Source organism: Rhipicephalus sanguineus, chromosome 4 (genome assembly GCF_013339695.2).
Source record: "Rhipicephalus sanguineus isolate Rsan-2018 chromosome 4, BIME_Rsan_1.4, whole genome shotgun sequence".
In the NCBI taxonomy this organism is placed as follows: domain Eukaryota; kingdom Metazoa; phylum Arthropoda; class Arachnida; order Ixodida; family Ixodidae; genus Rhipicephalus; species Rhipicephalus sanguineus.
The window spans coordinates 117,706,287-117,994,644 of record NC_051179.1 but is presented as its reverse complement, the minus strand read 5'-3'; the positions used below and the strand labels follow the sequence as shown (position 1 = coordinate 117,994,644).

At 47.1% G+C, this 288,358-nt stretch overlaps 2 protein-coding genes and 3 non-coding genes across 5 annotated transcripts; 1 reads left to right on the top strand and 4 right to left on the bottom strand.

The window, feature by feature from the left end:
* Positions 1-35,549: 35,549 nt before the first annotated feature.
* Trnat-agu (transfer RNA threonine (anticodon AGU)) lies at positions 35,550-35,621 on the bottom strand. Its single transcript has one exon. It is a non-coding gene; the product is annotated as a tRNA-Thr (tRNA).
* A 970-nt stretch (positions 35,622-36,591) lies between these two features.
* LOC119390616 (caspase-7-like) lies at positions 36,592-85,940 on the bottom strand. Its single transcript, XM_037658219.2, has 6 exons — positions 85,393-85,940; positions 74,059-74,299; positions 67,833-67,909; positions 60,797-60,967; positions 52,041-52,263; positions 36,592-41,654 (listed from the first exon to the last, which is right to left on the bottom strand). Exons 1-6 carry the CDS (start codon positions 85,528-85,530, stop codon positions 41,242-41,244), a joined length of 1,263 nt encoding a protein of 420 aa, XP_037514147.1. The 5' UTR covers positions 85,531-85,940; the 3' UTR covers positions 36,592-41,241.
* On the top strand, positions 65,553-65,624 carry Trnam-cau (transfer RNA methionine (anticodon CAU)). The gene has a single exon. It is a non-coding gene; the product is annotated as a tRNA-Met (tRNA).
* Positions 85,941-87,822: 1,882 nt separating the features above from the next.
* Positions 87,823-87,895, bottom strand: Trnam-cau (transfer RNA methionine (anticodon CAU)). Its single transcript has one exon. It is a non-coding gene; the product is annotated as a tRNA-Met (tRNA).
* Positions 87,896-161,039: 73,144 nt separating this feature from the next.
* On the bottom strand, positions 161,040-287,697 carry LOC119390615 (caspase-2). Its single transcript, XM_037658217.2, has 6 exons — positions 287,637-287,697; positions 228,715-228,913; positions 225,126-225,187; positions 196,749-196,919; positions 179,680-179,899; positions 161,040-161,455 (listed from the first exon to the last, which is right to left on the bottom strand). The coding sequence occupies exons 1-6, from the start codon at positions 287,637-287,639 to the stop codon at positions 161,220-161,222; spliced, it is 891 nt and encodes a 296-aa protein (XP_037514145.1). The 5' UTR covers positions 287,640-287,697; the 3' UTR covers positions 161,040-161,219.
* Between the last annotated feature and the right edge of the window lie 661 nt (positions 287,698-288,358).

Here is a 288,358-nt window from a genome sequence, read left to right as displayed (position 1 = left end):
TGTAAGAGAATACGGCCGCTCCAGGGAGCGATGCTCTGCGCATAGTCACTTCGCGTTGAGAGCACAGCACGTAGAAGGGTGTACGAGCTGCCCGCTGTGATGGCTGTCGAGATAGCGCGCGCGCCAGCCGTCGCGACCGCGCCCTTAGATTCAAAGTTGCTGCTCGCGCGACAACCACCCCCCTCGCGTCTCTATATGGTCCTTAAAGGGGCCATGACACCCAATTTTCGATCATAATCTGTGTTACGTGGATTAATCCTTGTGCATTCACAAATAAGCTGGCGAAATTTTTGCGCATTTGGTCGAGCACTTAATTTATAATCGAATATTTTTATTAACACGCGAGCGGCCCGAGAGTCAGGCAACGCTAGTGCACTCGCGAGCCGTGACGTAACAAGCAGCTAGCTGTGCAAGCGTCTGCATAGCGGCGAACGATATTGTTCCGTGGTAAGCTGCACGCGATATCGAGATATTTTAGCATTCTTCAGCTTGGCAGTGAAATTGAACGATTTGCAGCGGCTGAAACTTTGGTAGAAGACGACGGCTCTGTTCCGTGCTGCGCATGACGTCACACTCGCCATGGCGAAATGGCGGTCGCCGGCGGTGAGCGGTGTTTACAGCCGGTGACTTCTAGGGCTTGTTTTGCACTGAAACATTCTTTTACGGCCCACTTTTGAAATGTGTATAGGCATAATAGACCCTCTACTTCTAGTTTTCGCTGAAAACCTCAAATCTTTGCGCGACCGTGTCATGGCCCCTTTAAAGACGGGCGGGGCGTTTCCTGTCTGCTTCGATGGCAGGCCTCCCGATCGGGGTGATGTTATCTCGTGCACCCTCCTAGCGACGGAAATGGGCCGGCTCGCTTGATCTCTACTTCGGCCGCGTTCGTCGCCCCCGCTCACGCCCTCTTACCCGCGGTAGAACATACGATGCGCGGGGGGATCTTTTAAATTTTGACTTCATACAGGAGGGACATGACGGCGACGGCGACGGCAAAAAACCGTCGAGACTGTCCATATAATTGCTATCGCAATAAAAGGAAGATCAACAAGAGAGGATGGGGAAGCAAGCTTGTTTTATTAGCCAAATAGTGTACTCGCAATGTACAGCAAAATACTTTGCTGATGAAGAAATTATGATAGAACGGCTCACGAGCCCAATAGCGCGATAATTCGAAGACTCACGTTGCCCAATCGAGGAAACCCACTGGAGCGAGACAGCACCTTTGAAAGCATCACGTTGGCAACTTCACAGTACAGCGTTTCTTCGCTTAGCGCGCCGCATTCACCGTCACGAAAGGCGAGAGCACGCCGGCCGTGCGCCAGCGAAAGCAGTCTGCAATCACAGGAACAGTTTTCTACACATTGTGTGAGCTAGTTCAGTTTCTCTGAAGTATCATTCCAGTAAACACAAAAGCGAATAAATAACCTACGGAAGATATGCACGAATACACCGCGCAAAAGTGAGCGATGCCTCGCTGACCCGACAAAGCGCCGAACCGGCCGAACTAAACACATGCCCACATGCAGACTGCCTTGGACTGCCTGCATAAACGCACCCCCCCCCCATTTATGGCGCTTCACCCAAAAACAAAAGAGTTAATCAAGTATTTAGCCAGGTGTTGGATAAACCATAAAGTAAATTTCTAGTTTACTTTGGCACATATAAAATTAAGAGTGTACGAAAAAAAATCCACTGAGTTTTTTTTTTTTGTTTTCTTTATTTGTCCCTTCCTCAGCTAGTCGCGCTTCAATCGCACGGCGGGCGTTGATGTCTCTGGTTATAGGTTTTCGACTACTTTTCGTTCTTAGTTTTACGACCGATATAATTTGACCTTGAAATAATAGCAAAGAGTCACTCTGCAACCAAGCTTTACCGAAAGAATAACTTTCAACGTTTCGAAACAACCGATGCGGTCTCTTTTTTTTAAAGATCGCTATGCCGAACAATAACAAGCAAGACGTCACGGAAAGCATAAGTGACGGTTTTTCAATGTGACGACTCCGGAATGGCAGCGATAAATGTAAGAAACTCGTTACAGTCTTCGTTACTCGTTACTATTTCATATTTCGTTACAGTCACTACGACAGTGGTATACGCCATATCAACTGCGTGTATACGTGATCAGTCAAGTGTGTGTGTGTGTGTGTGTGTGTGTGTGTGTGTGTGTGTGTGTGTGTGTGTGTGTGTGTGTGTGTGTGTGTGTGTGTGTGTGTGTGTGTGTGTGTGTGTGTGTGTGTGTGTGTGTGTGTGTGTGTGTGTGTGTGTACTACCAAGGTTGTAGTAGTTTAGTACTACCAAGGTTCTAGCAGTTCAGTCGAGCGCGATTTGAAGGTTATAGCGCGAGCGTCGACCAGCCTAGCGTCCCACGGGCCTAGCGGCACGTTTCAGAACAGTGAAGATCAAGATCACGCAATCTTCTCGCCCGCGTTGGCTCTTCCATTCTACAACAATCGCCCCTACGACGAACTCTACACCCTTTCTCTATATTTTAAGCTTTCCATTCGTTGCGATCAAGCGTATTCTTGTTGGCTCTTATCGCCGCGGACGTTAACAAAATTGCTGCGAAAGATCTGGTAAAGCTGGTGCATGGCACTTCTTCCTTCGAACGGCTTGCTAAGTTGAACAAAATATATCGCATTGTCATAAATTAAATGCGCCTCTCTGACGGGAGTGATCGCAGCTTAAGGAACAGCCAAAATAGTGAGCGAAGCTTGCCTGATACCTCCCTCCCCTCGAAAGAGGATTCTGAGACGTGACGCTGTTGTAGTTCTTGATCGACTGTACATTTTATGGAAGAGGCAAGAAAAGTGCACCTGCAGACGAAACATATGGGCCCCTTTTCACGATTTCTCTTACGCTAGGATATATTGTTCGTAAAAAAAAATTAAACGACCGTGACGATGATGCTATGTGGTGTTTTAAGGCGCAAAGAAAAAACTGAGTCAATTCTGACGATGGAGATATTGCAACTAAGATAAGAAATAGGCGCTTGTAGAAGGTCAGGGCTCACAAGCGAGAGCTTGGCAAGAAGTCTCTATTCTTAATAATGAACGACACTGAGAACGCTCGGATCTGCCGTATCATCAGCAACCACTTCCGGCCAACGTTAAAGTACTAGCGAAGAGGTTTCTTATTCGGGCATGGCAGGTTGAGTGTTTGTTTAATGACTGGGACGCTCGTGGAAAGGGCATGATGAGATAGGATATAGAAGAACTTAACGCGGTGCTTTTTTTACAAAAATTGGCCCGAAGAAAAAAAAGAACAAAGACGAGGAAGCGACAAGGTAAGGGCGCTGTCTATCAACTGAAAATGTATTGCCAGATAGACATATAAATAAGACCACGCGTTGTATATCTTACATATTGGCGGATAAATAATGAATTTCTAGCTTGTGCAATAACGCAGACGGCCTTGCCTCGCAAATATCACCGGACATGCGGATAAAAAAAGCTTCAGCCCTTCCTCGCGCGGTCCTATCTCTCAGCCTGGACAATACTTCAGTGTTGTGTAGGAGCCATTGGAAGATGAAAGTTCATTGTGAAGTGGTACTTCCTTCTGACAACCATAATTCAGCAAAACTTCTACCCCCGCCCCCGCTTTCTTTCTTTTTCGGGGACTATTCCTCTTTCCTTTTGACTCACCCAATTCGTCACGGCGTCCCCTCCTTCTCCCCCACACTCGCTTTCGCAGTTGCCCTCTCCTCCTCCTTTGTTTGGATTGGCGGAGAGGGTACGAAGCATATACACACAAGCGCTGAGGCAATTAGTTGCAGCCCTGAGGAAGACATGTCCAGGTCGCAGCGGCCGCATTTTCGGTGGAGGCGAAAATGCTAGAGGCCCGTGTACTTAGATTTGGGTGATCGTTGAAGAACCGCAAGTGGATGATATTTCCGGAGCACGCCACTACGGCGTCCCCTCATAATCATATAGTGGTTTTGGGACGGTAAGCTCCAACAATTATTATTTATAACAAGTAAAGTCCGCTTGTCTAAACGTCGGTTCTAGCACACCCCCTGTTTACGAATTTTTCATCATTAGTCTTGGGTTATTAGTCGGTTATTCAAACACCGTCCAGTTTGACCGATATGCCACTTAGCACAGGACAGTGGAATATGATAAACCACAGCTTGTCCACACTTAGCTATCTTGCCCCGTGCCTTGCATCACAGTCACTCCATTTCTGTGACAGCACGTGCCCTCAACTTTTGTTGCAGCTGCTGCGCAGATGCGGCCTAACTTGTTCCTAGCCGGGAATACATCATAAGCACCGACGCATGCATTTTGCAGTCATCCGTAAATTTATGCCTTTTCACATCGCATAAAGAATATTGGAAGCTGCTTCGGTGTTCACGTCGTCTTCACGTTCGGTGTTCATGATTCTGCCAGCGAATCCATACCAGATCGCAGAAAAATCCCTGCAACATTCGTGATTAGAACGGTGTGTGAACAATTTCCGTGTCAAATTTCGCTCTAGTAATCTTAGCATGAAAACGTAGCGCGTGTTGGCATTGTTACTGCATTACAACTCGAAATTTCTTAGTTGCTGAGAACCTGAATAGACGTTTTTTTTTTTTTTTTCATGTGAGGTATTCTAAGAAGCCAACGTTTCCTTACACTCCTAGTCGTCCCATTAATTTATGTCAGTAAAGTGGTGCACTAAATTCTTTAAAATAATCAGTAAACAAATTATTTGTAGCAGTTGCGCAATTGAAGGTGAAAAACATTAATACCTTAGAACTGCATTTCAATGTTGGATCATATTTTATCAAGATAAGCTTTTAGAAGACGAACGTAAATTCGTACATGTAAAAAAACTAAATCGCTTGTCATTTCGGGAGCCTTTTTATTTGTGTCCATTACCGCCTCTCTTCTAATCATGAAATCACGTCTGCTTATTGAAAATCGCGTCTAGTACCACGGGCTCTTTCTTTTTCAGAGTCCGATCGGCCGCGAAATAAAATTCACACTGAAAACTCCTTTATTTGTAACATTAGGTACACATACCCGCTACTTCTCTATATAGTCGCCGTTTCGATTGAGACTTTGTCGTAGCGTGGCACCAACTTTCCTATACCCTCTTCGTAAACGGCATCCGCCTGTGCTTTCAACCAGTTCTGTACGCCGATCTGCAGCTCGCTGTCTGTGTCCCGCGTTTCTAGCCGAAGTTTCGTTTGAGAAAAGAGATGGTGATCAGAAGGAGCTATGTCCGGTCTGTATGGTGGGCGATCGAACACTTGCCACCAAGAACACTGCAGGAGCTTCTTTGTCCAGTGCTGCACAGTGCGGCCGCCCATTCTCACGAAGCAGGGCAATCCCTAATGACAGCATTCATCTTCGCTTGTTCTGAATCGCCCTTCGTAGACGTCGAAGAGTCACGCTGTAGGAGGCTGCAGTGACGTTCGTGCCAGGTTCCATGAATTCCGCGAAGAGAACACCATTTCTGTGCCAGAAAACAGTAGCCGTACACTTCTTGCTGGAGAAGGTTCGCTCAAACTTCTTTACTCTCGGGTAATCAATGCTTCCACTGTTAAGACCGCGCTTTCGTTGCTTCAGTTTCGAAAGGGACCCGTGTCCCGTCCCTTGTGACTATTCTGTTCAAAAAATCGCCTTCATCGTGGTAGCGCTGGAGAAACGTCAAGGCGCCACACCCGTTCGCTGCGTTTCGCGATGGCCGGTCAGCATCCTGGGAACTCACCTCGCGCAGAGTCTACCATACTGGAGTCTCTAACTTAAGATGGTATCGACAGCTGACCCCGAAATTTCGGGAAATGAGTCACTCAGCGCAGAAACTTTGAACCGGCGATTTTCTCGAATTGCCTGATCCACTCGCTCGTTACTCGCTGAACGAACTCATCGGTTGACACTAGTTTCTTTCCCTGTCCGCCTGCATCATGGATGCCTGTGCGTGCTACTTCAAAGTCCCCGCACCACTGCCACACCGTGTTGTCACTGGTGACAGTTTTACCGTGCTCATTACTCATTTGTCGATGAATTGCAGCTGCACTGCACCCCTCAGCACGCAGAAATCAAATTACAGCCCGCACTTCACACTTGGCGGCAGACCCTATTATCCGAGGCATGTTTACACGACCGCTGGACGCTGGATGGATGGATGGATGGATGGATGGATGATTGGATGGGACTGTATCCTTTTGATCGGGCGACGGCTCACGCCACCCACCCTAACTCATAATTAAGTACTAATTCTACGTAGTGATTCTAATCAAAGACTATATTCCTGTCGTGCTTTGGTTTTAGCCACCGATCAGATAACCGCGTCTTGGTTATTTCTGCCTGCTTAAAGTCTATTTTGCCTTCACTGTCCTTAAACACAAGTGCTGTGAGAAATTCAGCCCCATTGCTTTGGACTGTAGGGGGAACCCCTTTACAGCAAGGTGTCAGGTGTTCAACTGTTTTTCCCTCCTCTCCACACGCACAGCATAGTATGTCTATCTCTGCGTATACCTGGCTCCGTACTTATTTGTGCGTGATACTCCTGTCATGGCTTCAAACAACAGAGTACTACCCCGAGAATTATCGTAGATTTTTTTCTTTCGCAATTTCCTGCTTGAAAGTTCCGCACGTTTCCAGTGTTGATTTCGTAAGCATCCCTGTTTTCCACAGGCCCCTCTCCGTTACTTCAACCTTTTTCTTCACCGGTGATTGTTTTTCGCTTGGTTTCCTGCTGTTTTCTGAGTATACACTTGACAATTCTCTGGTTTTAGCGCTCAGAACTAAGAGCTGCGACCTCATGCGGTAGGCAGGCATACTAGAGAGATTGGGCAACATGCGCGCGTTGCGTCATTGGATATGCACTGTGGTTTTTATTAGGTGTTCAATCGAACCCTGAAAGAAATAGTCCTCATATTTTACAGGGGTCCGTTCCTAAAGAAATGTGCAGTCAAAACGATCGGTGCTCCTACTCGCAAAGTCCCGAAGAGCCAGAGGAAGTATTTCAGGGAACCGTTCACTGGGAAGGCAGTGCGCTTCAATACCCCCATTTTAAGGGTGATGACCTCGAAATTATAGTACTAAACTTGGGATTTATACTCAGCCGACACGACATCACAACTCATCGGCTTCAGTTGCTGAATTTCTATGAGTGCCCCGTACGAATAAATGCGTGATTGTTTAACGAAATTTCATGGCGATTTCCCGCGCACGTTAATTTTGCCTCAGTCAACACGGAGCGGGCCTGGTTGCCCCGACTGCAGTGAAATCTTTTGTTCCGTGGCTCACATGCTCTGGCGATGTCCCTCGTTGCCTAAAACCCTTCTCTCCAGCGAAGCCGAATGGGAGGAGGCCATCAGAAGCACGGCACTCCGAAAGCAAGACCAGGCTACCCAGAGGGCCCAGGAAAGGGCGGAGCGTCACGGCGTTCTGTCCTTTACGTGGGCGACGCCAGCGGTTACAACGGCCTCCTGTTAGGGGGTCCTGTCAGTAACTCCTCAGGATCCAATAAAGTTCGCTGTCTGTCTGTCTGTCTGTCTGTCTGTCTGTCTGTCTGTCTGTCTGTCTGTCTGTCTGTCTGTCTGTCTGTCTGTCTGTCTGTCTGTCTGTCTGTCTGTCTGTCTGTCTGTCTGTCTGTCTGTCTGTCTGTCTGTCTGTCTGTCTGTCTGTCTGTCTGTCTGTCTGTCTGTCTGTCTGTCTGTCTGTGAGCCCTTCTACAACTGTCAAGATGCAATCCAGAGAAGCTGTGACTATGGTTTGACTGGTATAGCGAATATTGTTGTAGTGAATTTATATATCATCGTCACTGACTATACTGAGCGAATAAAGAGTCTCTAAGATCCCGTTGTTTCCCTTGCGCACGACACACACTCAACAGCGGCAATGGCGTTCTCAAAATGAGAGCTGGTAGAAGAAACCCCATGTTTCGAAAGTTCAAAAAGGGCATGACGTTCGTTTCTTATGCAAGTGGCCTTGTATTTGAGGCAAAATTGTTCACGTCATACTGACACGTCGGCGACATCTTCTACATGTATGTTTACTTTAATACCGGGTCCATTTTTTCCAAGCAGATACCGTACATTAGTCGAGTTAATCGGTTCGCCGAAGATTGTTGTTCTACGTGTGTTTTGTCCGCGGACGTGATCCGCCAGAACTTAGGCATATAGAGCTTCGTTGCAAAAGAAAGAAAGCAATTAACTCTCAATGCGGGGTAAAGCAAGCACACTACTCTATTTCGTCGTCTAAACTCGTGTCGTTCCCACTGCGCAGGCGCCGCCACCGAGCAAAAGGTCAACGATGCTTCTCAACAAGTTAATGCAGCCGCTACTGAAAGCCTTCAAGTCTGACGCCGAGGTCAGCTACACGCCGCCGATGGAGCTACGGCGCCGAGGCGAAGGGAAGATGTTCTGGCGATGCTACTTCAACGCCGTCTCCTGCTTCCGCCGCCGGAAATGAGGAGTCGCTGGTCGGTCGCCTGTCTGTTACCATTTCCTGCCGCGACAAACACGCACCTTTTTTAGAGGTATATGTATATTTCTTTTTTTTTCGTTTCTTCTCTCCCTATATAGTTCAATGAACAGGGTGCGAGTTTGCGCTTTTGCGCGCTCACCTTTCAAATGTCATTCCGTGAGGAGGAATGTCTCCTATAGGAAACGCCATTCTTTATATTGACGACGTGCCGTGTGGAAGCCCGGGGCTTTATTGCGAAAGTCGGGCGCGAAAATGAAATATTCAGCAGGTAAGTGCGGCGCCAAAGGCGTCGTCGAGTGCGTCGCGAAGGCGCCCGATTGAGAGGAGCCCTTCGCGGGTTTCAGGGATTGCGGGCGCCAGCCACAGGCGATGTTTACGAGGGAGCTCGAAATTCTTCCCACTCGCTCTCTCAAGTGCGACGACTACGCTGTACTCCCTCGGGAGAAACTATGTGTTCCTGTATGCGAGCTGATGACAGGCGAAGGCACTGCGAACAATGTAACAGTAAAGTCCCTGGATATTTTTGGGAAAGTACCGTCTTTCTCTTAACCGAGCCGCCACGCCGAGCACCCCCCTCTCCCGCCTTCCACCTCCCCGCTTCACGAGCCGCCGACCGGGAAACGCGCGCGTTATCAGCGTAACATAGCATTCTTGATAGGAAAGTGGCGCGAGCCGGGTTATAGGGCCGGCGCCCGCACAGTGGCCGTTTGGGAGAGGATACAGATCAGGTTTGGACACTTGGGAGAGGAGGGTTGGACACTTTGGAGAGGATATGGAGGAGAGTGTCGCTACTTTCTATATATTGAGGGACTTTATGTAAGAGGGCGAGGGCCCCCGGCTGTGACGTAGCTGACCACGTCATGACGTTAAGATTCACGCCCGAACACGCGCCGGAGTATAGGAAGAGAAAGTGAAAGAGAGCTTACGAAGGAAAGCGGAAGCATATGAGAATATGAGCATGCAGTTCACACGAATGAAAAGCACGCGATTGTGCCGCAGTTCAACATTTCGCGCATGACTCAGTTTCACGTGAGACAGGGATGGCACCGCAGTCGTTGCATAGCTAAGTGTGGCCGACATGCAAGGGCAAGCGCAACCGACGAATGTAGGTGAATTTGTTTGTGGTGTATTCAGTCAGTTTCCGTACGTTAAAAAAGCGCGATTACCCCCAAGAATGCAGGCCAATTTTTTTTGCCTCCCTCTTCTCATTTTCTGCCGAGTGTGAACCAGTGTCTTTGGTAATTACCAGTATCGCAGAGTTAGCTGCAAGACTGCGGTTCTAGCCGGATAAATGTGCTGCGCTGACCGTAATGAGGCATCAGAAATTTATGCGTTCATGCGTGAATAAGCGAAACACGCGCGTACCCGTACACGGGTGTTCTTGCACCCCGCTAATATCGAGATGCGGCAGCCGTGGCCACGATCGAGCGAGTCATTAAATATTGATTCCTCAAACCTGCGCCTCCAACCAAGCATTAGCGAGTTACATTGCAACAGATAATGTGTAACCATAGCTGCATTCCTGTTTTCCTTACACTATGTTTAGTTTAACATTACTTGGATTGGAGAAACGCACTGCGCCTAAGTTTTCTAATAAAAGGAAGCAATTTCTAGCGTTTATGCCAAAGTTCATTCGCTAAAGTGCTTCGTAAAATCTTCCCTATGTTATGGACTACTTATGATTCCAAAATCAACGTTGATAGCGGTGATATTCATGCAGTTTATTTCTATGTTCGAAACGCACAGTGCACACATATATAACAGTTTTCGTTTACATGCGACTAACGGAAATAGCTAAGTAAAGAACGAAACAACGCACGCGTTGCACTTATCGTCTAAAATGCATGCTCTCTGAAGTCTGCTCTTTATGCAGGAACATTTGAGTAGAAGCGGAACCAACGTCTCCGATCTTGTCTCGTTTTTACGCGGATTTCCGATACATGAAAGAAGGCTTGAAAGGAGGAGTTCTGGGAGTATAGCCTTCTAAGTTTTTTTTTTTTCATTTGCATTCACTCTATTTACCACTCCACAGAGCAGAGGACGTCGGAAGGAAAGGCTTAGGAGAGCTTGACTCGGCTTTCAAGCGTGTTATCGCCCACACTCAACTGCATCACTACCAAGGCTGCTAGACTCCCCCAAAAAAAAGAATATTCGAGAAACATGTGTTTACGCTAGGTCCTCTCACAGTAATCTGAAGTTTGAGTGGCACTTTCTCTGGCGTCCTTTTTTTTTTCCTACGCTGCTAACTTCTAGGGACATAAGTCTATAGCAGAGAGGTTTACCTATCGTGATTCCAAAAAAATGTGCAACGAATGTTGGAGAAATAAGAAAAACCCGTACAAAAAAAAGTAGTAATGGTTCTCGTTAATGGTTGTAAAGGATAAAAAAGATATTTACGATTAAGTTGAGTGAAAAAAAAAAAGTTTACTTATCCCCGTGGATACTTCGTTGAAGCCTCATTAAAAGGGCCCCTTATACCCCGAAAACACAGCAATGTGCCCATATATACCGCCGTAAGTTAACATAGGAAAGTGACGTTTGGCGGGTACGTAGTACCAAAGTGTTGGGCTAGCAAGGAGTATACTTACCCATTGTAATAATTTGGATCACGTAAGGGTCTCGTTAGAGCGTAAAATGCTTAGTGCTTCGCTGCAAAGAGAGCTAAAAAAATGGGGTTTGGGAGGTAGGTACAGAGTCGTCCACATTTAAGCTGAACACCTCATTAGTATTCAAGGCCTCATTGAAGCTGTTGCTTAATACATAATTCGGAAAATCATAACTGTGTTTGTCGACACCATGATTAGACGTTCTATAACGGGCATTGCGCTCGTGAAGTATAAGAAACGTTCTAGTTTTACCGGTTTGAATACTAATGAGGTGTTCAGCTTAGATGTGGTCGACCCTGTACATGTACAACAGCAGACTACAGTACTGTACAGTACCCTTCGTTTCAGATAAAGGTAAGGAAAAGAGTGACGTCACTCACGCGCGCCCTCACTAGCACCGGCTGCACCTGCGTACGCTCCGCTGCGCTTACGTCACGCGCACGTCAGCCGCGTAGCGTGCGTTTCTCGACGGGCTCTCGTCCCGGCAGGGTTGCCACTGACTTTCGAGTAAATGTCGCCAAACGATGAGCAAAAAGTCGCCAAAAGTCGCCATACTTGTACAAATATCGCCAAAAAAATCGCCATTCCAGATATGTGCGGCATACCTAGTAATAAAAATTTTCACTCACATATAACCCCGTAAAATACGGTATCATCCAAGACCCTGAAATTATATTTACGTTTCTCAATGCCAGTCCTATCGCCCGCTTCACCATGGGAGTGCATCGTGCTGCTTCTCCGACTAGCCGCAAGATGTGGGTGGTGGTGCAAGGGTGAATGAATGAAACGTTCATGATATCGTTCCATCCCTGTCCGCTCGTTTCAAAGGTAAAAGTGTGGTGAACCTCGGGCGAAAACCGTGAAAGCGTTGTTTGTAGACAGCGTTACGTACCCTTATATGAATTAAAAGTATTAAAAGGTTTATTGAAGGTAACACGACAGAATTCTTACAGGAACCGATCATTAGTGAGTCTTACACCTTTTCATTGTGAACTAATATGATACCGGACGCCACCGACCCTTTCTTAAAATCACCTATATCTACACGCGTGAATCCGATGCGTTATTAAGGAGCAGGTAGACAATGTAAAATATTATATAACAATTGTTTTCATTGCACACGATCACCGAGAAAGCGGAAAATGCCTCAATAAATATTTTTTATTGCACCAATAGCCGCGTATCCTCCTCTCTTCGCTATTCGAAAACAGTCTTTACGAGCTGAATTGGGGGTACTGCAACAGTGAATAAGTCACCAAGCCAGGCACGTAGCCAGAATTTTTTTTCGGGGGGGGGGGGGGGGGGGGGCAAGGCCTAATTATTCGACAGAAGGTCTTTTCATGGCAAAAAGAAAAAAAATGCCCGGGAATATAAAAGGCTGGAGGAATTTCGGGGCCCCCCCCCCCCCTTGCCTACGTGCCTGCACCAAGCTATTTAAAACAGTTGGAGCTTGGGCGGAACAAATTGTCGGAACACGCGGCCAACCCATCGTCTAGTCCCTACTGAAGCGAAACTTTAGAGAAGCTAAAAGTACCTAAAGCCATAAACTTACAGTCAAACACTGCCCCCTCGCGGTTTGCAAGGCAGTACGCTGACTTACATTTTGCTAGATTGTCGCTGGGGGACTTTCCAGTACCTCCTGCATCTAGATGAATTGAGGAGATACACAGGAGTTACAGGACGGTCATACCGAATGGCGCGTAATGTACACATTCTACTCGTGGGTCTAAACCCAAGAAAAATACAGAGAATGTAGCCGCTCATTCGTTGGGAAGACACTGAGCTTAGGATGCATAACTCAGTGGAGACCTATGCCGAAAATCGCCAAAAATTCGCCATGTCGCCATTCATATATTTAGGTCGCCACGGGCCTCTCAAATTCGCCAATTTGGCGAAAAGTAGCCACCACTGGCAACCCTGCGTCCCGGCCCTCGCATCGCGCCCTCGTCTCCGCCCTCCGCTATTCTCCTCTCGCTCCGAGCTCGCTTGCACCGACACCTTCGGACACGTCAGCAGTCGCCTGGCCAGATCCAGTAGGCGCTCGCGCTCGCTCCGTTCGCGTACAGTGGGAGTTGACGACGGTCAACAAACAGGTCCTAGCGGAATGTGCGCGTTCACACAGCCCATAAATTAATATAAATGGTCCTCAATGCTTACCGAAACTGCATATTCCACGCAGAGTCACCATCAGAGGAGTTAACCCAGCCAGCGTCACTAGGTCCATTACGCGCAGCTAAGGGTACCTACAATTATTTAGCGTTGTTAAGACATCGCGAAGTGCTGGAAGGAAATTCTGAGCGGCCAACTTTTGTAAGCTGTTACTACAAAGCTTCGTAACAACCGGGAAGTACTAGACGTTTTTTCAAAGATATGCCGTGTAAAACGCACTTTCGAGTGCAGTAAATTCATCAATGTTCGCAGGAAGCAATGCAACGGGCGTGAAATAATAAAGCTATCTAATAGGTTCCCTCATGAGGGATTTCTATCTTCAGTTATTTGGTAGTTATATATTTTAACGTCGGACCACTTTGCTTTCGCTTGAATCTGTAGGGCACTGAATGGAAGTCGATAACCTTATACTAAAGATCACAATGATCAGGCTGAATGTAAGCATTGACTTCAATTTACATGACATCAAGTTCATGTGTATTCGAAATGACTGCTAAGAACGTTCGTACATTGCGTATCGCAGACTTAGCAAGATCATTAGAAACACGTGAGTGCCGTTTATAATTAGAGAAACTTTCCCAAGCAAAAACCATTGAACAATGTAAATAACAAAACACGGCAAGTTAAGCAACTCCATAACTACACTCTATACTCATCGCTACCCAACTTTCAGCGACAAGCAAACACTGGTGTACCAGGTTCGTATTATTGAGAGATGTCCTGTGGCTCTTCGCACCATTTTTAGGGGCGAAGCTCCTTAAGGCGGCACCCGTTCGTCCCTCGTAGTCGTAGTAGTCGCAGTGCGTAACCAGTCGTAACGCTAGTACCAGATCTTGACCTCCAAGGTGGTGCCGGTGGGAGATTTTTCCTGTGCGTTGTTGAACAATAAAAAATTCGCAGCGTGCGCGTTAACTAAAAGCCGAATTCTGCTGTCTCTCATTCCCCATTAGCAGCCATTGGCATGTTCCAGTAGGAAACGTCAGTAGAAGTAGAAGTGTAAGTGTTAGCTAAAAGCCGACTTCTTCTGTCTCTCATTCCCATTGCCTGGTGAGATATCTCCTGTGCGTGATTAAACAATAAAAATTTTCTTCAAAACGCCGTTGATTGATGAAATAAACCAACGAAAGACGTCAGATGTTTTCTAAAAGCAAAACGAAAGAACGCCAGATGTTTCTAAAGCAAAACGAAAAGACGCAAGCTGCTTAACGAAAGTCGCCAGATGCTTTCTAAAGCAATGGTTTTCTAAACAATGAAAATTCACAGCGCAGACACGTAGGCAAGGGGGGGGCCGGGGGGCCCGGCCCCCCCCCCCCCCCCGAAATTTTTCCAGCCTTCTATATTCCCAGGCAACTTTTTTTTTGTTTTTGCCATGGAAAGACTTTCTTTCGAACAATTAGGCTTGGGCCCCCCCCCCCCCCCGAAAAAAAATCCTGGCTACGTGCCTGTCACAGCGTACATGTAAAAATAAAGTGAGCTGCAAGTCGTCATAACTCATCGAACCTTTAGTATAAACGCGCCCGATCTCACGTCGGTGATGATGTACTGGGCAGAATTCACGGAAGATTCACGGTTTACCGATGAACCTCCGCAGCTTCGCCCACTCATCATCATTCACTCCGTGGATATGCTGTGATTTTTTTGTCATTTGTCCTTTTAGAGCACAGCTGTTAGACTCCCGTTCCTGCGTTAAACGGCGTCGCCGTCGCCGTCGGTAGCATAACCGATAGACATGAAAAAATAAGATGAGAAAAACATACCCAGCATCGAATGGGAGATGAACCCGGGCCCCCTGCGTGGCAGTCGAGTATTCTACCACAGAGCCACGCCGGTATTTGAAACTTATTTGCAAAAAGACCCTATACAGGCGTCATGTCGGGCAAGGAATCGCGTTAACCTATGTAATATAGCGTGGCAGAAGAGTAAAAAAAAACCAACGAGTGATCACAAAATGCTATTTGCGCTACGAGTGTGTGGTTTAATGCTTCCCACCCACCGCAAGGCGCTCAGCCATAATTCTTCATCGTCATCAGCCACATGCAGCATCAACAAAGTGTACTATTACATAATACCTTACAGATGTGTACGGGGTACCTCGCTTATACGCAGAAAGACAAATAATGGCGTAGTCGGTGCTGTCCTGCTTCACAAAAATCATTATTTATGGCGTGGTCGATACCTTACGGAAAGCCAATACTTCAAGCACAGTTGGCCTTGCCCCTACACGAAGCTGCGCTCAGAATTCGCATTGGGCAGTATCGTAATCATCGGCGATTTTTTGTAAGGTTGTCTCAATACGTTGCAATTCAAATAAAATTATGTCAAAAATATTAGATCAAGAAACGTTAGGAATACAACTCAGTACGATAAAAAAGTGTGTTAGCGAAAAATGTCGACGTCCCTATGTATTGATTTGTAATTAAGAGGCCTTTATCTTCCATGAGGCTTCTTGTAAAGTGTGGCTCGTATAGCGCCGTTCGGACTGAAACAGACGCCCGTCTATAATGTTTAGGGATACTCTAAGTCCTTTATTTTGGCAAGTTGAGCGCATATTATTTTCTCAGAAAGTCTCCTGCAGCCTTAGGGTCAAGCGCATACTGGTTCCTAAAAGGCTGTAAATCGGATACCCCCCTCCCCCACCACCACCACCTTTTTTCTGTTTTCTTTTTTTTTCAGGACACGAGATCGCAAATGTCGTGACATCAGAGTGGCGGTAGAAGATGCTGCACTCAGAGTACTATAACGCAGAACGTTGAGGCCTGAATTTATAGCTTTTTTAGCAACACATATTTGATTCCGATAAGCAATGCATTAAGACAAATTACAATATGAGTTTGTTAGACACAACTAAATGAACCGAACAGACAATTAGGCCAGGGAAAGAATAGGGGACGTTAATTGTTGTCTTTACCTGAAGTGCACCAATTGTGACGTAAATAGAGATGAATCAAAGGGGGCGAAAAATCACCCTTTCCGTCGGTGGGTGGTCGCACCGACAAAAAGGGCGACTTTTCGACCAATCAGGAGTTGTCATTTCTGAATGGCCGTAATCCGGGTGCTCTTTCGGGAAACCGAATGTTTTCACTTGCGGGAGCGCTGATCGTACAGAGCATCGTAACAGGACACAGCAACGCCCGAGTACCAAGCGCTTCCTTGGAATCATTTTAACCTCGAAAAACATCGCAAAACAAGCAGCGGCTGTCAGCAAAGCATACGAAAACAAACATAACTGGAAGTTTTCTGAGGTGAGCTTCCGGTGAAAGCACAATGTTGGTGAGCGCTGGCGAAACCGTCTATACCAAGAGTGGCATGACATAACATGACATATTATATGGGGAGCATTAATAAGCGGTCATGACTTGAGTAGCATGAAAAGCATGTTGTGTGTATGATCTGGCTACTGTTGGTTGAGTGGTGGCTGTAGCGTTGGCTAATGCTTGCGAGTTCTTGCTAATGTCGGCTAGTGATGGCGAAACGTTGGATGACGTTGAATTTCGCTTGTCGGTTTTCTTTGTGAACCGCGGCTGATGGTGGCTAGCGCTGACTGGCTGTCGGCTGCTGCCGCCTAGTGCGTGCCTATGTTGGCCAACGGTTCCCTAACGCTACATAGCGTTGCCTTACCACTAGCATTTTATTGTGCTGGCCGACGTCGGTTAGCTGTCGGCTAGTGTCGCTTAGTGTCGGCTAGTGCCGACTAACGTTGGCCACAGTAGTGCATTGTTTGTAATCGGGTCTTACAACAATGTGAGAAATATTGCACATGTACTGCAGTGATTCTGCCACTTATAGTCGAGCGTTGCTTGACTATAAGTGTCAGAATCGTGCTTTCGTGGCCTGTGCTTTCGAACGCAAGTGCTGAAATTATCTCGAGCGATAAACTCGCCTTGTAATACTTGACTGAAAGTCAAACAATGTTACTTGCTGACTGCTCCGCATAACATCAATTCCCACAATGCGTGGGATCTTCCGGAGTTTATTCCCTCGTCGTTTCTGCCTCTTCGTCGCGTGCCCTTGGCACTGGTCGCATCCACAAGCTGTCTTCCTTTCTTTTTTTTTTTGTCTATCGCAGGTCCAGCATTGCGACGGTTGCAAGAAGACAATGCCTGCAAGCAAGTAAAGACTGATCTTCCCTTTTGACTTCAGGTCCCCATCGAGCTGAAAGGCGACACTACGTGTACAACGTTCGCAGTGTATACCGAGTGTGAGACAAACAGCTGGCCACCGCATGCATGCTGAAAGATGATTGTCGCATCGTACTTTTCTGTGTGGACCGGGAAGCGATAAAAAAAAAATCCTCTGAACATACCGTACAGCTCTGCGTCCGACGTGGAACCTTTATGTGCTGGCACTCTATCAATGTTTTATGCCCGCGCCCCCTACGCGAAACAGGGGTTCTGTGCTGATGGCATCATAACCACCTCAAAAAGGAGGCCACCACCAGTATGTTCATAGGGCAATGTAACGCATGTATAACCACGCGCTCGTTTCCGGCCTTTATTCATGCAGTATTAAAGTCTTGTTCGTTTTCTAAGTTGCACAAGCCTCTCGTACTTGTCGTTCCTTGTTGGCACCATTGTTGATCCAATAGAAGCAGCCTTCCCATAACGTTTTATCATTGCAGACCGCAATCGAAACCGCTAAAAGGTAGGTTTAACAGTGAGTGGGACATTGCGACAGATCTGTAGAATTTCCACGTGCACTTGGCAGCAAGTGAAACGGCACGCCGCATTTGTACGAACTTGATGCATTTTATTCCCTGTCACAGTGTTCACTGCTTCTTGGCACTTAAAAACTCAAAAACGTAAAATTTTATAGCAGGGTCATTTGATGACATTCTGAAAGAACTCCCACAGTACTCACGAGTTTCCTCATATTTACAGCTACCGCATTCATGTTCCTGAAGCTGCCTTCGCCCCATGGCTAAAGTTCTTGTCATCTCTTGCTATCCAACTGCCGCTCATCTCATATTCTGGGGATATAGTAGTTGAACTGTGGAAGACTTCTACTTTGTGGTTAGATTGTTCTGCGGCAGTTGATCACTTCAGTTCACAATGCTCCCGTGGCACTTTATTTTTGTACAAACGTCTTTTTGCAGTTTCTACAAGCGATACTCACCTTGACTGTAGATGTAGCAAAAAAACTTCGCGGTATTTCACGCTATCGCGAACGCAAGCTCGATCAGGGCACATTTGTAGACGAACACTTGACTTATCAAACTGTGCAGATATGTTGCGAGTGCAGAGTTAGGAAAGATTATTCTGATTGGGTATCAGCGACTACAAAATGATTAATAGCGAAATATAAATCATGTACTTCAGGTAGCTCTTTCTGCACATGCATTATTACATTCGTAATTTAAAATTGTTAGTTCGAATTTAGCGCTTGTCCCATGTGGTTGCTTTTCTTCCCCCTGTTGGTCTTTCCGCGCTGCTTACTCTCAGCACCGTTCTACAGCACTTGTGTTTGTGTTGACGTGCTCTTGGGTGTGGGTCATAAGGACCAGCATTAATCATCAGCCATACCAATTAGATTCTTTTTGTGAGGTTTAGCAAGAGCATCTTAAGCATAGAAAATTGCAATGTTCGCGAAGATTCTATCCACTGTTACATGTAATCGAAGTCGCAATCGAAATACGATCGAAAAGTTCCATGTGTGTGCAATTATTCGAATGCGAATAGCATACGATTTGCTATTTTGTTGCTGTTCGATTCGAAGATTTACTGTTTTGCGTTTTTGCCTTCGTCCAGTTCGAATACTGTAAGAAGCAGTGTTTGCAATCAAAACAAAATACTGGCGCAAGTGGATATTAATATCACCTTTATAGAGCGGTAGACAGGGACTTGTAACGACGGCACACCGCGCTAGATGCCCTCACCTTGTTGGCAAATGAAAGATTTTCCTAATGAGTCCCGTGAAGAGAATCGCATTTGTTGTACGAAAGGTCTGCTCCTTGGACGTACACGTGGATGATGTTACTATACGCAATAGTTACCAGACTTTCGGCAAGCATGCCTCGCCTTAAAGTGGCCCTGAACCGCTTTTACAAGTAATCATCGAATGACCCCAGTATTGGAGTTTGTAGCCTCACGAATCGATGGCCGCAAAAATTTATCTAGTCTGTCAAAAAAGAGCGGAGTTGCGGGGATTCATCGCACGCTCTAAGCGCTTTCTTTCTTCTCTCTCTCGTCCCGACGAGCGCGCTGGAAGCTACACAGGGAGGCATGAGACGGGGGAGAGAAGCTACGTCTGCACGCGTCATGAAACGCGATCGCTCTCTAGCGTAGCGATTCAAGTGCGCGCTAGTACTGCTGCTGTGTAATTTTAGAACACTGTAGAGCGCAGCGCCGGCACGTGGCGACATCCCGTGGCAAGAAGCGCATGTGATCCAAACGCTGCTCCTGATTTATGTCAGCTATCAGCCAATACCAGCGATCTGCTGTTTGACGACATACAGCTGGTGCCCCACCCATCGATGTGAGCGAAGACGGGACATCCGTATGAAAAGAGGGCATTTGAGAAAGCGGCAACTTCGCGCTCCGCTTGTAGGCTCTATACGTGCCGCGCACGACTACAAAATTTGGCTAAACTGTTCACAGCAGTGCTTGGTGTTTGTATAGAATGTCTTTTCACCAATCCCGAGGAATGGTTCAGGGCCCCTTTAAACACATTTCAAAAGCGCTGTCTGTTTGGACAAAGCAATTAATTGTTTGTCCAACCATGCCAGTTTCTCTCAAAACGGTGAGGAGTGAAACAGTATCGTGGCACAGTACTGCGTGTATCTTTTGATGTGCTGATCCTTACACTTATTACAGTCATTGTCGTGGTGCGCGAAATGGGGCCGAACTTTGTTCCACGGTGACTTCAAATAAATGCGCAAATCGCGAAACAATCCACCACCTTCTATCTCCTTTACAGCTTTTTGCAGTGAACAAGACATCCATTTTTTCACGATATTAAATTCATAAAATCACGTTCATTACATTCGGATCAGTGCGGACAGATTTCAACATGGCAGTGTCTGATGGGTCAAGGCAGCGGCTGTGAGTCCATGTTACAGAGTGCAGTTTCAGTTAAGAACGAATTAGCACTGCATTCCTCCTGCAATTTTGAACATTTCAGAAATATTTCGCCAATACCTATCGTGTCAAACTGTCGTATGTTCTGCGTCTTGTTCGCGTCTGCCTATAAGAGCTATCACCGCGGCAACATATGAGCCATTTCGCTTTTTCAAAAAATGCATGTCTGCCTTGGCATACGCTTTCAGTCGCATGCATAGTTACGTAAAATTCTAATGATTTAAGATTTCTACGTCAAGTAAAGGAAAATGGAAGTGGATCAAAAGAGCTTATCCTCATTGGAGCCAAATCCGCGTATTCCGCGCCACACAGGCATAAAAGAGGAACATAAAATAGTTCGTTTTATACTATATTCGTTGCAACAGTAGAAATAAAACCTGCCTCTAACAAATCGGCAATCTCTCTCGCGCAAACATTCTAGATACAAAAGCGCGTTATGCTAGGCTTCCAAACCAGACGGTGTAATCCTTAGCCTTCTGCTTGTGGCATTTCAAAATGAACAAAGCAGCACATGAGAAGGTCAGTGAGACAAGAGAATATCCGCAACATTTTAACGGCATTTTTAACCAATTTTTTTATGCGACAGTCACAAAAACATTGATGGTGAATTGTATGCATTTAGGTAAAATGCAGGTAAAATCTAACCGTGTTGCTTGTGTGCCAGCCAGCGTAACCGAAGATCCTCGTCAGAGCTGCACACTTGTACGATGTGTGATTTGACTGGCATTACAAAGAATAACCGGCATGATACCATGAAAATTTTCAAAATATGTCCAGCGTTCCAAATATGTGGTCTTGATCTTAACGTATGGGTTTCTGTCCCTTGCCAAGTACACCTCATTTAGTTGGACCGGGCCACAGAGTAAGTGCGCGCTATTCGTCTTCTACAGTGAGAACTGAACCGCTAAACGAGGCAGTCTTGTTCTGAAAACTAGCAGTATGAATTTCCCATCATAGCACAGACGTAGCTCCCCTATCCGTCACGATGTCTCCTATGCGGCGCGATGCCAGATCGTAACTTGTGCTGAGTTCACAGAAAAATTGCGGGGCATTTGTTACAAGATACTTGGCGATTGCTTTCCGCCCACGTGTTGCCTGTTAAATTTAATGTGTACAGTTGTTGCCATGCGTTCATTTTGTATAAGAGCTTTGTTCCTCAATTATTATGTCTGTACTGAAAAACTCACTTGCAGCTCTAGTGAGAAGCGTGCATCGTATCACTCTTATGGTGCACGTATTGTGGTGTCCTTGGAAGCCCTATACAAGGATACAGTTATATTGCTGTTACTTCGCCATCTGCCGTCTTTAATGTCCAAAAATACTGTCGTGTTATGCCGCGAAGATGTGAAGTCCCCTTTGGTAATAAAGCGACAGCAGAAAATAAAATTCGCATTCAGTGTGCGTTGAATCTTCTACATACGAATTCAAAGCACCAGTTTACAGCGAGCCGCCAGCAGCACGGTCAAGGTAGGTACTGCTTTGCAATTCCAGTACCTAATGAGGCAGCTTCCATACGAAGGCGACGGGACTTCAGTGAGGTCAGAGCAATATGTGTCACCTAGTCATTCTACCAGCCAAGTCACGAATGTGAAGGTCAAGGTCTGCGGACTTAGTAAGTCCGGAAATGCCCCGCCCAGATGACCGAAGTGCGCCAGCGGATTGCTTTTGCGACAAGTGAAATAGACCCGCTCATTACTCGGCAGTGTTCGCCGAAGGCGGGATCGCCGGCCGTCCGGTAGATGACGTCAGTCTGGAGTGCGTGCCCATTGGTGCAGGCTTGTGTGCATTCTCCATTGCGGAGAAAATACCGCCAAAACAGTTGTACATGACTATAGGCTTCTGCAAGCTTGGATTGACGCCTGTAACTAGCAACCATCGCCTAGAGCAAGTTGCGGTATCGTAGATGCCAGTTATAGCCGCACAACAAAGGCCATTGCGCTTCATCGTGAAATTTCCTAAACCCACGAGGCATTGGCCTATCTGGTGCACTATTTGGCCGACACCTTCCACATGACGCTTACCTTCTCCGTCAGTCAACCGGCGGCTGCGCTACATCTGACCACGGTGGTGCAGAGACCCTCGAAGCTGGGCAGTGTGCTGTTACGGACAGGTTGGCAACGAAAAGTGGATCTAGAAACCTTCCATGCACGAACCCTCCCGAGTTAAATTATCTATGGCACCTTGAACAATTGCCGGACTTTAACTGCGACACTGTTCAGCGAGCTTAGAACTGGGTAAGGCTATAAGTACTCACTAATGGCCACGTCCACTGCTACATAGGGCTCTCTGAAAAGGAAGATTACGCTGTAGGTTTTCTAAATCATAAAGACATTGCGGGAAGCGTTGCTCAATTATACAACATCAAAGGAAGCGTGGTATGCGTAGTGGTGAAGCTGAATCAGATATAAGCTGAAGGCAGTACAAGGCCGCGCTCCAACGTCCAGCCATGGCGACGAGGAAACATAATAGGGGTGTCAATATCAATGAAAGATTAATCGAGGAAAAGTGCCCCGCTAAACGATTAGTCGTCATCGGGGCTAACCTTTCCTTTAATTGACTTAATGGATTAAATCTTTTTTGGTGAATCGATATACACACAGTGATGGGAGTGACGCGAAAATTCTGAAATCGTACTAGAATGTTAAAAGCAAGGACATCCACTGTGATGCTGCGGCGAGTGCAAGATGGGCGAGTTGATGCGGCTGTCTAGCGTCGACTGATTTCCCGAGTACCAAGTAATGCCACAGGCGTCTTAGTCGAGCGCTTACCCTCTCTCCCCCGCAATGCACATGCATTACTTCATGCAGCCGGCCTTGGCAAGCGAACTCTCTGCGAAGGCGTTTTCTGCCTACATTCTCTCGTTGTATATACGTCAACAGTAAAAATTGTTTCGTTCGGCGCTGTCGCGGCTTCGCCTGTATAGTGGAAGCTCAAAAACTTAAAGCCAGTTCCACTCTGCATTCTGAGCGCACCTGGCAAAAGCAGGTCAAGTTCTTACTTCATCTTCTTCTTTCTGTCCAGTTACTTTCTTCCTTTGTCACTTTCTATATTGCCTTCTTTCCTCATTTACCTTCTCCTAACCCTCGCATCATTCCTCCTCACCCTCATTTTTCTTTCCCACTCCCTGCTATGCTATACTGTACATGGTTATGCTACGCTTTACCCTCTCACCTCCTCCTTTCCCTCCTCATCATCTTAGCATTAGCCCTGCTCACCCTTACATCCCTTTCCCGTCCCCTTTCTAAACTATACTATACAAGGCTGTGCCATGCTTTACCCTATCTCTTCCTCCTCAATTCAACCTGACTTCCCTTTCCCGCCCCATCGCTATACTATACTATGATTTCTTCGGTGGTGGTGGAAACAAGTTTATTGCGAACTCCGGCAAATTCGTGGCCTCGGCCTAGGCCATCCCTTAGGAGGTACGGGGACCCTGTCTCCTCGCCGCCTCACGGGCTTGCTGGATGGCCCTTACTTGATTTTGCAGCTGCGTTTCAGTTGTGCAGCGCGGCCGTCCACCGCGCCGCAGCTTCATCTGGGGAGACTGCATTTTGTCTGCCTATAACCTCACATTCCCAGAGAATGCGTTTAAGAGATGCGTGAGCCCAGCTTCATAGTTTGCAGTTATCGTCTGAATGGATGTCTCGACACATCCTTGCTTTCTTGCTTCTTGCTCTTGCTTTCTGGTTTTTCGGTCTTCTTCGTCTTTGTTTCTTTCTGTTTATCTCTCTTTATATCTTTCTCTGTCTTTCTTTCTTTTTTTTCATTCTTCCCTTTCTTTCTCTTTCTCTCTCTGTGCTCGTTCTCTCGGCAATCCCAGTTATTACATCCCACGCCGACAAGCCGCTTTGTCCGGCGTGGGATGCATTAAATCGAACGCAATGACACGTGCGCTCGGCGCGGGAGAGCGCGCGCCGGGCGCACGTGTTCGGGGAGCGATGAAGAGGAGGAAGCGAGCGCGTGCCGGCCTAGTTGTTGCACTGCACACGCTAGAAGCTGCTTTGCGTTGGAAGGTAATGTCACTGGAATTGGAAGACATAGGCCGCTCATGACGATGATAGCTTCTTGTCGATGCGACACGGAGTTTTGCCAAGCTTAAACAGCTCCGCTGATGAAAGCTACCGCAAGCTCTGGTGCTGGGCCGACAATATTGCTCTTCAGTCGTGCTGCACAGTACTCTCTCCGAAGAGTACTTGGCCGCATAATTGCGCTGGTATTACTAACCAAGAGTCCGCAACTCGTAGATGCCTTCGCACTTCCAGGCGTACTGTGATGAATTAGGCATTGAATGTCACGCCGACCACATGCCGCTGGAGACTTCGCAGGTTTGAACTTCTTTTATATAGATACCTAGGCGCGCGCGTCCTGCGTTATTTCTTTGCGGTAAGCCTCAAAATATGCGCACAGTAACTGCCATTCACAGCGGCATGCCATCTTCCACACCATTCCAGCGACACCCTTTCTTCGGCCATCGTCATTTCAAGTGTCCATCGTTCGTTGGATTTCTGTCTTTTTGAATTTTATACCATACGTTTTTAGATGCGAAGCAGCTTATGGCGGAGTTCAATCCGGTGTGCGGCGTGACCATCCTTACTGCGCATCTTCCTTCCCCTCCTCTCCTTTCCTACGCCCCCCCCCCCCCTCTCACGCGCCTCATTCTCTCCTGTGCAACGCCGCGATGAGCGCCCTCCTACGCTCCCCCTCTCTCGCGTTCTCATTCTCTCCTGCGCAAACCTGCGATGAGCGCCAGCGCATGCGCGTCCCCTCCGCCTCTCTCTCCTCTCGCGCCCCTGTTGAGCGCGTTCCCCGCTCGCCCTGTGAGAATTAACGGCCAGGCCGAGGGAACACACGACACACGTAGCGTTCCTCTTCGCGTTCCACGACGCTTTGAATGGATGGATGCAGCTTACGGCGCGGGACTTCGCCCCAGTTTAAGAACCTGGCGAGCCAGCTCCTAAAAAAATACACCATCTCCCGCTGCTTCGCATCCACACATGGTTCCCTTTAGTGAAAAATGGTGTAACTTGTATCCCTTCACTAGCGAGTAGCACCAATTATATTGAAAGTTCAACAGCATAAATAATAACATCATTTATCAAACCGTTGCAGTTTACGGCGCGGGACTTCGCCCCAGTCTAAGAACCTGGCGAGCCAGCTCCTAAAAAAATACACCATCTCCCGCTGCTTTGCATCCACACATGGTTCCCTTTAGTGAAAAATAGTGTAATTTGTATCCCTTCACTAGTGAGTAGCACCAATTATGTTGAAAGTTCAACAGCATAAATAATAACATCATTTATCAAACCGTTACGCATTTGTATTTTGCATGCCTGCTGCACCTTCCAAACAAATAAATAGGGCCCTAAATGAATCATAAACTGTTTTCGACTTTCTGAAAGCGCCCGTCGCAAATATTTATTCATCGATTAATCGAAGAAGAAAGTCTAATTGATGGCGATTAATTGGTTAATGGCTAAACCGGTTAACGAATAATAGTCTATCGATTAAAAACGTGAATCGACCATCCTAAAAACAGAACAGTTCTATATGAGCATGTTGAATAGGTGTGCGAAAGGAGCGAGCTCAATACAATAAACTCTGTTTAATGCGAAAGTACAGGAAGCAGAAGCGACGATTCGGCAACTCCGACATACTTCGACATAGGCTCTGGGAACAGAATAGGAGCTTTGTTGGTTCAATTTGGAAGAAAGAAATCTGCACCGTCGAATGAACAACAATACGAGAAACAGCGCGACACACGGGACAGTGAAAGAGACGGACCAAGCGCTGACTTACAACCAAGGTTTTATTCCGTACATGGGGGTATATATAGCACACGCAACATGAAAGAAAGGAGAGGAGAACAGTGACGTGGAACTTTGTTCACGAATTCTATGAAAGCTTCTGAAAAAATGTAAAAAACCATCATCCATTAAACTGATCCTTGGTGAGGAGCGCTAACGAAGGCGCACTCACGCACATATCTTTTTTGTCAACGCAAAATGCCTCATAAATCTCACGTGCTCGTTGATCCCTGTATCGCCGAAGTATCTTACATTGATCGAACATTGCATGACAGCCGCATACGGAGCTGTGCGCAGCTAGGTGGCTGCCCACAGAACCCCGCATTAGATTGCGGTGTTCCCTGAGCCGGTCATTTACACGCCGACCAGTTTGGCCGATGTAGCAGCGACCGCATGAGAGGGGGATTTCGTATACCGCGTTATGATAGCATTCAACAAACTTTTTGGCGTGTTTCTTATCACACACGCGAGGCCCTCTGTCTTCTCTGTTCACCTTATTGCACATACCAGAGAACTTATTTTTTTGCTGAAAAGACAACTCTGATGAGACAACTTTTACTGTAAAAGTGTTTAGATTCGTGGACGACTTTTTGATATTTTACAGGTCTAACCACTCTGACACACAGCAATGTGCTGATCGAATTATTGAAGTGTTTCGCTCTTGCATGAGCAAACTGCAACTAACCACTGAATTTCCCACTGGTAACAGACTGCGGTTTCTTGACCTTGAAATGCTTTTATCTGACCACGTGTGCTGGCAGTATGCCCCCCGCTCCAAGAAAAGCTTGTTACCTTACAGTTCTGCGCATTCTAAACTTGTCAAGCGAGCGATTGCAAAATCTTGTCTAGGGGCAGCGTCGCGATCATGCCATCACACTATGTGCACTAGCTTTGACTCGCGTGTGCTCAGACTGCGCATGGCAGGCTACCCGGACAACCTACTGTGTTCCATTGCCGAAGGTCTTCTAGAAGGCTTAAAACAGCCAAGAAAACTGATTAGTCGTCAGGAAAAGAGCCCACTTTCAAAAACAGCGGTAATTCCGTATTTGCATAGGGTGTCGCATTGTTTAAAAAAAGTAGCACAAAGAGCAGGCATCAGAGTTGTCTTTTCAGCAAAAAATAAGTTCTCTGGTATGTGCAATAAGGTGAACAGAGAAGACAGAGGGCCTCGCGTGTGTGATAAGAAACACGCCAAAAAATTTGTTGAATGCTGTCATAACGCGGTATACGAAATCCCCCTCTCATGCGGTCGCTGCTACATCGGCCAAACTGGTCGGTGTGTAAATGACCGCCTCAGGGAACACCGCAATCTAATGCGGGGTTCTGTGGGCAGCCACCTAGCTGCGCACAGCTCCGTATGCGGCTGTCATGCAATGTTCGATCAATGTAAGATACTTCGGCGATACAGGGATCAACGAGCACGTGAGATTTATGAGGCATTTTGCGTTGACAAAAAGGTGATATGTGCGTGAGTGTGCCTTCGTTAGCGCCCCTCACCAGGGGAATTGCCTATCTGTCTAGTGGGTGATGGTTTTATTTTTTCAGAAGCTTTCATAGAATTCGTGAACAAAGTTCCACGTCACTGTTCTCCTCTCCTTCCTTTCATTTTGCGTGTGCTATATATACCCCCATGTACGGAATAAAACCTTGGTTGTAAGTCAGCGCTTGGTCCATGGGCGTCGGCAGGATTTTGCCTTGGGGAGTGCAAACCCGTGTTACATCGCGGCTGGGGGAGGGGGGGGAGAGAGAGAGAGCTGGCATAGCTTGGGTAGGGGGCAAGTGCCGGTGTGGCTTGAGGGGGGCAAGTGCCCCTTTTGCACCCCCCTGCCTATGCCCATGGCTTGGTCCGTCTCTTTCACTGTCCCGTGTGTCGCGCTGTTTCTCGTATTGTTGAACATGAACCGACCGGCCCAAATAGGCACCTTAGTCGAATGAACACCTCGTTCCGGAAGCATAACATAGGAAGTGCACATGAAAAATCCTTAACGGTGGAACGAGAACGAAACAGGTTTCATACTCGGCGGAGACCCTGGCACAGTACAGGACAATGTGCTAGATACGATAAAAGATGTTTGATCATAGGCTAGTCACTGCGAGGATCGCTCTTAACTTGAAGAGAAAAAAAGCTAAGTTAGTCACTGAGAACGGGCTGAAATAGAAGTTGGCAGGGTAAAATCCGATGGATTCAAGATGGTCCTAGCAAACCAACACGCACATTTAGAACAGGAAGACGACGACATCATAAAAGGAATGAACGAAGACGTAATCTGACTGATTTCGGAAGTAGCAATTGAAGGTAAAGGTGAAACACCAAGAAGTACGAAACGTTTCCTAAACCACAAATGACCTATAGAGAAACGGCAACCGATGAAAGTAACTGTCTCAACAGATAAAATACAATTTTCGGAAAACTCAAAGCTCATGAACAGGAATAAAATAATTTATATACGGAATTCTAACTTCAGAAAGGTAGAGGCCGGAAACAACAAAAAAAAAAACGGAGGCAGCATCGCATAAGCTAACGGGAAACTGCATAGGAAAGAGCAGAGCACAGTGGAAGAATGGCCCTGAGTGGACGCAGAGAAAAAAAAGTCACAGTTTCGCTTCAAGGGCGAAGCAATCAATGCGATGGCAAGAAATTGGAATGTCACAGGAAGAACGTAAGCAACTAGAAACTTGCTGCGCGCTTCTCAAGCACAAAGGGCGCAGGAAGAGACCACACAGTTCAGGCGAGTGCGAACTAACAACTGCCGCAGCTCGACACTTGCAGCGCACTGCTCAAACACAAAGAAGGACGCACGAAAAGAGCGCGCAGGTATACACTGGACGAGCGCGAACTGTCACAGTTATTACTTCGATTAACCCCTACTTTGTCTCTTCCAGATAGCAGTTCACTCCTTTCGCAAACGCTGTCGCTGCAGCGAGTGAAGTGACCTTCGGGCGGTCTATAGCTTCAACGCAAACTTTGCGGTGAAAGCACACTACGTAAAAACCTCACCCTCGAGAGATAATCGCGCGAGCACGGTCGACCACGACCTGTATGTCAAAGTACAAGCCGGAGGAGCACATCCCAACTCCGGTGCAACACTAGAGAGTTTTAGAATTGGACATCCCAGAAATTTGCGAGCCGCCAGGGCAAATGCGCAGAACGCAAGCCACTCTCAGAGTCTTGCGCTCGTGTTATCCCAAGACCCTGCAGCGCATTTCTTTGGGCGGTGAACAAAAGTGGAGAGCACGCGACCTCAAGAGAAGAAAATAAAGACGCCGCTTAGTAGTGGCACGTGAAGTCACGGCTCACGTTCCCTGCGGCCGTCGATTCTGGTCACTAAAATAAAGCTTCATTTGGGTCCAGTTGGAACTTATTTCTGAGGCTAAAACTACAGCGCAAACGCACTTCTTTGTCCTTCTTACTTCTTCTTTACTTCTTTGTCCCTGCACCCAATGTGACTTCATGTCTTTGCGTATCTAATACACTATCATCCTGGTCACACGTTTCGGTTTAGAGCTATTGTTGTATGCGCATGTGCGGTAAGGTCGTAAGGTTGCCTTGGGCTTATATATGCATCCGCGTATGAAAGAATAAAGCAGTTGTGAGCCAGCGCTTGTGTAGTACGTTTCTTCATGGATGTCTTGTACGTGTGCGCCGTAATTTTGGCCTCATGATTATGGTCAAGGTGGAATTTATACCGTGATTCTGGTTCAGGCGTCTTGTTTCTTCCCTCCTGTGGCATAAGCCAGGGGCTTAGGCAGAAAATTTTTTCGGGGGAGGGGGGGGGGGCACCTTCTTGATCTGAAGTGGGGGCCGGGCACGGAAGTGTGGTCTAGTGTCATTTTGTGCTCTGTATCACATGGGAGGAAAAAATTTCGACGGCGGCGGGGGGGGGGGCACGGGCCCGGTGTGCCCCCCCCTGGCTACGCCACTGGCATAAGCCTACAAGAGCCAAAGCGTTCTGACTAGCTCAGGCGCCCATGAGCCACGGGAAACTCTTTTTCCCTGGCCGACCAGCCACGAGTGGCGCGGCGCTATAACCCTAAAAAGGAAAACAAGCGTGGGTCGCTAGCGATACGACGCAAACGCAGCATGGGTGACGTTGCAATATGACCCGCGTATCGCATAATTTTAATTTCGCCACGCGTGGCGTCCCGTGCGTTTCACCCAACGCCGCGTGCTTTTGTATTCTGCCGTTAGTATCCCGGAGAACGAATGTGGCTTGTAATGGTCTACGCCAGCGCGCTGCGAAGCGAGGGGTCGCAGGTGCGAATCCCCGGTTGTGCGCTTGGGCATTTTTTTCTTGTGAATTATTTTTACTTCCGGCTTTTATTTATATATACACACATATACATATACGGGATATGACAGCGACGGCAAAAATCTTCCGAGAGTGTCCATATAATTTCTATCGCAATAATAGCAGGGTAACGTTATTAGCAAGTGTCATGACGTAGTAAAGGCAGCAGCGCATTTCCACTCTACGGTTCCCATATCAGTCACCTAACCTGAGTCAAAGCAACGACGAAGATGCTGAAACTCCGTGTGTACATGGCTTGCACGTGACGTCACAGACAGGTTCTCTGCGCTTGTTCACCAATTTCACCAACATGGCGGCCACCGTGACTTTTTTATCTTATTAGAGTGTCATTTCAGCGGAGGGCACCCAGTCGTTCCCTGCCCGCGTGTTCTTTTGTGCTCTCCCCGCTTTCTTCTGTTCGCCAGCTGCGCCAAGGGGGAACACAAAGGATTGGAGGGGGCACCGAAACTAATATGATGTCACCGTTTCTTGCTCCGCGCGTTCGAGCAAGAGTCCACCCTGCGTCTCTACCAGTTTGTGCACCAAGATTGCGGCCACGGTGACGTCAGTGCGAGCCATGTGTAGCTACCGACGAAAAGCCGCGCAAGCTACATCCGCCGGAAAAGCGGAAGAAGGTGAAATAACAACTGATTTGATCAAACGCGGAGACGCAGTTAAAATGTTTATGATCCTCCGTACACAATGTCTTCAGACTGAGTTGTACAACGCCAACACTACAATATTACTCAGCAAAAAAGACAATAATTAAAGATTCAAGCGTCCATTACCTCAATTTCAGTGTTATACAGAATGTTCTCGAATGTAAATTCGAATATGGTGAGAAAAACACCTCACTCAGGCAATCTGACTTCAGAAATGTGTATTTTACGACGGATCACAGCCACGCACTAAACCAAGTAAGTAGGAAATCTGCTTAGTACAACCAACTGCATTTTATGGCTTCATTCGACTCAGCGGAGTTATTGGCAGTCCTGAAGGCATAGCGTCATTAAAAGGTTACAGTTTCGGCGCATTTAAAAGAGAAACAATGAATGCAATAGGAACTAATTGGAACGTTATACGAATTATGTAAGGCTATAGCAGCTCGCTCCTTTAGGAAACGCGGTCGCTGCAGCGAGCAAAGTGACTTTCATGCTGTTTATGGCTTCAACGCGAACTCTGCCACGGAAGCACAATACGTACGAAGATATGAGCTGTCTTCTGATCGCCTCAAAGATACGGCGCGCGACCGCACGAGACCCCACCCGTTCGGTCAGCGTACGCATTTCCCGAGAAAGACACGCACCCCCGCCCCCTTCCGGCTAATCTCCATGTTCCTTTCGCGCGAAGAAAGCGCGATCGCACGACGTGCGGAACGATGTTATCGATTTGAACTTTATATAGAACATCACGGCGACGCCGACGGCAACAATGCGCATGGAATGTCCGTATACTTCCTATCGCAATAAGAGGTGATAACATGTAAATACACGATCCAACATCTATGAACATTGCAGCTACCTTGCTTTTCCACAAGAGCGAAAAAATAACGATCAAGCTGGCCAGGAAAGAGGCACAATTTGTTCGAGGCTGTTTCCTGCATGCTTACAACTATATTAAAATATGACTAAACTATGAACTAAGAATGAAGATAAACGAAAAATATCTGAGCAACTTGCTGCTTGCAGATGATATTGTAATATATCCGGTAATACTGGCGATAAGCTGCAACAAATAACTGATAAGCAGGGAAAGAGTTCAACTCAATTTGGAAAAAAATATGCGGAGGACAAAGGTAATGCCCAATAGCATGGCGAGGGAACAACCACACGACTGGCAACGAGCCTCTGTAATCTGTATAAGGGCTTGCTTGCTTCTCTGGGTGTATGCGCAGCAAGACACCGCCAACACCGCTGTGAACTTGGATGCATTTAGCGCCTCTGGCGGCACGGAAGAATGCCCTTGAGCTGCTGTTCGTTTTCGCGAACACTTTTGTTTCGCTGAAGCACTTTGGCCGGCGTTGCGACGACACGCAATGCGGAATAAAGCACGTGATCAGTGCTCCGATACTCTGGAGAAACGTCAGCGCAAACTCGTCGGCGAGAACTGAACAGCTTTGCAGGTCATCCACTTTCAGAGTGGAATGGCTTACTATTTTTTGCATTCCGCCATTATTCGGAAAATTGTCGCTACGCGTTCCAAGGCACGGAGGCTAGAAGTATATAATGAAGCAACCTGTCAATTTTACCCACTTCATTATACATCAAGGATCCACCATACTGCAATTGTAGAATCAGCCGAATGCCAATTGTACAGAAAGGAACCAGGGCTGAGTCTGTTAGGCTGCCTTTGAATGTGCAGTAAACGCTGTTGAGTGTTACATTCCTTCTTTTCACAAAAACAAATGATAACAAACAAGCTTCAGCAATTCTAACTGTTTCCTGCCCTTGCTCACAAAAGGAATATAAATTATGTGGTATGATGCATAAAACAGCGATACAATTAAAGACAGGCCCAGCGGGATGGCAACACGTTAATTTGGACCATCTATGGTTCTCTGACGTGCACCTAAATCTAAGTATGCGGAAGTTTTTTTGCATTTTAGCATCGTAGAAAAGAGGCCGCGGTGCAGAGATTCGAACCCGCGACACCGAGTTTTGAAGCGCGACATCTTACCTGCTACCATGATGTGTTCTCTTGCTCACAATTATAGGATGAGCACCTGTCTCCCCGTGTCAGTTGTTTATATTTTCCACTGAATGTTAATATAACCGATGTGCGTCAGCATTAACGCATGAGTATATCCATGGCGCCAGAGCAGACTGCAATAACGAGGCAGAGGAGGAGAAAAAAAATATTTTTTTTATTTACATGCAGATAGAATCTCTCACAAGGCACAAGTGTTCACTGCAGCAATGTTAAACAACACTGCACATCAGTTACGGCTGACTGTTAAGGAGATCTCGCACCATATAAATGACAAAAACTCGCGCTTGGGAAACAACACACCGTTATTACATCGGTAAAACAAAACAGAAGCTACAACATCCTACGCTCACAAGGAGAAAAGGCTCCCCTGAAATTCTAATATAATTAGGAATAACCTACATAAAATTGAGCTCTCTGTGAGTGTAAGGTCACTTTCTTCCCTGTTGCATAGGTATTGGGCATCAAAGAAGCAGGCAGTCTAAAGCAAAATTGCACGCACACTTGTTGAACGTATCTAAAACACGCTGCACAGCAATGCATCAAAATAGTGGTAGAACAAGCACAGGGTACATTGCAATCAACCAGGTCATATGTTCTCACATGTAACTTTCCGTTCCGTAGACGACTTGCACACCGTACTCTTGGGTAATTTGTCTCCGCCCAGTGGCACAAAGTGTACAGGGAAGACAGTGTTACCTTTAATGCTATTCTCAAGCACATTCAAAATATGACACTCAGTGAAAAGGGTGAAACATTTGCATTAAATTGCTTGTGATGACAGCTACAATGACAATAGTAATCTGACAGCTATTAGAATACATCTCTACTAGTCGAATATGATAACAAATGGCTTCGATGAGCATCATTCCTTTAACTAGCTTAGTGAACTAATATTTGGTCACTTGACGTGACATCAGCATAATGACTGCCATGTCACTTCAGCCGATTACAAGGCTTGGTGCACCATTCAATGATGAATACGTTAACAATATCTTGAATGAACAACCTGGCTGATTGCATTACGGAAAAACAACAGCTACAAACACACAATTAGACCAGTGGAACATTTTATAAAAGGGCACATTAGGAGGTGGAAACACTCCTGCATAAAAAGTCTGACATCACAGTGCACACAGTAAGGATGGTCATGCAAAAGTCTGCCAGTAGCAAGCGTGCCATTGTGATCGACTACTGTTGTGAGCAACTATAAGTGCATTTTCGTGAACAAATCTCATCAAAAATAGTGGAAATTACGCAGGAAACCACGCAAGATTTGTGTACCAAGAAGTCCAACGAAAATCCAGCAGCACTTGCGTCTTTCGTTTCTGGACTAAGTATGTTTTCATCTTTCCCTCTGGCTGTCAAATTAATACTTGTGATGAAAAAACAATGGGAAATATGCCCATGAGAAAATAATTAAAATAAAAATAAAGAATAGAGATGTCTCCAAACACTGCTCAGTGAAGTCAGAATTGGCACAGACACAATCACACGACATAAGGCTGTCTTTGTTGCACTAGCGCACGAGCAGAACACATGAAGAGAAGTAAATGGCAATACACTAAGCGTGTAAAATGTTCAGAAGTGTATGTATATTGAAGCAAAGGCTTTTAAGGCACATCACTATGACAAAGGCATGTTCTCAGCAGCTGTCGGGGTTAACAAAATTCTGTAACTTGTCAGCACATGTCGTCCTTCTTGAGCTCAATGGTGAGCAAACATTGTTTAAAGGGATAGTAAAGAGAAAACCGTTTGAAGCCTTCATAGAAGCCCCCATCCGATTCACTGTCAGCCTTTCTTTCCCCAGTAAAGTTCACTTTTCTGACAAATTCATCACACTATTCTTCGTTGTCCGCACATCTTGATCCCATGGCTTCATCATCATCGCTTGTATGTACTCGTCTTGTCTATGATATATGTTTTTTTATGATCAACAGACATGACCACGCCTATAGAAGAATTTCCAGCTTCTTTCGCAAGTTTTCTTTTCTCAATGTTTTTTTACCATTCTTGGAGGGGTTAATATTCTTTACTGACAAAACGAGAACTGAACTGTTCTTGCAGGTTTCACCCCACCGTGCTATCCAAGAAGCCCCAGTTATTTCGCACATCAGCACATAACTTTCCGATCACTAAGTGCCTTTCAAATTGAAGTCTACCCCTGCATTCTTATTACGGAAGTAATAGCCATCCACTCACTCGTCAACATATTATGCATTACTCCTGTAAGCAGTCAGTTACAGCCATGGACAACTTTTGTTGGTTACGAGGCAAAGGATATGGACAAAATGTGTTAATGCAACCATTTATGCCACATGCACTCATGCATAAATGCCACATGCATTTGAAACAGGACCTATTACTAGTCACCACTTATTGAGAACTAACAGACAATAATGCCAAGGAAAGTATAGGGGGCGTTATTTGTAGTAATTAGGATATAAATGTTAAAAGTAAAGTGGACGAAAAGATAGCTTGCCGCCGGCAGGGACCGAACCTGCAACCTTCGAATAACTCGTCCGATGCTCTACCACTGAGCTACGGCGGCGGTCATCCTCTCGTCCACTTTATGGGGTATATATGTGTATATACGTGTGGTATATACCCCATAAAGTGGAGAGGATGACCGCCGCCGTAGCTCAGTGGTAGAGCATCGGACGAGTTATTCGAAGTTCGCAGGTTCGGTCTCTGCCGGCGGCAAGCTATCTTTTCGTCCACTTTACTTTCTTAACATTTATATCCTAATTACTACAAATAACGCCCCCTATACTTTCCTTGGCATTATTGTCTGTTAGTTCTTATTAATGTTGTGTTTAATAAAGAAAAACGAGCCCCTAAAAGTCACCTTCTTTCCTTTAGTCACCACTTAGTTATTTATAGCTTCTTTTATTGCATAGTAGGTTTCCACTCTAGGCTTTTGAACATACAAACAAGTCTATCTTAGATTTTATGCGTTCTTAAGAGGCAACATGGCTTTCACATCTTCAGATAAGTGTTCATCTCTTTCGGGCTCTCTCATCTACTCTCCTCAGAAACTGGAGACAAACTTCAAACAAAGCAGAATGGTATGCCCCATTTATGCCATAACCAGGCGTACTCACCCGGAGCTGACCACAGCCACCTTGAACGAAACAGCAAGCAAGCTGACTGGCATGGGCGTGCCTAACATGTGAGGGATAAACCCAGAGGCTTTTTGAGGATTGCTGCAGAATCCAAAGCGGAGAAGTGCTCCCTTAAAGTGGGGAAGCAATAAAAAAAAACTGAAAGGACGAGACTGCAGTAGTATGACAGCTTCTCCCTTGGCGACCGTAAAGTACATCAAAATATAGTTAGAGAGGGATGAAGAACCTGAAGGAAGAAGAAGGTCTAGAAAAGTTGGCTTGTACAAGACTGAGCCAGTCAGACAGCCAGCCATCTTGACTATTCACTGTGCCTGTACACAGCTTGTAAATACAGGGTGTTTTCTGTTTTAGAAAATACAGATTTTTTTAATGGAAATTCCACGAGAGTAAGGTGCCCTTAGGTCGTAGTAAAAACTTTGCTAGCATGAACTGATTTAGAAGGCGAGGGAAACTGGCCATAGAACTAGGCTTGTGTGGGATGAATAGAAAATGAATCGTGGGCAGGGATGGGAAAAATGACAACATCCGCAGCCTGATACTTGAGCTTGGCTCTGACCAAGATTTGAGTGCAGTAAAAACAAGAGGAGTGCTTTGGAATACCCAGGATGCTTTGTTCGTTTCCTTTCTCTCATGTTTTTTCTGTTTGGCTAAGGGCACTTATGAGTGAAAGGCATTGAGACATGGGCTTTACACAATGCCATTTCCGTAATTGTTTATTACATCACTGCCCTATCCATACGTTATAGCTCAGGTTCATGTTCCCCTTAGTGTCTCAAACTACTGCCCACTGCTTACTGGAGGTGCAACACAAGTCTGAAGGAAAAGCTTGCCCCCTGTTGCCTTCTCTTCGTAACCAAGAAAGTTGTCCATGAGTTTAAGCATCCGCTTGATCAATGCGCTGCTTTTAACCACACTCTGAAAGCTTGTAGACAGTTCAATAGGCTATTTAGCAGTTACTATGCAGCAGTGACTATGCAGCACTTAAGTAGGACGCATCTTTCATTCTGCCCTCTGTTCTCTAGTGTTGAAAATGCGTGATTGTAACTCTTTCTGATTCGTAAAAGCTGCTGAATGTGGCTAATTTTTTTAACTCCATTTTTCCCGCATCTCTATTGTGCATGGAAGGAATGGGCACTGGTAGAAACCGAGCTTGGTGCACCGCAAAGAATGAGGCCACAGAAATGCTAACGGAAGGGGACAGCACCGCACGTGTGATAGTTCGGGCACATGTGTTGGATTATGTACGTGGCGTTTTGAAGCGTTTGTGTGGCGAGCTTACATCTACCAAGCCATAATTGCACCATGTCGAAACGGAAGTGCTGGGCTAAGAGGGCTGTCACTGCGTCCAGACATGTCGGAACTGGCCAGTGAGCTGGGCGACGCCATTTGTACTAGATGTGGTGCCCGAATGTTTACCCGGGGGCTTCCCGTGCTGGCGGCACGGTGGCACTACAGAAGACACGCTGCTCTTAGGTGCTCCAAGATAACCGATGCATTCTGTTAAATGCATTTCATTGGTCTCATGCGCTCCTGATTGCGGGCTGCCTTTGCATCTGCTGACTCTGAGCCAGAGGACCATAGCGGCCAACCAAATATGCCATAAGGCAACATACTCAAGAGCAGGAGCTGTAAAAATGGTCTCAGAAGCCACAAAGGAGCACCCGACAAAGATTGATGGTGCAGCAAGTTTTCCGGTCACGTCCACAGAAGCAACAAGAACTGTCATCACTGAAAGGCAGGCAGCAATCAGCCAACAAAAAAGTGTCAATAAGCCTTGTGACTCTAAGCTCAACGAGGCGATGGAGACATCCTCGGCAACTTGGCGTCAACAAATATTTGGAAACAAGTCCTCCCGTGCCACTAACGAATGGTTGTGGCACGAGAGAGCTTGTTCTGCCTATACTTTGCAGTTGGCCATCAGTCATGCCAAAGATGCTACCCCCAATCTTGCTACAGCATGCAAAAAAAAACCCGACTGTTGGCCATTACAAAGCACAGCCCAAAGGCACAAGAAAGGTTTAATCGCTGCCACAAAAGGATGGAGAAATCACCATTGCATGTCATACAAAACGATGAAACAAGATGAAATAGAGGACTCAGAATGTTGTTGAGATTGAGCTTAGAGATGCCACCATTACAGATCTTGCATGGGAACATGGGCACCTTAATAGTTTAGTGGTTCTAATTGCACCAAATGAAGAGGTACGCCTCTACTCCAAACCATTAGACGCAACAACCGTTGCTGGCACCAATGACCATTGTGCACTATTGGCTCATGTGCCCATTCTGTACCGTTTGTTTATGTGCCTCAACAAACAACAGCCAGGCGGAAGTGGCTGCATTTGCTACCAACTTGGCCAAGTGCCTAAAAAGATGGTTCCCAAACTAAAAGTTTGACGAAGTAGCAAGCTTGGCAATGTTTTTAGGCCCTCGTTGTGCACCACCGCGATGCCTCATTGCCAAAACTGGTTTAAATGCCTGGTTTTAGAAGAAGCGAGAGAAACTCCTACAGGACACCCAGAGGGCCCTCAACAAATGAACTGCCTGAAGACTCCTTTTACACCAGCTGCATGGAGAGAATGAGAGGTTGAAAAAAGAGCAGCACTCTTTAACCGCCACAAGCAGATATTGAAAGGCGTGTGCATGATGAAGTTTCATGAAGAGAAGACCCATGCTAGTGGTCGTGTAAGCATGATAATCAGAGCTACCCGCTGTTGGCCCTGCTTTCCGAGAGACACCTGCCAATGCCACACACTAGTGTGCCTAGCGAGCGGTTGTTCTTGGAATCCGGAGGAGCTGTGACGTGCTGAAGGTTGTAATTGCTCCCCAGACATGTGGAGCAGCTAATTTATCTTCACAATGACATTAAATAACTGTAGTCCGGAAACTGTGAAGCCCAATAGTTCTGTACTATTATAATAATTGCGGTATATTACCTACTTGCTGTGAAATAAACTTGCATTTTTTGTATCTCTTTGCTAAAAAGCTTAATGCATTAAGTTTGCTATTTCTTTTTGTTATTCCAATTCACCTTAGAATTAAAAAAAATTTATATGTGCGCACCCCTCGCTTCAACATGGTATGTAATTTTGCACAGCAATAATACAAAAAACGCAAGAAACATGGACAAATTTGCAGGTGATGCTGGCCTGTTCAAACACTAAATTTTCTCACTGGTCAGCATTCTCTTAAAATGAATGACTGACAAACTTGCATCACTACACTGTTGCACTTACAGCGTTTTCCTACCAGTAGGAAAAGCAGTAGTTTTTGTGTTGGTGTGAACAATGGCTTGAAGTGCAGAAAGCGCAATCGACCATTACAGCACATTCTGCACGATGACAACACTGGCCCACAATGAAGGTAAATCTATGGGTGGCCTTACAGATGGTGGTGCCTGTGTGGCGTGCAATCGAGAAGCAATAAGTTCTACTGAAACCTTAGAGGACCTCACTGAATTTGACATAGGAGGATCACCATCAAACGGCTCATCCAAAACAGCTCATCTTCATACAGTTCTATGCATAGAGTAGCCGCAGTAACTACCTGTTGATGTACAAAATTGAAGAGATCAACGACAGTGCTGAAAAAACAGGCGTGTGAATGAAAATAAAGGGACGTACACGCACTGGAAGTCTGCCACCATGCAACAACAAAAGAATGTGGTCATAACACTGCCTCACTAAATAAAACCTACTTTCAAAAACATCAGGTTGAGGTAAGACACGATAGTCACATTGGCCACATTATATTCAATGCTTTCCACTATGTAAGTACTAGTGCACACAGTAATCTCGCAGAAACAGTCCGTTATTACCATTTCAAGTTCCCTCAACAGCACCTTTCACTAGCCCATGTCACTGACACACTATAGAGACACTTGACCAAGCCTGTTTACGGTGTCCAGCCACGGGTATGTTTTGCTCTGTTATCATCTGAATACATTGAGCAATGAAGCAATGTGCTATAACTCCTAACCTTCACAGTTCTAAACACAGTGTTCTGATATATTTTGTAAAACTGACTTACAGGTATTTGCGCTAACTGGCATACTTGAACAACAAAAAGAAGACAGCAGACTTGTGTGATATCACTGAACCATGCTAAAGTGTCCGCAGCTTCAGCAGTTGTAATATTATCCAAGTCACTATCAAATATAAGTCACCTCTGTGGTTCACACTCTCGGGTTGCCTGCTGCAATTGATAGTGCAACAGTGAGCATGACACAGACACTAGAGATAATATGGAATTGAATATATAGCATAAGGCACAATTGTCAACTCCCAATCACTTGAACCTTTAGGATGTTCCTCTGTGAGCCCAAATTATCAATCTGTGATTGCAGTTGCAAAGCGAAGCAGTGGCCAGATACACAGAATGAGCTTGAAGATTGTCAGGACTGAAATGTTAATACATGGAGCTCATTTGCCTTGTCAGACTAAAGATTGTGTAAGGTCAGTATGAACTGTATATACCAAAAGTTCAAAGATTTTGCTCCAGAGTTCTATTGCTTTACCTTAGTGATAGGACTATTCCATTCCATTGCAGCTAAGCTTAGAAAACATACTTGCGTTGGATGCACAGAAGCAAGTTAGAGCAAAGAGTGGGCTCAGAGATTTCAGCACTGGCCATTTTGTTCCACTGACATTATGCATGTGAAGATCACACCTTAAGTTAGCATGACTCTACAAAGAAGCGGGGAAGACAATGTCACATGGATTGTTTTGCAACAGAGTGAATGTCAAATTGATTCTTGCATGAATCCATGTAGCCTTACTTGGTTCAGTAGTCATTCACCCCAACTGTTGGCACATTCACAAAAGAAGCAAAATCACCCACGGAGGAGCTCGGCTGTTTCGGCCAAGTGGCCTTCTCTTTCACCAATGGCTCCAGCGCATGCACTCATCCCATCGATGCAGCCTTTCCAGTAAGGCTGGCATTGAGCATACGTTAGGATATTCTCACAGGTACACTTCAGATTTACGAAAGAGAATGATTGTCAACGCTCTGGCATGTTCAAAATACAGTTAACACGCACAATGAAACCTACAAGGCAGTGTGTAGTACTTCGGCTTGCTCTGGCCTGTGGTCAACGAAGAATCCCGGGTTGAAGTACAGCTTTTTCGTCCAGCCTTGCAACTCCACACTGCACGTCTGCTTGCTGCCGTCGTGGGCGGACCGAGCCAGGACTTTATTTTGGACATGGCGCATCATCGTCTCCAGGTGCATGATGCCAGCATTTTCACTGAACACTGAGAAGACATCTGCGAGAAACCACGACCCAATAGTACTGTTCTTGAGTGCCTTGTAGCCGGGAATGGTTGCATAGGCGATGTACATGTCCGACCAAGTGGCCAAACGCTCCTGTCGCGCCGAGGATGACTGAGGCACTTCAGCCGGTATTGGCCCAGCATCTGCGGTGTCAAACACGACGGTGCCGGTTCCACTGTCGTCCTTGGCTGCACAAAACACAAACAGTTCAGCAGTAAATACATATGTTGTTTCCATTTAAAAACAGAAAGAAGAGAGAAATACAGGAGAGTAACTACACTCCCAAGGGTTGAAGATTTCATGTCCTTCAGCAAAATGAGCTTTCAAAGAAGCCCTGGAGTCTCACAGTAAACTCACGAAGCGGTTAGTCAAGCGCTACACAACTAAGTGCGGTGTGTACAACTCAATGATTTTAAATATAAGGGATGTCTCCATTTAATGAATCTCACAGGAACAGAGCAAATCATTCATTCTTTTGAATAACGATTGATGAGCTAGAACATTTGTAGGACCTATACAGATAGTTACTACTAACACTGCAAAAAAAAGAGGATTGTCAACAGCAGTATAGGTATTTCACAGTATAGGACAGTTGGTACTGCTTGGCAAGGTTACCCCACCCACCTTCTTTTCGGCCGAAAAACTCAGCATGCGGAATTAATGACTGAATTGAGTCTAGACAGGTAGTAGAGTGCTGCAAGAGAGCTCGCGTACATAAACTTCACATTTTGATCAAGACAATTATATTATGCTGTGCGCTAGCCACAAAACATGGTAACTTCAGCTTCCACTTCCCCCCTCCCCGTCATCGTAGCCTGGGGCAGTACGTCAAGCTCTCACACAACCTGTGAGCTCACATGACTTCGCATGCCGCCATGTATTTGTACTAAACAAATGTTTATGGCAGGGCACGTGCTTTGGTGCAGAAGTCGCCGCTTACGTTACACTGTGTCTTTGCAGATGGACAAGGTAGTTGCAACGGCCAAAGTTGTAGCACGAATGGTGATCCGGCATGAACATTATTGTGAGCTCAATCAAGAGCTAAGTGGCGACAGCGATTTATACTTGCTCATCACCATTAGCTTAATAATATTGTCACGCGTGTTTTATTTTGATGCATTCATGTTTCACCTGCAAAGACGGTCAGCAACGCTCAGTGCAGACGTAGTGTTTGAGAAGCTTTGCGATAACTCGAGATCGCAGTCTATAGCTTACACCAGGGATAACGCTGGAATCTTCGATGGGACATGTATAAAAGCCAATGCGGTGTACCGCTTGTCAGATTTTTCGACAGCCGATGACTGTTCACGCCACTATCAGTTTAGTGTGAATCACTCGCATGTTGTCTTTTCATTTTTCGGGCATGGGCTTGCCCAAATAAGAAGCGAAGTTTGAACAACCCGACTGCTTCCTGCATTAACATCTCAACCACGTGACAATATTCTCAGTTGAGTACATAGTTATTGGCCTTGACAGATTGTCTCAACTACTCAGCCCTTGCCTGTCTGCTCCAATGACCGGTGAAAATTATAACGGTAACTTAAGTACTATGTATTTCGAGCACCTGCCATCTTTTCTTTTTTCTCCCTGAAAGACTGCATGAGTGATATCTTGGTGCATGTTCGGCATAAATTGTGCGATTTCTGCCAAAATGTAGCAGGATGTAGCAGGACTCAACTCCTGGCACAGTTTGGTGCAACTTGCACAGCAATCCCATTACTATCAATGTTCTACAAGATAGTGCTTGAGTAATTGAGAAATTAAGGGGGGGACGTGGCAATGAAAACTATTTTGGTTATTTACTGGGATAGAGTGATAAAATTTGCTAAGCAGATGTGATTTATTATGCTGACACTGTAACTGAAATCGGTTTTGAGCTATCTGTTGTAGTTTTTGACTTACAACACTTGATAGAGTCTCACTGTCATCCAAAAATTAATTTATGAATTAGACACAGTTCATCAAAATTTTTGCATCAGGATATACAGAACAGCCCATTCTGTGCCATAAAGCTATTGGTTTATTTTTTAATATTCAAACGAGCTCACAAAAATTTTTTTAAATTACCTCCACATATTGTCTTACTAAGAACTTTTACGAAAGGCCACTTACAAAAATCTGTACGATGTGCAGACGAAAAATCACGCCATATCCACAAAGTGAATGATGACTGAGGAGCTGGCTCGGAGATAATCGGGTAAACCGTGAATGCTCCGTACAACTCCTCTACTGTCATATAAAGACGTCACACGTTGATATACTAGCGCTTGTGGTCAGGTTGTGGTCGAACCACAAGCGGTCACAGACCTTGCAGCTGTGGCCGAACGTGTGGTCGAGGAAATCGCGCTTGAAGCGCGCGTTGGCACCACCAACTTCAGGTTGCGACCGTTTTCGGTGCTTGGCCGCTGCATCCCGCGCCCGTACCTCTTCGAGGTTCTCTTTCCACCGCTTCCGCGCTGCCTAGTGAGCTCTGTACTCCACCGCCTTGTCTTCTTTATGTTATTAGTATCGAAGAGCACTGACTCACGACTGTTAAAAGTGAGAGGAAGCACACAGTTGTGGCCCTCTAGCGGTCACCTATCAAACTAGAGCACGCGCTGGCGTTGAGCGAGCACCCCATGCTACACTTGGCTGTGCTATATGTGGTTTTGTCTGCATTATTTTCATGATCAGGGCGCTCAAAGAACAAGAAGAAGAAGGCTTCTCTTTCGCGTGAGCGTGCGCATGCTACAGTTGCACATGCTATATAGTCGATCCCGGATACATCACTCGGATATATCAAATTATTGGCTATATTGAACAGTTGAAAAATCCCCTTGAATTTCTCATGCAAAAGTATAGGGCTGGTGCACACGTATATCGAACTCCCGCACAGCGAAACATCCGATATATCGAACGCTGCACTGCGCTGAACTCCAAGGAGTGCATTTTTCCTAACAAATGTTGGTCATTTTCGGCCGCATTCTGACAAGTTCCGATTACTTTTCGCACACAGGTGACAAAAAGGCGGTGTCGTTGCATTACGTTGATCTGGTTGGTTGCGCAGTGCTTGTGAGTGCACCGGCTTGTTCGTTGCGCGATCTGTAGGTTGTAACGTGCGGGCATAGTGTTCTTCATAAGGGCCAATTGCCGAAGGCACCAAAATGTGATGAATGCGCAGATACTCAGCAGCCTCGTCGCAATGTTCGCATTCCCTTCCCTGTTTGTTCACGCACGATGGCATGTGGGCCTGAAAAGCATGGCCTTCGAGATCCACAACGTTGTGACAAATTTTTGCAGTTTTCGGTTAAAAACACATATTTCGGAGGCTACGCTTTTTCTTGGTTTTCGCACCAAAGCAGCGGCTGCTTGCTACAAAGCCACAAGTGCCATCGCCATCGCCAAGATGTCGACGGTGGTGGGGATTTTTCTTTTCCTTCGTTGTTTGTGGGCAGCGTTGCCTCTTGCACCTTGAGGACTCGTGTACTTCTCGCTTCGTTCCTGACAATTCGGGAGACGAACTAAACATTGGCCCGTTCGCAGCAATAGAATGATGACTGGTACTTGAAACGACATCAAGCAAATCAACATCATGAACCGTTTCCTTGCGGGCTTTGGTGCCAGGTGGTGACTTCGGGTGCGTCATGACCGCTGACAATGGCGTACGGTGCCTCAGTGAATTTTGCGACTTAGCATTTCCAGGCGCGCTCTTGGACAGGAGTACAGCAAGCGCCTTCATCAGTGCAGATGATGACGTCGCTGTTTCTGACTGCATCGATGCCGAGATCAAGGCTGACGTTGCCGGTGCCGCAGAAGTGGACCCGTGCAGTTATGAAGATGCCAATGTCGCCGCCAAACAACCTTTTACCGCGCTCCAGAGCTTGCATCGCTGTTCAGCGTCAATCACCGCTGTTGTGGCTGAATGTGCTGAATTTGCTTATTTGGAAAGCTTCAATGTTATTTAGGATGAGTTGATGAACTTGACAGTGCTCAAGAAGGAAGACAACTTTATGCACTATTTTCGTGCAAAATAAAGTGCAGTAACTTGCAAAAGAAAAAGTTGCCACCTTGTTATTTAGCATACTACTTGTCAGCGAATCGTCATGTTAGCGCCTGTTACAAGTTCCGAAAACTGTTTCGAGACCTACAATGCATTAATATAAGCCTTAAATACGCATATTTTATATTTCGAATTATCAATATATCGAACTATTTCACGATCCCCTTCGAGTTCGATATATCCGGGATCGACTGTATGTGATTTTGCCTGCGTTATTATCATCATCAAGGCGCTCGAAGGACAAGAGGAAGAAGACTTCTCTTTAACGCGAGCTGTGCCTGTAGCGGTCGCCTCTGGAACTAAGGTTACGCGTACGGCGCGGGGCTTCGCCCCAGATTAAGAACCTGGTGAGCCAGCTCCCAATATGGACAGCTTTACAGTACTTACCAATGTTTCAAGATCTAAGTGCAAAAAACAGAATGGTTATATCCTTATTTGTTGTTAAATGGCACAAGGATGGCTGACAGCAGCTGCACATAAAATGAAAGCGGATAAAACGGAACTCAAGGAAAATGGAGCTCAAAGCTAACAAAACGGAACTCCGAAGGGTGCTGGTTGTATTTTTCATAGGAGAAATGCAACATTATGTCTACCTCGACCTCTGATCTACCCTCTTTACAACGATGCCATTGACAATGATGCCAAGATGGCAGCACTGTGCCAACGTAATGCTGCAAGATTTGCAGTTTCTAAAGCCCAATTATCGCAGTTTTTGATGGTAGCACACCAGTAAAGTGCTTTTTTTCTCAACTTCTACTTCTGTTTTGTTATAATATTTCACCATCATATAAAAGATGATCTGGGCATTGTGAAAAAAAAAATTAACTGGAAAATGAAACATTTTGACGAAATTTACCATTCCCACTGCCACATGCCCCCTACCCCCACCCTCATGGTAAATGTAGGACATGATTCACGTCACCAGTGGGACATTCTGGAACACAAGCCCAATGACGTAGTAAAGCCTCAATACAATTAATCACAAGTACTCAAACTACTCATGACAAAAAAGAGCATTTCATTTAATTACAAGATGGAATAAAATAAGATCTTTGCATTTCAGTCTGATTCATGTGTAAAAGAATTTGTCATTACCCTTGAGAATGATGCAAGTTTTGTTTTCACCGGGCTGTGCCACAGCGTCGGCTGTCAGGCAGTGTGGGCATGGTGGATGTTCTCGGAGGTGGGCGGTTTGAATTGCACTGAGAATATATGTACACTAAAACGTGATTTTCTTTCAATTTAAGCGTTTGCTTGGCACGAAACAAGCACAGTGACGTGATTGACCGAAATCACTTCGGCACAGCTTGTGGAGCAGCTAAAACCTCACTTTCAAGCAGCATAACAACCTTTTGGAGCAATTACCAAGCACAAATTTTCAAATGTAAACATTTGTCGCTAAGCTGCAGCAGTTCTACTACGTTTAACAATGTAGACTTATGCACAAATACGTGCATGCTTAATTCAAATCCCCCAAAATATGAAATTAAGTTACTGCTCTTTGTTTTTCTGTGGAGAGCCCTGTTTATTTAGTCCCATGACCTCAGGCCACCTACATTTTTCTGAATCTACTTCATATTTGTAAATGAACATGACTTCCCATGATGCTTTAGTTACAACAGTGGAAGCGTAGGCAGTGTAAACTCTACAAGCATTCTGTTTACAATCCAGAAGAACTATTTTGATGGCGTTCGTGCTTTCAGAACAACCTAGGCTTTCACTGCGCAGTGAAGTGCCTGCTGTTGTGCTTTATGGAAAGAACAGTTTGGATCCTGGTTCATGGGTGGTTAATAAAATCCAAGGTTTAATAATTGATCCTTTGTGCCCAAAAATCTAATTTCTGTTCCATGAAACTTGCGGTAATGGGAGGCTTCGTGTTTAAGGGGACGCGGCTTTCGTATTGCGAAAAATGGCAAAAAAATCGATTTTCTGAAAATCAAATTTTCAGTTTCTGGAACCCTTTTTCTATCTGATTCCAAAATATCTAAACTGAAAACCACCCAGAAGTGCTTCGAAAAACTTGTTTTGCCCTCCGAGGTGGCGAAAATTATTGTGAAAATGGCAAAAAAACAGCGATTTTCAAAAAATTGTAGCTCCGCGATGACGCGACCGCGAACCAACTTTTTGGGCTTGTCGGAAAGGGCATTTCTCCGTGTTCAAATTCCCCGCTTCAGCGGGCTCCTCCATTCAGAAAGAAGCGCACAAAAAGCAAACACTTGAGAGTCGTTCCGAGGCCTCCGATTGGCCGCGTCCGCCATGTTGCCCCAGCTCGCCTCGCCATTGGTCCGATGCTCGCTCCGGGAGATCGTCGTCTGCGTGTCGCGAGTTCACGGCTGTCGAGAATCGCGCTACTTCGTGACACGTTCGCAATAGTTCTGTGTTCACGGCTCGACGATCACTTAAGATATAATTACACTTTAGTTTGGAGCTGCAAGAGGAAGTTCGATCTGATTACGATGGTGCGCCGCGCTCCTAGCGAACATCGCAAATGCGCGTCTCGGACCGACTCTAGCGTTGACTTCAGCGTCGGATTCGCGGTTAGATGTTCTGTTTATCAGCACTTCTGAGATCGTGACGAAGGCGATCGCGGGACGACTCTTTGTACTCACGACCACGCATTACGCAATTTGAAGCAACGGGCACCACGGCCTGCGCACCTACTGCTCGGAGTCGTCACTAGGCCTAACTCCGCTCACGGCGCCGTTTGGCGAGACGAACCTCGAACTTTGCGGGCAACAACAACGCGCTAGCGTGCTCGCGGCTATGTGCTTCTTCGCAAGCGAAGAAGCAAATCGCTCGCCGGCACTTCGGAACCGCGGATGGGCATTTTACGCATCGGCAGTGAACTCGACAGCCAAGCTCGATCGTCAGGCCCCACGGCCACGGACTGCTCGGAGCAGCGGTAGCAATTTCGCGCGTCGGCACCCGAAAATGAGATGCAAAGTATACTGCGCGCAGATTTTTCGTCATCGTAGCTTTGCATTCGCGCATCGTCACCGAACGCCGTCACCAAGCACATCACGCGCCGGCTCCACGGACCCCGCGGCCGAGCACTTCGCGGTCAGAGTGCTATCAATAAGCACTAGTGATGTAATTTAGACGTGCTTGGAGCCGTGCTTGATATCGCCGCAGGCGTTTATGGATGTTCTGAAACAATGAAAGCCTCGTAGACTAGCGTTGCCGCGGTCGGCCGAATGATAATACGTTTCATACGCGAGAGCGGCAAAAGACCGTGTAGGAAGCAGGGGGACGAATTTTTATCTGCCCGACTCGCGTCATTGAATAAACTGCTCAAAAATCCCTGTGCCACTAATGTCTTGGCCATAACTGTTTGCTATTTGGAACGAAGGCATCGGCTATCATGGTGTGAGCCATTTTCTCTCACAACAAACCTTTCTCTTTATAAAAATTATTCTATGATTAATTGTAATCAATAAGCAAGACTTAATTATGCTAATGACAGCATAAATACAAGAAATATGTGTAATTATTTCAGTATATGGCCTTATTAGATTGCAATATCTTCTTTTCTGTCATGTCTGTCACACCACTCCTTCATACAGAGAACTTGGTTTGAAATCCATACTGGGTTTTTTTAGATAAAAAAAAAAGGAGGTTATGAAAAAAGAACAAAGGCACACTGCAGAAAGGCCACATGTCCAAGAAGTGAAACATCATAAAAAAAAAACAAAGATCACTATCTTTAGGTGTTTTAGAGAAGGCCAAACTTTAAACGCCGTTTTCTCAATACTGTTTTTTTGGCATCTTGCTCAGCTTGTGGAGCAGATATCTTGGCAACTACTACACAGATTTTGATTCCGTTTTTTCTTTTTCAATCCTTGAAGTCTTGTTGACAGGATGACATTATTCTTTACCTTGCTTAGGGCCTAGTTTTTTTTGTAAGTGATAATTAGTGCGTGAGAAGTTCTGATGCAATACATGAAGCTGATGTGGATGTTATTTGTAAAAAAACTAAAAGCAATAGACAATTTTTATTAATGTCATCCTGTGTAGAGCTCTTTTGAGTAAAGATCAAAACGTCTTGGACCTTCCTGGCATGTTTTGTTACAATGCTAGGCTTTTCACCAGCAGACTATGTCATCAGATCATGTAACATAGTGTAATTTGAAAACTACTCGAGATATCGCAATGAAACTTTATATATAGCTATTCGAGGCACTCTTCAGTATGCCTGCCAAATTTCATTACTCTAGGTCAACAAACAAAAAAGTTTTTTTCGATCGCCACCTCCCCCCTTAACTTCGACAAGTTCTCAAACAGGAACTGCTGCTGTGGTCGAGAAACAGGAAAGATACTGGGATGCTGGGATACGATGCTTTCTCAGCGAAATCCCGCAGGCCACTGCAACATGTGGAGTTGCTGATCAAGTGAGGCGATTGTATTGTGAAACGAAAATTACACACCCTGCATGAACTTTTATGGAAGCATATTATAACATATTGTGCTACAATTTCTTGTAGAGCACGCTTCCATAACGAAATGGTCTATCCAAGTACATACACGTACTGCTCACAGTAATTAATGTAATCAATTAAATAGAAGACCATCATTCAAAAACTTGTAATTGCACAGAGTTTTATTTTTCTATAGCTTAGCCCACAACAGTTAGAAGCCATATTACTGAACTTAACAATGTAATCACGCACTATGGTCTAGTAGCATAGAAAACTTTATTCATGCTGTATGAGCCAGTCTGATTGTTTGGCAAGGTTGTGCAAAGCAACTACAGTCGCCGACCGATAAATCGGACACCGATAATTTGGACATGCTCAGTAATTCAGACAGTCGCGCGGCAACGCCGATGATCTCATAGAAGTAATGTGTAAAGACGACCGATATTTCGGACAGCCGCGAGATCTACGTTCGATAATCCAGACCCTGTCCGAGACTGTCGCGCACGCCGAATCGCCAGCCATTATCCTCCGGCACCCGTACCATACAAAGTATGGCCTCAGAGATCAAAACGAAAGCTAATTGGTGATCTATGAGGCTCTATTTCGATCGCTACTTTATGCCTCAGATTTGTGATTGGAGATGCCGATGTTGGAGGCACTGGTCAACTGTGGGAAATCATATCGCCATCGCGAACATCCTACATTCCGGTTCCTGTATCCCCGCGCTGCGCTGCTATCGCCGCCATTCTGTCGAATGCATCTGCGATAAAGCGTTCTGCGCGCGCGTTCTTTTCTATCTTGAGACTTGCTTTATTTTACGCTCTGCTGTCTCAAAAAATCTGAGTTAAATGCGCCAACGGTGCCCTCACAGCCAGCGCCGAAGGCCGCGCCGACGACAACGAAATGCGGCAGATAGTCAACTGCCGACTTTTCGGACGCCCAATTTTCTGGACATGCTCGAAAATTCGGACGCTTTCGCGGCACTGTCACCAGCCCCATAGACGTCAATGGTCAAGAACGTCGGACATTTCGGACGCTAAAACTCTTCAGCGTCCGATTTTTGGGACTTTCTGCCCAAATTGCAGGTCCGAAAGGCAATAACTGAAGCCCCCACCTCAGCCGCATCTACCATCTCGTAGGTTCGAACCAGCGCTTTCACGAGTCGACCTGTTTGCGACAGTAGCAGAGTCTGAAAGTCAGCTATGGGGTGAAGCGGACCGGAAATTCAAAGGGGAAGCTATCACGGCGCCGTGCGGCGATGTCTTTACGGATAAGCAGTGGAAATGCACGGAGGCATGATGGCAGCAGGTGGCAAACGCGCCCGTACGGCTCAATCGCTGACAAGCCTTATGATAAGCATCTTCAGTCAACTGCTCGATAGTGCATGTGGCCTGGTGCAGTTGCATGCGTAGTGCACGCATTTAATAGGCGAGAACCCAAACGCGCCGCGCCGCCATTCATGCTGCCTCTTTGTGTGACCGCTAAGTGCGCAGCACAGACGCGTTGCCTTCACGAACGAAACCAGCTCGTCATCGTACAGCGATCACATCACACTGGCGGAGATACAGGCGGACTTGGTTGCACGTAAGCGGAAGTGCGGGCAGCAACGCATTGACAACTTTTTTCGGCCACCGGGACCCTGTAGTGTCAATAAAAGTATCTTTTTTTCTGACGCATCCGTTTTTTCGGACATTTGATAATTCGGACTTATTTACGTTCCCCGTGGAGTCCGAATTATCGGTCGTCGACTGTACCTCAACTACATAGCACTCGCCAGTATGCTCCAATGACCACTCGAAATTAAAGTGGCAACTTAAATATGGTTTGGAAGCACATTCAGTCTTCTGTTTCTCCAGAAGACCGCAAGAACAACGTCGTGGCGCACGCTTGGAGCAAATTATGACATTTTTGCAATAATGTAGCAGGATTTAGCAGGTTTCACCTATTGGCGCAGTTTGGCGCAATTGGTGCCGCTATTACAGCAAATGTAAGCACTACGAAGTTTCTGCAATACTATTACAACACGCTGGCTTAACATTAGCCTCTATTGTCCCTTTAAATAAAATTCTAGAAAATGCAGTCATAGAGACAAAATGAGAAGCAATAAAAACACTACTCACTTCCCCGACAGGCCTGTATGAAGAACAGCTTGGGCTTTCCTTGCAGGGCTGGGCATTTCTCGTTGTTGAACAGCGTGAACACATCATCGACCAGGTGTACCTGCTCACCGTCTATGCCATCAATCATGTCCTTCTTGCCATGTGACATCAGAATTACCACCAGGCAGTCGGCCCCCTCCTGTTGTTTTGGTTGGGCTGCCCATGACAGGAGAGTCTTGATTTGCTGAACAAAAAAGACGGGCAAAAGTTAGTTCCTGGCTATTATTGCAGAAAGTTTTATGTTAAGGACACAGCGAAGAAATACAGTGCTGAACAGTTACTGTCACACTTTTTGTACACTTTATTGACGATATTGTCTGAACAACTGCGTAGCCCAAAAGAATGAATGCATGCCTCTTTTCTGCCCTCAAAGGGACACTAAAGAGCAAAACGATTTTTTCTCATATTAGTAAAGTACTCTTTCACGATGCCAAAAACGCCACGCGTGCCGCAAGAAGACGCTTACCTAGTAAGCGAGAAAACGCGCAAAAAGAAAATGTGGGTGGCGATGCCACCTAGAAGTTTCCGCACCATTCGCCGTGACGTCACATATTTTGACGGCGCCTACGTTCCTAATCGACAAAAATGAAGTGCATTGTCCTCTGAGGGGTTCAGAGACTTGACATACAAAGTTTGGGGTAATTTTCTTGAGCCAATGGCGCCAAAATACGATAAATACACTTTGAAATCCGTGACGTCATGCGGGGAGATTTCGGCGCGATATTTAAAAATGAAACTTTGAACTTGATTTTCTCCTCTATTAATAAACCTATGATGGTGAAATTAACGACATTAGACTTCTCAGAGCACAATTTATCGATCTAAACCAATTCATTGTTCCTCTTCAGTGTCCCTTTAAGGAATCAAATTGACACAGCCACACCCAAAACAGCTCTGCCCGTACATTTATATTAGGTGCCTTGGTCGTCACAGTGTGAGGTGAGACATTGGTGAGTGCACACATGTATAAAGAAGGAGCACATACTACTGCATGCCTAGGGGAAATATTTAAACAACTTGACTGGGCACAAACTGGAATAAAAATTGATGCAAAATATCTCAACAATCTATGATTTACAGATGACATACCGTGAAACAGTCACAAACTAGTGCTTAATTAGTCGCACGCACGACAGCAGGAAATCACGGCACCAACCATTCCCTCAACGAGCAAAAAAAAAAAAAGAACAAGTATCAAAAGGCACCCCGAGCGCACTATTACCCTCTCCACCAGAGGCGTCGCTGAGACAGCCTATCACCCGCGCAAAATTGGGAGAATTCGAGCATTCAAAGCGGCGCCGACCGATTATGCAGATGAACATGTGAGAAGGATCTAGCCCTTTCCCTAGCTTTCGCTGTGCTACGCGCAAAGGAGACACCTGGAAGCTTCCCGAACCCGGGCGCGAACTGATATTAGCGCGCAGTGACGGTGGGTCAGGCAGTCAGTCGTCGTGGTGAAGTTAGTCACGTTACGTTGCTCAAGTGACAGTGGTTTGGTCGGCCAAAGAAGATGAGTTTTATGATGTAGCTCGGTCAGTCGATCTTGAACAATCGAGTGATGACGCCAAGGGAGCAGTGAAAAGTTTTGAAGAGTGTAACCGAGGAGACATGTAACGGGTCGACGATGGAAGGGAACAACACTCGGCGCTCGAGTTTGCGTGAGTGTTTCCCGGAAGAGAAGCATTCGAGATACGTTCCAAGAGCTGCAGACTGGACACCTTTGGTTTCCAGCCCACAGTTCTTAGAACTTTAAGTGTTCTTGAATAGTTTGTAATGCATGAGATTGCATTTCTAGTGCGATCTGTTTGTTTGTTCCCGTTGTTTTAAACACCATCTAAGTTATATTGCGAGTTGTAATTGATACCAGCCGGGTGTGCGTGTTTATGTGATGTTTGTACTGCCTTAAATAGAACATATTTTGTTTGTGTTATCAACTCTTGGCTCTGACTTGGTCTTTGAACCACAACCAGCGTTCGCTGGCACACTAAAAGGACCTACCCTAAATTGTCTGCACTTTCGTGGTGCGTTTTGGGGGGCCGATACGTCAGCCCTTGGAATCTGCCCGGCGATTGCCTCCCCACTAACGGGACCAGCGACAAACACCAATCAAGTGCCCCCTCTCGACGTGGGGATCAGTGCTATGTAACCGCACGAATGTTCAAACCATACGAAGGAACTGTTGTATATTAAGAACGCAGGATCAGAGGGTGGAAGAGAAACTTTATTGAGCTGCTCGAAGTTACAGAGCCTTGAGCAGACTGCCCTGATGGAGGCGGGGTCCTCGAGGAGGAGGAGGGCCGTTACATCGCTCTCTGTTTACAATACATGGCGAGAGCGGCGTCCCGGGGAAACGTGACTCTACATGTCTTTAGTTCACGGTGGCTGCAATAGTATATAATTCACAGCCGCGCACAGATGTGAACACGGAGAGGCCATGTGGTCTCACTACACACTCACATTAAATACGCACCCTTTGCCGTCGCTTATATGTGTGTGCCTGTTTAGTTCCAACAGGAACATTTGCGCAATAAACCGTAGGAGGCCGTTTGTAGCATGCACAGTGGGTGTTGTTTACTTGATCTCATTAACTTGTGGTAAGAAGCATACATCGGCAAACTCACACATGAGTCAACTCACTCTGACTCAGATTAAGCCGTGAGTCTGAGCCTGAGAGGGTCCGTGTGAGTAATATTCTGATGAGTTTGAGTCTGAGCGAGTCCAGTTGAGAAATATTTCAGTGAGTCTGAGTCCGAGTGAATCCAGTTGAAAAAAACTTTGGTGAGTCTCAGTCCGAGTGAGCCCTGAGTGCAAAATATATTTCTTGGGTGAATCTGAGTGAGCACCACATTTTTTGCCGACCTATGCTCTTATCTAATCATAAGGGGGGGGGGGGGTATTGCGATAGCAATTACATGGACACTTTCAGCGGGATTTTGTGGTCGCCGTTGATCTGTACAGAGTCCAAACCGATAACATCGCTTACGCATTGTCTGTTTCACGTGCGTGTAAATGCGCGCTAGCGCTAGGGACGAACGCGGCTGAAGCAGAAATGAAACGACCCGGCCGTCACCGTCGCGCGAAGGGTACATGCGATAACATCGCTCCGCGTGTGAGGCCTGTCGTCGCTTGCTTACCAGTTATTTCGTCAGGCAAGGGACCATAAGGGGCGCCGTTGAGACAGGGACGGTCGGAAGCGCTGGTGAACACGCTGCAGTAAAAGCTCGTTAATTCGACTCTCGTTTATTCGGAAAATCGGTTAATTCGGACACGTCATGTGGTCCCTGTAAATATACGCATCACTCTATGAGACTGGGCGCTCGTTATTTCGGACATATTTGACCGCAAATCGGATAATTCGGCGACTTTCGGGCCGCTGGCGAGGCTCGAAAACGAAAAAAGAACAATTCGGAACAGAAGTGAAGCTCAAACGCAGCATCGCCATGGACATCAATTGTCGACTTGGCTCGACTTGAGACTGGTTGAACACCTTCAGGGTTGCCAGGTTTGGCTACTTTGCGCCAATTTGGCTACTTTTTTAGGCTGGTGGCGGCAGAAAAAGTGTGTTGGCTACTTGGCTACTTTTTGGCTAGTTTCTTATTGCCTCAATTTGAGCCAGATTATCAATATCTTGCGACGTCGCAGCCGCTGGCGTTAGAGTATGCGATGTCAAAACATGGTGATCAAGGCGTTTTTCAAGCTCCCGAAACTGAATTTGGCGCTTGCATTACACAAAAGAAAAGTCTTATGCATAAGTAAGTGGCTGGGACTTGGGAGAAAATTGTCGCATGGCATCTCATTTCGCAGACCACCTATTCCTTAACGCGACTTTAAACTAATTGAAAGTGAACAGGACAACCGAAAGCGCTCCGCATCCAAGGTGCTATGCACTTGTCGACATTAGAAATCAGATATCTGATGAACTGCTTGTGTCGTTTCTCAGAATTAGGGGCGGACTGCTTCTCAAGAATATTAATTACTCGAACTTCGTCATCACGTGAGAAACGATTGCCGAAGTGAGTACAATTTATGCTTCAATCATGGAAATTGATTTTGAGCACACTTATGCAGCACCCATTTTTACGGTTGGTGGTAGTTCTAGCCCTTTTAAGAAAAGACACGCAAGGCGCGCGAAGAGGACGTCATTTCTGCAACAGCGTAAGAAACTTCATCATCCGGCACGAAATGTTTGCTAAAGTCAACAATTTATGCTTTATTCCCAGAAATTATGATTTTGAAGGGTTTCTGGTGTACTTCCTTATGATTCCACCAAAAGGCTACTGAATTTAGTCATTTGAATTACAAGGTCGCAGTCATTTTCACACACATGTGGCTACTTTTGGCTACTTTTACTGCCCTTGGCTCAAGTTGGCTACTTTCTGGCTAGTTTTTCCGATTTATTGGCTATTTTTTGTCTTTTCGACCTGGCAACCCTGAACACCTTTTCTTCGCGTGTGCTTTGTTCCCGTTGGTGTGCTGCATCGTTGAACGTCGTTTTATCGAGGAACGATTCAGTACGGCTCCTTTAGCTTGATTGTTGCTGGTGCTTTTGTGCTGATTTTTCGTGTGAACGCACTCTCCGCCGATGGCGATGCCCGCGAAGCGGCCCAAGTACGAGGCGAAGGACTTCACCACCAAAGTAGAAATTTTGCGTGCCCTGAAAAATGGGCTCTGCCGACAAGAAGTTGCTCCTGTGCCATGACGTCGGCAAACAATACGACGTGAGTCTCCTGAGCGCAGTTAGCATTCTTGCGTATGTGTGGCAGAACACGCCTGCGCACGCCATTGCCAACTGTTTCAGGCACAGTGGCTTTGTTGTACTCGACTCCAGCGATGCCGAAGTGTCGCCGGACGACGGTGCCAACGTTGGGCAGGATTTCGGAAGTGTTATGCCTGATGCAGTGACACTAGAGGATTATATCGGCATTGATGATGGCGTTGCCACTGCCGGCTGTCTGACTGATGAGCAAATCGTCAAGGAAGTGATGCATGGCAACGAATCCGAGAACGAAGAGCCTGAAGAGGAGCAGCCACACCATGAGCCACACGGGCCCCCTCGCACTGTGAAGGAAGTCGCGGAGGCCCTCGTCGTCCTTGAAGAATTTTGTTTTGGCACTGCAGACAGCATGCGAGCTGCTGAGCACCTTAAAGGGCTCAGAAAAATTGTGTCCGCGCAAATTTCTGCTCGAAAACAGACACGCATGCGCGATTACTTCGTAAAGTAAATGTATGTTGAAAAAACTCTTGCATTTATTGTGTTTATTTCGACCATTCGATAATTCAGACATTCGTTAATTCGGACATTTTTTCCGGTCCCTAGAAATCCGAATTAACGAGCTTTCACTGTATCTCGACAGACATCGGTAACGGCTACCCTTTTAAGTGCTGGGCTCTCCACTTAAAGCAGTAGTGACACAAATTTTTCAAGGCGAGATAACTTGTGGGATAGATTTGTGTGTACACAAACGCATCATCTACGAAATATTAACGGCTGATATAACCTACAACACATTTAGGATCAATTTTTAAATTGCGTGTAGCGCATCTGTACACGAAACGCCCCACCTCGCGTCATCGTGATGCACGGGGTGCGCAATGCACTGGACCTGCGGCGCAAAACTGGATTTCCGGGAGATTTTCCTATGATCCGTACAACCGGGAGAAACATTCAAGATCCGGGAGTCTCCCGGGTAATACGGGAGACTTGGCAGGTATGAATCATTGTTGCGAAACACCGTGAGCAGTTCACACGTGAGATCATACAAGGTGACAAAATACAACAGCTGGGTGAACTCTCTATAAGCATGCAATCTGCTGCCCTCACCAAAAGGGAATTGCTTATTTGGCTGTAATGCAATAGTTTGTGCAATTGCGCTGATGTGTGCTGTTGCCATGTTCATATCTCGTGTATATATATTCCTAATGTTTTCACTAATAAAATCGAGTTGAGTAAGTGTCTGTGTTGTGTCCTCACATCTGTTCTCGTTCAATTTTGCGCTGTGCAAACATGTCAATCAGTATGTGATGTTGACACGGTGCAAGTGATGCCTGCGGACGACGGCAGAACAACTCTTGTACCAGTAGTCTCACCCTTGTACCTGTAATCGAATGCGCCGCATGGTCACTCAGCCCGAGCGAGCAGTGTGCACGGAGCGACTGTACTTCCCAGCAAACAAAGGTGGCTGCGGTTGCTCTGTACTCTTCAATATGCACACCAGTGCAGCGCGGGGCAAAAATACGAGCTTCAAGAAAGATTCGACACATGGCGCGACCAGTAAAAACACGGCAGCTTTGCACTTCGATGAGAATTTTTAAACGCATAATGGAGAACGTAATGATATGTTCGTTTCACTGCAGGGGGGAAATGTGAAAAAATACCGCTACGTCGCCCCGCCACAGTGGTCTAGTGGTTATGGCGCTCGACTGCTGACCTAAAGGTCGTGGGATCAAATCCCGGCCGCGGCGGCTGCATTTTCGATGGAGGCGAAAATGTTTGAGGCCCATGTACTTAGATTTAGGTGCACGTTAAATAACCCCAGGTGGTCGAAATTTCCGGAACCCTCCACTACGGCGTCCCTCATAATCATATTGTGGTTTTGGGACGTTAAACCCCAGATATTATTATTATTACCGCTACGTCAGCGACAGCGAAAGCATTAGGAAAGAAAGGCAGTGCTAAGAAGAATGGTCACATATAATTGCCCACAGCCTTGATAAGGATTCAAGGCAGTGCAAAGCAAGCGTGCATACACAAACATGCATTTGAACATCGCATTATTAAGGCAACCAAATCACAATAAACAAATGCCTACCACATAAACAAACTTTTATTTACTGAACAAATCCACAAATCCTGCTCTTATATTGCATAAAAGCAGTGTACAATCTGCAATTCCCATCACCTCACAACTTCCTTCACAATGCTGCCATGGCTGAGAACCCATGTCTTCATCAGATACATGCTTTCCACACCACCTTCCTTACACGTACCCCTCACTGCTACTGACCACCACCGCATGCATATGATTTTTAAGAATTATCACTCCGCACACACTGCACCAAGCAAAAACGAAACTACTGAGCACCGTAACCATTACAGATGAAACAGTGGTCACTAGCAATGCAACCATAAATAGCACCCACGCAGTTTGGAAGGCGCAAGTGCTGCCTTCATGTCCCGAATCCATAAAATGCTGCTAGAGAGCTTTAGCACAGTGTTTGCTTACGTTAGTGTGCGTCTCAAAGCTGATGCCAAGACAGGGTGCACTGCACAGCACAAGCTAAGCATTTAGCATGGCGGAAGGTTATGAAATGCTCACAGAAAGACGTGCAGCGCCACCTAGATGTACAAACACTCAGCACTGACAAGCAAGATCCACATGACCATATTTCAATTTGTTTTACTACGAAAAACATGACACATTTATTTATTCATTTGTGAGATGCTCGAGGTACAGTTTGCACATTATTGAGGGGAGAGGCGAGAACACTGTAAAAGTAAAAATTGGGCGGATACCACGCATAGGTGGGAATCGGTGTAAAGCAAAGCTCTTAGTGACTTTTATTCAAAACATAACGAAGAAGTTACAAAAAGCAATACAACAAAAAAAAAACGGACAAGAACCTACACAAAAAGACAGGTTCCATGTCTTATCATATGCGCATTGTCAGTGATGGAAGTGACTTTTACTTTTTGGAACAGATTTTGGAGCAGGAAAACCGCTTAGAGGCAGCCATAAGTGTTTTGGAGACGAAAAAATACTGTTTTGGAGCAGCTATTGGTGTTTTAGGAGCAGGTGGCAAAATATGCCGTACAACTCCTGGAGTTCAAAGCACCACCAAAGTGTCTCATAAATATTAATATTTATTATGAACAGTATTTCACAGAGAACAATCAACGTAAATTGCAAGAAACAAACAAAAAGATGGTTGGTTATCCAGTGTGCCGTGAAATTAGCTATATATTTAAAATACCACTACAGAAATGATATCAAACCTGTAAAGCTGAATACACTCAAACCTCATTATAACGAAGTAGCATCTGCCACGAGAATAACTTCGTTATATCCGAAAATTCGTTATAAACGTTTATTTGTAACACTGTAGCTATGACAAGACTATTCTTCACTTACTTCGTTATAACCGATAATTCGTTATATCCGTGTTCGTTATAACGAGGTTTCAGTGTACCACATTATTGAGATAACCACAGTTGCATATAACTGTTGCCAAAGCAGCAGCTGATAATGAATATGATATTGTCATGGTCAAAACCATCAAAACAATGTTGGTCATTTTATCATTTCACCAATGTAGCCTGCATGTCAAGAAAGAAAAAGCATCTAAATGAGCTATATGCTTGATATGCCAGTTCTTGTTGCATAAATGAGATCAGAGCTAATAAAAAAAACTCTATATACTAGTGCAACAGGACGATAGTATACAGACTGTTTTCAGTTTCCTTAGGGCTTGCGAGTCGGTCACGCGGTTAAAGTTCCTCACCTACATTTTCTCAGTGCCATTTCAGAGCAGGTTCGGAGCAGTTACCAAGAAAAATCACAGTTTGGAGCAGCATGTAACAGCATTTCTCTTCTGCAACAGTATGGAGCAATTGGAGCAGCACTTACATAACTATCTTTAAATGCACCTTCGATTCTTATTCTGTCTCTTACATGCACAAACTTGGTTTTGAAGAATGAAGCAAGAACACAGCTACTCACGGATGCAGACAGGTCAGAGCGCACAATGCAGTTGAAGTGGAATTTCTCAAAGAGGGCCTTCATGCGACGCACATCGTGCTCCGACCCATCGCGCCGCTCAGCGTAACGTCCAAAATCAATGTTGTTGATGATGATGCACATGCCTCTCGGTGAATGAATCATGGTGTATACCTGCATATGTGGCAATCGCAGAAAAGAATTGGTGGCCGGAATGTGGGTGAATAATCATGTTGCAAATCGTTGAGGCACAATGTCTCTGGGCACTGGTCTGCAGGCACTGTTGTAAGCAATACACTTCACGGGATATATAGTACAGTGGTATCGCGATACACGGAAATCCCTTAAACGACGCTGTTGCTTAAAGGGCCAGTAAACGACCCCGCGGTCCAAAATTTGTGATGAAGACATAACTGCACAATTGTCCGATGTGAACATGCTGCCGTGGGAATAAGTGCATTACTAAGGAAGTTACAGGGGATAGGACAGTCGTTTCGTCTGGTTTCATTTTCTTGCTCGGCTGTGTCACCCTTCTCCGTCGCTCAGAAGGGTAGGCGTAGCTCATCGTTGTAACTATGCCAACATCAGCCACGTAACACGACGTCAATGATTGGATCATAGGCGGGAAGCCAACCACCAAACAAGGCTTCATCCGCATGTTGGGTCGTGTCAGTTGCTCGCAGGTGGCGCAGTGAGGAAGCACAGTGCGATGCACTGGTGAGGTAGACAAATATGCGACAGGCGTTACACCTGCGTGGCCAAAACCACATCACTGAGCTGCAAGCCATGAGCTATGCTGCTGCAGCCCGACACAACTGATTCACCTTGAAGCTAACTCAGTTTAGAAAAATCTTGCACCCCAAAAGGCACATGAAATATTTTGTATTTTAAACACTACACATCATACTGAAAAATAATTGCATATTTGAAATTAGCATACTAATATACATAAACCCCGGAAGTTTCATCAAAATCAATCAAGAAATAAAAAAATTTTCTTTTAAGTGCCATGTCCCCCCCCCCTTGACATAGCAAAGGCTGATGAAGCAGCGAAGTGTTCTGCGTCACTCTGTCTTGCCTCATTTTAAACTCGGGGTCCAATACAAGCCGTTCAAGTCTAACCTCAGCTTCTCTCACTCGAAGCTTTGAGTCTTCTGCCCTGTGCTTGCTCTTGGCTTTGGCATCTCTTGCATGGGCTTCTGGGTCAGAACACTGTCACCATTGCCATTCAAGCGCCAATTCCCGTCGACGCTCCCGATGGGCAGCTTTTAGGGGCGAAGCTTCTTATGCCGTGGGTCTGTCCATCCTCCGTTTGTTTGTTTGTAGTAGCCACCTCTAGTTCGTGAGAAGCGCGCGTTCTGGTATGCAGTAGAAGAAGAAGACGACGTTGACGAGTGAAACTCTCGTGCGTGTTTGCCTGTGTGGCGTTCTTTCTTCTTTACTACGTCTCGTGTTTTCAACGACGCCGGAAGACATTTCAGAAGTAACGCGCCATGAGGCTCCCTCTTGGCGCGCTTTCTCTTTCGCTTGGAGTCGCCGGATGGAAGACAAGGCTACAGAGACCCACCCACGAGATAACCGTTGTGGGATGCCGTGTCGATGGAAGGACGCATCCTAACATAAAACATAACGACTGTTTATTAGCGTAGTAGCAGCAGCGGTGCGAGCATAGCGATGTCCCTTATCGGAGACGTGGTGTAGCATGCAGCCGTGTCGCGCTGGGCTAGCGAGTGACGAGGCGGAGGCTGTGCCGGTTTGTGCGCAGTGTGTCGCCACATCACCCTCCCGCGGAGTGCAGAGCCCTCAGGGTCTGTAGAAATCTGGGAGGTGTACCAGACGTTCAGAGCGTGTCGTGACCGGAGCGGGCTGCGCCGTCGGCGGCGGCTGTGGATAGATGCCTGTGGAAGGAGTGGTACTGCCCGGTTCATGCGAGGCGATGTATGCGGGCTTGAGCTGGTCAATCGAGACGCGGACATCGTTCCCGTTCAGGCGCAGAGTGAAGTTTTTGTTGTTGCGATGGACGACCGGGCAGGGTCCGCTGTAAGGTGGCTGGAAAGGCCTGCGGACGGTGTCATCGCGGAGGAAAGCGTGCATACACAATGCTAGCTCCTTGAACACGAAAGGTGTAGGCTTGCAATGGTGGGCTGCAGGTGACGGGCATAAGGCCGCCATGGTGCGTCGGAGTCGGGCGACGAAGTCATTGGGATCTGACGTCGTAGCGCTGGATGGCAGTGCAGCGAGGAATTCACCTGGGAGACGGAGTGGTTCCCCGTAGACGAGCTCTGCTGGTGTAGCGTGGATGTCCGGCTTGAAGGTGGCGCGAAGACCGAGGATGATGGCTGGGATGGCCTTGAGCCAGGTTGAGTCCGGGTGGCACATAATGGCTGCTTTGAACTGTCGGTGGAAACGCTCGATCATTCTGTTGGCGCAGGGGTGGTAACTGGTGGTCCCCAAGCGTTCAAAACCGATGGTCAGCCCGAGTAGCCTGAAAAGGTGCGACTCGAACTGTCGTCCTTGGTCGGTGGTTACGCAGCGGGGGGCGCCGAAACGAGCGATCCAGCCAGTGAAGAAGGCCGAGGCGACGTCTTCCGCGGTTATTCCCACGAGGGGCCATGCCTCGGGCCATCGAGTGTAGCGATAGATGGCGGTGAGGCAGTAGCGATAGGGTCCAGTCGGGGGAAAGGGTCCTATGATGTCGAGGTGGACGTGCTCGAACCGACAGGATGGCTGAGGGAATGTTCCGAGTGGAGACGTGACGTGCCTGGTGACTTTAGCGCGTTGGCATTGAATGCAGGAGCGCGCCCAGGTGCAACAATCCCGCTGCATGGTGGGCAAGACATAGCGGTCAGCCACGAGGCGTGTAGAGGCGCGTATACCGGGATGGCTAAGGTTGTGGAGCTGGTTGAAAAGACCACGGCGATGGGACAGGGGTACATAGGGCCTGCTTCGTCCTGTCGACATGTCGCAACAGATTGTGGTTGTAGACCCTGGAATGGGGACTTGTTGCAGCTGTAGTGAGGACCTGCCCTTGAGAAGTTCCTGCAGTTCGGCGTCCATAGTCTGAGCCTCGGCGAGGACGTCCGCTGTTATCTGCACAGAGCTGATGGCTGCTACACGTGAAAGCGCGTCGGCGACCACGTTGTCTTTCCCGCTGACATGTTGGATGTCGGTTCTGAACTGTGCAATGAACGAGAGTTGGTTCTGCTGTACAGGCGGGAGCTTGTCGTGACGTTGAGAGAAGGCGTAGGTAAGAGGCTTGTGGTCGGTATAGATGGTGCAATTCTGTGCTTCGAGAACATGGCGAAAGTGTTGTACTGCTTCGTATATGGCCAGAAGTTCTCTGTAGTAGGCTGGCAGAGTTGTCGGGGCGGTGGTCGTGGTTTCGTCGGCGGAACTGGTGGTTGAAGGGGTCGTTTTCTGAGCTGCGAGTTTCTTGGACAAGAACGCCAAAGGATGCCAGGTGTTGTCCACACGTTGCATGAGTGCGGCGCCGATGGCGAAGCCAGATGCGTCCGTGAAGAGTTCCAAGGGAGCATCTGGCACGGGATGGTTGAGAAGTGTGGCGGTGCAGAGGGCGGCTTTGCATTCTTCGAACGTTTTCGCTAACGTCGGTGTCCACGCGACGGGTTGGTTTCCTCGTAGGCCAGCCAAAGCATCACGTCCGGGTCACGAGATGTGGGATGCCGTGCCGATGGAAGGACGCATCCCAACATAAAACATAACGACTGTTTATTACCGTAGTAGCAGCAGCGGTGCGAGCATAGTGACGCTGCGCTCAGTCGGGTAGCGAAGGAATGACGACTTCCGAGCTTGGCAGCTTGGTTTTAAAGCCACCGTCGATGACGTAAGCCTCCGGTGACGCTGCGGTGGCGCTGTCCCTTATCGGAGACGTGGTGTAGCATGCAGCCGTGTCAGGCTGGGCTAGCGAGTGACGAGGCGGAGGCTGCGCCGGTTTGTGCGCAGTATGTCGCCACACCGTTAACGTTGTAGTGGTCGAACGTCTTTGCAAAAGATTGCCGTTCTCTTATGTTTTCTTTAGTTGTTGTTGCCTTCTGTAGTTTCCCGCCTACCATGTAAGCCTAGCTGGTTTTATGTCAAGCTTGTAGACGATGTGGAACGGGACCCCATACTTACTGCGGTGGACGTTCTCTGTATTACCGAGCCGTGGAACGGCAAAAGACCGTATGTCAAAGGGTACGTTCCAGTCGTGTGCATCGATGATGCAGAGCGTCCTGCAGGTGGTGTGGCCGTATACGTCAAACAAACAGGAAAGGCACAAGATCTGAAACTACTACCAATGACACAGAGCCACAATGGTGAATATGCTGCCATCGATTTTGATGGATGCATCATCATGACCATGTACCTTGCACCCAATTTGTCGAGTGGGAATATCAAGACATTCATTGACACGGCATTGTGAAATTATGACAAGTACAAGAATAGACCATTTGTGTTAGTTCGTGACCTGAATGTCGATATTACTGAAAAGAACAATGAGTGGTTAATACAACATATGGCAGCCAAATATGCTCTCACGTGCACGTCCTTTGATCATATGAAACCATCGACCATCCGAGGGACGTGTATACACCTGGTATTTTCAAATTTCCAATTGCAACCCGTACAAAAACCGCGATCCCTTCATTTCACGGACCATAAAGCCGTGAAGTCAGCGCCAATCACAGCCATGGCGCTGATTAACACTCCTAGGTTTAAGTGCACATATATACCCCACAAAGTGGACGGGAGGATGACCGCCGCCGTAGCTCAGTGGTAGAGCAGCGGACTCATTATTCGAAGGCCGCAGGTTCGGTCCCTGCCGGCGGCAAGTTATCTTTTCGTCCACTTTACTTTCTTCACATTTATATCCTAATTACTAGAAATAACACCGCCTATACTTTCCTTGGCATCATTGTCTGTTAGTTCTAATTTATCTTTGCATTGTCATTTCTGAACAAGTTTGCTTCTGCTGTTCATTACTGAAAGAGACCCTAAAGTGAAACAATGAATCAATTTAGATTGATAAATTATACTCCGAGAACTCTAATGTCATTAATTTCACCATCATAGGTTTATTAAAAGACGAAAAAATCAAGGTCAAATAGTCATTTTTAAATTTCACGCCAAAATCTTTATGTGTAACATCACAGAATTGGTTGGTAACAACTTGATTGATAGTCCTGCAGAGCTCTCGCCAACCGGGCCTTAGGTCTCCCACGTGGGTACGTCGAGGCCTTGCCTTTCTATGAATATTTTTCGCATTTGGTGGCATGCACTCAACGAAATTTCCTGCAACTTGGTATGTTAAGTCCATGAGGTCAATGTACTTAGAGGGCAATGTACTTCATTTTTGCCGATTAGGAACCATGCAGGACCAAGTAGCCGCCGTCAAAGTCTATGATGCGCCGGCATTTGGTGCGGGAACTTTAAGGTGGCATTGTCACCCACATTTTCTTTTTGCACAATTTCTCTCTTACCAATCGTCTTTTCGTGGCAAGCGTGGTGATTTTGGAATTGTGAAAGTGTAATTCACTAACATGAGAAAAAATGATTTTTCTCTTTAGTGTCCCTTTAAATGACCACGCATGCCTTACTTGCTAGCTCCTGATAGCTGTGATATCGATAACAAAATGTCTCACAAAGCAGGCAACAGAGATCAGAAGCATGTAGCTATGAGCAAAGGTGCCTTAAGAATACAACAGATTGTTTTTAATAACAGCAAAAGCGCACTAAGAACAGCGACACAAAGGAGGCACACATACGCACACACATAGCACATAGTGTGTGTCTTCTTTGTGCCACTGTCTCTAGAGCGCCTTTACCATTCTTAAAGGGGCCCTGCAACACCTTTCTTAGTTATATTGGAATAGTCTCATTATTGACGTATGACTCTTCACGAGTCATATGCCGCAAAAATTTTTCGAATCCGTCAAGTCGTCAAGTGGTGTTACCAAATTATAGAGATCACGTTCCGCAGCTTTCTCCCTCAATTCAATGCCGCGAGCGCGCGGAGAGCTAGACAGCGAGTCGAGGGAGGGGGCGCAGACGAGCGAGGCTCCGCCCAAGAGCGCCGGCGGAAATTTTTTGTTCATTTTTTTCTCTCTGACGTCTGGGCGCAACCACGTGGTCTGTGCCGCCACTTCCGGTCGGCTTGCGTCGTTCTCGTCGAGCGGAGCCGTATCGCGCGTGCTTGAAAACTGCGCGTCGGTTTGGTAATGTTGGGTGTGCACCTCGAACGCCATAGTGTTTTCATCGCTTTGCCAACCATGGAAGCAAACCTGCGCACTCGTTTGGAATGAATGACAGCTGAGATCGGTTTCGGCCCATACTCCGATACACCGCCTCGTAAGACGGCACTGGTAGACGACCCCGAAGCGCCGCCATTACCGGACGCCAGCATTGTTATCGGAGACATGCTGCACGGCTGCCTCGGTCGGTCGTGAGAACGTGCCGACGATGCAGTTCCCAGCTGACGAGGCAACACTCGAACGGCTGCCACTCTCAACGGCAACCGGCGATGGTCAAAAGCACAGAAATATTCACGTTTTCGGCACTGCGCATGGCGAAGAAAACGGAACCACGCAACTACGAGCAGACGAGCTGTCGGTGAGACCGGAAGTGCTAATATTAATGTTTGTTCGGTGTTTTTAACGCGATAACAGAATATAAACATACATATTATCTACTTATTGAACTCAAAATTAACAACGACAGTAATAATGAGGGTGTTATTGTGATTATAACATCAGCCAATGGTGGAACTGCCGACAATCGCGCCATATTTTGCGGACTAATACATCATTTGTCGAGAGAAGAGGGAGCGATTTTCAGCTGACTTTGAGAATTTATTGTAAATTCCAGGCCGTGCGCATCGCTATAATATTTGGCTCGCGTGTTCTTGGGAGCCTCGACTACCGATCGGCAGCGCTTTTTGAGCATGCTCGAAAAGTGTTGCAGGGCCCCTTTAAAAATGGATTACCAATGTGCCCACACTGCCACCTTGGTGATACAACACACACACACAAAGGGTCCTTACATCATCTCCATGCCTCAGCTCCTTGGCTGGAACCACATGCAACTCAGAGTCGGTGGCTTCAGCTACTGTTCCGTGACCTGCAGAAAAAAAAGGACGACCTTGAGAGTAAGAAAAGGCATTGATCCGTGCCCTGGTATGCAGTAGCTCACATTATAATCACGACCATCACATCGTATCAGCAGCGAAAAAAAATGTTCACAAGAGACGAAGGTGAAGACCTATAGACAGAAGGGCTGATGGGAACTGTTTTGTTCAGTTACAGCAGCCACAACTGTGTGCCAGCAGTGCAACACAACAACATGCAAGCCCAGTTCATGCATAAGAGGAACACTGTCCTTAATTTAGAGCCTGGAAACAAAGGCATGTGTATCGTTGTTGCCCAAACCGTTTCGTTTAGTTTCACTGAGCTTTTCAAACACATCTTCTTGCATCTTCCCGCAAAGCACAGCATAAGCACCCACTTGTTCCCAGCATGCTTCTATTCATACCACAGTGCTTGCAAACGTGAACAACCTTTAACGTTAAGCTTCAGAACATGGCCGGTGCCACCATAAAGGCACCAACGTTTTTTATGTGTTATTTCAATTAAAAAAAATTGTACATTTTCATAAGTGAAATGGTTTAAGTCATGATGTCTGGGGCATGCATGGGAATGCATATCGTAATTATACTCGACTTCGGAGACTGCAGAAAGTTTTGGGCAGTCAGTTGGAGAACGAAATGCTAGACATGCCCGTTTTAGCTGCAACCTTCAAAACTTTGTTTAAAGTTGTGGCGTAAAACCCATTGGCGGCCTATTAGGCTTCCCCCTTGGTTTCATGCTTCTTATGATGAGGCTGCTGTTTTTGTATACAGCCACTCTGTCGATGGGATAAAATTTAAAACCAATCGTATGCTGAACAAATCAGGCCCCACTGCAAATTTCGGGTAATAGCTGGAAATTGCAAGGTGTCGTCCGTGCATAATTTTAGGAGGACAAAAACCGTTCTCATGTATGTTCATTCTTGGACATGTCATAAAAGATTGAACTGTCTGTTACCGTGCCTCTGGGAGGTGAACTTCACTGCCAAAGCAACACACTCCCTGTGGATTTGCCGCAGCTAGTGTCTGCATGTGCAGCGTACTCCCCATTACCGAAGGCAAGAAATCCTTTTTATATGATGATGTGACGAGTCCTGCCTTTTTTTTTTCTTCTCTCTCTATATTGCACTTCGGCGAGGTTGAAGCCCGCTAAGCAGTAAAGGTACACTGAAGCAGTTCTCAATTCGCAAACTGATTGTAACTTGAGAATCTATGACATGTGATAACATGCATGCAAGGGTGCTTTTTATTATATTTAATTAAACAATGGCGCTATAAGTGGGCAAACTTTTCCGCAAGAACGCCTTCGGCACACACTGAGCGTAGGTAAGGAAGACATCGGGAAAGAAACTTAGAGAAGTGACGCCATCAAAATGGATGCGCAATATCACTTCATTGGTTTGCACCTGTACCTGCTGTCCAGTGAAGAGTCACTAGGAATGTTCGCTGAGATTTTTTGCCACCACACCTTTCTGTTCTCACACTTGGACGTTCTTGCAATACCAAGGTCACTGGTTGTTCGCACAGCCTTTGCTGCAGCCTATGCACCGAATGAAGCAAACTCACCACGTCAAAGTTCTGCACAGCATTCGTCTGCAACAGCACATACTGCTGCAACATCGTCACGACCACAGCCGCGTAGCCCAAGTGGTTCATGGTGAATCAGCCTGCTGCGCCACTAAACCCAAACGATGGAAATGATCAATAGGCAGCATTTATCTGTTAACATGGTGGTTATCGTTATGTATGGACATGATTTTACACACTCCCTTCTGCAAAACATTCACTTTGAATCGCTATTGAATGGTTTGCCAATTACGTACTGTAAGACGGGCACTTAATCTCCGTCGCAGTTTTCTCTATCTGGGATTTAGCTGGCTGCATTCTTGAACTGTAGCTTATACCATCATACCGAATGAAATCAACCTACTAGAAACCCGGTGCTGCAGCGGTGGTGTGGTGGTCACACTGCCTGGCTGCCGAAATGAAAGGCATGGGTTCAATCACGGCTGCGGCGGTCCCATTTCGATGGACGCAAAATGCTGGAGGCCCATGTACAGTGGGATGTCGGTGCACGTTAAAGGGGTACTGACACAAAATTTCGCAGCTGAGATAGCCTGCGGGATAAATTCTCGTGAACATGCGTATATCATCTACCAAATATGAACAGCGAATACAGCTTGGAAAGTAATTTATATCAAATTTGAAGTACGCGTGCCCGATCCTGCGCTATACGCCGCACCTCGCGACATTGACATCATCCAAAGTGACCTGAAGGTGACCCCAAACTTCCGCGAAGTCACCACTGCGACCAAGCTCCGAGATTCCCAGCTAAATGACGTCATAGTCGCCATTGCACTTTTGCTACGCTTGCGCCAGCAGGCTACTATACGGCGGCTGATCGCGAGTCCATGCCTGCGCCGAAAGTGTGGAAGCCGCAAGAAAGTCTTTGCCACGAGGTAACGATGATGACGATGACAGCAATGACATTTCGCTGCACATGCTGCATGCGAAAGACCGTGCAGGCAGCACGGAAGTGTGTCACGGTCCTGTGTGCCGTTTCACACGCTACATGGCGTTAGTTGCACACAGAGGCTTGTCTTCGGAGCTGTCCCAAACCGAAACTGAGACTGGTCGGTAATAAATACACCGCAATTATCTGTTGTGCGCTGCAGCAAGCGATGTACCATGTTACAACCAATAGGCCTCCAGCAACATACTGCAGCGAAAAAATGTCACACCAAAATTTTCGTGTCAATACCCTTTTAAAGCACCCCAGGTGGCAGAAATTAGCCGAAGCCCTCTACTATAGTGTCTCTCATTGCCACTTTCAGGCGTTAAACTTTAGGGCGTTAAAACCAACAAACCAACTGACCAACCAGAAACCAGGTGGTTGTACCCGTTTAGCAGCAACAATTCTTGAATGGAAAATATTTATCACAGCTGGGCTTTGTTACCAGCAAAAGTGGTTGTGTCACACCAATGACACGCAGGAAGTTTCTATCATTTTTTTACAGTTTTCTATCGCGATCAAAATTTGTCGCTGCTACACAACAACAATCCCTCATGCAGACGACAGCCTGTAATCGCTACCGAGACGTTCGATCACGATCGAGTGTCTTTGAATCAAGCAAAATCCCGATACAGCAGCACCTGATTCACATCGAGTGATCCGGACGTGGCTCAATTGAGATCAGTGTCTGTGTGGCAGGTCCGACAACAGTAAATTGGTGATCAGCCCCGGGTTCAAATATTTTCATTCTGGGCTTAACAAGGGCGAAAGTTGAGGGATGGGGCATGCTATCCTGTGCTGCGTCATCGGCAAAGCCATTATCTCCAGTCATCAGATTGAGCATTTCTTTTTCATTTTTAGTGTTCGTTTATCAGAGGCACTTGCGAATGATTTCTTGTAACCCTTCACGTACAGTTAAACCTGCCCATAACGAACCTCCATACAACGAATTCCTCGATATACGAAGTTTTTCTGTTCCTCGCCGTTACTCCATAGAAGCACATGTATTTCCGACCTCCATGTAACAAAGTGGCAGTGGGAGACATCCTTAATATAACAAATTTTTGCCTCCGACAACCTAGGAATTTTGGCCCGAATTTTGTCATTTTTGTACGAGCAGGAGCCGCATGCATCTTCTACGGTTGCCCCGCCGACGAGAGCGCGAAGTGGCGGCGTTGCGCATGGCGCGCTCGAAGCCCCAGCAACTGCGAGGCGAGAGCTCGTTTGTGCGTACGGGTGTGCATGAGGCGGGTAGGCGAGGCCTGCACTCCTCGAGCTGGCTTTCTCGCCCCCGCTTCTCCCTTCAAACCTCATTCAGCCGCTCGCGGGTGCCAACGCCAACCATGCCGGTTTTCTTTTAAAAAAATTTTTAAAAATTGGCTTTTGCATTGGCAGCGCTGCTCTTCGGTTGTTGCAGTAGTCTCTGAACTCCACTTCGTTAATGTGACACCAGGTGACGCCACTAAAAAAATCCTTGCTCCGTGTCATTACGCTTCTAGTTTGCGCGGCATATGGAGTTCACTCTTAGTTTTTGATGCCGTATGTGCGTGCATGGTTTCACTGAGTGAGCTTGGAGCAACCCTTGACAACGTGCAGCTTTTGCGATTTTTTTTAAATGCCGACAGCTGCGTCGTCACTGCTGAGGAGATGTCAGATTAGGTGCTGGTGGAAACTGTCCGCGACCACAGTGACAACGACAGATCTTCGAAGGTTGACTCGTCACTGTCGTCACGCGCTTTGGCGTCTTGCGCCATGCCGTGGGTTCGCGAGACCTTGGCCTCCGAGACTGGCTCCGGCAACGCGATGGCATGTTGCCAGAGCCAATCTCAGAGGCCAAGGCTAGACAATGACGGAGCAGCATTGTACTGGCGTCCTACGAACGCTCAGTATTGCCATTTCTCACAAACAAGCAATAGAGCAAAATAACGCAGTTTTTTGCCGCTAAATAAATGTTTTGGGTGAGCTCTGCCTTCAATTCCCCTTGTGTTTAATTTTTGCGTTTCTTTTCCAAATATTCGTGTGAAAACTGGGTATAATGAAAACGTGTTTATAACGAATTTTTCAGGGATTTTTCAATTTTGTTATATCCAGGTTTAACTGTATCTTTTTCTTCTTATGTATCAAATATGTTTGCATTATTCTTTATATTATCTATGTCTTGTTTTGTGCATTTGTGTAAGTATTTAATTTACTTTGAGTTCTAACAATGTTACTCTTTTTTCATGCAACGGCAATGTCTGTCTTGTAACGGACCATCAGCTCCATCAAGCTGTTTTTCAAACAGCTTTTCACCAACGGTGTCCTCCAGAATGTCTGTATTTCTAGAAATAAATCTGTATTGTATTGTATTGTATCACTTATACACGGGCTACTGCCTCGACCACATGCGGATGTACAGCGAAATTGCGACTGCCGCAACTGACCATAAAAAGAGCAAAGCGCTTGCTTAAAATAAAATTTAAAAAAAACCGTTACAACACGCTATTGCCTGCTGCGATGCATAGGCAGTTGCCTTGGCAACTTCTGTGATGATGTCACAAAGGCTCGATCAATCAGAGGTGATGACGAGATTCCCAATGCCACCCAAGGCTCTTGCTGCACGTTTATGCAAAACTAGGGTTACTGCGCACTGGTTTACACAAGTTTTCAACCAGATTTGCAAGCTTGCCACACAACATTAATATAATGAAGCACCCCCATAACATCGTTTTTTTTTTCCCCTTTCAAAATGCTTCAGTGTCCCTTTAAATGATGCACTGAAGTCATCTACCATGGTCAGTGACATACACAACCAGTCTGGCCGAGTGTGTGTGACTTCACAGACTGGTCTAACAGGTGCAGTTGACTTAGATAATGTGCATGTTAGCTTGCACCGTTTCCCTAAGTGTGCCTCCTGTGGAAAGAAGACATGTGGCATTCTGTTTTAAACGCTAGTCGTTTCTGTGCCACGTATGTTCCTCGTAATTTGCAAACTAATTGCTTCCGAGTGACCTACACACTGAGCTTGTTTGTTTGCGATGTCCAAACCAGGTGAGCAGCCTTTTCGCTGTTTCCTGTCCCAAACCTTTTCCCACTCCTTCCTTCCATTCCGGTCTGAAACAAAAAGAAACAAAGCTTGAATTTTCTACTAAAGCTCTGTTTGTTTTGGTTTCAGCCTGGAATGGAAGGAAGGCGGGTAAAGTTCACTTACCCTTGTAGAGATGAAAGATGCATTCATGAATCAACCACTACGGAGCGCATCCAGCATTACACGACAACTGGCAGCTGCGGCTGTGTTACGTTGTTGAAAGGAGTCCGACAACAGACCGCAAAGGTTAAAGAACCCTGCAAGGCCAAAACTAGCCCCAAGTAATTCACTACAGCATCTGAATAGTGCTGTTCTGGTTTTATTCATTTATTTATTTATGTAACATACTCTCAGGGAACAAATGTTAATTGAAGCGGGGAGGGGCAAAAGTTGACACATATAATGAAAACTCGGTTGTACATACAAAATTAACTAGCACAGAATAATACAACACCACATTTTGCGATGAAGACCTGGGTCACTTCACCATAAGGGAATATGCAAAGACTGTTCTTATTTTGCAGCAATGGCCAGCTCAAATCCCAGTACTCAAGAGCACCACCCACCATTGTGAGCAGAGTCAAGGCGGGCATCGCCGCCGCCAAAAGGCCGAGCCCCATGATGTGGGGGAGGCTGCACCACACTGGAGGCGGGCGGTTCTGGCTGAGGCTCCCCGGTCAGCAGGTGGACCGCCTGGAACATGCGATTCTCTCGAAGGATGGAGACAAAGCGGTCAAAGGCCAGAGGCCCTCTCTTGGGAAGTCGGTACAGCAGGCACAGGTTGCGCTCGTTCAGGTCTGTCTTTTCCTGCAACAGGGAAGCATGAGAACCGGTGTTGCGGCCTTTATGAACATATCACAACCCCTATCTCGTCCTTGTTGAAGGGACACTAAAGGGAAACAATGAATCAGTTTAGATTGATAAACTGTATTCTGAGAACTAAAATTTCATTAATTTCACCATCACAGGTATATTAATAGAGGATAAAATCAAGCTCAAATCTCAATTTTTAGATTTTGCGCCGAAATCTCCACGCGTGACGTCACGGATTTCAAAGTGTATTTTGTACACTATTTGGGCGACACTGGCTGAGCAAAATTTCCTGAAACTCGGTATGTTAAGTCTATGGCGCCTTCAGAAGACAATGTACTTCACTTTTACTGATTAGGAACAACGTAGGACCTAGTAGATGCTGTCAAAATCTATGATGTGACGTCATTTGGGGCAGCAATTTCAAGGTGGCGTCGCCAACCGCTTTTTCTTTTTGCGCATTTTTTCACTTACGAAGTGCCTTCTCACCACAAGTGTGGCGATTTTGGAATTGTGAAAGAGCAATTTATTCATACAAGAAAAATAAATTTTTTCTTTGGTGTCCATGTAATAGCTTGAAAGGTACTCGCTATGCAAGTTTGGTGAAAGGTAGGACAGTTCCATCAATTACGCAGAGGGACAGGAAAATATGCAGAAAGCAGTGGCTGTCCATAAACCAAAGACGCGAACTCCTGCAAAAAGTGGTATGGAGGTGACAAAGTAAAGATCGTAAGGCTAAACTGCTTTACTCAGTTCGTGGTCATGAGAGTCGGGAACTTCATACCTTGCGCACTTCATAAGACAAGCATAAAAAGCACGTATGCAAACATATTCGCCATAACTCAATTACTTTTGAAAATGTTTCTTTATGCCTGAGGCTGTTATACAATGCATAGTCTCTATCATCAATCACTTCGCAAGTGATTGCTAGCGATAACAATTTTCTCAGGCCTTCATCGATGCTTTCTTCGGCATTCTCACCACAGGATTCCCTCTATGCAACTAAATCTCAAATACATTCCTTCTTTGCACTAAAATCTTCAGATTCACTGCCCTTAAGGAGTTCTTTTCATAAAGTGCACACAGAGAAAACAGTGTCTTGCACTCCCCAATTCGTGCCACAAACGGCCTATGTGAACACACTTGCTGTTGAGAGAGTGCTGCCATCGTAACCGATGCTGCAAGGTTAAACCATTAATACATTAAAAACTTCGTTAAAGGCGTAAGGAAAGTGCCAAGCTAAATACAAAAAAAAGAGCCCAAGCATGTGGGCCGCATCTAAACATCTGGCAAGAGCCGATAGTGCACAGTCGCGAGCAGATGTTTAGAGACCAACTGATTCCACAAATAACTTTCTTTCTTTGCAGCCTGAGTATGATGGCTTAAATAGAGTGGTGCAGCCTAAGTACAGCCTAGGTTTTCCTAATGCAATGCATTAGAGCAAACCTAGGCTGTGGTACTGTGCTTGGAGAAATCTTTATTTTTTGCTGGTACCATGGTCCTTAAAGGGACACTAAAGGCAAATATTAAGTCGACGTTGAAAGTTGAAATAGTGGTCCAGAAACCTCGCAGTGCTACTTTTATGCCAAGGAAGTGCTTATTTTGAAATAAAGTCACGTTTTCGTGGTCCGCATCGCATTACGCATTTCAAATCACCCGCCTGAAATCAGACTTTCATACGTCACTGCTGCCGTGCCCAACGTTGCCCGTCTTTACTGCGCGGCCATTGACACTAGTAGCAGCAGAGCGAAAGTAGCGGGACCCACAGCAGCAACAACGGCCATCGAAGCCATCGAAGCTTGCCGCAGTCGCCGCAATGGATGTGGACGGAGAACTTGACGAGACATTGGCTCGCGACACTGGGCTACAATTCAGCGACTAAGCCACTTCAAGCGTAAGGATTCATTCCGCGGCACCCAGTGAAAAGACACATCGGTTTCCTTGCTGCAGCACTGGCGTTGTGCACCATTCGGGCATCCGGCAACATCACATGCATGCGGCATTTTGTCGAACTTTCTGTCAGAGCGACTTTCACGAGCGTGCAAAACATACGTGGCAGTACGCGATACTGAAACTACCACTGAGACGCGACCGCGTGAGCGAAGCAGGGCGCCGGGCGAAGCGCAGTTCGGCGAAAACGGAACCTTTGAACCACGCACCCCGTTTCTCATGGCAACGCCCCAGAGGTTCTTTTTTCCATGAATCAAACGGAAACGAACAAACAGCATTTTATTACGTCGTTTGATGCACGGAAGGTTCTTTTTTTTATTGCAGCTAGATTGATTACTAGTGATTTATTGTAAGCAGACTCTCATACGTCATCGGGATCACTTCGAAAATGTCCCATTCGTAACGCCCATCATGTGATACATTTAGCTTAATTTCTCGGTAAGTAGGGCACTGCTGTTGATAATATTGCCGTTTTAGACGTTGTCATACATCGAGCTTTCACTCCGATATAAATTGTTATTTGCCTTTAGTGTCCCTTTAAATGTTTCTCCGAAACTGTACATGCAGACAACTCCCTCTCAAGGGTGCATCCCAGAGCCTACAGGTACTGCTTGCTGCAGCACTGAGATGTTCACTGGCTATGCATATTTTACATGGTCTCAGCACAGGACAGACCTCAAAGACATCCCAAAACTATTTTCGTTCACTTTAATTTCTTCTCATTCATAACATAGCTACTACACAAAATTCGGCAGATCCCACGTACCGTGGGAATCGATGTAATGTGAAGCGTGCGGCGGGAAGGTGACTATGGCGCAATTTTTTACATTGAGCGAAGCTTTACGAAATGACGCTAAAGATATGTATGAATGTTATACGCACACACATATGTTGAAAGGTCGCACATGTGTTATATAACCAGTTGTTTACAGATGCGTAACGATGCCAACAGCAACATAGGTATTACCAACACCAGATGCGGCAAGAAGATATCTAGTGCTTATACTTGTCCGTTATGATGAAGAATGCACGCATGTTTCACGAACCTGTATGCATGTGTGGAAGGGTTTCTTGACAGTTCTCAGGTTGATGGCAGTGAGCGCAATGTCTTTGTTATTGTATTTGATGTGTGCAACACAGACCTTGCCGATTCCCCTGCTTGTCTGTATGTGTTCTGTGTCTGGTGGCCGGGCAAGTGGGATGCAGCCTAGGTTGAAGTTGCGCATCACCGTGTACTTATATGTGCCCACGCCTCTGCACCAGCAACGAATCCACTTGCTGTGGACCACACAGTCGGCTCATCACTCCAGATTTCAGAAAGTGCTACCATGCCAGTTTCTGTGAGCAGAGCGTCTTTTTCGAGATCATGCATGTGCGCATACACACACTGTACGTTGAGAGCGGTGAGCGTGAGGTGATTATTGTGGTTGTGGCATTGAATGAAGGCGGTAGCCAAGTCCAAGAAAATGCCTAGAACAGTGGTTCTCAGCCATGGATGTTTCAGGGACCCCTTGTGGACCAGTGGAAGTATTTAGGGATCCCTTTCAGTGAGAAAAAAAAGGGGGGGGGGGTCATAAATTAACACAACACGCAGCGTGAAATAGGTGCCTTTTATTTCTCCCTGGCAAAGAATGGTCAAACTAAAGTGACACGTCAATTCGATCTCAACAGCTTGTCAATAAGTTGTGCTGTCTGCAGCCACAATCAACCTGTTTCTAGCTCTGTTGGTTCTTCAGTAACAGAGAGCTGAGCTAGTTGGTACGTATTCATTCTAAAAAGAGACAGGGCGTGCAAACACGGACACAAGAAAGAGATCAGGACACCACAAACGCCGACTAACAACTGAAGAGACGCACAACGGCTGAAAAGAAAGAAGGCACGAAAACTTATCTGCGCATGCCCATGCAACAGGCGAACCTATCAATCCGGCACGCATGGCGGTCTACGTGGAAGATAACTGTTAAGGCATTTGATTTCATCTTTATGCAAGTTAATCGACGGTTGGCTCACGCATGCGCTACCACTATTCTCGATATGCCATGCTTCAATCATCAGGCGCGTTTCTTCATTTCTATGCCGGTACAACACTGCGCATTCATCGAATTTTGGCGTGCACTTACAATCTCGACAATGTAAAGATAGATTAGAAGGTGAGCGTCCTGTTAGCGATCTCTTATGTTCCAACAATCTCTGGTTAATGCATCGGCCCGTCTGTCCTACGTAGAAGCGGCCGCAGCTGAAAGGGACCTTATACACCACACTCGTACGGCAATCAGTGAATTTGTCGGTGTGTTTTACGAAACAATTATCGGTCCGCTTCTTGTCTTTTACTCGCTCATTCTTCCTCTGCACAGCGGCACAAATCTTACCTAGCTTATTGGCAGCCGTGAAAACAACATTAACGCCGTATCTACTTCCTACTTTCTTTAGCCTGTGAGATATGCAATGAATGTACGGAATACCTACGACACGTTTCTTCCTATCGCTTTCTGCAACCATGTTCGGACTTAACACAATAGACTTCTTTAAACGCTCAGCGACCGTGGCCACTGCATCACGAGGATACCCTACAGCTAAAAGACGCATAACCTGTGCGCTAAAGCTATCACTCATTTTGTGTTCACAGGACTTGGTGAGGGCTGACTTAAGGCAAGACATGGCGATGCCGTTTTTACAACCTTCGAGTGCTTCGACGAAAAATTTAACAGCGGTTTGGAAGATCTAGGAGAATACTGCCATCACACGTGGTTCTTCTGGAACGTTAAGGAAATGTCTAGAAATTGTATTCCATTATTCTGAGGCACCTCTTTAGTAAAGCTCAGCCCTCCTCCATTTAATTCAAATTTTTCGCTCACGGAAGTTACCACCTTTTCAAAGTCCTCATCACAACAAAAAATCAAGTAATCGTCCACATAACGAAAAACCTGAATAACCGAATTACCTAAGGCGCCTTCCAAAAGAGTGTCAATCTTGCTAAGGTATAAGTCACTAAGAACCGGAACAACTATAGAACCAATACATATACCTGATTTCTGCACATAAACGCCTTCCTTCCAACCTACCAGCGTCGACTTTAAATACATGGAAAGGATTTCTAGAAATGCCCCGGTAGGAACACCACAATTATCGGTGAAGACCGTCTGGTGCGCTTGTTCGTTAATACATTCATTAACACAATTTAACAAGTCCTCATGCGGCAAAGAATAATACAGGTCATCAATATCCATACTAAAAGCTTTACAACAGCCGGGGTTCTCCTCTGAGAGGAACTGAACTAGCGCCTGAGAAGTGCGCATACGAAAAGGGTCTGAAAAACTCAAAGAGGTTAAGCAGTTCTGCAAATAACTAGATACAGCGACTTGCCAGGTGCCTTGCTCTGAAACGATTGCTCGAAACGGAATCTCGTTCTTATGTGTTTTGGCTGAAAAAAACAATTCTAAAGTAAGTGATTTAGCCTTCTTGACATTACAAGCTATTCTCTCAAGATTATGTCTTAACAAAAGGTCGACCTTTTGGCACCTGGCAAGTCGCTGTATCTAGTTATCTGCAGAACTGCTTAACCTCTTTGAGTTTTTCAGATCCTTTTCGTATGCGTAATTCTCAGGCGCTAGTTCAGTTCCTCTCAGAGGAGAACCCCGACTGTTGTAAAGCTTTTAGTATGGATATTGAAGACTTATATTATTCTTTGCCGCATAAGGACTTGCTAAAATGTGTTAATGAATGTATTAACGAACAAGGGAACCAGACGGTTTTCACCGATAAATGTGGTGTTTCTACCGGGGCATTTCTAGAAATCCTCTCCATGTATTTAAAGTCAACGCTGGTAGGTTGGAAGGAAGGCATTTATGTGCAGAAATCAGGGATATGTATTGGTTCTAAGGTTGCTCCGGTTCTTAGTGATTTATACCTTAGCAAGATTGACAATCTTTTGGAAGGCGCCTTAGGTAATTCGGTTATTAAGGTTTTTCGTTATGTGGACGATTACTTGATTTTTTGTAATGGTGAGGACTTTGAAAAGGTGGTAACTTCCGTGAGCGAAAAATTTGAATTAAATGGAGGAGGGCTGAGCTTTACTAAAGAGGTGCCTTTCAGAATAATGGAATACAATTTCTAGACATTTCCTTAACGTTCCAGAAGAACCACGTGTGATGGCAGTATTCTCCTAGATCTTCCAAACCACTGTTAAATTTTTCGTCGAAGCACTCGAAGGTTGTAAAAACGGCATCGCCATGTCTTGCCTTAAATCAGCCCTTACCAAGTCCTGTGAACACAAAATGAGTGATAGCTTTAGCGCACAGGTTACGCGTCTTTTAGATGTGGGGTATCCTCGTGATGCAGTGGCCACGGTCGCTGAGCGTTTAAAGAAGTCTATTGGTTAAGTCCGAGCATGGTTACAGAAAGCGATAGGAAGAAACGTGTCGTAGGTATTCCGTACATTCATTGCATATCTCACAGGCTAAAGAAAATAGGAAGTAGATACGGCGTTAATGTTGTTTTCACGGCTGCCAATAAGCTAGGTAAGATTTGTGCCGCTGTGCAGAGGAAGAATGAGCAAGTAAAAGACAAGAAGCTGACCGATAATTGTTTCGTAAAACACACCAACAAATTCACTGATTGCCGTACGAGTGTGGTGTATAAGGTCCCTTTCAGCTGCGGCCGCTTCTACGTAGGACAGACGGGCCGATGCATTAACCAGAGATTGTTGGAACATAAGAGATCGCTAACAGGAGGCTCACCTTCTAATCTATCTTTACATTGTCGAGATTGTAAGTGCACGCCAAAATTCGATGAATGCGCAGTGTTGTACCGGCATAGAAATGAAGAAACGCGCCTGATGATTGAAGCATGGCATATCGAGAATAGTGGTAGCGCATGCGTGAGCCAACCGTCGATTAACTTGCATAAAGATGAAATCAAATGCCTTAACAGTTATCTTCCACGTAGACCGCCATGCGTGCCGGATTGATAGGTTCGCCTGTTGCATGGGCATGCGCAGATAAGTTTTCGTGCCTTCTTTCTTTTCAGCCGTTGTGCGTCTCTTCAGTTGTTAGTCGGCGTTTGTGGTGTCCTGATCTCTTTCTTGTGTCCGTGTTTGCACGCCCTGTCTCTTTTTAGAATGAATTGGTTCTTCAAATATGCAAACCTAGAAAAAGTATGTTGGCATGCATATGTCGTAGAAAACTAGAACAAAAGCTACTTGTTCTCTTGCTCATCAGTTATTGCATCCCATGCCAGACAAATTGGCACAGATGTTCCGGGAGCAAAGCAGAAGATGAAGAAGAGGACGAAGAGAGCGCGTGCCCGTTCATGATTAAGATAGTATGCCGTACGCTCTACACGGAGTAACAGTCGGCTTAAACAGCTCCGCTGTTAAAACGAAGTTCATAAACACACCAGTAATTCCTCTAACATCTTAATGTAACACATGTAACAGATTACCCGACCGAAACTACCCCCCGTCCACCACGGTAGTGCAGCAGTTACGGTGCCCGGCCGCTGACCCGAAGGTCGCGGGTTCGATCACAGTCGCGGCGGCTGCATTTTGATGGAGGCGAAATGCTATAGGCCCATGTACTGTGCGATGTTAGTGCACATTAAAGAACACCAGATGGTCAAAATTTCCCGGAGCCCTTCACTACGGCGTGCCACATAATCATAGTGTAGTTTTGGCCCTTAAAACACCAGATATTAAAGAAACTATTTAAACTACACCCCCCTCATCTGTGTAGGGCCACATATGTTCAGGTGTATTTGCCACTTGACCCAAAATAACAACATCTTTTTAGTAGCTTTGGTATTAGGTGCTTATAACTTTCTCACAATATTCGAATCAAAATATAATGTACAAACACAAAAATACAGAATTGCGAAGTCCACAGCATGACCCTTCATAGCACAGAGAAACAGATGTTCAAGCGCTCGTATAGCAATTCGTCTGACAAGAGTGTGTGAAGCAAAGCTGACTTTAATCAAGTCTAATTATTGAAATATTATTTTTATTTCAACAATGAATGATTTTCATCAGCTGCAGTATGCGATACTGCACTTACAGTGGTACTGACACGAAAATTTTCAGTTGTAATTTTTTTGCATCAAATGAAAGCCCAAGTCCTCAAGAGCCTAGAAACTATACTGGTAAGTGTGAGTGCACCCTGAAAAATTGATTACAACATGTTTTTAAACGCTGGTTTCGGTCCCTACTGGACCCTGATGTTACGACACAGTATGAGCTTCTCGTCATGTGCTCGCACAAGATATCGTGGCGTTTCCACGGCTGCACCACTGCGTGGCTCCGTTGGTGACGCACAAGTGGCTATTTTGAATGTTTCGGTGCCTGACGTCATCGCAAATAGCCACAGTGGTGCGAAGTCACAGGAATTGACACTGTACCCGATGGCACACTAGTGTCGATGTCAGTAGGTGTGCCACGCGAAGATTGACCTCAGTATAAATATAAAATATCTTATTAGCCTTAACTGAGCTTCACGCTTGCTTGACATGGTCTCTCAATACAGGAGATTTGTACGACGAAGTAAGCTCAGCTTCAAAAATTGGTGTCAGTACCCCTTTCAGCAAGGTTTGCGTCATTCTTCTTTTCTTTTTATACTGCTGTGAACTAGAATCCATGGCAAGCTTCTCAGTATTTTAGGCTGGTATTTTGTAGCAAAGCATTTTGCTTCATTCTGTTTTATGACATGCCGATCATGCCCACCTAACTGCATCGATGACACAAGTGGGTGATTGACCAGACATCTGGCCATGTGCGAAAAGGCATCAACTCTGAAAAAGGCCTCACTACAAAACACCAGCCTCGGCAGCTGCCGTTGTTTTGTTCTTCAGAAAAGAACAAGCTTAAATCGGAGGGAGCCACTCAGCTTTCATATTAATAATGATAACACTATTGTTCCGTTAAGACACAAGGTTATGAGAAGTACTATGCAGCACATAACACTTTCATCAACACAGGGAGCTAAGGTTAAAGGCAGCGTGATGCCTGTCAAGGTGTCATTTTTGTGCATTGTAACCAACACAATACCACAAGTCCCAATAGGCGCTGCTTTTATAATGGTTCATTTTTTTTCCCCTTAACACCAGCAGCCTGACACCATAACTTCATATCATGCTAATGCAAACCTGCCCCTATCGAGTGTCAGGAGAAAAGAAAAATAGCTTAAACTTTTCATTCGCTCAATTAATAAGCTGCAGCTTGTTCACGAGTCCCTGTACTACAATAAATCAAAAGACCTGCATAAAGTTATCGTGCACACACATTAACGAAGAATGTTTTTACTATGAGTGCAACAAATACTCATTTATTTCTCTCCAGGAACATGATTGAGATTGTCATCCTGTCAACACTGCAAACACAAGAATTTGTGGGTTGATTTTCACAGTTAGTGTTTTAGCACATTCAACAATAGTGCCTGCATCATTGTATTACTGCGTTCAATTATTCCGTTCACTGCATGTTAATATATTTTTGGTCATGATGTGCACTGACAGTAACATTAAATAAAATAAAAATGTAAATAAAGGCATACCTAAATAGCTGTGCACACTGAAGCAATGATTTAGGCATCTAGGCAGAAAGATATTAGGGGCATTCTGTATCTCAAAAAACAGGGGTCATATTCGTAAACATTCCTTTTCAAGTGCTTAGTCTTAAGGAGCTCGACTATATATAAAGATAAGGTGCCTGTAAAAAACATGCCCCTGTGAAAATATGTGTGCATTGTGTAACATTAGGGCACATGCAACATGCAGTTTCATTAATTATTTAAATGAAGCTTCATGACGCAAAAACTATGTTGCTCCGTGTTAGACAATAAATGGAAAAAGTGACGTAAATTCAAAGCTTATTTCTAAAGCCAGTCTTTTTTTTTAATGCTGAAACTGGTTGCTACAAGCCAAACTAAGAGTTGATCTAACCAATTATTGACTAGGGTGTAAAGGTGCGTGTTATTCGCAGAATGAACCAAAATATTTTTGTCTTTATGTTGCAATATCAGGACATGTGATCAACATAAGTATCGCTGTGCTCAGCTTCTGGCAACTTTCGCATGTTGCTTGTTTTTGCTTTCTAAGAAAACAGTTGTGTCTCAGGTGTGTGTGCCCAATTCGGAGTCAGTCGCAATGAACCGTTCTCGGTGATGGCACATTTTTCATTCGCCAAGTATGGGTTTACAAAGAGCTTGCCCAGTAAGAAGTCACTAGAAAGGAGTTTTTATTTCTTTGTTTATTTGAGTGTGTTGCAGAAACAGGGAAGGTCTTGGATGGCAAGGCTAGGTAGAACATTGTCTGCCTGACCAAGGCCGAAGAAACAAAATACCTCCTAAAAATTTAAAAATGAAGTCCAGTCTATTTGAGAACTGTTATACTTGACTGTCATCATGCTTATTTCCAGGCTGAATAACAACATATTTGGTTTTACTGATATTTAACTGTTGATCTAACCAATTATTGGCTGCCGTTTCAAGCACACCTAGGCTGCTACCTCAAAACAAGAAACTTCTGTCATCAGCTTGCAAGACTACATCTCGAGTGAGTGGTATATATTTATACATGTTTGCCAAATCATTTATACATCAAATAAAGAAGCGCTGGTGTTGTTCGACTGGCCGTTCAAAGTTGCACAAAACTCGGTACGAGTAGTTGTCGGGCTTGTCTTTGTTTAAGGATGCGAATCGAAAAACAACCAAGAGCTACAAATAGTTTCACTATCTTATCGCTACAAATAGTTTCACTCTATCTTATCAGCGACCGAAGGCACTGTTGGATCGTCAGGGTCATCGAATGCTACAAATGATTACACCTCGGTCCATCGGGTCTCATAAACAGTCCGGAAATAACAGCGTCCGAGGGTTTATGGACTGCCCTGAATAAAACAAAGGGCCTTTCCGTATGCGCACTTCCATAAAAACCAACCTTGAGCCGGGAACGCTAAATCGCTGCTTAACTAACAGAAAGGTCAGCGAACGTTAACCGGAGCGTGTTACGTTACTTAACCGAGCACTGACCGCTGGGGTAGGTGCACAGCACGCGGTTAGCTGTGCGTGCGATGTTTCAGGGCCCGCGATCGCACTTTCTGTCGGCTGGGTCTTTCGCGAACTTTGCTGTGCTTGGATGAGCGATGATCTCACCTTAATGTCGTCTACCATCGCGGCCGTCAGGACGCCTCTGGAGTGCAAACTGGGCGCTAAAGCATCGAAATCGATGCATGCCACCATGGCGCTGATCAAGTCGGGATCCCTCAGCTTCCTGCGATGTTCGGGATCCATCGCGCGCGCACTCGATTTACACCCACCGATTTCACAGCGCAACACACAGGACCAGCACAAAGGGCACCGTTGGCACACTCACTGCACACACGCAATCGCGCACACAACACAGCGGAGAGACGACAGCACTGAGCACGGACAGACAACGCTGACAGATCACGACATGGATCACGAGGTGGAGAGGGACAACAGAGCGGAAAGTGTTGCGTGCAGTCAGTGCCTCTGGTGCAGTGTGCGACCCAATCAAGCCAATGTTGACGGCGACCGTGAAAATAAATATGGGGCTTGCTACACGTTTAGATACGTTACGGTTTGGACGCGGTGCCCATGATTGATACGTGGGATACATGTTGGCATACGCTCGACACTGCCAGTTTCTTTAACTGAGTAATCGAGGTAGACTGATGAAAAGCAGCAATTCGACTTCGCACATTTATAACGTGTGGAAAAAAAAAATTTCGTAGAACTAAACATTGAAATTTATGACAGGCAACAGCTGTTCGTGAGTATCCATTGAAAGATTGTAATGCGTGGGTATAGGGAACCCAAGCTCAAGTTTGCGGCGCGACGACAGCGCCGCGCCAGCCGCGCTGCGGCTCTGTCGGAAAACACTGAACCGTCGCGCGGCCGACTCAGCCCCTTTCACGGTAGCGGTAGCGCACGTGCGCTCGCGTTCTTCTCTCGGTGCGGGTAACTGTGGGGCCGTCAGCTCGGCACGTTGAACCGAGAGGCTTGCTGTGCGAAGCTGCGCATTTCCACGATGGCAGAAGCGACCCCGCGGAAGCGCAAGCGTGGTCCGAAGTATTGCGGTTTAGTGGCCAGCCACGACAGTGCAGACAAGGCACACGATTCACGTGTTAAACTGTATCGGTTCCCGGGCGTGTCGCACGAGAAATAAAGGCGGCAAGCGTGGATAGCTGACAGCGCTGTCTCGCCTTCTATTTTGGCTGTCTGAGTTCATCGCTTTCGTTCGTTCCGACTACCTGAATCGGTAAGTAACGGGGCGCATGCACGCAGCGACTACAGTAATGATTACTCGCTGTCTTCTCGCATTGTTAAAGTCCAGTTACGGTTGTAGGTGAAGCAACTTTGTGTTTTGATTCCCCGTGCTCGTGAGACCTACCCGTCGTTGTTGAACGTTCACATTCGCGTTATACCGTTAGCGTTGCGCGGTTGGTTGAATTCAACTGAACTCCGCACATTGTCAGAAGTTCGGCGCCTGCATTTCACGCGTCGGGAAGGCTGCTTTATCACGCCGGAACGGACGTCTGTGCATTTTCAGCAAGCCATGACATCGTTCTGCAGGTTTGCTTTGTTTTTGTCCCTTTATTGGTGTGATATATATTTAAGCCGCTAAATATAACTGACACTTCATACATGCTTTGCAATTGCAACCTTGAATTAACCACCTTCTGACTTTGTGCGATTTTCTAGCCGCGTTCACGCAACAGGTTTTATACGCCTGTCAAGTCGGTATCATAAAAAGAGACTGCAAGCATGACGCGAGAGCCGAAAAAACGAGGCGAGCAGTTCATCTTGCTTCACAGTGGTTGAAGCTCAGCTAGCTGCCTCGCGTCTTAATCGGCGGGTGATTGTCCAGCGGCACGGAGGACTTCACTCTAACCTTCTCAGGAAGCAGTGCCATGGCCGTATACTCTTTTTTTCGCACGCCGCAAACGTTTGTTCACGAAAGTACACGGCTGCTACTGTAAGCATGCCATATCAAAACAACAATCATATGATTCGTAGTCCACGCCGCAGAACATCGATAGCGTGTACGGCTTCATTTCGGAGTGCATGTGGACCATTATTCATCTTTAACGTGACAGAATGAGACTTACCTCGAGGTATACGTCCTACACGGTGTAATCGCGACTTGGGAAATGCATTTCGCTTTGAGTCGGGCGTGGTTGTCGTCGATCGTCTGCTCTTCACCGTTAACGTGATTGACGAGCTTTCCTCATTTTATCAAGTTCGCTTTGCGGAAGTGCCAGTCAAGCTTGAAGATCCTTTTGAAGCCGCACTGCACGCGGTACATTGTGAGACGCCGCAAGTGCACCGCGAGAGCTCTGCACGTGCACGGAAGCGAGCGGCAACGCGGTGGCGAGAAGGGAAAGCGGTCGCTGATCACGCCCCAGTTTCTCTTTTTCTGCCAGAGATGGCGCTGCCTGTCAAGAGCAGCAGCGCCGCTAAACGTTGCTTGGGAAGCCTATTATGACGAAACAAGCAGAAATTATCGCTGCGCGTGAAAGTGGCATCTTTTGAAGAAAGAAAAAAAAAAGTTGCCGCCTTTGCCCCGGGTGAGGATCGAACTCACGACCTTCAGATTATGAGACTGACGCGCTGCCTACTGCGCTACCGAGGCGGACGAGAAAAGTGCTCTTAGAAGTACTTATAAAACTTTTGTCAACTCGTTGTTCATTTTATTGCGCAAGTTTTTGTTGTGCAACCGTAAATCTTCTACCTTTGAGCATAATTAAAGCTGGCCCCGTTAATAATGATGAACTTTGGCGTCCTTTCAAGACAGCCGCCTTATGTTATTAAAAACTAGCGCAAGGCGCGGCGCAACGTCGATAAACGTGAAAGCGCGCTTTTCGAAATCACGCCCGCGTGCTTGCCGCGGTATGACCGACCTATGGTGCGGCACACGCCAGGCGCGTTCTCCTGCCGATAGTTTTGTTTACCATGGTACCACAAAACGACATGCGGCACACTCTCCTGCCCTGCCCACACTTCCAATCAAGAGTCCCCACCAAGGAGGTTTAGAAAAGAATTCTAGAGTCGAAACCCTGAGATCTCCTTAGCAGCAAACTTACAAAGCGTGTGAAACACACGCTTTGTACACAATTGTGTACATCAGTTGTTTTCGCTGGTTGCATCGACAAGTCGCTAAGAAAGAGCAAGATACGTTGAGGTTTGGATGAAGTTGGACCTCCTGCGTAATAAATGTATCTCTTCATATAACTTCATTTCGCAGCCCTAGTAGCACATATTGTTGGTGTAATGTGGTAACGACGTTGATAATTTTGTCATATGTTGAGCAACATTGGACACCTACAAGCAATGTTCAAGGAACGGTAAACTAGCGATGTTGCTGGAATGTGACAGCCAAATATTAAACCAACGCTGCACGAATGTAATGGGGTTTTGTGTGCGAGTACATATTTATCGGTCATGTCTTAAGTTTCGTCACCTTTTCATCAACAGAATTTACCAAATCATCAAAAATTTTCGTAAGCAGGTCGTAATTCAAAAGATCTTTTGAATTACGACGCTGTGAATTGCTGATGTGACTTGTTGCATCGTCACTTCAGCAATTCACAGCGTGCAGATCCCCAAATTCATATTCACAGCCTCGGAGAGGGCGGAGGAGGGAGAAAAGAGAGGACGCGCGCTTTCTTTTAACAAAGTTTCAGGGGCTTCAATCGCATAACTACCGGATAATTTTCCAGCTGTGGAGCAGAGCCGCCGGAACGCCGAAGCTTCCTGGGCAGGTGTATCACTATGTGATGTATGCCGGCTTTGGTTGCTTGCGCGCGCGCTTTTTCTTGAGGCGTGCACTCGAGGCTTACGAATAAGAATAAGATGAAGCGCAATTCATCCAAAGCCTCACCAGTGTTGGTCCCACGTGGCGCATTGAGAAAGCCGGGGCACGCGTTTTCAGCTTTTATTCACGAACTACGTCGGCTCGCGCAGCTTATGGCTGCGTTTGGGCTCTAACGGCCGGTAGTTTTCTCCTTGGCACTGGAAATTGCCGGTGGAGCTTCCTCGCGGCTGTGTTTTGGCCTGTCCTTGGTGCAGCATCGTCTGGCGCACCATTCTATAGAGTAGTTTCATGCGCGGTAATTTCATTGTTCAAGGCGAATCGGTAACCGAAGCCAGGCAAGCGAAGAAATGAGCGGGAATATCGCCCGCAGTTCGCGTGCTTGTGTTCTAATGTGCTGAGTGCTCACATTGTTTTATTGCGATAGCAATTATATGGACACTCTCGGCTGGTTTTTGCCGTCGGCGTCATGTCCCGTATAGTATATGTATATATATAAAAGCCACAAAGAAAAATAATTCAGAAATACTTTCCGAGCAGGGAATCGAACGTGCGACGTCTCGCTCTGCAGCGCGCGGCGTTAGACGGCTAGGCCACGAAGAGCACCGTCTTTCAGTATGCTAGCGGTGAGCAATTTATATACACCATTTACTTCAGCGTGCTTTTTTGCTCACCAGCGAGATGGCGCGAAGTGCACGAGGGGCGCGCTTGAAAGGTCATCGCTCCGCTCGTAGCGTAGCGTTGGGCGCGCGCCTCCGTGCAATTCGCCCTACAGGGCGTGGTCCCCTGCGTGCGCGCTTACCTCGTGATGGGAGGAGGGCGGGTTGTATGTCTTGTGCTTTCACCGCGATTTCTGCGCTGAAGTTACAGAGCGTACGAAGGTGACCTCGCTCGCTGCAGCTGCCACGTTTACGAAACGAGCACGCTGTTCAAACAGAAATAAGTAACTGCATGTGACACTTCATAGTTCGCGCTCTTCCTATGTGTGTTCTTTTCGTGCGTCCTTCGCGCTTGGGCGACGCGCTGGAAAGTTCGAGATGCTTTCCGTTGTTCGCGTTACATTCCAATTTGCTGCTATCGCATTCATTGCTTCGCCATTGCGGTGAAACTGTGACTTTTTAGGGGCGAAGCTCCTTATGGCGGCGGGATTGACGGGGCGGCAACTGATAGGACTGCATGGTGGGCTGCAGTCGTGGCCTGTGCGGGACGTCAACGTATGTTACCGGTACATCCGCTTCGAAAGAGTGACGTCGAGCGGATGCTTCGGCGTAAATGTGTGGGGCAGCTGTAGGGATTGATGGGGGCGTTCTTGCAACTTGGTGGTAACTCAAGGGTACACGAGCCGGATGGTGCTGGTTGTACTCGGGCATGACCTCCGCGATTTCCTGCTCAATTGCTCGACGGAGGGGCCGCATAAGGGTGGTCGACGGCTGTTGAGCGTACCGAGGGCGAGCAAAGTCCAGCAGAGAGAACTGGCGCGTGATTTCCTCGCGCACGAATGTCTTGATCTCTGCAAGCAACGCGGAGTGGTCGGATATGGTCGACAAGCCAGCGTGCTCGGCGTCGCGTGATGGAGAGCGACGGGTCATCGATCGCTGCCGGCGCAGCGCCTCATATCTTTGGCAGAGTGTTATGACCTCTGCCACTGTGCTGGGGTTCTTGGCGAGCAGCATGGTGAAGGCGTCGTCGTCTATGCCTTTCATGATGTGCCTGATCTTGTCAGAATCGGACATGGTGGCGTCGCCTTTCTTACAGAAATCGAGGACGTCTTCAATGTAACTAGTGAATGATTCACCGGCCTGCTGAGCGCGTTCACGCAAGCGCTGTTCGGCCTGCAGCTTACGCATGACAGGGCGGCCACACACGTTAAGAATGGCGGTCTTGAAGTCGGACCACGTCGTAAAATCGGATGCGTGGTTGTTGTACCACAGGCCCGCCACACCCGCGACGTAGAAAACCAGGTTAGTCAATTTGCCTGCCTCGTCCCATTTATTGGGGACACTCAGGCGCTCGTAAATCGCGAGGCAGTCCTCCACGTCTGTATCATCGGTGCCAGTGAACACTGGAGTGTCGCGAATACGTGTGACACCGGGACATGAGGTCGGTGCAGGCGGGGGCGTTTGCTGGGAGGCGTCTTGAGGCATGGTAGGCGGCGGGGTACGGGATCGAAGAGCCAGGGGCATGGAATGAGGGCCGAAGTTGTTGTGAAGGGCCAGCACTCTCCACCAAATGAAAAAGAGGTTTATTAGCGGGCACTCGACGACGATACTCGACAGCGACAGTCAAGGCGGGGCCGACTCTCAGCACGAGCTGCGTTCTCCGAAAAGAGCCGAAGAGGGCGACCCACTAGAAGGTGCTCGAGAGGACGACCCATTACCGAGTTCCAACGCTTCGCTACACTTCTGTTGTAGCCCCAGGCATCTTAAGATAGCTAAAGAGATCATTTGGGACACTAATTATGAAAGCTAGAATAAATAACTTTTTAATTGGTGGAGGTAGGTGGTCAAGTCAAATGGGAGATATTCAAGTCCTTCATGCGAAGGACCCATTGCAGCTTTGAGGTTTCGAAAAAGCGGCCTCTAGAAATAATTGCGAAATAATGAACTTGAGCCAATAGCTCAAGTCTCAAGACGGTGGTGTAGTGGTTACGGCGCTCGACTGCTGACCCGAAGGTCGCGGGATCGAATCCCGGCTGCGGCGGCTGCATTTTCGATGGAGGAGAAAATGTTTGAGGCCCGTGTACTTAGATTTAGGTGCACGTTAAAGAACCCCAGGTGGTCGAAATTTCCGGAGCCTTCCACTACGGCGTCTCTCATAATCATCTCCTGGTTTTGGGACGTTGAACCCCAGATATTATTATTATTATTATTATATTAATAGCACCTGCGAAACCGAAACCGAAACGTGGGAGCGCTCAACTGCCATATTTTTCTGAGACGTCCAGAATGAGTGAGCCTCGTTATACCGAGCATCAACCGACTTCGTTGTGCTGGTGTGCGGGCTGCGCTTGCTATTATAGCACGCACGGCGCATTACATTAACGAACGCTGAAGAACTACACCTCTGTACTCGTTGTCTTGAAGAGTGATGACATTCTGTTCGTCTGCTTGTAGCGCTCATCGGTGCTTCGGTTTCGCCGTTGAAATTGATTACGCTGCAATAATTAATAGAGGTCGCTCTTTCTTTATCTCAAAGCTGCGATGGGTTCTTCGCATAAAGAACTTCAATTCTCCCATTTGACATAGCCGCCTAACTCCAATAATTAAGAAGTTAATTATTGTAACTATCATAATTAGTGTCCCAAATGATCTCTTTAGCTATCCTAAGATGCGTGCGGCCACAAAAGAAGTAATTGTGAAGGCGTCGAACAACTATCGCATCTTCCTGATTTTTGAGCATTTTCGGACACATTTCTTGAAACACCCTGTATAAGTATATATTATACTATATAACATATAGTGTAATATATATTTATAAGCATATTCTAGCCACTGTAGCGTTATTTCGTAATTTCCCACATACTATTTATTTAGATTCGTAATTAAAATTTTCAATTATGATTAATTTATAGGATGACTCCAACGTCCATAACACCCGACTAATGTTTCACAGTGATTGACGAAGAGAGGGAGAGCATTGACAAAGAAATGGTCAATGAGCATGCCACCAACTAGCCGCACCTTTTATTCGTATTTTTCCGGTTTTCTTTTTTTTTTAGCTTCATCCCTTTATTTACTCATGCTAGTACAAACGTTAGTCATCTTTCTCTTTAACTTACTAACACAATACGCTACTTGCTCGAAAGCAACAACGCCCCGCAGCTATACCGCAACATAAACCACAACCGACTGCGCTTCAGAACGCGCATCCGAAGAGCAAGCGACGCGCGCGCTTTATGCGCCGCTCGGTTACCAGGGTGTTGCCGTCGGGTGGCCTCCGGCGGAAGCCGTCAGCGGTGGTACCATCGTCTCCCATTGAAAAGAATCGGATCTCGGCAGAGTGGTTAGCGTATTCTAGGCACTGTACTTCTGGTGGTTCCTATCTGCGGCCTGAGGATCGGTGATTAGCATATATGCGCAGTGTCCTACATGTAGGACGGTTCTTCGATCTGCTTTTAAATCGCTACTGCTTGAGGTGAAGAGTGGAGCCATTTATACCAAATGTAGCAGGTGTCTGCCGAAACATGTGTTATAGCCTACACATTATCTGCCCTTAATATTACCACATACGGACTACATCTGAGCGAACGTGTACTCTGCACGGGAGAGGCCCTGGAGCGGAGGACAGCCTAAATTATGACGCTTTTATTTTCTTCAAATTATTGTAAAAATCCCACCATTCCACCATTTGTGCTAAAAGTAGTTTGGTAACAGTGACCATACTATGGCCCGTAATTGCAAATACACAACTGGAGCTCCAGTGCCACGAGAAAAGCAATCGGTGCAATAAGCGCTGCAAAACTGTGTTGCACTTACCTGACAGTAAATAAATATTTTGTACGTTTTGTTGAGGGCACCAATCCCCTGTTCGTGAATAAAAATATTTGTTTGCTAAATTTTTTCGAGTATGGGCATATATGGGTTAGTGTCAGTGGAATGTTGCGCTCCATGCCTTGTGTTATAGCTAAGGCAATGGCTATCCCTTCTGCTTCAATAACGGTAGCTCGGGAAACCGAAATACAGGCCGTGATTTTAAGTCACAGTTTTGAAATAGTCAGTCGGTCTTCACTCCTCTTCTATTACATTAACATTGTAATAGCATTAATGTCTAAATTTTTCTTAACTTGGATACATTGGAGCACGTGCAAAATATAAAGCACCACGTCTCGATAGTGCCACAAGTGCCGTCCGCCATGCTTTTTTAGACGCGAAACGAAACCATTTCTAGGATGAGCCGGCTGCTGGCTTTTCGCTGTCCCTCCGCGATCGCTTCTCATTGCTTCGTGCGCAGTGCAGGCAACGAGTCAGTTGTGACAATGACGGCACTAAGGCAACACTGCTTTTAATCAAATTTAATGATTGCTCGAACGAAGGAGGAGGAATAAACTTTATAGAAAAGAAATGCTAAGGCACAGTCGTCCAAGGTGGGCGGCGTCCCCAGTCCAGGATGCCGTGTGCCTGAGCTGACAGCGTGGTCCACTTCGCGAGAAGATGGTAGTCTTCAAGGCTTAAGCTTGTGAGGTGTGTGTCCCACAGCTCGCCATTAGGTCCTGCGAAAGCCGAAACTATACCTTATACTCTGCAAAAAAAATAATAAAAAGGTCACAGTTTCACCGCAAGGGCGAAGCAGTGAATGCGATAGCAACAACTTGTAGTTTTATACGAAGTGAGGCTGGCAGCTAACTCATTTGTATGCGCTCTCGCGTAACTACGAAACGCTGGTGTAAAAGAATACGGCCGCTCCAGGCAGAGATGTCCTTTCCGCACAGTGACTTCGCGTTTAGAGTGCAGCACGTAGAAGGGGTATACGAGGCGCCAGCTGATGCCTCCCAAGACAGCGAGCGCGCCCAACCGCGCCCTTAGAATCGGAGTTCAAAGTTGCTATTCAAGCGACAAACCCCCCCCCCCCCCCCTCGCGATTCTTCATGCTCGTTCAAGAAGAGCGGGGCGTTTCCTGTCTGCTTCGACAGCAGGCCTTCAGAGTACGGTAATGTTATCGCATGCGCCCTCCGAGCGAAGGAAATGGGTCGGCTCCTTTGATCTCTGCTTACGCCGGGTTCGTCGGCCCCGCTCGCGCGCTTTCACCCGCGGTGGAACATTCGATGCGCGGGGGCATCTTATCAATTGGGACTTTATACGGGACATGACAGCAAGGGAAAAAAACCCGTCGAGACTGTCCACATAATTGCTATCGCAATAAAAATTGGAGGACGGCAGAGCTTCGCCTTCAGAGTAGAACGCGACAGCGCAATCGGGTCCCCTGAGCATCGCCTTCAAAAGTGACGCAAGGAAAGGAACGTTCTTGCGCATAACATCGGACGTTCTAAACTGGCATAAAATGCCCGCTACAAGTACAGTTGCGCGATGCCTTCTACGCCATAATTCTTCGTTTTGCAACTTGACGAACTACCCACTGCGCGTCCGTAAGGTGCCACGTGCACCTGCATAGCTGCTCACTTTGTAACACGTGGGCAGCTCCGAACCAGCCACTGGTTGCGCAGTTCACTTGTTTTGACGCCAGTTGCGTTCTACGATTCTGCTGTGGTATTTTACATGCGTTAAGGAGACTCCTTTCACTACATGACATTCTTATACCGTTCTTTTACAAAGTAGTTTCAAGCACTGCCGTGCTTCCGTGGTAGAACACCTGCTCGCGACTCAGAACGCCTAAGTTCGATTCTCCCTAAGACCGAACATTTTTTAGCAGCAAAGTCATGAATCGGCATGCGCTCTCTTCGTGATCTTCTTCATCGCTCCAAGAACACGTTCGCCGACTTGTCCGGCGTATAGCAAGGGGGAAGCGTAAAGCGAAGGAGAGATGTGAGGGTGATGAAGGGGGCAAAGAAAGAGAACAGAGAGACAGAAAATAAGATATAAAGGAGGAATAGTCATGGCGAAAAATAATTCCTCGTGAGGCGGCGGAATTCGAACATTCGTACCCACCATCCGAAGGCGAGCGTCTTAGCCACTCGGCTATCCAGGCACGCTGACACAACATAGCATAGCCTTCTATAATATGGTATAGCAACGGGGTAGAAAAACGAAGTGATGAGGATATAGGTGAGGGTGAGGGGAGAGAGTAAAGCATAGCTAATAAAGAATGAGAAAGAGATAAACAGAAAGAGACAGAGAGAAAACAGAATAGAAAGAGGAGCAAGCGAGAAAGAGAGAGAGTAAGACAAAAATAGTAAAGAAAGAGAAAGGAAGATAGCAAAATAGAGAAAGAGCAAAGAGAGAAACAGAGGAATAGAAATTAACAGAGACAAAAAAAAGACAGAAAAATAGAGAGAATAGAGAAAAAGAATGAGAAAACTAAAGAGAAACAAAGAAGGCCAGCCGGCTGTATAGAGAAATCTAGAGAAAGAGGCTACCGAGTGAGCGGCGAGTTTAGCAAGCTTTGTGCGACTTAGTGCAACCACCCCCCCCCCCCCATTTTTCTATTTATTTATTCATTTCAGTGCATCTCCAATTGTCGCTCACAGATGACGCCGATTTTTCACTCACCACCAACGACGCCAACACTGACGCGGACAGTGGAATTTCTGCGAAAGAAGCTCTTTAACGCTATCGCGGTAACACGCGAGGCCTGCGCGAATACGCAGCACCGTCACATAGTAAGCTGGAAGAACGGCCTTTCTACAGTCCACTGGAAAATCTTGAAATTACTATTGCAAGTATACTCTTAAATGCCGGATAGCGCAGGTTTAACACAGGACAGAGAGAGAACACCGGTGCAAACGATGTGCATCAGGATGTCCTGTGCTTAATCTGCGCTATCCGGCATTAAAGGGGCCCTGCAACACTTTTTGAGCAGGGTCAAAAAGCGCTGCCAATCGGTAGTCGAGGCTGCCGAGAACACGCGAGCCAAATATTATAGCGAAGCGAGCGGCCTGGAATTTACAATAAATTCTCAAAGTCAGCTGAATATCGCCCCCTCTTCTCTCGACAAATGATGTATTAGTCCGCAAAATATGACGCGATTGTCGGCAGTTCCACCATTGGCTGATGTTATAATCACGATAACACCCTCATTATTACTTTCGTTGTTAATTTTGAGTTCAATAAGTAGATAATATGTATGTTTATATTCTGTTATCGCGTTAAAAACACCGAACAAACATTAATATTAGCACTTCCGGTCTCACCGACAGCTCGTCTGCTCGTAGTTGCGTGGTTGCGTTTTCTTCACCATGTGCAGTGCCGAAATCGTGAATATTTCTGTGCTTTTGACCATCGCCGGTTGCCGTTGAGAGTGGCAGCCGTTCGAGTGTTGCCTCGTCAGCTGGAAACTGCATCGTCGGCACGTTCTCACGACCGACTGAGGCAGCGGTGCAGCATTTCTCCGATAACGATGCTGGTGCCGGCTAGCTTAGGATACCTGTGTTCGCTGTATGGCGAGAGTCCCGTTCGCTGTCTGTTCAGTATGTCGTCCAGCCGTACCTCGGCGTATCCTCCCCCGTAGTCTCAGGTTCCCAAAAACCACGACACAGCAACCAAGCCGACTCGCATTTTCACGGTAGCTGCAGACAGCTGCGGGGTGGGTCCACGCCGGCCCGATGCCCCACGATCCTTTCTTCTAGCTGTAGTTCTTTGTTGTCAGCCCGCACTCGCTGTGCGCCCGCATTCGAAGAGCAAACAGCATCGAAGTACCGCCACTGGGAAAAGGGTGCACGCAGCTTTGCCGTGTTGAATACGATTCAAGCGCAACCAGTGCGAAGAGGCGGTGTATCGGAGTGTGGCTCGAAACCCATCTCAGCTGTCATTCGTTCCAAACGCGCACGCAAGTTTGCGTCCATGGTTGGCAGAGCGATGAAAACACTACGGCAGTTCGAGGTGCACACCCAACATTGCCAAACCGACTCGCAGTTTTCAAGCACGCGCGATACACGGTGCCATGGGCTCCGCCGCTCGACGACGACCGCGCGAGCCGACCGGAAGTGGCGCCACAGACCACGTGGTTGCGCCGAGACGCCAGAGAGAAAAAATTTTAAAAATGCCGCCGGCACTGACGTCGCCTCCTCGCACCTCCGCCCTCCCTCCCTCCCTTCACGCCGCGCCACGGCCGGACTGGACTCTCTCCTCCGCTCAGAGAGATAGTCGAGTCCGGCCGTGGCCGCGCGCAGCTTTCCGCGCGATCGCTGCGTTGAGTTGAGGGAGAAAGCTGCGGAACGTGATCTCTATAATTTGGTAACACCACTTAGACTTGACGGATTCGAAAAATTTTTGCGGCATATGACTCGTGAAGAGTCATACGTCAATAATGAGACTATTCCAATATAACTAAGAAAGGTGTTGCAGGGCCCCTTTAAGGCTATGAACTAGCCCAACAACGAATTTTGTTAAATCACACTGCAGTCACAGTTGCAAGGTACCCACTACGCCATAAGTCATCACAATTCTGCGAAGTAGGGAAGTACCCACCATGCCACGACTCATGATTTTCCGAAGTAGCTAGGTACGCACTACGCATATATAAGGTATTATGAGTGTATACCTACGTAGCTGTTCGCTTTGTTGGTGCTGTGGATGAGGAATTATGGCTGAGTCCGTTGTAATGGGTGGGAAGCTTTAAACAACCCACTCGCTAAACAATTCATTGTGTGGCGCCTGGCACCACGTTACTCTTCTGTCACGCAATATTACATCTCTTAACGGGCATCCTTGCTCGACATGGCGCCCGTATAGGGACTGTTTGCGAAGAAGCTTCAAGAACCGGCGTGGCTCAGTGGTAGAATGCTCGACCGCCACGCACAGGGCCTGGGTTCTAACTCCCTTCAAGAATTCTTTTTTTTATTCCCCTCGTGCGCGATAGCTGCACCGTATAGCGGCGGCGGGCAACTAGGCCACCAAAATCTATAGTGAAGTCATAACAGCATGCGCTGTGAAGTACTATCTGTGAAGTATGGGCGCAACGCATCCATACTTAAACGAAGAAAAAGAAGTACCGACACGAATTGGTTTTGTCAAACAGATCGACACTGCGTTTTGGCTTGGAACTGTTTTCGGCACGTGTAAAAACGCCGTTCATTTTCATCTGACTTTCCCGGGCTAACACTCTAGTTAACGTTAACTCTCTTGTGGGTCACACGACTCTCTGAAGAAAGTATAATGCTCTCCAAAAAGAGTTGACGTGTCGTGTCTCTTTAAAGATAGTCATATACGTGGCAAGTCGTACCTCTCAACAAACGGTCAGTGGACTTTTTGTTTCTTAGAGTGTAGCGGAAAACTTGCGAAAGGTTTTACGATCTAGGAGGCTTTTGTTCTGGCTATACCAGTTGTCCTGGCCTCTACCAAAATCCCAGAGGGCAGCACAGGAAAGTGTAACAGGTGGATTGCATTGCATTGCCTGCAATATGAGCTTGACATAGCGAACAACCTTTGAAAATTTTATTTATTCTCATGCATATTCGTGATGCTCACAGCCGTGGTCAAAAGTCTGGGTGTCGATCTCAGTAAAATCCCAGTTAGAGTTTAACTGATAGATTCTCCATATGTCAATTTTTATACACTTAGACGTTGGCGCACGCGTGAAGGAGCATGGTCGATCAGCATTTGCTTTTCGGTGCTGCTCATCGGTGAATGCGATCGTTTGCGAGTATAAATAAGCGTAAGACTACGTTGATGGTTTAAAATGAGCAGTATATTAAACTTTGCCACAGGCGCTGCTGCGCGCCTGTGGCACATCCGCAGTAGGTATTCAGTGCCGCAACACGATTCAATTGGCACAAGGGCCCCAGAGGCATCTCTACGCAAGCGTCGCCAGGCAAATTTCGCCGAAGACCATAGCAGTCCGTGCCCCGAGTCGGCCCATCAGCGCAGCTTACCCTACCCTTTTATTTTTGCTATTGTTCAATCAGCATGCTCTGCGAACACGTTGGAGCTAGAGTTACGGGGACCATGTATAGCATCGTTGGGTAATTCGCGCATTCATCCTTCCTTTGATCGCGGACTCTCGTATGCTCTTCGTAATATGCCGGGTACAGTATTGCAACACTGCCGTGGAGTGCGAAATCAAGGAGTATTCAAAAATAAATAGTAGAGGAACACCTACAGAACGTTCAACAAAACCAGAAACACTTGCGTTGAATGCATAGGCACGCATATGTAAACAAATAAGTTAATAAATAAGCATTGTTGACATGAGAAGTGCCGGATAGACTTAGGTTGCGGTGTGAACGCCTAAATACGAGCGTGCAGTTTTTTATCAGACCTACTCATTACAAAAGCAAACAGATACTTTTAAAGCTCAACGAACCGTGGGGTGTAAATGAAAACGAATACAGAGAAGTTTGTACTTCCGACATAAATGTTTCTAATAATCGCGAAAATTACAAACGCGCGGTATATATTACGTTTACACGCATTTTAGTGGAGTGTGAAGCGAAAAGAGCATTACGTACTCCGACCGCTGTGGTTTCATACAGTTGAAACGTGCGATAAGCTTTTTGGTTTGTGTTTTGGTGCACCGGTGACATGATCACGCCTTTAGAAAAGCGATGACGCACACGATTACGAAGGACGCACACATGCAGCAAAGTGCCACACAGGTGCCGCAGAATCAGCGCGGTTTCGATATATGGCTCGCGTTTCTAAGTGTAATGGTAAACGAATGCTTCAGGCAAAGTGTCCGCATATGTGGACATCACTTCTTTTAGAGCATCATCTGTTATGAGCTGACTACGGCAGCTGATTTCGGTGGTGTAGTGGTCCCGTCGCTGGCGGTGTCCAGCTACGGCGCGCGTTGGAGGCAGATTCGAACCCATGCTTTCTGCAAGTCGAGCAAGTGTTCTCACACAGCCACGCCTGTGCCCGACACTTTTTCGGACTAGGAACCTATACAAGCGTAACGGATGACTGCGAAACGCGTTGACAGGAGGGATATTGCGGGAGAGAAAAGTAGTGTCGCACCAGGCGAACTACATAACGAGTGGTTGCTTTAAGCTTCACACCCATTACAGAGGACTGCGCCACAATACTTCATCACCGTCATCACCATTCACCTCAGCAACAACAATGCGCACCGCTACGTAGGTGCGCTTATTGCCTTAGAAACGCGTAGCGGTTACTTCGTTACTTCTGGAAATGTGGTGATTTATTGCATAGTCGGTACCTCACAACTGTACTTGCAGTAGGCGCCCTAAGAGAATTTAGAATGGCCTCTATGAAGACAGCTCAGCGACCTTACGTTGTGACTGTGCGGTGCGTTCTGCGCAGGCCTGGCGTTCTTGCGACGTCCGTCGACTAGTCGCTAAGAAAGAGCAATAGGCATAGCGCAAAATACGAATTGAACCTCCTACATGGTCAATATACCTTCAGACAACCTTAACGTGCTGCGTACGTCTGCAGCCTGTCGCAGTGGATCGTTGGACAAGCTGTGCTCCAGGAGCAATGCCAAACTAATTTTTCTCGGCTTGAAAGAAATACAACTAAAAACATAATACGCAGCCATTCTGACACCAAGGTTTCATTCTTGTTGTGCTAAATGGACCATCACTGACTGCAGAAAAAGGCAAGTTGTTACGACAGCGCGAGTGGTGACCTTGAGAATTTTCTTTTCTTTTATTTTTTGATCGCCATGGCTCACTTTCGGCGTGATCACAAGCGCGCTGGTCTATTTATGCAGTCTGTAATTTTAGCACTACAGAGAGCGACGCGGGTATGTCGCGGCACGCCGTGCTGTCAGCGGTAACTAAGCACGTAGGCTTAAAGCAGTCGGCTAAAGGCCGTGTCCTCCACACCTGTTACGTAGCCAGGCCCGTCTATCACAGAGTTTGCCGAGAGAAGAGTGAGTGATTGACAGCTGTCCTTGAAACGCAGTCGTAAATTCCTTGCGGCGTGCAGTGGCATAATATTTGACTCACTCGTCCAGAGGAGCCGCGGCTACCGATCGGTAGTAACGTCGAAGTCTGGGTCAGTTGGTACATGACGCTGAGGCAAAAACCAGTCAAAAAGACGCCGGACAAGGGGAAGAAGTGACACACAACGACTGGACTAGCAACTGTGCTTTATTTGCTGAAAGCACCTCCCAGAAGAACCACGGCGCATGCGCTGATCATGTAAAACCATGAAGCCAAAACCCAATACATGAAAAAAGCAAAAGCAGAAATTTGCTACATTACGGCCAAGAATCTACCGCCAGAGTGACAGGAACTCGCATTCCTTCTGCAGTAATGAAATGGACGTAGTGCTGACACAATCATCGCGGTGCATGTTTATATGATAAGCTTCAATGATTTCGCGCTCCTCCTTGCCCCCACCTCTACCCAAAATCTTAACACTCGAAAACAGCGGCCCACAACCACAGATCAGGCAGTGGCGGGGGAGATTAGCCCCGTCTGACGTGTTCAAAGAATTGTGGTACTCGCGCAGTCGTTCATTCAAACACCGGCCAGTTTGTCCGATGTATACTTTTTCGCATGTTAGCGGAATCGCGTACACAACATGTTTCGCGCAGGTAGTGTACTTGGTTTTATGCCGAATAGAACACAACGGAGTGCTAGTGTTTCCGCGAGCAACACGTGCACACAGCGCAGAAAGTTTGCAAGTCGCCGAAAAGACAACATCTACGCCCTGTCTCATAGCGACTTTTTACAGCGAAAGCTGTTATGAGATCACAACAAGGGCCGTTTTTGGCGCCGTAGTTGTCCGCCGCCGCCGCCGGTGTCCGTAACCACTATCACTCCAAATAAAAAAAAACGACATAAGAAAACAATTTCCAGGATGGAACAAGGTTCGAACCCGGGCCCTCTGCGTGGGAGCTCAGTGTTCTACCTCGGAGCCATGCCGGTGCTTAAAACTGCGTTGCAAAAAGACCGTATGCAGGCGTCATGTCATGAAGGAACCACATTAACACATGTAATGTAGCGTGGTAGAAGTGTAAAATAGCAACCAAGCGTCACACAGTGCGAATTTTGTAACCAGGCGTCACACAAGGCGAATTGCGCAACGAGTGGGTTGCTGAATGCTTCCAACCAATTACAAAAGGCTCTCCCATAATTCTTCATCGTCATCAGCCGCAGCATCAACAAAGTGCGCAGAATGCCTTAAAGGTGTTTAGCGGGTACCACGATTCTCTGCAGAATGACGAAAAATGAAATAGTGGCTGCTTCCCTACTTCAAAAAATTATGATCATTTATAGCGTAGTGGGTTCCTCGCAAGCGCACTTCTATAGGTTGCCAAGGAAGCCCATAAGGCTCCCATGATCCATTTCCTCAGGGTCTCAATAAAGTTCTTTCCCTGTCTCTCTCTTTCTCACGTTGACCTATGTTATATAGCATGGTGGGAGAGTAAAATTACGACCGGGTGTCACACGATGTGAGTTGTGGGTCGTTTACAGCTTCCAACCCATTACAAATGGCTCAGCCATTATTCATCTTCATCAACAGTCGCATCAACAAACTACACATAATGCCTTACATGTGGTAGCTTGTTTCTCCGCAGAATGACCAATAATGTCGTGGTGGGTGCTTCCTAACTTCACAAAAATTATGGTTTGTGGCATAGTGAGTACGTTGCTAGTTTATTTGTATTAGTAGCCACAAGATACTTTATAACGGGCTCTAGAAATGCCGCTCTTCTAGCTTTCGCTGTGACTGTGCTGCGCTTTCCGCGCAGGCCTGGCATTTTTTTCACATTGTGGGAAACGTTATGTATGTAAGGCATCACAGTTCCTTGAACTGTTAACTATGTATCTTTCTTCCACGGTTGTGGAATTCAATGGCTCGCAGTTCTTACAGAAAAAAGGAATCTGTATTGGAGCGTGCGTAGCACCGATTCTTTGCCAGATATTTTTAGCCAAGTTTGACATCCTGCTTCAGGGCTCTCTTCATGATTCACGTGTTTGTCATATCTTTTGATATGTTGATGATTTCTTGATGATTTTAAAGCTATCATCTAATAACACCGTCACACTGGCGGCTGAACAAGTTCTGAGTTACTTCCGAGGTTGCTCTAACGCCCTATCTTTTACTCATGAACTTCCGGTTGACAATTTCATTAGGTTTTTGGATCTTTTTCTTACTTTTAGGGATGATGGACATTTCTGCTGGTGGTGCTTTTCTCCCAGAAGCAAGAAATCCTTGTTACCCTACTCGTCCGCGCAATAAAAAATGTTAAGAGAGGGACAGCGAGTGACTGCTTCCGTAATGCACTGCAGAAGAGATGGCACCACTGCGTTAAGTCGAGTTTTGACTGTCAGGTTGAGCGCTTGGAGGCAGCGGGTTTTCCCAAGCAGGTCTTGACAGCTGTAGCAGAAAAGCTGCTGAAAAAGGTTAAAAGGCCGGCGAATAGATGTCCAGAACCAATTGATTCCCAGCGGAAGAGTGTTGTAGTGATGCCTTACATACATAAGGTTTCCCACAATGTGAAAAAAGTCGCTTTGAGACAGGGCGTAGATGTTGTCTTTTCGGCGACTTGGAAACTTTCTGCGCTGTGTGCACGTGTTGCTCGCGGAAACACTAGCACTCCGCTGTGTTCTATTCGGCATAAAACCAAGTACACTACCTGCGCGAAACATGTTGTGTATGCGATTCCGCTAACATGCGGAAAAGTATACATCGGCCAAACTGGCCGGTGTTTGAATGAACGACTGCGCGAGCACCACAATTCTTTGAACACGTCAGACGGGACTAATCTTCCCCGCCACTGCCTGACCTGTGGCTGTGGGCCGCTGTTTCCCAATGTTAAGATTTTGGGTAGAGGTGGGGGCAAGGAGGAGCGCGAAATCCTTGAAGCTTCTCATAAAAACATGCACCGCGATGATTGTGTCAGCACTACGTCCATTTCATTACTTCAGAAGGAATGCGACTTCCTGTCACTCTGGCGGTAGATTCTCGGCCGTTATGTAGGCCAATTTCTGCTTTTGCTTTTTTCATGTTTTGGGTTTTGGCTTCATGGTTTTACGTGATCAGCGCATGCGCCGTGGTACTTCTGGGAGGTGCTTTCAGCTAATAAAGCGCAGTTGCTAGTCCAGTCGTAGTGTGTGTAACTTCTTCCCCTTGTCCGGCGTCTTTTTGACTGGTTTTTGCCTGAGCGATCGGTAGTGTTTTCTAACCACGTTGAAACAGCCTTGCAGGGTCTCTGTAGGCAGTGTCTCGTACGCCCAGGGCGCACGAGACAAAATGTGGCAAAAGCGTTCGGCGCACCCATATAGCCGCTTAAAACTGGCTTCACTTGGCTTGAAGCGTATAAGTAGGTGGCGGCAGAGTAGCTCGGCTGGAAATTTTTTTAGGCGGCTTAGGTAGTGTGGTTACCGTAGAGTTTCTCACTAACTTGTGAACACTCTATGGTGGTTTCCGTGGTGGATGTTGGTCATGACCGTGAGTGCGTTAGCGAGAACCGCCTCTGCCCGTGGGGACGTGGTCGACTTGGTCGCGTTGTGTAAGAGTCTTGTAGAGGGTGATTCATATGCAAGTCGTTGCGCTTTTGTTACTTCTTGCGATGTCGTCGTGTTCAGTAGACGCTTTTATGAGCGGAGGGACCTTCTCGCCCAACGTTACTTGTTGGTAACGTCAATATCCCGAAGTGTTGGCCGCCAAATCTATAAGCACTGATAATGAGCTGTGCGAACATGAAATAAAAGCCATGTGTTATGCGATTTGTGAATGTCTGTTTGACGCACAACTATAGTGTCGTGGCGTGCGTGGATGTGTGGTAAGTGCGTGTGTTGCGTGATCGAGGATCGATCGCTATCAGTTGGACTGTCATTTGGACGAATTACTTGAACCAACACTTTTATTTAAGCTTCGTCTTGCGTAACTGTGCGCGACCGATAGGGAATGCGCAAGTTGGTAGCGACGGGATGTGAACAGGCGTTCACCCGACGTTAACCGAGTGGTTGTTTAACTATGCTGTCGCCGATGACGACAATCGTTTTTCTAAGCAGTGTCTGTTTAGGTAGTTGTGTACAAATGAAAAGGGAAATAAAATAGAAATTTTATTGCAAGGAGCATTGTCTAGCTTACATTCACGACACATAAACGTCTTTCTAAAAGTCAACATAGCCGCAACACAGTTGTGTGATGCGGTGAAGTGCACAGAGTATATTGCGGTGAAGCACACATAGTACGCGCGCACGTGTGTGCCTTAATTATACACGCGCCCTCCTCTGTCTCATTAGTGGTGATGCGGCGGACAGCATCGCCACCAACTCCAGCCTCTGTAATGAGCACTTATCAATTTACTCTGTAAAAAAAATGTGACAAGCGACTGGCAAGGCCGTAATTCTTCTAATTTATTCCAGGATTAATTCAAAATTGTTGCATGACACCTTTAAAAAAGTGCGAAATGCCTATGACAGACTCCAGTGGTACTCCATATTTCGTGCCATTACATATATATGCTCCAAAATGTAAATCATTATTAAGGGAGTATATACTCAGGCTAGGTATAGGAGATGATCATCCATATTTCATTAATTTTCTCTGAAAAGTAGTAGCTTATGGTTCACATTATTGCGTTCTTTCGAGTAATCAAGAAAAATAGCTATTGAAGAATGGTAAAAAATTATGGGTGCAGTTTGTAAAGGAAGAAAGTTGAGCTTTGCAAGAAAAGGATTTATGAAAACCATGCTGTGCAAGAACTAACAGCAAGGTGGTTTCAGAAAACTTATGGTGACTCGCGATGAGAGCATGTGTTGAAGCATCTTACAGGGGCTGCTTGTTGGAAAGATGGCGTGGTAATTAGGCAAGTGCCTGTCATCAGATGAGGAGATGCATCATCAAATCATTAACAAATAGCTATGAAGGGGACGCTAAAAATTTCTTGAAGGAATTAACACAACGCAGTACTTATTAAAGCCTCCAATTTAATGAGGTTAGCACTGGGGCTAGCAGGTATCTTAAATGAGCTGGTAACTTTAGTAATACCCCTCGTAGGTAAATAATTATTGAATTCACAGCATGGTATGAATGAGATAGGATTATGCAAATGGGACAATTAGAACTTAGTAATAAAATTATTGAATATACATTGTTAATAATGCCTGGACAGTCTTAATGCAGAATGAGGTTTCTATCAGGGTGAATTTACTTTTGCTAATGCTTCTGGTGGCATCATTGCAGTTTAAATTCACTGGTTTCATGAACTGTATATCAAGCACCACTGATGATAATCTGGTTTTTGCAAGGTTAATTTACTGATTAAAAAAATACCACTAAGAAACTACATGCTTTCTTACAGCTTAATCAGGCATATAATTTGGGACTCTTTAGTGAATTGGATAGGGGAGGTCTGTGTACAGAATATCCATGGTAATCATTTAACGCTCTATGTTTGTTTGCGTAATGTTTGAAGCCTCTTTTTCTATTCAAAATTGCTACAGAGCAAGAAAAATCCAACACCAGGATTGGTGCTTGGGTAAAGCAGGTAGTAAGAGCCGTTCAGGAGCACCCACTGAAGGAACTAATACCTATAGGGCAAAACTTCCAGTGCACCAAGAAGGGGATGGGAGGGGGGTGCCGGTTAACGTTACAAGAGGGCATCTGCTCACCATCATCCTTCCCTAGCCACGAACTTGTACTGTCTACGTTTATCAGACTCCTACTAACACAAGACAGAGTAGGTATAAAAGTTGCTTCTTTATTGCAAGATGGCACATCAGACCTTTTCAGAATTCCTTCACCGCAAGCCGTTAAGTTTGCCTAAAACCCTTTCCTTTTGCGGTGTCCCTTTTTTGTTCCCACACAGTCGTCGCAAGCAAAATTATGCAGCTTGTCACAGTCTAGCTGGTGCCACACAGGGATGGCTCCAGCCATCATGATGTGTACTCCACCGGAGCTGTCGGACACTGTAGAATCATGGTCTGGTGTGCATGCTTAGGACTTTAAAGATGTAAACAGTGACCACTTCTGTTTTGTCCCTTGCACTCTTGCACAATAGTTTGTCAAAGATGTTAGCTCTGGCAATACTGCCACAGGTGGTAAGAGGTACCTTGAAGTTGTAAACAGTGACTGCTTGTGTCACACACCTGCACAAGATTTTGACAGAGACGTTAGTTCTCGCAATCCTGCCACGGTGGTAAGAAGGTGTACAACCACAAGAACACCATAGCAAAGCAAGCTGAGGTTCATATTGAATATAATATTCCACTTGCAATACAATGGTAATTAAGTACTCTTGCATTCATTTGTAGTGTCAGGCATCACATCATTCTGCCTAACCCTGCTCTTTTACTTATCGTCTACATAGTTTCCGAGGTTGGTGAAAGTACGGAAAGAAAAAATTCTTTGTGGGAGCACCACGTTTTAATCTCACAAGATTCTACTGAAGCACTTACAACATATGCGAACAGTGGTATTCTAAATGTCAGCGCTTTTTCTCCTAACAAAGCTAAGCTGGTTGTTATCTTCGGCCTGTGATCTCACAGGAGCTTTAGCATGTAGCCGGGCTAATGGAATTGAACGTTGTCATAGCAAACATTAGGACTTTTACTAGGAATGATGTTGATCTTTAGGAAATGTACTCAATAATAATAATGTGTTAACTGTGATGTTTGTATAAAAAGAGTGATACATTTAGAAAACCTAACATGGAAAACCTAACAACTTATTTACAGCTGGGAACAGCAATGTAAATTATGGTCAGCTGCCTGCATTACCTTTCATTTTATTAAGTATGTGCTTCTACGTTGTACAACTTAGCAAATGAACTCGTACACTCAGTCACAAAGAAACAGAACTTCTTTTTCTTAAAGGGACACTAAAGGCCAACGAGCTTTTTGTTCAAATGATGGGTGAAAGTTTACGAACGCCTAAACATCAGTATTATCTGCACCAGGGCTTTGTTCACCAAGAAACTAAGTAAATGTACGACAAGGCTTGCACCACCAGCGGGATATTCTGCTAACTCTGTGCGTGGCTACATAGTCGAGTCCCAGAAAAAGGCACTGATACTCAAACTGCCAATAGTAAAAAAAAGATGATTTCAGTGCATTAAAATCTGAAATAAAATGCTGCTTGCTTCTTTCTGTTTCATTCTTTGAAGTAAGAACCGATGAGATCCATAGCTATAGCTTCAATCACCGCAAAAAGTGAGAGTCAGTGACCGGCTCCCTCAACTCAAGTCTACCTACCATGCCATAGAAGTTTCTCCGCAGCTGCTGACAGTCGTGTCTGCTCACAACAATAGCTAAACCCTCCTTCTCCCTTGCCTGCTTGTGCCTTTCACGCCGCCAGCTGGACTGTCAGCCAGTAAAGAAAGAAAATGTTAACAGTACCTAGTTGGCATGGTGGTTGGAATATTTGTAGTGGCATGCTAACCACTCAATGTAATTTTTGTTCGAACTAGACGTTTTCTTAGCACAAAACAAACACTGCACCATTTCTGGAATGGTATGTTAACAGTACGTTCGTGTCGACTTAACATTTGCCTTTAGGGTCCCTTTAAGTGCTTTAACATATTTTTATACTTAGAACATCTAAAAAAGTTGTGACATGCTTAATTGGATGCTTTTTGTTACTAAAATACCACAGCAATAATAATTTTCTGGCCTGAATTATTTACACAGTTCATTGGACCAAGGCATCAAAACTGATTCACTTATTCTGCAACCACTTAGTTTTCATAAGCAAGATGCATTCAGTATAGTGGTTTACATTATTTTCTGAATAAATTAGGCCTGCAGAAAGTTATCTGGCTGAATAACACAGATCAAAGAATGTAATGTTAAAATTTTTTGCGGGGCAGCAGCACATGAGAAATGCTAAAATATTTTTTTTATTTTAAAATACAAATGCAAGTTACTGTACATCACTGCAAATGTCAACTGCAGCATGAGTGCATCTGTTGACTTTTCATGGGTAAGCTGTCAATACACAAGTATATAACCCTGAATTCGGTATAACTAAATAAAAAAGGCGATCACGACTATGTCCTGAAAAAAAAATGTTTTTGTGCGTATGTGTTTTGGATAATAGCCTCACTTGCATGCCCTACGTGCTTCTTAATTTTATGATCTATGTCAGGACTATCATTACCATAAAAATTTTAATTTTAACAAGGCATTAATTTTTCTAAAAATATGCGTTGGATCTTTTTAGCTTGCAAAAAGTTGGAAAAGAAGTTGAAAGCAGTTCATGCTTGATGTCACAGCAGCACAATCACTTTCGGTAATCATTGAGATCAATGGTCTTTGAAATACGCATATGGCTTTGTGAGCTGGTGAAGAACTTAGGTGATAGTTGGTTTGTGGCTTGAGTGGACACATGTGACAATGGTATGCAATACAGTAAATTTTAATACTGTGGCACTTCCAAGTTTTGCACTCACAACTGTTCTCTGGGGGCGAGTGACAAGGATACGTATACTCTGTAGAAATAAGAATAAATGTAATCTTAAAAATCAGTAGTTATTGCACTAGTCACTTTTATAGTCGCATGCAAGTTAGTGGTGAAAATTATCAGCTCCATTTATGAGAATAAATAACTATGAGGTAATTTTTTAGGAGGAGCTTGAGTAAGAGTGATGCACATTCGTGGATATGCACCAGACCGGCGCACCGAAGGCGGTGCGCCGGTGTTTAGCGGTGCGTAAACGGCGCGAAGTTACCGGTTCGGCGGTGGCGTGGCGTGGAAGAGGGGGAGTGAAGTTATAGATTACACAGTTTAGGGGAAGTAGTCCCTTGCATTTAGGAAACAAATCACAGTTTCCCGGTTCAATTGTACGGCCGCTCTCAAGAGAGAAGTGGTTTTCGTGCAGTCTGTCACTGCAACACGAAGCATTGAAATTACAGCACGTAGAAGGGTATACAAGCAAGCCATACTTGCTAATGTACGCCGAGATAGCACCCCCGGGCCCTTCCCCGGCGTTCGTCCATGCTCCTTCGTCCAACAAAAAACAGGCAGGGCGTTTTCTTTTTGCTTGAAGAGCAGTCGATGGGAGGCCTCGCACGCGAGGTAATATGTTATCGCATATGCTACCTCTGTGCGACGGAGGTGGCCGGCTCCTCTCATCTCTGCTTCAGCTGCGTTGTCGGCAGTGCTCACTAGCTTTTACTCATGAGTAGAACACATATGATGCACGGGGCGATGTTTCGATTTGGACTTCTTACAGAACATGACGGCGACGCCCACGGCAAAAACCCATCGAGAGTGCCCATATAACTGCTATCACAATAAACAAATGTGCAAAAACCGTGGAAGCGGGTTTGCGTTTTTGCTGGCCAGCTGCATCGTCTCCGCTGTGAGTTTGTCCATTGGAAGAATCAAACAATCCAGCACCTTGTTCATCGTCTAGATACTTCTGTATTAATTTATCGGTTTACGCGAGTAAAAATTAAAGGAACAAAGAGTACAAACGCATTGATATATTTACTTATTTATTTTATTTATCTATGCATAGCAGGACCGTAGCCAGGAATTTTTTTCGGGGGGGGGGGGTGGCACTTGCTGAAAGCCTTGGCTATTTGGGAAAAACGCCTATTTTCATTATTTATTTTCGATAAAACACCATGTGTCATCAAAATATCGGGGGGGGGGGGCGTGCCCCCTGCCCCCCTTCCCCTGGCTACGGGCCTGATGCATAGTGTAATAGGTCCAAGACTGCAAGAAAAGGTACTATCAAGCGAGTCGAGATGTTGCCATTTAATGCTGGAGGACGCCGCAGGGTTGGATACCCCGTTCGGATTGAAAGAAACGGCAGCGCACCGCAGTTATTTCATGTCATCGTTGTGATCACTCTTGGGATTTCAGCGGCGGTGTGGCGCAGCAGCGCACAGGTCTATGATGCACCATTGAGTCTTCAAACATCAAGGTTTAAGCACTGTTTAGATTTCTTACTTTGAGCAGTATGCATCCACAAAAGTTTCAATATTTTAGCAATTAAGGAACAGCCCCAACACTTCAAGAAAAGCACTTGAAAGACTGTGATGTTTCGTGTCATATACAGCACTAGAGTGCTATAGACTTCAGCTTAATATAAATTGAAGAATCTGATTTTATTACTGACATTTTTAGTTTTATGATGTAGACCTGTGAGAAATTACGGTATTGATAGCTATCTAAAGTAGGGAGAATAGCACAAAATTTTAAAGTTTGCCCTGTGCAGACACTCTCAGATACAACTGTCTTTCATTCATAAAGAACTTCTACATACAGCACACAAGCAGCAAAAGTTGAACATTCCTTGACCACAGCAACCTCTCAGTGATAATGTACTTCCCAATGTCAGTTGCTTCAAAAAGTTTATCCACAAGCAGTTAATTAATTGAAGCAAATACACCTGCAGTGCCTTTTCACTATCAAAGAACATACAAGGAAACGGTTTAATGCTGAGGAGCAAGGCTCAGGACGATGACAGAGTGTTAATAACCTAGAGTTGGTATCCATAGAAAGGCCTAGCTAAATTTCAATGGTCGTAGGAGTGATTTCTAGGTGGTTTAAACAGCAAATTAGGACATTATTTTTGAACAAAAAAGCAACTTGATTTTGGTTTTACCCTGGGCACTCGCATTGTAGTAAGAGGGAATTGCACCATTTCATTGCCTACAAGACATGCTATTAAATGACTGTGCATTACAGTCTTGTCAAAAGCAACAGTACACATGGGTTGATGCCAGATGCAATAGTGAATGCATTAGCAATGGCAAAAACACCACAGTCATATAAGTTCTCTTGATGCTGTACTGCCTTAGCATGAATGGCAAGATGCATTATGTCCATTACTTGAGCTGCTACACTCGGCATAATGTCCTGGTCTAATGAATCATATAAAAAACACTGTTGTTGGGGGCTCCATAGTTTGTCACCGTGACCGAATGCCGAAGAATATGCAGAATTTCAATAAATTTGTCTTGCTTCTTGAATTCCAAGCTCTCCCCAAGAAGAACATCCTGAAAATTGCACGGACCAGGAAACTGATGAAAAAAAAAATAAATTGCCCTGCATTTATAATTGCACCTGACAGCCATCCTATGCCTCGTAAGGCCACTAATTCCTTGCCTGGATTAGGAGGAGGTCTTGCTGAAGAGTAGAGCAGTCTTATGAATTTTGTTATCGGTTGGTGCAAAACACGATCATCTGCAAAAAGGCATATATTGGACCACACGTTAAGTGGAACGTCTTTAACATATGTGTGAAATAGGAGCAGCAGGACAGAGCCCTGCGCTGCTTCTCAATTATTTCAACCTCCAGAGCAGACAAACTAAAGAAAGTGCACATATTTACAAAAAAGCAAACTTTACTGCAATATATAGCAAGCTAACTGCATTTTTCAACGCTGAATTTTAAAAATTCTTTGCAGCAGCAGAATTGAAACATGTTCACCACTGAAGTTCCAGAACTAACAAAAAAGTACATTCAACCTTACTTCATCATCTCAAATTCTGATGCTCCTAGGTACAGTGCCCATCAGAAGTGGCTATCTAACTGTAAAAGGTGCCTGTATCACTCCACAAAACACTTGTCAACTGATTATAAGTCTGAATTTGGCGCATATACTGTCGCTAAAGAACTCTAAATCTAAGTTTCTTTATAACGTCTAATGTTAAAAAATTTTGGACTATGATCAACCCGGGCGCGATGAACATATAATTCTGGAAAACCCATTGCTATCTATGCTTGTGCCTAATGAAGAATGCACTGCACCTCTTAATATGACACATTTTGTGATTATATTTTCTGTCTCCTGAAATGATTTCCTATGTCCTACTTGCCAGAATGATTGTGTCATCGTTACTCCAGTGATTGTTCATGTGGCTAGTGACAGAAAACTAATTTATCTGCTGAAACAAAACACTCACATCCTGGTTCTCAACATTACGAAGAAAATACCAGTGCTCTTCTAATATTCTAACAAAGCTTTTTCAGCAATCAATGAATATGTCTACATTGCCCTACATTGTACACTACACTACACAGTATGGATTGAAAAATAGACATCAAAGTTAAACACAGCTTAATTTTTTTATATTTACTCATAAATTACATAATTCTCCCGATGCAATCATCATTCACCGAGTGAATTGTTTTGGAATTTTCCAGCGAATTTGATAAGGTCTGTCATAAACATTTACTGTAAAAGTAAGTCATCTGGACCTCGGAGCTAACATCCTTTTTGCATTGGATGCTTACTATTAAACTCTACTCACTTTGTAACCACAAGGGGCCATTACTCACAACGTTGAAGCATAACTTCTGGTGTACTACAAGGTTCACTACTCAGCTAGGCCCAGATTGTTCCTCATTTGTACCAACAACTTCCCTTCCTTGCTATCACCTAACATTCACTGATCATTTGCTGATAATGGTGTTATCATTTGGGAAATAACTAATGCAGACGATTTTAATCACCTGCCATAATTACTGTAGCTAACTGGTGTGAACATTGCTAAATGAAAGTAGGTGTTAGCGAATGTAGTCATGCATGTGTCCTGAATAACAAACAGAATGCAAATACAGGGTGTTTCAAGAAATGTGTCCAACCTGCTAAAAAAATCTGCAAAATGCAATATTTGATTGCTGCCTTCAGTGTCGGTTTTTCTGTAGTGGCAGGGATTTTAAGATGGTTAAAGAAATATTTGGGACTGTAATTAAAAAAAAATTAAATTAATTAACTTTTTAATTAGTGGAGTTAGGTGGTTGTGTCGAATGGGAGAATTGAAGTTCTTCATGCCAGAAACCCAACCCAACTTTGAGATTTTCAAAAAAGTGGCATCTGGTAATAATTACGAAGTAATGAAATTCAACCAAATTCAATGGCGAAACCTAAATAGAAACATGGAAGAACGCAACTGCCATATTCTTCTGAGACGTCCAAAATGAGTGAATGCCTTTTTCTGTAGCGCTAGGCATCTTAAGATGGTTAGAGACATGACTTGAGACAGTAATTAAGAAAGTTAAATTAATTAACTTTTTAATTAGTGGAGTTAGGTGGCTGTGCCAAATTGCGGAATTGGTGTTCTTCGTGCCAGAAACCCATCCCAACATTGAGATTTCGAAAAAGCGGCCTCTAGTAATAATTACGAAGTAATGAAATTCAACCGAATTCGATGGCTTTCGCTGTTGAAAGCTGTTGCATTTCGTTGAATTCCATTACGCCACAACAATTACTAGAGGACGCTTTTTCGAAATCTCAAAGCTCGGATGGGTCCCTCGCATGAAGAACTTCAATTCTCTCATTTGACACAATTACCTAACTAAGCTAATTAAAAAGTTAATTAATGTATCTTTCTTAATTACTATCCTAAATGATGTCCTTAACTACCTTAAGATTCCTGCCGCTACAGAAAAAGCAATTCTGAAAGCCCCGAGAAAATATCGCATTTTCCTGATTTTTTGAGAAGGTTGGACACATTTCTTGAAACACCCTGTATATTACTTAAAGTAATTGTCCCTTGGAACTTGTTAGGTATTTTAAATACCTGGGTGTGCAGATGTCTGTTAACTTATTCTAGAATACCCATACGGACTACAAAATTAGCAATGCTAACCACGTGCTTGGCTTGTGCCATTAATTTTCGGCCACTCCACCCTTGAAAATACTTCTTCATTCTATCCTTGTACGACCAAACAAAAATATGCACATGCATGTGCCTTTACCACGTTTTGTAAACAGATTTGTTCAGTGCCTACAATGAAGCCTTGCAAATGCATTTTGCCCTTCTTTACACTTTAGTGGCCTCAGCGTGCCGTAAGGGCACAGGGCCCCCCTTAAGAAAAACGTTATGGGTTTTACAGGTGACTTGGTTCAAGACCGACTGTACAATGACGGTTGATTCAATGTGATATCATACTGTGGTTGATGAATGAGTTAGTTGTGGAGTGTTGGATAATGGTATACCTAACTTGTAAAAAAGAACCAAACATGCAAATTTATAATGAGGAAATAGTGACGTCAGTGCGAGATTGGTTTCTGTGGCAGACTCACCTGCAGTTCTATTGTAATTACAGAAGATGAAAATTGAATTATCTTCAGTGAGTTCTAATGAACTAGTATTCAGTTTGTGAATAGCAGTATCCTAAAGAGCATGCACAAGAGGAAGGGAGGTTGTTGGTATAAATGAGGAACAAACTGGGCCTAGCTGAGTAGTGAACCTTGTAGTACACCAGAAGTTATGCTTCAAAGTTGTGAGTAATGGCCACTTGTGGTTATAAAGTGAGTGCAGTTTAATAGTAAGCATTCAATGCAATAAAGGATGTTAGCGCCGAGGTCCAGATGACTTACTTTTAAAGTAAATGTTTATGACAGGCCTTATCAAATGCCATGACCAATAAATTCTGAGTGCACAAACAGACAAGTTCAGCGCCTCTGTGTCATACGTGTTCTTTGTCCTTGTCTGTTTGTGCGTTTAGAATTTATTGGTCATGTCATACCAACACGCCCAAACCACCGCAATTGTGAACTTATCAAATGCGTTAGCAAATTCTAAAACAATTCATTCTGTGAATGATGATTGCATCGAGAGAATGATGTAATTTATGAGTAAATATTACAAAAATTAAGCTGAGTTTAACATTGATGTGTATTTTTTAATTCATACTGTGTTGTGTAGTGTACAGTGTAGGGCAATGTAGACATATTCATTGATTGCTAAAAAAGCTTTGTTAGAATATTAGAAGGGCACTGGTATTTTCTTCGTAATTTTGAGAACCAGGATGTGAGTGTTTTGTTTCAGCAAATAAATTAGTTTTGTGACACTAGCCACATGAACAATCACTGGAGTAATGACGACACAATCATTCTGGCAAGTAGGACATTGGCAATCATTTCAGGAGACAGAAATTTTTTCACAGAGGTGTCATATTAGGAGGTGCAGTGGATTCTTCATTAGGCACAAGGATAGATGTAGCAATTGGTTTTCCAGAATTATATGTTCATCGTGCACGGGTTGATCATAGTCCAAAATTTTTTAACATTAGTCGTTATAAGGAAACTTAGATTTAGAGTTCTTTAGTGACAGTACGTATGCGCCAAATGCAGACTTATAAGCAGTTAACAAGTGTTGTGGGGAGTGATACAGGCATTTTTTAACGCGATAGCGTTAAAGAGCTCGTATCGCAGAAATTCCGCCGTCGGCGTCGGCACCGTTGGTTGTGAGCGAAAAATCATCATCTTGTCCGTGACCGAAAAATCGAAAAAGCTGCAAATAAAATAAATAATAAAAATGTTGGGTCCGAGTGAGAATCGAACCCAGGCCGTCAGCGTGGCAAGCAGGTGTTCTACCACACGGCCACGCCTCTGCTTGGAGCTGCGCTGAAAGTAACTTTCATGCTTCACAAAATTACGCGTCCTGTATACAGGTGTCACAGTACGAGATGTAATATCGCAGTAATATTGCGTGGTACAAGCGTATATTGCCATCGGGCGTCACACCATATCAATATCATAACGACTTGGTGGTTTAAAGACAGCCACCCATTCCAAAAGGCACACACATTACTGCGCGTATTCCCTTAAGACCACGTAGTGGGTGCATCGCAACTTCGAAAACGTTTCTCGCGCATAATTGCTCCTGGTTTAAAGCATGCTACCGATTACATAAGGCACACACCTTATTGCTCGCATTCTGTTAAACACTCCTAGTGCTCGAAATGCGCACTAGGGGAAGGATATCGCTATCGCGTTCAACTCTTAAAGGCGAAGCTTAAGCGTCCCCCAATCTTTTTACAGTTAGATAGCCACTTCCGATGTGCTCTCTACCTAGGAGCATCAGAATTTGAGAAAATGAAGTAAGATTGAATGTAATTTTTCGTTAGTTCTGGAACTTCAGTGGCGAACATGTCTCAATTCTGCTGGTGCAAAAAAATTTTAAAATTCAGTGTAGAAAAATGCAGTTAGCGTGCTATATATGGCAGTAAAGCTTATTTTTTTGTAAATATGTTTACTTTCTTTAGTTTCTCGGCTCTGGAGGTTGAAATAATTGAGAAGCAGCCCAGGGCTCTGTCCTTGGGCTGCTCCTATTTCACACATATATTAAATAACTTCCACTCAAAGTGTGGTCCAAGATATGCCTTTTTGCAGATGATTGTGTTTTGCACCAACCAATAACAAAATTCATAAGACTGCTCTACTCTCCAGCAAGACATCCTCCTAATCCAGGCATGGTGCAGCAAATCGTGCAGGTTTGATCATCATGCAGTGTGAGTAGGTGCTCCCACGCGTCTTTTCATTGGGGTCGTAATTACATGTTGCCTTCCCACTACCAACTAAGAACTACATTTTAGCTCAGTGCGAGGCGTTTAAGTATGTAGGAGTGCATATATACCTAGTGACTTTTCCTGCAACCATCATATGAATGAGTTAACTAATTCCTGCAAATGGTTACTTGGTAATCTATGCCGAAAGTTGTCTTCAGTCAGACGAGCTGCATATAAAACCTTAATTCAATCTAAAGTAGAATATGCCTGTACTATTTATGACAACCATCAAATTAGCGTAATTATTTTCTAGAATTGGTCCACAAGAAATCTACCACATTCAGTCTTTTGGACTGCTCCTACAACTGAAGTGTTTCGGCTCTAAAAACTAGGTTGTGTCTTCTCTCACAGGCTTCTTGCCGCAATAGTGCTCGACAAAATTTTCTTACTATTTTCTTATTCACTACCCCAGGAGACTAACTCATCATTCCAGCACATCGTTTTTCTCACCACGTGCATCAAAATGCCGCATATCTGTCACGTTCCCATTCTACTACTTATCAATGTTTATAAATTATTTCTGCTTCCTGACAATGTGATGCCCTTCCTCCTGACAATGCCCTAATCACCAGTATATTTCTCATTTGAAAGCTATTTTTGAAGATGATCTGTACAGTTACGAAATCTAACATGACCGGCCATTTTTTCTGTCTGCCCACCCCTTATGCAATGTCCCATGTCGGAACCTTTGAGGTATCCTGAATAATTAGGTGAATAAATGAATGAAAATGCAGATATGAAGTCTCACTTATAGTAGGTAGGTACATAATCTCTAACTATGTATCATGGTAGAATGTCAAAACAAGGTCAAGGTCAGGTGTATACACGCAACATCAGATGGTACACGTGTCGGTTGTGTTACTATTTGTGATAATGAAAAAACTCGGCACTAGTATTACTCCTTGGCTTACGACTGAAAAGAGAGAGCGGAGGAGGATGATCGTTCCAGGTTGTGTTTGTAGGTTGTGTTTGTAAGATTGAAATCACCCAGGAGTAGGATATGGATTACGAAAGAAATCACATGTGAACAAGGTTTAATACTATCATATATAGCTAATTGAAGAATATAGGTGTTGTGGAGGGTGAGCAATAAGGCATGGTATATGATAAAACTATTTATGACTACGACATACATATGGCCAGACAGTTTCCAGATCCTTGCTTGAATACATAATAAAAGATGTAGTGTCACTCGCAATTGCCAACACGGCACCACTTCCTCTGCATGCAGCACAATTGTAGCAAGGAACAGAAAACTGCACGGCACCATTGAATACTTCTGTTGTAGTGACATGCGCACACAAGAACATTAAAGTAAGCGTGATCATTTTCACAAAGCATGTGTTGATTGCAGACAATAACAAATGATATAGTTACAGACTCACTTAATTCTGACGTTGGAGAGAATGTAAAACTGCAACTTGAGGAAGTGAAGGAAATACGCCAATGCCCCTCTCGCTTTCTATGCCGAAGGATGTGGCGGAATGGAGCATGCAGGCTCAACATTATAGGTATGTTACTTAGGTTAAAGAAATAGCACTTGGCAACAATGCAGATGGTCTGCTCGGGTCGGTATTACTCTGGCAGCCAATCACAGAAGCAAACAATATTGACATCAAGCAACCTTTTTAAAATGGTTTTATTTGTCATTTTAGCATCAGTTCAATAAATGATCAGGCTTTTCATGTACCACTTCAACAAGCTAATGAAGGACATATAAATGTACCAATGCTCGATTGTAACGCAACTACAATTGCAACACGAGGGGTGACTTTTTATTGCACCCAGGAAGAAAAAATAGGTATTTTGTGTGTATTTTGGTCTTCGATTGTAATGCGAGGGTCGACATGAGGTAGCAGAAATCTTGAAAAAAACTCGCATTACATTCGAGTAAATATGGTATGCACTTATAATATTGTTTTTGCAGTTATCACTTTATTTTGTTTACATGAAAATTTTGTAGCGTCAATTACTTGTAGCTACATGAAGGAGCAGTGGCGGCTGACATTATAGGGCATGGGAGGGGTTTCAATGCAGAACCAGTTGTACGTTTACTGTTCAGAACTGACTTATGATAGCATATCAGAAAATTTAATTGAAACGATTGGGAGAGGCCTGGCTCCTATTAAATGCTATCGATTTGCCTTGTGTGGTATATGTGTAGTAATAAAAAAAATCTTAGCTTATACAGATGTCTTATGCTTGAATTAACTGCATAGAGACATGGTTGTAGCATTGATTGATTGATTGAATAACTTTATTATAAACAGTCCTGAAGCTCGGTTTTTTAGGCCGAGGCGGGCCGCGTCCACGTCGGCACTACCAGTCCGAGACGGGTGGCGGCGTCGTGATGGTTGTAGCATTGCATCATAAAAATTTTCTTACCTGGTGTCCTTTTAATAGCTCACAACTGATCTCTTCAATCGACGTCAATTTATATGCAGAGGATCACAGCACTATGTGTGTGTGTGTGTGCGTGTGTGTGTTGCAGCATAGTCATGATGCAATATGATTCTATTGTGCATATATTCCATCATAGAATAGTCTCCCAATTAAAATTGATTTATCAACTATACCATGGTCACTTCAAAATACCATCCGCACGTTAGACAATTGCCCAGTCCATGTGCTTTGATCATACTCATCACAAGACAGTTAGGCAACCATTAAGTCACCTCAACGTGCATCAGTATTCATTATTCCTCATGCTCTTCCATTGTGGAACAAGTTACCGGAAGAAGTGGTTAATGCTGACACAACACAATCGCTTGCCCATCTTGTCACTAACCTTTCTCTTGATTTTTAAAATGCTTTTATATATTACTTATGTTCCTCATTGATGTTGAGAGTTTTTGTATTTTTTGCACCTTGTATTTTTTGGTATATATTACGTTTGTGATATTGCCATTGACATATTGTACCACTCCTGCTTACTCTTCTGTTGATGTGAGACTGTTTGCGGATGACTGTGATATTCACTGGGGTAAAAAGTGTTGCTAACCACGTCTTGCTCAATGATGCTTTGTGTTCTGTTGACGAATGGTGTGAAAAATGGAACATGAAAATCAGTTTCAACAAGACTACCTGTTGGTCGATGTCAAATAAGAAAGTGCCACTGCCGTTTACGTGTAAAATAAAAAATAAAGAAGTTAAGTGATCAAGTCAGATAAAATATCTGGGTGTTACAATTACTTAGAATCTAACCTGCAACAAGCATATTAAAAATATTTTTGCTTTGTCTGAATGTAAGCTGGGTGTTCTAAGGTGAAAGTTAAGAGATGCCACACCTGAAACAAAGCTGACAGCTTATAAAACAGGAGTGCGGCAAACTCCAGAGTATGCTAGTATAATCTGGGATCCATACAGTCAAAAGCTAGCTGATGAGCTAGAACAGATGCAACAAGTGGCAGCCAGATTTTATTATTCATACTACCAGATCACACAGTATTACTTCACAGGGCTAACCTCCAGACGCTGTCTACGTGCAGGGAAATCACATGCTTGAAGTTCCAGTGCAAGCTGTATATTAAAACACTAAACATAGAGATCTTACCTTGTACATGCACCCTCTAGCCAGAGTGTCACTGCGTATCAATCATCCATGTGCTATTTTACTCTATACTCTAAAAATTGATGTATTAAAGTTTTAGGTTCTGCACCGTACAATTATCGAATGGAACAAGCTCATGGGAGACTTAAGGCCTGGTCGGCGAAAGCTCTGCAGCACTATCAATAAAGTTGTTAGCAACCGAACAAGCTCGATTCCAGTGTATTTGTTGATTGTGAATGAGCAAGAGTTTTTCAGCAACATTTGAAACTGCAGTCTTTGTGTATGGTATTGTCTAATATCTTTTACCACCCCTGTAACAGCCTGTGGTGGCTTACAGTATTGTCAAAAAAAAACACACACACACAGCACCTGTGTCGTGTTTTATTCATCAAATCTAGTGTTCCACTCTTGCACTGTTCAAAGAAGTATTTATAATGCCCTCACGGAGGCCTCCACAATCAAACTGCATTTTGTGGACTCAAGTATATCAGGCATTCCTGCGGTTGTCCTCAGCACACCCTACAGGACAAGGATATTTTGGCCATTTCAGGACGTCCTGAGGATGTGTTGTGTTTTCTGAGGAGGTATGTATCAGCGCATGACCAATGCATGCAATCCGTTCTTTGTGCAGCCTTATTTTATCTCCAAAAAATCACGTGATGGCAATATCAGGCGGTGAAGTTGAGCCTTTTTGCAGTAACTCTAGGCCTTTCCATAAATCACAGTGCCACGTCCTCCTCTGGGAGAGAAGTGCAAGGAGATATGACAGAAGAAAATGTCGCCCTCTTGAATCACCTGTGATGCCAAGCACAGCAACATTCATTCGCGCAGTACGTGCTGTGCTTTACACAAACTATTCTTTAATTGTTCGCACTGCTTCATTCACGAAGCTTGAAATACAGTATGCCTTTTTAAAGTGAAGCTTGTATTGGCTCACAAGTGTCGATGTCGTCAGCATTACATGTACAAAAAAATAATCATCGTGAAGGCAGTGTATGAGCACGTATTTCTTCTCTTGTGTTTCGAACGTTCAATGGAACTTCGTTTAATTACCAAGGCTTGCTTGTCTTAGTAGTTTGGTAATATGTGTGATTTCACTGTGGTTGTTTTCCTTACTTTTTGTTCATTCCTTTTGTTCTAAATGTCCCACTTTTCTGTGTGAAAAACTGCCTCCTCTTTTCCTGGTCTGAGGCCCTGCCTCAATCAAACCAGCTAACCTGCATTACAGACATTCAGCTCCATTTAGGTTTGTGCAAATAAACTGTATAAATCACACACTATATATTTATTTTGTAGTTAGAGATACTAAAAACAAGCTGAAGTAATAAATTAGCACTCTAAAATATGCAAAGAAATATACGATTGCTGAACAGGATTAGTGCGGCAGTGATTCCACCCGTGCACCGTCGTGTGCTAATCGGTATATTCACAGTGCCATCCTGATAAAAATCAATGCAAATTGCATCAAATAGAGTCTCGGATGTCATAGAGACACGCTGCACACATCCCAGAAAGGGAATGGGTAATTATTCCAACTGTTATTTCTTTATTTGCTTTTTTCTCCCTTTTCTTTCCTATTTTTTTTCTCTTTAGCTGTCTTGCTGTGTCCTTCTTTCTCTATGTTTCAGTGTAGTCGGTCTCTCACCTTCTATGTTTTCACCTATTTCTTCTATCTGTTACTTCTTTCACTCCCCCCCCCCTCTCTCTCTCTATTGTCGGTCTCTCGCCTAATACCTGTTTCTCTGTTGCTTTGAAACTCTTTCTCCGTCTGTTTCTTTCGGTGCATTTCTGTCTTTTTCTCTCTCTCTATTCCCTTGCTTATCTCTATTTTTTTTCTCTTTATCTTTTTTTTCTATGTCTTTGGTTGTCTCCCTCTCTCTGTGCAGTTGGTTTTGTCGCCTTCTGTCCTTTTTTTTCTCTGTTGCATTTCTTTCTGTCTATTTCTCAGTTTCTATGTTCTCTCTCTCTCTATGTGTAGTCACTTTCTCACCTTCTAACTTTTTTCTCTGTCTCTTCCCTTTCTGTCTATTTGTCTGTTTCTATTTTTTCTCTCCCTCTGTACTCGTTCTCACATCTTCATTTTTCTTCCTGGTAACTCTCATGCCTCTCTCCTTCTCACCCTCACTTCCCTTTCTAATAACCTTGCTGTACTGCATATACTATTCAAGGCTATGCTCTCCTCTGCAAGGGGGCCTGGATAGCCGAGTGGTTATGGTGCTCGCCTTCAAATAGTTAGTTCACTGGTTCGAATTTCGCCTCGACTAAATTTCTTTTTTCGCCAAGAATTTTTTTCTCTTTCCTTCTATTTTTTCTGTTTATTTCCTCTCTCTCTCTCTCTGTGCTATGGTTCTCTCGCTCATGAAGTTATTGCATCGTTTGCCGGACAAATCGGCACGCGTCTTCTGGTAAAAAAGCAGAAGAGGAAGAAGGCGACGGCGACGACGAAGATGGCACGTGCTGGTTCATGATGATGATCATTTTCTATCTACAGCACACGGCCAACCTCGACTTTAACAGCTGTGCTGTAAAAGGGTGGTTTTTCGTAGGTGGGGCCCATCTTCCAAAGCCACACTGGCCCAGGGTTGCCAGTTAGCTTCCCAGTAGTCAGTCAAATAGTTGTGCCTCCACAAACTACCTCTAATTTGTGTGCATATAATGGACGACAATGAAGGCGTGGCTAAGCTTGTTGCTGGCCTATCACCAGCCTTGTTGCAATTGTTTTAAACATACGAGGGCTATGTTTGTTTTCAAGTTCTAATTCGTTCAAGGTCAAAACCACAGCGAAATTAAAGATGCTTATGTTTGGAACATGTAGATACACTTTCCAGCTGCCCCTCTACATAGTCGCCACTGCAACTGAGGCATTTATTGTGGCGTTGTGCCAGCGTTCTTTATGGCCCCCACATTGAAGACAGCCACCTTTCAGCCAATTCTGTATGCCGCTCACTGTTGTCTACACATACTGCTTCAATGTTCCTGCACTGTTGCTACACTTTGCTGTCACTCATGAAAGCTTTACCATACACAATACTCATTCAACGATAAAGTTCGGCTGTATTGCTGCATGCAGAAATCAAATGACACCACGCACTTCACACATAGTGGGAGACTTAATTGTTCGAGGCATGTTTATGTGCCCAGTGTGTGCTCGGAATTCACAACTGCTACCTCGCAAGATTGGAGGACATACGAGAGGTGCTGTGCAACACGTCTGCACACAACGTCAGACTTTCACTATGGCGTTAATCGATTAAGAAACTGATAGGACCTCAAAAAAAGGAGAAAAAAATGAGCGCCGCTCTCACGTGCAAGGCAGGGTCACTGCAGAGTTGGTGAGCTTTTATCCTCTAAGTTCTCTCTTTCCCAGCCCTTTCACTGTTCTCTCTTTTTCTATCTTTTTTCTTTGTGTGACTTTGTAGTGCTTGCTCTCTCTCTGTTTATTTCTTTCTTTGTCTTTCTATCGTTTTCTCTCTTTCTTTCCTTTCTTGCTCGCTCTCTGTAGTCATCCTCTCACCTTCTATCCTTTTTTCTCTTCCCTTTCTCTCAATCTCTTTCTCTTCTTCCTATTTCTTTCTATTTCCATCACTCTCTGTCCTCGTTCTCCCCTCCTCCTTTCCTTTCTCCTTACACTCACATCTCTACTCCTCCTCCTCAGTTTCCCTTTCCCACCCCCTTGCTATACTATATACTATACAAGGCTATGTTATGCTCTGCTAATGTTACTGGATAGCCGAGTGGTGACAATGCTTCCCTTCTATTCGTTGGTCTGCGGGTTTGAGTCTTGCCTCGCCAAGAAATATTTTCGCCGAGAATTTCTCTTTTTCTTTCTTTCTCTCTGTCTCTTTCTTTCTCTCTATACTCGTTCTCTCGCCCATCCAAGTTATGGCACCCTGTGCTGGAGAAATCAGCGCGCCTGTTCTGGGAGCGAAGCAGGAGGGGAAGAAGACGACGAAGAGAGCGTGTGCTGGTTCATGATGATAATGTTCTATCTACGACATATGGTAAACCTCAAGCATAACAGCTCTATTGTAACTCTACTCTGCTGTAAAAGAAAAATAGTTTTCAAGCAGATACTTTAGTATGCGCTAGCCAAAGACGAGGGCGTAGTAAAATATTTGCTTGACCTATGTGCATAGTAAAGTATCTAGTATAACCTATCTGCATAGTAAAGTACCTAAAGTAACATAGCTATCTGCGTAGTAAAGTGTCTGCACAGCGTGGCATAAACTTTACTGTGAGTAAAGTTTATGCCACGCTGTGATAAATGTCTCAGTTGGAGTGACGACAGTTTAGAGGTACCTGGAAAGTATGTGTAAGTGTTCCAAATAAAACAGTTTTGAAATTCATTTTGGTTGAAATTTTGCAACCAAGTGGGCTTTGAAAAAAAAAGGTCGCCCTCATACTTAAGGTTAAAAAGCACATATAGTTGTGATGAATTAGCAGTGCAGTCTACACTGAGCCATAGGGGTATGTTATATGTTGTGCTTACTGATTTGCGTGTACCGCTAGCTATCTCCTTAATATTGGCATAAAGGGAAAGTAAAAATATGCACGTTCACCTTCTTTTTTAAGGTGCAAACCTTTATGTCTCATGCGAAGGCTGCACCGACAAAATGGTGGCAGAAAACACGGTACAAAAATATGGCACAGATACAGAAAATAATGGTACTAGAAAAAAACAAAAACTGGCAAACTCAAAATGTCCTGAAGTAGAACTGCTGCAACCAAAGTCGTGTCTGAGAACACAAGGTGCCCAACCAAATGGGGAGAGTCGGGATGGCTGGCGACGTGTCGTATGATGCGCCGTCGCTCCTAACTCATTTCTTGTTCACTTGGTATGAACAAAAATTGGCATAGAAAGGTAAGAATGTATGACTGATTGAATGTTAACTTTTACAGCCTATGCCAAATTACATTCGCTATGATTTTGGAATCCCTAGGTAAAACACATCCACACGAATTCTTTGCTTATTATGCAGTAAAAGGAATTGATGCTGAGAAGTGGTGCATGCACCACGTTTAAAAGGCATTTCGCACATGCACTCTCTCATGGCAGAACTTGGCGCAAATAACACCAGAAGCTGTCGGCCACTCTTTGCAACATGTGTTGTGTATAAGACTTCATCGGCAACAAATATGATAAAAAATATTTCATCGCCTTTTCCCTGTTGCCATTGCATGATTAGACACTCTGAATTGTAAGCTGAATTGTAAGCTTTCCATTGCAATAAAAAACAAGTACGTTACAATTTGGTTGCCTGTTCATTTAAGGCATAGATAAGAACTCCTAGAAATTTTAAAAACAGAAATACAGCATCTCTAGGAAATAATCATGCCCTTCGAATCCACAGAACTCTTAAGAAGGGGTAAGTGGCCATTGTATAGCTGGTAAAATCACTTTCCTAGAGCGAAGTAGCCAGCTGCACTACATAAGCTCTCATGTTGAGTGCTTATAATCTACCAGCAGGGATGAAATTTGTCATGCTTTTACACAAGTTTTCTGTTTATTTTGGTGTATTTAACATGTGGAAGCATTCGTAAGCTATTAACAAAATATTCAGTTTTACACATCATGCGTATTGAATCGAATACGACAGTATTCAATTTGATGTGTTATATCATTGAATATTTGCACATCCATAGAATATTTGCAGCGTCGGAATTTTCCTGGTGCGTATAATTCTCCATGTTGGCATTACGTGTTTCCTAGAGAAAGCTTTTGTTCCTTGTTTTGGAATAGAAGACCGAAAACTCGTCGATGTGCCACATCGACAAGCTTTCACTCTTTTTATTTCAAAACATGTTTCACCAACTAGCCCAACAGTTCATGCTTTTGTGCCATGATCATAAAACTATTTTAACCAAGCCTTCATAGAGAGTGTTGTACTTGTACTACATTTGCTTATTGCAAAGCAACTGTATGGTTCACATATATTCATGTTCGACAAGCACGGTTGTGTAGTTAGGTGAATAATATGATGACCCATCTGGCCTATGACCACTGGGAGGGTGGAAGGTGGAAGAGGGGGGGGGGAGTTCTTAGGAATGTACTTACAGGCTGTTAAGAGTGGACAGGCAAATCTGTATTATTGTTGCATGAGTGGCAGAGCATGTCAGTTGAGAATAAATATGAGGTAAGCATTCGAGGCACGGGTGGTGATAGAATGGCGTGTGAACTGTTGGAAGCATTTCATGATGGGGAAGGAGTGATGTGTGTATTAGTGACCCATCTGTTGAAACTCGGAAAGGCAGGAAAGTTTCTTGAGCATTCTCTTGTGATGGTTGTTAATGCTACATGGCTGTGACGTTGCACCTTGCCCTACTGCGCATGTGTCTGTTTTCTAACATATTTGCTGGCAAAGCCACAAATAAAGATAGATGGAAATTAACACATATCCTGGGTTTCTTGTGATGAGTGGTCACTTCTGCATTTTATTACCTCCCTGAGGATATGCACGTACATCTTGACGAGTTATAAGCTTTGTTGAACTATTTATTGTATGTGGCATCATTGACACAAGATGACAACAGGGCATATGCTAAAGCTCCTGTAAGATCACAGGCCGAAGGTAACAAGCAGCTTATCTTTGTTAGGACAAAAAGCGCTGATATTTCGGATATCACTGTTCGCATATGTTGTAAGTGCTTCAGTGGAGTCTTGTGAGATTAAAATGTGGTGCTCCCACAAAGATTTTTTTCGTTTTGTACTGTCACCAACCTGGAAAACTATGTAGACGATAAGTAAAAGAGATCAGGGTTAGGCAGAATGATGTGATGCCTGACACTGCAAATGAATGCAAGAGTACTTAATTACCATTGTATTGCAAGTGGAATATTATATTCAATATGAACCTTAGCTTGCTTTGCCATGGTGTTCCTGTGGTTGTACACCTTCTTACCACCGTGGCAGGATTGCGAGAACTAACGTCTCTGTCAAAATCTTGTGCAGGTGTGTGACACAAGCAGTCACTCTTTACACCATCAAGGTACCTCTTACCACCTGTGGCAGTATTGCCAGAACTAACGTCTTTGTCAAAATCTTGTGCAAGAGTGCAAGGGACAAAACAGAAGTGGTCACTGTTTACATCTTTAATGTCCTAAACATGCACACCAGACCATGATTGTACAGTGTCTGGCAGCTCCAGTGGAGTACACATCACGATGGCTGGAGCCACGTGGCATCAGCTAGACTGTGACAAGCTGCATACTTTTGCTTGCGACAAATGTGTGGGAACAAAAAAGGGACACCGCACAAGGAAAGGCTTTTAGGCAAACTTAACGGCTTGCGGTGAGGGAATTCTGAAAAGGTCTGATGTGCCATCTTGCAATAAAGAAGCAACTTTTATACCTAGTCTGTCTTGTGTTAGAAGGAGTCTGATAAACGTAGACAGTACAAGTTCGTGGCTAGGGAAGGATGATGGTGAGCAGATGCCCTCTTGTAACGTTAACCGGCACCCCCCTCCCATCCCCTTCTTGGTGCACTGGAAGTTTTGCCCTATAGGTATTAGTTCCTTCAGTGGGTGCTCCTGAACGGCTCTTACTACCTGCTTTACCCAAGCACCAATCCTGGTGTTGGATTTTTCTTGCTCTGTAGCAATTTTGAATAGAAAAAGAGGCTTCAAACATTACGCAAACAAACATAGAGCGTTAAATGATTACCATGGATATTCTGTACACAGACCTCCCCTATCCAATTCACTAAAGAGTCCCAAATTATATGCCTGATTAAGCTGTAAGAAAGCATGTAGTTTCTTAGTGGTATTTTTTTAATCAGTAAATTAACCTTGCAAAAACCAGATTATCATCAGTGGTGCTTGATATACAGTTCATGAAACCAGTGAATTTAAACTGCAATGATGCCACCAGAAGCATTAGCAAAAGTAAATTCACCCTGATAGAAACCTCATTCTGCATTAAGACTGTCCAGGCATTATTAACAATGTATATTCAATAATTTTATTACTAAGTTCTAATTGTCCCATTTGCATAATCCTATCTCATTCATACCATGCTGTGAATTCAATAATTATTTACCTACGAGGGGTATTACTAAAGTTACCAGCTCATTTAAGATACCTGCTAGCCCCAGTGCTAACCTCATTAAATTGGAGGCTTTAATAAGTACTGCGTTGTGTTAATTCCTTCAAGAAATTTTTAGCGTCCCCTTCATAGCTATTTGTTAATGATTTGATGATGCATCTCCTCATCTGATGACAGGCACTTGCCTAATTACCACGCCATCTTTCCAACAAGCAGCCCCTGTAAGATGCTTCAACACATGCTCTCATCGCGAGTCACCATAAGTTTTCTGAAACCACCTTGCTGTTAGTTCTTGCACAGCATGGTTTTCATAAATGATTTTCTTGCAAAGCTCAACCTGCTTCCTTTACAAACTGCACCCATAATTTTTTACCATTCTTCAATAGCTATTTTCCTTGATTACTCGAAAGAACGCAATAATGTGAACCATAAGCTACTACTTTTCAGAGAAAATTAATGAAATATAGATGATCATCTCCTATACCTAGCCTGAGTATATACTCCCTTAATAATGATTTACATTTTGGAGCATATATATGTAATGGCACGAAATATGGAGTACCACTGGAGTCTGTCATAGGCATTTCGCACTTTTTTAAAGGTGTCATGCAACAATTTTGAATTAATCCTGGAATAAATTAGAAGAATTACGGCCTTGCCAGTCGCTTGTCACATTTTTTTTACAGAGTAAATTGATAAGTGCTCATTACAGAGGCTGGAGTTGGTGGTGATGCTGTCCGCCGCATCACCACTAATGAGACAGAGGACGGCGCGTATATAATTAAGGCACACACGCGCTCGCGCGTACTATGTGTGCTTCACCGCAATATACTCTGTGCAATTCACCGCATGGCACAACTGTGTTGCGGCAATGTTGACTTTTAGAAAGACGTTTAGGTGTCGGGAATGTAAGCTAGACAATGCTCCTAACAATAAGATTTCTATTTTATTTCCCTTTTCATTTGTACACAACTACCTAAAGAGACACTGCTTTGAAAACCGATTGTCATAATCGGCGACAGCATATATGTTAAGCCACTCGACAATAACGCCGGGTGAACGCCTGTTCATATCCCGTCGCTTCCAGCTTGCGCATTCCATATCTGTCACGCGCAGTTACCCAAGACGAAGCTTAAATAAACGTGTTGGTTCAAGTAATTCGCCCAAATGACAGTCCAACTGATAGCGATCGATGCTCGATCACGCAACACACGCACTTCTACCACATATCCACGCACGCCACAACACTAGTTGTGCAACACTAGTTGCCACTGAACACGGTGATATCGTAGAACTGGCAGAACTAACAAAACGGCAACGACATGCAGATGAATCGCTTTCTACAACACTCTTACACAATGCGACCACGTAGTACGTCCCCACGGGCAGAGGCGGTTCTCGCTAATGCACACAGCTCACTGTCGAAACCTACACCAACAACCAGCACGGAGAACAAACTACCATAGAGTTTCTCACAGTTAGTGGGAAACTCTATGGTTACCGTACCAACCGTATCCCCTAAACCGCCTAAAAAGTATTTCTAGCCCAGCGATTCAGCGATTCTACCGCCACCTACTTATACACTTCAAGCCAAGTCATGCCGGTTTTAAGCGGCTATATGGGTGCGCCGAACGCTTTACCCCACCTTTCGTTTCCTGCAACCCGGGCGCAGCAACGCCGGCCGTCTCTGTAAAGGCGCTAAAGTCCGTTACGTTTGAACTCGTAGGCTGGTGGCAACCAAGGAGGTTTAAAAAAAAACTTCTGGAGTGGAGGTCCCCTATACGCGCCCACGCGAGCGGACGAAGCATGGGAAACCGGTTGGCAGCCATCTTGCTCCAGGCAAGAGGCAGTGCAGCTTGCGCGCGGACAGCGTAATTGTGAGCTTCCGCGGTGGCGTTTCAGCCTGAGAACAGGACAGTTAGTGTCACTTATTTGACTGAATTTTTGGCCTGCAAGTTCGAAGAAAGCAGTTTTTTACGCCATAGTTCATGGGCTGAAGCGTACCTGATAACACGTAGAATTTGCTTCCAGCATTCCCGAAGTAAAGCACATGGTGGAGTTATTAAGTGGTACATAAAATTTCATTCATCCCCGGCTTTTAAACAATTTCAAAAGAAAAAAGAAGCATATACAATGTGGCTTATACGTGAATCAATAAAGCAACAAGTTACACAAGAACTTCAAAATGCAGCATAATGCAGACAGTCACGAAACTAACCGTATGAAACACGCGCCCATAAAAACTATCTATCTATCTATCTATCTATCTATCTATCTATCTATCTATCTATCTATCTATCTATCTATCTATCTATCTATCTATCTATCTATCTATCTATCTATCTATCTATCTATCTATCTATCTATCTAGCCGCCTACATCTGGGTGCTCTCATGATCGCCTCCTTAACTTGGTGTAGACCAAAATCGGCATGGGAGGGTAAGAGAATTTGACGAATATGACTGTCGGGTCATGACATGAATAACGGAAAAATCCTGTCGCGTACGTCGTCAAACCCTTTCCTCCAGACACGTGTGGCACACAGCCGTTTACCAGGGGCCGCGGTGTACGGTTATGCGCCACAGGTGACTGACAGTTTACATCTACACAGGAACGACGAGGACAGACATTAGTAATTTAAATGTGAGAGCGTTAAGAAAAACCGACATCGGCAGCGCTGACCCGACGAATGGAAAGAATAAGTATTAGGATCACAGCAGGAATCGAACCCAAGCATTCTACGTGGCAATCAAGTACGTATTCTACCACAGAGGCACGCCAGGTATATAGTTTCGAAAAGCAGCCCATGCAGGCGTAACAGCGGTGCAACGTCAAGTGTGGTTGTGGTGCTGGCCATCTAATTTTGCAAGAAAGCAACACAGTACGTTGTAAGGAGTGGGGTTCGGCGGGTCTCGTTACGGTAGCTGGCTCCCGCCGTCCGTCCCCATAGCCGATGATTTCCAGTGAGGAGGCGCGTTCTTTCAGGAAGGAACGTAGATTTATTTACATGGTTAAGAGATAGGAGTGAAAAGAGAGAGCAGAGCAGAGAAATAACATCAAAAGTCTTCGGCTTTTATAGCCCCGAGACTGTCACTGCAGAAGCACAGGCAAACCGGTGTCAGCGTCTCCCGCCAATCCGGTGACCTGTCGTCCTGGCGTCCGGCCTCCCGAAAGGAGGCAAAGAGTCACACAATACACTCGCCACGCCCCGAAGACTCGTAGGTGAGAAGATCGGCGAGGAGTTTCAGTCCAAAGGGGAAAGGGCCGATGACCTCCGCTTCCACTGCCAGTAATACTTGGAAGAAGCGTTGAATGATGGCTGCCTCGGGTGAAGGCACCACCTGGGTTGATGGGAGCGTCTTCAACGGCGCGATCCCACACTGACCAAAACGCACGATAAAGCAGGTGTGTCGAATTCCGGAAAACACACAGACCGCTCCCTCTGGCGCAGGTTAATTTTCCCTGCTGCGGTAGGGTAGAAGGCAGATGTGGCTGGGTGAGAAACTCTCCCGCGGTGCTTTCTCACGCAGAGAACAACAAGCCAAAAAGGGGTCTCCGAATTCCGACGTCCTTTTTCTGGGAAATCCGTCGACAGCGACATGTCCGCCCGCCCGGCAAAAGCTCCTACAGGAAGAATCGGCATTCCTGCCTCCGTCTAAGCGCCGATACGGGGGGAGAAGACAGCATTTCGGTAGACAGCTGTACGCTCAATGGCGTCTGCCTCGATGAATTTTCAGGCCAAACGTAACAGCTCCTCCACCGCCCGGAAAATCTCGACTGGCCAGCGCTCACAACCGCTGGGCACGGAGAGAGAGGCTGGTGACGAGGACGACGTCCTGTCTTGGAACCGCAACTGCGAACTCGCAACAAACTCCCAAACCACCTCACAATGATCGACAGCAGCAAAGCGAACCACACAACACAATGCCACGCCGCGATCAAGCGCTTTGGACTCGCTAAAAACTCTCCAGGCTTCTCAAGACACGCAAAGAAATGAAAAACCCGCTACTCTAAAATTTTGGCAGAATTTCGTGCCGCCAAAGCTACAACACTCATGGATGAGGAGATGACTACAAGATGGATCATTTTGGCCGTCCAAGCAAAACAACACCAAAAGCAGATATAATCTGGCTCTAGATCCCTGAAACAACCGATTTTAAAACAAGTCTGCTCCTACCATCCGCACTGCTATATGTAGCGTTACCTTCTGATATCTAACTACACGAAAAACAACCAACAACACAGCTTTCACACGAATGCTGCCTAAAACCTACAGATGATATCTGTGCGTATTCTCTACGCTCACTCAAAACAAACTCAAAACGTAGCCGCTATTACCTACTTGAGACACAACCTGACATACTCGCAAACTCTTTCACAACAGATTCAGCTGCGTCATACAACTGTCTGAAACGTGTCCCTTTTCTTAATGTTCGGTAAAGCGTAACGCTCAGCTTACGTGATCACACAACCTGTAAGCCATCAATGATAGTAAACAAAACAGAGGGAATAAATATCGCGTACTAACATGCTCGTGGGGTCAATGCTACCCGTCCTTGAGAGCCGCTCTGATAATGAACGCACTGCGCCCTGCTGTGCTCTTTAGCGCTACACTGCTCGCATTCATAGAGCGCTGAAACATTAAACCACATCATTAACCGTACGCCACATCCCTAGAAACTCAACTTCTCTAAACACGCGACTGAAACTAAATGTTAACGAAAAACAACACGTAAAGAAAATTACTCTTGATGCCGTACACCTCGGGAACACCTGACGTAATCTGCGTTAGATTCGTGCTGAATATCCGGCCCCAAATGCTTGTCAATACTGACAGTGGTCCACTAAAATAGCCACATTCAGCGCTAAACCTTAGCATTTCAAAAACCGCTTTGGTTTTACTCGAAAACCTTCCTCAAAATTGCTCATTTGCTCCCTTAAAACGGGTGACGGTAAACTACTTTGCGCTATACATAAAAACACAAACAAGTGAAATTCGGTTCCGCTCGACAAACGCTACCACTGCTTCACAATTAGCGGTCGTACCAATTTGCACTCATGACTACCGTGACTTGATCTTACGCGGTCAGCTCACTTCCGTGCGAGTCACAGCTTCCGCACAAGTTACTCATGATATTGCGCCCACAACTATTTCGCACAATGCTTATAGGCTCAATAAAAGAAACACATACATCGCATAAAAATACCAAAAGTAAGAAACTGCTTCGCTAAACAAACCAGTCGGAGATAACAAAATAACACTACATCAAACTAGAATAACCTTACAAAACAAAAAAGAATCCTTTCAACAAACAGTTACATTCTCCGACAAGCTTACAGCTTTCTTCCCCTTTTTAGTCGTACTCGTGGCGGTCGCGGTCTTGGCGGCATTTCAGATCGCCAGAGACTACTATGAGCGCGCGCTTTAAACTGAACTTCGCCGTCACGCCTCATTCGGGAATTCCGACTGCTTCCTTCACAAAGGCGAAGGGAATGCCAGAGACGCGGGGGAAAGAGTGGCAATCCTCTCCTATTGTTTGCTCTCGCCCGGCGATCTACTCCTCCTGCCTTGCGTCTAGGAACACCTTGACATGGTTGTCCCCGCAAACTTGTACCTGTCGAAGGCACCCTCCGTCGTGGGGATGCGCATTGTTCTCCCCCGCTTCCCCCTTTTCTCCGCTTGCACCTTACTGCGCGCCCCGAAGGACGTTTCCCTGAACTGCCCGATGGCCTGTCCTTTTTCTTTCTGCGCTGCGGCGGTCGCTTGCACCCGACTGTACGCCTCAAAGGACGTTTCCCTGAACTGCCCGCTCACCTGTCCTGTGTTTCGCTCTGCCCTGTGCCACCTGTCTCAACACTTCGCGGCGCCGCACGAGTCCGCTTTTTTCTTTTTCGGCGACTTTTGCGAACATTTCCCCGATTACGATGGACTTTACTCTGGGTTGCGACATCGGCATTTTCACAGCTCATGGATGCTTGTGCGCCGCTTTCTCTCTCGCTTAAGTCATTCGACTTCTCCTTTCCGTTGCACTGTCGGGCCAATTGATCTGTGCTGTCATTTGCAAAAACTACAGCTGGGCCCTTCTCGACAGTATGGCTCTCTACCCTATCACACTCTGGGGTAAATCCTCCGCTATCAAAAGCAACTTTTTTAGAGAGGCTCTCTGCGATAGCGCTGTCTTTCTGGAGCGTCGCGTCACCGCTACGTTTAGGACTAGCGTTGTCCTCTTCTCTCTCGACTTCCGGAAGGCCATTCACGTGTTGGGGTGCGAGGGAAGTCTCCAACTCCTCAATGACCCTATTAGGGCGGCTGGAACCAGCCTCGGTCCCACACGGAATGCCTTTCGGAATCCTTTCAGTCTCGATACCAGCCGCGGTCTCGTCTTCCATTTGCTCGGCCTTCGCACAATCAGAGAAACGCACACATTTATCAGGCGCGGTTTCACTATCCGCGACCTGTCTCTCGGTTTTCTCCGCAGAAGGCTCCGTGCGCATGTCGCACTCGTAGAGACGCGTACCTTTCCCTGGTGGTATCTCACAAGGAGCGGCTTTCTCTGTGGCTTTAAAGTGGACCGCACTCGCCACTTCTTCGCACCTTTCGTGCGCAACCTCTGCGGACGTCTGACTTCTCCGCCGCATTGCCTCGACTTTACGCTCCAACCTTTCAATCTCTTCGTCTAAGGCTCGCTCGCGTTCTTCTCTTTCTTTCTCGTGTTTTTCTCTCTCCTCCCTTCTGTTTTCTCGCTCTTCAAACCTTTTGAAAGCTATTAACGCGCAGTTAATGTCCTCCTCACTGGATTCCCTAATAATCAGCTTCCACATATTCGCCCTTGCCATTTTTTTCTCTACTTTGATGCCGAGATGCTCGCACACAAACAAAAGCTCATCTTTCAGCATCGTCCTCAAATCCATGACTGCCGCTTTGCTTTGGTCCTGCTCACACATAATTAGGTGATCCCTCAAACTCACTTGTTACGCATAACTAGGTGATCTACCTAACCCACAAAAATACAATCCAGCTTCTACACTACTCAAGTGTAAACGCAAAATGAAGCCTGGAAAGTCGTAGCAAAGACCAAGCACTCACCACAAACGCAGCACCATGTCGCAAGGTCCATCTCACCGCTGCCAATCAGTTGTAAGGAGTGGGGTACGGCGGGTCTCGTTACGGTAGCTGGCTCCCGCCGTCCGTCCCCATAGCCGATGATTTCCAGTGAGGAGGCGCGTTCTTTCAGGAAGGAACGTAGATTTATTTACATGGTTAAGAGATAGGAGTGAAAAGAGAGAGCAGAGCAGAGAAATAACATCAAAAGTCTTCGGCTTTTATAGCCCCGAGACTGTCACTGCAGAAGCACAGGCAAACCGGTGTCAGCGTCTCCCGCCAATCCGGTGACCTGTCGTCCTGGCGTCCGGCCTCCCGAAAGGAGGCAAAGAGTCACACAATACACTCGCCACGCCCCGAAGACTCGTAGGTGAGAAGGTCGGCGAGGAGTTTCAGTCCAAAGGGGAAAGGGCCGATGACCTCCGCTTCCACTGCCAGTAATACTTGGAAGAAGCGTTGAATGATGGCTGCCTCGGGTGAAGGCACCACCTGGGTTGATGGGAGCGTCTTCAACGGCGCGATCCCACACTGACCAAAACGCACGATAAAGCAGGTGTGTCGAATTCCGGAAAACACACAGACCGCTCCCTCTGGCGCAGGTTAATTTTCCCTGCTGCGGTAGGGTAGAAGGCAGATGTGGCTGGGTGAGAAACTCTCCCGCGGTGCTTTCTCACGCAGAGAACAACAAGCCAAAAAGGGGTCTCCGAATTCCGACGTCCTTTTTCTGGGAAATCCGTCGACAGCGACATGTCCGCCCGCCCGGCAAAAGCTCCTACAGGAAGAATCGGCATTCCTGCCTCCGTCTAAGCGCCGATACGGGGGGAGAAGACAGCATTTCGGTAGACAGCTGTACGCTCAATGGCGTCTGCCTCGATGAATTTTCAGGCCAAACGTAACAACGTATGTACTCCTACGATACCGGCGTCATACCAGATTAATGTCTATGGTTCCAGTGTTGGCTCCGCTTTGATAGCAGTGTAATGAACATTACAATTGTATTCCTATGATTCAGTAAGCTATATTGAAGCATTGATCGACCCCAGAGGAATACATTAACGAAAGTTACGTATGATATCCACATAGTTGCACCATAAAGTGCACATGGTTTCGATAATACTGACGTATGTACTCTGACGTGAGGGCTGACGATACGTTGCAGCGTAAGGTTACCCTTTAGACGCCAGTGTTGTCGACGTGCCTGGAAAGCCAACGATGTGCACACAGCTACTACACTTACAAAAACACGTTGATCCACCTCGTAACGTTTGGCTCAAAGCCATGAAATAGACCATAGAAGTACTCGCTGACTTCTTCGCATGAAACAGATCACCACGACGCGTGGGATCTGTCCAATTTTTTCCGGTCGATTTCTTTTGAAATGTCGTGAAGTCTGATTTTACAGCGAAAGCTGCTGTCAGATCACAACGGCAGTGGTGTAGTTGTCCCCCGCCGCCGCAGGTGTCCGTAACCATTATCGCGCGAAGTAAGAAAAAATGAAATAAATAAAGATAAACAGGCTCAGATGGGATTTGAACCGAGGTCCTCTGCGTGGCAGTCGAGTATTTTACCACAGAGTCGCGCTAGTTACAGGAACTCCTTTGCAAAAACATCCTTACAGGCGTCATGCCGGGAAAGGAATCGCGTTAAATGTGTAATATAGCGTGCCAGAAGAGTAAAATACCGACGAGGCGTCACACAATGCTAATTTCGCAACAAGTGACTGGGTTGTTAATTGCTTCAAATCCATTACAAAAGGCTCAGCCATAATTCTTCGTAGTAATCAGCCACAGGCAGCATCAACAAAGTTCACATAATGCCTTACAGATGTGTAGAGGGTACCTCGCTATCCGCAGAAGGATGAATAATGGCATAGTGAATGCTTCCCTACATTACAAAAATTATGATTTGCGGCGTAGTGGGTACCTTGCAAGTTTACTTGTATTGGTTTCCCCAAGGGAGTTTAGAACGGACTCTAGAGAGGCTGCTCTTTCAGATTTCGCTGTCACTGTGCTGCGCGCTCCGTTCAGGCCCGGCGTTTTTATGTACAGCTTAGCAACCTTCGAAAAATTGTAAATGTGGTTATCGAGTGGATCCCAGTCCAACAAACGCGACGTCCACAACACTCGCTTGTCACCAAAGGAATGGAGAAATTCGCCATCTGTGGAACTTCCGCGCAGGCTCGAACGACGACCCACACGTTTTCTGCCTGGAGCAATATGGCGGTCGTCGGCTTCAGCGGTCGTCGGCCGCCTCCACTCCAGAAGTTTTTTTAAACCTCTTTGGTGGCAACACAGCAAAATGCGCAAATTATTCGCCGCCAGATGTCGAAAGGAGCGGCTGTATTTTCCTTTCTCGAAAGCTGCTGCAACGACTGCCAATCAGCCTATCCATGCCCGTTCTTCATCAAGGAGCTATCAGATTATTCCCCGACTGTGTCTAACACAATATGGCGGACACGCCAAGTGGTGCTGGAGAACAAAGCATTTTGAATATTTCCTATTACTGCAATACTTGGGCAGTCCTCTTGGAGCCTAAATTATAATAGGAATAATCGTTGGCGTTTAACGTCCCAAAACCACGATATGATTATGAGAGACGCCGTAGTGGAGGTCTCAGGAAATTTCGACTACCTGGGGTTCTTTCACGCGCACATAAATCTGGGTACACGGGCCACAAACATTTTCGCCTCATTAAAAATGTAGCCGCCACTGCCGTGATTCGATCTTGCGACCTTCGGTACAGCAGTCGAGCGCCATAACTACTAGACCACCGCGGCGGGTGAGCCTGAATTATCAATCCTTGACTGTGCTTGGAAAACGAAAATGTGGCCATATACGTGATGTGATCTCGAAGATCGTCTGGATTGAAACTTAGTACACGAAACTTTGTACACGCACGCGCCTGCTCTAGTCCCGTTTCATCTGTCTCGTCCTTGTGTTTTCGCGCTGTTTTTTACTATGAACACGGAGCTCCTTTGAAACAGTCCTTGGACTGAGTGGGTATGGAAGATCGGCTACAACGCAGACGCATCCAACGATTTTCTGCATTTTTCTGCAGATACTACGGTCAGATGGCTTGGGCTTATCGTTACATCCATGTGCAGCAGCCATGGTCCACCCGGAACAACCTCGCTTACGTAGTTCAACGCTGAGGAATCAGCCATACTGTCCAGTGCCCGACTTTCAAGCGCACGCGCCTGCTCTGGTTTCTTCATGGCCTACGATGGTACCCTCGACCCAGACTTCGTGCTTCCAGCTGCCTTTAAATCAAGGCCTGCCACCTCACTTCACCAGTGGCATGGAAGAGCGGCTACAATGCAGACGCACCGAACGGTTTTCTGCACTTTTTGCAGCTTAGCCCTTGTCAATCCTTGTACAGTAAGCGTTCTAGTAACGTCAATTTGCTGCTCTTTCTATGCCCCAGTGTTCTCATTTGTGAATGTGTGCATGTTACGAAGCTTTTGTTGTTAGGCGGCGCGTGCAACTTAACCCTGGGCCTCCGAAAGAAGACCCTTGCCATTCTAACAAAGAACTGATGACGTTTCCTAAAAGCTTAAGCACCAAACTGGATAAAAATCATGCGGAGGTACTGGTTCAGCTTATTGAAGTTAAACAAATACAACTAAATCTCGAGCAGCAAGTAAACAGCATAAATGAAAGACTTACAACTGTCGAGCAAAAGCTGGCTGTGACGCAAAAATCAACCGAACTTCGGACAGTGAAGGCGAACGAAGCGCGTGCAGAAGCCAACAGTCTCGCAAAACGTCTCAACGAGTTTGAAGACCGTTCGAGGCGCGATAACTTGTTTTTTTTATGGCTTAATGGACTGTCGGTCAGAACCTTGGTCCGATTCCGAAAAACGAGTGCGTGAGCTTCTGTCTACCACACTTAACACGCAGTTATCTGAGGACGCGATTCAACGGGCACGTAGATTGGGAACATTTTTGCCTGATAAATGCCGCCCCGTTATTGCGAAGTTCTCAAGCTTTAAGTTAAAATAATCTGTCTGCTCGGTCAAAGCTAAGGAATTCCGGTATTCATTTATCCGAGGATTGCTGTGTGGCCACGTGTACTTCACGTAAAAAAACTGAATGAATTTGGGAAGGCTATGGCCAGCAATTTTCTGTTCATTACTATAAGTTATTTATTGGCAGAAAGTGTTATGCTTATTTCCCGTCATGTGGTAGCGTGTGCAAAATAGGCACGCATGGTAACGAGGTGCCTCCTGCAAAAGACGCTGCTTTATCCACCGAACACGCATCTTCCGCGTAACCTGTGTGCAACAGGATCCGGAGGTTACACTTCGAAACGTTCCCTTTCTTTTTTCGAATGTGAGAACGGATCTGTCCTCCCTTGTCGACACGTGTAACGCTCAAACGTTGGCCCTCAGTTAAACGTCGCTTTACTCTAGTGTTAGTAATGATGAAATACTTGAATGTAACATGCCCTTCAACATCTATCGTTGCGATCGCGATAGTAGACAGGGAGGAGGTGCTTTAATCGCCGTTTCAGATCACATGAACTCGTATGTTGTACCTACCACGTATTCCTTGGAAGTTATTTGTGTGTGCGTGCGTGTCAACCACCACAATATCATTTTTGGTTGCTGCTATCAACCGCCTATTTTTTCTTCCATATTTTGCACTGATTTGCACGACACATCGTCTCATGTTATTGCCCGATTCTCTCATGCGCCTTTGTTTTTACTGGGTGATTTCAATTTCACACGCATTCAGTAGTCCTCCTTAGTTACTATCCAAGACAATTTATCTCGCGAATCCTCAAAATTTGTAAACTTGTGCCACAACTTTTATCTTTCACAAGTTATAACGAACAACTTCAACAAGCTCAACTATGCTCGACCTCGTCTTATCCACTTCTCCCGATTTGGTTCATGAATTATGCCACTTACCCGGTTTAAGTGATAACTGTTTCATTTACTTCACCTTTCACGATGAAGGTAATTACCCTGTTCGCCAACCAAAGCTAATTAGAGATTACAACAGGGCGGATTTCGCTGCAATTAGCCGCGAACTTGGTGTGTTCGTTGATGAATAAATGTTAAATTTGGAAAAACGTTCAGAGGAAACTAACTGGAATATTTAAAAAAAAAGTTGCAAGGTTGGTGGACGGATACATCCCATTGCGTGCAATTTCAGGCAAATACCGGTCTGCATGGTTTACTTCTTCGTTACATCGCCTGCTGAATAGGAAGAAGCGTGCGTTTAAAAAAGCCAAGCAGAGTAATGAACCAAGTCGATGGTGCACTTATGTCGAACGTGCTACACAGTACAAGGAGGCAGTTGAGAAAACCAAGGAGACGTTTTATATAAACATCCTTCCCTTGTTACTTGTAACAAACGCGAAAAAGTTTTGGAATGTCATAGGTGGTCAAAAACAAAATACAACATATTTAAGTGGCAACAACGGTGTAGCAATTCCGACTTCTGAATGCTGTTCGGTGCTCAATGATGTATTTGCTCGGACCTCTTTATCATCAGCCGATTCCTTTCCTTACATTATTGAACATAACTTCCCCATTATGGACCCTGTTGTTATTGATTTTAATGGTGTACAAAAGCTAATTCGTGGTCTCGACTTGTCGTCCCCTTGCGGAGTGGACGGCATTACTTGAAGGATTTTGAAAAGTACTGACGTTTATTCTTCTACCTTTTTGTCAAAAATGTTTTCACAATACTTGAAATCCTGTCCTTTACCGTGGGCAAGGTGGTACCATTATTTAAATCCGGAAGTGCAGTCTCCTCTGAATTACCGACCGATATCTCTCACCAGTGTACCTAGAAAATATAATCTATTGCCATCTCGTAACCTTTCTAGATACAAATTCATTCTTCTCTCCTTATCAACATGGCTTCCGTAAAAACATTTCTTGTGAAATACAAAAGCTTTTCTTTACACATGAAGTGTTTGCGGCGTTAGATAGCGGACTAATCATTGATTGTATATTTTGGATTTTTAAAGCTTTTGATCTATTATTATCAGTTACTCTGTTTTAAGTTACGTAAATTAGGCATTGATCGCAGTATACGGAGGTGGATTGGATACGTTTTCGCTAACCGAACAGAGTTTGTCACCGCCAACAATACAATTCACCAGAGTCTCCTGGTACTTCGGGTGTGCTTCAGGGCTCAGTTATGGGCCCCCTTCTCTTTCTTGTGTGCAATAATGACCTGCCCAATACAATTCAATTGTAGAGAAGCCTCGGAACATAGTAACAGGCTGCCCTCTCCAGCGCCTTCTCGTGGGTCGTCCTCTTTGGTTGCTTGTGCAAGGACTCCGCTCGCGCAGGGAGTTCGTGTCTTGCCGTGACTGTCGCCATTACACATTGTCTGTTAAACACCTTAACAATTTGGTGGAGAGTGCTCTGCTCCCATTCAATGCCCCTGGAGCTTCGATCCCGTACCCTGCCATCTACCATTCTTCAAGACGCCGCACAGCAAACGCCTCCTCTCGCAACGAGCACATGTCCCGGTGTCCCCCGGTGTCACCTATCTTCACTGGCGCTGATAGCGCCGACGTGGAGGACTGGCTCGCAATTTACGAGCGCGTCAGCATTCCCAACAAATGGGACGAAGAAGGCGAGTTAAGCAACTTGGTATTCTACCTCGCGGGCGTAGCAAGCTTGTGGTACAACAACCACGGGTCCGATTTTGCAACTTGGTCCGATTTCAAGACCGCCGTCATCAGCGTTTTTGGCCGCCCAGCAGTTCGTAAGCTGCAAGCAGAACAGCGCTTGCGCGAACGAGCTCACCAGGCCGGTGAATCTTTCACAAGTTATATCGAAGACGTCCTCGGCTTGTGTAAGAAGGCCAACGGAACCATGTCTGCGTTTGACAAGATCCGGAACGTAATGAAAGGCATTGACAACGATGCTTTCACCATGCTGCTCGCCAAAAATCCTGCACAGTGCCCGAGGTCATGACGCTGTGCCAGAGCTACGAGGAGCTCCGCCGGCAGCGTTCGATGACCGGTCGCTCCCCATCACGCGACCCAGAGCCTGCTGGCTTGGCGGCAATATCTGACCAGGCCGCATTGCTGGCAGGAGTCAAGTCATTCGCGCGCGACGAAATTGCACGCCAGTTCTCCCTCCTCGCCTTTGCCCACCCGCCGCACCAGCCTTCTTCCTCCCCTCCGCCGAGCGATTGAGCAGGAAATTGCGGAGGTGATGCCTGAGTGCCACCCGCAACCTCCGGCTCCTGCGCCCCAGAGTTACGCTCGAGTTGCCGGCAGGACGCCCCAAGTAATTCCTGCGGCTGCCCCGATGAGTTACGCCGAAGCCGCCGCTAGACCTCCGTTCTTTGAAGCGGGTGTGCCAGCAACATATGCTGACGCCATCCCTCGGCCTCTACTGCAGCCCACCATGCAGTCATTTCAGCAGCCCAGCCGTCAATCACGTCCTGCGACATAGTCGGGACCTACCCCGGCGAACCGATGGCGCACTCCCGACAACCGGCCCATCTGCTTTGCTTGCGGTTACGCCGGTCACGTGGCGCGTTTTTGTCAACGCGTGCAGCCGCCTCGAGTCGCGTCACCTGTCACCAGCCAGTCAAGCCGTGCATTCTACGACCCACCTCCACCTATGTCGCCAACGTGACGCCCACGTCCAGCTACTCGCCGCTTTCCATCTCCACGACGTCGCTCACTGTCACTCATGCGGCCACGTTCGGTCACACGAGAGCAGGAAAACTAGTCGTCGAAGACCAGGAGGCAAGGGCTGCGACGCTATCGAACTGTGAAAGCCCTCAGCGAAGTCCATCGAATGTAATCGACGTGTGTGTGAACGGTGTTCGCGCATAGGCCCTTATCGATGCTGGAGCCGCTGTATTCGTTATGGACGCAAAACTTCGCCGCTTACTTCGAAAAGTGATGACGCCACTTTCCGGGATGTCCCTCCATACTGCGAGCTCCCAGAGTATTCATCCTACAGCAGTATGCACTGCTCGCGTCGTCATTCACAACGTTATGTACAACGTCGAGTTCATCATAATTGCGGCATGCTCTCACGACGTCATCCTGGTATGGGATTTCTTCTCCTGATGGTTAGCGCAAACGCGACACAGACGAAGGCATTTTCACAGACATGAGCATTTTCCAACTCGCCCAATTCGCTACCCTCCTACAATTTCTTCTCCCGCCACGACGCCGTAATTCGTTGCGCACCGTTCTCACCGTTCTCACATTTGACACCGGCAGACAGTCCATCGGCAGTGAGCAAGATCCTCGTCAAAGACGATACGAAAAAGCCTCCAAACTCGTCAATGGCTGTGTCGGTCTACTGCGCCGGTCTCTCCAACATCATTGCACTCCTTTCGCCATCTGCCCGCGTCTGCACTAGGAAAGGGTTGCTGGTACATTTCGCGACCGTGCGAGTCATTCAGGGCAGCACCGCTATTTTTGTTACCAACCTGTTGAGACGCGCGCTCGGCAGAGCTGCGCAAGTGAACAACTCGCGTCCCAAACAACAACTGAACTTTTATTATCACCCTTCCTCTCGAAGATAACTTTTTCGTGCGGGCGCATGCGCTCTCTGCACCGCACACAGAAGCGCCGCTTTGCGTCGCCACAGTACTCCCCCCCTAGTGAGTGCGCGCGCAACGGCCGCACTCGGACGATCCACTGCGGTTCACAAGTTTATGCGCACCGGGGGTCTCGTACACCGTCCACTCCGCGTGAACCGTTTGAGGACTTGTTGGGGCTGCGCTGCGTGGTCTGCCGGGGGTGCCTGCGAAGATGGAGCTCGAGGTGGTGCGGGTGCTTCGCTGTCGGAGTCCACGTGTGCTGATTTTACGCGGTCTAGAGAAACCACGTCGTGACGACCACCTCTGTCGATTGTAATGTGCTTGTCTGCCCGTCGCAGCACCTTGAAGGGGCCGTCTTACGGGGGCCGGAGTGGACGCTGTACGGCGTCGTGCCTCACAAACACGTGAGAGCAGGAGGAGAGTTCCCGGTCCACGTGGACTGACCGGGCTGCGGGCGGACGCGGAGGAACACGTTCTCGTCTTTACTGGCAGTGAAAAACTCCCCTGGGAGGCGAAGCGTTGTTCCGTACACCAGTTCAGCGGAGCAGCATCCAATATCTGCTTTCAGAGCCGTCCTTACGCCCAACAGAACAAACGGCAGTGCCTCTACCCAACTGTGACTCGCAGTAGCCGTCAGGCTCGTCTTCAGATGGCGATGGAATCTTTCCACTATACCGTTGCTTATCGGATGGTAGGCAGTTGTTCTGATGCGAACAGGGCTGACTCAAACTGTGTTCCGCGATCCGTAGTCACGGTTGCCGGCACTCCGAAGCGGGCCACCCAGTGGAAGATAAATGCGCGGGCGACGGTATCAGCAGTCATGTCTGGAATGGGCACTGCCTCCGGCCATCGCGTGAAGCGATCGATGCAGGTTAACAGGTAGCTTTGCCCCTGGCACAACGGCAGTGGTCCCACGATGTCAACATGCACATGTGCAAACCGACAGTCCGGCAGAGGGAAGGATCCCAAGGGGGTCACAGTATGTCGCTGAACTTTGGAGCGCTGGCACGCGAGGCACTCTCGTGTCCAATGTCGGACATCCCGGTTTATTCCTGGCCACACGAACCTGGCTGTGCATAGCCGTTGCGTGGCTCGAATCCCGGGATGCGCCAGGCTGTGCAGCAAGTAAAAAATGCTGCGACGGAGGTTCGAGGGGACGAACGGTCGGGCCCTGCCTGTAGACATGTCGCAGCATGCGGATCCTGTGGGTTCTGCCAACCATTGCAGCTTCAAGGCGCTGGTTGGGGACGTCAGTAGACGCTTCAATTCTCCATCACTGCGTTGAGCCGTCGTAAGTGTGGTGATGTCCACGCCGCTGGGCAGGCTGATGGCATTCATTGGACCGCGCGAAAGAGCGTCGGCAGCAGCATTATCCGTGCCGCTAACATGGCGTATATCTGTCGTGAATTCTGCGATGTACGACATCTGGCGGAGCTCCCGTGCCACGTGCGCACCAGAATCGGAGTTCGCGCGCAATGCGTAGGTGAGTGGCTTGTGATCCGTGAGCACAAAAAATTCTTGTCCTTCCACATAATGTCGGAAATGCCGGATAGCCGCGTATATGGCCAGGAGTTCCCTACCGAAGGTGCTGTACCTTCGTTCGGACGGGCTCAGTTTTCTGGAGAAGAAGGAGATTGGTCGCCACACTCCGCTCACCCTTTGCTGCAACACGGCTCCAATCGCTGCATCGGAGGCGTCTACCATAACACACTGAGGAACACCCAGCTGCGGGTACGTGAGCATGGTAGCATTTGCGAGAGCTTCCTTAATCATCCGGAATGCTTGTGTGGATTGGTCGTTCCACTGAATGGCAGTTGCCTTAGATCCAGATGCCGCAAGTAGGCTGTGGAGAAGGTGAAGGATGTTGGCGCATTTCGGGATAAACCTACGATAGATATTCACTAGTCCCAGGAACTCTCGAAGCTGGCGGAGGTTTCTCGGCTGTGGAAACTGCCGTACTGCTTCCACCTTGTCCTTCTGGGGCTGTACTCCGGCACTTGAAATGCTGTGGCCCAAAAATGATAGTGTCGATATCCCAAACACGCACTTTGCCGTATTTATAACGATGCCGTTCTCTGTCAGTCGCTGGACTACGTAGCGCAGGTGCCGCTCGTGCTCTTCAGGAGTGCTGCTAGCAATCAGAAGATCATCGAGGTATACCTTGCAAAAGTCGAGGCCACGAACAACGCCATCCATAAACCGTTGAAAAGTTTGGCCGGCGTTGCGTAAGCCGAAAGGCATGCGTAGGAACTCGAACATTCCGAACGGCGTTGTTATTGCGGTCTTGGGAATATCCTCCGGTGCTCCGGGTATCTGATGATATGCTCGCACTAGATCTATTTTAGAGAAAATGGTAGCACCATGCAGGAAGGAGGTCATGTCATGAATGTGCGTTACTGGGTAACGGTCTGGCACGGTCACCCGGTTCAGCGCTCGATAGTCCCCGCAAGGGCGCCAATCACCGTCTGTCGATTTTGGGACCATGTGAAGAGGTGACGCATATGGGCTGGATGAAGGACGTACTATCCTGAGTTCCATCATGTGGGCAAACGCCTGTCGAACCAACCGCAGCTTCTCGGGTGACAGGCGCCGTGGTCGCGCATAGACCGGTGGGCCTGTGGTTTCGATGTGATGCAGGACGCTGTGCTTTACTTCTGGGAATGCCTGTGGCTGTCGCGTCAGCTCTGAGAACTCTTGTAGTATTGCGGTGAATTACGCTTCTCCAGCCGTACTAAGCAAGGCCGGGCTAATAGGGGGGTGCCAACACGGCGTGCCCTGTACCGCTCCCCGAGAAAGAGGGTCTTGAAGCCGTTTGTTGCGGACGTCGACCAACAGACCAAAGAACTGGAGAAAGTCCGCGCCTAGTATGGCGAATTTGACCTCAGCAGCTATGAACACCCAGCTAAACGTTCTGCCGAAACCGAAGTTCAGCGACAGTGAACGATGGCCATATGTTGTTATCACCGTGTTATTGACAGCTTGCAAGGGCGATGTACTAGGTTTCTTTCTTTCAGCTTGTGACGCCGGTATAACGCTCACCTCGGCGCCTGTGTCAACTAAGAAACGTATTCCCTTGTTGCGGTCGGTAATAAAGAATACTGAGGGACGACTTGGAGGCAACGTAGAAGCACTGGTCGCCCTCAGTGCCTGCCGCGGCCGTTTGCCGAGTGCGCGCACGGTGGGACACATTTACGCGCACTACTTCCGAACCTCCGATGATACCAGCAGATATGCTCGTGCTGCTTTTGCGGTAGCGGCGTGTTAGGCTCGGTTATCGTTTGCGCCCTCCTGCTTGTGTGCAAAGCTGGTACTGTTTCGGCAAGTCGAGCAATCTCCTCACGCATCTCTTGAAGTTCGTTTAGACGCTGTCGCGCTTGCACGGCAGCCATGGGTGTGGGCGGTGTCATTGCTACCAGTTTGTCAGCAAGTTCGGCGGCTGCGGTTAAATCCCTGTGCTCTGAGGCCGCGATGACCATGCGGACGCCTGAAGGCAACTTTTGCAAAAAAAGTTCTCGGAGCAATACTCCATCTATCGTGGTTGATGTCTCGCCGAGCAACTGTTGCATGTGCCGCAAAAGCTGACTAGGAGTGCGGTCGCCGAGTTCCGTGCCGCGAAGCAATTGCAGCAGTCGGTGTGGTTCGGAGGGCGTAACTCGGCGAACCAGGGTTTCTTTTAGTGTTGCATATGCGTTTTCGACAGGTGGTGCGAGCAACAGATCCCTGATTTCACTGGCTATGGCGGGCGGCAGACTGCTGACTACGTAGTGGTATTTCGTAAGGTCTGCGGTGATTCGTCTGGCTGCGAACTGAGATTCCACTTGTATGAACCAAAGTGCGGGGTCCGCAGTCCAAAAAGGGAGCAGCTTACCGTCGACTGCGGAGACTGTCGCAGTGGCGTCGGTCGTGGAGGTTGAATCCATGTTGCGGCTGGTTCGACACTCCCGTCGCTGCGTGTTCAAATCACGTCCGGGTCACCAATGTTGAGGCGCGCGCTCGGCAGAGCTGCGCAAGTGAACAACTCGCGTCCCAAACAACAACTGTAATTTTATTATCACCCTTCCTCTCGAAGATAACTTTTTCGTGCGGGCGCATGCGCTCTCTGCACCGCACACAGAAGCGCCGCTTTGCGTCGCCACAAACCCATTCCCATGCATTGTTACGTTGGTTCGAGGGGAATGTCTCGGCAAAGTGGAACCCGTTGAAGATGCACAAGTTCTGGACGCACCCGATGACTTGCACTGTACCAATTCCCGTACCATCAGTGCTGTTTGCAAGTCTGATTCGTCACCCACTGATGTATTTGGTCCCTCCATTGCTGACAACCTTACGTCGGTCCAGCGTTCCCAGCTTCTCTGCTTGTTGGATGAATTTCGTCATTCTTTCGATGTCGGGCAAACATCCCTCGGCCGCACATCCGCTTTTACGCATCGCATCGACACTGGCGCCCAACCACCGCTGCGGCAACGTCCATATCGCGTGTCTCCCACAGAACGCCGGGTAATTAATGATCAAGTGGACGATATGCTTCCACGCGATGTAATTCGGCCCTCCGACAGCCTATGGGCGTCTCCTGTTGTTCTCGTTGCGAAGAAGGACGGTTCCGTGCGGTTCTGTGTGGACTACCGACGGCTCAACAAGATTACCTGCAAGGATGTTCATCCACTGCCGCGAATCGACGACGCGATTGACAGCCTCCAAGGAGCAGAATTCTTTTTATCTCTTGATTTGCGCTCGGGGTACTGGCAAGTACCCATGGCTGATTACACTCGACCGAAGACAGCCTTTGTCACGCCCGACGGCTTGTACGAGTTCAACGTCATGCCGTTCGGTCTGTGTAATGCGCCCGCGACCTTCGAGCGCATGATGGACACCGTTCTGCGCAACTTGAAATGGCACACGTGCCTATGTTACCTGGACGACGTCGTCGTCTTCGCTCCGGACTTCTCCACGCATCTTCAAAGTCTGCGGCATGTTTTGACACGTTTGAGCAACGCCGGCCTCCAACTGAATCTGAAGAAGTGCCGATTTGCGGCACGGCAGCTGACAATCCTCGGCTACGTCGTGTCCAAGGATGGAATCCTTCCCAATCCGGCCAAGCTTCAGGCCGTAGCCGAATTTCCCAAACCTACGTCTGTCAAAGAAATGCGCAGTTTCGTCGGACTGTGTTCATACTTTCGACGCTTCATACGAAACATTGCCACCATCATATCGCCGCTGACGAAGCTCCTTGGAAGTAACGGACCCCTAAATTCGTGGTCGTCCGAGTGTGACGACGCGTTCGCAAAGCTCCGTCGTTTGTTGACGTCTCCTCCCATACTACGCCACTACGACCCTACGGCCCTAACGGAGGTACACACGGACGCCAGTGGTGTAGCCCTCGGCGCTGTCCTTGCGCAACGCAAACCTGGGTTCCCCGAATATGTCGTGGAATACGCAAGCCATAAGCTTACTCGAGCCGAGACCAATTACACCGTCACGGAAAGAGAATGCCTGGCGATCATCTGGGCTCTTACAAAGTTCCGACCTTATTTGTATGGTCGCCCATTTGATGTCGTCACCGACCACCATGCACTATGCTGGCTTTCGTCATTGAAGGATCCCTCAGGCCGCCTCGCCCGTTGGGCACCTCGCCTGCAGGACTACGATATCCGCGTGCTGTATCGCAATATCGCAACGGACGCCAGCATGCTGACGCCGACGCCCTCTCGCGCTCCCCCTTGCCTGACGACAATGCCCCCTGCTCAGTATCTTACATTGCTGTTTGCTCCATTGACGTTCACACCATTGCTACCGAACAGCGCAAGGATAAAGGAATCGCCTCGCTGATCGGCCTGCTCACTGATCCGTCGGCAACACCCTCCACTCGCGCGTTGCGTCGTCAAGCCCACCATTTTGCCATTCGTGACGACCTACTGCATCGAAGCAATTACAACGCCGACGGCCACCAGTGGCTTCTAGTGATACCCCGCAGTCTGCGTTCTGAAATATGCGAATTCTTCCACTCTAATACGCAATGCGCGCACTCTGGGGTATCAAAAGCTTACCACCGCATTCGGCAACGATACTTCTGGCGAGGGATGTGCCGCTCGGTGCAGAAGTTCGTTCGCTTCTGCCTCGATTGCCAACGCCAAAAACTTTCAATGCACGTGTCGCCAGCCGGTCTACAACCATTACCTTGCCCTAACCGCCAGTTTGGGCGCGTGGGCATCTATTTGTATGGACCACTTCCTCTGACGTCGGCTGGCAACCGCTGGGCCATCGTCGCTGTTGACCATCTAACGCGATACGCCGAAACCGCCGCCCTCCCAGCGGCTACAGCGCGCGATGTTGCCTCCTTCCTGCGCCACCGATTCATGCTGCGTCACGGTCCACCCCAGGAGCTTCTCAGCGATCGGGGCCGTGTCTTCCTGTCCGAAGTCGTCGAAGCCATTCTCAAAGAGTGCCATGCTGTTCACCGCAAAACTACTGCTTACTACCCGCAGACGAATGGCCTAACCGAACGCTTTAACAACACGCTCGGCGACATGCTCTCAATGTACGTCGGCGCCGATCACACAAATTGGGATGCCATTCTGCCCTTCGTCTCCTACGCCTATAACACCACCCCTCAAAGCACTACTGGTTTTTCACCCTTCTTCTTACTGTACGCAAGGCACCCATCGCAAACCATCGACACGATACTTCCATACAATCCGGATCCATCGGAGTGTGCACCTATTTCTGACACAGCTAGGCTTGCTGAAGAGTGTCGCGAGCTTGCCAAGACCTTTACGACGCATGAACAAGAGCGGCGAAAGAGCATTCGTGATGGCCCCACCACTTCTGCGCCCATGTTCCTTCTTGGAGCGCTGTATGGCTCTCCGTCCCTACCACTGCAAGTGGGCTCTCGTCAAAACTGCTGCCGAAATACAAAGGCCCCTACCGTGTCGTCGAGCGCACATCTCTGGTCAACTACCTGATCGAACCCGTCGAACCATCTTCAGACATGCGCCATCGAGGGCGCGACATTGTCAACGTGGAGCGCCTCAAGGCCTACTGTGACCCGCTCATAGTGATCAGCTGTTAGGTCGCCGGGCGGCTCCCTTTTCGTACCCGGGGTAATTGTAGAGAAGCCTTGGAACATAATAACGGGTTGCCCTCTCCAGCGCCTTCTAGTGGGTCGTCCTCTTTGGTTGCTTGTGCAAGGACGCCGCTCGCGCAGGGAGTTCGTGCCTTGCCGTGACTGTCGCCATTGCACGTTGTCTATTAAACACCTTAACACATTCATCAATTAAATTATTTCCTGATGACTGCGTTATTTATAGAAACGTTTCCACTAATATGGTGTCAGTATTGTGCAACAAGATCTTAATCAAGTTTCTTCCTGGTGCACGAGATGGAACATGTGACTAAACGCTAACATATGCAAAGTGATGCGAGTTCCCTGTAACTCTAGTTGTGTTGATGTTCCTGAATACGTAAATAACCATATTGCTTTAGAACTTGTTTCATGTCATAAGTACCTGGGTGTAAAATTTACCTCAGATCTTGCATGGTACACTCATGTCACCTATGTAACTAACAATGCCAATCGCACTCTTGGCTATCTACAAAGAAACTTTTCGAGGGCACCCTCTACTCTAAAGCTCACTTTATAAAAAACTCTTGTTCGTTCGAAGCTCGAGTATGCTGGCGCGGTTTGGGATTCCGGCGCTAGCACTTTCGTCCAAACCATGGAAAAGGTCCAAAATCGTAGTGCGCGTTTCATTCTCTCAGATTATGCACGGACATCAAGCTTATCGTCTATGAAAGCAGATTTGGGCCTTATACTTCTTTGTACACGCAGAAAAGTGTCTCGCCTTGTTCTGTTTTATAAAGTCTTCTACAAGGCACAATTAAAACAAGACCTTCTTTCGAAACCACACTACATATCTCATAGGTGTGACTACCCACCCAAAGTACACATTCCCTTTTCACGTACCAAATTTTTTCATGATTCTTTTATTCCCATTACCTCGAACGACTGGAACCACCTGCCCATCTGCATTGCCCAACTGACCAATGTCACTGCTTTTAAGGCAGCATTTGAAATTGTATTCTCTTAGCAGCATTCTTTACTTTTTTTTTGTTCTCTTCATTTTGTATATACTGTACCCACTCCCTTCTGTAACGCCTTCGGGCCCTGAAGGTACTGGAATAAATAAATAAATAAATAAATAAATAAATAAATAAATAAATAAATACAACATAGCAACAAGTCATTATCGTTAGTTCAGATATCTTATTGGTATATCTTAGTGATACAACTATTTCATCCCGTGGTACTTCATGAGTTAACTCTAGACGTCTTATTGGTCTAAGTGATACAACTATACCATCCCGTTGTACTTCAGCCGTGACTTAACTATTGGATCCCGTTGTACTTAAGCTAACTCTAGACGTCTTATTGGTCTGTCTTAGAGATACAACTATTCCATCCCGTTGTACTTCATAAGCTAGCTCTAGACGTCTCATTGGTCTATCTTAGGGATATAACTATTCGATCCCGTTGTATTTAAGCCAACTCTAGGCGTCTTTTTGGTCTATCTAGTGATGTAATTTATCCATCCCGTTGTTCTTAAGCTACTTTAGGACGTTAAACCCCTGATATTATTATTCTTAAGCTAACTCTAGACGTCTTATTGCTCTATCTTAGTGACACATCCGTTCCATCCCGTTGTACTTAAGCTAACTTTAGACGTCTAATAGGCCTTAGTGACATAACTATTCCATCCGGTTGTACTTAAGGTGGTAGGCCACCTTCAAAAGTCGAATATTTTTCACGATGTCGATTTTTAGTTTCGTGTGCATGCCCACATTCAAAAATATATTGCAACAAGAATTACCTTCCTATTCTCATTAGCTTGCAACTTACAGCAAGTTTTCCATACCCTGCGCTCGGATAGCGAAACCGAAACCACATTGTGTTTTTTAAGTAAGTGTAGTTTCGTCTATATTAATCATATTAAAAATACTTTATACATTTTTTGGGACTGTTCCATAGCATCACATCACATCATCAGCCTGTCTCGCCCACTGCAGGGCAAAGGCCTCTCCCATGTTCCGCCAATCAACCCGGTCCTGTGCTTTCTGCTGCCACGTTATACCGGCAAACTTCTTAATCTCATCTACCCGCCTAATTTTCTGTCTCTCCCCCTCACGCGTTTGCCATCTCTTGGAATCCAGTCAGTTACCCTTAATGACCACCGGTTATCCTGCCGACGTGCTACATGCCCGGCCCATATCCATTTCTTCTTCTTGATTTCAGCTATGATGTCCTTAACCCCCGTTTGTTCCCTGACCCACTCTGCTCTCTTCCTGTCTCTTAAAGTTACACCTATCATTTTCCTTTCCATCGCTCGCTGCGTCGTCCTCAATTTAAGTTGAACCCTCTTTGTAAGTCTCCAGGTTTCTGCTCCGTAGGTAAGTACCGGTAAGATGCAGCTGTTATATACCTTCCTCTTGAGGGATAGTGGTAGATTACCATTCATGATTTGATAATGCTTGCCGAATGAGCCCCAACCCATCCTTATTCTTCTAGTTATTTCACTCTCATGGTTCGGCTCCGCGGTTACTACCTGTCCTAAGTAGACGTACTCCTTTACAACTTCCAGTGTCTCGCCGCCTATCGTAAAGCGCTGTTCACTGCCAAGATTGTTCCACATTACTTTAGTTTTATGCATATTAATTTTCAGACCTACTCTTCTACTTTCCACTTTCTACTTTCTACTTTTCTACTTTCTACCCCCCACATGAATACACCAATGTTCCATAACAGGATGTCATTAAATACAACTTTGTTTATAATTGTTTTTAAATCTCTAAAAATGGCAACAGGGGAGACGCACACTTCTTGCAAGCTCTGAAATATTTGAGTTTTTTCTCAAAATGAATTTCTGAGCGTGTACTTCGAACTGAAATTCTGTATAATAGCTTACAACGTACATATCTGTGCAGTGAACTAGATTAAAAAAAAATTGATGGAATATTTTTAAATTCTTAGCTAATGTTGCAAACAGGTACAGTCTAAATTGGTTCTTCTTCCCAGTCTTTTTTGTTATTTTTTAACATTACTTCCTTGACATTTGCTGCATAATATTTATCTTAGTTCATTGCATAGCTCCTACGTTTAGTTACACAAATGTCAAAGCTTTACTGAATTAAGCCACCCATTAGTCACTTATCACGGCTGGCGTGACTACCACTTTTAAGGCAATTTTTGACAAAAATCACCTTCCAAAAAATAAATAATCAATAGTTTGCACTATAAATGGCGGGTAAGGAAAATGAGACATGCTTGTTTTGAAGAAAAAGTTATTGCAACGCTGGCTGCTACTAAAAAAACTTTTTTGAGTGGCCTACCACCTTAAGGTAACTCAAGCGTCATGTTGGTCTACCGTAGTGATATACCTATTTCATCCCGTTGTACTTAAGCTAACTCTAGGTGTCCTATTGGTCTATCTTAGTGATTTATTTATTGCATCTCGTTGTATTTAGGCTAACTGTAGACGTGTTATAGGTCTATCTTAGTGACATAACTATTCCATCACGCTGTACTTAAGCTAACTCTAGACGTCTCATTGGTCTATCTTATTGACATAACTATTCCATCATGTTGTAGTTAAGCTTACTCTAGATGTCTTATTGGTCAACCTTAGTGATAGGACTATTTCATCCCCCTGTAGTTGAGCTCATTCTAGGCGTCGTATTGGTTAATTTTAATTATAAAACTATCCCAACGCGTTGTAGTTAAGCTTACTCTAGTCGTCTCTATTGGTCTGCCTTATTGATATAACTGTTGCATTCCTTTGTTGTAAATAATATTAATATATGGTGTTTAATGGCGCAAGGGCCATTTGATGGCCAAAGAGCGCCAGGTCATCGAACAAAAGGTGTGAACAATGATTATGGTAAGTGGCTGTAATGGGCCTTAATATTCTCTGCACTAAAGCTGTGTAAAACATTGAAGTATTAAAATCATGAGAGTGACTTGAACTGTGTGTAGTGAGAATGAATAGCGAGTGGTCGTGATAATAAAGCTGTGGATATATGGCATGAGCAGGAATGCCTCGTCAACGCCCTTGAGTCCAAGGGCCGCGAGGCAGCTGCTTTCTTTATTGATGCAGCCACCGCATCAGCGACGTATGTTCAGAGGTCGTGCTACCGATTGCCTGGTTATATCGCATGAAAACTACGCACGTCTTTTAAAAAAGCGAACAATGATTCATGTTTGAAAAGCGGATCGCTACCGATGAACATTGACGGATGAAGTGGTATTTGCTGTGGGTAGCGTAATCGAAATTGTTTCCTTTTAAAAGTGTAATTCTTTGCATTGGATTAAAATGTGAAGCACAGTAAAGGGTCCACCACGTTTCTCACACAAGGGTGGATCACCACCAGACAGAAGGTATGCATGTGTGCTGTATGTGTGTCCTCTTCTTAGCCTGCTCATTGTTGCGTCCATGCGGCGTGAGTTCGATACTGGCGGCCAATCACCAAGATGCGGTTTGACAACGTTTGGTTATTTTGTGCGTGCGTATCCAATGAGCTCTGCCAATAACCCCTAAGCTTTCCTTAAGGAAGGGTTTTAGGTCTCCTGCAGGGATAGCTATAAAATGTATCTGCAGCGTTTTCGTGAGCGGATGCAGCTAGCTGGTCCGCCAAAATGTTTTCTTGGATCTCGCGGTGCCCTCGTACCCAGCACACTATGACATGCTGTTTGAGTTAGTAGACCGTGCATAAGATTGAGCAGAGCGAGACCAGAAAAAGGTTTTGCGTTTTGTAAGAGTTTTCATAGCTTTTACCACGCTTAGGGAATTGTTTTAATTGTTTATTATGTTTGACGGCCGCAAATATAGCGTATGCTTCTGCTGTGAAAATGCTTGTATTCGGGTGCAGAAAGCGCCATCTGGAAAGGATGGACTAACCGCTGCGTAAAACACAGACGTGTTAGACTTTGAGGCATCTGTAAAGAATCCAGGGTATGAATACCAGCGCTGCAGTTCGAGGAAGTATGTACGGATATGTGCAATAGGTGCGTGTTTCGTAACTTCCTCGAAGGATACATGACATTTTATGAGTTGCCACTGCCACGGCGGCAGATATGCAGCGGGAGCCATTAGAGAGTGTGCTTGGAGTGACAGAGCTATTTGCTCAGCTAGGCCCCTCACGCGAAGCGAGTAGGGCTGTCTGAAATAAGGACGGCTGTCAAACAGAACAGAACTGGTCAAATAATTGATTGTGGAGTGTGAGGGCTGTTCCTTGTCTGCGTTCACTTTGTGGTAATATACCGAGGTCATGTAAGATTTCTGCAGGTGGAGTGACTACTCGTTCAATTCGACGCAGAGGTTTTCTACGGAGCTGGTGCGAAAAGCAGCTGTAGAAAGACGAATGTCCAAATGGTGGACAGGGTCAAGCATCTTCAATGCGCTTGGTGTCGAATACTGATAGATTATCGCGCCATAATACAAGCTTTTATACAGATTCATCATACACTTCTTGTCACAACCCCACGTAGTGCACAACAACAGTTTTAGAATATTCATAGTTTTTATGCACTTGTTCTTTATATACCTGTTGCGTGATATGAAGGTAAGTTTTGTGTCTAGAATTAGGCGTGGGAATTTATGCTCCGTTTTCCCAGGTAGCCGCTGATCGTGCAGGTCAATGTCCGGATCGGAATGGAGGCCTCTCTTTCTGTAGAATAAGACGCAAGTGCTTTTTTTTCGATTAAGGCTGAACCCATTATCGTCTGCCCATTTGGTTGCCTTGTTCAAACCAAGTTGAACCTGCCGCTCGCATGGTGCAAGATTGCATGGTTTAAAACCAATCTGCACGACATCAACATATGCACAGTAAAACATATTGCGTGGAATGCACAGACGCAGCGAATTCATTTTCATAATAAAATTTTTGCAACTCAGGACACCACCTTGCGGCACTCCAGTTTGCAGGACAACTGTTCGAGACAAATCATTTCCCACTCAGACACGGAACGTGCGATTGGACAAATAATTTTCAATTGTGGTCAGCATGGGCTTGCCTCGTACACCTACGTGTAAGAGGTGTCGCAATATGCCAAATCGCCATGTGGTGTTGTACGCCTTTTTCATATCGAGGAACATCGAAATAAAGAATTGCTTGTGGACAAAAGCGTCGCGAATTTGTGCCTCGATACGTGCAAAGGGGCCAGATATAGATCTGCCCCCTCGAAAACCGCACTGGTATTGGTCAAGTCGTTCGTTTGCTTCGAGGAAATGTAGGAGCGCCGATTTATCATCTTTTTAAAAACCTTGCACAGAGAACTTATCAGGGCTATACGCCTGTAATTGGAAACTGAGGATGGGTCCGTGCCCTGTTTTGGAATCGGAATCATAATGGCTTCTTTCCAGGCAGTGGGGATCCCGCCGGAAAACGAAACAGCATTATACAGGGAAAAGAGAGCTTTTTGGGTTTCAGAGGTCAGGTGTTTTAACATTTCATATACTACATGGTCGGAGGCTGGGGCACATTTATTGCAGGAATTTCTTGATGCCTGTAGCTCAGCTAATGAGAAAGGTTCATTGTATGACTCGTGTTTTATAGATTTGCGCTCTAGTTTCTGTTTTTCAACTCTCGTTTTGTATCGTTGGAAAGCTTTAGGATAGTGCGACGAGCTCGACACCTGTTCGAACTGTGCGCCGACGAAGTTCGCCTGGTCTTCAAAGCTGTCGCCCTGTATGTTTACCAGAGGAAGTGAATATCCTTGTCGTCCTGGTGCCCTACTGAACATGTTCCACACTTTAGCCTCATGTGTATATATTGATGACCAATAAAAACTTCTGCAAACTTTCCCTGCTAGCCTGTCAGCGCGTTCTCCTGCCTTGAGACTTATGTTCTTAAAACTGTCAAGATTCTCGGCTGTCCGAGGGTCCTGAAGCAACCTCAATGCATTTTTGAGGTTTTTACGCGCATTACGACACTCATTCTTCCGTCATGGAACACATTGTTTGCCGAGCAGTCCAGTTGTTTGTGGGATACACTTGGTTGCGGCATCCGTCAGAAAAGCTGTAGAGTACGGTACGGCTGCACCTATGCTTTAGCCAGGCATGCCAGCCCAACTTAAGCGAGTAACTTTTTGAAACTGTTCCCAGTCGGCTTTGTCAATGTGCCATTTGGGAACCTGCGGAGGACATTCTTTCGCTATTGGTGTGCTCGGAACTATAGGAAAGTGGTCACTTCCGTAAGGATTATTAATGCTTTAAGGGTAGAGGCGATGCAGATGAAGTGCTGTGGTCAATAGACAAGTAGGTATTGTTAGTGAGGTTATAATATGTTGCCTCTTTCTGATTCAAGAGACATGCGCAAGAAGAGAAAAGGAATCGTTCATTTCGACGACCGCACACATCGCAGCGAGAATCGCCCCATAGACTCCGACGTGCATTGAAGTCCCCATGGACCAGATAAGGCTCTGGTAGTTCATCTATTAAGGACTGGAATTCATGTTTGTGCAGATGGTAGTGAGGAGGTATGTAGAGAGAGCAAATGGGGACGCGCCTATTTAAAAGAACCGCTCAAACAGCCGCTGTCTCAAGGGACGTTTGGAGTGGTAAATGTGTACATGCTCCTCCTTGATTGACTATGACGGCTACACGACCGGATTACGCCACAATAGCATAACGGCGTATAAAGTTGGTGTCTTAATACTTTAGGTGGATTTCTTGTACACACAGCACCTCTGCTGTATGTTCGTGGAGAAGGTCTTGGATATCGTGGACGTTTCAAAGCAGTCCTCTGATGTTCAATTCTATAAGTTGTGTTTCCATATTGGAAGTAAAGTAGTATGTGCGTACGAAAAAGAAGTGGGTGTTGTTGAAACGGAAAGTTGGAACTTATGTTGCAGGGCCACCGTCGGGCCCAGTTATCGGCGTTTTAGTTTTCTTAGCGCGTTTCAAAGAGCTACGCCGCTCTTTCGGCATCAGGGGTACCGGAGGTGTATCCACTGCCTCGTGTGAGGCACTGAACGCCCGCGTATGCGAGATGCTGGTTCATGTTTCCGACGTCGCCTTAAGCTTAGACAACGTCTTGCGCTGGACACACGGAAGCAACTAATTAGAATCAGCTGGCTCGCAGACTTCAGTAAATTTACGTTACACTGGCAATATGCGCTGAGCATTGCGCCGCAGATCCACGTGCATCCACTGAAAAAAAGGTGTGGAAAACAATGATACGTGGATTGTTTTTCAATGGCGAGAATGGCGAATTCCATTTCGACGAATTGATGTAGCCTGTTGCATTCAGTAAGCATTTAGCGCTACTTTTGACGCATTTGCAAAATCTGTAAAGTCATCTACACCGAAACTAGGCTGTTTTGCTTAGCCACGTGGCCTTCTTTTTCACCAGTGGCTCCAGTACGTACACTGGTCCCATTGATGATTGATGAGGCTCTTCCGGTAAGGCTGGCACTGACCGTATGTGAAGAAGTTCTCGCAGGTAGACCTCACGTTAATGAAAGAAGGCGATCGTTAACGTTCCGCATTGTTAGAAATGCAGTCAACACACAACGCAATATACAAGCAGAGGTGCAAAACTCACAGGGTCCTTTATGCATTCTCCTAACACGACCTGAAGAAGAAGGATATCTTTTTCTTCGTAGTTGATTGCATTGATCACCATGACCGCGAAATCTTTCTGCATCTAGCGTGTTTTCGTACTGCTTCGGGATCAGATGCATTGCAAGATTTCTGCACCTCACGAGCTCCCTGGATCGGCCCACCTATAACTAAGCGACGATGTCATATCCCGACGCTTTCATGTGACCTCACCTTAAGTGACATCACAATGATGCCACCGGTATGTGACATCCCGATGACATGATAGGATGACGCCATCACATGATGATTGTTTGCATTACTCGTGTTGACGCCGACAGTCACTTTTCGTATTGGACGAGGCATCCAAAGCTTTCACTTTAATAATTCGGCTTACTATGGCTGGTGGTCAGTGGAGAATCCCGGTTTGAAATACAGCTTCTTCCGCTAGCCTCGCGTCTCCACACCGGCTGTCTGCTTGGTGCCATCGGAAGTGGACAGAGCCATGACTTTATCGTGGACACGGTGCATCAGCTCCTACAGGTGCATGGTGCCAGTATGTTCAGTGAACACCCTGTAGAGGGCCGAGAGAAACCACGAACCGATCATACGATTCATAGACGCCTTGTAGCCAGGGATCATCGCGTAAGCGGTGTACATGTCCGACCAGGTGGCCGTACGTTCCCGCCTCAATGTCTGAGGCGCTTCAGCCGCCATTGCCATGTCATCTGCACTTTCATACGCGGTGGTTCCCGTTGCATTGTCTTCTTTCCCTGCACGAGACACAAACAGTGAAGCATTAAAATGCATGCTGCTTCTATAAAAACAGGAAAACAGGTTGGTAACATAGAGGGGTGTGCGAATACCCAAAACTTCGAAGATCAATTCCAATCCAGTCGAATACGGAACGTATTCTACTGGATTCATTCGCAAGACACGTTTGCTATTTTAAATATTCCAATACCACAAAATTGCATAAGTATTGACATCAACACAAAGTATTACGCGCCTGTGCTAAATTGTGTAGAATTTATGTACAAATAGACAAATGAGTTTCAAATGTCATTCACCCCCCCCCCCCTTCTCTTAGAGAGAGAGAGAGATAGAGAGAGGGGTAAAGGAAAGGCAGGGAGGTTAACCTGGTTGTACCCGGTCTGCTACCCTACACGGGGAAGCGGGAGAAAAATAATAGATAAAGTAAGTAGGAAGGAAAGAACGAGTAATATGCGCACACACTAATCAGCGTTCAACGCGCACATTTAGACAGTCACAACCGACAAATCCTTGAGACCCGTTTCTCTGCGGTTGTCTAACAGTATGCTGGAATCCGAGATGTTAAAAAAGGCTTGCAAGGATTAGCTCCAAGGAATCCAGAACTTGCAGTGCGCATCGAGCTGATGGAGTTGTCATCCCGTTGAGGAGAGCGCGCATCGTGCTCATGAGAAACCTCAACACAGCGAGGACTTGTTTGTTTTTGTCGCGGAAATCATGTGTGGGCGATGATGTACATTGCGGGACATTTTTCATCGGCTCTTTATGAGTGCGCAGGGGTGGTAGTGATAGCCTCGCGGCATCCACCACCGCTTTCAAAGCCAGTGCATGTTTTCAGCTCTCCCCCCTCTCCTAGTGTGGCACGTTGTTGCATTAGAGTGCCGAGATCATGCTGAAGAAAACCACCGAAACAGGTGTGAGGCCAGTGCGAAATTAAAAAGAAATGCCTAAAACAACTTCAGCCTCCAACTCCAGTGCAATAACGACTGCTCAGTTATGCTCACAAGAACCTCCCGCAATGAAACTCGCGCCGATCAGTTGTCATGGCTCCTTCCCATGGAGAAAGCCAGCTTACAGGATCAAATTGCGACAAAAAAATTAACGCGTTAGCACTGGTGCGTCTTAGGAGCGTCTGTTTTCGTTTCTGGAGGAATGGTTACAGGCACTGCGATTTCGCTGCTTCCAGAACGGAGCTAGCAACTAACCATTCCTCGTGACAAGACTAAATAAGTGAATACGTGGTACTATCAAGTAGTAGCGCTGTGAAATGGATATATTTTCTGTATATTGTCTGGTGTACAGAAAACTTACATTGTAACACTCGGCTGGTGCAGATTAATTTTTTTGCAAAAGTCGGTGCTCGTATTCGAAAAATATTCGAGTCCTATAGCATTTCATTTTCGTTATGCGCATTCGCTTTGAAGTTCATATTCACTCACCACTACTATGTGTGTGCAGTTATATGAAACTTCGACTATGAAACTCGAAAGAAGTTATTACTATTTGAATCACTGGGACGCCCCGGAATTTCAAGACATATTTCAAACGACTTTTGAGACCGCAGAAGTGACATTAGAAATGTTTTATCCGCCTAGGTGCCTTAACAATCTTGCGTAACTAATCGTAGAAACTTCCGCCAAACTTGCGCGGCGCCTCCGTTCACCGCTGCCACCGCCATCTTCGCCTAGTCGGAAACTGAACTTTTCCGTCTTCGATATGCCGCATCGTCCAGCCAGGTCCAACCGAAAGAAAAGCACAAAAAGCAAAAGCTTGAAGATCGTACCCGGCTCTTAAAGTGGCGGCGTCCGCCACGCTTCTCGAACGCGCTTCCCCGTTGGTCCGTTGCCCTCGGTGCGGCGAGGACTTCGAAGTGCGCGCTTTGCTCCTCGCGTGTTCATGCAGGCGATGGTGTACGGCTGTCGTATTGGACACTGCATGACTCCGCATTAACGCGGTAACGTTAAAGCACTGGTCTCGCAGAAATTCCGGTGTAGGCGTTGCTGGTTGTGAGCAAAAAATCTGCGTTGTTCGTGAGCGAAAATTCAAGATGCAAACAAATAAATAATAAAAATCTTCGTCCCGAGTAAGAATCGAACCCAAGCCTTCCGCGTGGCAAGCACGTGTTCTACCACAGAGCCACGCCAGTGCTTGAAACTGCTTCATAAAAAACAATTATAAGAATGTTATGTAGTGGATGGAGTCTCCTTAACGCATGTAATATTGCGTTGCAGAATCGCACCCGGCGTGAAAACAAGTGAAATTCGCAACGAGTGGGTGGTTCAACGCTGCCCACCCCTTACACTGTCTGCGGCTGCGCAGGTGGGCATGGCACATTATGAGCGAGTCGTGGGCACTTCGCCAATTTCCAAAAGGAAAGATCATGGCGTGGTGGGCATTCAGCATCAGTGCCTCCAGTAGGCATTCTAAGGTCAGCCAATGTTACGAGCACCAACTCGAGCATGCAAATGCGTGACAAACACGTGTGTACAGTATACGCAATGTTGTTTTATTGATGTCATAACGCGTATATGGTGTTGAGGTGGCCGGTCCCGATAAGCCACGGGCAGGATGCGGTGCGTGTTTTTTATTTAGTTCGCGCGTCTGCGCATTATCGACTCGATGATCAACTGCGGCGTTCGGCCGGACACCACAGAACTCTTCTCGATGTCGCATCAATTCACTAAGCCGAGGGCATCCACGTTGTCCCAGTCCATTTACTACGTAGTCGTGGCGAAGAAACCTTCCCCTCGGTGATCGCTTTTTCAACAGAATGCGGTGGCTGCTATAGCACTAAAAAACTACTATGGATCGCTCGTTTTCTGCGTCGCCTTGCTGCAGCAGCTTTGCGAGCCCTCGACTCACCTTGCTGTTGAGCCGTCACTCTGGACTTTGCATCCATGTCAGAAGCGACCGTTTTCATCCATGGCTGAAGAGAAAGAGAGCGCGCGTCGGAAAAGCGCGCTCATTAGCCTTTGGGCACCGCAGCGCCCCTAGCGGTCTCCATTCAAACCAGAGCACGCTCCGGGCGCCAGCGCGCCCGGCGCGTGCTCAGTGTAAACCGGAGCTACGCTAGACGCCGGGGCACCAAGCTCCGCCCTAAGGTGCTTCGCCCCTAAAAACGCCCGGCCTGCGCGGAACACGCAGCACATCACAGCGAAATCTGGCAGAGCGGTTTTTATAGAGCCCGTTGTAAACTCTCTTGGGGCGAATAATACAAGTACACTTGCAATGTACCCACTACGCCATAAATCATAACTTTCGCGAAGTTGGGAAGCACCTTGCATGCTCGTATTCGTCATTCTGCGGAGAAGCGAGGTACCCACTACACTCTGTGGGGATTTATGTGCACTTTTTATTGCCATAGCAATTATATGGACACTCTCGGCTGATTTTCGCCGTCGCCGTCATGTACCGAATATATATATATATATATATATATATATATATATATATATAGGGCTCAAAGAAAAATAAAGCAGAAGAAAACATTTCGAAGCACCCGACCGGATTCGAACCATCCACCCCTCACTCCCCAGCCCGCTGCATTAGACAACTCAACCATGCCTAATGCATGCATGCGCCGGCAAAGTAACGGCGAGCTATTTATATACACCATTTACCACTGGTGGTAAGCAAATCTCAGAGAAGCTTGAGCGTGTTTTCTATCACGCAACGCTCTTGGTTTTCTTTCAGTTTGAAAACTGCCCTTGAGACACCCACGACAAAGTGGTCCTTTTCTGTACCCGCTCGTAATGTGGAAGGGGAAAAAAACGAACAACACTGAGCACACCTTACATCAGACGGCGCCGTGTGGCAGGAGATGCAGGGGGTCACTCAACGCGCCGCAGTTCAAAAGAAAAAGAAATATCTAAGAGCGTCTGATTCTCTATTGTCGACACTTGCAGACGCACGCTCCAAATTCTTTCAACTTGAAAACTACCCTTGAGACGCGCAAGACAAATTGGCCCTTTTCTGTGCCAGCTCATGCTGTGGAAGAAAATAAAACAAAGAACACCGGGCACACCTAAGGTCCCTAGATAAAACAAGTTTTCAAGGTAGCGACACCCTTCCTTTTCCTCCTCGCTTATTTGCCTGGAGCGCCCCCAAGAAGGGTCAAAGCGTGCATAAAAAAGGGAATGTTTGTGTTCAGTTATTATGGCGGATAGAAATATTTATAGCAAATGAAAAGTAAATGAGACGTAGGATAAAAGGTTACTTAGTTGAATACAAGTGGTACAACATAAGAAGAAGCGTGATGTGTGTTACCCAACTGGCAACGTTGTTATAGTTTTATATTTCACACCATTATCCATGGCGTCTCGCATCGTACGTCGTAGTTCGTCCCGGTTCCTCCAGTTCTCCGAATGTGTTTTGCTCGTGAATATGATGTGGCACAGTTAACGTGCTTCTTGCTGGATCCTGTGATCCTGACTGACAGCACCTTGTTGTGACGTTGTGACGAGTGATCATAGCCGCTTGTGCGCACACAGGCAAAAGCCGTGGCCAGACTAGAACGAACGCTTGACTAGCAGCATTGCGATGACAGTTTTTTCTGGAAAAATACATCCAATTTCGTAGTCATGATGCCAGGTAATCGTGGTGCATGTTTAATTATCTGGGTGACTACGGAAGAGACCGCGGCACCGCAATGCGGGTGCACGCAACTTAACGACAAGTGGGGTTCTACCAGTTTGGTGTCCCGAAGTGATGAACATTGCGACGATGTCGTCGCCCTACCATCAGCGGCAAGTACCAGAAACAGACTTAAAAAGCGTTGGCACAGCGTCGCGTTTGAGCCTGTTTACGCCGCGTTCAAGTGCAAGTGACTCGAACTGGTCTGGCATGAAATGTCCCTGAAAGTGCAGCCACTTCAGCTGTATTCAACTGTACGTGCATACGCACAAATATTTGTAACGAGTTTCACGTACTAGACGCGCGTTAGACGCGCGTTAGACGCGCGTTCTGTAGCGTTTCAACAAAAGGCGACAAATCAACTCGCCTCGCAAAGCCGCGTCTACGGCGTTGCACGGAAGTCCTTGCGTCAAATGTTTTGTAGCCACACTTCACGGCGTGCCCTATTCCGGATACCACGAGGTACGTTGTAGAGGGAAAACCGCCTTCTGTTTTGTCGCTGCAGCCGACATCACAGTACATGACATATTCAAAATTCACGGCGAAGCATGTTCGGCCGACTCGGCGTCAACTGGAACGCTCCTCTTCTACAGCTTGTCTTGGATACGATTTCGTCTTTCGTCGCGGCAAGAATCCGACTGGAACCATATGCACATGCGCACTCGTTTTGAACCTTTTGCTTTATAATAAATATCACCACCATCCACTAACAGCATCACGTGCAACGAATTCACCAATCACAGACGCAAATGATGTAGAAAAGGAGGGGTAGGCGCGAGAGTGAGGAGGAAGGCGCAAAGAGCAATGAGTGTCGCTACCTTGAAAACTTTTTTATCTAGGGACCTTAGGCACACCTTGCATCAGACGCCCCCGTGTGGCAGGAAACGCTGGGGGTCACTCCACGTATGGCAGATTAAAAGAAAAAGAAATATCTAAGAGCATCTGATTCTTCATTTGATTTTCTTTTGTCGCCGGTATTCTAATCATAGATAAAGATACCTTGTAGCGCCATTTCAGACGTTAGGATTAGCAATAAATGTTCCAGTAATTTTAGCATTTGGCGGCACTTCATGGCAACAGGGATGTCTGCTCTGCTGTATTCGGTTACATAAATGAAACAAAAAGATTACCGTGTTAGTCTATTGTTCTCTGTTCATAATCTTGATTTGAAATCTCTCATTATTTATCTTAGAAAGCCCAAACGACAGTCTGACCGCTTGCTCTCTAAGCAGTTTCATTTATTGCATGTTTCATTTTAATCTAAATTTCTAGCTTCCTTCAGCTTCATAGGTTTTCGCCATAAGGGGACCGACAACTGGTCACACCGTGTCATTAGATCTTGGTAAAAATGAAAAGACAGTGAAATATCGCGACAGATTCCAGCGTCCTTTTCGCGCTGTGAGTAGGATTTATGTTTTTGAAGAGCCTTGAAGCTGGATTATGGAGTCGATCACTTTCTGCTGTACGTAGTCACGTAGCGCGGCATAATTAATCCTGAAATTTAGACTACGTATATTATTATCTGCCCCCGCTGTATTTTGTGCTGCTTACGAGGTAAAAGGAGTTGCACGGTGAGAAGCGGCGCTGCCCTCGCGGTAGCCAGTGGAACATATCGAGCCGCGGCGCATGCGCGCGGAGTGCACGCCTGCTCAGCAAACCGCCGCGCAATCCATGCTGTTTGCAGCATGGGTTGTCACTTGTATTTACGACTTCATATTCGCCGCAGATAGAAAAATTCTGAATACAATAGTTTCACTGCGTTAGGGTGTATTAGAACAGAGGAGTGCTCGGTAACGAGCTTCGAAAAGTGAAGCGCAAACACGGTCAATCCGCTTGCAGCGCTGCGTACGGTAGTCTGTAATGTTCCGTCGTTTAAGAGTTGCGCGCGGCTCCGCCGAAGTGGTGCAGGGGTAGAATGACCGCTTCCCATTCAAAAGGCCCGTGTTCGAATCGCAGCTGTAGATGGTGTGTTTTTATTCTTAGTGTCAGCTTTTATAGCAGTATTGGTTTTCCATTGTTTCTTAAAACTAGCTTGTTGCTACCTGTTGGTTAAATAGTAAAATAGAAGAAACTTGACAGTAAGAGCAGTTATTTGCAGCGCCACCGCCCGCGATTGAACAAAATTGTAAAGTATGGCCTCCGAGATTTTCGCGAATGCGAGACTCGAAACGAGATTTGACTTTTACGTTACTTTTTGCAGCAATACGCAGCAACAGAAGCTAGTTTAACGAAACAGAGGAAAACCGACACAGCTATAAAAGGTAACGCTAAGAATAAAAACCCACCATCTACAGCTGCGATTCGAACCCGGGTCTTTTGAGTGGGAAGCGGGCATTCTACCCCTGCAATACTTCGGCGGAGCCGCGCGCAACTATTAAACGACGACACATTGCAGACTACCGATGGCAGCGCTGTAAGCGGATTGACCCTGTTTGGGCTTCACTTTGTGGAGTTCGGTGCTGCGGCTCTTCCGAGCACTTCCCTCTTCTAGTACACTATAACGGCGTTTTCCACGTTACCGTTTCGTGAATAGACGCTCTCACCGGTAAGCTTTCCGTTGCGCTAAAGAAAATGGGCATCATAAAAATTGGTTGTCGGTCTCTTAAGGCATCCTGCCACTCGATTATTGGCCCATCCCCCTCTGTGGGTGAGCGCCATCAGGAAAAGGTTAATCATCATAATCACCATTCTCCATTGTCAACGCTTGCAGCGCGTTGCTCAAGCACAAAGACGGAACAACTGCGGCAGTTGTTAGTTCACGCTTGCCCTGTGCGTTCTTTTCGGGCGTCCTTCTTTGTGCTTCAGCGGCGCGCTGCAAGTATCGAGCTGCTTCTCGTTCTTCGTGTGACATTTCAATTTCTTTCTATCGTATTAATTGCTTCGCCCTTGCGGCGAAACTGTGAGTTTTTTACTGGCGCCAGTATGCCCTACGGCATAAGTTAAATAAAATCGAATAGTTCAGTTTCCTGGATAAAATCCAGGTGTGGTCGATGCAGAGGAAAGTGCGTCCAGCACGTTAGGTCAGGTAGTAAACCGAGAGAGGGGGGGGGGGGCAGTCAAAGTCGCGTAGGTGAAGGAAGACCCCGACAGGTCCCCAACAGGTGATCGCGCGTGGCCTCTGTGGCTGGGACAAGGCGGAAGGGGCATTTCTTTCGGGGAGGCTGTGCACCGGACGTCCATGTAGCCCCTATGGCAGGAGTCAAGGCGGCACCCATTCGAATCCTCCTCAGCGCAACCTCCTCTCGGCGAGTTAAGCCGCCGGGAAGGTCCGATCCATGCGGAGGCACGAGTGCACGCGGGGACCACCAGAGTATTTCTTTGTGCAAGAGCAAGCTGTACTTTGGGGACAAACGAAGAAGAGGCAGCTGGTGTCGAACTTCCGCTGGATGGCAAGCGGCATCTCCGTCCAGTTGGGCCGGTGAAGTTTCGTTGACGCTGGGGCTAATGAAGACGAAGAATTATGGCCGAACCCTTTGTATTGGGTTGAAAGCTTGAACCTACTCACTGGTTATGTAATTCGTATTGTGTGACGCCTAGGTGTTATTTTACTCTTCAACCACGCCCTAATACATCTGTTAACACGATTCCTTGCCCGATATGACGCTTCCATAGCGTCCTTTTGCGAAGGAGTTTCAAGCACTGGCGTGGCTCTGTGCTAGAAGACCTGTCTGCCACGCAGGCGGCCCGGGTTGAAATTCTGTCCAAAACTGGATGTTTTTTTCTCATTTTGCGCGGTAGCGGTTACGGACACCGGCGGCGGCGGCAAACTAAGCCATAAATTCGGTTCGTAACAGCAGCTTTTGCTGTAAAAAGTAAAGTCAGTTGCACGCATGCTGTGAAAGCTCTTAGAACAGCGAAGTGCTCTCGTGCTAACTTCTGCTGCCGCTCTCGTCGAGCGGCTTCTACATCCGGCGTACGAGAAATCTTGCCCATCTTTGGAAAGGGCGTGGGCGTGGCCCGCAGGCCCCGAGATTAAAGGGACCCTCTAACGCTTTTTCAGACCTCATTGTTTTACATTTTTTTACTTGCGGGTTGCGTAGACTGAAGGCTTAAGAGATTAGTGCAGCAAGAACGGCAGCGATAGGGGCACGCAGTCCAAAGTTATTCTGCCTAGAACACTCAAGATACAATAAAATGGAGGCCTACTCTCAACTTGATTTTCGCGATGTCACAAGCCTACGTTTCACGCGCTCTGTGACGTTTGTTGGCGCCCCAATGAAATGAAATGAAAGATCCTACGTACGAGAAGCTTGCATACCATGTTGCCTGCTATTTCCAACGTATTGAGGACGCTGTTGCGAGAATAACAAACACTATGGTGCTTGACGAGTGAAGCGCACGTGCAAAACAAGGCAGCTCGCAAACGCCCCTATCATGTTTTGTAGATTTAGTGATTTTTCTTGTTGCGACGGTGTGTACGTGGACGCTGTTACATTTTTTCGTTCAGTTTATTCAAACAACGGCGCCTGAAGCCACCCGTTTCCACCAGCGCCGTCGAGTTCGGCGCATTCATGGGCGCATTGTTTGACTGGCGCTGCAGTTTTAAAGTTGGAAAAGTTTAAGAGCGTCAGTCTACTCGGCCTTCAGTGAAAAAGCACGCTACAGAAAAACGAAACCCAGTAATAATACCTTTTTGATGCAAAGCCACGGTAACTTCTAACATTACATTTATTCAATCACAGGCCAGCGCTCTGTGTTATCATTCCCGCTCGCAATAGTTCTGGCGAGCGCCACCGATGTAGGCGCTTCAAAAAAGGTGTTGGGGGGCCCCTTTTATTGTGCCTGGACGCCTGCGCCGCCGCTTACAGGGTGAAGACAACTTTTCACCCACTCCGCGTCGCCGTCTCCTCGCGAGAAGCCATATCGGTTTTAAAGTCTCAGACAAAGTGCAGAGGCTAGCGTGGGAATGGTGCTGCAAAAGCGTTATTTAACGCGATAGCGTTAGAGAGCTCGTTTCGCAGAAATGCCGCCGTCGGTGTCGGCGTCGCTACGTAGCTTGTCAGCGAAAAGTCGTCCGTGAGCGAAAAATCGAGAAAGGTGCATATAAAATAACCAATAAAAATCTTCGGTCCCATTGGGGATCGAACCCCGGCCGTTTGCGTGGCAAGCAGGTGTTCTACCACAAAGCCACGATGTTACTTGCGACTGCTTCGGGAAAACAACACTACATAAATGCCATGTAGTGGAAGGAGTCTCCTTAACGCATTTTGTTCGACAGGTTTCTCGATGAAAATGAGCCCATTCGGCAATTTGTAGGCGCATTGGCGAGGCCGTCAAACTACGTTTTTTGCGCGACGCCATGCTTCCAAAAAAGCCGGGATAGTGCAGCCACCGCCGCTAAAAACACACACGAACTTTCAAACAGCTCTATAAATGGACACATATATCCACCTTGCGGAAAACATATCAAGCCAACGCCTTCTTTCTAGAGGAGGCGTTTATCAAGCAAACAGCAAACATTAGGTAATGTGCTGCCATCTGTGAGGCATTGTGAAGAATATGTGTCGACTCTAGCACAAGGAAGTGCTTTAGATCGAAAACCTGTACCATTACTAAAGATACATAGGGCGCGCGCGCGCGTGTGTGTGTCTGTGTGCGTGTGTGTGTAACAACACATTAATAAGTATGCACATAATGGTTGAAGTGCGCACTATAGGGCCGGATTTCGCTATCGCGTTCAAGTCTTAAAGGGACACTAAATGCAAATAACAATTTATGTCAGAGTGAAAGCTCAATATATGACAACTTCTAAAACGGCAATATTATCAACAGCAGTGCCCTATTTACCTAGCAATTAAGGTAAATGTATCACATGATGAGCGCCACGATTGGGATATTTTCGAAGTGATCTCGATGACGTACGAGAGTCTGCCTGCAATAAATCACTATAGGACGGTCTTTTTCTTTTTATAGTAATCAAACTAGCAGCAATAAAAAAAGAACCTTCCGTGCATCAAATGACGTAATAAAATGCTGTTTGTTCGTTTCCGTTTGATTCATGGAAAAAAGAACCGCTGTGGCGTTGGTATGGGGAACGGCGCGCGTGGTTCAAAGGTTCCGTTTTCGCCGAACTGCGCTTCGCCCGGCGCCCTGTTTCGCTCACGCGGTCGCGTCTCAGTGGTAGTTTCGGGATCGCGTACTGCCGCGTGTTTTGCGCGTGAAAGTCGCTCTGACAGAAAGTTCGACGAAATGTCGCATGCAATGACGCCGGCACAACGAGCCCTCAGCAGCATACCGCGTTCATCGGGGCTCAAGTCGCCGAATTGGAGCCGAGCGTCGCGAGCCAATGTCTCGTTGTCAAGTTCTCCGTCCACATCCATTGCGGCGATTGCGGCAAGCTTCGATGGCTTCGATGGCCGTTGTTGCTGCTGTGGGTCCCGCTACTTTCGCTCTGCTGCTACTAGTGTCGGCGGCAGCGCAGTAAGGGCGGGCAACGTTGGGCACGGCAGCAGTGATGTATGAAAGTCTGATTTCAGGCGGGTGATTTGAAGTGCGCAAACACGATGTTGATCACTAAAACGTGATTTTATTTCAAAATAAGCACTTCCTTGGCATAAAAGTAGCACTACGAGGTTTCTGAACCGCTATTTCCACAATCAACGTCGGCTTAATATTTGCCTTTAGTGTCCCTTTAAAGGCGAAGCTGAAGGGTCCGCCAATTTTTGTTGCAGTTATAAGGTCAGTTCTTCGGCCACTATGACGGGCTACTGTGTGTCACTGTGTATACTGGATCACATGCGAAAGGCCAAAGAATGTTTCGCTTGCCCCGTAACAGCGCGCGACGAAAAAAAATGTGAGGTGCAAATGAAACGCCAGCCCTGGCATCCGACAGACAATAGCAAGATATGCGAGATTAGTTGTTGACTTGTAGCATATGACCGCTCATTTCTGACCGCTAGCTGTCTACATGCTGTTGAAGAAATTCAGGCACGAATTAAACACTTGTCTCGCTATACACCAGAACATAGGGAATTCAAAGCGTACCGCCATTGTTGCATCGCTCGTCGTGCCATCTATCGCAAGCGCGTCGAAGAAACATCCCTGGGCTTTCATGCGAGCCGACGCTACACTACAATGTAGCTAAACAAACCAAGCGCGAAACTTCCGAAACTGAGTTGGTCGGAGAGCGTGTTTCGCGTTTTTTTCTCAGCTGGAGATTTTCGCTGTTTTTAGTGATATTTCAAGAACACCTTGCTCATGGAAGTCCACAATGTCTACAGTACGCATAGGTCGGCAAAAAAGTTGGAACTCACTCAGACTCACTCAGCAAATATATTCTGCTCTGGGGGCTCACTCGGACTCATACTAACCAAAATTTTCCTCAAACAGACTCACTAAAAATTTCCTCAACTTGACTCACTCGGACTCAAACTCACCAAGATATTACTCACCCGGACTCACTCAAAGTCAGACTCATGGGCCAATCTGAGTATGAGTGAGTCGACTCATGAGTGAGTTTGCCGACCTATGAAAGTACGTGCTATTGGTAGCCAGCGCTGCCCAGGTGGCGCGCCTAAAATGTACAAGCTGCGCTGCCCTGGCGAGCTAGCTGAGAAACATCCAGTAATACAGAGCCGCCGCGAGGCGTACGACGGCACGTTTCAACGTGCCCTCACACACCTCTTGGCACGTTCAAACGCATGCTGAACGTCATTCGACACTACCGCGGCTTTTGCTCGATGTGCGTCGTTTTGTAGGTACTTTGGAACGCGCAAGACTAGCGAAGATCGAGACACTTCGCTGCACTGTGGCGCAGCGGGCGAGCAGCGATGCCACCGATTATTCTTCGCTTATGTGTGCGGACGGGTACCTTCGCGAGTGTGTGCTGTCGAAAGGACGGAAGCTGTCATTGGCAATGAGAAGTATGTCTATGACGTGGTAGAAGCTGTTTTTCGAAGAGACAGCGCTTGTGACCTTTCAGCGAAGTGCCAAGCACCGCACGACGTAAACTTACAGGTAAGTGTGTTCAAATAGCGCTAGCAAGCTTGACGGTGTATGCAGTGTGCCCGTTGTGCGCCCGCTTTGAAATAAAATTAGTGCCTCAGGCAGCCCTGAGAACATTCGGCTCAGTGAGTGACAGCTGTTTTGAGCGAGCATGTCACATTTACGTAATCTGTAGTTACAGCTCCGCAATTTACGTAATCTACAGCTCTCGTACTCTATTACAGCTCTCGTACTATATTACAGAAGCTGTTTGGCTACGCGCTTTTCTTTACGGTGTTTTTAACGGCTTGCATGTGCCCACTAAATGCTCGTATTGCATTCTTTAAAAAACGTTTTTGAAGCTGACGGTGAAGCGTGAAATAAATGTAAAAAGTCCGGTGTAAAGTGGAGATCAGTGGTGTTAGCGGATATACAAACATGTCGCAGGTCTCGTGCTTTAACGACGTCGACTCTCCATCGTCTGCAGACCGTTTGCAAAGTTGTGATCGGCCGTCGTCTAAGCCCGATACTTTAAAAAAAAATGCCTTTGCGGAACCTAGTGGTAATTGACTTCGTGGTTGTTCCGAGTTTGACATGCAGTGTGTGATCAGCAATGAAACATGCGAAGACAACACGGTTTTTCTAGCGGTCATGAATTTGTAACCGGTCTAGAGCTGTGCACTAGACAGCGACGTATATTACCGTTTTACTCGAATGTAACGCGTTTTTTTTTCTAGATGTTTGCAACCTAAAGTCGACCCTCGCGTTACAATTGAATACCAAAATTCTATTTTTTCTTCCTGGACGTAATTAAATGTCACCCCGGCGTTACAATCGAGCAAATACGGTATGTGTAATGTACGGCGCGATGCTTACGCAACCTAAGCAGTCATGTGCTTTCTTTAACTTTTTCAAGGCCAGTTTCAAATAAAAGATTTGTGACGTTTTCCAGAGCGCCAACCCATGTGCATCGGTGGAAAGCAAAGCCGACGAGAGTCAACTATGCTCTTGACTACTTTTTTAAAGTTATTAAAGACATTCTTGATTGTGGCATTTGTGAATACAACAATACCGCCGGTCTCGACGCTTCTTTTTCCTCGTTTGATGATCGCGCCCGGCGGCAAGTTCACGTTAGCAGCCATTCGTATTTGCTTGTATGCCCGAGTGATTCCGGCCGTGCCCGGCAGGGCGGCGCACCCTGTCCGCGGAAACTCTAGCGCTGGTTCCCCATGCAGGCTGCGGGAGAAACTTTGTCAAGTACGCACACACTTACATTTGTACAAAACGTGCGCGCTGTTATGACACGTCAGTCGTAATTTGCATGCATCTTGTGAAAGAGTGAAACGATGTTTTATTGCCGTATATAACAAGCTGCGCGCAAAGATTTATGAAAACGCATCATGTCAACATACATCGCGTAATTCTTAGTGGACGGTTCGCAGATAGTTTCGCGGAACGTAATTTCTGTATCATGAGCGCTCTTCTATACAGTCATGCGTCTTGCTCACAAAAGCGTGTAGTCAGAGAGCGATCTGCGCCATTTTAATTCTTTAACAATGCTACTTACAAGCGAAACTGTGCTACTCTTAGTTAAGCCGATATTGAAATGCGTGGAATCCCGCGTAATCAAACGCGTGCTGTGCAACCATATGCTAAAAATTTAGCTGTTCAAGCCAGAGATACGCCTGCGTTTGTGACGTAAAGGTCATTGGCGGGAGTGCTGTATACTCATGTGTCATTGCTATGTACTCTGTGCGAATAGATGCTTTGTGTCCAAATAAGTTTGGGGACATCTAACGCTGGAATGAAGACACGAAGTCCTAGCCAGTTGTTCAGGAACACCGTACCATTTACTACTTTTTGAAGAGGAAAGCTTGTGATCTTGAAGACGTGATTGACATCAAATCGCTAAATGTTAATGCGACATGGTCGAAAGTGGTAATGCACGTTGCTTGATTGTGCTTAACCTTCCACTACAATTTCATCGAAGGATACACTGAAAGGTAGCAGGCACTAAGTGCACCCCCCACACACACACACGCGCACAAACACACAAAGCTTGTGTCTGTCTTCAACGCAGCTGCATGTCAAGCAAATTAGGTTCGTAAAATGGAATAGGTGGGCATCACACTAGCATAATACACGCTGTTGGAGTACTTACACAGTAAGCCACTTTACACCGCTAAGGGGGTTTTGCTGTGTCTATAACTAACACCCTTACACCCTAGGAAAAGGGTGTCTTCACGTATGAAAACACCCATACCATAGGGTGCTGCCACTGGCCTAACACCGTTATCATAGGGTGTTTCCAATGGGCTAAACACCCTTATCACTGAAAAATATGAAAAATAAAATCTACCAGTCAGGGAACATGCAAAAACAAATGACATCAGCATAGAAGGTGCACGCACGCGCCAAACCGCACGCACAACAGATCGTCTTGTAAAATACCACATGGACGGAGCGCTCGTGCTACACAGCCTTACACTGACCATCTGGTATACATAGCCATAGTATCTTAAGCCGCCGTTCAATGCCGGTGGATATATTTCTGTTCCGTATAAGTGAACATTAAACATAAGGGAATAGGCATAAATATATGGTACGCTTGTAGATAGCCCTAAAAGAGACATATCTTCTATCTAAACTCGCCTAAGATCCAACGACATTTTAATCAGCGAATCCCTGTTATCATCTGGCACGCTGTGGTATGGGCCATGGGTGTTTCGATAACACATAACACCCTTAACTCCTAAAGAGTGTTTAGTTAGAGCATTACCTCTTAAAGACTATTTTGGGGAACGAAAACACCCTTACACCCTAATTTTTGCAAATTTTGGTTAGCCAAAAGGGTGTTTTGCTTGCTTGAAACCCCCTTATGGGTGCGAAGTGGTTTACAATGTACTAGCGCATTTTCACTCCGCTCCCAGTTTTAGTAGCGTGCTATGGTGTATACACCAGAACACACCAGTCTGGAACTCAAGCTCGTGGCGAGCCGCACGGATACCCTCGCACCCAGACCATATTGTGCTGAGTTTCCAAGGCGCGCATGTGTTGCGCCAAGGAAACATAGCAAGCTGCAGCTCTGAGGTTATACCGTATAATGACGTAGCGTACTTTTGACGAGGGCGAAGGGGACAACACCGCATCCCCTAGCGACATAGAAAGGAACTAATGCACTCTTATTGAAGAGCAATTTTATGCATACTCAAGCAATATCACGAGGCATGTGGAACTTAGAGACTTTAGAATCTTTTTTAATGAAAATGAAGAGATGGGGAGCTAATAGCCAGATAAAAGTGTTGTAGAATAATTGTCAAATTTCATTTATTTTTATTCCACATGTGTAGCATTTGGAACTCCGGAAATTTCCTAAGGCGTTGCCACATATAGGTGAACAAGTATACTATTTATAGTTGCCTAACCAAAATGCTTAACGAAGAACACTTCTCTGAAAATGCAGTATTTTAATACCATGTAAAAAGGAGATAATCGATTTTTTACAAATTTCCTGAATTAAAGGCAAGCAAGCGCCTTAAATCGATTTCTGAAATATGTTGCATTATTTTTGTGAGGCCGGAGTTTTATAACTTCGATTCAAAAATAATGCTATAAAAATTTAGACTAACGACCGCACCATGGAAATAAATTTTCATTTAGACATACTTATCATGGTAATTATTTTGACAAAGGAGTGGCTTTAGAGGAGCACGTATACAAAAGTATTGCATCTCGTTTTTCCGGTTGCAATAGGTAGTTAACGATTCACATATCACGGCTCTAAAGCACGGGTGCTCGATCGCGCGACGGTTAATTATTTGGAGACGGCTCTACAGTTCCCAGTCGCAGTTTCCGTTTCAGAGAGCGCCAAGTGAGGCTGGACTCTGAGCTGTTTTCGTGTAAACATAGCTGGCTAGGTGAGCACGCAAAACCGCATGCACATCTCTGACAGCTCTTTTCAATGAAGGCTTCCTGCATCCTCTGAGGCGTTGTAAGTACGCGGGACCCCCAAAAAATGCACTGCCGGGTCAAGGATATCAGCTTTTGTACTCCCATGCAATTCTCCCACTCTTCCCGTTGAAGAGGTCAGAAGAGAGCGCTCGCAAGGATCAAGGCAGCCGACACAAACTCGTGACGCAGGGGGCGGTTCGTTGTTTACACGAAAACCGAAGGCGCGTTTCGCGTGCAGTGGTGCGACACGCACATTAAAATCGATTTTAAACATGTTGTAGGCTATATTATTCGTTTTAATGGCGTAGATGGTGCGTGTGTGTCCACACAAATCTATCCCATGGGTTATCTCGCCTTCAAAATTCTGTGTCAGTAGTCAGTACTAGAGGTGTGCACGGGCTCCGGGTAGCCCGAAAGCCCGAGCCCGACCCGGCCCCCGGGCCGGGCTCGGGCGGGCCGACGTATTTTCACTACTTGGAGTTTTAGCGGGCCGGGCTCGGGCCCGGCGCAAAGCCCGACTCAAGCCCGAAATATAGAGAATGAGCGGGAATCGTTTTCCAGCACGCATACAGCGCCTTTTCCGCGACCGCCTTTTACCGCTTTTCCTTTCCAATGCAGTTGTTCAGCGAGTGGAGCGACAGTGGTGAGAATGTAGCAGTTACAAAAGATGAGCTCTCCGATTATCTCTCTATGGAATCGCCCTCCTGTCCATCTGAAGTTTTTAATCTTCTGAAAAAACAAGCAGCAGAGATATCCCAAGGTTGCCAGGCTGGCAAAAATATATTAGCAATTCCAGCGACGAGTGCAAGCAGCGAACGTAACTTCATTTCGGCGGGCTACATAATGCGAAAGCGCCGCACTTCGTTGAAGCCGGAATCGTTGGACTGCTTGCTGTTTTTGCACGGCAGTTTGTAATCTGTGCAATAGAGACTGTTCGTCGTGTGTCGTTTGATCATATTTGATATGCTCAATAAAATGCCAAATTACCGGAAAACGATGTTTTGTTTTCGCAGCGAACCTTCAAAAAGCCGGGCCGGGCCGGGCCCGGGATTGTGTTTTCGTACGTCGGGTCGGGCCGGGCGGGCTCGCAGCCCTTTGCCGTCGGGCTCGGGCGGGCCTTCGACAAAGTCAGCGGGCCCGGGCCGGGCTCGGGCTCGGAAATACGGCCCGTGCACAGCTCTAGTCAGTACTCCTTTAAAGTGAAAATTAGTACGTATGGGTGTTTCTACGTAGTTTTTTTTCCAGGCAAAAGGAATTAGTCTCACAAAACTTTAGAGGTGCACTTGTGTCGGGTTCTTGAAGGGAACTATTTATTCAGCCCTACTGTACACAGTTCGTGAGACAGGTGGTGGAGGAAGAGCAGTGGTTTTAGTTAACCTTGTTTAGGGGAGCGTCTGGCGCAATGAGCCAGCGGCACCTACGGCGATCGTTGTGGGGGGCGGGAGACGCACGCATACCACCACAAGGGTTCAAACACTATTCCCACTTATCAGCATCATGATGGGCGGTGTCCTTCAGTGTGAATATTTCTTTGTTATTGTGGCATCGCCTACTATATAATTCGTTCTTTTGATTTTTCTGCAATTGCCTAATCGCTGTGATGACAAAATAGCAGTGGTTTACAAGTCATATTTGCGTCAGCTAGGAAGGGTAGAAATGACATAAATGTTACAAAATACGGCTGTAGGAACAAAGGGAAACGACAGAAAGTACCACGCACCTCCACGGCAGGCCTGTATGAAGAACAGCTTGGGCTTTCCTTGCAGGCCTGGGCAGTTCTCGTTGTTGAACAGTGCGCATATATCGTCGTCCAGGTGCAGCGGCACGTTATCAGCGGCATGAATCATCTCTGTCGTGCCGTGTGACATGAGGACCACAACCAGGCAGTCGGTCCTCTCATGTGCAGACTGGGCTGCTACAGACAGGAACAGCTTCATTTCCTGAATAAGGACGGGCAAACGTTTAATGCGGAAAAGATTTGTGTTAAGGACACTAGAAAGAAACCCTGTGCTTAGAAGTCACCGCGTGACTTCACGGACTCTCTATGGCCTGCAATATTATGCACAGAGTTGGGCATTCCGTAAAATGAATGCATGCCTGTTCACTAGACTCAAAAGTTCAAATCAACACTGCCCCACCCGAAATAGCTCTGAAGCATTGACGTAGCCCTCGAGGAGGGGGCGGGGGCGTTAGGGGTTCACGAAATGCTTAAATTTAGCGCATGAATGCTTACATGTACACGTACAAACACACGCGCAAACATTCTTGAAAGGTGACCCTATCGAAAAAAAAACAGCGTTTCCAGTGCCTCCCAGTGCCTTTCAGCGCACGTTGGCACTGGAAACGCTGTACAGCGTGTCCCAGTGTACTACAGCGCGCTGGCAGGCACTGGGACAGACTGTACAGCGTGGCCTGTGCCGCCCTGTCCGCTCACAGATGCTGGGAACGCTGTACACTGTGACCCAATGTCTTACAGCGCACTGGGAGGCACCGCCCACGCTGTACAGTGTCTGCCCGTGCACTGGGAACACTGGGGGCACATTGGAAAAAACTGGGCGCGTTGGGTAGAATTTGTATAAGATTTGGTATTAGACCGCGAGCAGTAGAAGGAAAAATTTATCGAATATTTTCAAGTATTATTCTATTGTGTGTCCTACACATATCTAGCTTTAGTTTTATTTAAGCGACGGACGTACGTATACGCTAAAGCAATCATTTTTCGAGCACGCGCGCGTTCGCTTTCTCTGAATTGTGTGGTCGAGTGTCGTGAATGTAGTTCATATAACTGCATCGAAATAATTTATCATTCGCAACAAAATATGACATTAGTTTTAGTCTGATAATCAACATCAACCTACTCTAGCATTCAGTCCTTCCATATGGGCTCGTACCGCTGAAAGCCGCACGTCACCGGAAACGGCGAGCCAATGTAACGCGCAATCTCGGCGTTTTTAACTTCTTACATGTGCAGTCGAAGGTGCAAATATGGCCTCGCTCGAGTCAGGTATGATCGAAACTACATCTGCACAGTTATCAAATTCTTCGTAATTCAATATCCACATTCTACACAGCGATCGTGGCGCACGAATGCAGCTCTAAGCCTAATGGTCGGTTCGGTACAGTGAACTACTGCGGCTGTATAGTACGCGGAACGTAAACAAAAAGGACAGAAAATGTGCCCAAACGGGTGACAAAAACTAAAGTGTTGAGTGCGCAGTTCAGATGCACATTGTTTTCTTCATAGGTCAGTGCGATTGCCGCGGCACATCTGCGGTTACGCTAATATGTTTTGCGGCAAAACGTGCCAAATAGGCGTTCTGATCCTAGGCAGCACATAACAAATTAACTATATGCTGTTAGGTTGCCGCGAGCACGAAGAGACTGGAATCTGAGTTTCTAAATGATGAAAATGAAAATACAGTCTACCGGAAGTAGTTATAACATGAAGAAGAAAGAAAAGATCGACTCCCGTCTTCGAGGTGGGGTACGAACTTAAATCCAGTTGTTTTTTGAAAGGCCCCTATATAGCATACGTCATCTCGTGCCACCCAAGAGCCATTCGATGCCTTTTGACATGCTCTTACTAATGGGATTGGCGCTTTAAGGAAAACTCGCATGTTAGACAGGCATGCGGCACCCATGGTACCATCTCGGTTGCATTTCATTGAAATGACACTGGATATAAAATACTTTTATCAGCAATTACAGTTTAAACCGGACTGGTATCCACTCATCACGAAATGCACTGCTTTAATATCCTCTCAGGACTTCTGTGTAATTCTTGTACGCTAGTAGAGGCCGCCTTGAGTATATCGCTCGCTATGTATGCTAATTACGCACATTTATAGTAAATACCATGAAAGAGAGAAAAAAAAGTCTTCCAGGTGCGGTGTAGTGGTCACGTGTCCGACTCAGGATGTACGGTGTGCCGAGATGGTGGGTTCGATCCGCGCTCGCTTGTTTATTATGGGGGGGGGGGTTCTCGCAGTGCTCGTGTTTCAGCCCTACTTACGATCTGGGAATGACCACAGTTTTTAAACACCATTTAAAAGCCCGATTTAGGCCCGTAACGGGTGTCCCAGTGTGCAGCGTGCCAATGTCTAGCGTGCCTCGTGCAGCGTGCAGCGTGCCAGCGTCCCAGTACCCAGCGCCACACTGGTCCAATAATCATGTATGGCACTGGGACAGCGTCCCTGGGTTTTCCGATAGGGTGACTAGACTCCCCTGTCCCTCGTAAGAAACTTCTGGCAAAGCCCCTGCAATGTACTGCAGCCTGCACGCTTATTAGGTACTTGGTGATCGTACTATGACAAGAGACATGCCTTAAATGCTTCACTGCAAGGTAGACGGCGTTGACCTTCCGTCGAAAGTACCGCATCAGCGATCTGTGACGCGTAACATTAGGGAATGGGAGGTGGGCACCCATGCGCCATTAATCCACTGATGAAGGTCGGCTCCAACGGCTTCTGAAGAAGTGTTCGCCATAAGGCTAGTCAAAGCTGTCTGTAAAGAGTCATGCAGGAGGGTGGCTTGGACACGTTTCGTCTTAATGTCGGCAAAGGCCTGATCGACGACCGTGTCCCAAGGCAGTGACGCAGATTCAGCTTTTAAAGTGTAAAGGAATGCTTAAAGAGGCTGCAGCAGCCTAAAGCATGTCGAAATGAAGTGGTGATATAACTTGACGAGAAAACATCGCAGGCTCCGTAAGGACTTTGGTGGCGCTTAGTCCATGGTGGCCTCAAACTTATCAGGCAGCGGTGTGATGCCATATTCGGTGATGTTATTGATGTCCCAGAAAATCGATCTCCGGAACCCCAAACTAACATTTATCAAAATTGATGACGAGATCGTAATCTCGAACTCAAGTGAAAAGTTGGCGTAAATGTGCTTTGTGTGCTTCAGCGTCAATGCTGGCGACGAGACGATCATCTATGTGGCTGTAACCAAACGAGAAGCCTCTGGTGACTTCGTCCACAAAATGCTGCAATGGTTTGAGTTGCGCTTCGCAAACAGAAAGAAATGGCTAAATACTCAATTGAGCCAAACTAGGTAGTTATAGCAGTTTTCGGAATGTCAGATGATTTCACTGGGACTTGGTTATAGGCTTTCACGAGATCAATCTTCGAGTATACGGTTCTGCTGCTAAAAAGGCAGTGCAATCCTGGACATTGGGCAGGGGATATTGGCCTGGGACTGTGACCGCATTCAGCGCGCGATAATCACCACAGGACTGCAAATCATTCTTTTTCTTAGGTACCACGTGTAGTGCCGACGATCACGAGCTCGATGAATGGCGAATGATCTCTAGTTGCAACATATGCTCGAACGCATTGCAAGCAACTCGAAATTTATCACAACCACGTCGGCGAGGGCAGCGGTCAACAGGTGGCCTGTGGTACGACACAGTGCCCCACAGTGTGTTCAGGGGCTTTATACGATGGAGGCTGCGTCATAATTCTTGGAAGATTATTGGGAAGAGCTGTACACGGTGAGCTAGGTGGTTTGACGAAGGTAGAGTTTAGGGCAGTAGCGTCTGACAGAAACCGCATATTCACAGGCCCGTCTTGTTATCCATAAGGCGACAGCGGCTCATGTCTACTAGCAGGCGAAAATCTCTGAGGAAATCGGCCCCTAAGAAGGCATAGCGGACGTCTGCTCTCTAAAATAGCCAGCGTAACCTTCTTTTAAAGGTACACTAAAGAGACACAATGAATCGGTTTAGATCGATAAATCGTGCTCTGAGAACTCTAGTGTCTAATTTCGCCATCATACGTTAATAATAGAGGAGAAAATAAAGTCCAACGCTTCATTTTTAAGTTTCGCGCCGCAATCTCCCCGCGTGACGTCACGGATTCCAAAGTGTATTGAGAAAATCAAGTTCATCTTGTAAGTTTCGCGCCGAAATTTCGCTGCTTGACGTCACGGATTCCAAAGTCTATTTATCGTATTTTGGCGCCATTGGCTCAACAGAATTATACTAAACTTGTAATGTTTAGTCTATGGCCTCCTCAGAGGACAATGTACTTCATTTTTACCGATTAGGAACTACGTAGTCCCTAGTAGGCGCCGTCAAACATGTGACGTCACTGCGATTGGTGCGGAAACTTCAAGGTGGCGGCGCCACCTACATTTTGTTTTTGCGTGTTTTCTCGCTTACTAAGCGTCTTCTCGCAGCAAGCGTGGCGTTTTTGATATCGTGAAAGAGCACTTTACTAATACGAGAAAATTGTTTTGCTCTTTGGCGTCCCTTTAAAGCCTAGACCGAGGGTAAGAGATTTCTGTCCGTAGGTTGCGATGAACGAAGAGTTTACAGCGTGCAGCGAGGCTGACTGCGTGGAGACTCCGGTCATCCTTAGACACAGGAATTATGCTAACGTCTGCACCGGTACCCTCCAACAAACGCAGCCCTGTCATTCGGTCGGTAATGTAAAGGCGGCATGATGACCCGCCGTTGTTATTGATGACCGGCCTGAGTGTTTCCCGTGTTCCACGAACAGGATGTCATACAGCGGCGAGGAACAGCGCAAAAATGTCGGTGGTAATAGCACAGGCTCTGCGGTTAAAAATTTCCTGCAGGTTGTTCAAACGACCATTGCATAGAACGAGGCCTGAGAGACTGAGGTTTTGAACTGGGTCGGTCACTGATGCTCGGTTCATTTAGAAAATTCTGGCAGTGTTGGGCCGCTTGAGATGTGAGCTCTTTTACTGTTTCTCGAAGACAATCTACTTCAGAAACTGGAGATTTACGGGCAGCACTGATGAATGTAGGAGGAATGTCCGTCGGCCAGTTCGGCGAGTTCCGCCAAAGACTTATGCTGAGCTGCGACGAGAGCCATTCGTATGTTGGCTGGAAGACGTTTTAGAAGCAGCTCGCATAATACAACCGTGCCTAAGAAGTCTAGCTTGTTACCATTCAGGTGCTGTAGCAGATGGCGTAGAAACTGACTTGGGCATCAGTCACCGAACTCTTCATTGTTCAGGAGCTGTATACGACGACGTCCAGGCAAAACGACACGGTGACGAAGAGTCTGTCCTATTGTCGTACATAGATTTTCGTCACGTGGCTGCAAGAGGATGGTGTATCTCGGCCCTTGCCTGTAATGGCAACGCTTACAGCAGTATCTGATACTTGTGAGCTTCTGATGTCACGCGAATAATGTGGAAATTGTTTTCAGCTTGAGCCATAACGTGAGATCGGCAAGGCATAGTTTCAGTAGTGTTATGGTGGATGTAGCTCCTATAGCACTCTCAGATGGTACCTGGTTGGTTACAGAGGCGTAGGAGCAGAGTTGAGGTCGTCTGGAATGCCAAGTTAATCCATAGAATGTCACGTTCGCTGCTGGGTCGTGAGTAACAGTGGAAACACAACCAAAGTTAAGAAAACACGGGCTTCTTTCGATCCCTGCGAGAGTCCCTTTGGTTGAGGATGATGGCTTTGGGATGATTGGCACTGTGGGAACAGGCAGGCAGATGTCGATGCTGTGAGACCACAAAATATCTATTTCGTATGGAACCACGCGCGACCGTCTCATGCTGGTAGCTTCGTTCTCGTCGTGTTTTCCTGGTCGGATTCTTGCCCTGGTCGGATTCTTGTAGCCCGCGGGTTTGTTGTAGGTAGCCAGACGCGGACCGTTGAGCGGCAAAGTGCACGCTGCGAGTATGACATTCCGAAGTGGTTGTAAGATGTGACGTTGTTGAAGTTGTTGAAGTGTTGGTGTCCAAGTACGCATGCTTGAGACGGCCGGCAGCAACAGTATCTTCCCTGCCGTTGATGAGCAGACGTAAATGTTAAGGTGTGCGGTTGACGACCTTAAACGGGCCATCATACGGGCGCTGCAAAGGAGATCGGAAGTGTTTAGGTGTGCGGTTGACGACCTTAAACGGACCATCGTACGGGGGCTGCAAATGAGGTCGCACGACATCGCGTTGTATAAAAAAATTACAGCATATCCACGTGTGAATGATGAAGAGCTTGGGCAAAGCTCCTGAAGCAATCATGGTCTCGGGATCCGCTTCTCCTAGAGCCCGTTTCGCAGCGGCGTCCTTGGCGCGCACCGTCGAGGGATCCGGCTGGCGCCGCGTGCGCTTGGCGGCGGCTTCGCGGGCGCGCACCGCCTGGAGATCCGCCTGGCGCCGCGATCGCTTGGCGACAGCCTCTCGACTCGCACCTCGGGAACCTGCCGACGAGCACGAGACGCAGCGGCCTTCCGCACCCGGCGCTCCTCGTCGTCCATGGTCCGTCAAGCAGCACGATCCGGCAAGCGCACTCCTCCACGTACGGCGACGATCAAGGAGAATGAGAGTTAACGGGCGCAGCAACCAATCTGAGATGGATGGATGGATGGATGCCATAAGCGTCCCCTTTATAACGGGGCGTTGACAAGCGTGCCACCGGGCTCGACAAAAAAAAAAACAAAAAAACTTTTTACTCTTCTGTTTCTTAGCGTTGGCGTAGTGTATTTACTTCAATTAAAACGATTTTACTCTAGAAAAAAAAAACAAGTTTTCAGCTCCGTTCTCTGCCCTTTACGGCAGAATGTCCTTATTTTTTTCCAATATTTATTTTTGTCCTTTCTCTCTAGTTTTCTGCCACCAATACTCTAACCGTCTCTTACTCATTTCAATCGCGGGTGTGTTCAGCGTTCCATTGAGAGCAGGATAATGAGAGGATGGATGGATCGATGCTTTGAGCGTCCCCTTTATAACGGGGCGGTGACATGTCTGTCACCAGGCTCCAAAGGAAGAAAAAAAACTTCCTTGTTTCAAGTTGGCTTAATACCTTATCTACACTGATTAAATCTCTATTATACCAACAAAATATAAATTCACGATCCATCTCTCTGCCTCTTAAGGCAGAATGACCTTATTTTTCCCCATTATTTATTTTTGTACTTTATCTCTACTTTTCTGCCACCAATACTCTAACCGTCTCTTACTTATTTCTATCGCGGACGTGTTCAGCTTTCCATTGTTGTCCCTAAAACCCAAGGCTTCATGTAGACTCGTGCCCACACGTTTACCTGGGTGAATATCGCCACATTCAGTCAGTACATGTTCCATCGTTCCGTTAGTTCCCCCGCAGCATGTACATTGTTCTTCTTCGTTACTGAATCTCGCTTTATAACTACGCGTTCTAAGGCAGCCCGACCTTGCTTCAAACAGCAAAGCGCTTCCCCTTGAATTATCATAAAACCTTTCCCTCCTTAATTCGCTTTTTCCCTTTCGGTAGTTACTCAGAGCCGGCTTCCTTTCCATCGCTGCCATCCAATAAGTCCTCTCCGCCTCTCTGACCTTGCGCTGAATGCTCCTTGTTGCCATATCGCCCGCACTGCTAGCCGTATATTTACTGGAGAGCCTCCTAGTGCTTTTTCTATACAAATACCTTAAAACCTTCTCTGCCCATCTACTCTTCTTCATTTTCCTCAGCCTCTCTTTGAATCTCATTTTGCTCTGAGCTTCCCTCACTTCAAAGCCTGTCAATCCCAAATCACCCTTTACAGGCTCATTTGTCGTCTTCCCGTGAGCGCCCAACGCGAGGCGGCCCACCGTCCTTTGATTTACATCGGTTCCTGATTGTACCTCTGACTTCATGCACACCACTGAGTTCCCAAATGTAAGCCCCGAAACCATCACACCCTTCCACAGCCCTCGAAGCACCTCTTACCTATTGTATCCCCATAAAGCTCTGTGCTTCATAATTGCAGCATTCCTCTCTCCCTTTGCTACCGATGCTTTCTCTTGTACCTCCATATATCTGTCCCCCTCATTTACCCATACTCCGAGGTACTTATACTCGCTTACCCTCGGTATTTTCTGGCCCTGTATTATGACCGCATGGTCTTCGTGATCACTGAATACCATCAATCCACATTTTGTTGCACTAAATCCTAGTCCTTGAGCATCACATTCCCTTCCGCATATATCTGCCAGTCGCTGTATATCATCTTGACTGTCCGCAAATAAGACAATATCATCAGCATAAAATAGACCTGGAAGCTTCTGCTCAACCATCGTGCCGACCTGTTTGTGTGACAAATTAAATCCAATGTTGCTACCTTCTAGCGCTTTTTCCATCCTCACCATGTACAACATGAATAACAGCGGGGACAAAGGACATCCCTGTCTCAGCCCCTTGCTAATTTCAACGCTGTCCTTGCTACTTAGTCCTTCCCATTCTATACAAACTGTATTTTCTCGGTATATTTCCCTCAAAAGCTGTATACAGTCGTCCCCTATGCCCACTTCTTTCAATGTATCCCATAAAATTTCCTGATTAACGTTGTCATACGCCCCGGTGATATCTAGATAAGCTACGTATAAGGGTCTGTTTTCTATTTTTGATATTTCTATACACTGGGTAAGAACAAACAGATTATCGTCTAACCGCCTGTCGGTTCGAAATCCATTCTGAAGTTCTCCCAAAATATCATTTTGTTCTACGCACGCTTCTATTTTTAATTTTACTGCCTGCATCGCCAACCTGTATAGCACCGATGTAATGGTTAGCGGTCTATACGAGCGAATGTTATCCTTTTCTCCCCTGCCTTTATAGATTAAGTTCATTCTACTTTTTCGCCAACTGTCTGGTATTTCCCTCTCCTGTAAGCACTTTTCTACGGCTTTCAGCAGTGCTTCTATAGTTTTATGTCCGAATTCGTTAATGAGGCTGACGGGAACCCCATCTAAGCCCGGAATAGTGCGCTTAGGAATTTTTCCTTCGGCCTTCTTCCAATTGAAATTCTCTAGTACTACATCTTCGTCGGTTGCACTCCTTTGCGTACTTTTACTCACCGGGGGAATCCCCTGGGCGACCTTTTTAAACGAATCGGCTGTTATCTTTCGGATGTAACCTGGCGCTTCATACCCTTCCAATTGATTTCTTCCTTCATCTACCAAACGTTGTTGCATTGTGACAGACTTCCTACCCAGCGCTTTTAGGTGGCTCCAAAATATCCTAGCCGCGGCCTTCTTCTTTTCGCGAATCTCTGTCATCCAGCGTTCCCTTTCACCTTTAATTTTTGTCTCGACTAATTTCTGCACAATGGATTTTTGCTCTAAAAATATTTTCCATATTTGGTTGACTTCGTCCTGTGGCCGCTTCTCCTTTTTTGCCTGTCTGTGCTCCCGTGATGCCTCACGTCGCTTCTCGATCGCCTCCCGGATTTCTTTGTTCCACCAACTTTTTGGCTTTCTCTTTCCTTTCCAACGAATAGTTTTCTTCTCTTTTTCCATTTCTTTCGTGATTACATGTAGCAGCTCACTATGCTTCCAGTCTTTGCCTGGTAGTTCGTCTACTTTTTCCTCGACTCTTGCGGCTATATTTGTTATTTGTTTGTCATTTAGATACAAGCTGCCAAACTTTGATTCTATGTTCTTATTTTCAGTTTTATATCCCATTTGTAATATTATGCGTTTATGATCACTACCCAAGCTGTTAATGCCTTCCTCGTCTATTCTCATCTCTCTAAGTTTGTCATATATTTCTTCTGTCATGAGACAATATTCAATGCTCGATTGCCTGTTTCCAACTTCCCACGTGATCTGTCCCTCACACTTAGGCCCCACGTTAACTATCTCAAGACTATGTTGCTCGCAGGGATCTAGCAATAACTTGCCATTGGAGTCTGAATATCCGTCAAGGTCATGAATGTGAGCGTTCATGTCCCCTAGAAGGATTATTTCGGCATCATGACCAAATTCTTTAATATCGGTGCTTATGCATTTCACTATCTCCCGATTCTTTTCTCTGCACTTATTCCCCGTCCACAAGTAAGCTACACCTAGCCACGTTTTCTTTCCACTTACTGTGCCCGAAACCCATATGTCCACTGAACACGTCTGTTTCACTCTATCCCATTTTGTTCTGCTATGAATTAGCATTCCAACACCCCCACCTCTCCTTTCTGATGTGATCCTCTTACATCCTTCCCAAATATAATTGTCATTATGTGGTGGCTCTTCCAAGTCTCTAAGGTGTGTTTCTGTAACCGCCTCAACACCTATCTGTTCCTTGTTTAACTGTTCCTCAATCTCTAACCATTTTGCCTTTTTTCTGCCACCCTGCATATTTATGTAACTATTTGCAACACGCGCCTTCTCCCTTCTTTTACCTTTTCTCTGGTTTTTCGCTATACTGCCTGTCAAAGAGTCCCCCTGGTTGTTTTCCTCATTACAAGCTACCGTGGGCACTGAAGGGACCGCGTGTCCCCCAAAAAAGCTACTGCGCATCCTACAAGTCGCCAACACACCTCATTACCAAGCCTCCTATCGAAGTGTATTCCGTCTCTTCGAAAACCACCCCACCTGTGCACCTCTCTGTTTATTTCCACTAGCTCGATGCCTTTCTCTCGACTCATCTGCCATATCTCTTTGTTTGCGTCCACAACCGCTCTTTGCAGGTTGCAGTCACGCACCGGTACCTCCGGTATTGTGCATACCACTATCTGCACCTGAGGGGAAATGGCGCGCATGTCGTCGACCCCTTTCGCTAATATGGTCGCTAGTTCGGCTGATTCTTCATTCAAGACGTCGTTTAGACCTCCCGCGATTATCACGAGGTTACGTCCATAGCTTTAGTTGCAAATTTCGCGCTAGCTTGTCTCATCACTGATCCCAGCCCATGTCCCGGGAACTTCCCTATTAAAACTCGTTTGTCGTCTCTCACCCTTTCCTTGACTACTTCTGCGCATCTAACTAAATTCGAGTCCCCGGCGATTATCACGTGCTCCGACTTTTCTGCATGACTGTCCCGCACCTGGCCACTGCCTCGGTACTAGCGCGTGCCACTGCTGCTCTGTCCCCTCCCCTTCCCAAAACTACTTCGCGGAAGCTGGGTCCTGTGACCCTTGCACCTGTCTTTTCCAAACCTGCTCCCCCTTCGCGTCTACCACTGTGGGGGTCGATGCCCCGCTGTTCCCGCTGTCACTTGCTTCGTTGTTCACCATTACTACCTTTGCTAACTTCTCCTCGGCTGACTTAAGCCTTTTCCCCAAAGCCATCGTTTTTTCCCGCTCTGTCGCCAACGCATTCTCCAGCTCGGCGATTCTTACCATGAGCTCATTCTGGGCAGCCATCATTATTTCCATTTTCGCCTCTAACTCGCATTGCTTACACTTGGCGTCAGCTCCCTCTGTCTTCTCATCCGTACAAACCTCTATTTTCCATCCCATTCCGCACCCTGAACACTTTACGGTCTTTTTTACCATGGCTAGATCGTTCACACGGCGGATTAGATACACTTAAAGCCAAATGGTATCACAAAACTCCGCAAGTATGCTACACTTCAAAGCACATGTGTACCTTTCAGCCACGTGGTGGCCTAACAAACAAATAATAAAAAAAAACCCAGGCGACTGTCACACAGGAAACAGTACAAAGTTGTAAGCCCTATTAAGCGTCAATCTAGTGGCTTATGTACTCATATAACTAAAAAAAGAAGCTCGAATCATGCAAAAAAAAAACACTTATGTGACGCTGTCATTCCGGAGCCCACGAAAAACACGTCCGTCCTCTTCGATGACCGCCTCGGTGTCATAACGAAGAGCAGCGGCACCTATAGCGCCATCTAGCGTGCGCTCACCCAACCGCCATCTCTATGGGACAGCGCCATCTATTCAATGATACGGGAGACGCGACGGCGGGGGAACGCCGGATGGAGCGATGACCGACCAGGTGATGCTATAAGGAGCTTCACCCCTAAAACGTGCGTGCAGTGCTGGAGGTCGGGACTGACTTACACATTGCGAGATGTTAGTGTGGAAGCGGAGCCACAGTGCGCATAGCATTGCGTAGATGGTATGCATAGTCGGAAACGTCTGCAGATTCCTTAGGCGGGTCACTGAAGAATTCACCAGGAACTCGAAGAGTGGTGCCAAATGTCAGCATGGCGGCACTTATGGAGGAGTCGCTACGAAGAGACGTGCGGATGCCAAGCATAACGAAAGGAAGGCGTTCGATCCATGATAAAGGAAAAGTGGAAGCCATGAGTGACGCCTTCAGTAGGCGATGGAAACGTTCAATGATTCCATTGGCGATGAGATGGTATGAGATAGTCTTGATGTGGTTGCCAGCGGGGAGCCGAGATAGACTGGCGAACAATGTTGAGTCGAACTGGCGACCACGGTCAGTCGTAATGGTGGAAGGGACACCGTAGCGGCTAATCCACAGAGCAACGAGCGCTCGGGCTGTCGACGCCGCAGGTATGTTTTGAAGAGGCATCGCTTCAGGCCATCTTGTGAATCTGTCAATGTAGGTTGACAGGTAGCGATGGTTCCCGCATGGATGAAGTGGACCAAGAATGTCGACGTGCAGGTGGCTGAAGCGAGCGTCCGGTGTAGGGAACGTGGCAAGAGGAGTGACAGTCTGACGATGCACTTTAGATTGTTGGCACCTGAGGCAAACACGTGGCCAACGACGGACGTCTACGTTATGCTCGACCATACATAACGTGAAGCGATAAGTCGCTATGTTGCTCGAATGCCACGGTGAACCAAGGAGTGTAAGTCATGACACAAAACAGCAGGTCGTATGACAATCATTTCTACAAATTAATATGAGATTTGCGGAAATGTACTGCTGTATTAAAACAACACGGAAAAGGACTTTTTCAAGCAGAAAACTCACCTGTGGTGACTCTTAATCTTTAAAATGCAATGATACGTCCACCATCAATTATCAGGGAAATGAAATGCGAGACTAATGAAATAAATAAATAAAAAAGCTAAGAAAGGCATAGGAAAAGGTCAGCCCCCAATGCAAATGAGTGTTAAAATGCAAAAAAACACTCCATATCAAGCTTCAACAATGTGTAACTGACTTTGGAAGAAAAGATAATTTTACTCTCCTCAAAACCAGCCGTAGACTCAGTTTGGATTGAGTTCGTGCATGAATCCCTGTGGTAATATGGGTTCCGCGTTCAATCATGGTGATTATATCACTGAAGCGAACCACCGTGAACCGCAGTCAAATGTTCGTTATTCTAAAAGACTCCTATTAGCCCCAATAAATAATATTGCGTAGCCGCAATAGCTGCGCTCTGAAGTCGCGGTGAGGACTCGCCTGCTCCGTCGCCGGCTGTCAACTTCTAAGTGTGGAGCACTTTAGGGGCTCAGGCTGTCGTATGTTTTCATCTCCTGTCACCTGATGTCGTCGCTTCGCGTCACGCTGGCAAAACGACGAATAGCATGGCCATTTATAGCACAGCCATGAATAGTATAGTATAGCAAGGGAGGGGGTAAGGGAAGTGAGGGTGTGAAGGAGAGAAAGGAGTTGGGGAGTAGGTAAAGCATAGGGTAGTCATGTATAATAGGGCATAGCCATAGCGCCTTCAGAATCGGTGGCTAGGTTTGTGGACGCAACTTGTTTATTCTAGCTCTGTTCACTTGTGGAGAAAAGAGAGCAAGGTACATTGCTGATTGCACGAATTGAACTTTGCGCATAGCCAATATGTTTAGACTTAGCCTCAGTGTGCTGCATATGACTGTAGCCGATCAATTGACGATGACACTCGATGTTCGACGGGTCGTTTAACTTGCCGCGTTCAAGACCCAACGTCAAAAGCATTACCTTTCTTTTCTCGAAATGAATGGAACCAAAAAATAATTGCACACACATTTGAGGCCCATGATTCCATTACCTTTATGGCAAAATCAAAGATGACTGACTGCATAATAATGACGTATTTAATTACACACTTATTAGCAGTATTTACTGAAACTCACACAAAACGACACATTACTTCATTTTCTTTCTTGGAACGTAATATTGAGCGCCTTGGAATTATGGTACTTGAATGTGACACATTCATAGACAGTGCATCATAATTCGCGCCTGAAGAGGATAGCGAGGGGGCGGGAAATGGAAATGAAGGTGAGATAACAGCGGGACGAGGAGTGGGAGGGTAAAGGATTGCATACCCGGGTATAGCTTGGCAAGGGGATGAGAAACGGAAGTGAGGCTCATGAGGGGAAAGAAAAGAGAAGGGTAAAGTATAGCATAGCCGTATATAGTATAGTACAGCAGGGGTGGGAAAGGGAAGTGAGTATCAGAGGAGATATGAAGGTGAGAATTCGCTGGAGACTGAAGTGCAGCATAGCCGTGCATAATACAGTATAAAATGGTGCGAAAATGGTGGTTAGGAGACATGTAAGAATGAGATCGAGAGAAAGGAGGAGGGAGAGGGCAAGTGGTAGCGTAGACTGTATAGCGTAGTATAGTAAGGGGTGGAAAAGGGAAGTCAAAGTGACCAGTGATGTTGGGGTGAGGAAAAAGGAAAGGAGGAGGGGAGAGAGCGCCACTGCATCGCAAATGAAGGTTTCTTTTTCCGCCATGGACGCTAAGCAGGCTGCACGTTTAAAGGGGCCCTGCAACACTTTTCGAGCATGCTCAAAAAGCGCTGCCGATCGGTAGTCGAGGCTCCCGAGAACACGCGAGCCAAATATTATAGCGATGCGCACGGCCTGGAATTTACAATAAATTCTCAAAGTCAGCTGAAAATCGCTCCCTCTTCTCTCGACAAATGATGTATTAGTCCGCAAAATATGACGCGATTGTCGGCCGTCCCACCATTGGCTGATGTTATAATCACGATAGCACCCTCATTTTTACTTTCGTTGTTAATTTTTAGTTCAATAAGTAGATAATATGTATGTTTATATTATGTTATCGCGTTAAAAACACCGAACAAACATTAATATTAGCACTTCCGGTCTCACCGACAGCTCGTCTGCTCGTAGTTGCGTGGTTCCGTTTTCTTCGCCATGCGCAGTGCCGAAAACGTGAATATTTCTGTGCTTTTGACCATCGCCGGTTGCCGTTGAGAGTGGCAGCCGTTCGAGTGTTGCCTCGTCAGCTGAGAACTGCATCGTCGGCACGTTCTCACGACCGACCGAGGCACGGGCGCAGCGTGTCTCCGATAACAATGCTGGCGTCCGGTAATGGCGGCGCTTCGGGGTCGTCTGCCAGTGCCGTCTTACGAGGCGGTGTATCGGAGTATGGGCCGAAACCGATCTCAGCTGTCATTCGTTCCAAACGAGCGCGCACGTTTGCTTCCATGGTTGGCAGAGCGATGAAAACACTACGGCGTTCGAGGTGCACACCCAACATTACCAAACAGACGCGCAGTTTTCAAGCACGCGCGATACACAGCGCGATCGACTCCGCTCGACGAGAACGACGCAAGCCGACCGAAAAGTGGCGGCACAGACCACGTGGTTGCGCCGAGACGCCAGAGAGAAAAAAAATGAAAAAAATGCCGCCGGCGCTGACGTCGCCTCCTCGCACCTCCGCCCTCCTCCTCTCCCCTCACGCCGCGCGCAGCTTTCCGCGCGCTCGCTGCGTTGAGTTGAGAGAGAAAGCTGCGGAACGTGATCTCTATAATTTGGTAACACCACTTAGACTTGACGGATTCGAAAAATTTTTGCGGCATACGGCTCGTGAAGAGTCATACGTCAATAATGGGACTATTCCAATATAACAAAGAAAGGTGTTGCAGGGCCCCTTTAAAACGTCAGCGCGCGCTTGCCCGTGAACGCCAGCGTCGCCTTAGTGCAGGCGAATCAGTGCTCCGCGCGTCTTACAGCTTTTACGTTCTGTGCAACTGCGAACATTTTTTATTTTTTTGCATAAGGCCGCGGCACCGGTCGCTTTCCCGTCTTCGCACTATGATGTAGTTACTCTTAAGTCTCGCAATTACAAATCTCGCAAAACAAAAGGCGGAAGTCCTCATTGCTACTCAAAGTTAAGTAAACTGTAGAATATTTAGTCAGTGTAGCTTCAGAATGAAAGCTTCACAGTCAAGTTTTTTAGAGGCGAAGCTCCTTAAAGCGGCACCCGTTCGTCCCTCGTAGTTGTCGTCGTCGTAGTGCGTAACCAGTCGTAACGCTAGTACCAGATCTTGACCTCCAAGGTGGTGCCGGTGGGAGATTTTTCCTGTGCGTTGTTGAACAATAAAAAAATCGCAGCGTGCGCGTTAACTAAAAGCCGAATTCTTCTGTCTCTCATTCCCCATTAGCAGCCATTGGCATGTTCCAGTAGGAAACGTTAGTAGAAGTAGAAGTGTAAGTGTTAGCTAAAAGCCGACTTCTTCTGTCTCTCATTCCCATTAGCAGCCATTGTTTACCTCCAAGGTAGTGGCTGGTAAGATTTCTCCTGTGCGTGATTAAACAATAAAAATTTTGTTCAAAACGCCGTTGATTGATGAAATAAACCAACGAAAGACGCCAAATGTTTTCTAAAAGCAAAACGAAAGAACGCCAGATGTTTCTAAAGCAAAACGAAAAGACGCCAGCTGCTTAACGAAAGACACCAGATGTTTTCTAAAGCAATGGTTTTCTAAACAATGAAAATTCACAGCGTACATGTAAAATTAAAGTGAGCTGCAAGTCGTCATAACTCATCGAACCTTTAGTATAAACGCGCCCGATCTCACGTCGGTGATGATATACTGGGCAGAATTCACGGAAGATTCACGGTTTACCGATGAACCTCCGCAGCTTCGCCCACTCATCATCACTCACTCCGTGGATATGCTTTGATTTTTTTATCAGGGACTCAGCTGGTGCGACAATGACAAATCGAGGGTTCCATCCTCTGCAAGTCTGACAATCTCTGCACAAAAACTATCACGCATCATTTGATCCCAAGACTTTTTGAGAGATGACTCAAGGCGCAATAGCACATTTTGCCGCTTTAGAGAGTGCTGATTCGAAGGGTAGCAAACTGCTTTTTCTCTAGGTTGATGACGTCAGCACGCACGATCTACAACAATGAATCAAGAAAATGGCTACTCACGGATGCAATCATGTGAGTGCCCAACAAGCACTCAAAGTCACATGAAGTGAAAAGGCGCACCATCTCACGCCCATCTTTCTCCGATCCATCGCGCCGCAGTCCTGAACCTCTATAATTAAAATTGTCGATGATGATGCACAGGCCTCTCGGTAGGTTAACCATGTTGAGTACCTGCACATGTGGAAATTATGAGAAATAATTGGGCGCCAAATTTCGGGGGAAAATTATGGTGCAAGGCGTTGAGGTGCCACGATGCTTAACACAAACATGTGGGTACTGATGTAGGCAACATACTTTAGAGTACTTAGTACAGTATTTAGTACACCTATACCGCACATATACACATGGTCTCTTACTACACCATGTCCAGTGGGAGGAATGTTGGCGTCTGCGGTAGCGGCCAGGCGAAATGTAGCTCTAAGGTACTAAGGTGGCCATGTATTCACTGCATATTATACTTCAAAGCTAAGGTCCTCCACTTCAGGAAGTAGCATGGGAGGCTGTAAAGTCTGAGGCAGCATCACCCAGCATAAGTAGTCCTCCTCTACTCCTCTATAACCCGCCAGGTAGCTCAATCAAAGAGCGCGCAACAGATGGATCGCTCACGTCTTAAGGTGGTTGAAGTTCAGAGTTTTGCGTTTGTGACGATAACTTCGTAAACAGAGGTAACAGGAACCTTATTTTATGGTGTGGTCATGTTACTCACCTTGAAATGCACCTCAGTCACACATAATAATGCAGATTCACCGTTTTCAAGCTGCTACAGTGAAATTCAAGGAGGCAAATTAAAGACGAAGCTCTACAGCAAAGCAACAAATGGGTGTCTTGAAGGGCCATTTGGTACATCATACTGCGAGGAAACAGCGCTAAAACGGGACTAAGTCGGGGCTAAGTCAGCGCTTGTTTGTTCCTTCGACTTACTCCAGCTTTCGCACTGTTTCCTCGTAGCAGCAAGCGGCCAACAATACCCAGGCTACCAAAGCCATTACCCGTGACACTACAGGCAAGAAATCCTTGTCGGGCAGGCGAGGCGTTAAGAAAGATGTGTAATGGCAACGGTGACTGTTTGCACCACTTCAGGAGTCAAAAGGCAATTTAAGTCGAAACATAAATTGGCCGCGTATCTGCGTGCTTCGCTGCAAATGTCGTCGAAAGACGATAGTATTCTGGCGGCCGTTCGTGCGCCGTTTCAGCGCAGCTTAAGAAACACTAGCATTTTTAGCGCAGGCTAAGAAACACTTGGGTCTTTAAAATTACGTATCTATGTATTTTCTAGCAAAGGAACACACCACCTAATACTTACGTATTGATTTTGCGCCTCAGACAGACAGGGAATTATGATTGCCTGACAATTATATGCCGATCCGCCTGACGATGATAGTTTATTGCAGATAAGCTCGGTTAGAAGTTCCTATAAGAAAGACTTCATTCTCACTGGTTCTTGTTGTGTATGTACCATATCGAATGGATTCAAGAGCCCCCTTTGAAACGTTTACACCTGTTGGCTGGAGTTTACTAAAGCTTGTGAATAAGGTATTACTTTTTATTTTTTCTCGCTCGGGGACCGTAAGTCGTCACCTGGCACATTAAATGCTGTGCCATTGCTTTTCGTACTTTCTTCGTGATGTCCGCGCCATGCGCGTATAATCTAATATTAATAGGCTGTCCTGTCCGACCAACTTATTTCCGGTGACAGAGTGAAAATTCCTGCGTGTATACAACGTTTGAACTAGTGCCTGCGAAACTAGATTTCATATAAAAACAATCATCTCCGATGCCTTTAACTAAAACCTCATTTTGAAGGTGTTTGCAAGTCTTACATCTGGGACAGGAACAAGGTATTTTGTGGGCAGTAGAATGAAGGTTTGCTTTTGCATGCACTGACACGTCCTTAAGGTTCCTATCATGGCGATAGATGTCCTTTGGTACTTCGGGAAAAGCTTTTCTAAGGCCCTCGTAGCTTGACGTTTTTAAGAGCGAAGCTGTTTAAGGCGGCCGTAATTTGTACGGCATATCTTGTATGGCCTATCAGGTATGTTCCACAGAAATTGGTTAAATCCCACTATTCTAGCCCCGGTCATCTAGCCCGGTGTGACATGAAAAACGCTGCACTGCGCCTCCGATAAGAGACAGCGCCACCGTAGCGTCACCCGAGGCACGTTCTCAGCTGTGGCTACAAGAACAGTCTGCCTCTTAGACGAGTATCATTAGCTCGCTACTCAGACGATCGTAGCGTTAGTATGCGCGTTCGCTGCCACTGCTGATGGAATAAACAGAAGTTGAGTTTTTATGTCGGGATGCTTCCTTCATCAGACCCGACATCCCACATCTGGTGACCGGGAAGCCGAACAAACCACACTGCCATGGCTGACCTGGAAACCCTTGCCGCTCTTCGCCAGCAAGTGCAATAACATTAACAGCGACTGCAGGCCCAGCAACAAATGCTCCAGAACCAAGAGCAGATACTTCTGAAACAGCAGCAGCGCGTCCAATGAACCGCAATCGCGCTACCATTCCGCACCGTGGCGCTGAGACCACGCCCACCAAAGTTCCGTTCCAGCTGCCACTGTTAACAGAGGCGCTCCTACTTGTGCGGCCGTTGCCGACCTGACGTCTGGGGTGTCGCTGTCAAGCTTCCGCCATTTTGGGCGGACTTGTCCGAGTATGGTTCGCCCAAGTCGAGGCCCAGTTCTCCCTGGCGCGCATAACACCAGACCGGACCCGCTACGATTACGTCGTTGTCCACCTCGATGCCCGCTACGGCAACGAATTCCAGATATCCTTGTTAACCCACCAGCCATCAACCCTTATGATTATTTCAAGAATGAACTCATCCGTCGCCTGTCACTCTCAGAAGCCCAGAAGGTGCGACAACTTCAGTCCGCAGAACTTCCCGAGCGCAAATCTTCGCGTTTCCTCCGCCACATGCATGCTCTCACGAGCAACATGGAAGTCCAGGATTCTTTCCGGCGAGAACTTTGGCTCCCCCCACTTCCACCGCACGTCCAGGCAATTCTGCAGACTCATCTTAAGCTACGTCTCGACCAACTTGCAGAGATCGCTGGTCGCGTCATCGAGGCCTCTTTGCCGCCGCCCACCGACTAGGCTGCCGCCGCATCACTGAACACCACGGAGCTTGCGCGCCGCATATACGATATTGCCATGCGCGGTTCTTATTATCACTTTTGCTGTATTCGGTTTTCACCCACAAAGACAGTCAGCAACGCTCAGCGCAAGCCGAGCCTCATTGTTCGAGAAGCTTCGCCATTATTGTAGATCGTTTTGTTAAGACTGCGCGCAAGACGCGAACACTCGAGCTTATTCTAGAGCTTTCGCGACAACCACCGATAACGTTGGAATATTCCATGGCACATGCATAAATGCCGACGCGCTTCACCGCTTGTCAGATTATCGACGGCCGACGCTCTGTTCACCGCTATCAGCGTAAAGCGTGTATTGCTGTAGCTTGACTTTCCGTTTCATGGCCACAAGTTCGGCCAAATAAAACGTTTCATTTTGGACACGCCGCCTGCTTCCTTCGTCAGCGTCACGACCACGTGACATCTGGTGGAGGTGCTTCCCGGTCCATGCACAGTCACAGCGAAAGCTGGAAGAGCGGCGTTTCTAAATCACCGTTGTAAGCTCTCTTGGAGCTACTAATACAAGTACACTAGCAAGGTACCCACTACGCCATAAATCACAATTTTGTGAAGTTCGGAAGCACCTACCAAGCCATTATCCGTCATTCTGCGGAGAAGCGAGGCACCAGCTACACGTCTGTAAGCATTATGTGCACTTTGCTGACACGACGACTGATGACGATGAAGAATTATGGCTCAACCCTTTGTAATGGGTTGGAAGCTTTAAACGGCCCACAAGTTATGTAATGCAAATTTGCATTAGGTGACACCCGGTCGCTATGTCCCTCTCCCGCCATGCTGTATAACATACGTTGACGTGGGAGAGAGAGGTGGGGGGGGGAGAACTTTACTGAGACCCCGAGGAAATGGATCATGCGCTTATGGGCTTCCTAGACAACTAATACAAGTGCACTTGCGAGGAACCCACTATGCTATAAATCATTGTAATTTTTGAGAAGTAGGAAAGCAGGTATTATGCCATTTTTCGTCATTCTACGGAAAGCCGTGGTACCTGCTAAACGCAGGTAGGGCATTATGTGCACTTTGTTGATGCTGTGCCTGATGACGATGAAGAATTATGGCGGAGCCCTTTGCAATGGGTTGGAAGCATTCAACAAGCTTCTCGTTGCCCAATTCGCATTGTGTGACGCCTGATTACAAATGTCGCGTTGTGCGAAGCTTGGTGTTTACTCTTCTACTACGCTATATTGCATATGTTAATGTGGTTCGTTCACGACATGAGGCCTGTATAGGACCTTTTTGCAAAGCAGTTTCAAGCACAATTGTATAGCTATACCCTTTTTTTTGTGAGTATGTAAATAGTCTTGGTATGCAAGGCAATAAAGAAAAAATAAAAAATAAAACCGACATGGCTCAGAGGTTGAATACTGGGCTCCCACGCAGAGGGCCCAGGTTCGAACCTCGTTCCATCCTGGAATATTTTCCGTATTCCTGTTTTTCTTATTTCGATAATTTCACCGGCCAAAAACGGCCGGTGAAATTATCTCATAACAGCTTTCGCTGTAAAAATGCAACATGGCGCCGTTCGCGACGAGAGGCGAGGTACCGCTGCATCGAGACCCGTCAATTCGAATTTCCTGCGGTGTTTGTTTCTTCCAGAAGAAGCTCTTTCCTACTGTTATCCGCACGTACCCAGCATCATCCTCGCCGGTCGTCATTGTCTGCAGTAGAAGCTTGTGACTGTGGCGCGTCTGAAGTGCAGCGAGGCGGCAGCATCTCGGAGTGTTTTACAACGCTTTAGCGCGTTCCGTCGTTTCGGCAGCGGATGTTGCAACACGGCGTGAGTTCCCTCCGTCGTTCGCATACACCAAGCATATCGCCTGAGGGTCACCCCATCGGCGATTGTCGTCGCGTTCATTCATGTGCAGCGAGGTGAAAGTGAAGGCGGAATGTGCGCGTCTGTGTACGATTTACCGCCCGCAAAAGCCATGGCATTAGCGTTTCCACATGTCCGTGTGTGTCTGTGTTTATTTATTTATTTATTTATTTACACATACTGCAGCGCTAAGTGCGCTATGGCAGGAGTGGGTGTACAAATATACGCGGAATTTTAACAAACATGAATGAAAATTATGTAAAGAGACAAACTAGTACAGATGTGTGATTATACAAGGTCAAAAGTGCACAAACATGTGATGAACATGAATGAAAACAGAATAAAGAAACAATGCTACTCAAGAGCTCACACCAACAGCAAATAGACGATAATAATAATATGTGGGGTTTAACGTCCCAAAACCACGATATGATTATGAGAGACGCCGTAGTGGAGGGCTCCGGAAATTTCGACCACCTGGGGTTCTTGAAGGTGCACCTAAATGTAAGTACACGGGCCTCAAACATTTTCGCCTCCATCGAAAATGCAGCCGCCGCGGCCGGGATTCGATCCCGCGACCTTCGGGTCAGCAGTCGAGTGCCATAACCACTAGACCACCGTGGCGGGGCACAGCAAATAGACGAGGGTATATTACAGACGCATGTCATGGATGTCGGCTACAAAATTGGGCGATGGGTGTGAACGGATAGAATCAGGTAATGAATTCCAGTCTTCAATAGAACGGGAAAAAAACTGAACTTGATCATGTTAATAAGAACTTGTTGTTGGGCGAGTTGGTAAGTACTTAACATCGTGGTTTAGCGCTAAAAAAGACAGACACATGTGAGAGACAGGACAGGCGCTACTAACAACTGGTTTATTGCAAGGGTTGCAATGGAATAAATAGCACACTGGCGCGCAGACGTGACGAGCGCGTAACAAGATGTCACCACTTATCAGGCTACAGGCATGTGGCATCAAAAAGCCTAATCTCGTTTCCATATAAGCAGATAGACGTGTCGCTAACACAGTTAGTACCTTTTTTCTTTATATGGTACGCCTCCCAGAGTTCACGGGCTGATTTGTTCCAGCTTCTTCGTACAATCTTGGCCTCTCGAGAAATCGGCTCACACATGCATTTTCGGCAGTGGGACGAAAGATGGGCCCCATCTACTTTCTTTAGATTTTGCGCATGCTCCCTTAAGCGGTCATTAAGGCATTGGCCTGTTTTCCCTATGTACGACTTACCACAAGGGAGCGGTATGTCATACACCACTCCTTGCACGCATTTCACAAAGGGCGAGGCATGTTTCTTTGAGCACCCTTCCTTCTTGCAGCCCACCTTTGTTGTGCGAGGGCACAGCTGTGCAAGCTTGTTAGGCGCCGAAAAAACAAGCGGGACCCCATGCCTATTGGCAACCTTCTTCAGGTTGTGCGAAACCTTGTGCACATACGGCACAACTTCAGGTTTCTTCCCCGGTGCTCCTTCATCCGCTGTTTTTCGCTTGGCGCTGCCCTTCAGTTTTCGGAGTAGGGCCTCAGCCACGGCCAGCAAGACCGGTCCAGGGAAACCCGCGAACAATAGTCTTTCCAATTGTTTCACAAAGGCCGCTTCTACTACATGTGAACACGACTTTCGCAAGGCCGATTCCAGGCAGGATATAGCGATGCCCCTCTTAACAAGCCTTGAGTGGGCAGAGTCATAGGGTAAGAGTTCCTTTCGTGCCCTAGGGGAATACATCCAACATGTGTGACCCTTACAAAAGCGCAAATTAAGATCTAAAAACTGCAACGTGCTACTTTGGGGCAGCTCTCGCGTGAACGATATGCCCTTCTCATGCTGTTTAAAAAGGTTGATCACTAGGTCCACCTGGTCTCGGTACGGCACTGTGCTACTGTCGCTTAAAATAATCAAAAAGTCGTCCATGTATCTAAAAACTTTTTTAACCTCATGGCTTAGAACCCGCTCAAGGCATTGGTCAATGTTAGCGAGAAAAATGTTCCATAAAATTGGTGCCACGCACGACCCGAGTTCGAGCACAGTAAGGTGTTAAGTTTAAGCTGTGATAGTTTCTTGTTGTTGACTGAGGTGCAAAGTTTATGTAGTCCTTGTCATTTGATAGTTTAACTGAAGACGTCACGACGCTATGCAATAATTTCAATGAATCTATACGGCTATGCGAACACAGCGAAGTTAAGTTCAGTGAAGAAAGAGTAGAAGAGGGTGAAAAGTCACGTTCATAGCGATGACATATGAATCTTACCGCTTTTTTCTGAATTGCTTATATCCTATTTATCTCGTACCGGCGTGGGCGCGGCCAGCAACTGCGGCGGACCCCCCTTCGGGGGTTGTCTGATCGGGGTTCTCCAGGACCAAATAAAGTTCATTTCATCATCATCTCGCAGTGCTTGTACGGGTTCCAAACGACAGATGCATAATCTACTATTGGTCGAATGAGTGATTTAAATAAAAGAAGCTTAGTTTCCTTCGGAGATTTAGATAGAGTGCGACGTAGATAGCCTAGTTTTTTAATGCTTTGTTATATACATAGTCAATGTGCTTGGACCATGTCATATTATGAGTAAAAATGACCCCTAGATATTTATACTCGAAAACCCTATTTACTGCACGGTTATCGAAAGATTAATCAAAACCAGACTGAGATTTATTGCAAAAAGATATAAATACGGTTTTTTTAGGTTAATGTTCATTTGCCAGGTCCTGCACCAATTGCAAAAACCAGCAAATGACTCCTGTAAGCGGTAATGGTCAGCGTGTGTTTTAATGACCTCGTATAAGACGCAATCATCGGCATAATAACGAATGGAAGAGGAGGTGCAAACAGGCAAATCATTTAAGTAAATTAAGAAAAACAGAGGCCCAAGAACAGATCCTTGGGGCACTCCAGACGTCACACCAATGGCAGTAGAGTTGGATGACCTGTAAGAAACGAACTCAGAGCGGGAAGACAAAAAGCTAGATATCTAGCTAACCAAATGAGGATTGTTTAATATGACATCGAGTTTAGCAAGGAGTTTAGAATGCAGTACTGTATCGAAAGCCTTTGAGAAGTCAATAAATATAGCGTCAACCTGATTGCCAAGATCAAGGTTCAGAAAAATATTATGCGTGAATTCGACAAATTGTGTTGGGGTACTGAAACCACGCCTAAACCCATGCTGCCTGTTAGATAGTAGTTGGTGCGATTCCAAGAAGAGCATAATATGTTTATGAATGATATGTTCTAACATATTGCATGATTGAGATGTCAATGATATCGGTCTATAATTCAATAGAGATTGCTTATTGCCATATTTGTGAAAGGGAGTATCAAATTTGCTGTCTTCCATGACGATGGAACAGTGCGTGAAGATAAAGACTTATTGAATATGACCGTCATATATCTGCATGACCACAGGGAGTAGCGAACTATGAATGCATTGTGTATCCCGTCAGGGCCAGTGCATTTTTTCACATCTAATTTTAAGATAAGGTTCGAAACGCCTTCACTCCTTGTTTCAATATCAATGATTGGTCCAGAACGAGCTACGCCTGTCAGAGTAGGAATGGAGTTGTTGTCAGAAACAAATACAGACTGGAAATGGTTATTAAAAGCATTCGATATTGCTTGCGGGTCACTAATAACGTCATTATCAATTCTGAAAGAAGAAGGTGAGGCATCATGAGGCAAAATCGAATACCAAAATTTGCGTGGGTTCCTGCTTAACATACCCGGCAACTGAACGCGAAAAAAGAAATCTTTCACTGCTTTCATCTTGGAGTTAAAGGGACACTAAAGGCAAATAACAATTTATGTCAGAGTGAAAACCCAATGTATGACAACTTCTAAAACGGCAATATTATCAACAGCAGTGCCCTACTTACCGAGAAAGTAAGCTAAATGTGTCACATGATGAGTGCCACGAGTGGGACATTTTCGAAGTGATCCCGATGACGTATGGAAGTCGGCCTACAATAAATCACTAGTAATCAAACTAGCAGCAGTAAAAAAAGAACATTCCGAGCATCAAAAGACATAATAAAATGCTGTTTGTTCGTTTCCGCTTGATTCATGGATAACAAAACCTCAAAGGCGTTGCCATGGGGAACGGCGCGCGTGGTTCAAAGGTTCCGTTTTCGCCGAACTGCGCCTCGCCCGTTTCAGTGGTAGTTTCGGGATCGCGTACTGCCGTGCGTGTTTTGCGCGCTCGTGAAAGTCGCTCTGACAGAAAGTTCGACAAAATGTCGCATGCGTGTGATATTGCCGGATGCCCGAATGGTGCACAACGCCAGTGCTGCAGCGAGGAAACCGGTGTGTCTTTTCACTGGGTGCCGCGGAATGAACTCTTACGCTCGAAATGGCTTAGTGTCATGCCATTGTGCTAAACAGTCAAAACCTCTGCGTTTGTGCTCGCTGCACTTTCGTACTGAGAATTACGAGACCAACCGCAACTTGGTGAAGGCTTTGAATGTGCCCATCCGAGCAAGTCTTTGCCGCAGCGCCGTTGTTGCTACTGTAGGTCCCGCTACTTCCGCTCGGCTGCTACTAGTGTCGGCGGCCGCGCAGTAAAAGCGGGCAACGTTGGGCACGGCAGCAGTGACGTATGAAAGTCGTATTTTCAGGCGGGAGATTTGAAGCGCGCTAACGCGATGCGGACCACTACAAGCGTGATTTTATTTCAAAATAAGTACTTCCTTGGCACAAAAGCAGCACTACGAGGTTTCTTGACCGCTATTTCAACAATCAACGTCGACTTAATATTTGCCTTAGTGTCCCTTTAAGTTCACTATTCGCCCTCTGAAATCTGTCTAGGTTAACGGGATCGTTAGTTATCTGGACCACCTAAGTCGACGGACAGGGCGAGATAAATGCAAAATGTCACGATTGATCCAAGGAAGATTCGTATTGCTTTTCTTTGTCTTAAGTGGCACAAATGTTCGGACATATGACTTAACAAGATCCTCAAAGTAATAAACGAGGTAATTTATATCCTACCTGTCAGAAAGGGCTCAAACCGTATGAGAATGATCAGCTAGAATATTAGTAATGGAATTGTCATCCTCATGAGTGAAATTAGGGAAACTAGTAAATGTATAGGGTGATTTGGACGTGGCACAACAAAGTGATAACAAGACACCTTTATTTTCTGATAATCCGTCAATAACCTCGCAAGAAAGGTTATCAGCTAAATCTGTACTTAGGAAAACTAAGTCTAGAAAAGAATTTAACCTAGTCGCACATGAAACAACTTGAGTAAGCCCGAAAGATAAAGAAATATTTATTAATTCATGACAGATAGCAGCATCGCGACCCGTTACAGTCAGGGAATGCCAATCGATGTCAGCAGCATCAAAATAACCCATACAGATCATTTTTGATGAAGCTATATTAACATCGCACATGAAATTGGAAAGAGTATGAAGAACATCAAGGGAGGATCCAGGTGGGCGATGTATAACACTAACTACAATACATTGCTTATTTAGACAAATCTTACACCACAGGGATTCAGTCTCCGGAGGTGATGGCAACACCGAGAAGCGGATATCTGATCGGATAAGCAGAGCGGCGCCACCGCCAATGCCATGTGCCCTGTCATTACGTATGGCAATAAAACCGGGTGGAGTAAACTCAGAATCGTAAACGCTACTATGGAGCTAAGACTCAGTGATGCCAACAACATGAGGGGAATACGTTGCAACAAGGGGCAATAGGTCTGGAAGTTTCTTAACTATATGTTACGCGCATTAAAGTTTAGAACTACAAGGTGTTCCTGACGGTTATAATGAGGTCAGGGAGTGGATGAAGAGGGATTTGAGGTCGTGGGGACAGAAGAACAAGGGCCACGGTGTTGATCTGAGACTTTCACTAGTATGTTTGAGGCGTCGTCCCAGTTGTAACGAACCTTGTCAATGAACGCGTGATCGTATTTTAACTTCACCATAGAGCCATCGTTGCGAAAAGGAAGTGACGCCTCCCAAATTCTTTTCCGAATATGTCTAATCCGCGAAGAAAAGTCTTGTGTAATAAACACGTTTGAGCCCTTGAGTTTAGATGCATTTTTTAGAACAACGAATTTTTCCCCGAAGTTCGAAAGCTTCAGAATAATGGGTCGTGTGTAGCCAGTACGTGATTTACCAAGCCTGTGGACGCGCTCGATTTGAGGGCAGGTAATTTTCAAGCTAATTGTGAATACAGAAGTAACGCTGCACAACAGGGTGCTAGCGTTTTCGTTCGGATCTTCTGAAACACCGTGTATTATCAGATTATTTCGCCTTGAACGATTTTCTAAGTCTTCGTTCTTGAAGACCAATTCGTTAATCTTAGAAATTAAGCAATTGATTTCAGCACGTATGTCGCTCACAGAATTATGCTCATTAGATACTTGGAGCTCGCGACGTCGCAACCTTGGTGATCTATTGTGACATGCGCCGTGCTCTGCGCCTATATGAGTCATGTATGTACGGACCAAGCGTGAGAGAAAGAAAGCGACCGGCATGACCCGTTAGCGGAACGCAATGCGAAAGTAAACAAACCTGGTGTGGAGAATATGCAGTGGTGTGTGCATTGTAAGAAGATAACGGTGGTCAGCCGGTGCGTGTGTGATTATGTGACGTGTGCCCATTGGGGCAGTTGCGTCGTCGTAACAGAATTAAGTTCCACCAGCCCAGAATGATGTGCTAGGTTGAAGTGCCCGTCGCGTAAGTCTCACGCTCGATGCACGAACGCCTTGCAGTAAAAAACGCCGTGCGAGGTAATCGTTTTCTACGAACCGCGACATGATGCATGCTACATAATATCACTGTGAGAAAAGAACTTTCGCTTGCTTGGATCGTCGTCGTAACTGAGGTAACGCCGCTAAAACTATTATTGAGTGGGAAAAAAGCTTTTGTTGTTAATGGCGTTGCATTATACATGACGATATCATATTTGGAATTCTTTTGTCTGACGTGCGTTTTTTGCATTCCGTGTGTATTGCGTACATCTATTACGCATTGATAATTTGTTCATATTGTCACGGGTATGCGTTCCTGTGCACTGTGTGCAGTGTTAGCTCGACCAGTGCTTGCGGAATAAATAATCCCCGTAACAATATTAAATAAAGTACAGTAGACTCTCGTGAAGCTTATAGTCCGTAGACCCTTTTTTAAACCCTTACCCCTTCCTGTGAGGCCTCACCCCCTAACTGTGCTTCACGAACAAATGAGCAGGGGGGAGCCGGAGATGTGGGGCTTGACAATAGACGAAAGGAATGTACTTACTGACTATGCCCACCGGGATTGTATATGTAACATTTATGTGTTTTCATTTTATTTCCTCGAGGATGCACGTGTTCTTTGTATGTCCGAGTGTATAAGCGTGGTCTTTTGGCAACTCATTTTTTTGTCATTTTTTATTTTTATTATTTTTTTTTTAATTTTTTCCCTCTCGACCGGCTCGAAGTACGATGCTATGAAAGCGCATGGAAGCCTCGTAAATTTTGCCTTGATAAAGGTCGGTCTCCGATCGAAACGTTGACAAATAAACTTTGTTTATAGGCGTATGTCCTTTTCCTATTTGTCTTACGGTAACCGAAGACAGCCTCTGCACAATCTACGTGACATTATATATATTCGCACAGACACACACATATACATATATAGAAGGTAGGGGCGCCTCTTCCAGCAAAAGTGGGCCTCTGCTGTAATGCCTACTGGGGCCATGCAGGTATGTAATAAACAAAAAAAAACACGGTTGATCCCTCCCAGGGGCGTAGCCAGAAATTTTTTTCGGGGGGGGGGGTGGGGGTTCAACCATACTTTATGTATGTTCGTGCGTGCGTATGTATGTGTGCGTGCCTATATACGCAAGCAAAACTGAAAAAATTCGGGGGGGGGGGGGGTTTGAACCCCCCCAACCCCCCCCCTTGGCTACGCCTGTGATCCCTCCGTCATAGGAATCGGAATAACACGAAAGTAAAGCGTGCTCTTACAGAAGTAACTGAATGCTTACTGTACATTGATTAACAGAGTTTGCACAATGGATATTGATGTCTGGCAGCTAATGGCGCCGTTTAACATGTATGCACCCACTTTGATGATTGGTGGTACATCTCCATCCCGACGACTAACGTCCATGTTAAATGATTAAACAAACCCTTGTGGTAGCTGTAGTAGTTAACGGTGAAAGCGTAACCAGAGAACGAGGTGTGATAGCCGGAAGAGAGTCGCATATTGGACGTAGAACTTGGTCGCCATCCCGCGGCATGTTAAAATGTGATTGAACAACACGGCCGGACTAGAGGGAAACGCAAAGCGCGTCGTGCCGCCCCGGTAGCCCGGCCGCGATATTTCTCGGGGCGAGTGCGTGAGCATGGAACGCGCTGTTACAGCCAGGTGAGGAAGGCGCGCGTCGCAGAGCTATTTTAAAGACGATAGTCTTTCTTGGGGAACTTAAACGCAGAAATTTTGGTCTGTCTTTCTGTTTGTCGGCACGTCCCTCGATTCAGCCACTCGGCCAAAGTTGAACCACTTGCCCAAGGGCCAGCCGTCTTGAACTGGTACGGCTGTTCATACTTGTGAACGTTGTCGATCAAAAAGTAAATATCATGCATATCTGAGGTGCAACATCACTAGGTAAGTATTAGGTGGCGTGTTCCTTTAATAGAAAATGCATACATACGTAATTTTAAGGACCCTAGTTTCTTAAGCTGCGCTGAAAATGCATAAGAATGGAAGCTTGAGCGAGTTGGTATGCGTTCATCTTTGTTGAAACAGCGCTGTTTCAACAAAGCTGAAAATGCGACTGCGCTGAAATTTGCCTTCCTCCGTGCCCTTCGCATGAGCTCATTGTTGTGTTTCGGTTTCGGTTCTGTATTGCACTGTACGAATGCCATGGGTTGCTGTTGAAAAACTTTAGTTTTGAGAAGGCCAAGAAGGTGAAAAAAAATATTTAAAAAATGAAAAAGCAGCGTTGTGGGCGGCCTTCAGGCTGCCGGTTGTGGGCACCGCTCTGGCGTTCCTGTTTTACCCAGGCGACGTGTAAATAAAAGAGTGTGTGGAGAGTACTCGTTGAGTGCGGACGTTTCTCTGCTTCAGCGCTTCGCGCCAAACCGCGTTTTCGGGCTGGCTGGCGTCCCCGCCGGTCGCGTTGGTCACCGCCGGTCTTCGCCTGCTGCTGCGCCGGGACTACCAGCACGCAACACAGCACTCATGTTTCCCGACGTATTGCCAGATGGCGTCCACATCTCACACAGCGCCTCTTCTATCGTCTTTACACGACATTTGCAGCGAAGCACGCAGATACGCGGCCAATTTTTTGGTTTGTATTGGCGTGATGCTGAGCGAGGCCGACGCTTTCACGACGCTTGGGCAAAGGTCGCCACCTCGCGGTGTGTTAAGGCAATGACAAAATTCAACTTCTATTGAAAACGCGCCGAATGGGACGGACGCGTAACGCGTTGCAGATGCTAGTCGCGGAGGGCACGGTTCACTTCAGAACGCCGAGGCTCAATCACGGTGGACTTGTCGTGATATTTCGATACCAGTGGTTGTCGTCGCCTTCGCCCGCGATCACCCCATTTCAGTGTTTAGAATTGACTCATTGCGCACCAGCCGAAATAGATCTCTCATCATTCTCTGAATTGACGCCGGCAGACAGTCCATCGGCTGCGGGCAAGGTACTTGTCAAAGACGACACCAAGGTGCCTGCAAACTCGTCGACGGCGGTGTCAGTGTACTGCGCCAGTCTCTCCGACACCGTTGCACTTCTCTCGCCATCTGACCGTGTTTGCACGAGGAAAGGCATGCTGGTGCCTTTCGCGACCGTGCAAGTCACTCAGGGCAGTACGTCAATCTTTGTTATCAACCCATCTCCGTACAGTGTTATGTTGTTCCTAGGGGAATGTCTCGGCAGCGTGGAACCCCTCGAAGACGCACAAGTTATGGACGAACCAGATGAAATGCACTGCCACAGTTCCAGTACGCTCGGCGCTGTTTCGACGTCTGGTTCATCACCCACTGATGTCTTTGGTTCCTCCATTGCTGACGACCTTACACCGTTCCAGCGTTCCCAGCTTCTGGGCCTGTTGGACGAATTTCGCTCTTCTTTCGATGTCGCTCAAACTTCTCTCGGTCGCACTTCCGCCGTTACGCATCGCATCGACACTGGCGCCCAGCCGCCACTGCGGCAACGTCCATATCGCGTATCTCCCACAGAACACCGTGTAATCAACGAGCAAGTCGACGACATGCTTCGACGAGATGTTATTCGACCTTCTAACAGCCCCTGGGCGTCGTCTCCTGTCGTTCTTGTTGCGAAGAAGGAGGGTTCTGTGCGGTTCTGGGTGGACTACCGACGACTCAACAAGATCACTCGTAAGGACGTGTATCCACTACCGCGAATAGACGACCCGATTGACAGCCTGCAAGGGGCAGAATTCTTTTCATCTCTCGATTTGCGCTCAGGGTACTGGCAAGTACCCATGGCTGATGACGCTCGACCGAAGACCGCCTTTGTCACGCCCGACGGCTTGTACGAATTCAACGTCATGCCGTTTGGGCTGTGTAATGCGCCCGCCACCTTTGAGCGCATGATGGATACCGTTCTGCGCAACCTGAAATGGCACACATGCTTGTGCTACCTCGACGACGTCGTTGTTTTCGCTCCGGACTTCTCCACGCATCTTCAACGCCTGCGGCATATTTTGACGCGTTTGAGCGACGCCGGTCTACAACTGAATCTAAAGAAGTGCCGATTTGCAGCACGGCAGCTGACAATACTCGGTTACGTCGTGTCCAAGGACGGTATTCTTTCCGATCCAGCCAAGCTTCGGGCCGTGACCGAGTTCCCCAAACCTACGTCCGTCAAAGAACTGCGCAGTTTCGTAGGACTGTGTTCCTACTTTCAGCGCTTCATTCGAAACTTCGCTACCGTCATATCGCCGCGGACGAAGCTCCTCGGAAGTAACGGGTCCCTCAATTCATGGTCGTCAGAGTGCGACGACGCTTTCGCGAAGCTCCGTCGTCTGTTGACGTCGCCTCCCATACTACGCCACTACGACCCTACGGCCCCTACAGAGGTACACACAGACGCCAGCGGTGTTGGCCTTGGCGCTGTCCTTGCGCAGCGCAAACCAGGGTTCCCTGAATATGTCGTGGCATATGCAAGTCGTACGCTCACCAAAGCCGAGACCAATTACACCGTCACCGAAAAGGAATGCCTGGCGATCATCTGGGCCCTTACGAAGTTCCGACCTTATTTGTATGGTCGCCCATTTGATGTCATCACCGACCACCATGCACTCTGCTGGTTGTCATCATTTAAGGATCCATCAGGCCGCCTCGCCCGCTGGGCACTTCGCCTACAGGACTACGATATCCGCGTGCTGTACCGCAACGGACGCCAGCATGCTGACGCCGACGCACTCTCGCGCTCCCCCTTGCCTGACGACAATACCCACAGCTCAATGTCTCACAATGCCGTTTCTTCCATCGACGTTCACACTATCGCTACCGAACAGCGCAAGGATCTATGGCCGGCAATGCTAGACTTGCTCAATCGCTTCACGGCTAGACTTGCTCACTGATCCTTCGGCAACACCATCCACTCGCGCGTTGCGTCGTCAAGCCCACCATTTCGCCATTCGCGACGACCTCCTCCACCGACGCAATTACAACGCCGATGGACGGCAGTGGCTACTAGTAATACCCCGCAGTCTGCGTTCTGAAATATGCGAATCGTTCCACGCTGATCCGCAGTGTGCGCACTCTGGGGTATCGAAAACATACCACCGCATTCGCCAACGGTACTTTTGGCGAGGCATGTACCGCTACGTGCAGAAGTTCGTTCGCTCCTGCATCGATTGTCAGCGCCGCAAAACTTAACGCACCAGTCACCAGCAGGTCTGCAACCTTTACCTTGCCCTGACCGGCCGTTTGGGCGCGTTCGCATCGATTTGTATGGGCCACTCCCTCTGACTTCGGCTGGTAACCGATGGGCCATCGTCGCTGTAGACCACCTTACGCGATACGCCGAAACTGCCGCCCTCCCAGCGGCTACAGCGCGCGATGTAGCCTCCTTTCTGCTCCGCCGGTTCATGCTGCGCCACGGTCCACCCCAGGAGCTGCTCAGCGATCGAGGCCGTGTCTTCCTGTCGGAAGTCGTCAAAGCCATCCTCAAAGAGTGCAACGTTGTTCACCGCAAAACTACTGCTTACCACCCGCAGACGAATGGGCTCACGGAACGCTTTAACCGCACGCTCGGCGACATTCTCTCGATGTATGTCGCCGCCGATCACACGAATTGGGATTCCATTCTACCTTTCGTCACCTACGCCTACAACACCGCCCCTCAAAGCACCACTGGTTTCTCACCATTTTTCCTATTGTACGGCAGGCACCCGTCGCACACAATCGACACAATCCTTCCGTACAAGCCGGATCGATCTGAGTGTGCGCCTATTTCTGCCACAGCCAGACTTGCTGAGGAGTGTCGCGAGCTTGCGAAGACCTTTACTACGCAGGACCAAGAGCGGCAGAAAAGCATCCGCGGTGAGACCAACACTTCTGCACCCACGTTCCTACCCGGAGCACTCGTATGGCTCTCGATCCCTACCACTGCAACTGACCTCTCTTCCAAACTGCTGCCCAAATACGAAGGCCCCTACCGTGTCGTCGAACGCACATCCCCGGTCAACTACCTGATTGAACCCATCGACCCATCTTCCGACATGCGCCGTCGAGGGCGCGACATTGTCAACGTGGAGCGCCTCAAGCCCTACCATGACCCGCTCATAGTGACCAGCTGCTAGGTCGCCAGACGGCTCCCTTTTCGTACCCGGGGTAATTGTAGAGAAGAATTGGAACGTTGTAATGGGCCGTCCTCTCCAGCGCCTTCTAGTGGGTCGCCCTCTTCGCCTCTTCTCGGAGAGCACGCCCCTCGTGCTCGTGCTCTTGAGAGTCTGCGCTCCGTCGTGACTGTTTTGCATCGTCGCCGTCAATGCAGCCGTCAATAAACGCCTTTACAAAATAAATAAATATTGTTAATAACACTTTCTAGACCGCGGTAAATTCGGTTGTTTTTGGGTAGTCCAGCAAATGATTTTTTTCTTGCCTCAGAAACTGATCTATGCCAAAGTGTATAGTATCAAATAACAGTGGATGAATTGGTCCTCGCAGCAGTATTAATTTAAAACAGAATTATGAGGAATATTACCCGAAATATACTTGGATAACTGCCTCATTACCCCATCAAAGTTCATTACTTTTCTAGGTGTTACATTAGACCCTCAACTCAAATATAACATTCACGTAAATTCTGTCATCAAGAAGACTGCTTTTGGCATCCGTGTACTCATTCGCACAAGGCATTGTTTTCAGCAACATATTCTAAAATCACTTTACTATGCTTTCATTCACAGTCACCTTACTTACTGCACTTCATCCTGGGCCAATACCTACACCACACACCTGACATCCCTCATTCACCTTCAGAAAAGAGCACTCCGAATTATCACACATAGTCCTTACACAGCATCAGCAGCACCCCTCTTTAGCACTCTCGAAATTCTACCGTTCATTTCCACCTTTAAACTCAAACTTGGGAATTTTATTATTCAGGAGCAGAATTGGTGACATTCCCACTGACATACTTCCCCTAACACATCTCCACAATACTAATAACACACAGTTTTCTGAAAATTGTAACCTTCTGCTTCCAAAAGGAAGCACTAACTACGGCGAAACGACAGCCTTGTATTCTGCAATTTCTTCCTGGAACTCACTACCATTAATCAATAAATCAAGCCCTTCATTACATTGTTTCCGGCGGCATCTAAAACAGGTCTTACTAACAACATGCGACACCTGAAAATATATGTGTGTGTATACATATGTGTATCTGTTTAAATATAAATACATGCATTTATGTGTATGTGTATGTATATGTATGCATATGTGTATATGTAACATATATGCATATACAAGTTATGACGTGACAAAGTGTGTTAGTGATAAGTATGTGTTATGTTATAGTCATCTAATCAAATTAGTTATCTCCTGTTTTATCACTTACATGTAAATATTTGAACTGCTATAATATTGAATAATTTTCATTACGTTCATTTTGTTTAATTCGCTTGCTGTTTTACAGCGAAAGCTGTTATGAGATCATTTCACCGGCCGTTTTTGGCGCCGTAGTTGTCCGCCGCCGGTGTCCAAAACCAGTATCGCTCGAAATAAGAAAAAAAAACGAAATAAGAAAAAAATTCCAGGATGAAACGAGGTTCGAACCTGGGCCCTCTGCGTGGGAGCCCAGTATTCAACCTCTGAGCCATGCCGGTGCTTGAAACTGCTTTGCAAAAAGGTCCTATACACGCTTCATGTCGGGAAGGAAACACATTAACATATGCAATATAGCGTGGTAGAAGAGTAAAATAAACACCAAGCGTCGCACAACGCGAATTCTGTAACCAGGCGTCACACAATGCGAATTGCGCAACGAGTAGGTTGTTGAATGCTTCCAACCCATTACAAAGGGCTCTGCCATAATTCTTCGTCGTCATCAGGCACAGCATCAACAAAGTGCGCATAATGCCTTACATGCGTTTAGCAGGTACCAGGGCTCTCCGTAGATTGACGAAAAATGGCACAGTGCCTGCTTTCATACTGCTCAAAAATTACAATGATTTATAGCGTAGTGGGTTCCTCGCAACCGCACTTGTATTGGTTGCCAAGGAAGCCCATAGGCGCATGATCCATTTCCTCGGGGTCTCAGTAAAGTTCTTCGCCTCACCCCCCCCCCTCTCTGTCCCACGTCAACGTATGTTTACAGCATGACGGGAGAGGGAAATAGCGACCGGCCGTCACCCAATGAAAATTACACAACTGGTGGGCCGTTTAAAGATTCCAACCCATTACAAAGGGCTGAGCCATAATTCTTCATCATCAATCGTCATCATCAATCGTCGCGTCAACAAAGTGCACATAATGCCTTACAGACGTGTAGCTGGTGCCTCGCTTCTCCGCAGAATGACGAATAATGGCTTAGTAGGTGCTTCCCACCTTCACAAAAATTGTTATTTATGGCGTAGTGGGTACCTTTCTAGTGTACTTGTATTGTAGCCCCAAGAGAGCTTAACGGGCTCTAGAAACGTCGCTCTTCCAGCTTTCGCTGTGACTGTGCTGCGGTTTCAGCGCAGGCCTGGCGTTTTTTTCCTTAGTTGTCAATCTTTGTTTCTACATTTTTTATACATGTATTCACAGGAGGTCCCCCTGAGAGTTTTTACTTTGGGACCTCCTTCTGTATTATATCAAGTTTCTACTTGCACTGTACTGTATTGAATATTGAATAAACCTTGAACACGGAAAAATTATCAAACCAAAAAGAAATGTAACAAAAGGAAAAAATAATAATAAAACAACAATGCTACTATGCACAAATAGACATCAAAAATAGAAATATATACGTTTTGAACACAAGCCCCTTATAAAAATATACTGCAAATATAAACTCTCTAACTACAAAAGTTATTTACCTATGTACAAAAATATAAACACTACTGCCTATCCTGCCACCACGCGAAACAGTTTCTCGACGCGGTGAAAGAAAGGTTGGTTGCACGTTTCGCACACATTTTTTCTGCTCAACTTTGATGGTATGGTACTTTGTTGAAAGGTTCGGTAGCCTTGAACTCTGCATGGTCCTCTTGTCTCTTGTAGCAATAGGACAAGAGGTTTGAGTTGCTTAATTTGCTGTCTTAGTGTGGAACCATTCTGCGTGAAGCTGCGACAGTTCCACTGAATGATTATAGGTCGTGTAGCCATATCTATTCTGCCGGCTTACGCCATTTAGGGTCATCATCTCGAGTCTGCAGAATTTTGTGGATTTCCATGAAACGTGTTTGCATCTGCGTTTGTATTGCATTAGTTACGGCCTGAAATTCTCCCCGTAGAGTTTTTTCTACACGCCGAGTCTCAGTGTACCTTTCTCGCCTTAGAATGCTCAACATCTGTGCATATGCCGAGTCTTGAGCAGTGACGGGCTGTGACGCTGAGGGCGTCTTACTCTGCTGGGACAGCACAGCTCTGGTGTAAGGCGGCCTTTTAGAATTAGCCGTAACTTTCATACTCGAAGAACGCCCGACGCGACTTTTTGATCAGCCACGTTGTGCTTTAGCTGTCGGTGAAGGTTGTTCACCTTCCCGAGATGGCGTTTGGGGTTGTATATCTCGCTGCTGTGGTGTTAGCCTTTCGAGCCATTCCTGTAGTATGGCTGTCAGCTGCTGATTTTCTTTTTTTAAATGCGAAGCATTTCTTAGCGAACCTCTGGCACTTTGAGTGTTTGTATCTACGTATCTATCTATCTATCTATCTATCTATCTATCTATCTATCTATCTATCTATCTATCTATCTATCTATCTATCTATCTATCTATCTAGCCGCCTACGTCTGGGTGCTCTCATGATGGCCTCCTTAACTTGGTGTAGACCAAAATTTGCATGGGAGGGTAAGAGGATTTGACGAACATAATTGCCGGGTCGTGACATGAATAACGTTAAAATCTTGTCGCGTACGTCGTCAAACCCTTTCCACTAGACATGTGTGGCACATACCCGTTTACCACGGGCCGCGGTGTACGGGTATGCGCCACAGGTGATTGACAGTTTATCTCTACCCAGGAACGGCGAGAACAGACATTGGTAACTTAAACGCTAGAGCGTTAAGGAAAACCAACAGCGGCAGCGTTGACTCAACGAATGGAAAGAATGAAAATTAGGATCCCAGCAGGAATCGAACCCAAGCATTCTGCGTGGCAATCAGGTATTCTACCACTGAGCCACGTCAGGTCTATAAACTGGCTTGGAAAAACAGCCTACGCAGGCGTAATATCGGTGCAACGTCAATTGTGGTTGTGGTGCTGGCTATGTAATTTTACAAGAAAGCAATAAACACTACATGATACTGCTACGATGTGTACTCCTACGATACAGGCGTCATATGAGATTAACGTCTGTAGTTCCAGTGTTGGCTCCGCTTTTATAGGAGTCTAATAAACATTCGTTTCTATTCCTATGATTCAGCAAGCTATATTGAAGCATTGCTCGACCCCGGAGGAATACATTAACGAAAGGTAAGTTACATATGATATCCACATCACCGCACCGTAAACTGCACTTCGTCCACCAGAACGAGGCAGTGTCCTCTTCATTTCGTACGAGGCTGAGCGATGGCCTCATGCTGACCGAGAATGATGCCACATTGATCGACAGCCGCTTCGTAGACTAGGCTACGTAGGCTACATACGCCCAGGTACTCTACGAATACGACAAACACCATCCACTGATGTTGGTCTACGTAGCACTATCCAGGCCTACCAGCCTCGACGGCCTATACCTCACCAACGCGAAGGGTGACCAGATTCCGACATCTCGCCGGCTCTGTCGACAGACAATTTGTCGACGAAATGACCGAGGCATCCACGAATTCCAACAGCTCTACTATACGACATACTTCACTACACATGGACTCCTCGTCACCACGATCACGACCGGATCCTATACGAAGTCATGACCAGCTGCTGGTGCTCACTGATCACGGTGATGGTGCCCTTGCTCAAGAACTGTCAAGAACTTCTTGCACACATGCACACGGGTTTGTGAAACGTGCATGCGTTCTCGGGACACGTATAACCACTACATATCAACTTAGCGCTTCTGGTGTTGGCAATACCCACGTTGCCATTGGCAGCGTTACCCAACCATAAACAGCTGGTTATGTAACATATATGCGGCTCTTCAACATATATATGTGTGCGTATAAAATTTATACAAATCTTTAGCGTCATTTTGTAACGTGTCGCTCAGTAAAAAAAAGTTACGCCACAGTCACCTACCCGCCGCATGCTTCGCATAACATCGACTCCCACGGTACGTGGGAACTGCCGAATTTTTTAGCTATTTTATTTGTTGCTCATGTTCATCTAATAGCACAGGTTGTTTGGGGATGCTCGCTTGTGCTTTTTCAGACCAGCTGACTGTCTTTTGCGGTACCTCTGCATTATGCCTGAGATTCTGAGTCTTTCGGTGCACGACTAGGACAGGCCGAGTTTAGGGATATATGGCCCTGCTTCTGACAGGCAACACAGAACGCTAGCCTCTGCCGGCCTCGTGCGGCAGTGGGAAGTTAAATCGACAACATGGGGAAGCGACCATCTACCCATTATCATTATACTCAATAGGAAAAAGATAAGAGAGAAAAGAGAGGTACTTGTTTTTGACGGGGAAAAATTTCGAATGGCCACCGGGGATTGTTTTACACATTTCGAAGGTTTTAGCGCTGCAGTCGCTTAGGCGCGTCCTTACGCCAGGGAATATATCCCATGCAATGACACCACGACGCACATGGATATGCATCTTGCAAATCTCTGGCGCCAGGCAAATCGCCTAACACACCAATACCGATATAAAGGAAAACGGCATCGGGACCTCATGCGTCTCATGCCTGTCGTCGTGCCTGTCGTGTGCCTGTCGTCGTGCGCTGCTTCATATGTAATCATAAAAAGAATACCAGGAAATGGTCGAAGCCGACGCATGGCACGACACGTGCGCAAAGTTGGGTCGAGAATCTGGGCTAAAAAGGTTATGGCCGATTATCAGGAGACTACTTGGAAAAAAGAAAGGCGCGCCTCCTCTTTCAGAATTTTTCCTACGGGAAGAGCCTACATCACTGTAGGACCGCGTCATTCACACTTTCTTACCGCATGCTGCTGAAACACCAGCACTACAACTGCCGTATATCAGGATAGACGACCCTAAAGCGGAACTTGACACCGTTCACGCTAGGTGAGCTTGTAGCAGCGCTGGCCCAGAGCAAAAAGAAGTCTGCTCCTGGACACGATAGAGTTACTTGGCAAGAACTTCGAAATCTCACCGACGAAACACTACAAAACTCTTAACTATCATTAATGAATCCTGGCAATCCGGCCTTGTCCCCGAATCACTTAAACTTTCACTAATCTATCCTATAGCGAAGCCAGGAAAAGACCATACAAAGCCAGCGAATTTCCGACCAATAGCTCTGACTTCAACAGTCGGCAAACTCATGGAGCGAATGCTGAACACACGCATACAGTACTACATCGAATACGTGAAACCCGGACTGCACTTGCCCAGGCAGGGTTTCGGCGGAACACGGGCACACATGACTGCCTGTGGTTACTTCGCAGAGTAATCAACCACAAATCTCGCAAACAGATGCCAGACTATATCTTTGAAGTTAGATATGCATAAAGTATTCGACAACGTGAAACAAGAGGCTATGCTACAAGAATTGGCAGCAGGGTATCCCGGCCAAAGAGCATAATTAGATTCGCAACTTTCTACAAAGTAGAGCAATCAGGCTCCACGGCAAAGCACCGGGATGGAGTCCGAGGACCTATTATCTGGATAGGGGTGTACCGCAGCGCTCCATCCTCGGTGCTTTGCTCTTTAATCTGGCCATGACGCGGGCGGCAGAAAGGCTTGAGCAAGAAACTTCGGCCCGTTTTACTATCTACGCGGACGATATCACAATATGGACAGAAGTGGTGGATTATCCAGACGAACAGAGCATGCAAACTGAACTCCAAGCAGCTATCCTCACCCTCGCGGATACATTAGGTAACCTCGGACTGGAACTGTCGCCAGAAAAGACGGAATTGATTAGCGTGGACGGAAAAAAAGCGACCAATGCAAGCAAGCAGAACACACTACACATCGGCAAAAGCGACATTACATCTACCTACGGACAAATTAGGGTCCTCGGAGCACAGATTGGTAGTTGCAACAGTCCCCAGCAATGGATCCAAAGTTAAGACGCACGTGGAGCCCGATGTTGCACACGGTTGGACGCATTTCCAATAAACACGGTGGAGCAAGACAGCAAACGTGCCAAAAACTTGCCAGTTCAGTCGCTGTCGGAAGGATTCTTTATGGGACACCTGTTTATGAATACTACAATCAAGACCTCCGTGATGTCGAAAAGTTACATAGGGCGACCGTCTGTACGATAGCTGTGCTCCCGAAGCACACGATGAACGAGGAGCTATTCAAGCTTGTGCCGATACCACCAATAAGGGACATAATCAATGAAGCACGAATTCGCATACGACGTCGGCTTGAAAACACACCACAAGGCAAACAAATCATGGCATGGGACAACCAAGTTCATGCGCAATTGGGTCACGAGGAAACGACCACAGCATCACCATGGGAAGCACAGCTGAGCACACGGAAACAACAACGCCCGATCGCTAGGCGCAACACGAACACCTGGCAACTCTTCGAGAAAAGGCAGCGCCTCAGAAAACCTGAGCACACGATCGACATCTACACTGACGCGACAATCAGACACGAACAACCTAGTATGGCCTGGGTCAGCACATCCGCATCCCGCTACAATGGCTATCACAGTTGCCAGCATCCCGGTGGTGCGCCCTTGCATGCAGAGTTGTTGGCCATATAGGGAGCGGTCAACCCTATTCCGATTGACGCAGGGAACACTGCAAGCGTGAGTCTTCGAAATAGCTTTCGTATACTGACAGATTCGTACGAAGCGGTGGCTCAGCTTACAGCAACGATTGAAGATGCGGTGGCCAACGTTATAAGAAAAAAGTTAGAGATTACAGGATTGCGGAATCGATGTGGAAATATTGTGGACACCGGGACACACTGGCACGGACGGGGGAAACGAAGCCGCTCATGCGGTCGCCGCGCTAGCGGGTGGGCTTGACTATTCATTGAGCACCCCACACCCCAGTACGTCGCCAATCCTGCGGACCTCAATCCCAACCTAGAAATGCTGCGCGCAGGCTCTCCAAGCGGAGCATTTTTGCATTATGTTCGCGTAAAATTGAAAATCGACAGTAAACGAAGGCTATTAGAAGTTACACAAGCACCTCCATTAAGCGACAAGGGCGGACTTACTCGCCAGCAAGAGATATTTCTGAATAAGTTTATGGCCAAAGCAGCGTACAAACCACATATACTTGACAAATGGATTAGACCCAGACAAGCAATTTCAAACACTGCTCATCGATGCCCACACTGTCAAGAATTACGCAGAGCAGATTTACACCACCTCATTTGGATTTGCTCAGCTTTCTCGCGAGGAAGAACACACATCCAACACTTGCAGCACTATACCACGTTCTGGTTTTCTGCTGTACGCAACGCGTCTCGGTAATCCGCACATAAAATATTAGGTGCGTGTATGCGTAATAAACTCCAGAAGGCTATCCCATGCACTCTAGCACAACAAACATTGCCCAGTCGCGTGCGCATGCAAATGCAGCTGTGTGGATGTAGCTCGTAAATGTTTGCGTGTTCCGCCGTAATAATCACGGCGAGATTTGTCAAGCATTTATCAAAACGTGAAATTTGTACAAGGCACTGCATGCTCATGAAAGTGCCTTTCGCACCAATACTAGTACATTGCATGGACTCGCGCTTCCAGAAAATGTTTAAGTAAATTTATGTGAAAAATATAGTAGCTTTGAGATGAGTGTGAAGTGATTTAAATAGCGCGGCGAGACCGCTCAGCGTGAATCCAGATGTTCTCAAAAATATGGCCACTGATAGAGTCCTAACAGAACGCCGCAAATATTTCTGCGATAAGTGCTGCCGGATATAAGATCCAGTCCATGTTAGCATCAAATTCCTGCCTGCGCACTGCGCATTGCGTGCCTGAGAACGGCGAACCGCGAGCCACGTCTCCAGCGTGCACAGTCGAATTCACGAGTGACGTATGTCACGCGAGTGGCGTCCAACATAAACGGCATTTCCTCCGGGGCGCAGTCCGCCGAGCGACTGCGAAGCTGCATGCAATCAGCGCCAGCTCCTCGCTTCCATGGTTGACGCAAACTTCGGCCACATTTTTTATTAAAGCTAAAATAATGTCTACTGGGTAGTGTCATTCATTTGACGGGTAGCGACGTGCACTATCCAACGTTTAGAGCCAAGATGAGTTCCTTTACAAGTGAAGTTCATCTGCAGTGCGTGCACGGCGTACCGCACCTGCTCGGGCGTGTTGTATTGTATATACGGCTGACAATATTGTATATACGGCTGACAATACTACGATTATCAGCGCATGTTCATCTCAGTGTGTAATTATTACGGGGAGAGGGTCGAGCCAACGACGGTAACAAGTAAAACATCTGGCATATGAGCGTGAGCGGTTTGTTCTGAAGCACGGTCGACTACGGCTTCGAAATAAACTTAATAGGCTTAGTGACGATATCGGCTACCGGCCCGGTAACCGTCGGCGGTGAAGCGGCCAGCGACGTTACTGAGAACACGGCGATTCTCCGTCGGTAATCGGCTACGTCGCTGTGCGGTTGCCGCGGATGGATTCCGAGCACACGTTCCACGGCAAGCGAATCTTGACGTTGAAAACTCGTTCAATCCACGAAAGGCAGTATACTACCACAAAGCTACGCGATTGCTTCAAAAGTCTTCAGAAAACGACCTTATTCTGGCGTCGATTCGGTGCAACGTCAATTTTCCTTGGCTACCCGTTTTTACAACAATGTAGTAAACATTACATAAGTGCCGTATGACTCCTCTAACCGTCCTGAAGCGCTGCTCGACCGAGTAGGAGTGCACCAGAAACCTCTACTTACGATGTGGGAATTATCGCACCGTAGCGTGGGATGATACGCACATCGAAACGCACGATATACCGTTAATGCCGACGTTACGTCGGACCATTAGCTACCCTTTAGTCTCCAGTAAGCTGCCGTGCCTGATAGCCCCACGATACGAGCAGAACTATTCAGTTTAAGCAATTACGTCGTTACACCTGGCAACCCTTGGCTTAAAGCAATAAATTCTGCATAGGCTGCTACTTGCTGACTACTTCGCGTGATCGCACAGTGAGTGCGATCAGGTACAATGTTTAAAGTTTTAGAGGACTTTGATATGTGGGAATACAATCAATTTGAACAATTTCGATTACTCTGAGAAGATGCCTGCAGGGAGACAGATTTGCAGGTTATGCAGCAAAAATGCTGCACACCAAGAATGACTTCTCCAGGATTTTGCTTTCGCGAATATTAACGTGTAGACAAACAAAAACCTTGCGGCTGTAGCGCTGGACAGTGACAATGATGGCAAGTGTAGTTCTCTCTCGTCCGCACAACCACGGAGCCGAAATGTAAAGACATGACAACGTGAAATTTTTCTTCACAGTGCCTTGTCTGAACAAATTTTCTTCTGCTCTTGGTAATTTTAACCACTTACGCATAGTTTACCGCCCAGCTCACGATAGCTACGATGTCGATAACACAGTGCCTTTCAAAGCAACTCACACAGATCAAGTCAAACATACAGCAGGTATGAGAAAAGGTGTCACGTGGATAAAGCACGCAACGCGCCCTTACATCTCTCTGCAAGCGTTCCTTGGCTGGATCCTGGTCTCTGGCTTGAGCCACTGCGCTTTGACCTGGAGAAAAACAGAAAAACAAAAAGAGTAACAGAAGGTCTTGATTGGTGCCCTGGGGTGCCATATCGCCCACGCTATCAGCTAGAACATTCGTCCTCGAAGCATGGGATTGGTAGACTCCGCTTTCTTGATGTTTACACGCGCCTCGTGTAATCGCGTACGTCGATGATGAACAGTTTGTGATAGAACGTGTACGATATGGAGCGCCTGGAATGTTCGGGTTAACTCCCACGTTACAATCACCACCAAGACGTCATACCAGCAACAGAACACGAAGTTCAGAACATACCGGAGTGAATGCTTTAGGCAGAAGGGCTGAAGGGAATTGTTTTGTGCAGTTACAGTAGCCGCAACTTTGTGCCACTATTTACCGCGCGAGCAGTGCTGCATAACGGCATGCAGGGTAGTTTATGCATAAGCGGTATCTTGTACTTAATTTGGAGCTTGGGGAAAACAGCGCTGCTGCAGAAACTTCTTCGATTAGTTTTAGTAAGATATTTCAAATCATGTCTCTTAGAGTGTTCCAACCGAGAATGCCATAAGCATTCATTTCTTAACAGCATGCCTCTATTCAGACCACACTTCCCGAAATATAAACTACCTTTACAATGGAACTTCGGAAACAATGTGATGCTAAATAGAAAAGCAGGTCTCACTTCAACGTAGGACATAATTATACCGACCGCGCATATCTAATTATTATCTGGATGGTACAATTTTGCAACGAATTCTCTTTGGAATCGCATGCATAAGTGTGACACTGTAGTGCCCGTAGATGGGATTCCTTTCCACCTGTGCGTAAACCAAGTGCTCTGGCAGGCTACGCCATTTCAAGTGCCCTTCTTCTGACTGGCCTGTGATTGTGCCATCACAAATTTTCTTGCCCCAAAAACATCACCTTTCTGACAGGCTCACTCAATGCATTGGGTCTGAATTAGGTTGTAAGTTATGGAGGAAAAATGACCGTGGTACGCTTCTCAAGATATGGATAAAATATGTAGCAAGGAGGTTTCTTGTGCGTTCTATAACGGTTGATTTACTTAACTCCTTCCACGCCAAGCTGTTTTTGCGCTTTCTGAATGAAAATAGCATAATTATTTTACGGCAGAACATCGAAACTGTGTTAGCTTGCCCATAACAGTGTTGGAGAACCTAAAGCGTTCCCTCACCTGTCTTACTTTGATTACAACTGCTATGCATATTTACTGTTGTTTGGTATTGCATGACGTGCACAGCGCATTCGAATGGATTGTTCGAGAGTTCAGTTAAAATTCCACTTAAAATCCCACTAGATTTCTAGTTTACAATTCATATTCAATATCGTTACTATATATTTGAATATTTGCTTACTTTACGTACTGCTTATTTCAGTAACTGACTAGAATGTTATTCATACTGAAGAGAAACAGCGCAAGAAAACGCGGCTACGGAAATCAAGCACACGGTAATGCGGGGATACGTGCGGCAGGCCACTGTGATTGTTAATGCTGCTTTTGATGCTTTAATGATGCTTTCCTGTATCTGATAGCTCGCGGTGTGAGTTCCATCAGTTTAGGAGGGAATGAGTTAACGTTAGGCGTTTGCAAAGTCAACTGCGTGGAAAATTTGGCATCAAGCCACCTTCTGAATTGCAATAACACCGCCGAGAGAACCCTTGAAGTATGCGTAGAAATCCCGGTGAAATGGCTGGTTGGCCAGTTAGGGGGTTTAAGTAGGCCTCGTGTGGTTGTTACAGCACTTTAAACGCACTTTCCACCATCGGTAGGCAGTAGTGAAACTGAATGACTCAGTAGTGAAACTGAATCTTCTTGCTTCGTGTTATACCTATAGGGCCAGCTTGGATACGGTTCCTTTTGCAAATGCCCTAATTGCTGATCTCGATTCGCTGTAGATTCTCGTCCTCTTGTCGTCCAAGGCGATCGCTATTGCTGCCTGCTCTGTGATTTCAAAGGACTTCGTCTGAACAGTGATGAAAGCGACACTTTCCTTTTTGGAGCTGACACCGGAGCAGGAAAAAACGGAGCTTAGGAGCAGCCATTCGTGTTTTCGGAGAAGGTGGCGAAATATTCCAAGCAACTCCTGGAGTTTCAAGCATCGTTTAAGCATTTAATAAATAATAATATTTAATATTAGAAATATCACGAATGCAATTATCACTGAAAATTGCAAGAAACAAATATTTAGCAGATTAATGGTCATACAACATTAAATATGATCAGCTACATACATTTTACACACAAGTACTTGTGGCAGAAATGATATAAAACAGATAAAGCTGAGCACCCAATTTTAAAAGTAGTGACAATCGCGAAAGCAGCAGTTTATAATCAGTAAAACGTCAAAGCAGTATGTTATTATCATATACATATCTCCAAAATAGCCAGTATTGAAAATCAGAAAACGGCTAAATGAGCTATACTCTTAAAATGCCAGTTCTTGTGGCATAAATGAGGTCAAAGCTGATAAACAAGTAAATGCAATCAGTCACACATCAATGTTGTCACAGCAGAAGTTTGCAATCAGCATGATATCGAGCTAACCTCACATACATCTCACCAAAATAGTCTGCTTGTCAGATACAGGTACGCAGCTAAGATATGTATAGTGCCAGTACTTGTGACATTGTCAAGGTGTTAGTATGCAGCTTGTTTTTGGTTTTATTGAGTCTCGCTGGATAATCACACGGTTAAAGTTTGTTGTATTCAATTTCCCAACGCCATTTCGGAGGAGGTTGGGAGCAGTTACTAAAAAAATAATACACTTTGGGGCATCACGGAGCAGCATTTCTCATTAGGAGCGATTTGGAGCAATTGGAGCAGCACTACCATCACTGGCTTAATCGAGATGGCGTTCGTGACGACTTTCGTGATCTAGGCTAACCGCAGCAAAGGCCCGTCCTCCGGAGTAGCGTGCTGCGTCTACGAAACTGTTCTCCGGAGTCCATTCACGAGCTTCTTCCAGGAGGGCCTTCGCGCGCACCGACGTCTTCCCACATTTTGTTCCGAATGGATGTTTCGTGGGAGTGTGGCGACAGTGATTTATTTATTCTTCTGTACATGTGGACGCGAGGTACGCTGGCAACTGTAGTGGCCACCGCTTGAAAGATATCGTTGTTTTCTTTCAAGGGGTGGCCACTACAATATTTACTCGTTTATTTTTGATGCTCTAGATTATTTTTACTTTTATGTGACCACTCACCCTTATAAACCTGCTCCGGTCCTAGCGCCGATTGCACTGTAGTGTGTAAAAGAAATAAGTAAATAAATCTACACACCACGCGTCATTATTTGCAATGTCTGAACCCTATGAGGAGCCTTTTGAAGAAACCCACAATGCCAAACTTAGCCCAGAGTCTTACACTACAGGGTTTAGAAAGTGCCGTTCTGCTTTGGGACTGTGACCTTTATCGATCGATCAATCAATCAATCAATCAATCAATCAATCAATCAATCAATCAATCACAACTACGCAAAAGTCTGTTATGTTTCAACAATGGCAAGCCGAAACCGTACAAGAGCACCACCGACCATACAGAGCAGAGTCAGCAGTCCGACAAGAATCGCTGCCGCCAAAAGCGCGAAGCTCCTGAGGCGGCACTTCCTCGAATGCGAGTGGTGGCGGCTTATTGTTGTTCGTCAGTTGGCGAGCCAGCTCGATCATGATCTCCTCAGCATGGCCGCGGCTAGGGCTGCTGATGGCCTGAACATCCGATGGGCCCAAATTTTCCTGCAATACACAAGTAGGAGAACTCAAGCGTTGCGGCCTATGTAACACTGCACAAGACTTGTTACGCCCTTGGTATTAGGTTGAACCGTAAATGGGACGCAAAGCTGGTGATAAGTGAACAGTTCGATCAAATATGCAGACAGACCGAACAATATGTAGAATGTAGCTATGTTCTGTAAACTGGAGACGTGAACTCCTGCAAAGAGCAATTATATAGACAGGTATGGAAGGAAAATTGTAAGGCTCCACAATTTTACTCACTGTGTGTCACGCCTGCCGAGGGCTGCATGTTTCGTGTAGTTTGAGTAACATGCAGGAAAGCCATTTTTGCAAAACACGTTCGGAATCAGTCAATTACTTTTGAATGTACTTCTTCATCCTTGAAACAGCTATACAGTGCACAGACTATCGCCAAAATCATATCGTAGGATATTTCACACGAAAACTTTCTTGGGTCTTTATTTATTTATTTCATATCCACAACGCCAAAGGCATTAAGAAGGAGGACGGGCGGTGTTTGCAACCAGTTTGAACAGTGCAATTTTTATACAAAAAGCGTGAGAGAAAAAAAGAGCAGAGAAACAGTAAGCACGACAGCCACAGCAGATTCACAACAGGATAAGTAATATAAAAGATATACACTAAATATGCCAAGGAACCCTAGAAAGTTGAGTCGCCTCAATAGGGCTGTACGAAAAAATGGGAACACTATGGGCTTGTTGTTCTTTGCTAGCCCTTTCGGCCCTGGCGGTGTCAAATGACACAATCACGCAACATTTCCCCTAGCACCTCGGAAATGAAACCAAAACTGCCCATTCTTGGGGGGATACTTCTTCAATGATCCCCACTGCGATTGACACTAAAACGGTGACATGCTTGCGGAGCTGGGAGGCGCAAAGAAGAAGAAGCTTGACCAAAATCGTGGGTGACGCCGAGGCGGGTACGCTGAGGGGCGTTAGCGCCATATTCGGGTCGACGTATCAGAGCTGTTTCAATTAGTATCACACGGAAGAATGAGACGTGGTTCACATATCGTGTACTCTAGTGAATATCAGGAAAAAAGATGCAATTTTTTTCATTTCACCAGCGCTGAGCCCCGATGACCTAATTTGATATCATGTCTGTAAATCCATTGACACTTGCACAATTGGCTCACTTTTTCGTTTGTGGTCTTTTGAGGTCATGACTGTCAGGAAAATGCGCACAGAAAAAGTCCCCGTCAAAATAAAAATCCAGGGCTGAAAGGGCAAGACACTACATTAGTTAGAACTAACAGAGAAGAAATCCAGGGAAAGTATGGGGGATGTTATTTGTAGTAATTATGGTGTAACTGTGCTGAAAGGCTTGAAATACGTGACCTGATAGGGGAGTAGTCGCATTTTTCGTCCGCCTAACGTGTGAGGCAGGGTAAAAAAACGCTGCCAGCTCCACAGCGTGGAAGCTGTCAGAACTGCGAAGCTAGAGCCCCCCTACGTCAGGCCACCTTTCTGTGTTTCTTTTGCAAGTCTTTCTAAGTATTTCTGTGTTGTTTTGGTGATTTTTATTTGACACTCTATGTTAAGCTATGGGCCGACGACACACTAAATCATGACCGCGCTGGAAAGCTACGATAGCGTTACAGTGCAGTCGAGGCCCATTACACCCACCCACACGCGCAAAGCACCTACCACGGCTGCGCTAGAACGCAAGCAGCGTTGCAGGCACTGCTGCTGTGCATCACATGCCCGCGTTACGCCAACGGACAGCGAAGGGTCGACTAAGAACAGCTTCGCTGTTAAAATAATAATAATAGTAATAATAAACAATAAAAACAAAAATAGATACAGCAGTTTCAAAAAGGTCATTGGTCAAACCAAACCAGAAAGATCAAAGAAACAAAAGTCACTTCAACAGGGCGAAACACACGTCATTCTCTTGTCGACGCGAGGTGCCGTCACGTCCTGCAGACGTCATCCAGACGCGTTCCACTTCTGAGACTACTCGAGCTCTATGCGGTCTTCTAAGCTGTCAGCGTAGACTATCTACGATGCTCTCCAGAACTGGAACACAGCCTATATATAGACGAGAAAACCTGGGCCAGGGGGCGCTACGGCACCTGCTTAACAGCGTCTCCAATGTGGAAATGACGCGTTGATGCGCCCGCGCTTTCCTTCGCTGCGCGTGTTCACGGCGACCAGTTTTCGACGGCGGCAGGTAGCCTGCTTGCGGAACAGCGATGCAAAGATTGCAATGTGGATTCAAGAAGATTGCCGACGCCGACAGCTTTTTTTGTGGCGGCAACCTCAAGAAAGGGGAGCGTCTGCTTCCACATGTGTACGGCGTTGAACAAATTGTCGACGGTGATGTCGCAGTGAAAGCCCAAGTACGTGTCGTAGGTGTCCGACAAGTTCGTTTACGACGTCGAGTTATAGCTCGAGTTAAACTCGGGGGCTTTACGGGCCAGAACCATGAAATCATTGAAGCATGAAATCATTGAATCATTGAAGGTGGGATCTCGGGTACGAGTTTCACCGCCGCGGGGACTTTTTAACGTGAAAAAAAAAATCGAAGTACGCGGTAACAATGGTGTTCTTGCATTTCGTCGTTATACAAATGGCGCCGTCGTGCCCGCGAATCGAGCTCGCGTCGTCTAGCTTAGCGGCGCACAACGCATGCATTTAACTAACACGGCGGGTGCCATTGTAAATTCAACTATGCGACACGACTAAACAAAGCGGCCGCACGCTGAAAACCGGCTTATTGCGTTTCTTCGAGTGGTCGCGACATGGCATGCGAATGCGGAATTATGCGACTTACTTGACTCGGCGCACTGCAGTTATCCATGCTTGTCGTCTGTCCTTCTCGTACCACTTCCCCGGAAATCTGTAGAACTTCACGGTCGGCCTTCGACCTTTCGTGTTTTCGAGGTTGTTATGGCAGTCAACAACACAGCAGTACTGCGTGCCCGCTTTCCTGGTTGGTGCGGTCGCGCTCGCCATCGCGAAAACAACGCGCTCGCGCCGTAGAAAACACAGACGCGCGCCTGCGCAGACGCGACCTTCAAGAGCTCGGCGCGTCCGCCAGGGGAGCATTCGGCGCTGGTGTCGCGAGCGCTAACTTTAGGTTGCCTCGTCTATACCGGGTGGCCGGTGAACGGTTGTGCAGCGCGAGCAGTCTGTTTTTAGATGCGAAGTATCTTATGGCGGAGTTCAATCCGGTGGTGGTGGTGGTGTGCGGCGTGACCACCCTTTCTGCGCATGCGCATACCCTCTCCACACACCTCCTCTCCACTCCCCCTCACTATTCATCCTGTCATCTTCCCCTCTCCCCTCACCCTCTCCCCTTTCCCCCTCTTCTCTTTCCCCTCTCCACTCACCATCTCTTTCCCCCTCTTCCCTCCCCCTTTCCACTCTTCCTCTGAAACGCGGGCTAGACATGCCGAAATTCTCTCCTGCGCAGCGCCGCGATGAGGGCCAGCGCATGCGCGCCCCTCCCCCTTTCTCTCCTCTCCTATGCTTCCTCTCTCGCGCGCGCCTGTCGACCGCGTTCCCCGCACGCCCTGTGAGAATTAACGGCCGGGCTAGAGGGAAGACACGACGCGCGTAGTGTTCCTCTTCGCGTTCCACGACGCGAGGTCGGTAGCATGCCCAGCGAACGCCAACGGAACGCGATGGTGCAAGTGCTCCGGCTTCGCATCGCCTGCTGTGGTTGTCGGTGGCGTCCGCGGAGCACTGCAACCCTTCGTAACGCAGGTCCGCCAACTCCAGCCGCTTGGAGGACGCTGCTTGCGTCGCTGAGATCGGACGTGCGGCGCGTCGGCTCCGGAAATTTTTGCCAATGACCGTGGAAATTTCGATGTTACCCTTCTGAAAGCGTTGAGAACTTCGTCCTAACATCACGAGGAACCTGCTGACACCGATCCGACGCAGGTGGGCCGAAATTTAACCATTTTTCGCCCGATTTGTCTCTTCGCCACGCCGGGAGTAGCTAACCGCCGCTGGGGTTAGCTTGGACACCGGCGGTGCGGGGCCTTCCCGAAGACTCCGTACGATGGCGACCGCTACCCAACGCGGCTACGACCCAGCCGCCATGGCGTGGACCGAAATTGATGTGCAACAGGCTGCTGCCACAGAAAATGGACCCACCAATATCGAAGATGAAGGCCTTTTCCAGCTCGTGGCTCTACGACGGAAAGCTGCTCAGCGCAAGATGATGCCAAAGCCGGCTGCCCTGAACCCCAATGGCCTCGCCTCCAACGGCCGCGCTCGCACTCTACAGCGGAAGAGTAAGCTGATTAAGTGGCGCCCACGCGACACTCCCAAGATGAGCGCAGATGATATCATCGTGGTGGTGAAGCCCCGTGAAAGTCTGCACCTGAAGACGGCCTTCCAAACTGGAGATCTGGGCGCTGCCATCGCCCAGTACGTCGGCGGCGAAGCTGCCGCTACCCTCAACGTTTGGCCAGTGTGGACACAGAACTTGATTGTCTGCGGGACGCAACATGTGGAGGCAGCAAACAAACTAGCCCGTGATTGGAACCTCAACATGGGATCTGGCTCCGTTCCTCTGCGGGGCCATGTCAAACTCAACGGAGAGGTGTGCCGAGGCGTCATCACCGTGCGAGCAGATGAGACAACGGCATCACTTAAAGGCAAGGTGGTGTGGCGCGAGGGCGAACTGGCCTTCGTGCGAAAGCTTGGAACATCTAACGTGGCAGTGCTCACTTTCGTGGGCCGGAGAGTGCCCCGCTACGTACACTACAACTGTGAATGCACAGTTGTTAGGGAATATAAGAAGACCGTCCCAGCCTGCTATCGCTGTGGAACTGTCGGTCACTGGATAGACAATTGCCCACATCCGGATGTCACAAGGTGTGGCTATTGTGGCCAGAAAGTAGGCGCCTCCGAGCAGGGCCTAGCTGAACACGAGTGTGCCCCTTTGTGCATGGTTTGTGGGGAGGCTCATCTCACCGGCTCCGCAAATTGCAAGGGAAAATTCCGCCGGCTTCAACGCCCAGGAAACCAACAAGGGGCCCCTAGAAACAAGACGAGCAAGGCTTCCGGCAACGGAGGTTCGTCATCGGGCAAGTCCGGACAAGCCTCCGGGCCTGCTCCCGAAAACAAGACATCTAAGAAGAATAAGAACCGGAACGCACCTGGACAAAGTGTCAAGACACCATTTCCCAGGAAGGGGACTTCTCGCCCCTTGAACCAGCAACGCGGCCACAACATCCAAGGTGAGCACCTGGGCAGGGGTCGCCTCCTCCTCCCCCTCAACTCTAGAACTTGAACTCAAGAAAGAGATAGCACTTCTCCGAACTAAAAATGAGCAGCTAGAACGGAAAGTCATTGCACTCCAAAACGTTAGTGCAGAACCGCCTTTACCAGGTACTCTGGATAGCGGCGACGAATCGGCCTCACTGTGTTTGGCATGGGACCTGTGACGTATGGTCCTCTTATCAACAACTTGGAAAGCCGCATGACGGCTCTCGAAAAAAGTGTCACCGACCAAATGGCACCGCTGCCAACAATGATTGCGCAAATAATACAGGCACAAATGGAACAGCTAGTGACTACACTCACTCAGCAAATCACCGCTGCGGTGACCCAAAATGTCAAGTCCTGGATTCAGGCTAGTCCTAAATTGTTTAGGCGGGCTGGTCCCGTAATGGAGGCGGGTCGCCCCTCCAAAGTTTCCCGCAATATTGATGAGGATGCTACCGAAGACGTCCGGCTCATTCCTACCCCTCAGGTAGCGGAGAGCCAGCAAGCTTCTAGTAGTGCTAATCATGGCGCAGGGACCTCGACAGAAGCGAGCTAACTCAAGACAGGAACCACTGTCAATCGTACAGTGGAATTGTAGGGGCTTTAAGGATCCCGCTAAGCGCGCTCATTTTCGCCTCTACTTAGAAACATTTCAATTTCTAGCAATCATCGTGGCTCTACAGGAACCCGGGGCCTCAGCCAAAATTTCAGGGTACAATACATTTCAGCGAGATCCATGTACTTGCATCCTCGTGCACAAAGCGTACACGGCACAAGAGGTGCACCTCGACATGCAGGTAACATATTTGTACACCATGGTCACGGTGTTACCCCTGCGGCGCTCCGACCCCCAACTGCACATACTTAACATATATTGTCCACCAAAGCTAAAAAACATAACTTTTGCAGACATCTTCAGTCGGGCACTGAAGATAGCTGGTCTGGATCCCCTACTCATTATAGGGGACTTCAATGCTCCTAGCAAGGTGTGGGGTTACAAGAAGGAGGAAGTGCGCGGTAGAAAGCTAGCGGAGCTCATCTCCACGCTAGGCATAACCCTCTAGACTGACCCAGCACAACCAACACGTCTAGGAAACTCTGTGACACGGGACACTTGTCCCGATCTCACGCTTTCCAAACACATACAACACATTGAGTGGTACAACACCGAAGACACGCTAGGAAGCGATCACTGCATCCTTAAGACCCTGATTCATACGCGGCCCCTAAAAAGGCCATCAACTCGCGCCAGACTGCCAGACTGGACTAGTTTCCGTAAGTCCCTGCCACAGACCAGTCTTATCGACAATGGATACAGTTCGTGGGCTCAAAATCTCATGACAACACTCAAGAGACATGAGAAATGCATACAGACGACGGAGGACTTCCCAGCGGTGGATAATCATTTACTCCATCTCTGGGAAGCTCGCCGCAGTCTCACGAAAAGATGGAAACGACAAAAGCACTACAGAACGCTGAAAAGACGTATAACAGATCTTACCCAACAGGCTGCCGAGTATGCCTCTCAGTTAGCTGATTCCAACTGGATAGATCGATGTAACACGGCAGCCCGACAGATGTCGGTTAAAAATACATGGAAGCTCTTCCGCAGCTTGATCGACCCCGCTCAATCGCGAGGAGAAACCCAGAAACACTTACAACGCGCTTTACACAATTTCTAGGGCACAACAACACAGCTGGCAGAGACCTTAAGGGACAAGTATCTCTGCACCAAACAGGACCCTCGAGGTCAGGAATATCTCTATGCAGGCAGAGATAATGAAGAGATGGATAAGCCGTTCCACCTCTACGACCTCAAAGCGGCCTTAGCCAAAATGAAGAGAGGCACTGTCCCCGGTCGGGACAAGGTCACAGTGAAACTGCTGGCCAACCTTCCTGATCGCGAGTATGAGGCCCTTCTTAACTACATTAATGCTATATGGAAAGGGGAGACTCCTGTACCGCTAGATTGGAAAACATCACTTGTCACTTTTATTCCAAAAGCAGGGAAGGAAATTAATACAGACAACCTGAGACCTATCTCGCTCACATCGTGTGTGGGCAAACTAATGGATGCGATGGTGCGAGATAGGCTCTCCGATTATTTGGAAAATCGTAACACTTTTGCAGACACCATGTTCGGCTTCCGTCCACACAGGTCCGCACAAGACATTATTACAACTCAGTCATGACATATTACAGCCAACGGAGCACCCTCATAATGACAAGGTCGTCCTGGCCTTAGATCTTAAGGGCGCCTTCGACAACATTAAACACAGCACTATATTAACAAATCTTAGTGAGACACACTGCGGCACAAACACATTCAATTATATAAAGGATTTCTTGACAGATAGAGCCGCGCTCGTCAGAATCCAAGACAATGAATATGGACCTTACGCATTGGGTACCAGGGGGACGCCACAAGGCGCTGTGCTTTCCCCTCTACTCTTTAACCTTGCGATGGTACATCTCCCGGCCCAGCTAAAGGGTATTGGAGGCGTGCAGCACGCGCTGTACGCCGACGATATCACCATCTGGGCCACAGAGGGAAACATCGGACATATGGAGGAAAGCCTGCAAGCAGCCGCTCACGTAGTGGATCGCTACGCAGAGCGCTGCGGACTCCAGTGTGCACCAAACAAATCAGAATTTGTGCATCTTAGACCATCGCCTAAGGACACCACAAAACTGCGTCTCTTTTTGGCTAATGGCCCCATTCGCGAAGCCAAGGAGATCCGAATTCTCGGACTCTTTATTCACAATCAAAGAAGAGTCGACACAACACTAGAAAAGCTCCGCAAGGTTGGGGACAAGGTGGGCCGAATGGTCCGCCGCGTCTCCAACAAGAAAGGGGGATTACGAAGCAAGGACGCTGTGCGGCTAGCTCATGCCTTCGTAATCAGCCGAATTTTATATTCGGTCCCCTATCTCTATCTGCGGAAGCATGATGAAGACAAAGTCGAGGTAATCCTCCGCAAAGTGATGAAGAGGGCACTTGACCTCCCTGTCGCAACTTCTAACGCGAGACTTCTCGCTTTGGGAGTGGTGAACACTTTCAGGAGCTCAAGGAAGCACACCTCACGAACCAATATACACGTCTAACATAGACGAAATCGGGACAACATTTGCTGGACCGGCTCCACTTGAAACATGACTTTCACACGCACGAACGGGTCCGAGTGCCCGAACTCTGGAGACGCGCCGTCAGAGTTCGACCCCTCCCCACAAGGATGGATAGGGAAGACCATATTGGTCGTCGCCAGGCGAGGGCAGACGCGTTGCATCGTCACTATGGCAACAAACACGGAGTCTTCTATGTAGATGTGGCCGGTCCATGCCGCGGGGGCTGGTATACGGCAGCGGTTATCCACGAGGAAAAGCAAGTAGATGGGCTCACTTTCAAAGCCCCGGGCACAACACAAGCGAAAGAAGTAGCTATTGCCCTAGCTGCCTCTGATCCCCGATCTCAATGTATCATAACCGACTCGCGTGGGGCATGTCGAAATTATCAGGCTGGTTGGGTCACACCACTAGCAGAAAGAATATTGCAGAACTATAGCAACCGGGGAATCGATCCTACCCCCATTGCCTAGTCTGGACTCCAGGCCACCAGGGCCTAATGGGGAATGAAGCCGCGAACACGGCGGCCCGAGTACTCATTCACCGGACGTCCCACTTAGATCCTGAGTACCTGAAACCCGAAGGCGGCTATCTTCTTACATTCAAAGACATCACGACCTATTACAGAGATAGGCATCGTCAATATCCACCTCCTGCAAAGGGGCTGGGCAAGGCTAATGAACGCATCTTGCTACGACTTTTCACTAACACTTTATTGTGCCCGGCAATCTTGAAACACTTCGATTCTTCCTTCACTGGCAAGTGCAAATACTGTGGGGAGGTGGCTGACACCTACCACATGGTTTGGGCTTGCCAGCTCAACTCAGCTCTTCCCCCCAACCCTAACCCAACCCTAGAGGAGTGGGAGGCGGCCCTGCTCAGTTGCTCGGATCTTCAGGCCCAAAAGGCCTTGGTCCGAAGGGCTAAGCTAGCGGCAGATACCAGTGGGGTGCCGGAATAAGGACTCCACCCATTGCGGAGCCCCTTAAGGGCTGCACCTCTCTTTAGTTTTCAATAAATGTTTTCAATCAATCAATCAATCGCACCGCCTCATGGTCCCCTTTAGCGGGAGATGGTGTAATTTTTCAAGGAACTCGCTAGCAGACGCTTCCCTGCGTCGGCTTTGTCTCTCACGGGCGGGGGCGCGTTCTCCTTCCTCGCGAGCTGGTACTTCAGCGTTCATCGCAGAAAGAGCATTTCCTTAGTCAAGCGCGCCGTTCGCTCTCTCTCTCACCACACGGTGGGCGCTGAGGCGGTGGCGCCGTCTGTTGCGCTGAAGCAATTGGACAGGACACGATGATGCATGCACGCAAATGGGTCACGAAGATGCACGCGGCGACAGTAGCCGACGATGCGCCATGAAGGGGGATGCACCCTAAGGTGTTTCGCCCTTAAAATTGCTACAAGAACGGGTATAGCGCCACAAACCCATGCGTGGAAGTTGTGGTGATCACCGTGGTAGAATATGAGAGGTGGCCAAACAAGCGCCGCGAGCACGTCTACCAGCTGCTCGAGTTGCTCGCGGCCGTCGCTAGGTTCGCGACGGGTTTCTGGGTCGAAAGACGCGCATCGCAAACTTTCGCTGTGCTCTAAAGGCCGGTTACTCCAGCTATTTCTGTGGTTTTAAACGTTGTGTGTGTTTTTATTAGCCTGTAGTGGTTGCCTGCCAGCTTCGCCCACAAAAGTAAGTATACCAGGCTTCATGGAACTTGAAATTTTCTCATCGCCACAGATAACCTCGATAGACTGACGATGGTGTCGATCGCAGCGGACGCGCGTTTATTCTTTTTCGGAAGCTTGAAAATTCCTACCGGGGAGTGTACAGAGTAAAAAATATTTGGCTTTGATGTTAATGTACGTAGAGCTGGCCTTATGGACGTCGTTGATTTATGGTTTCTGTGCAAAGAAATTTAACTACAACACGCGGTCACCTATTGATTAATATAAGTGTCTGTTCGTGTGCGTTTTGTGAATGAATACTGCTCCTGCACATTCGTATATTAAATAAAGGATTTCTCATCCATATTGCAATGAGGAAGAAGAAACAGATGAACTTGATCGTGAACATATAAAAAAGATCTTTGTTCCAAACGTGATTCATTTGGCGATGACACGTTAGTCACGGTAAGCATTTCAGAACCAATCTGTATCCAGCAAAATAAAGAAATGGATCAATAAAAAAACAAGGAATCAACGACGTGCCTAAAGTCACACGTAGTGCAAGCGCGAATCCGCGCGAAAAGCCCGTTTTAAGCGACGGCAACTCTGCAGTGGTATTTATGACCTCTCTGGTGTACAGCATTAGGCCGCGAAGGTCTTTCTCAAAAGTCATAGGCGTAAAAATGCAATTTGAATGCTCGCGACGCACACCGGCAAAGTACTTGGAAACCGCGCCGGAGCGGATAAATCGGCCCAGAGTACCCCTGCGGCTACCTTGCCGAGAATGGCGGTAACACGAGCAATATTGTGACGCGCGCGGTGCATTGGCGAAGCGGCGCGTTTGGCCGCCTGGCCTATTCTGTCACCGTGGCCTAGTGACCGTGGCGGTGGTTTTAAAAGTAATAACGCATGTGAATGCGCCAGCGCCGCCTCTCAGTCAACATTTCAACAGTGCAGCGAAGTCAGCGTGATTATCGCGTTGTTCCTTTGCCAACCGAACGTCGCACCTCCCACAGGCGTGTTCGCGGACGTTTGTCATCTTTCGGGCAAGTTCTTTCGTTCCACCTGAAGCATAGAAATTTCCACTATCGAAGGCAGCCAGGGCGCACACGCAGCACTATTGTGCAGCTCGTATCGCTTCTATCGAAAATTACAGATAAATAAATCGACAGGTTACTGCTACAATACACGTCTGAAGATTTTAGAGCGCAGCTCTTAGGCGTCCATTCCTGCGTTGAGCGTCGTCGATGTTGGCGTTGACGGCGTAACCGACATAGCGAACGAGGACGAAAGAGAGCGAACGCGCAGTCCGACCATATCACCAGCCACTGGCCTCCAGCCTCGCTTGCTTCCTACTTCACACGCTCTGGCCCCTCGGTTGGAGCTTGAGCGCATGCAGGGCTGGTACGTGCACTGTGGCTGACCTCGCTTGTTGTAACGGCGCTGTCGGAGTTTCGCTTGGTTCGCGACGCCTGCAATGCACACAGTGGTGTGCGTAACACTCGAGCGCTGGCAGTTTCTGTGGCAATATGTAACCAATGTTACAGTGCTACAACTGCGGATAGTCAAAACTTCAAACACAGTTGGCGTTGCCCCAACACGAAGCTGCGCTCAGAATTCGCATTAGGAAGTATCGTAATCGTCGGCGAATTTTTACTGCAATAGCAATTATATGGACAGTCTCGACAGGTTTCTGCTGTCGACGTCATGTCTCGTATGAAGACCAAATTGATGAGATGCCCCCGCGCATCGTATGTTCTACCGCGGGTAAAAGCGCGCGAGCGGTGGGACGAACACGGCCGAAGCAAGGATCAAACGAGCCGGCCCTTTTCCGCCGCTCGGAGGGTGAATGCGATAACATCACCCCGCTCGGGAGGCCTGCCGTCGAAGAAGACAGGAAACGCCCCTCCATTCTTTAACGAGCATGAAAAGACGCGAGAGGAGAGTGGGGGTGTCGCGCGAGCAAGAAATTTGAACTCTGATCCTATGGGCGGGGTCGGGATCACTGGCCTGCGCGCTATCTCGACAACCATCGAAGCGGGCGGCTCGTATGCAATTCTACGTGCTGTGCTCTGACTCTGTGGACAGAGCATCTCTCGCTGGAGCGGCCGTATTATCCTACACCAGCATTTTGTAGCTACGCGAGATCGGATACAAAACAGTTAGCGGCCAGCCTCACTTCGTATAACACTACAATTTGTTGCTATCCCATTCATTGCTTAGCCCTTGCGGTGAAACTGTGGCTTTTTCCGCAGTAATGACTGGGTGGAAACAATTCCTCCACAAACACGCAAGCAGCAACTTTTTTCGCCGCAGATGTCACCAGGGGCGCTTGCTTCATTGAAGCAACGTGGCTGTGAGTTGTATTACCGGCGTCAAATGAAACCCGGACAGCGGCAAACATTCGCGGTGGTATAGTTCGCGCCGTACAGTTATTACCATGGACAGGTGCGCATATTGCGCAGTGCTGCCGAACCGGATGCGGGAGCCTGTCCGTGGTGATGACTGCGAATGCTTGATGTTGTTCGGGTTTGACTTGACGCCGACAGTACGTCGTGAACGCGGTTAAATTGATGGCGAGACATCGTAGCCGCATGATGAAAGCACCTTTAGTTCTTCGCGCGTGCGTGCATAGTATGTGCGATTCAGCTCATTGCTGAACCGTGCCGCTGACTGGCGTGGCGGCGTGAGCACTGCTCATCGGCAAGAGCAAATGCGGTGGGCGGACCCGATCCTTGCCTTGGTCATCTGTTAATCAAACTGACTGACACGCGAACTCGGGTTCAACTCGTTGATTCTGAGAAGGGCCAGTGCAGCTAATCATTGTCATAGTGCCGGTGTGACCGTGAAGCGCTTCATGCGGTGGACGCTAACTTTGCATAAAAAAAATTCGATTAGCTTGAACTAGTTGTGCAAGGCTGGAGCCGCCAGCGGGGCTTGCGATCATCTAACTGCTTCCAACTTTTTACGTAGCTGAACTAAACGACCGCGTCAGTTCAGTGTCAATTTTGATTGTACTAATAACTTGGTCTCAAGTAGTGAGGTCTTAATTAACATGACATCGAATAGTTCTGCCTTTGTTCTTTCGTACTGCTTCCTAGAAACCTTAATGCTAGCCGCAGTGCCTTTTAACTTTCTTGCGTTAATTAGCACATGCTGCTTTAACAGCAAAGCTACTCTTAGTCGAGGCTTCGCCGTCCGTTGGCGTAGCGGTGATCACGTGACCTCGCAGTGTGGCGAGAGTGAGGCTCGGTAGGAAGGGGAGGCTCGGCCGTGCTGCAAGAGGGGACGCCGAGGGCGGAGGATGTCGAGGCTCGGAGGAGGGGTGAGCCTTCGAAAAACGCGCCAAGATGTGGTGAGGGTGAGGCTCAGTGGAGTATGAAACAGCGTGTCGGTGTCAGTGTTCAGGAGTTCGCGCTTACAGAAAGGCGAACATTTCTTGCTCCTGAAGAAGAAGCCGTCCGACGTGAACGTCAGCAAGAGCCGACACCAGAACGGGCGTGTCGTCACCGAGCCAACCGCGGAGCTCGCGCAAGACAGGCCGATGCTAAGCGCCAACGAAGGGAAGACGAGAAAAACATAGAAGTATGACATAGCCTGATGAAGGAGGGACATCAGCTTCGCTGTTCCGACAGTGTTCGTGAAGTGAAGCTGGCTGGATCTTTTTTCTTTAAAAGAGGCAAATCTGGCAATAATGGGTCTACTCCTTGCAGCGCTATAGCGTCCTAAACAGCGAGCCCTATCTATTCCTACAGTGGAAGTGCCTAAAATCGAGGAACAATTATCGAAGATCTGTTTTTCAGACTCGGAATTTGTCTCTTAAGCAGCATTGCGGGGTACGTATACCACGCCTAATGAGGTTGCAGCTTCTACTAGGTTTTCAAGATCGTTGGAGATCTGATACAAAGTTTCAAGAGAATAGATATAAAGTTAACGCTTATGCGCGCTTCCCACGATATTCTCGCCAAAGGACGTTATCTGGTAAACTAAAGCTGACATCTCTAAATATAAATATATGTATATATTTCTTCATTGCACTAAAAACTTCTGTGTATTCACTGGACTTGGGTGAGTTCTTGTAATCAAGTGCATGCACGAAATCTCCTCTGTTATTTGCGACAGAAAAGTCATACGTGGATATGTTTGCCGTAGATAACGCGCTGGCATCGCGCACTGGTGATGTGAGGTTCAAATGTTAACGTCAACGATTTAACCTCACATGAAAAAATCCCAGAACAAACACAAAGAAGCAGCCTCAGCATATGGGCCACAACTGAGCTCCTGACCAGCGGCGATAGTCCACAGTCGCTGAAGAGAAAAATTAGCACAACTGAGAGATCCCCGCAGCAATAAAACCGCGAATAGTATTAAAATTCCAGGTTTTACGGTGGGCTATTTTTTGCCGGCCACTCCCGATTTCACAGGTAGATCATACCTGCTACTCTCTTCTTGTCATGGTGTGGAACAAAAGTCCCATAATTGCGATTTTCCCGCAGTGCACGGTATTCGCCACTTGTACTAATCTTTTCCTTCCGTGGCTGTACATGCAGGAACTGCCTTTTCAAGCCGCGTACTTGCAGAAACCTCCATTTCAGGGTGCATCCCACATACTAAAGACACTGCTGAAAGCAGCACTGAGATGCTCATTCAGTATGCTGAACTTAAACATTCTGAGCACTGTGCGGACCTCAAAGATGCATATAAATACTGGATAGGGCAACGTTAACAAAAGAAAATGTGGGCAGCTTGCTTCAGTGGTGCAAGGCTGGACTAACAGCCGGGCTTGTGGCCAGCCTAGATTGTTACCAAGGTCTTAATTAGTATGGTATAAATGAACCAGGTCCTAATTTACATTGTTTTAATTAGCATGGTCTTTATTTAAAGCGTTCTAAAGCAATACCTTAATTAGCTCGGTATTAGCGTAACTCTAATTATCATGATCTTATTACCAAGGTTATCTGTTCCTTTTTCTCTATTTCTAGTTCCTTCTCTCTCTATTTCTTGCCTTCCTTCCTCTTCAGTTTATTTGTTGATGAAAGTTTATGCTGTTGAAAGTGTTGAAGTTTATGCATTGAAGAAACGCCTACATTGCACATCCATCATGTCAATGCCAACGGGTATACTGGCCAGACGCCTTATTGTCCACCAATTTACCAGGCGATACACAAAAAAAATCTCACCATCTCCCCGTAAAGGGTACCCTGAGTAGCAGGACTGGGCAAAGATACTTTGAAATTGTATCGCGATACGATACAAGATACTCGGGCAAGAAGTATTTGAGATACTGATACAAAATACTTCCAGAATTATTGTATCCGATACGATAGTTACCAATTGTATCTTAAGATACTTCGATACAATTGAAAATTTGCTGTTATACATCTATATTATGAAGCAGCAAATGCCTATCTACAAAACTTTGCACCGCATCAGACTGAACGTCGCATACACCAACTACTTCAGGAGCAAGATTAAGCTGTCGGACTCACCAATGTGCCTCCAATGCAACGTCCAAGAAGATCTACATCATGTTCTTTGTGAATGCAAGCGATACGCATCAGAGAGAGTCTCTGAAGGCAGCCTTGCATCTTCAACGGGGATCGTGCTTAGAGTTGCGACATGTTCTGGGCCCATGGCAAAGCAGCACCTGTGCGCTACGTGCCACGAAAGCGCTGTTGACTTTCTTGCGGGCCACGAGCCTGAACAAAACTTTGTAAACTTGTGTGACTGTATGTGCTATGTGGTTATCACTGTATATATCATAATCGTCACCCAGCACCTGGAGTAGCATGTCAGGCGAACAGCCAGGCAAACATCTCCAGCTACATTAAAATGTTTATCTCTCTCTCTCTATCTACAAAACTGATTGTTTGAAACTTTCTTAACCGCGATCAACTATGATTAATTTTAAGGAAATATCTGTTTGTGTCGCAAAAGTTCTGTTTTTCTTGCTGAATGTATAATAATAATAATAAATTTATTCCCACCAATACAGTGTTGATGGAGGGGGTGAGAAAAAAAGCGGCTAGCCGCTTGACTCAGTTCCCGCCCCCCAGTTACATCAGGCAGGAGTAGTGGTGGCGACAGAACACATAGAATGTAAGAATAACTGGCCCTAGTTATACAAAATATAGTGATATACATAAACTTGAGTGATTTGAAATGGAAGCAATACAGGTTATATACATTCCTATTATAGCAATAGGCATAGACAAGCATGTGTACAAGTATAGCAAAGACAAAGCAAGAAAAAAAGAAAATGAAAAGAAAAAAAAGAGAAAAAAGAGAAACAGAACATGGCCACAAGGAAAAACAGAAAATGGCCACACATTAGTTGATCTAAATAGGGGTAAGGCAAATGATATACTTTAACTGTTTGAATATTTAATTAGAAATTCGCGGAGTTGCGCAAGTGAAATGTCTGTTTTCTCAATGCCCGCCAAATGGTTTAATGGTATATTAGTTTAATTCTCAAACAACTTATTAGGAACATGACAGCTCTTTACACTCTGCGCTTTCAATGATTCTTGCTTGACACTTTTATATTGATGGGTGTCGCTGCTCTGTTTGCCGACCAGCTAGCGAGTTGCCATCCAATTACAAAATTTTCAGTAAGAAGCCTACGCACAATGGCCCAAATACCGGTGTACAATCTTACAATGTCCGTAAGTGTATTGCTTTTTTCGCAATACCGGATCACCCCACAGGTGTAAAGCTGCAATAACGCTGGTAGCGACATTTTAGGAACACATCGCGTTTGTATTGAGGGCATAAAACTGGAATAATTTTTTTTCATATTTGACTTATCTGATGGCATACAGCGTTTGTTAGAACCGTATTCACTAACCTTTTTTTTATTTCGAGAGTTTGCCCAACGGCATACATAGTTAAATATACAGATAGAGGCTAGTTTCCGCTATATACGTCAACAGTGCTCTATGGTGGGGCCCATAGAGCCACAAATCATAATATTCACTAACCTGAAATGTTTCTTCTTGTGCTGCCAAGAAGCGTGTCAGACGTATCGCAGTGGCACAAAGCGTCGCAAGATACCACTTAGTCACACTATTGGCAACAATATTTCAGACTACCTGGTGGTTTGTAACAGTAAAAAAAACTTTAAAGTGACATAAAAAGGGAAAGCAAATACAGTAAAACATCGGTGATGCAAATCTCGCGGGTTACCAAAAATGTTCGTATAATCCGAAATTCGTATCACCAGAAAACATGAAAAATTAGTATGTGACAAAAGAAAGTTGGCTTACGTTTTGATTTAGTGTTTCTCAGGGCCGCAGCGACGTCATCAGCAGCTCTGGGTGATTGCCAGTAACGTTTTTAGACGTGAGCGATCGTACTTGTACTCGTAAATATACGGTGCGTGCGCGCGTGTGTAATTAATGAACCAGGTGTGTTGTGACGCTTTACCGCTAGTAACCTCTTCCTAATCGTACTACGCTTTCTTGCTTGACACTGGAGTACTGCGGCGAAAACGACTTAAGAAGCGCTTTGCACACGATAGATAGAGGCCAAGCTCCTTCGCCAAGATCATCCGCTTGGCCTCTGGGGGTCTTCGACCACCTTTACCACTTCATGACGGACCCGCAGCCCAAGTTTCAGTCTTGTTTCTTAGAACGTCTGATTGCGGGGACATGGCTTGCATCGACGTGGCAGGCACGTGTTAACACAGTACAAAGACGCTGCTGCCTTGAGCACAGAAGCACGCGTCAACGCGTCGGGGAAAAAAAAGCGCGATGTCAACGTCATCTGTAATCTAGACGCGAAGGCGCCTAAAGGCCTCAAGATTCGCGCGCACTATCTCGGAGGCAACGACGCACCGTTGATGGTCGCGCAGCGCGCATGCTCGGGCGTGACTGCCGCGTCTTCCGGGACAGCGCGGGCACCACCTGTTCGTACTTCTGCGCTAGCTTACGTTCGTATCAAACGTCGCGGGGTGCAGATCGGTTCGCAATAACCGTACTCTAATACAATGCAGGCTAATAAGCCTTGGCCGGGACCACAGAAAAATTCGTATCACCCCGAAATACGTACGAGCCGTGATCGTATCACCGAGGTTTTGCTGTATATCTAAGTCAAACAGCAAAAGGTGTCCGTATAAGGAATCAGTGAATAAGTATGCAGGGCGTTTCACGTAGCTGGAAACACATATTCAAGAAATGGTTGGAACGACTGAATGAGACCAACGTTATATGACTTGCCGTCATGTGGCGCTCGTTATGGTATTTTTATATTGCGCTTAATTGGTTTATTAACTAATGTCTATTATGCGGCATAATAAATACTTACTTTAGGTCCAAGTGCGTATCGTCACGTCGCAGAGGGCATTCAAAAACGACCGATCCTATTTTTTGTGGCGACGTACATTGAGCGTGATTTTTCCCATCTTTTAAAGAAGGCCCGCGAAATATGAAAAATCCTCGAGACAGCATGCGCTTATGGACTACCGTACTGCAGGGCTCTCAACCGTGCTTCGAGCGAAAGAGCCGTTGCGCGGACCGTCAGTCTACGCATCTCATTGACGATGGCGTTTTCTTGCCGGGTGCGTCCGTCAAAAATGTTGACGCACTGTGAAGCCGATGCTAGAGCCGCGCCCGCTCATTTCGTCATGGTCCTGGCGCTGGTTATTTCGCTCGAAGCACGTTTGAGAGCGCTGCAGAGCGGTAGTGCACGAGGGCAATCACGTGGTTATTTTTCGCTGGCTTTCTTTAAACACTGAAAAAATCACTACGCAGCATGCACGTTGCCACAAAAAATCAGATCAGTCGTTCCCAAAATACCCTCTACAACCTTGCGAAGCGCACTTCGCCCTCAAAGGAATATTAAAAGTGTTGCATAATTGATCTTAGTTATTAACGAATTGAGTCCAATATAATAATACCTAACGTGCGCCACAAGACGGCAGACCAAGTCGTTATTTTTATTCAGTTGAGGCTAACCACTTCTTTGTAAATATTTGGTTCCAGTTACGTGAAACACCCTGAATAAACATCATACAGGCGGCACCTCTAAAAGCAATGACGATTGAGCATGACCATCGGGAACTTAGATGTTAAAGTCAGAAGAGAAAATTCAGATCCCATGGAAAGTTGTATAAAACGGCTCGTGGAGACGCTAGTGAGGAAAACAAAGTACTTGGTATTATGTTTCTCAAATCCCCTTCCTAACATCTTTAAAATGTTCCCCTGCCAATTCGATATTGCTATTTTGCTTAGAATTTTCGTTGCTGCATACGTACGCAGACATTTTGTTACTGCATACTCCAGGAATGCCCGCATTATTTTACATTTGTCCTCAACATCTTCGTGACGTAACAGTAAACTCAAATAAAATCTACATATATAAATAGTAGGAATGACGATGACAGTCAAACAAGAAAATAAAGCAGAACGTTTTTTTTTTGGGAGCAGGTTACAAAATATATAATGCAATGCAGACGGCCAAAAACAGAGGCCTAGATAATGTATGGAATGCAAACAGATAATAACTATAATAATGGTTGGGATTTAACGTCACAAAACCAATTATGAGGGGCACCGTAGAGGGTTTCCGGAAATTTAGACCACCTAGAGTTCTTTATTGTGCACCTAAATATAAGTACGCGAGCCTCAACGTTTAGCCTGCATGTAAATGCGGCCGCCGCGGCAGGGATACGATCCCGCGACCTTCGGGTCAGCAGTCGAGCACCATAACCAATACACCATCGTGGCGGGTAGGATGCAAACGGAGGACACCAATGAGAGCACTTATGCTAACAATAAAATTATGATTAAAATAACTCCTTGATATTCAGCAGGAATAATATAATACAGCTAGTACAACAAAATATCGCCTGTTACGCTTGTTCTGTTACATATACAATCGGCACCAAAGGGTGAGAGGGTTGTTAGAATCTCATTTGCATATAAGTCAATCTCATCGCAAGCAAGTCCAACCTACCTGCACGAGATCTTTCAAATTACTGATGTGTGAAAGCCGCGAGATGAGAAGAACCCCATTCTTGCATTCTTTACACTTCGCAACGAAGCACCACACAAGAGAAAATTCGATAACGACATATAGCGGCATAGGAATTTCAGCGAAAGACGTCACACGCATTGTAGTACGCGGCACAGTACAGTGGCTACGAGCAAGTGCCATGGCACCGACACAACTATAAAGATGGAAAATATCGAGACAACAAAAGGTCGGCCGAGCGTATACGATCGCGCCACCACGTGACTCTGCTCCACCAATTGAGACGCGCAGGCCTAACCGCCTGCCCTCGCTGGAAGACTCTGGCAAAAACATAAAGGATTGTCGCTGTCGTTAGTTTTTTCAGGTGACTTAGTGGCAGCACCATTAGCTTTGGAAGCGAAGTTCAGCGAACGTTCGTCGTTCCGCACGGTGGTGTTTCTATAGCAGTATCTCGTATCTTAAGATACACGATACATTATTGAATGTATCGGAAATACAGATACAGATACTCGTCTTGCGAGACGTATCGCGATACAGATACAAAATACCCAAAGAGTATCTAAGATAGTATCTAAGATACATGTATCTTCGATACTGCCCAGCACTGCTGAGTAGTATGTGAAGCAGGCATGAGTCGACTTCAAGTTCTGTAAATCTTTTATTTTCTTCATCACTGTTCATGGTCCTTCCATTCGTGGTTCCCCTGGTGTTGTTACTCGTCACATATGGCTTTAAGCTCAGGGGAACGTTTCCCCTTGGTTATAACAGCCTTGTGGTCCGTGAAGTATAGAGTTAATGGCTCTTGCTGCAAAGGTTTTAGCTTGAAGTTTGAGAATGCGATGTCAATGCACGACAAGCCGGGTCGGCTTGTCGAAGTGCGCGTGCCGCTGCAGCTTCTCGAGTTGTCAACTCTGGGTCGGCTTGACGACGCGCCCGTTTCCATCGGCTTCGCGAGCCCGCCGCTCCGAATCGGCCTGACGACGCTGCCGCGCTGCGGCCGCTTTGCGAGCCCGCGCCGCATAGACTTAATATACTGACTCTAGAGGAAAAGCTCCCCCTAGGGCCCATGCATTGAAACCTATAACCGCATGGGTTCCGCCGTGATGGAATAAAACGAACGTTGCCAGACCCTAAGACGCTCGCTATATTTGACGGTAGTAATCAGTTTTAATCTACCAACCTAAGCCCGCTACGCGCTGTTCAGGGAACATCGAGTGTGTTTTGATGCGTCAAGCCGTGTGTTAGTGTAGCGTTGTCTGTGCAGCTGGCCCAATTGTTAACAGTTAACATTTCCACCTGTTTGTGCCTGGTTTTTACTAAGCACGTCCTACCAATAATGCATATCTAATAAAGTTTCTCCGTTCGCTGGCACAAGGGTCACTCGACAGATTCGCAGCTCGAAGCAAAGTGCGTAGGCCGTGGTCGCGCGGTGCTTCGACTTGCAGTGACGAGACACCTGTATCCAAGTTCTTGTTCAGCTCATTGCTGCCGTACTTAAGCGGAGAGCGCCATAAAGCAGAAAAATGTCGATTGCAGCATGCAGCGACGAATGTGAGTAAGACGTCACCCGAAAACTTCTATCACAACTAAAGATACACACGAAATTTTATCGCCGCTAAAAAGACTAAAAAAAAGAAACTTCGGGTGCGCCTAGTTGGTACATAACTTTCAGTGCTTGTCTCATCTTTTCTTTGCCGTCCGTCCTGGTTTGCACTAAAGTTTTCAGCTTGAAAGAAAAAAGGGCTGTCACATGAATGATGATTAGTGGGGTTTTTTGCCGCAAGGGCCATGGGTGGCCAAAGAGCGCCATGTCTTTTATGTGGTGTTAGCGATGACCAGTGATACGATGATAGGGTGTATTGTGGCTGTATAGAGGCCTAAAATCACGCGCTATAAAGAAGCGTAAAAAATGTGTAAACAGTCTAAAATTATGGCAGTGACAAGTGGTGTGATCTATGGTTGTGGGATAAATGACGAGTGATCATGGTATTTACAAGCGAAAAAACGGGATAAGAGCACGAGTGCCTCCTCAAGGCCTTGATCCCAAAGGCCGGGAGGCAGGTGCTTCCTTTGATGGAAACCGTAGCAGCAGCCTCAATCATGAGGCCGCGCTACGGAGCGCCTGGAAAAATAACGTTGAAATTATGTACACTTTTTAAAAATTCAAAGAGGGACTGATATTTTAAAAGGGGTTCTCTGCCAATGAACATAGCAGGATGAAGAGGGTACTGCAGGTATACAGATGAAAAATGCTTTTTTCTGAGAGCGTCTAGTTCCCTGCATTGCAGTAAGGTGTGGAGTACAGTGAGGGGGTCGCCACAATGGTCACACACAGGTGGATCGCCTCCGGACAAAATGTATGAATGTGTACTGTATGTGTGGCCAATCCTAAGTCTGCAGAGTGTAACTTCTGTGTGGCGTGATTTTGATACTGGCGGCCAGTTACCTAGTTGCGGCTTGATAACGTGCAGTTTATTTTGTGTGTGCCTATCCCATGTGCTCTGCCAAAAGGCCCTGAGCTTTCTTTTGAGGAACGGTTTTAAGTCTATTGGAGGGATAGCTACAGATGTATTGGGACTGTTTTCGTGGGCGGATGCTGCTAGCTGATCCGCCAACACGTTGCCTTGTATCTCGCAGTGCCCTGGCACCCAGCACACTACGACGTGTTGTTTAAGTGAGTAGATCGTGCATAAAACAGAGTAGAGCGAGACAAGGACCGGATTTGTGTGTTTTGTCATAGTTTTTAAAGCTTTCACTACACTTAAGGAATCCGTGTATATCACTGCCTTTTGTAGTTTTAACTGTTTGATGTGCTTAACTGCCGCAAGTATCGCGTAGGCTTCTGCCGTGAAGATACTGGAATCAGGGTGCAGAATACCGGAATCGGAAAAGGATGGACCAACGGCTGCGTATGACACAGAAGTGTTAGACTTTGAGGCATCTGTAAAGAACTCAGGGTGTGGGTGTGTACGGAAGTGTGTACGGATATGTGCAAGTGGCGCATGCTTGGTAACATCCACGAAAGAAACATCGCAATCTATAAGCTGCCACTGCCACGGCGGGAGATAGGTAGCGGGAGCCATAGACAGTGTTCGAGAAGTGGTACACCCATTTCTTCAGCTAGGCTCCTCACACGAAGTGAGTACGGCTGTCTCGTCGAAGGACGGTTGTGAAAAAGTTCAGAAGCAGACAACACATTGATTGTAGTGTGTGAGGGGTGTTCGTTGTTTGCGTTCACCTTCAGGAAATATACAAAAGATAGGTAAGATCTCTGGAGGTGTAGCGACCACTCGTTTGATTCGACGTAGAGGCTTTCCACGGGGCTGGTGCGAAAGGCGCCCGTAGATAGCCGAATGCCTAGATGGTGGACAGGTTCAAGCATTTTTAGGGCGCTTGGTGTCGCAGACTGGTAGATTATTGCCCCGTAGTCTAGGCGAGTGCGTATGAGGCTTTTATACAAATTTATCAGACATTTCTTGTCACTGCCCCACGCAGTGCGTGACAATACTTTTAGAACATTCATTGTTTTTATGCACTTGTGTTTTATGTACTTGACGTGTGTTATAAAGGAGAGTTTCGTGTCCAGGATAAGCCCTAGGAACTTGTGCTCCGTTTTTACCGACAGACGCTGTCCATGTAGGCCAATGTCTGGATCGGGATGGAGGCCTCTCTTTCGGGAGAATAAGACGCAAGTACTTTTTTGTGCATTCAGTGTAAAGCCATTTTCGTCTGCCCACCTAGAGATCTTGTTTAAACCTAGCTGGACCTGCCGCTCACACATCGAGAGGTTGCACGATTTAAAGCCGACCTGTACATCATCGACATATGTGCAATAAAACATATTCCGTGGGATGCAAAGACGCAAGGAACTCATTTTGATTATAAAGAGTGTACAGCTAAGTACACCACCCTGTGGCACTCCGGTTTCTTGAAGGAATGGTCTTGATAGAACATTTCCTACTCGGACACGGAACGTACGATCCGACAAGTAGCTCTCTATTATATCTAGCATTCTACCACGTACACCAAGGTGGGACAGGTCTCTTAGTATTCCGAAGCGCCATGTTGTGTCGTAAGCCTTTTCCATATCGAGGAACACAGAAAGAAAGAACTGCTTGTGGGCGAATGCGTCACGGATTTGTGCCTCGATACGTAACAGGTGGTCGGTGGTGGATCTACCCTCGCGAAATCCGCACTGGTACGGGTCAAGTAGATTGTTTGTTTCCAGGAAATGCATAAGTCGGCGGTTTATCATCTTTTCGAAAAGTTTACACAGGCAGCTTGTAAGTGCGATGGGCCTGTAACTCGCAACGGAGGATGGATCCTTGCCCTGTTTAAGAATGGGAACGACGATCGCCTCTTTCCAAGACGAGGGGATCTCGCCGGAAAACCAGATGGCATTGTACAAGGAAAGTAAGGTTTTTTGCGTTTCGGCAGGTAGGTTTTTCAGCATGTCATATACCACACGGTCGGAGCCTGGGGCGGAACTACTGCAGCAGGTTAGCGATGCCTGCAGCTCAGCTAAGGAGAAAGCTCTGTTGTACGCATCGTGTTTTGTGGATTTGCGCTCTAATTTCTGTTTTTCTATTGTTGTCTTGTAGCGTTGGAAAGCCTCGGAATAGTGCGACGAGCTGGACACTTGTTCGAAATGTGCGCCTAGAAAGTTTGCTTGGTCTTCTAAGCTGTCGCCTTGTGTGTTTACTAGAGGCAGTGAATGTGTTTGTCGTCCCTCTACCCTACTAATCATGTTCCAGAGTTTGCCTTCTTGTGTGTATGAATTGATGCCTGATAGAAATTTTTGCCAACTCTCTCTTCTAGCCTGTCGGCGCGTTTTCCTGCTTTGAGACTTGATAATCTTAAAATTTGTAAGGTTCTCCGCTGTCGGGGAGTCGCGAAGCAAATTCCATGCTTTGTTTTGTTTCTTACACGCATTTCTGCAATCACTGTTCCACCATGGAACTCGTCGTTTTCCAGAGTATCCACTTGATTGTGGAATACATTTGGTTGCGGCATCAATCAGAAATGATGTAAAGTATTCTAGAGCTGCGTCTATGCTTAAGGAAGACATGTCCGTCCAACTTAACAGTGTAACTTTCCGAAACTGTTCCCAATCGGCCTTCTTAATCTGCCATTTTGGAACCTGATGGGGACATTCATTTGTAATTGGTGTGTTCAGAAGTATTGGAAAGTGGTCACTTCCATAAGGATTATTGATAACTTTCCATTTAATTAGGGGCTGAAGTGATGGAGACGCTATGCTGAGATCTATGGACGAGTATGTTCTGTTTGCAAGGCAATAATATGTTGGTTGTTTTTTATTCAGGAGACATGCGCCAGAAGAGAAAAGGAACTGTTCAATCAGACGACCTCGCGCATCGCAGCGAGAGTCACCCCATAGACTGTTGTGTGCATTCAAGTCTCCAAGGACCAGAAATGGTTGTGGAAGTTGGTCTATTAAGGACTCGAATTCATATTTTTGGAGCTGTCACTGCGGGGGTATGTAAAGTGAGAAGATCGTGATCAGCTTGTTGAATAGGACGGCTCGAACAGCCACTGCCTCAAGTGATGTTTGGAGTGGTAAGTGGGTACATGCAATTCCTTGGTTAACTATAACGGCTACGCCACCAGATGACGCCACAGCATCATCCCGGTCCTTTCGGAATATGACATATTGGCGTAGAAAATTCGTGTTTTTGGATTTTAAATGTGTTTCTTGCACACACAGCACTTTTGGTGAGTGTTCATGTAGCAGCTCTTGGATATCGTCGAGGTTTCTTAGTAGACCTCTTGTATAATTTGTGTATCCATTTTGAGTGTAAGTTAGTGCTGTGTGCATTGAAATAACTATTACCTTAGGTCACAGAGCCCTTTCCAGGCCCTGTGATGCGGGCTTTTTCTTTTTTGGCGCGCTCCAACGAGCCGCGCCGCTCCTTCGGCGCCTGAGACGCCGTTGGGCTTGCCGTTGTGTCCATCACCTCGGCGGAGGCGCTGGATGCCCGGTCGCGGCTCACGCGGACGGGTGTCAGTGTTTTGGGACTTTCTGCCTGAACAGAAGGCCCTGGGCCTGCAGATCCGGAGGCCTGCATGCCCTTTGGTTGCGGAGCAGTACGGGCTGCTTCCGCTGAGGGGGCAGTTGGCGCTACCGCCCGTCCACTGTGCGTGGTACGTGCGGCCGCCGCGAACCTTTGTGACACTGCCCACTTGCGTGCCACGTCCGCGAATGAAGTTCCCTGTGGAAAAGAAAGGCGTTTTCGCGCCTCCCTAAAGGAGATGTTTTCCGTTACCTTGAGTGTTATTATTTCTTTTTCTTTTTTCCATGCGGAACAACTACGAGAGTAGGCTGCGTGCTCACCTTCGCAGTTTGCACAACGGGGAACTTCTACACAGTCGTCTGCAGGGTGATTGTGCGAACTACATTTGGCACAGGTTTGACGGCCGCGGCAGCTCTGAGAGCCGTGACCGAAACGCTGGCACTTAAAGCAACGCCGCGGGTTTGGGATGTGAGGTCTGACCTTAAGCTTCAGGTAGCCTGTTTCAAGATATTCTGGAAGGGTACTTGTGGAAAATGTTATAATCAGGTGTTTTGTCGGGATTTCTTTGTCGTCACGTCTGATTTTAATTCGCTGTACGTGCGTTACATGATATTCATTCCAGCCCTCAAGGAGCTCACTCTCAGTCAAGTCCAACAGGTCTTGTTCAGATACTACACCTCGGGAACTGTTGAGGGATCGGTGTGGTGTAATAGAGACAGGGGTGCTTCCAAAAGAGGCAAGTTTTGAAAGTTTTTCATACTGGGTCTTACTTTGAACTTCTAGCAAAAGGTCCCCACTAGCCATTCTTGTAGCCTTATAGCCTTGACCGAGTGTGTCGGTGAGGCATTTCGATACAAGAAAAGGAGAGATCGTTCTTGCGTTCTTTTCAAGTGTTTCGCAGTGGATTACGTGGAACCGTGGAAAATTTTCTGTGGGTTTGAACAAGGCATTGAAAGTCTCTTCGGTGCGCCCTCTCTTTGTGAGACGGCGATCATTGACTGGAGGAAATGAGGTTGAGGCCATAGATTATGTATAGTTTCGGCAGCCATGCCAGCCGCCCACCATGGAGCCCAACATGGGGACGTGACAACATTTATATTGCTATAAAGTATGTCTACGCCAGCTGTACACAGCTACTATAACCAAATATAATGTGCCCAAGAGAGGGCACATACACAAGGTTAACCCTCGCCGCCAAGAAAAACGGAAGTAAATTGAAGAGAGGAGAAGACAGGAAAGATTAAAAAGTAATAGAGAAAGACGAAGATGTGGGGAGAGAAAGAGATAGGAAAAGGCGACTGCCGATTTCCCCTGGGTGGGTCAGCCCAGGGGTGCCGTCTACGTGAAGCCGGGGCCAAAGGGGTGTGTTGTCTCTGCTGGGGGGCCTTAAAGGTCCAATCACCCAGCGTCCGCTCAACCCCCAGGATCCCCTTTTCCCCGGACACGGCAAAGCCACGCACGGCTAGGCGTGGGAGGGGGTCGAAACCCCCCGTTAGCTCGGGTCCGTGGTGTCGCTACACACCAAACGCCTGCTTGCGCAGACGCCCCTGCGGGGGGGCTGTCACATGAAGTCGAGTGGTACGTGGCAACGGAAAACGCATACAATGAGACACTATGACAACTACGAGATACACGACGTAAACGAAGTTTCAAGGGCTTTACCACTATACGGAAACCGGCGCAATCGGCCGCGAGCGCGCTCTCAAGTGTTGGTCTGGTGTTGATATGATGGCGCCATCTAGTAAACCAGCCTGCAAACGCTCCTTTCCGCGCACAGTAAATTGCATAAATAGCCGTCGTATTCTTTCGTAAAAGTATTCAAAATAAACACAAAACAATATCCGCGCGTTTTTAATCGTGGAAATGCTTCTTTAGGATTGATATGTGATGGCAAGAATGACAACGTTCCAAGATGTTAGCGTTCTTGTGGTTAGCGGTCTCGCGGCCCAGTATTTCCTCTAGATTCAGTATAATAATTCTATGCCGCGCCGCCGCGATGCGATCTTTCGTCGAAGCACACTCCATGCTAGTGATTCTTTTAGTATAGGGGTAGGAAACAGTAAAAGGGGGGAAAATGGGGGAAGAGTGCTCGATAACTGTCTCTGTATAGGACACCTCAACCATAACACTCGTGGGGTGGGGGGGGGGATGATGGCGGTAGAATGAGAGAAGAGGATGAGGTAGTGATTAAAGCAGAGGCGGGAGAGAGGACTCTGGTTAACCTTGTCGAGCGGCTTAGAAAAGCTGCTTGATAAGGTTCGCGTGTTGAAGGAAGGAGATCAGGGCCGCAAGAGCGCCACGGAGGTGATCCTCGCAGCCGGTGGGGAACAGGAAGTCCTGTAGGGATACACAGGGCAGGCCGTGGCGGCGGTACTCAGTTTTGAGCTGTTTCCGTGCGTCGACAAGGGCGGGGCACTCGCAGAGGAGATGTGCAACTGTTTCTACCGCGCCGCAATCGACGCAGTTCGGTGCAGGCGCGCCGCGGAGACGATGTTTACGTTCCGCCGGCCACGCCGATCCGGTCCTCAGGGTGAGGAGAAGCGCGCGATCGCGGCGGGAGAAGCCAGTTGCAGGAAGGGGAGGTGGGGCGTGTCCAGCGGCGATCCGCGCGTCGGGATGCTCTCGCATCAACTCACGGCGAAAGTTGATGCGCGCCGAGTCGAATGATGTTGCGTAGTCCGTGAGCGGGGTCGCGCTGGAGTGTGCTCGCTTCGCGAGTTCGTCCGCAGCCTCGTTGCCCGCGATGCCGACGTGGGATGGTAGCCACTGCAGTACCACGTCGCAACCACTCCGACGAAGTACCAGGAGGCTCTGGGCGACGCACTGGGCGAGCGGTGGGCCGCGGTCCTCCCTCGCGAGTTGGCGAAGGGCTGCCCTGGAGTCGCAGAAGATGGCCGCGCTAGTAACAGCGGGCGACTCTCGAAGGAGGTCGGCAGCTAGCTGCAGACCCACCAGCTCGGCAGTGGTAGAGGAGGCTCAGTAGCACAGGCGTCTCTGGAGGACAGTGGCGGCTGCAGTAGAGTGGTCCTGTAGTACAGAGCCGTCAGTGAGGACGTGAGTCCTGCCGGCGATGTCCTCGTGCGTCCGCGCTGCGGCTTCTTGAGCGATGGCACAGCGAGGGGTGTGTGATGTTGTATTTTAGGATCGTCACGCCGTAGAGGGTGTGACGCGTTGCAGATGGAGGAGACGTTGGCTGATTGTACAAAGCACACGACAATTATATTTGGACGGCACACACACACGAAAATACATAAGGCGAGAACGTGCAACTGTAGTCGCTCGTCCCACGTGGCGATGCTATAGAGTCCGGGAAGTAGTGGGCTGCTAATCCCGGCGGTGACGTAGTCGTGCGTGGTCGGGCGTGGTAGTGAAGTCGCAGCAGCAAGGGTCATGGAGCGAGTGGGCGACCAACCACTCGGTCGACGGTAGCCGTCATTGTCGGTAGCTCCCCGCGTCTCTTCAGCGCCAGACGAAGATCCCGCGGCACTCGCTGTCCTGACGACGCCCGGCAGGATGAACCACGCGTGTAGATGCGGGTTCCCCGACACAGGAGGCCACGAACAGATCTGGCGACGTGAAGAACGTGAGGCGCTCGCTGTCCCGAAGACAGGCGCCTCTGTGCGCGAACCCCGCTCGTCGATGCGGGTTCGGTCGACCTCCGGCCTGTTCCGACCGTGTTCCACGAGTGACTAGACTGCGCGAGCCCTTTTTCTTCGCTTCTGAAGCACGAGCCGTTTCTTCTTCCTCGGCTTCTAGCGATCGGCCGCTCCATCGTCTGCTCTCGCTGGGTCGCCTTTTCGTGCTTCTTCACAGGGTGACGTGCTTGAAGCGGACACTGGGGAGATCGAGGGAGACTCCCAGGGGCTCGCGGCAGTGTGGGGCGGGCCAGTGAGCAGGGGGCGTCGGTTCCGCAACCACCACACTGTCGTAAAAATTGAGGATTCGGCCGACGCGCGAGTTGGGCACTGCACGCAGTCTGGTGAGTAGGGGGCCGGCGTCCGGAGCTCGGTGAAGGCGCTCCATGTGGCAGAGGGCGCGCATGTCAGATGTTAATGACACAGGCCACGCGCGAGCTTCCGCAAGTGTTTCTGCTACACGAGAGCTGCGGGGAAGGTCGTGGCATATGCGAATCACACGCAGGTAATCCCGCTCCAACGCGCGCCGCTGCATCTCCCGCACACTGCACAGCGGAAGGGCGTAACGCACTGCCGAAAGTGCGATTGCCTCGTATATGTTGCAAGCAAAGGCGGGGGGGGGGCAGCCGTCACCACGGGCGAGGAGTTGGCGCACACAGGTCTCGACACGACGGGTGGCCTGGCGAATGCGCTTGACAGCGTGCAGCCGCCGTAGCCGGTTGTCGATCGTGAGCCCGAGGTAGCGCACGCAGGTTTGCCAGCCGATCGGCGCACCGTGAAGCTGTAGGCACGGGAGATGGCGGCGCGGACCAGCCCTGGGGTGAACCACGAGCGCCTCAGTCTTCGTTGGAGAGAGCGCCAGGCCGATGCCCTCCAAAAAGGCAGCAACACGCTCGCGAGCTGTCTGGATGCGTACGCGCACAGCACTGCACTTGCGAGTGGGGCCGCGCACGTACAGCGCGACGTCGTCGTCATACATCACCGCGCGCACAGGGAGGTCAGCCGTTTCTGGGAGGCACTTCACGAGCCGCGCGAGCACCAAGTTAAAACAGAAACGGGCTTAGGACACTGCCCTGTGGTGCACCAGAGTGGACGGAGCGCGGTGAGCTTGTCGCTCTACCCACGCGCACACAAAACGTCCGGTCAGTGAGGAAGGCTTGCACATTGTTCCAAAGTCTGCCCTCAACACCGAGTGCGCGCACAGCACTTATGATGGACGCGTGGGGCAGCGAGTCGAAAGCCGACTGAACGTCAAGGAGCAGCAGGATTGCCAACTCCCCATCGTGAAGGGCCTGCTCAAGGGTGCTAACGACGGCAGCGAGACAGTCAGCTGTTGCGCGACCAGGTCGGAAGCCGCACTGTTCGGGCACAAAGACGCCGCGAGCCGCTGCGAGCCATTGAAGCCGGTGAAGGGCCATTCCCTCCATCGTTTTCCCAGCCACGGATGTCAGGGAGATGGGCCGATACGATCTGAGTTCACGGGACGGCTTGCCTCGCTTTAGAACTGCCACAACCACAGCATAGCGCCACTGATCCGGAAGGCCTCCACCAGCGAAAACTCGGTTGTATGCCTCTAACAAGAGAGGGCGCTGGGTTGAGTCCAAGTTCCTCAGGAGCTGGTGTATGATGCCATCCGCACCAGGAGCGCTGCGTATTCGCTTCCTTTCAATTACCCGCTGCAGCTTGGTCAGAGTGAAGTCGCTCTCGCAAAGGGAGCGGATGGCAGCCGCAAGAGCAGGTTCGGGTGGCGGGAGGGGTGGTGAAGTGTGGTTCAGGGTGTGTGTAGGTGTCTGAGCAGCAGCAGGAGGGAGCTCGAAGGATGAGGCAATGAGCTCTGCGAGCTCCAACTCCGTGATTTCACGCGCCACCGCGATGGCGAGGACGGGGAAGCGAGACACCTTCGGGTTTAGCATAACGCTCATGATGTGCCAACCGCGGCGGCCCCTGCGCGAGTCACGGAGGGAGGAGCACACGCTCGTCCAGCTGCGGTCGCGCAATTGTTGCGTGTGGCGTCGGCACACGGCGTCCAGTCGGTTGTACTCTGTCCAGGCACCGGGGCCTGAAGAGCGCAGTGCCTGCCTCTGTGCACGCTGGCGCACTGCGCGGAGGTTTAATAGTTTAATGTCAGGGCAGGGCGTTCCAGCGGGCACCACACAGCGAGTGGTTGCACGCTCGGCACAGTCCGCGATACGCGCAAAGAAGTCCTCGCTGGACTGAACACTCGCGCACAGCTCGCGGAAGAGCGGCCACCACACGACCTTGTACTCACGCATGGCACCACGGCTGGGTTGGCACGGTAGGAGCGCGATCGGAAAGTGATCGGACCCGGCCGTGTCAGAGTGTCGCTTCCACTCGTAGGAGCAGCTTTCCGACACCGGGGCCAGGTCGATCACAGTGGCAGCGCTGTTTCGACGTATGAAAGTTGGCTACCCAGTGTTTAGAACGAGGAGACCAGCCCTGTGTATCGCTTCGGTGAGGTCCCGACCGCGCACTTCAGTGCTAGTGTCACCCCAGCTGACATGGTCCGCGTTGAAGTCCCCGCACAGGATGTGGTCGCGCGAGAGTGCAGCTAGAAGTGGTGAGACAAACGCGTAGGTGGCCGCAGCGACTGGGCGCACATAAACACTCACGACGGAGGTGTCAACACCGTCTACACGAACTGTAGCTGCCACACATTCACATGTTTCACTGGTGTAGTGTTCCGTGGGGATGAGAGCGTGAGGAAGCGTTGTTCGGATGTAGAGGGCTGCGCGCGGCTTACCTGGTGGGTGGAGGGCGTCACCGCACGGGACACTGGTGCATTCAGGCCGCGCACACTGCGTGGGGCTGCTGTAGCCGATGTAGCTGGGCAACGATACCTCCTCTCCGCGAACATTCATTTCCTAGAAGGCCAGGACGTGGTAGTCGCGCAGGGGAAGGATCGCCGCAAGCACGGCTTGTCGGCGGCGCAGTGAGTTGCAGTTCCACTGCAGTATGCGCGGCTTCGTTTCACGGAGACGGTTACTCGCCATCCTGGGTTAGTGCCGTTTGGGTGGCCAGCGCTGCAGTGCAGAGCGGGCGAATGGGGCAATCGGAAAGCAGAAACTTCAGTGCCGCTGCGAGTGCTGCTACCAAGACTGAGAAAGCAGAACTCTTCTTGTCGCTGGTCGCGGCTGCGGGAGCAGCGACACCGGTGGCAGCTGCGTAGGATAGTCCCTTAGTGACTGGGTGGTAGTTTCGTTGCTTTGCGGAGTTAACGGAAGCGTTGGTGTTCGATGCCCGCGCGAGAGCGAGGGCCTCAGCACGCGAAATGGGCGTCGTAGATTCCTTGCGCAGCTCAAGGAGGCGACGCTCCTCCTGCCAACGTGGGCAACGCGGTTCCGTGGGAAGGTGTTTTGCGCCACAGAACAAACACTTCGGCTGCTCAGCCGCGCACTCAGCCGGGGGGTGGGGCCCTACACATTGCACACAGCGTATGGTGGACGTGCACGTGACGTCTATGTGGCCGTAGCGGGCATAGCGGGCGCACTGAGTTGGGCGGGGCCGTAAGGGGCGAACAGTGCTGCGCTGCTTGCAGAGTTCGATGTCAGCGGGGGGTTTGGACCCGCTGAACGTCACAAGAATGTTCCGGCCAGTAGGGGAGCACTCTATGATCGGGTACTACGACGTAACATTCGCAATGAAGTCTTCATTGCCTATGGAAGGGTCCACGATGTATACAACACCACTGCAGGTATTGGTGGTCGCCTTCTTTGCTCGCACTGGGATGCCGCAAATGTCGGCAATGGCGAGGAGGGTGGCGAGAGGTGTGCCCGGAGCAACGTCGGCCGCGACCACATTGCGCCAAAAGTTAACTCGCACACGCACAACTCCATCAATGGGGGAAAGAGAGGCAGAGATAGCTTCCTGCATGACAGTCCGGAAGGAAGCCTTCCTCTCAGTAGGGCGAAAGAGTACTGCGTCTATATGTGTGAGAGTGGGTGTCTGTGTTTGGTGCCGGTTTGTCAACACGCGTGAGTTTGGGCCGCGGGATTGAGACGAGCGGTGCGCATAGCGCTGTTCCGCTTGGGGCTCCTGTAGATGGGAGGGAGGGGAAGGGGTTCTCGTCTGGTAGCTGGCCCAATACACAACTTGGCCGAGAGGGACGCTTGGGAAGCGCGCCTGCCGAGGCACCCTTTTTGACAGGCGTCAGGAGAGATACCTGCTGGGTGGGGAGGGCAACAGAGGGATGATAGCTGCGTTTGCTCCTTTGTCCCTCCATCGACGACAGTCGTGGTCGGAGGGGGAGGAGGGGTCGCGCTCTTGGCTGTGCTGGGAGTGCGGGCTGCGGCTGTTCCTGGTAACCCAGTGACGTCACAGGCCGCCGAGGAAGGGACAGGAGGGGAACCTGTTGCGCTGCTCGCCGCTGTGGAGACGGTGGGAGGGGAGGGAGGTGGTGTGTCAAGGCCCGAGCTGAAGGAGCTGTTTCCGTCCGAAGTTGTGGTGGGTGAGGGCAATGGCCCTACGATGCTTGTCTCAGGAATGATGCCAGTACTGAGAAGGTGTGCTGGCAAAGCTGCTTCCGCTAAGTGGGGGCTATTCCCTTCTGGGTCTGCAGGTGCAGGATCGCTTTTTGAGAATCGCTCGAGAAAAATATGGCGGCCTTGTGAGTCAGGCAGAGGCAAAATGGCCGTGGCTGAATTCTCTACAGGTTCCGCTGCTGCTCCAAGCGATGAGACCGGGGCTGGTTGGAAAAGCGGCACAAGGGTTCACGGGGCCCGGTGTTGTCGCTGCGCCACAGGTGCGCTTGCGTGGTTGCGCGGGGCTTTTCCTTGCTCGACGCGGGCGTCTCCGAGGTCAAAGCTGTTTTTAACACGAAAGTATTTTATGCCGGCGTCCACCAAGACTTCAATGGCGTATTTCCGTAACGGTAATGACGTCGAAAAAATGTACACAATCAGATGGCAAAGAAAAAAAGGCACCGTCAACGGGCATCGAACCCACGACCGCTCGGTCCGCAACAACAGATGCCTGGCACGCTATCCACTGCGCCACGGTCACAGACTCTGGAGGCATTACGAACGCGCCTTTTATCTCTACCACTCTCCCGGTCGGCTGGGTGGTGTTGACCTCTGGTGTTGACCTCTGGGAGTGGTAAGGTAAAGTAATTCGTCATTGCTGCAGCCTCCGCGACTAGCACCTGCAACGCGTTACGCGTCCGTCCCGTTCGGCGCGTTTTCAATAGAAGTTGAATTTTGTCAATGCCTTAACACACTGCGAGGTGGTGACCTTTGCCCAAGCGTAGTAAAAGCGTCGGCCTCGCTCATAGCATCACGCTAATACAAACCAAAAATAGCTCTGCGACGCGCGCCTTCCTCACCTGGCTGTAACACCGCGTTCCACGCTAACGCGCTCGCCCCGAGAAAAATCGCGGCCGGGCTACCGGGGCGGCACGACGCGCTTTGCGTTTCCATCTAGTCCGGCCGTGGTGTTCAATCACGTTTTAACATGCCGCGGGATGGCGACCAGGTTCTGCGTCCAATATGCGGCGCTCTTCTGGCTATGACACCTCGTTCTCTGATTACGCTTTCACCGTTAACTACTACAGCTGCGACAAGGGTTTGTTTAATCATTTAACATGGACGTTAGTCGTCGGGATGGAGATGTACCACCAATCATCAAAGTGGGTGCATACACGTTAAATGGTGCCATTAGCTCCCAGACATCAATATACATTGTGCAAACTCTCTTATATCAATGTACAGTAAGCATTCAGTTACTTCTGTAAGGACACGCTTTACTTTCGTGTTATTCCGATTCCTACGACGGAGGCATCAACCATGTTTTTAGGGCGAAGCTCCTTAAAGTGGCGCCCGTTCGTCCCTCGTAGTGCGTAACCAGTCTTAACGCTAGTACCAGATCTTGACCTCCAAGGTGGTGCCGGTGGGAGATTTCTCCTGTGCGTTGTTGAACAATAAAAAATTCGCAGCGTGCGCGTTAACTAAAAGCCGAATTCTTCTGTCTCTCATTCCCCATTAGCAGCCATTGACATGTTCCAGTTGGAAACATTAGTAGAAGTAGAACTGTAAGTGCTAGCTAAAAGCCGACTTCTTCTGTCTCTCATTCCCATTAGCAGCCATTGTTTACCTCCAAGGTAGTGCCTGGTGAGATTTCTCCTGTGCGTGATTAAACAATGAAAATTTTGTTCAAAACGCCGTTGATTGATGAAATAAACCAACGAAAGACGCCAGATGTTTTCTAAACGCAAAACGGAAAGACGCCAGCTGCTTAACGAAAGGCGCCAGATGTTTTCTAAAGCAATGGTTTTCTAAACAATGAAAATTCACAGCGTACATGTAAAATTAAAGTGAGCTGCAAGTCGTCATAACTCTCATCGAACCTTTAGTATAAACGCGCCCGATCTCACGTCGGTGATGTTGTACTGGGCAGAATTCACGGAAGATTCACGGTTTACCGATGAACCTCCGCAGCTTCGCCCACTCATCATCATTCACTCTGTGGATATGCTGTGATTTTTTTCCCCTCTTCATCTCTAATGAGGTTCCTCGCTTCTCTCAGGAGGAGCTCAAACGCTCGAGCTCCTCCAGAGAGAAGCGTACTGTAGAAGAGAAAAATGTACTGTAACTATACTCATTTCTCGAAAGCACGTCGTCTAAAAAAAACTGTCTATATATAGTCAATCCTAAAATGAAGAAGAGAACGAAGAGAGCGCGTGCCAGCCGAGTTATTGCGCAGCTTAGTTTTCTGGACACGCGAAACGGAAGAACGAAAAGTTTGAACAGGTTCACTGCTAAAAGAAACACTGATGCCCACGACAACCGCTATAGCCAAGGACGCATTTAAAACTGCCATCAGAGTATTTTCGCGTTTTCATACTGAGGACTGCACATTCCTCAGCAAATAACAGTATGTGGCTGCAGGTAGGACGAAATACGCGGTTTGCCGCAACTGATGTAAAAATTAGGTCTGTGCACATTGTTTTTTTTATATCTAACACACAGTTGAAGAAAAAATTGGCTAAGGCTTAACTGTTGTAAATCTTGTTATCGCGAGCGATTGGTATGTTTGGCTTTGTTTAGGAAAGACTATTATGCACACAGTGTTTCATTGAAGTTAGGCTTTTTGGCAAATCTGTTGGTAAGCCTCTATTCGTTTCTTGAATGCTGAGGAAGACGGTCCTGTGGTACTTGAAGCAGCCTAGCAATGGTGACAACTACGGCTTCTCCATGACATGCTATTCTGGCCTTCCTTTGCTCAAGTGTTTCAGCAGCCAATTTTGCCTTTGCTCAAGATTTCACAGCCTGCCGTCCAGCTAAAACTAGTGGATGATTGAGCTCGGCCTGTCGCTTGAGCCAAAGCACACGCACAGACGGCGCAGAGGCTGAGCGACGAAGGCCGGCGAAGCTTCCGTTAAACCTTCGCCTTGACGCGTGCATGGTACCGCAGCGGCGGAGGGACCGAGCGCTCACAGCTACGAAGCACCTAAGGTTGTGGGTTGGAATGCCACCGACGGAAAGGTGATTTTTCGTCCACCTGAGTTCTTTCTGTTTAGGTTAGAATCATCACAATGCAGTTAAGAAGCCAGAAATAATATCCCCTGTGCTGTCCTTGGCTTGTCTGTCGGTTTCATTAACTTATATTAGAGAAAAAACGTGCCCCTCCGACCATTCTCCTACTTTCGTACTTTCACAGCGAAGGATTCGTCCCGGGAGATTTGATGCCTTAGAGGACGCGAGGGTTTATTGTTTAGCCGCCACGTCGTAAAAATATCACGTGCACCGTGACGCCCTTCTGGCAAAAAAGGAGTGTTCCACATTCGCCGCCTGGGCTAAGAGTGGCGCTGGCTAACACTTCCAGGTATTAAACACACACAAATAACCTACAAAAAATGTCGACGGGGGAGCACCCTCCGTTCTTACTCAAATGGTAGAGCATCGGACGCGTAGTTCAAAGGCTGTGGTTTCAGATGCCACCGACGGCAAGGGTGAGTTTTCCTCCATTTTAGTTCCTTTCAATTTAATTGAGAATCATTACAATACAGGTAAGAAGCACAAATAATATCCCCTCTGCTTTCCTTGGCTTAATTGTCTGTCAGTTTCATATAGTTTATGCCATGGACAGCAGCATGATATTTTAAACGTTACCGCGCCGCAATATGCATTGTAACTTTTAGATTGCAACTTGTAAAAGCGCAGTGATTCGTATGTCAGGGGACCTACACTGTGGAGTGGAAGTATATTGACCATTGTTTCACACCGTGATCCGGATTTAGAGTTTTCGACATGTGCGATCATAGGCAAAACCGGTTTGCTATACAGTAAGCTCCTTTACTAATTGAACACCGTTTCATGTATACAGAGAACGGGTCTTGACAGCCAAAAAGCTAATCATAGAAGCAGCAATTTTACATTGCGCAATACTGTGGCAAGCGATGGTGCGGTATGAATTAAAACGGCAGTTCAATAAAGTGAACCCACTTACGAAACACGTAAATCAAGAAGTGGCATAGAATTTGCAGAGACATAGAAGCACAAAACAAAATAGCTTCTTATGTTGTTTAAATGTTTGTGGTAAACAACTACTTAAGTTGCCCTTATATCTAGCTTGCTTTTAAGCCACGGGCCTAATATATTTTGCCATGTGAAGCTTCGCTTATAGTAGAGAAGAGATACATTCGACGGTAAATGGCTACACGACAAATACTGTGAGCACACGTCAACGAACAAAATGATAGTAACGATGCGATCAAAGAGCCATTCCGCGGGGCAGGAAAGATATTTTCTAAGACTCGCAATACAATTTCCATGTCTTGTCTAGTTAATTTTCAGCAGTACAGTGAACCGGGCTAATGTGTACTGGTTCATTATGTTACAGAGCGTTAAGAACAAGGAAAAAAGGTTTAAGGCACACATACGGCATTCTGGTCGCGCTGAAACATATTGAATCAGTACCAAATGCCCAAGTGCACTGTACTTCTAGATTTATTTTCAGCCATAAAATGGCCTGGCCGCAAAGTACAGGAAACGTCAGGTCACAACATAGTACCAAACACGCTTAACATTTATCGATTTGCCAACACAGGAAAAAAAGATGCCGCTAAGTACACAAAACAGCCACTCCGCGCGAACAGAGATGTGTTAGCTGGCGGTGATTCTCAAATGTGGTGTCCTCCAGGCGCCGCTTCAGTTTCATCGAAGCAAGAACGGCATCATCTCTCCTGCGAGTTGCACAGCTTGCGTTGATGCCGGGAAGAGCATTCCGATGCGAGGTGGTTAGTGCGGTTGTTGAAGTCGCGTTTGTGTGGCTCCGTAAACAGGGTTCCGTTTGGTGTTGCACAAAGAGTTTCTCACAATTACATAGAGGGAAACCTGGCGCTACTGAGGTGTTGTAATGGGAATGACGGTATATACGAGGTTCGGACTTTGCTCGGATTGGTATCGTTCACGAAGAGCCCGGAAACCTCGATGTCAAAGGTGCGCCTGGCTTCAACGCAATGCTTGCGTCAAAAATGGTTGATTTCGTAGTGATGGTGCGCGTAGTAAGCTATTTCTTTTTATCATTGCACAGAAACGAGTTTTATTTACCTTGGGAAACTTACGCGTTTATGTACAATTTTACGAAGCGTAAAAAGCAACGAACAGCCGCTAAACTTGAAAGGCAGAAGACTAAGCCAGTGTTTACTCTGCGAGTGCTTGTCGTCCGTTTCTTCCTTTCTTTGTTTGGTTATGCCGTGCAGGTGGGTAGACATTTATTCCAGAATACAATACGCGTGAATCAAATTCATTTATAAAATTTTTGCTTTAGAGAAACGCTATTTGCGCAGTCGTATCCGCTTTTTAGCCGAAGCCTCGCTCAACACCAGCCAACACAAGCCTCGCAGACACGTATACCGTCATTCCCATCGCGGCACTGCACCCCTTTAGGAAATTCGCATAGACTGTGGCGCCAGATTTCCCTCTAGGTAATATCGTGAGAAACTCTATGGTGTTGCATAAGTCTCTTGTCAGACTGCCGCCAAATCTGGCGGCTCAATTTGCCCCTAAAGTTTCAGCTTTCCCGTAAGGTTCCTGTCTAATCCGCTGTGCATTTCACAAGTGCCTGTGCGGTGTGTTGACATTGGCTGTTTTAATTAGGCCGAGTATATTGTGTCGGCAGTCGCTAGAACCAATCAGGCAAGAATGCGTTTAAATTACTGTTCTCAGATATTGCTGAAGAGGTGCTGAGGTTACGTCCAGCATGTCGCCCATCGGCTTTCAATGTTTTGCTAGTTTCCGTGGTGTGACCATATCACTGAGCCGCCAGTAACCCACAGGCCCCTTCGCGATTCTTAGTATTTTGCCAGCGTCCGTGGTGCGCCCCAGTCACCGGAGGGCCAGATCGAACTCGTTTTGCTAAAGTAAGCACCACGCCTTCTGCGACGCTATTGAATCAGTTTCCCCAGCGAATACGTCGTTGTGCGTAGTCGACACGGCCCGCACAGCTATGGAGATATTCAATACGTCGGAGACAACGAGTCCGATGTATCGCAACGCTGCCCACGCAGTATCCGGACCTCAGCGACGCCATTCAGTTTCCCCGGTAAACCCGTCATTGCGCGTAGATTTCCTACTTTTGAGGCACAATCGAGTCCGAACGCGTGAATTCCCTAATTCCGAGACACGATCGAGTCCGATCCGGTAATTGTAGAACGGAACGTACAGCGAAAAAAAGGGGCTCCGACTTGTCCAACACATAGGGGCCATAAGAAAAACGGCCGATGTCAACAGACCGCACAGACTTGCGAAATGCCAGCGGATTACACAGGAACCTCACGGGAAAGCTGGAACTGCAGGGGCAAATACCCCCAAGTGTGCCTACAGACTTGTGCAACACCAAATGGAACGCTGTGACATGCATGCTATAATCGCGTTTTTACGTGAGTGGCTTGTCACTGGTGATCAGCAAGCGAAGAAACTGAGCGCGCGATCAGCAGAAAATCGGCCACGAGACAATGGAACTGAGACTTCTTCAGTGTGCTGCACGGCCGTTGCAACGAGTCACATTGCTGATTCTCCGCTTGTCTGAGACTGGCAATCATCGAGCGTGTTGCACCCGTTTTTACGTTGGCCGAAGACAGTAACAAATGGGATCTAGAGGTAAGCAATATTCTCTCTTCAATAAGTTACTTGCTTGTGTATATTTCTTTATGCCGTGTTCATGCTGATGCTTACACTACTGTAAGAGATAGGTCGTGTCATCAAAATAACTTATATCATGTTTTTATGCAATGCATTGTTATCAGCAGTATTTTCTCTCCGTAACTCTTTACAAGGTGGGTGTTTCGGCGGATAATATCAGATAAACGATAAAAGTCAATTTCTATCATGCACGTCCATGTGAGATGCAATGAAGGAAAGGAGTTTAGTTGGGGTGTGCGAATATTCCAAAATTTCGAATAAAGCCCGAACCATATAGAGCGTTTTTGCCGGCGTTTCCTGGCGTTGCGTCCCTCGGCGTCGTCGCATCAACGCCGTCAGAGAGGGCGGCAAACCATATGAAGAGCGTTAGCTCAGCGTCACACAGTGTGACCAGAGGGAATGAACCTGACACCTCGTAAAGCAGTGTACAGTTTCCGTCAATGGACCAACAAGATATATTCCTGATTATAGCTTTTATGTCTCATTAGCAGTTCTGTGGTGCAGAAAACGAGTCACAGTGACACAACGCCACCGAAAAGTCTATTTTTTTTTTATTTGACTTGTAGCGCCAGCTATTGGCATTAAGAAGAAGCACAAACTTGTAATATATGGCCTCTGAGCTTGAAGCTGCCGTATATCTTTGAGGCCACGTATTCGGCCAATACACTCATTCCTGCTAAGCCTACCGATGAACTTGAGTACGGCACTCGGAAAGACTTCAAAGATATCACGATCCCTTTGCTGTCGAAGCTTCTAGGGAACAAGCTAAGTCAAATACAAGCATCAGTTGAGAACTTAAGGGCCACACAGTGCACGGCGACGACTTATTAGATCCGAGGCGGGCGGCAGCCATTTTGGCAGCACCGACGACGCCGTTACGTAGCGGAAGTCGCTGCCAGCCGCACGCTGATTGGTTTTGCGTCCATCGAACTGCTTCCGGCGTCGACGCTGCCGCCCGTGATGTCTGGACCGTCCAGAGGTGGACGTTTCGGCCACCGTCACCGGTAGCGTCGACGTCGAGGGACGCCGGCGTACGAAACGCCGGGAAAACGCCGGCAAAAACGCTCTATATGGTTCGGCCTTAACGAATCGAATGAATAGCATTTTGTTCGATTCGGTACTCGAATCGAAAACTACATATTCGAAACACCGACTATTTTTCGAATAGTTATCGAATAAGCACCACCAACGGGAGAACACCGAAAGAACAAAACTTTGGAACAGCTAAACGTATTTTTTCGTCTTTTAATCACTAAATTACTAATGTGCATGTAGCTCGAGCGTTTACGGAACTACCGACGCTATATTTATTGCCAGACGAAAGCGATGTTTCCGAAACCTCCGCTCTTACTCAGTCTGCACTGTGCTGCAGCTGCATCGCATTACCAGTTCCTGTATTCATCTAGTAATAACTGAAGGTGGGCACTACGACAGCGTTCAGCTTCATGAATAAAAGACGCAAGTCTTTTGTTGGCGTAAATTGCTCTTCAGCTTTCACCGCTGCTTACATTCTTTCAGAGCAGAGGCCCATGTTGTGATGACAGGTTTACCCGTTCCATTACATCTTTAGCTGTATTCGCGGTGTTCGCTTCAAAATTTAGTCGTTATGTCACAATTTTATTTAATAGCAGGCGGCCAAGTATCACCTTCATTGCTGTATTCACTGCTGTATTTCAACCTAAAGGCATAGAATATTTCGAAGACTCCGGTCGTTGGTGTATACGAGCTTACATCAGTTTTCAGTGTTGTGCTATGCTGAGTTGGTTAAAGTGACCGTAAAGTCCTTTGGTGAACGTTTGTGAATATTTGGTTGACAGAAAATGCTGTGGAGTTGTATGACTTGTTCTTAGAAAGTAGTTCTGCGGAATCCCGCAAGGTGGCTGAAGGGTTCAGAACTCTTCCGCCAGCAACAAAGAAAATTTCTTTCTGAGAAATCCGTATGGATTTCCTTGTGGCTTCGTGCTTCAAACGGGTGTTTGTCAATTTCCCTTTCTGTAGTTACTGTTTTGAAAATGGTTGTCTTACTATTAGGGGTGTGCGAATATTTCAGTTTCGAATTCGAACCGAATAATACCTAACCGAATAATTCCATTTCACTTTCAAATAGGTAGAATTCGATGTTTCGAATAATTCTACAGGACGAATATCTAAAACACGACAAAGGCCGATGTTGCAACTTGGTTAGGGTGGGGTGGCTAAAACGAACGCTAACGTCGGTGCAGTAGCCCTTTCGTTAAAACTTTCACAGACATCCTGGTAGAAATGCGAGCGCATGTTTATTTTAAAGGCGATTATGTTTTTCCACGCATAAAAAATGACATGAGAAAACTGTTAAGCCCTTCACAACTTCGCTTTTGAAACGAAGGCAGGGACGTTTCTTGACTAGTTCTGTCGCTTACGCTGCAGGCACCATAAAAAGTCACGACTTCAGCGCGCGAAACAATCGGTGATTGGATTTACTTATGAAAATTTGTTCATGCTGCACAGTCGCCACTGCCGCCCCGCACCACTCGCTCAAAAACTCCCATCGTTCCGACGCGTAGTTAAAACGCTGCTGTGAACGGGCGCCCGAAGATTTTTGTTCCCCGAGTACCCACGGAAATGAAGCACGATTGCGCGACCATAGATGAAGCACAATTGAAGCTGTATTCCGCGACCATAGGGGGAAAAGACTAGCTACCGTACCCCCTTTCTTTTAGCCGTTAGGAGTTTCGGAGTGCCCCTGCTGACTGGAGTGACGGCTCTTCTATCAACATGCCTGCGCGCCCATAAAAGCAGAAAAACACACCCTTCCGAACAAGCACCTTGTTGCGCGGGACTATGCTTGGAAAATAAACATTTGCACGGACCCTCGAAAGATGGCACATGGGGTAGCGACGACGGAACGGGTGGATGACGCTACGGCGCTTATTAACGTCACCTCCGATACTTCGTCACTTTGACCCTAATGCGCCTACGGAGGTCCATGACGCCAGCGGTGTCGGTCTTGGTGCTGTACGGGCTCAATGAAAACCAGGATACGACGAGTATGTTGTTGCTTACGCGAGTCGAACCCTGAAGAAAGCGGAGTGCAACTACTCAGTCATTGAAAAAGAGTGCCTCGCCATAATCTGGGCTTTGACCAAGTTCCGTCCGTACCTCTATGGCCGCCCTTTCGAAGTAGTCACGGACCATCACGCTCTCTATTGGCTCTCATCACTGAAAGATCCTTCAGGCCGCCTCGGTCATTGGGCGCTTCGGCTGCAGGACTACGACATTCGTGTTGTGTACAGATCCGGCCGCAAGCACTCGGACGCTGATGCGCTATCCCGCTCACCGTTAACGTCTGACACAGCTTCGCCGTCAGCCACGTCAGCTGTCTTGACGCCCCTTGACTTCGCAGACATGCCGTCGGAGCAACGCAAGGATGCGTGGATCTCCGAACTCGTCGACTTTCTGACTGGTTCATTAGTTCATCCAGCGTCAAGAGCTCTCCGTCGTCAAGCCACGCATTTCGCACTCCGCGACGGCTTTCTCTATCGGCGTAATTACGCACCTGACGGTCGGAGGTGGTTGCTAGTGATACCGCGCCACATGCGCACGGAAGTCTGCACTGCTTTTCACAACGACCTGCAAAGCGCTCACGCTGGCGCTCTGAAGACGTACAACCGCTTGCGTCAGCGATACTACTGGCGCGGCATGTACACGTTCGTGCGCAAGTACGTACGTGCTTGCACTGCTTGTCAGCAGCGTAAAGCTCCGCCTAAACGCCCAGCCGGTCCACTTCAGCCTCTACCTTGTCCGGGACGTCCATTCGACCGCGTTGGCACCGGCGGGTTGATGACCTAGATATCACCAGGAGACATTATTGATGAAGAAGAATTCCAGTCATAATGAGCTACCAGTCTATCAATTTTTTTTTATCTAGCACCGATATTAATTTTTTTGTATCGGTTGGTTTCGTCATCGCATGTGGACAGCTCATTGAACCACAAAGTAATGGTCAGCTAGCTTCGTCTGTACTATGGCGGTTTTTGTGAGCAGGTTCTGCGCTCGCACGAAAACGTGGTCAATGCACGAAGTGACGAGCCTGCCAGCCTAAAATTCATCACAAGTCGCTTGATTTATTCGGGTCTCTAAGCCTCATTTTCATAGGCTCTCTAGATAATCAGCAACGAGGCCTACAATGGGACACAAAAGGTCAATGTTGACGTCGCCTACGATGCACACATGCTCTTCTAGCAATAAGGGTGATAGCATGGACTCAGGATCGGTTAAGAAAAGCCGCGCATTGAAATTTGGAGGCCGGTACACCGATAAGAGAGTCACCAAAAAAAGAGGGCGTGTCCAATTGCAGTGCTAACACTTCGGCTTATGAAAATGAAAATGATAACTCTGAAGCTATCCATCTGTTGCTTATAAAAACGGCAATGCCTCCTCCTTTTTTTGTTGGGCGTGTGTACGAAAAGAAAGTGGTAACCCGGCAGGGCGAACTGTGAAAAAATGTTCGGATAGAATGTTGCTTTCACTAAGGACGAAAGCATCGAAAGTTGGGAGAGATGATGAAGTCATGACACAGAACTGATTCCAGTGTTTCCGAAGACTACGAATATTGAAATGTGCTACTTTAAAGCCGTCAGATGAGGCATCAGAAAGGAATTTAGCTGCATTCGTAAAGTCCGTGCAGATGATATTTTCCATATCCACCATGTCTACGCAAGCTTGTCCAAGTCAGACAGTTTTTCAATCGGAATGGTAGGTGCTCCTTCAGCTTTTCTTGCTAGCAGCTTTCCATCTCTCGTCCATACGAAGTTATAAACTTTTTCTTTTCTATTCGAGCGGGCCAATCGGAAAAGCTCTCGGTTCATCCGTGTCAAGTTTTTGTTAATGAACAAACGAGCACACTTATCGGTCTGGGCAAGGTAACGAAGGCCATTTCAAGCTCGAAGCCATTTTTTTTACTGAAGTGTTCTGTACTTGCACAAGAATGCATGGGCTGGGGCTAGATTTATCGTGGGTTGGCAAACGATGTACCTTGCATATTTCAGCTTTTTAAAAGTTTGCTAGGCTCAAACGTCCAGCTAAGTCACTAATGAAGGACCTCAGGTGCTGCCCTGGTTTAAAAGCGAGACCATGAATTGCAAAGTTACAACGTCTACATACTATTCGAGTTCATTTATTTGCACCGTCGTTCTATCAAGAACTTCAGCTTGACGGGCAACTGTAACGGAAACAGATTCCAACTGAGCTCTTAGATGAGACTCTTCAGCTTGGTTGCAAGTCATAGTGGAGAGCATGGAACATATTTTTCCGACAGGAAGTCAATAGACGTTTGAATTTCTGTCACCGTGCCGGCCATCTTTTCACAGGTTTGCTTCAAAGAGAGCAGTTCCTCAACTTTCGACAACAAGCATCTCAAAAGTGCTAGTCAGCTGGTCGAATTTGGTAGAAACAGTAGACTACTCCATCAAGTGAGCCCTCGCTATCAGCCGAACCCACACCACACTTACACGTCTGTCACGCCCACGTTTCAAGCTTAACCGTAGACATTTTGATATAAGCACTGTCTGTTATCGCGGAACAGTTTTTGCCTAGGTGAAAGCTTGGTTCACAGATCGAGCACACCAGGAATTTGCCTTCGACGGGCTTGGTACATGATGAGCACAAGGAAGGCATTGCAGTGCAGTCAGCGGCAAGAACCAAATAACTATGTGCAAGGTGAAGTTTAAAGACCCACCTGCCAAGAATGAAGCAAACGTTTCAGTGACAATGGTTGGCTTTGCCGCTGACTGCAATGCAGAGCCAGCAACGCAGACTTTTTGTACGTTGCTAGTGGCACGCAGCGACTGACACCAACCGGACCAAGTTGCAGTGATGCGGATCAATGAACGGGCGTGGACAGGGATTCGGGGCCCGCATGCGTTGAAGAGCGTCTATCATGTCAGTGCTTGGCATAAACCACGAGAAACACCCAGGCTTTTTTTAGAGCGAAAGCTTGTTATGAAATCATTTCACCGGCCGTTTTTGGCGCTGTAGTTGTCCGCCGCCGCCGCCGGTGTCCGTAACCAGTATCGCTCAAAATAAAAAAAAACGAAATAAAAAGAAAGTCCAGGATTGGGCCCTCTGCGTGGGAGCCCAGTATTCAATCTCTGAGCCATGCCGGTGCTTGAAACTGCTTTGCAAAAAGGTCCTATACAGGCTTCATGTCGGGAAGGAACCACATCAGCATATGGAATATAGCGTGGCAGAAGAGTAAAATAAGCACCACGCGTCGCACAGCGCGAAATCTGTAACCATGCGTCACACAATGCGAATTAAGCAACGAGTAGGTTGTTGAATGCTTCCAACCCATTACAAAGGGCTCTGCCATAATTCTTCGTCGTCATCAGGCACAGCATCAACAAAGTGGGCATAATGCCTTACATGCGTTTAGCAGGTACCAGCGCTCTTCGTAGATTGATGAAAGATGGCACAGTGCCTGCTGCCCTACTTCTAAAAAAAACAATGATTTATAGCGCAGTGGGTTCCTCGCAAGTGCACTTGTATTGGTTACCAAGGAAGCCCATAAGAGCATGATCCATTCCCTCGGGGTCTCAGTAAAATTACAATGATTTATAGCGTAGTGGGTTCCTCGCAAGTGCACTTGTATTGGTTGCCAAGGAAGCCCATAAGCGCATGATCCATTTCCTCGGGGTCTCAGTAAAGTTCTTCGCCCCCACCCCGTCTCTCTCCCACGTCAACGTATGTTATACAGCATGACGGGAGAGGGAAATAGCGACCGGGCGTCACCCAATGCAAATTACATAACTGGTGGGCCATTTAAAGCTTCCAACCCATGACAAAGGGCTGAGCCGTAATTCTTCATCGTCATCAGTCGTCGCGTCAACAAAGTGCACATAATGCCTTACAGACGTGTAGCTGGTGCCTCGCTTCTCCGCACAATGACGAATAATGGCAAAGTAGGTGCTTCCCAACTTCTCAAAAATTGTGATTTATGGGGTAGTGAGTACCTTTCTAGTGTCCTTGTATTGTAGCCCCAAGAGAGCTTACACCGGGCTCTATAAACGCCGCTCTTCCAGCTTTCGCTGTGACTGTGCTGCGGTTTCAGCGCAGGCCTGGCGTTTTTCTTTTTTTCAGGAACCTATTTTTCTCGCGCGACCCACTTCTTACAGTAGCGTAAGCATGTGCTCATATGAATTCAGCTAATCTGAACTTTGAATGCTGTGCATTGTGATATGTATGAGTGCAACTTGTGGAGATAGGTTTGCGAGACGCTTACCCTACGAGGCGACCCGCAAGGGACGCGACGTTCTCCACTGCCGCAGCGAACAAAGACGCTACGGACGGGTTCGTCGATTCTCCGGCACGGCGCAGAAAAGGCACTCGAGGCAGGAGGACAACAAACAACACGGGTTTATTAACCCAAGATGCAGCACAGTACGACAGTCACGGGCTTGCAGGCCGTAAAGGGAACTCCGCAAGACCGATCGAGTACGCTTGCCAGCGGCGCTACGACTATCACACAAAGGGCAGCAGTCCCGCACACGAACGAGAAGCCGCCTGCTAGAGCAGCGCGTCAACCTCTCGTGCTAGCCTGGGAGCATCTGACGCGGGCAAGCCCGCGCCAGACAGAAGCGAGCTTGGCGAGCTCAAGGGGGAAGGGGGTTGTCACTGGCGGCCAATGAGGAAAGGCGTTGCGCAGTGACGTAAGCTAGCTTGGTGGCGTGAGCATGTGAGCATGTCGAGGCATGCCCGGACGCGTGCCCGCGCGCCGGGAAGCCGACGCATGGCTCGCACCAGACAAAGAGGCCTGGCGCTGCCGCCGTGGTCTCGCCATACCGCCGATTAATGGCGGTCCCCGGCGCTCGAGCCGCGCGGGGCCAACACACGCGCTAGCTGGGGAACGAGGCGCTAAAGGGGAGGGCGCGCTCGATTCCCACAAACTATGGAACGAAGGTGACTACAGCATATATTTGTGGTAGCGCTTGAAGTCAGGTCACGACACAGAAGTTTAAAGTCTGACAGAAGCCCGTGTGGTTGGGATGATACATGGTGAAGCTAGAAAACCCGACGCACTGAGCCGACCAAAGCAAAAATCCCGCACACACGCACACACACACACACATACACACACGCATAGGCGCGCACGCACGCACACAGGACGCATCGGCTCCCGCACGGGAGCCTTGTTCACAAGCAAACTTGTGAACAGTTTACTTGTGTCCTGTGTGCGTGCGTGCCCGAGAAGTTTGGTTTAATTACGCTTGAACCTAGCACGCGGGCAGCGCGCATATTCGCAATGCCCATAGACTGTCGCGCCGCTAAGCGGAATTCAGGAGCGTCCTCTCGAGGAGGGTTAGTAGACGACAAAATGGCAGCACTACGCAGTCGCTCCCTTGTTCGGCTGTGCTAACCTCAGTGTTAACGCGTTGGCAAGGAAGGAACACTACGACTTGGCATGTTCCCTGCATCAGTGAACAAACCGGGCCCTCCGTGACACGAGAAATCTAATTCGTTCTTGCGAGGCGCAAAGTTTTCGTGAAAATACGTGGCGACTCGCGCTTTCAATGCTAGCCCACAGCGTACGCATACTATCAGCTTCACGAGGCTTTCTGTAGCCACGTAGGTTAGTTAAATGTTATCGTCTGACATATTCAGTTGAAGCTCACCCTGTTTTACTTGTATATAGCATTGGTCAGTGTTTCTTGTAGTGCATGAATCCCATAACACTGTACGCGGGAGGTCGCGCCGGCTCGCGATGTGCTCTTGTAAAACGGAGCGATCTCAAGTTGTCGATGCATTAAAATATGCCTCTATCCTTTGTGAGCAAAGCGCTGTTACTAATCGTGCGAGCGACGTTTCAATCATTCTAGGACGCGTCTGCTCCCACGCTTTTCGTGTAGCGAACGCTTTCCACGCCGTCCTTCGCCAGTGTGTTGGTTTCATGGCCAGCGCTGCGCCGCTTGTTTTTGTACGTTTGTTGATAGGTGGCAGCACACTGCAAGCGATTTGCTCGTTGACCGATCTGAGAGCGAAATGTTCTCCGCGCCCAGACGTCTCTGTAATTGTAAACGTGGTGACGCGGAGTGGTCGAAGTTGTTCAGCGGAGGAAATTCTTCAGATTGCTTTCAGCAGTGATGTTGAAAGAAACCATCTTGACGACGATGATTTTTCACTGGGCGTAGAAGACTGTGAAGGCACCGAGAGTGACAGCGACGGTGAACGATCAGCTGCTAACTCACGAGGAGCGAGTTGTACTTCACGTCCCCTCGTGCGTTAATGTTCTTTCACACTCGTAAGTCACTTTGATTGTATTTAATGTATAATATCCTTGAGCGAGATCAAAATAAAAGCATAGTTCCTCTTGCGCATTGCATGTATCAATTATTGTGGATATTATGGAGCGCCGCATGCCGCCAACACGCTCGAGCTCGACCAGAGAAGCGAAATGGTTAGAGCGTTTGAACGTGCAGTCACAGCCACAATCCATGCCTCTCGGGTAACTTCTTTGACGTTGCAAAAATGATACGTGTGCATTCTTTTCGATATTCGTGTTTCGATCGTGCTGATCGAGCCTGCAACATGCGAGTGAAGTGAATTTCACATGGCTAGAGTCTCAGCATGGCTGTGACACAAGCGCTACTGAATGGGAAGTTCAATGCTTGTGTTCCGTTGAAGACGTAACTCCGCGTTCCCGACTGCACAAGTAATGACGACGGCGTATTATGTTTGCGAACCATCACCACGGTAAACGTGCGGTCCCGTGCAGCAGCGATGGCGCTACTCGCTGGCGGCCTCCTACTGCGGCAAATCCGTAAGGCAGGCTCGGTACAACGTATCTATAAACGTTGGCTCGATACGTAATACCTCGGAGTGCCGTTCTGCTCATACGTCAATTTTAGTTCATGCAGTTTTATGTAGCATGCACAGGATTTCGCAAAGCATCATTATGCACGGTAACAGAGCTGAAATATAACCTTTCACACCGCAGCAAATAATTAGGTGGCGAGTACTTAGCACTTTCCATGGTTTGGTAAAGTAGTTTAGTCTCATATCAAATTCAGCACAGCTCATGACTTCATCCGGTGAAAGTGGCACGGGCCGTACGTCCGCTCGTACTATCTCTTCCTATGCTAACAAACGGCTTGACCCTCCTCCTGGCGCCATCTTGAAAAGCACGGCGCGCCACCTATAGTTCGTGGGCATTGCGAATACTGAAGGTAGATTGCCATCGCTCGTGCTGACATTGCGCGGAGTGGCCGATATCAAGAGCGACTCGAGATAAACACGTCGTGACTAATTTTTCTCTAGCGCGAACCGTGCCTTCCCCCAGTGTATTGCGTGTCCCCTGAAACATTCTCAGCCAAAGAACTGGACTTACCAATTCATTTTTTTCACGTAATAAACGCCCTTTTGTGCGTCTATTAAAAAGTTTACTTTGGTCGGCACAGTTAGCCGGGTTTTCTGCATTCAGCAACACACGGAACGATGCTGCGATTCCCTTTAGGACACTTAAAGGGCACTGTTAAGGCCATTTCATCGTCTTTCGTGTACTTAAACCCTCACTGACATTGATTTCGGTAGCACAAGAAAATTAAAGAGATAGACACAAGAGAGGACACATAGCCAGGACGGGCGCTAGACATCAACTGACTTTACTGCAAGGAAACGTACAAAAATTCGTTGCACAGGCATGAACCCGCTACATCACTCTACGAGGGTTTTTTTAATGCGAATCATTTCTTAGCGAACCTCAGGCACTGTGGTCGTTTTAATCTATCTATCTATCTATCTATCTATCTATCTATCTATCTATCTATCTATCTATCTATCTATCTATCTATCTATCTATCTATCTATCTATCTATCTATCTATCTATCTATCTATCTATCTATCTATCTATCTATCTATCTATCTATCTATCTATCAATCTAGCTGCCTACGTCTGGGCGCTCTCCTGGCCGTCTACATAACTTGTAATATACCAAAATTGTCATAGCAGGGGATTAGTGTATGACGAACCCGATTCACTAGTCATGACATGAATAACGCAAAATACCTGTCGCGTACGTCATGAAACCCTTTCTCTCAGTCACGTGTGGCACATACCCGCATATCAGAGTTATTGTTATGCGGGCATGTGCCACAGGTGATACAGTCTGAAGCAACACAGGAACGGTGAACACACACATTGACACGCAAGGAAAGTGATAATAATAATAAAATGTCACAGTTTCGCAGCAAGGGCGAAGCAATGAATGCGATAGCGAGAAACTAATGCTATACAAAGTGAGGCTCGCCAATGGATACTCTCAGTTTGAACAGCGCTCCTGTTGCAAAGCCGGCCGAAGCAGCGAAGGAAACTAGCGTGCTTCAAGTGTCGAGCGGTGACACTTGAGAGTTCTCGCTCATCTTCTGTTTGTTCGTTTAGCGGCGTTCCTTGTGCTCGAGTGACTCTCGTACGCTTCGTAACATGAGCGCGGACATCACGGTGAAAGCTCGAAACATCCCTCTTCCCCTCACCACGAGAAAACCGCGCGAGCGGACAGCGGAAGGGCAAGGTTCCTCCCTGCGCAAATATCAGAAGAAGCGAGCGAGCTCCCCGACGACTTTTAAATGCGCCCGTCGCGCTCCTCGCGCCATCTCGCTGGTAATGAAGAAACTCTTATGAGCGTCTACCGTCTCTGAGTCCTGCCAGCGGTAAAGGGTGTGTATCGTGGGAATCGAGCGCGCCCTCCCCTTTGGCGCCTCGTTCCCCAGCTAGCGCGTGTGTTGGCCCCGCGCGGCACGAACGCCGGGGACCGCCGTTAATCGGCAGTATGGCGACCACGGCGGCAGCGCCAGGCCTCTTTGTCTGGTGCGAGCCATGCGTCGGCTTCCCGGCGCGTGGGCACGCGTCCGGGCATACCTCGACATGCTGACATGCTCACGCCACAAAGCTGGCTTACGTCATTGTGCAACGCCGTTCCTCATTGGCCGCCAGTGGCAACCCCCTTGCCCCTTCAGGTCGCTTCTGTCTGGCACGGGCTTGCCCGCGTCAGATGCTCTCAGGCTAGCACGAGAGGTTGACGCGCTGCTCTAGCAGGCGGCTTCTCGCTCGCGTGCTCGACTGCTGCCCTTTGTGTGATAATCGTAGCGCCGCTGGCAAGCGTACTCGATCGGTCTTGCGGAGTTCCCTTTACGGCCTGCAAGCCCGTGACTGTCGTACTGTGCTGCATCTTGGGTTAATAAACCCGTGTTGTTTGTTGTCATCCTGCTTCGAGTGCCTTTTCTGCGCCGTGCCGGAGTCGACGAACCCGGCCGTAGCGTCTTTGTTCGCTGCGGCAGTGGAGAACGTCGCGTCCCTTCGCGGTCGCCTCGTAGGGTAAGCGTCTTGCAAACCTATCTCCACAGTATATAACGCTCGCCGTTACCTACCTGAAGGATCTGCGCTTTCTGGCGTAGTGGTTAGGGCCACACGCTGCGGAACGAGAGGTCGCTGGTTCGATTCCGCGCTTCAGAAGCATTTTTCTGAATTATTTTTCTTTGGGACTTTGATACATATATACATACCTTACATATACCGTGCTTGACGGCGGCGACGGCGAAATCCAGCCGAGACTGTCCATTTATTTGCTATCGCAATAATAATTGTTGGGATTTTATGTCCCAAAACCACGGTATGATTATCAGATGCCATAGCGAAGGGCTCCGGAAATTTTGACCATCTGGTATTTTTTAACGTGCACCGAGATCGCACAGTACTCGCGCATGTAGCATTTTGCCTCGATCGAAATGCGACCGCCGCGGCCGGGATCGAACTGGCGACCTTCGGGTCAACAGCCGTGCTCCGTAACCGCTATACCACTGCGGCCGACGCAAGGAAAGTGGAGGAGCTAAAAACAGAACACCCCTGGAAGACGCTCAACAACCATCCACTCGTTCACGTGGTCCGCAACGTGGAATACGTGGATTACGAAAAAAACCATGGTGAATGCTTCCCTACAATAAATCTGCCGAGAGTACCAGGCCTCTCATCATTATCCGTGACTTCAACATTGATTTATCAAGACCCAACAACGCCTGGTCCTTACACTACGTGACATACGGCTTCGATGTGGACAGGGCATCAAAAGACCTCGCTACCACGTCCAGAACAGGAGGCATAATAGATCATTTCATTGTAAGAGACATCCAGGATTTCCACCAGCTGTACTATACATACCTCGCACTGCACTACACTAAAACCCCTCGTAGCCGCGATCACGAGCGGATCGGATAACAAGTCGGGTCCAGCTGCCGTTGCTCACTGATCACGGTGATGACGACCTTGTTCAAAAACTGTCAAGAACCGCTCCTACACATACACACAAGTTCGCGAAACGTGCGTGCGTTCTCCGTCATAATGGACAAGTATAAGCATAACTGTACCGCAACTTTAGCAACTGCAACTGTGACTGTAACGTACTACGTGCAGTGCGCCTGCGCATGCTACTCGGCTGCGTACCATATATCTAGGGAAACATTCCTTAATGTGCATCTGTGCTTCTTGTGCATCTATACTTCTTTGTCCTGTTCGAATTCGTGCTATTCAGTATTGAAGAATATAAGCAGTACATATCAGCTTACCACGTCTGGTGTTGGTAACTCCCATGTTGCTGTTGGCATCGTTACGCAACTGTAAACAACTTGTTATATATTAGATATGCGACTCTTCAACATCTGTGTGTGCGTATACCACTACCACATTTCTCTAGCGTCATTCCGTAAAGTTTCGCTCAATGCGAAAAATTACGCCTCAGGCACATGCTTCGCATAAGATCGATTCCTATGGTACGTGGGATCTGCCGAATTCTTTTTTTTTGTTAATGTGTCTTTAATCTTTTTTTTTTGCGCTACCGAAATGAATGCCAGTGACCACAACCGCCTAGCCCGCATTACCGCTTTAAACCCTCACCCGTGCGCTTTAAACTACCGCCGCTGAGATTGAAGCAAGCCAAAAAGTGGAATTAGCCGACGCTTTACGTATAGACGCCACGAGATATCATCTACCTGCGACCAAGACGCGACAAACAGCCCAGATTGCCATGAACAGGAGCGAGTTACGGCGCACTCAGAGCTCGTCTGGGTAACGTTGATGTGGGACACTTTGTTGATGCCGCTTACAGTATTTCACACCGTGATTTCAGCCTCCATCGAGCGTGTTGGAGGTACCAAGACGGCGACAGCAAGAAAGGTTAAGCTACTTCCGTCATCGCTTCTCACATAAACGTGCACGCTAAAAAATTATCTTAGTCGGATGTTTGATAATACACGCTCAAACACCCGTCTTGTAAAGTCAAACGCAGAGCAAATACTGCCGATAACAATGCATTGCCTAAAAGCATCACACGATTTATTTTTCTTACAGGACCCATCTCGTACAGCCGGCCAAATCTTTAACTATCGTGCGCGAGCGCGGATATTTTTGTGCGTCAGAGCCGTACGACGGAGCCAAGTTGCAAACAGGGCGAGAGTAAGCGCCCCTCTTACAAGGAAAAAAAAAAAAGCGTTCGCATTGCCAGATAACAAATCAACGATCCACATTTGTCAGCTTATCTCGTGCGTGCGGACGTGTGACGTCTGCGGATTTCATTTTCTCGATCGTTTGCTGACATTCGGAATATAAGATACGAGCAAGACGCGCTGCCTGTTCGTCTGAAGTGAGTTCATGCGGCGTGACGCTCTCACGGAGGAGCGACCAGGCGGACGATGGTCCCATCTGAGCGCGCTTCGTGGGCATACGCTTACTCTCGCCCTGTTTGCAACTTGGCTTCGTCGTACGGCGCTGACGCACAAAAAAGTCGCCGCTCGCGCACAATAGTTAAAGATTTGGCCGGCTCTACAGTAGCGTAAACAGAAACATGAATTCAGCAAACACGCGACATAAACAACCTATACGCAAGCAAATAACGTACTGAACAGAAAATACTGCTTACCTGTAGATCGCATTTAGTACTGTCTTTGGTACATTTAGTCCTGTCTTTGGCCAACGTAACATCAGATGCAACACGCTCGACAACTGCCAGTCTCAGGCAAGCGAAGAATCAGCAATGCAGCCCCTTGCAACGGCCGCGCAGCGCACTGAATGTTCCCGTTACGATGCCTCGTGGATGATTTGCGGCGGATCGCGTACGTTTACGAGAGGCTTCGGTTAGTGTATTACGAGGTACACGCCACTGATGCACAGAACATAATAAGACCACGCACGTCACCAAAGCGCGGAGCGTAAAACCTCTTTAAATGAATGAAACTAAGAGCAGCACAAACCGCCTCGCATTCGAATGCTCTTCCCGACATCACCGGCCATGGAGGAAGGAATACTAAGGAGATACCCTATCGTATTTCAATGCATTGCGAAAAGCGTGGCGGCAGTGACGTCAGATTTATGGGGCAAACAAATCGGTATGGGGCAAACAAAACAGCAGACGCCCCGCGGCGTGCTCTCCGCGGTGATTAGCTTCTGCGCAGATTTGTAGTCCCGGCGTAAACTTAGCGCGTATTGTGCGGTTCGCACGCAGTGAAATGTTGCAAGCAGACGTTTACCAGGCTGTTCGTGCGTGGCAGGCCCGAGCGTTGCGCGCTGAAATTCTTCGTGGAGCGTTTTTGTGCAACAGTACAGAATACCGGTACGTGCCGTGATCAAAAACGTTTAGCCCCTGCATCATCGTATTCGAACTCACCTAGCAGTGACTTACGCGTTCTGCTGGGCGTTAGGCCTTCCCTTTCTCGTAGCCCGATTTCCCGATCTGTTGCCGGATTAGCGGTTCTTTGTTCGTGTAAATGGAGTAAGCGTAGTAGCTATTCGCCGCAACGCCAACCTATAGTTGACGTAAGTTCACGTCGAAAAGAGGACACCGCTGTATTTTATACGCGATCGTGCACGTAAAGTTTGTAATTCCAGAACGCACACAACAACAAACACGCAGCGAACGCACACCGCACAATACATACATCACGTATTCCGGTAACAACAACATAAGTTTATTGCCCTTTCGTTGAACGACACAGCCTCTAAAAACGTACGATGCCTTCAGCGCATGTTATGTACGGCGCGTCAGACGCCAAAAACAAAAGTTCACGTGTGTTCTGAGTTGACACAATGAGTAAGAAGCAGAGTGCACATCCGAGAGCTTCGCATGCAAATACCATGCATTAGTGATCCGCAATGAAGCGAACGTGTACGTACACGAAAAGTGACACCCGGTACTTTCCGCAGTGCACGCGATTTGCACCGGGTATACGCAACCATACGCAACAGCTGGGCATTGCGTAGCTTTCCTAAAGAACACACACAAGGAGCAGCATGCATGAATCGACTGCGCCGCGGCGCCGCTTGCACGGCGAAAAAAAAAAAAAGAAAAAAAGTCTCGAATCGCGCATGCGCTTGCAAACGACACGACGGAAATCGCGCAGTTTCGAGGCTCCTTCGCTAGGAGGCGATGCGGGTGTTTGCGATGTGGAGGCTTCACGGATGTGACGTCAGGGCCTCTCCTTATTTTTCCTTCCTCCATGTCACCGGCACCGGCCATGCCGACATACACCTTGACCTTAAGTTGTGCAACACCGAGGAAGCGGCGCCTGGAGGACGCCACATTTGTGACTCACCGCGAGCTCGCACATATCTCTATGCGCCATGACTGGATCGAGAGGCTGCCTCATGCTATTTTGAGAACTTAACGGCTTCTTTTTCTCCTGTGTTGGCAAACTGATAAGGGTTAAGCGTGTTTGGTGCTATGTTGTCCTCACGTTTGCTGTATTTTACGGACACTTAATTTTAACGCTGAAAATAAACTAGACAAGACGACAAGGAAATTCGGGTTAATTGTATTGCGAGTTCTGGAAATCTTTTTTCTCGCGCCGCGGAATGGTTCTTCGATCGCATCGTTAGTTTAATTTCGTCGGTTGTCTCGTGCTCACGGTACTTTATCGTGTTCACCATCTGATGTACCCTATTCTCCGCTATTAGCGAAGCTTCACGGGAGCAAATCAATTTTAAAAGCAAAGTAGATGGTTGTAAGAGCAGCTTAAGAAGTTGTTTAGCACAAACATGTAACCAACATAAGAAGGTATTTCGTTCTTGTGCTTCTGCCCATGTCTGTGCGGATTTTATGCCACTTATTAAGCACCATGTTTTAGAAGCGGGCTTACTTTATTGAACTCCAGTTTTAATTCATACCCCACCATCGCTTGGCACAGACAGCATGCCGCAATGTATAATCACTGCTTCTATGACTTGCTTTCCTGCTGTCAAAAACCCTTCTGTGTATATATTATCCGCTGTTTTCGCGGCCAACACTTATAATTGTTAGGAGAACAAATTTTTTTTTTCGCTAAACTAACTTTGATACCATTGTTAAGGGTCTAATGCCTAGGCCTACAGAAAATTTCATCAGAATCAGGAATGGTGACCGGGACCTGGCGTTCGACCTTATCTGGACACACCCTAGACTAGCTCGCTGTACGGGCACTAACTCGGCCGCAGAGGTCGGCTGGAAAGTCTCAACGGAAAAAGATTGGCACAAATGACCGGTAGTCGGAGCGGCAAGAGTGCGACACGCGGCGCTGTTTTGTTCCTACCGCGTCGTTATCGAGAGTGCCAAGCACATTGCATTCTTCAAAGCAGGGGTGGCCGGCGGAAAGCACTCCAACAAGAAGCTTTTTTGGGGAAACAGCGATAAAAGTGCGGTTATTCGCAACTCAAGTGAAATAAAAAATCATGAGCGTAGCCAGATCTGCCGATAGGCAATGTGCAAGCGTTTCTATAACATATGGGCTTTCGGACGGGCTAACAGCAAGATTGGGCTACTCTCCGTGATCCCTGCTTTTAATCGGCCCCCCCTGCTTTAAAAAATGAAATGTGAATGAAAGAAAAAGGATATAAACAGGAGGGCGTATACATCACCATTAGGCTGCAGTCAACGCGCTTTATCCCCCGCCGACAATCGACTGAAACCAACTATGGCTACGGCGGAGCGCTGCTGTGTGTACAAGGCGGCGACGGTGCTGCCACCTAGAGCGCGATCTCGCGGCAAATCGGCGTGCTCGTTAGCAACAGCGCTGCGCGTCGCGATTCTGCGGTTCCGGACGCCGGTCACTTGCGCTCATCTTTTTCTAAAACGGCTGCTTGGGCGAGTTGGTTCATGATTAAAATAGATTTACGAGCGCAAAAAAAGACGGTACATTTAGGAAGGACACACACACAGCGCTGCACTCGCAACTGATTTTGTTCCATGGAGAGCAAATTGTTAGAGAGATTTTACAGGCAGCCGAAATTCAGAGGCTGGGTGACAAATGTGTCAGCAGGCCTTCCATTTCCCTCTCAAATAAGGAAGTAAGCTACCTACGGAGCGTGACTTTTTAATAATTTTTACCCTGTGCTTTAGAAATAGTTTTTGCCCTGTGCTTTACACGTTTCTTATATTTCATTTTAGTTTTTACGTTCTAGATCTTTTTTATCTTTCTTGTGTGGCTGCCTTGGCTTCTCTGGCTTTAACGTGGTCACCGGTTGGTTTTAGGAACAATTATACTATCACTTTTTTTATATCGGGGCGTACTTTGTGGCGTAAGAATTTTCAACAGCGCGGTTACCTTCGGTAGGTTTTTTCGGCAAGCAGTTGTTACGTG

Excerpts from the sequence above, each read along its gene's own strand:
- LOC119390616 (XM_037658219.2), bottom strand. The coding sequence starts at position 85,530 with ATGGATCCCGAACATCGCAGGAAGCTGAGGGATCCCGACTTGATCAGC. Across the intron at positions 60,968-67,832 it reads AGCTGAGGCATGGAGATGAT|GTATACACCATGATTCATTC; the intron begins GTAAGGACCCTT and ends CCACATATGCAG. Across the intron at positions 41,655-52,040 it reads CATACAGGCCTGTCGGGGAA|CCAAGGACGACAGTGGAACC; the intron begins GTGAGTAGTGTT and ends TGTTTTGTGCAG.
- LOC119390615 (XM_037658217.2), bottom strand. Across the intron at positions 196,920-225,125 it reads AGGAACGCTTGCAGAGAGAT|GTACTCAACATGGTTAACCT; the intron begins GTAAGGGCGCGT and ends CCACATGTGCAG. Across the intron at positions 179,900-196,748 it reads GCACTCACATGATTGCATCC|GAAATGAAGCTGTTCCTGTC; the intron begins GTGAGTAGCCAT and ends GTCCTTATTCAG.